Genomic DNA, 286,107 nt, shown 5'->3' with positions numbered 1-286,107 from the left:
GGCTCTCCACCCCCCGCACCTCGCTGCGCCTACTCCAGGAGGTGAAGGCGGCTTTGTCCCGGCTCGCTCTTAGCCTCCTACAGAGAGCCCTGCGAGAGGGGATGCCCTGCCCTGCCCTTCCCTTCCTACAAAGCCTCCGTCTATTTTTATTGGGCCCCTGTTCCATGGGCACCCCCAACCTCCGCACCCCTGGACTCCCAGCTGGCTGCAAAATCTGCAGCCGGTCTGTTTCCGAACCGTGCCCAGGGAACAGCTGTACACACTCATGCTCCACACTTTGCATTCCCCCACCCTCATGTCCCGCCCCGACTCTAACTGGCGGGACCACTTAAGACCTATGGAGGGTGGGAGACCCGATGGGCCAGCGTTTATTCCGATCTAATTCCGCGGCCCATCAGGGACATCAGTTGGCGGCTCCTCCACGGAGCCGTGAGCACGGGCATGTACTTGGCGCGGTTCACCCCTATCCCAGAAGCCTGCCCCTTTTGCGGCGTGAGGGAGAACCTGGCGCACGCATATCTGGAATGCGCCAGGCTGCAGCCCCTATTCCGGCTCCTCAAGAACCTCTTACTGAGGTTCTGGCTGCACTTCTCCCCTCACCTTTTCCTATATGCACACCCTATCCATGGCCCCACAAAGTCGCGAGACCTCCTCGTCAACCTGCTCCTGGCCCTAGCAAAGACTACCATCTATAATACCAGGAGCAAGATGTTGGACGAGGGAGTTCTCTGCGACTGTGGGGCCTATTTCCGTTTCTCCCTGGTTTCACAAATCCGGGCAGAGTTCCTCTGGGCGGCGTCCACTGACTCCTTCGATAGCTTTGAGGAGCAGTGGGCGCTGTTCGGAGTTCTCTGCTCGGTGTCCCCATCCGGTTCCCTTATTTTAAACCTTTAGCCTGCACTCCTCGATCCTTTTTTCATTATTTGTCCCCCGGAATTAATTGGACATGGGTCCAGTGTCCCTCCCGTAAGGCTGGGGAGGGGCTTTTAGAAGGTGGGCGGGCTTCTATTCCATCTTGGGGGCCACAAGGGCCACTGAGGGAGCATATCTCCTCGCAAAGCCCCTGTCCCACAATCCAGCTTTGGGCGTGCAGGTAACGGAGTTTCCCTCGGTGCGCCAGAGGCTGATCCTGGCAGAAACCACCAAGGTCTGGATTACGACAGGGGTGACTGGGTGGATCCCCGGGCGCTCGCTTAGCGCATGGGGCTCTCCATCCCCCGAACTTCCCTGCGCCTACTCCAGGAGGTGAAGGCGGCTTTTTTTTTTTTAGTATTGAGATTCTAGCTGCACTTCTCCCCTCACCTTTTTATTTACGCCTACCCCATCCGCGGCCCCACAAAGTCACGAGACCAACTCATCAACCTCCTCTTGGCTCTGGTGAAAGCTGCCGTCTATGATGCTGGACAAGGGGGTGCTCTGCAACTGGGGGGCCTAATTCCATTCCTCCCTTGTGTCACATATCCAGGCAGAGTTCCTGTAGGCAGCATCTACTGGCTCCATCGACAGCTTCAAGGAGCAGTGGGCGCTGTCCGGGGTTCTCTGCTCGGTGTCCCTGTCTGGTTCCCTTATTTTGAACCTTTGACCTGCACCCCCTTGTCATCTGCCCCCTAAAATTAGATGGGCTTGGGTCTAGTTGCCCCTCCCACAAGGCTGGGGGAGGGGCTTTGGGAAGGGGGAGGGCTGCACCCACCCACCCCTCCCATGGCTTCAAACAATGTGCACTACACCTTGTTTAGCATTTGTTTCTTATTATCCTTATTTATTTGTGGTCTACTTTTTCAGCTCCATATACAAGACTGTAAATAAGGGTCCTGCAAAATTATTTCGAGTTTAAAAGGGTTCTGTGGCCAAATATAATTGGGAAACACTGATCTAGACGGTGCTTGGTCTTGCCATGAGGGCAGGGGACTGGACTTGATGACCTCTCGAAGTCCCTTCCCATTCTAGTATTCTAGGATTCCCTGGAGGACAGAGCCTGGTTTATCTCAACGCTCTGGGTATGATTGAGAGGTGCTTATTTGAGACAGGCATATGAAAGTTTGGGATCTGATCCATGGGCAGCAGATGCTGTTCCTCTACCATATGGGGAATGGTGTTTGAATGAACTGTTATTAGATTATCAGACACATTGTGTTCCTACTCCTAAGGAGCAAAGGACAAATGCTGCTGTTTGGATTATGTATCCGGCTGGGAGTCAGCTGATGGAGGAACATTAAGGCATAGGAATATGAAAAGGAGAGTTTGCAACCGGAACTGGAAAAGTTCAAGTTGCAAAGGGAAGGGATGAAAGAGAGACTGACAGCTCTGAGACAGAATGGGACCCGGGCAGCCAGATGGCAGCAGTGACTCGGGCTTGACAGGAATTGGAATGTGTGATGCACAGAGATGAAGGGTAGAGACGTGTACGCCGGATGCAGAAACATATAAAGGTGCAGGGTCAGTTTTAATGGAACAAGAGAGGGAGAGCAGCTAGAGTCCACCTGAACACTCAGTGCTGAGGGAGGCCAGGCCTGAGCGCCCTGAGAATTCCTCTGCTGTGCTCAGATGCTCAGTAAACACTTCTGTTTTATGCTGGCAGAGCGTCGTTCCGGTCTAGAGAACAGGGCTGCATTATTTCCTCTGGGAGTGGAGGCTCCTGGCATCCAGAGTGATTGGATTCCCTGAAGGCCTCCACAGCAAGAGACAGAAGTGTTAAAGGATCAGAAAGGTGCAGTCCCAGAAGGTGGAAGAGCCTACAGTTTCATCCCTGGAGAAAGACTGTCACACGGAAGGAGAATAGTGATAGAAATGTAGCCGTGTTAGTCTGGGGTAGTTGAAGCAAAATGCAGGACAATGTAGCACTTTAAAGACTAACAAGATGGTTTATTAGATGATGAGCTTTCGTGGGCCAGACCCACTTCCTCCGATCAAATAGTGGAAGAAAGTAGTCACAACCATATATACCAAAGGATACAATTAAAAAAAATGAACAAATATGAAAAGGACAAATCACATTGCAGAACAGAAGGGGGATGCGGGGGGGGGGGGGGGGGGGAGGGGGAGGAAGGAAGGTGGTTCCCCCCACAGACCATACAGAGCCAAGAATGGGCACAGCCTGAGAGTCCATGATAGGAGGAACTGATGGTGATTGGATAAAACCATGAGAAATGGGATCTCAGAGAGAAGTAATCAGAGCAAAGAAAAATGGCATAGCTTGGAAATGGAAGGTCACAAAATTATACACTAGAGCTCCTCTCTGGAGGATCCTTTCTCAACCAAGACGACATTTTGGTAAGGATGGTCTCTATCCTAATTGGAGATGGCTGGAGAGATTTGAACCCGTTCTTGTAGCAGACTTTGGAGCATATCCATACAGGATGCAGGAATGGTCATTCCGGTGGGAAGAAAGGTAACAGGATATCCCACTCTTTATAGGATGTAGACTCATGACAGACCCTTTCCCTACTGAAAGATAAGGAAGACAAATTTTAAAAAAACCGATCAAAGTCCCAGCTAAAACCAATCTCACTTTAACTAGTGAATCACAGTTCCCTGTACTGTTGCCCAAAGGTTATGTTTTCCCCTACAATGTTTCCCCTGACAACACTATGCCACTGACATCAGAAGAAAAAGATAAAAGTTGAGGTAAGTGAAAACAAAGAACAAAGGTTTTTACTCAAGCAGCTGACTCCCCAGCACAGAAACAAGAACAGATAAGTTACCTAGAAGAGGAGGAGGAAGCTGTATACCAAATTTGGTGGGCCTAGCCCTTATGGTTTAGGAGTTACTGAACAGACACAGAGACAGTCTCACCAATATAGAGTCAATAACCAAGAATGTGGAAATACATCAGTGGGAATGTATTTGGCACACCCAAAATTTATGTTCATTAGGGTATGGTAATGAATCTGTGTTTGAATAGGTATTAGGAAACAAGAGGGTAATAGTGAAAGGCCATCTCCATATCACCCAGCGTAAGGCGTGGGAAGTATCTGGATGAAAATGCCATCAGGGATTCTGACATGGCATTTTACAACACTCCTCATACGGAGGCTATTGCATAGGTGGTAAAACATGGATTAATATAACCCAACCCCCTTCCAAGACCACCACAGTGTAACTTGCCATTCCCCTGAATGCATAGAATGCTTAATTCCAGATCATGATCCTGGCTGCAGAGATAACGGATCCAGATTAAGATATTTATAGCCTTATTCCCAGAGGAGTGAATAACTGACAGTCATTATCCAAATTGTGCCGTATGGACTTCAGAATATAAAACATACTGTTTCTGGCATGTGGAAACAAGAGGGATGGTCATAAGAGACACGGCCGAGCGAACAGGAGCAGCTAACGGGGAGTTTCATGAGGGAGTTCTCCAGGCGAAGGAGGAGCGATTACAGAACACTTAGGGTAAGTGATTGCCTGTTTGTGGCATACTTGCTGGTTGCCTGAAATATACTGTGTGCTGAGCTTGTGAAATATACCCATGTGCTCAGCTGTTTGTTTGAAGGATCATGTGCTGAGACCAGCAGTTGGAAGCTGTGGGCTTCTTAACGAGAATTTGAAACCTATAACCTTCTGTTCATTGGTCAATCCTTATCCAGGGGGCGGGGCTATTGAGAAGGCTAAAGCTATATAAAACCTGCTAGTAAGCGACCAGGAAGCTTAGCGAACAGAAGCAGCTAACAGGGAGCTTCAAGGGGGAATTTGATGCGGGCTAGATACTTTGGATTTAGTTCAGTTTAAAAAGTTTTAAAGTGTATCTGATTTAAATAAAAACCCTATCAAGAATCTAATTATCTGTAGGAGAGAACGCAGGTAGAAACCCAGCAGCAGAGTGGGAGCTGTCCTGTTTATTGCACCCAATGTAGCCTGTATGATTACCTGCCCTGTGGACAGGTGGTGTGTGCGCGCGCGCATTGGGTGCCAGGAGCTCCTAGCCCTGAGACCGCACACGAGCTTTGAAGGCCAGGGTGGCTGAATTGGAGGAGCTAAGGGAGGCAGAGAGATATGTAGATTAGGCTTTCTGGGACACTGTAGAACCGTCCCACCACTGCTCAGACAGCCCTTGTGCTGTTAAGGAGGATAAAAAGCTCAGGGAAGGAGAACAGTCAACTGGAGCAGAGGGAAATGATCCCATAGTTGGGACCCTCCTTGCAGAGGATGTTGTGGTATCCTCTCGCACTGAGGATACATCTCCAGGGGAGGGAACTCCAGTCCTTAGGAAAAGGCAGGTGTTAAGAATGAGGGATTTGATCATTAGAAACAGATAGCTGGGTTTGCAATGACCAGGAGAACAGTATGGTAACTTGCGTGCCTGGTGCTAAGGTTGTGGATTTCTCAAGACATCTAAATAGACTTATGTGTAGTGCTGGTGAGGAGCCGGTGGTCATGGTACATGTAGGTACCAATGACATAGGGAAGAGTAGGAGAGAGGTCCTGAAGGCCAAATTCGGCTGCTAGGAAAGAGATTGAAATCCAGGTCCTCTATGGTAGCGTTCTCTGAAATGCTTCCAAGTCCACGCACAGGGCCAGGTAGGCAGGCAGAGCTTCATAGTCTCTACGTGTGGATGAGACGATGGTATAGAGACGAGGGCTTTAGATTAGTTGGAAACTGGGAAAACATTTGGGAAAGGGGGAGCCTATACAGGAAGTATGGGCTCTACCTAAACCAGAATAGAACTAGATTGCTGGCACTTAACTTTAAAATAGTTGTAGAGCAGTTTTTAAACTAAGGAGTGGGGAAAAGCAGTCAGATGAGGAGGAGCACATGAATCTGACAGACATCTCTTAGGGGAGAGTCTATTAATAGAGATTCTCTGTGTTCTAGTAAGGAGAAGAGAATGGAAGACGATAAAATATGGGTAAGATCAGATGAGAAACAGTCAAATGAAAAGAGTGCCATTCAAAAACATCGGGAAATGGCAGACAGCTAAATAGTGACAAATAGTTTTTAGACCTCTAGCATTTGTGTATAAGCACTTTAAGATGGGTGAACTAGAGTGCCTCATATTTAAGGAGGATATTGATAAAACAGACATCCTAGAAATGTGGTGGAATGAGGACAATCAATGGGACACAGTCACATCAGGGTACAAAACATATCAGAAGGACAGAACAGGTCATGCTGGTGGGAGAGTGGTACTATACGTGAAAAAAAATGTAGACTCAAATGAATTAAAAATCTTAAATGAACCAAAATGTTCCATAGAATCTCTATGGATAGTAATTCCATGCTCTAATAATAAGAATATAGCAGTAGGGATATATTTCCGATGACCTGACCAGGATAGTGACAGTGACTATGAAATGCTAAAGGAAATTAGAGAGGCTATACAAATAGAAAAAACTCAGTAATAGTGGGGGATTTCAACTATCCTCATATTGAACAGACAGGATGCAGAGATAAAGTTTCTTGACACCTTCAATGACTGCTTCTGGGGCAGCTGGTTCTGGAACCCAGAAAAGAAGCAATTCTTGATTTTATCCTAAGTGAAACACAGGATTTGGTCCAAGAGAACCAAATATATAACTGGACTGCTTGGAAATAGAGACCATAATGTAATAAAATTTTACATCCCTGTGGTGGGAAAAACCACAATAGCACTGGTGGCTAAAGAGTTGAAATCACTGAGAGCTGAAATCACTGGTTTGGCTGAGTGCCAGACCTGTTGCACCAGTGAAGTAGCGGTGACCAGCGGCGTGGTGTGGAGCGGCGGCAGGCGAGGAGCGGCGACCGGCGGCATGGCGTGGAGTGGCGGCAGGTGAGGAGCGGCGACCGGCGGCGTGGCGTGGAGCGGCGGCAGGTGCCCAGTGGAGCGTCCAGAGGCGTGGAATGAGACAGCTGGTGGAGCTTCGTATAAGGTGCCCCCTATCTATCCCCCGATCCCCATTTCTACCCAGGTTGGGAGGTGAAACCATGCGGGTGAAGTTTGGGACTCTGGGTGGCACAGACCAAGGACAGAGACCTTTGGAGTGTCGGACTTTTTGGACTTCGGGCGATTCTTGGCTGGGGTGGGGGCTTGGCTCATGTTTGGGTTATGAACTCTGTGGTGTTTTCCCCCAAGTTAATGCCGTATGACTTCTCTCTGTTTCATTAAGGCTGTGTCCAGACTCAGGGGTTTTTTCGGGAAAAGTAGCCTTTTCCCGAAAAAACTTCCCCTGCATCCAGACTCAAGCAGCGTTCTTTCGAAATTATTTCGAAAGAACGCAGCTTCTCTTTCGATGGCGGTAAACCTCGTTTCACGAGGAAGAACGCCTTCTTTCGAAAGTTCCTCTTTCGAAAGAAGGCGTTCTTCAATGTAAATAGGGCTTCCTCGAAAGAGAGCATCCAGACTCGCTGGGTGCTCTCTCGAAAGATCCGCCTGCAGTCTAGACGCGATCTTTCGAAAGAGGCTCTTTCGAAAGAAGCCTGCAGTCTAGACATAGCCTAAATGTTTCTTTCCTACACTCAGACTCAGTGCTTGCGAGTGGGGAAGCATTGCCTCTCAGAGGCACCCAGGGGTGTGTGAATTTCCCAGATTACTGGGTGGGGGCTCAAGCTGGTTCTGTGTGTGATGGCCCCAAGATATTGAACCCAGCCCTGGTTACTGCCAGGCCTACCCGGCAGAAGGGTTACACAAAATTGATGCCCTTCTCTTCAAAGCATTGTGAAGCAATTAACCCTAATCGCAAAGTGAAACATTGTAACTATAACAGTAACTAACTCAGCACTCAGAGAGAATGTTTTAACAAATGCCACCCAGAAACTTTTGTAACTTTTTGTAACTACAACTCTTGTACATGTACAATTATTATTATACAAAATACTGTATGTGAAACATTAATTAGGGAATGTATGTAAGAGAGAGTGTGCTTGGACAATGAATGAATGGTTTGAGAGGTGCCAGCCTGAGAATGCAGCATCAAAGGGCTGAAGAAGGCATCAGGTGCCAGTGCAACCAAAAGGTGTCAAGTGGAGAAAAACTGGAGGTCTACCCTATGAGATCACTGACAAGCACCTGGCAGCCACCCTGAAGACATCAGCATGATGCAGCAATTCCCATAGACTGGCATAGGAAGAAATTCCTATAAAGATCGGACCAAAAGACTATGGAGTCAGAGTCCAAAATTCTGCTGCCGGCCCACCAGGAGCTTCAGATGCACATCTGATCAGGACTTCGCTCCCCACTACCATCACTTGTATACAGAGTACCTGGCCAGTATTCTGTCACAAGCAACTTCCAGGCTGGTAACTATAACCTGAATGAATGGATGAATGATTGAATGAATGTTCATATATTATTATCTTTACAATAAATGTGGCTTTTTACCTTATCCCCCACCCCCATAAGATCTTGCTTGCTTTTATTGGTACAACATTTTGGTGGAGAATGCAAAAGGGGGAATATTGGTAAAGAGCCTCAGGTTTTGTGGACATTGGTGTGCACACAGCTGGCTCTACAGAGAGTGGTTCAATTTTTTTTTTGGTTAACCAAAGCCTGCTGACCTCCAGAGGGTAGAAGCTTCACAAAAGAGCTCATAGTAACTAGAAGCTATGACTATTGAAATAATCTAGGCTGTGTAACTAGAAGCTACAATTATTGAAATAGTTTAGGCTATAAAAAGAAGCTATGATTATTCATTGATAGTGTAGGCTGTGTCACTCACTGCGAGGGTTCAGGGGTGATAAAGGAAACTGCACACGTGTTAAAGATGTTTATGAAAAGTCCAGGGAAAGCAGTCTCAGAGGGAGGCACAGAGTTTGAAGGAGCTCTAACCTCGCCTTTTATAAAAGAAATAACACCCTTTAAATAAATCCTTCAGAGATATGGGCACAGTACTTGGACTAAACAAGCCCTTGAAGATGTTTGTAATATTCCAGATTTGTAGGATAGATTGGCCCAATATATCCTTATATGCAAACCCCCGAATGCAGCAAGAAGAGACGCTGCAGGAATCTGGCTGCTGTGCGAGGCATGTAATAACTACCTCCGCCTAACAGCCAGTAAAGAGGAAGCAATATCTCTAAAAGAAAAACTATCCCAATCAGAAAAAGGGATAGAAAATTGGAAAATAATGGCAACAAATTCCCACAATCAAATGGAAATGATGAAACAAGCCTTACAGGAAAGTAAAAGTAATGAGACACTCCTGAAGGACCAAGTGACAGCATATAAAGAAGTAGAAAAACAAAATCAGGCTTTAATCAAAGAACATCAGGTCCTGCAAGGCATGGTTAAGAAATTAACATTAGAACAGAGTAAAACCGCAGAAAATCATAATCAATGCAATTCTTTTATTAAGCATTTGAAACAAAAATTAGGTTTTGCTACTCGCCAGGTAGCGGCTGTCCAATCAGGAAAATGGGACCCTGCCGAATGTCAAATACCATCAGATTGGGAGGAAGAGATTTGGGACGACAAACAGAAGGATCTTGTAGCCCAGGTGGCAGCCATAGAATGGCGCACTGTGACCACCCCGGGTGGATGGGGGGGGGGGAAGGGTAAATCAACAGGTCACTACTGTCCCAGTGTCAGCATCAGATTTAAAAGCAATAGCTGACCATTTGGGAACACTCAACCGAGAATTTTTTTCTCGATGGCGTACCAATGCCATCTTATTGGCAGGAAGGGAAACACTCACTAAGGGAAATTTATCGCCTTATGGGCATATGTGCGGCACCAGACATAAGAGCTGCCCTGGACCGCATAAGTGTTGGAGCTGCCGATACTGAGTTGGCTCTAATGGCCACCTTTGGGGAACAAATAGGCAGATGAAATTTTATTGCCCAAGCTGTACCTTCCACCCAGGATTCTAATGAGGATCCTGAAAATTATCTTACCCGGTGGGCTCTAATGCAGATAATGGCTGGTTTAGTAACCGTACCTGCCAACACAGACTTAGATGAAATCCCGTTCTCCATACCTTCGCTCAGGGACTGCACTGCATCGCTGCTTCCCGACTATTCTGGGAAACTTGCCGTTTGGCAGGATGGGCACCCCGCCACCTTAAGAGAACTGAAAGGGATGGTACAACAGATAACGACCCACGCCGGACCAAAGCCCAATATTAAAGGAAAAAGTGGCATACATGCGGCAATGGAGCCACAGTCACTTTCTCTAATGAAAGTGGAACTAAGGGATTTGCAGGATCCCGAGGAGGGTACTCGAGAGGCAAATTCAGGGGAAGGGGGAATCATCAGTTCAGGGATCGTCTACACCCAGACCTTCAAAGATCTCAGTTTGCCGACGGGACTACACAACCAGAAAGACCCGTCTCTGAGATGCGCCGCATGGCATGGAAATTAGCAGCACAGCTGGGAGGGGATAGAGAGAAATGGGTCAGAGCCCCTCTTACTGATATTATGAAGGAAGTTCTTAGACTGCAGGGCCAGCGAGGAAACGTTTCAGGAGTAAGAACCCCCAGCGCTCCCCCGCCGCACCTCCTACCGCCTCTTCCTTTAGCTGATCAGGAATATTACTAGGGAAGCCCACTGGATGTAGAACCCCCACTTGGCATAGGAGCCCAACAGTGGAGGTTTACAGGAGAATTGACCTGGGATCCAGGAAAGAGACCCTATCTCTATGTCCAGCAGGGAAATCTAGCTCCTATGTTGGCTCTAATTGATACCGGAGCTTCGGTGTCTCTCATTAAAACTGCTCCCCAGGCGGGGACCAGGGGGCAACTGATCATGCTTCAATCTTTTCAGGGAAAACCCAGCCCCGGACAAGAATGGGTGCAGGTACCATTCTCTGTACAAGGATTCCACACCACTGGGAATCTAATTCAAGCAAAGCATATGACTGATGCCGTGATTCTAGGCATGGACTGGCTGTTTAAAAATATTATTATTGATCTCCCCGGAGGCGCTCTTTGGAAACTGGAAACCCTTCCCCCTTATCTCCCTACAGCAAGTCTTGACAACATTATCACTGCTAAAAGTGATAAGCTCGGGGCTGCTCTCATGGTAGAGCAGCAGGAGGAGTGGCGTTTAAAGTTCCCTATGGTATGGATGCAGAGGAAAACAGATTGTGGAAAAATTAACGCTTGTGTTAAGATTGTAGGTGAATTGGTGTCCCCCCAAAAACAATATCGGTACCCCAGGGAAGCAGAGACACAACTAGTCCAAATCATTCAGGACCTGGAAGAGCAGGGAGTGATTAGAAAAACTAACTCCCCTTTTAACTCTCCTGTATGGCCAGTCATGAAGGCAGACGGGAAATCCTGGAGACTAACCATTGATTACAGGAGAATCAACAAAGGAAGTGTGCCCATGGCCCCAATCGTGGCAGATATGACAAGTCATTCAAAAGGTGCAAGCCACCTCCAGGTATTTTTCTGTTATAGATCTGGCTAATTGTTTCTTTGCAATCCCATTACATCCGGATTCACAGGACAGGTTTGCCTTCACCATCAAGGAACAGCAGTACACATTTAACCGCACGGCTATAGCTATGGGATGCACTGAAATGCAGATACTTGCCTTATCTACTTTGGAACATGAAATATTTTGGGTAATTTCGGGTAACATTAAGGTTTTGATGCATTTGTTAAGACAAAGAAAAAGGTCATTGTTTGACACTTATCAATATGACTGGATGCAATATGTTTCCAGTACTGTCACACCAGACCTGTTAATTGGGGAAATTATTGTAAAAATAACACATCAACAGTCTCTGGAGGCAAAGGTGTGGAAGGTTAGCCCACTCCCCATATTACACATGGGATCATTTTGGCTACCTCGTACCTCGAGCCAGTGGGCTGGGGAGGAAGGAAAACTATTGGACACTAGGGCTGTGTCCAGACTCAGGGGTTTTTTCGGGAAAAGTAGCCTTTTCCCGAAAAAACTTCCCCTGCGTCCAGACTCAAGCCGCGTTCTTTCGAAATTATTTCGAAAGAACGCGGCTTTTCTTTCGATGGCGGTAAACCTCATTTCACGAGGAAGAACGCCTTCTTTCGAAAGTTCCTCTTTTGCAAGAAGGCGTTCTTCAATGTAAATAGGGCTTCCTCGAAAGAGAGCATCCAGACTCGCTAGGTGCTCTCTTTCGAAAAAGCGGATTGCTCTTTCGAAAGATCCGCCTGCAGTCTAGACGCGATCTTTCGAAAGAAGCCTGCAGTCTAGACATAGCCTAGAGGTTGTACTGACTGGACTCCTCAAAAATGGGTATGCTTCACCTTACCTGTTGCCCCAGAACCTTGCAGTACAGATGTTTCATTGGGATCATGTATGTGGGATGAATTGAATAACGAAACCAAAGTATTGTTCAACGGGCAATGTGTATGTATCCACTCTTGGGAAGAAGTATTTTGAGAGGATGGGAGTGCCGCAAATGTCTGCGGTCGGAGAGCCACAAGCCTGAGCCAGAAAGGCCACATCTGCACCCAGGAACAGGTGTGTATGAAAAAAGAAGAGCTCAGGCAGGCCTACAGAAAGTCCAGGGAGTGGAGATCCCGCTCTGGGGCAGCACTCTAGACCTGTCCCTTTTATGAGTGGCTGCATTGCATCCTGGGGGGGGGGGGCGGGGGGCGGAAGGGAGTGGGGGAGAATCAGTCCCTTCCCCCCATCTCTTTGTGGACTCCAGCCTGGAGACACCCATCGTCAGCCTCCCGAATGATGTGACTGTGCACCAGGAGGAAGGAGGAGGACCTGGAGGAGAAAAACAAGGACAGCCGGGAGATAATGCCCGCCAGCCAGGCTCTCCTTGAAGCTAGTGCCCACCTCCCAGGATGTTCCCTGGCTGTGTCCAAACCCTGGGAAAGGCACATCAGGTGAGTTCTATTACTTTCCCTATCTACACGCAGGGGGAGGCGGCCGAGGGCCTGCACACTCCTCCTTTGGCATTAGGATAGCACAGCAACCTGGGCATGTGAGTGCACATGGAACGCCTGTCCGGAGCAGACAGCACCATGAGGTTGCAACATAGGAACCTTGCGCTCCTTCTCACAAGGTTCCTGCATAGGCCTGCCTTACTCCCAACTCTGTGTTGGGACACCTTCCTACCACAAGCCACCACTAAGGAGGCTGGGGTCATGCCCACACTTTCAGGGCAACATCCTCTTCCAGTCAAGCATGGCAAGGCAGAGGACAGCAATGTCCTTCAGGGAAACCAGCAAGGATAAAGGAAGAGGAGAGGACCCCAGTACCACCTTCCCTGGCAAGTGGTGTCTGCCGCTCACACACACCTCCACCACATTCATGTGCTCACATAGCCCTTTGCAGAACAACCTAAAACATTAACCTGCCTCATCACCAATGGCCATCATTCTGGTACTTCGCAATCTCTCTACCTTCTGCCCAGAACTTGGGATGCAACTTTTATAATAGAACACTAGAACTGGAAGGAACCTCAAGTTGTCATCAAGTCCAGGCCCTGCACTCAGAGCAGGACGAAGCGCCATCTAAACTGGGGTGGCCAACATGCAGCTCTCGAGCCGTATATGGCTCTTTGCTCATAGAAATGTGGCTCTTAGAATTACCATGCATCTGATTTTTCCTGGGCATGTCCTCATTTTCTCATGTTAAATTGCTGCCAGACCAGCTTTTTTAAAAACACAAAAAATGTCTGGGATTCGGGAAGGGGGTGGCGGTACCTGCCTTCAAGGGAACGTTCGACTATCTTTCAGAGCCACGTGCCTCGACAGTTTACGGCTGCTCTGCGACCAGGGCCGACTTATCCATTAGGCACAGTGCCTAGAGTCCATGATCACTTTCATGGGCCCCTAAAAGTTTTTCATTTCTTTTAAAATCAGAAGAAAAAAAATGAACTTTTAGGGTCGAAGAAAATGTTTTACTTCCCCCCCCCCCCCACATCAGAAAAAAAAATGAAACTTTTAGGGCCCACCAAAATCTATTAAATTTTGCCTAAAACAGGAAAAAAAAAATGAAGGATTTAAAGTTATATCAAAAATAATTTAAAAAATTTTTTTTAATGGAGGAAGGGGCCCACAAAGGCAAATTGCCTAGGGCCAACGAAAGTCATAACGCGGCCCTGTCTGCGACCCAGGGTGTTAATAAAAGAATCTGGGGCTGCCTGGCTCTGGGGGAGGCGTGGGTGTACTGGGTTAGAGCAGGGGAGCTGGGGTGCCTCGCTCTCTGGGAGGGGTGAGGACATTGGGTTAGAGCAGCAGTGCGGCAGGGAAGCGGGGGCCAGGCACAAGGTGTCCCCTCATACCACGAGAGCCAGCGGGGATGCGGCAGCCCCAGCAGCAGCAGGGTGGCGGCCAGAGTCCCGAGCTTGGCATACGTGGGGGACAAGTTTGCCGGCTCCCGAGCCCGGCTTCCTTTGCGGGTCACTGCCCTGGTGGATTCAGGGTGTGGGCAGACCCTGGTACGGGCCGACCTGGTGGGGGAAACGGGCCCCCGGCGCCCCCCGGTCCATGTTCAATGTGTACACGGGCGAGTAGAAGCATACCCCACAACCTGGGTGCACCTCAAGGACGGGGCCCAGGAAGGATGGGTCCATGTGGCCCTCGTACCCGGATTGATATATCCCGTCCTGCTAGGACGCGACTGGAAGGGCTTCGAGCAGACCCTAAGAGAATGGCCGGGTCAGGGAGGGGAGAAGGTGGTGCTAGCCGCCGACCCCAAAGCGGCCTCAGGGGGCGGCGGGGAAGGGGACGAGATTCCGTCTGACTTTATGAGGGAGCAGAGGGAGGACTCCTTGCTGCAGCAAGCCTGGGAGCAAGCCGCTAGAAATGCGGGGGAAGCGGACAGACAGAGGATAGCACAGATTTTCCCCAGATTTGAGATCCAGGGCAACCGACTGTATAGGGTGACGGAAGGGAAGGAACAAGGGGAAGTCATCACCCAGCTATTGGTGCCCGTGCAGCATCATCGGCAGCTACATAGTAACCCTTGGGCCGGACACCTAGGGTACGAAAAGACGATTAGCCGCCTCCTTCAGAGGTTTTACTGGCCCGGTATCTACTGAGCCACCCGGGACTTTTGTGAGCCCTGCCCCGAATGTCAGAAGACCGGGCCCCGGGCGGGTCCCACGGGCACCCTTAGTACCTCTCCCTGTAATAGAGGTCCCCTTCCAGAGGATAGCAATGGACCTAGTGGGGCCCTTAGAACCAACGAAAAGCCGTTTTCAATACATCTTAGTAGTTATAGACTATGCAACACGCTACCCGGAGGCCGTCCCCCTATGGAATACAACCGCCTCGACGGTCGCGGAGCAACTGGTGAAGATATTCGCGAGGGTGGGTTTGCCAGAAGAGATCCTGACCGACCAAGGTACGAATTTCACATCCAACCTCATGAAGGAGCTGTGTCATCTGTTCCGGGTCAAGGCCCTGAGGACGTCCGTGTATCATCCCCAGACGGATGGTTTAGTGGAGAGATTTAATTGCACCCTCAAAGGTATGCTTAGAAAATTTGTCCAGGACGATCCCGGCGGGTGGGATCGGGCCCTCCCGGCCCTGATGTTCGCCGTCAGGGAGGTGCCGCAAGCCTCTACCGGGTTCTCCCCTTTCGAACTCTTGTACGGGCGACAGCCCAGAGGGATTTTAGACGTGATTCGGGAGACCTGGGAGGACCAGGTGACACAGACAGCTGGGTCGGTACCCTATATCCTCAAGCTGCAAGAGAGGTTACAACGGGTGGGGGAGTTCGCCAAGCAAAACCTCCTCGATGCTCCGGTATTACGACCGCAGGGCGAGGCTGCGAACCTTCCAGCCAGGTGATAGGGTACTCCTCCTGCTACCTGAGCAGTTATCTAAACTACTAGCACGGTGGCAAGGGCGCTTTGAAATTGTCCGGAAGGTAGGGGACATAAACTACGAAGTGAGGATGCCAGGAAGGAGGAAAACAACGAACATTTATCATGTGAACCTCCTAAAGGAATGGCGGGTGCAGGAGAGCCTAATGGGACTCGAGGGAGGAGTGGCGGGGGAGTTCCAGATAGGGGCGGAGTTAATGGAGGCACAACAGGGGGAGATCGAGGCCTTCTGAATGAGTTCCCGCAGGTGCTGACAGAATTACCCGGGCATACGAAGGTGGCATGTCATCACCTCGCGACCGAACCTGGCTGCACGATCCGCAACCCGGTACGACTTCTACCTCGGAAACTGTGGCCGACGGTTAGGGAGGAGGTGGGCAAGATGTTGCAGTGGGACGTAGTGGAAGAGTCTCATAGCGCCTGGAGGAGCCCCATCGTGCTGGTCCCCAAGTCGGATGGCTCCGTCCGGTTTTGCATCGACTTCCGCAAGGTCAACGCGGTGTCGCAATTCTATGCTTATCCTATGCCCCGCGTAGATGAACTACTAGAGCGGCTCGGGACAGCCAGGTATCTGTCTACCCTCGATTTAGCCAAAGGGTATTGGCAAATACCGCTGACGCCCGAATCGCGAGAGAAAACGGCCTTTTCAACACCCTTCGGCCTGTATCAATTCATAAAAATGCCATTCGAGCTTCAAGGAGCCGCAGCCACCTTCCAGCGTCTAATGGACCGGGTGATACGGCCCCATGAAGACTACGCTGCCGCCTATATAGACGACATAATTATATACAGCCAGACCTGGCCCGAGCATGTGAGACGGGTAAGGGCGGTACTGTCCGCGTTGCAGGAAGCGGGGCTGATGGCAAACCCATCCAAATGCCATTTTGGGCAGCAGGAGGTCTCCTATTTGGGGTATACGGTGGGAAAAGGTAAGATCCGCCCCCAGGTGAGTAAGATCGAGGCCCTACGAGACTATCCCGTGCTGAACACCAAGCGGCAGGTTCGACAATTTTTAGGTCTGGCCAGCTATTACCGCCGATTTGTGCCAGACTTCACTACGTTGGCAGCCCCACTGATGGACTTGACACGAGACTCAGCGCCCAAAAGGGTAAGGTAGGATCCCCAGTGCGAAAGAGCCTTTAGAGGTCTGAAACAACACCTCACCCAGGCACCGGTGTTGGCCCAACCCGACTTCTCTAGGCCTTTTATTCTACAGACGGACGCTTCGGAGGTGGGCCTCAGGGCGGTACTCTCGCAAGGGGGGGGGAGGAGCACCCCAGCGTGTACATCAGCCGCAAACTAATACCAAGGGAACAGAATCATTCCACAATAGAAAAGGAGGCATTAGCAGTAAAATGGGCCGTCAACCCGTTCATGGTGGTGATGGACCATGCCGCGCTACGATGGCTCCAAGCCATGAAGGATTCCAACGCACGGATTATGCATTGGTATCTGGCGTTACAGCCATATCGTTTCAAGATAAGCCGAGCGGGGAAGGCCAATGGAAACGCAGATTTCTTTTCAAGAAACATGACTGAAGACCAAGGAAGCCAGAGGGGACAAGAGCAGGATGTGAGGGGGAAGGTGTGTGACGGGGTGAGGCCCGCCTACCCCCCCGAAACAGGCCCACCCTATACTGACCCGGCGATTGCCCTTTCACTGGTGGGGGCAACACAGCGGGGGCTGCTCGCGTGCCGGCGGTGTAGCACGGCCGCGCGCCAGCTGAGCAGCGGGCCCGCAACCGTTGCTGAGCAACGCCGGGCGCAGGGCCGCTGTGTAATGGCGGCCGGAAGTGACGACAGGGGCGGGGGAATGTGGGATGCAGAGGCGGACGGGTAAGAGGCGGGGGAATAAAAGCCCAAGAGGGGCAGAGGGAAAGGGGAGGAAGCAGGAAGGGAGGAGGGAGAATAGTCAGAAGCAATAGGCGGGGTGGAAGCAGCCCAGGGCAGGGCAAGGAGCCAGCGCACCGGCGGGTTTCGGGAATAGACCCACTTATTTAGCCATTTAAATTTAAATGAAGCCGTGATTATTTAAATTTAAATCGCAGCTTCATTTCCCTTTGCCGATCAGCCTAATCTACGTGGCTCCATCGATGGAGCCAGGTAGTGTAGACACACCCTTAGTGTTTAAGTTGTGGGTGATTCAGAAGCTTATGCTAAAGATAAGTGGGCTATTTTAAAAGTAGTAAAAATAAAAACCTTTTGTTTAAAGCTATCACTTTCAAAATAGTGAAACACCCTAATGAGTTTTATTTTAAAGTTTACAAGACTGTTTCATGTATTTAATATGTTGTTTGCTTCACAGTAAGGTCATAAAATGAGAGACCCTTAGAAGAGAAGGTAAACAAGCTCAAAAGAAAAAGGAAAGACCCCCGAAAAATTAAATTCACCAGCATCAAGGACTGATGGATGGATGGATGAAGCCCAGTAAATATATATTTTTTTGCTTATTGGTTTAAGTAAATACACAGGTGTGGGTGAGAAAAAAATAGTAAACTTAACATCTCTGGGGTGTTTAACATTTTTATATGCTCTACTTCATTAGTAGGACAACGTTATAGTCAGAGCCATGGGGACGGCTCCACCAGAACTGGCAAAGAACCAGGAATCTACTCAGAGACTATCAACAATGGCAACGGCCATGCAAACCAGCACAAGAGCACAGGTGAAGCTGTAGGACAGGCCGAAACTCATACTCAAGGACAAAACAAGGGACTCTGGTAACAAGCAACCACACTCCAGTTCCTCAGTGGTTGTAAGGAATAAGTCTGGACACTCTGGATGCAGATGAAAACAAGTCAGAGGATTTATTACACACTGCACTGGTGGAGTGACAACCAGGGGTTAACCTGGTGAACACTGGTTAAACGAAACATTACAATAGATTATATAGGCAGCAGAGGGACGGAGGAGAAGCAATTTGATAGGTTCTAGCCTCATGATGAAATGAGCATGTAAGCCAATAACCTATGAAAGATTACATAACATCTTTCTGGGTGAACTTTCTGGGTGTCTGGCTGGTGAGTCTTGCCCACATGCTCAGGGGTTAGCTGATCGCCATATTTGGGGTCGGGAAGGAATTTTTCTCCAGGGTAGATTGGCAGAGGCCCTGGAGGTTTTTCGCCTTCCTCTGTAGCATGGGGCACAGATCACAGCTGGAGGATTCTCTGCATCTTGGGGTCTTCAAACTATTTGAAGGCTTCAATATCGGAGATATAGGTGAGAGGATTATTCTAGGAGGGGGTGGGTGAGATTCTGTGGCCTGCACTGTGCAGGGGGTCAGACTAGATGATCAAACTGGTCCCTTCTGACCTTAAAGTCTAAAGCCTATGGCTGTGTCTACACTGGGCCACTTATTCCGGAAAAGCAGCCGCTTTTCCGGAATAAGCTGCGAGCTGTCTACACTGGCCCCTTGAATTTCCGGAAAAGCAACGACGCTGTACTGTACAAAATCAGCTGCTATTCCGGAAACACTATTCTGCTCCCGCTCGGGCATAAGTCCTTATTCCGGAACACTGTTCCGGAAAAGGGCCAGTGTAGACAGCTTTTCCGGAAAAGCAGAAAAAACAGAAAAAAGCGGTTTGGACGCTGGGAGACCCCGTAGGAGCCGCAGACTTCCTAGTAAGCCCGAGCTGTTAAAGAGCTCTCAGGCTGCTGGGCGCACGTGCCAGGAGCCTGCCTGGGTCAGCTCTGCCACCTGCTGTGCTGCCCAACAGGTCATCTCACCGCGCCATGGCAGCTCCAGCCGGAGAGCCGCCTGGACCCCCAGCGGAGGAGGCCCCCAGGGGCCGCAAAAGGCGGACCCCATCATGGACCCCCAGGGAGCTGGAGACCCTCCTGGAGTTATGGAAGGAGGAGGAGGGTCTCCACGACCTCCATTCCCGGTGCCGCAACGCCAACCTGTACACCCGGCTTGCACAGAACCTGGCCCACCAGGGACACCCCAGCTGCAATTGTGAGCAGGTCCGCTCAAAAGCGAAGGAGTTGCAGCTGGGGTACGTCAGGGCCACTGAGGGCAGGGGGGCAGGGCCCAACGCCTGCCCATACTTTGAGGAGCTCCACTCCTTTCTGGGAGAGCCCGCCCCTCAAGCCCCACCGGTCCCCGTGGACACCTGCCAGCGCCAACCCATCAACCGTCCCACCGAGCCGGAGGAGGGAGAAGAGAGCGGCAGCGCATCTGGCGAGGAGGCCACCATTGCCACCCAGCAGGCCCCCTCCAGCAACTCCTCCGAGGCCGGGGAGGAACCCACTGGTGAGTCTGTGCAGTTTGCACTCCCAAAGGGTGGGGGGGGGGGGCGGAAGGCGGGGGGTGGGGAGCCAGGTGCCCGGAGGGGGGAGGGGGAGAGCATGTCACTCAGGCCACGTGAGCTGCACGCTGCGTAGCATGAGGCAGCAAGCAGCAGGTGCAACCACGTGCAGCCTGGTGACCAAGCGGCACGTGGCCACAGCAGGCAGCTGCAGGCCACGCCTGGGACCCTGTTGCTCACACACATTCGGCGGGACCAGGGGGAAGGGTGGATGCCGGCTGGAACCGGCCAGGGCCCCAGGGACTCAGCCCAGAGCCCGCAGCTCCGCCAAGGGTGCAGCACAGAGAACGGCACACTGTCCCATGCCTGGCTGTGAGGCACAGCCAGCTTCTATTGGGTAGACCGCAGCGTCACGGTCCTGTGAACGTGGCCCCCACTGAGCCCCTCGCCTGCTCCCAGTGCCTCGGCTGGTTCCCCAAGGGAAGTCCCCACTGGGGCCACACATGTTCCTGGGCTACCGGGCTTGCGGGAGGGATCGTGGGAGGGAGAAGGGCCCCTGAGTTGTGCTGTAAGGATGGGACATCCCCCCACCCAGTCACTCTTCTGGTTCCGTCCAGGAGATATCCCACGCGAGGGGATCTGAGAGCCCAGACCGCCTCTGCCAGATGTGCTCCCAGGCACTGCGTCCGCGGACCACCCGGTCCCACCAGTCGGTGCTGATGTCCAAACTCCAGAGTGGCCGGTATACGGTGGGGTGCTGATGCGATAGGGTTGCCAGGGCCTCCCTGGTGAGGGAGTCCAAGGCGATCTCTGCCTCCTGGTCCATGAACAGCATGGCACCGGCCTGCAGCACGAGCTGCATCCACCTGAACAGCCCCAAGAGGGGCCCGACCAGGCACATGGTCACCCGTGGCTCCATGGCAGAGAGCAGGGCAGAAAAAAAAAAAACGCAGGCAAAAGCAGTTGGGGGCCAAAGGGTGGTGTCCCCAAAAGTCAGAGAGCAACCACAGACCCTGTGAAGGGTGCCAGTCCCTGGCAGAGGCCCCAAGGCACGGGAGCAGGAGACCAACGGCTGCCCGGCGAGACCCCTTTAACCATGTGTCTGAATGGCGCTCTGGCCCTGCCCCCGGAAAGGTCTGGTGGCCTTTGCCCTCTTCAAAATGGCTCCCGGCTTCTGCTTTTCCAGAAAAGCGCGCCGCCAATGTAGATGCGCTTTTCCAGAAAAGCGCTTCGTTATGACGATAACTCCGGGGCCAATGTAGACGCTCCTTTTCCGGAAAAACTGAAAACTGAATAGTATTCCGTTTTAAGCATTTCCGGAAAAAGGTGCCAGTGTAGACGTAGCCTATGAGTCTATCTCCGCCCATCGCCAATTAAACATCTTATCAATAATGCAGGTAGTTATTCCTATCAAGCTAAATAAGCCCAACAAACAAGACAGCAACGTTGTCTATTGAAATTATAATGTGTCTACTACGGAATGATACCACCTCGCGTTGGCATGGTCCTTGGGTCCCATGCCCATATCTAGGAATAAAGCAAGACAGTGAGAACAACATTAAAGTTTGTTTTGGTACCAGCCAGTGTCTTATCTGGATGAGGCCCCTTGGAATATGGTTGCCAGGGCAACCAGGGTCATGTTAACTGCTTGTGCTGTGTGTTCACAGGCCTGTCTCAAATTTAGGATTAAATAGGGGTTCTTAGCAAAATACTACAGACTCTCAGTTTACCCTACAGCGGTCAACACCACACCGAAAACTGAACGAAAATGCCCACAGTCACAAACCCAGAGCACATGCTCTAGGGGTTGTGAATAAAAAAAACCAATGACTGCCAGCAACAGCCATGAAGGGGGTGGTGTTTATGAACAATCCAATATGTATTATGGATTAGTCTCCTGCCTTCGTAAACTTGCCACAACTGTTCATAACTTTGCAAAGATTTTGAAAAAGTCATGCAGAGTTGTGGCAGCCTGTAATTGCAGGGGGTTGAGATGAAAGGATGGCTAGAAAAAACATCAAAAAAGAGAAAAGACTCTTCTGAATAACTTAAAAGGCTTTAATTTTTTAGAGGGTAGTTCTAAGTAGGCATGACTAGTTGTGGAAAGGGGTCGGGGCATCCTCAGGGGTTCTCATTAGATAAGGTGTAAACAAAAGAGGAGACAGCATTTGGCAGATAAATGGGTGGCTGCCAAAAAGTTCCAGGCCAAGATCGCGGCAAAAATTTTAAAAAAGGCTAAAGAGATGATGAGGAAGAAAATACCAAAGAGAGATGCCATCTACTGGAGGCTCACAAAATGACTTATCTGAAAATGAGGCAGAATCCGACTTGCAGGATGGTGATGAGTCTGTAGATGTAGCCCTGTCTAGTCCTGATAACTCAGAGACCCCGCTGACTCTGAAATAGCATCAGATGTAGAAGATGCCCCTGATGGTCCCATAGAGGAACCCACGTACCCCTGAAAATCCACAGGTGTATATGGAGAGAGTGAGAAGTTGGCAACACGAAGTACCTAGATTTGGAGGGTCAGTGAATTGTGAGGAATTTCTTTTTGTAAATCTCGAGTGAATAAATTGAGCTGAACAGGTTGTTGAAGCCACACACAGGGGGATACAGTTAGCTCTCAGTGACGTTAATGGAAGGATAGGTCCTGATTATGTTCAGTTGCATTTAGAGAGCTGTAATTTAACTCACTCCTTGTTTTCAGTCAGAAGAACTAGGGATGAGCTCTCAGCTGGGGATTTCTTAAATCAGACCTCAGAGCAATAGAGAGTTGCACCTTGATGGGATATTGCGCCTCGTTGTGACCATTGTAAAAAACATCGGTGGGGGTGGTTGTAGAGTTTTAAATTCTATCCTCAGTAGTCAAATCACCCATAAAGAGAGATAGTATTTAGTAGACCTGACTTACACTGGTACCAGTTTATGTTTTGTGGGTGGGCTCTTGGCTGTCTCGTCTGACCGTAAACCTATGGATGCAGAATTGTTAGGGGGGCGAGAGAGCTGCATGAGAAACTGGGGTGGTCAGATAAAAAAAGGTTATGCTCAGTGATGTAGCGGCATTTGAGCAGCAATTAGGAGTCAGCGTACAGGTGGTGCTTTCTGCTGCAAAAGGCGGATGGGGCTTTAAAACGGGGCCAGTGTACCCCACGACTTTTTTCATGCTTTTGCATAATGAACATTATAGGGTTCTGGATGTTAAAAAGTTGTTTGGTGCGAAAAATTGTGAGTTTTGCCAGGAAGTGTATAGTCACGACCACTCTTGCTGGTATCGTTGCCGCCTCTGCTTGAGCGCAACATACTCTGACAACGTGGGCATGCCGCTGAGGTGCCCTAGCTATAGACTGTATTGTCAGTCCAAAGAGTGCTTAGACAGACACAGACTGTGCATCGAAAAAACAAGTCGAATGCCTGTCTAAAACTTTGTGTGATGAGTGTCAGTCTTACGTGGACAAGCAGCAACATATAAAGGGCAGCGCTGTAAGCAGTGTAAGGGATTGATTGTTGGCAATGTAGACAGCCACCTATGTTTTATGGACTGTATTAAAAATCCCAAATCATCAGAAAAGTACTTTTATGATTTTGAATGCATGCAAGAGACTGGATTGCACATATCCAGTTATATTTTTGCTTTGTCCCTAACCCCGGAAAAATCCTGGGAATTTAAGGGCAACGAGTGTCTACCATTATCAGGACCTTTGTCGTAAAAAAGTTCCGCGACTATACATTCATAGCACACAATTCCAGCGGTTACGATGCATACTTCGTTATGAGAGTTACTGAAGGAAAAGATGGGATTAGAACTGATCATTCAGGGTAGTAAATTGATGCGAGTAGAAGTTAGGGCCTTGGAGATTGGTTTTACAGATTTTTTAAACTTCTTGCCCATGAAGTTTAGCAAGCTCCCGTAGGCTATGGGGTTTGAAGGGTCCAAAGGGTATTTCCCACTTTTTTTAACACTTTAGAAAATCAGAATTAAGTAGGACCTACGCCCAGTGTGGTGTAGACAGTATGATGCCTGGGGAGAAAACAGTTTCTCAACTGGTATTGGATCCAGAAAGATGAGACTTTTGACTTGCAGAAAGAGATCAAGTAATACTGTCAAAAGGATGTTAAAATTTTGAGACAGGCTTGTATGGTATACCGAGAAGAGATTATGAAAATGACAGATGGGGGAGATAGAGAAAGGCCCTGGTAAATTCACTGAGATAAAACTGTATATTGATCCTTTCCAATACATCACGCTGGCCTCTGTCTGTATGGCGATGTACAGGTTTATGTTTTTGGAGCCTAGCACAATAGCCCTTCTCCCTCCAGACAATTACCACAGGCAGAAAAAGAGATATTTGAGTCTGTCTATTCAGTGGCTGATGTATCTGTCTCAAAGAAAATACACAGATATGGCATGCTTTACAGGGTAGGGAACTACATGTAGGCCCCTACTTTTTAGACGGTTATGCCGATGTTGACAGAGTGCGCACAGCCTTTGAGTTTAACGGGTGTTTTTTCCACAGCTTTATCACCTGTTATTGTGAAAAAAACCCAGAGCCCTATGACGGGGACAACTTTTGGGTTTCTATACTATAAGACTCAGCTCAAGACTGACTATCTGAAAAGACAGGGTTTTGTAGTGAGGACTCTCTGGGAGCATGAGTGGGAGGTAATGCAAGAAAGACAGATCTTGCAAATTTTTTAAACCATGCTCAGTTGCCTCAGCCTCTCATACCTAGGGATGCTCTTTTTGGGGAGAGGACAAATGCTATCACCCTTTATTACAAACCTAATCCCAGGGAAGAAATCCACTATTATGATTTTACCGGTCTGTATGCTTTTGTAAACAAAACCAAAGAATATCCTATTGGACACCCCGACAGTTTGACAACTTTGGACCCCTCGCAAATTGTTTTGGAATCACGAAAGTTAGTGTACCCACCACAAGGCCTCTTTTTCCTATTGTTACCCCTCAGAGTGGGTGGCAAGCTTATGTTTCACTTGTGCTGAGCCTGTGTGGAAACAGAGCGGCAGGAAACATGCACCCACACTGACAAGGAGAGAGCCATCCTGGGGACATGGTGCACGGTGGAATTGAATGTGGCCATAGCGAAGGGGTACACTGTCTAAAATCTATGAAATCTAGCATTTTAATGACAAATCTGACAAACTCTTCAGAGTACATAAAATTACACCCATCAGAAACAAGAGGCTTCAGGGTATCCCAGCTGGTGCACAGATGCAGAAAAACAAAACAAATATAAATGATTTCTACCACAAAGGCGGCATGCGATTACGCCAACATGAGATCAGGTTGAACCCCGCTAAGTGCCAAATCGCGAAACTGTTTTTAAATTCTCTGTGGGGTAAATTCAGTCAAAGAACCAATCTAGCCAATATCAGCATCATGAGAGACCCGGATGAACTCTTTCAGTACCTGTTCTCTCCTAACTACAAGGTTTCATCCTGTGAGTTTATCGATGATGAAACAGGGTGCGTGTCTTGGAAACGCACAAAAGACCACTATTTGGTCTCTGGTAATATGAACATTTTCATCACCTGTTTCACCACCCGCTTACGCCCACTTAGAACTATAACACCTTCTAGACAGGTTGCAAGAGCTGTGTCTGTACCACAACACTGACTCGGTGATATTTGTGAAAAGGGAGGGTGAATGGAATCCCCCTCTGGAGGATTGTTTAGGGGACCTCACAAGCGAGATCCCACCAGATCAACATCACCGAGTTGTAGGAATAAGAGAGGTGTCAGGTTCTGAGCATGGGGCAGAAATTTACCAGCTGGAGGCATCAATCTTCTTTTTTTAAGCTGCAGAAGAGGGGCGAAATTTGAAAAATTGGGGGGGTGGGGGGTGGTAGCCTTGGTTAAGCCCGAGCGGGGGGGGGGACACTGCCAGACCCTGTGTGCAGACAAAACCCCCGTTTACGGAGGGGGAGAGGTGGGAACAGTCACCCAGTGGGACAAGCCACCTGATGTCCTTGTAAATATCAGTTTTCCAGGGGTGCAAAGTCTTTTTTTTCTTTATTTTTCCTGGACGCTGCCTGTCAGCCCCTGAGCAGGGGGCGGGCGCCTGGGCTTGAGTTCTTAAAGGCACAGGCCTCCCAATTCCTAGACGGTCAATGCTTAGACACCACCGTTCCTCTGTATGTGTACAAGTGTGAAATATTCTACATACAGTTCCTGTCTCAAACTCTGCCTCTCACTTTTTTAGTATTTAATAGTTTTCTCTTCATTTCTCTGTCTATCAGAAGTCACTGCATCTCCTTTCTCTTGTGTACTATGCTGATGTGCTAAAGTCCCTCCCATCCACACCCTCTCCTGTACTGCAATCCCCTGACCCATGGCAGAGCCAGCACCTGTCCCCCAAACTCCCCCTAGCAAGCACCTCTCATGCACCCAAACTCCGTCCCAGATCCCGATCACCAAACATGGGCAAGTATCGGAGGGGTAGCCGTGTTAGTCTGAATCTGAAGAATCGTTGAGGAGTCCTGTGGCACTATCTTCAGTTCGTCTATAAGGTGCCACAGGACTCCTCGCCAACATGGCCAAGTGAAATTTTAGTGATTCCTCCCGTTGTCAATGGGGACATGGGTCAGAGAGCTCAGAGCAGGGGGCTCCAACATTTTGAAAGTGCAATCCAATATGTACCTTATATAGACACCCTTTTCCCACTTCCTTCCTACCCCTTCTCCAAGTCCCAGATCCTGCACCCTCTATCCTCCCTCTCTTGCCCATCCTCAGTCTCTTTCATCAGCCTGGGACAGACGGTTGGGTGCCCATGCTCTGGTCTTTGCTTAAGGGATCTGGAGCGTGAGCAGGGCTCTGAGCAGCTCTTGGAGCATGCATTTACTGTGGTGTTCTAGGTGCAGGCTTTGGGAGGGTATTTGGATGCATGGGTGCTCAAAGCGATGATAAGGGCTTGGATACAGGACTGGGTTCATGCCAGGGGTAGGAGTTAGTGATGTATGCTCCATTTTGTCACTGCTGGTGACTCCTAGCTGGTGGTGGAGTGTGCCTAAGGCAGGCTCACCCATGCCCTTGCCCTGTAACACTCCCTAAAGCTGCAAGAAAACTCCATCCCTGGTCCTGTGTTGAAAGGATACAGAATGGTATATGTTGAACCCTGACATCAGCACCCCTCTTTTTCCTCCCCTGCCGTTCTAGGTAATATCACTCAAAAAACATTAGATCATCATTGATGGAAGACATCCTTTTTTGGTTACACATCAATTCTGGAGAATTGTGCATGGTCCTTAACTTATGTCTGTTGTCAGTGGCTTGACAATCAGGCCATGTTAATATTGTTTGACCTTGCTTATATGTATGCAATATTCATCTCATATTTTCTAATTGAACTGACTTATATGGATTGATTTTCCCATTTTCAAATTCACTAACTATTTCCTGTTTTGAACAATTCTCAGGGAAGTGTTTTGAGGAGAAAATAAAAAATGTTTTGGCATACATAACAAGTAACACATATCCGGAAGGAAGGAATAAGGCTGGACGATTTAACCTTTGAAGATTTAGGAGTAGATTCTCTTTGGAAGGCAAGGAATCCTTTTTTAATCGAAGAATCACATTACAATAGATGATACTTGATGTACAGGATTGTACTGCATTCCCAACACTGGTATTATTTGGAATGTTTACCTAACCTTCACTGTTACTGTGATTGTCAGCATTACCTTCACTCACAGTTCATTTAAAAATTAGATTGCTATCTATGCATACCAGGAAAATAATGGTCAGTTACCTTATAAACTAGTTATAATTATAATTTTTTGAAAATTGAAATGATCACTGTTCATGTCTTATGAATATTCTCCTTTGGTATGAAAAGCAACAACAACAGTCACTATCTGCTCATTGAGAAATTATTTCTAATTTACAAAACAGAAATAAATAATCATAACCGTATACTGAAAGTCCCTTGTACTCACACAAGTACGAATTATACAGTGTATAGATTTCTTTGTTGTGTGTGTGTCTTGTAATAATTTTCAATACCAATGATAATAACAGTTTGTATTGGAAATGCAACACTTGATTTCAGCATTTTCTCTACATCTTTAGCAGAGTAGCCACGTTCACTACTGTGCCTTGGCTGGGGAGGGTTGGGGGAAAACTGGAAATGGGTGGCTGGCCCGTGTAAAGAAATCACATGTCTCACAGAATACAGCCTGTGATTAATTGGCGCATCATCAGGGGGAACCTCTATTCAAAACCACATCTACAGCCTAAGTGAGGGGTGGGGCAGGAATAGCTACACCATCTTGATCATGTTAATCTACGGAAGACATGACATACCCTACCCAAGGAGACCGCATGCTGTAGGAGATCTGGCTCAGTCCTATAGTCCTTGTGCCATTGTGACACAGGGACTACATGTTCACGGTACTAGGGCTGTTTCTAGGGCTCTGTTTTCAACTCATTTGGGTTGAAAATGAGTACAGTAGCTGTGGGTCATGCATAATGCCAAGGAGCAAACAGGAAATGGGATACAGGGGAAGATGCTTAAAAGAGATGTAACACTGGTTGTTGCAGCAGGCAATCACCTTACTGATCCTATGTGATCCATGTTCTATATTCAACAGATGGGACATTGTACCATTCAGCCAAAGGAAGAAAGGTTAAAGTTGTGCATACCATGACAGAAGCACGGCCACTTTTTGAACATCATCATGAGAGTTTAATGGGTGGACATGAAGGAATATTCAAAACTCGGAATATAATGACTTCAAAATACTATTGGCCAGGGATGACGAGAGACATTGTCGATTGGGTAGGTAAAGAAATGACAGTAATTAAGGAAGAAAGACATTGACTTTTGAAATACTATTTCATGATTTATTAAATTAAGAAAATATATATTCGCCGTGGAAAGGTGAACTCTGTTCCCTTGAAGTACTAATGATCTAAGGAAAAAGTAATGTGATCGTGTTCTTCAATCCAAACTAGGTTGCGCGATGTCCGACTTGCCAGAAACAGGGAAAGAAATTACATGTGGATAACACCATGAGAAGCATAAAGGTTCGTTTTTTGTAATCACACACAGTATTTATCAATTGTGTCAAAGCTAGGTCAGTAATTCACTGTGTCCCACATTTAAGCCATGTTGCCATAAAGTTCACAGCCTCCTTTGCCAGTGACATCATTAGCCATCATTTGAGATGAGGAGAAGCAACCCTCCATTGCACAGTGTGTGTTGTTTCCCAGTGTCAGTAAATAATAATGAAGGGTAGGGATGAGGCCGGGTAATCCCTACAGTCCGAGATCCATTCAATACACAGTAATAATAGTAGCTACGGTTGCTATATTTCCTTCCTTACTTAGTAATACCTTTTAAAAATAGCTGTCTTCATTCCAGTAATGTTGAAACCACAGTACGTTCTGTATTTTTCCAAAAAATTATATCTATAATTGATACCTTTGTGTGCTAACACTGAATTCAGACTCTTATTTTTAATCCTGATTTATAGGCTCTTCGTGTCTGGGAATTATTGGGAATGGATTTAATGGGACCATTACCCAAAACAAAGAATGGCTACCGGTATATAATGACAGTCATAGATTGTTTCAAAATTTCTGTTTGCGTTTCCACTTCAAAGTAAGTCAGCACTTGAGGTGGCCGAGAAAATGTACGTCATGATGTGTATGCGTGGATTCCCACAGCGCATACTGACCGATCGTGGTCCCGAATTCTGTAATAAGGTAATAATTATTTAAAATTCTCACCATAAAAATGTTAAGTTTTTTACAAATAATTTTTAAAATGTATTCAACCTAGAGAATAGGTATCTTCCACCTGTCAGTGAACATTGTTTTCTGGGCACTTCTGATTTCTGTCAAAAGAAAGGTACAGTGATCTCGACCACTGATCCAGAACAATCTACATCCTTTTTTTAATAATCTTAAGTTGGTCACTGTGACAGGTGGCCTAAAACTTTTCAATGTTGTCTTCCGATCGGACAATGGAAAAAATTATGATGTTTCCAATAGTAGTATTAAAAGAACGAATATTAAAATTAAACATTATACATAACACTTAGGGGAAATAGGCCTAGTGACAGTCCTTAGGACAATTCTATATGTAAGTTCATGATCTATTTTCTTTTCTTCCAGTTTAATATGTTTCTATGCAAAAAATTAGACATAGAATGTAGCTTCTCCACCCCGTACCATCCACAAACCAATGGCTTGGTTGAAAATGCTAATAAAAAAATCAGAACGTAAGTGAATGGGTCACAATATCACAGCAATAATGGCAAGTGTAATCTGCTGTGTCTAATCTGCTAACTAATGAATTTTCACGCTAATACATGTTGATTGGAAATATATATTCATTATTCATTGATCAAGTTTGATTAGTTATTAGTTTCAGTCTACAATAAACGTGTGCTTTCAAAAACACAAAATCTCAAAGATCATTTCTTGCAGAGCATTACAGAAGATGGTTGATGAAAATGGTACAAATTGGGATGCAATAGTTCATCCAATTTTGTTTTCAATGCGAACAAAACACAAGCACAAAACTTACCCCCTTTCGACTAATGTTTGCAGAAGACCCTAGACATCCAGAAGAAGTCTCAGAAAATTACATGGTAAGTGTATGTTATCACCTGCAGCTTACAAGTACATATTTCAGTATGAATACAGGGAACAAATATAACTCCTTCTCTATGCTTTTTCTAAGATCCCAGATTTAAATACACTCACTGAAGAATTCCTCCAAAAGTATGACATAGAAAAGACATTGCGAAATGAGGCTGACATTGAAATGGCTTTAGGGAACATCTCAAAAGCCCAAGAAAGGCAACAGAGACATTATTCCAAAAGGCACAGCTCAAAATACGGTGACGTAAAATTTGATGTTGGGAGCTCTGTCCTATTACTGAATGCTAGGAAGAGAACAAGAAAAGGCGGAGTACTAGAACCGACATATCGTGGACCATACAAAATTACTAGTATTGAGGGTAAGACAGTAAAATTAGAAACCATGTCAGGAAAAATGTTAGCAACCAAGTACAGCATTGCACATTTAAAGCCATTTAAAGAGCCAGCACAATTTCCTCCCAATAGTACAACAGAGGAAAGAATAGTAACTGAAATGACAGTGGGTAACAAGGGGACCACAAATCCCTGTGAAAAAGATTCGAAAATTGGATGGGCCTGAATCACACAATTATCAGGTTCAACCATTGAACTTTATAAAAAAGACTTCAACAGAAGAAGAGGAGATAGTGGAGGATCTTATGGCAAATGATAAAATGCAGGAGGAATATGATTTCTGTCACATGATGGAGGATGTGCGGGAAATTTCAAATTGTATGGCTCTTCTTTTCATTGCCTGAAACCAAGAAGCTGGATATGTGATGAGGTAATCTTAATTCACACTACAAGTGTATGGAAAGATAAATGTGTAATGTAATATTATTTACAATGTTCCCTTTCTGTCATCATGTGTTGTAGGTTATTGATGCGTATTTCAGCTGTCTAGTCGATAAATCGGGGGGAAAGGTAGGTCACGTAATGTGATGCTACATAACTGTCTGAATTGTATCACTTCCTTAACACCAACGGGAATGTAAGACATACTATGGCTTTCACAATATTTTTGAAATAATCTACAACTGCCATTGCAAAATTTCAAATGATGTAAATGAAAAAAACCAGGTATTGAAATGCATTTTGAGAATAATATACGACATGCAATACTTGATCTATTGATATTTACAGTTGTTTGTCTATAATTATGTTGTACATTATTTACAGAATAATCTGTGACCTAATGAATAATGTCTTATATTACGTATGACAATATAGGTTTTTTACTAATCCTTTTTTTCCCCATGAATGTCGTACATACCCTTTTTGATAACAGTACGGATCCCTTGTATGGATGTGTATATTACACTCATTACCTATTTTATGTTTTCCCTTCTAAACAGGATAGTGAAGAAAAAACTCTAGAAGCTAGACACCACATTTACTTGGTGTCTAAGGATCCCTAAGTAATACTAATTATCGATCACAGAAATAATCTGATAAGTAATCTTAGGTTCTTTATATGCATTAATGAGTGAATAATGCATTAAGATCTTGGTTGTCTGTCAACAGGTAGAAGCCATCTCAGCAGTTGTTGCCACACAGATTCTGTAAGGCAGATTCTGTTAGGCAGACAACGAGACATGAAATCGAAGGTAAAGATTTACAATATTTCTTACATCGCATGAACAGAGCACATTCGTAATGAAGACACTAACCTAAATGTTAAATGACAATGCTATTTTTGATGGGTAGTGCATAAATTAATGGTAATCAGGATACTAAAATAAGACAGTATAATCCTCGTGTCATTGTTGGCTTATTTTTCAATTTTAATTTTGAACCTAATTTAAAAAAATTACAGAGCAGATTTCTTCATCATGAGATACTGTTACTTCCTTACAATGCACCAAATCACTGGGTTTTGGCAGTAAGATGATTTCTATTTCACTTCTGTAATAAGTGGAATGAAAGTGGTATTAGGTGATAACACAGCTGAGTGACAGTGGTCTTATGTCCTCAGCTATGGATGTTATGCAAGTTCATTTATGGAAATGAAAGTGGAATGAGAGTGTTGCTATTCTGAGAGCACCGTTTCTTAATCAAAACAAGCTAATGTGAAATGGGATCAAAACGTCAACAGACGTGAGAAAGTTTTATTACTAAGTGAGAGATCACTGAATTCAGAATATGATATTTGACTGTGTGTTAGTGATTCCAAAGGATAAAATGTGAATATTTGGTTGTGTAAGCCAGTAATAAACCTCAAGAATTATCACATTATCAACCAAACTTGTACATGTTGTCTACACTTACAGATAGCACTGATGGGTACACAAGAACTGTTAATAATCGATCCATTGGGTGAAGGGCTGAGCTATGAAAGAAAACTTCTTAGAAACTGGAGGTGAATGCTAAGATCTATGTGTTCACAGTGATCCTACACTGTTGGGCTACGTCTACACTGGCCCCTTTTCCGAAAGGGGCATGCTAATTTTCAACTTCAGAATAGGGAAATCCGCGGGGGATTTAAATATCCCCCACGGGATTTAAATAAAGATGTCCGCCGCTTTTTTCCGGCTTGGGGAAAAGCCGGAAAAAAGCGTCTAGACTGGCCTGATCCTCCGGAATAAAGCCCTATTCCGGAGGATCTCTTATTCCTACTTCAAAGTAGGAATAAGAGATCCTCCGGAATAGGGCTTTATTCCGGAGGATCGGGCCAGTCTAGACGCTTTTTTCCGGCTTTTCCCCAAGCCGGAAAAAAGCGGCGGACATCTTTATTTAAATCCCGCGGGGGATATTTAAATCCCGCGCGGATTTCCCTATTCCGAAGTTTAAAATTAGCATGCCCCTTTCGGAAAAGGGGCCAGTGTAGACGTAGCCTTGGTGTTTAAATAGTTTAGTTATGTATCAATAGTGAGAGTAATATATTCCTGTTTGCAGCAAAGAATCTCGTAAAGAGCATGTTCTCGTACTGAATGTGCTTACTGATGTCATAGCAGTGAACTTATGTTATTTGAATCTAGATTAATTCATATCATTTGTACACGAGGCATTTGAATGATGCATAGATCAGTAGGTGTTATCCATATGGGGCACAGCAAAGCAGGTGATACATTCTGTAGTAGTGACAGATATCTGATATCAAAAGTGTTTATGTATGTGTACATAAGTATGTTTGTATTAAATGAGAAATACGTCATAAATATCAATAATTAGAGATAGCTTACAAAGATTTTACTCAATGTACAGAAAAAAGAAAAATACTGAAGAAAAAAGATGTTATGAGGAGTGACATAATTGCTTCCACTAATATTTCAGAAACTTCATCCAAGTAGAAAAGAGACTATCATCATCAAATTGGAAGAGTCAAATTATAAATCATAAGAGACAAATTGATGGGCACAACTGCGGACCACTCAAAGGTTAGTAACAAAACATTGTCTGTATTGTTTCCTATTTTTGTGTCATTAGCAGAGGTGGTAGTAAATGAAAAAGAATACTGGTTGAACTGCAAAGGCATCCTTGCCAAAGTGTGTGAGCTGTGCTCTGGGACTTCATAATTGCTGTTGCCGTCACAGCATACTCTAATCGATGTTAATTATGACATGTTTTCTAAACAGAAGTCTTGTTAGTTTGCAGAAACGTATTTGAAGCAGAAAAACATCAGTTCTGTGGACATATCAGAGGAGGCAAATAATAAGTTTAGAAGAGACATAGCAATTCTTCTAATGAAGGAGTCCGGTAATTATTTAATCACATGCCCTATGGACTCATTAAGCACATGACAAGGTAATAGGAAGTGTTTAAATAGGTGGTGTAAAACAGTCAACCTAATACCCCTAAAGAGGTTGAGATCACAGGTTTGAGTAGGTAATGCTGACCATGCAACAATAATATCAGTAAATACCAAACACCTTAGATTTTGCGAATTGTTACTATTGTTAGAAAAGTGAAAGAAATAAACCGGTTTACTTTATATCCAGATGTAGTGGAGTTACAGTTTATAAACAGAATATAAAAAACAAATTAAATAAATAAAAACACATGACTACTTTAAGATTTTTACAGTAACCAATAATGCTGTAGTAGCATGTAGAGTGCTGTTCATAAAATATTTTGCATCTAATTGCTATGTATTTATTTTGCAGAAAGCACAGAAGAATTCTGCATATATTGCAATAGGATCAGCTGTGAAAAGAAAAGTGAGGAATGCACTATGGTAAGAGAATACAGATGTGTATATATCACATGCTCTAATCTTTTTAATATTATCGAATTTGATACAAACCCTAGAACACTACACGTTTCCATCATGGTCGTAGTACAGAGGTGAGCAAACTGCAGTACATAGGACACATATGGAATGCGGAAACATTCTGCCTTGACCTAGAGATCACGGTCATGTAATAGCCTCGAACTCTGACCGCCCTCCCCTGCCTCATCTGCTCACCTTGCCAAAAGCGTTCTAGGAGTTCTAGGCATAGGGACTGCATTGCACAGCATAACGGCTTGTTACAGCCATGAAGCACTGCTGCCAGTCCTGCGGCTCAGAGGACAGAGAGCAGGATGGTTGAACAAGGTTTGGAGGTAACACTGGACAGACGGGAAGCAGACCAGAGGTGGTTGGATGGGAGGGAGTTCTGAGTTTTGTAGTCAGGCGTCTGATTTCAGAGTGGGCTGAATTGGGGCGGGAAACATATTTTATAAGGAGTCAAAGATTTGAGGACGTCACTGAATAAAGTTTGGAATCCATGATGTGACTCTCATAAAAATTTTTTATCAAACAGCACTGATAGGAACATCTTAGGAACAGATTACATGAGGAAGGAATGCCATGATTGCGTAGAAAGTATGTGTTACATTATAAGTTGTGAGAGTTATTTTTCTTGTCTGTCACTTATCAAAGCTCCAGTGTGATTCCTGCAAGAGGTGGGCACATATTCTGTGCATTCCGGAAGGAATCAATCAAGAAATGATAAATGATGAGAAGACAGAGTACAAGTGCCAAAAATATTCATAGTGCAGTTCTACTTCATAATGACAAGATATGTAAATAGATTATGATACTATGAAATAATAATTTTTTAAAGTATGAATTATATTTATCAGAATTTGCGCTATTGTGTATATAATGCAAATTAACAGGAAATACGGAAGCATCCCCAAGTCCGTTAGCAAGAAGGTAGCAAATTGAGAGATTTTTCGACCAAAAAAACACAGTTCCTCTGAATTTGCAACTAGCCAGCAACCCATGGACCAGGAGCAAAAGGCCCCCGCCCAAGGCAAAACACCAGCATCCCCTGAGTCCATTAGCAAGGAGGTAGCAAATTGAGAGATTTTTCGACCAAAAAACACAGTTCCTCTGAATTTGCAACCAGCCAGCAAAGGTAGCAAGTCCCGAGCAGTTGTACCGAATGTCATGTATGCATGACAGAAACTGCGACGGTCAAAAACGGAGAGTTGCACTTTTTTGCCTATACACTGGCATTAGAAGGAAGGGAGGAGAATGAAAGTTCTCGCTCCAGAAAAAGGAAAGAGGTATTGGTATTGTTATTTTAGTTCCAATAGGAGGTTGGGTATACTAGAAAATGTTCAAATGTAAGCAGTCTGTTAAGAAGGCTCTCAGAGAGGAGACTGAGAAATTAACATTTGTAAAAGATCTTACCCCTTTTGAGCAAATCTTGCAAAAATTTGGACATAGCCCTTGGTCTGATCAAGTTTTAGCTGAGGTCCATACAATTTCAGATCTAGAAGACAAATTGGCTAACTATTTCTGGATATATAAACCCTCAACTCTAATGAAAAAAGAAGCAGCCACAGTCTGGGTTCTATGGAAAACCTGTAATGAGGTATTCCTTCAATTGGCTGAATGTAAAAATAAAAAAGAGAAACTGCACCAAGATTTACAAGCCTCTGCTGCAGAAGCAGAGAAATGGAAATGTACGACCATCAGTGCCCAAACCCAGTTAGATGCACTTAAGGATGGGTACAGAGAATTAAAGCAACACTCAAATCTTAGAGGAGCATGCAAAAGAGAAGGAGAAAACTGAAAAAGAAAATCAGGCATTACAGGGAATGGTTGAAAAGTTAACTTTAGAACAGTGGAAAGCCCCTGTTGACCAGAACCTCTGTAAATCACTCATTAAACAACGAACAAAAATTGGGCTTTGCAAATAGACAAATTGCAGCAGTGACTTCAGGAGAAGGGACATTTGAGACCCCAGAAGGGGCAGATTTTTGGGACCCCTCTGCAGATTGGGGAGGGGATATTCAGGTAGATACCTCCCCCCAGAGCCAAAACGCCATTGCAACAGTCACAAAGAGAACAGTCACCACCACGACAGAGGGTGGTGGGACTGAAACAGTAACATCAGTGCCTGTCTCTGCCTCCGATCTCCAGGCCATGGCAAAGTGGCTGGGGATTTTAAAACGGGAAACTTTTTCCAAATGGAGTGTACATGCCCTTTTACTAGGAGAAAGGGAGGATTTAAACTCACAAGAACTACACCGCCTAATGAGCATTTGTGCAGCCCCAGATATGCGGGGACTTAGACAGGTTTAGGCTTGGGGGGGGGGGCGGATTACCAGCTAATGGATGTTCTGACAAAATTTGCAGAACTGATGGGCAGGCGTAATTTCCTGGCCCAAGCCATTGCAATCTCACAGGAAACGGATGAGGACCCCAAAATATTTTTAACCCGATGGGGTCTCATGCAGATGATGGCTGGCTTAGTTACCCGTGATAGTGCCACCAAACTGGACCTGGTGCCATTCAGTGTAGACTCCTTAAGAGAATGAGCTGCCTCCTTACAACCATTTTATGCAATGAGACTGGGAGTGTGGCAACCCGGCCAGCCTGCCACATTACGAGAACTGAGGGACCTGGTCCGGCAAATAGTTACATATTCCGGTCCTGCGCCTGTCATAAAAAAGAAAGTGGCATATGTTGCAGCCTTAGAGCCATTAGTTACTTATTCTAATGAAAGTGGCAATAAAGGCATAACTGGGGCACGGGGAGCACACACTCGAGGAAGGTCTCGGGGTAGAGGATATCATGGAGGAAAACAGAGGGATAATTTGTACCCGGAGCCCCAGACCTTTAAAACAGACACCCCAACTCTGGGCAAGGAAGAGTTAACTGAAAGACGCTCGCTGCCTGGCCTGGAAGGTGTTAATTCAGCATGGGGCAAATAGAGAAAGGTGGAATGGGGCACCCACACGGGACTTATTGGCAGAAGCTTTTAAGCTTCAGATGCTTTCTAAGGAGGGGAGAGAGGGGAGAGTAGCGAGCATACTAACGGCGACTGCTCCTCCCCCTCCTCCTGCAGTCACAGACCCGCTCCTGTTCCCAGGAGATACAGTATAGGGAGATCCTCTGGATATTGAACCTTCTCCGTCTGTAGGAGCACCACACTGTTCCTAGCAGACACATATCTAACGGGTCTCAATTCTGCCTTCTTCCTGTTCTACTCCTCATAGCACTCCACCAGCTCTATGCATCTAGAGCAGAGAGAATACATATGCACCAGCAGCAGACAATTTTCTACACTCTGTTAGTGGCATCCCCCGACCCCTCCCACAGTCTGGCACCTAAGGCGGCTGCCTCAGTTCGCCTCATGGTAAGGCCAGCCTCTGAGGGTGGGATGTGTTTATAAATGCCATGACAGAACTAAACGTCCCATCTTCCATCATGGGCAGTACAGACAGAGATCTTTTGGAATGCCTAAAGGCCTTAGCTGTGACACTGGGAAGGATCGAGAAACACCGAGATCTTTTTTGCCTTCTAAAAAACAAAAATTGGCAAAAAACTATCTGAATGGCTCAGTGTGTGAAGTTTGTCATGTTCTAAAAATAATTTTTGAATTTAAACACACACACACACACACACACACACACACACACACACACACACACACACACACACACACACACACAAAATGTCATGATCATGAGCAGCCTGGGGACTAAGGGGTTAACTATACCTAACTCAGGTAGAGTTAGCCAATAGGAACGTAGGTAGGAATCTCAAACAAGGACAAAAGAAATTTTGGGTTTCCCACCTTTGTCCTGAGAGTTTCCTCCAGCTTCTGAGGGAGACAGACATATCTGTCCCCAAGAAACAATTCTTCACTTTCTGCAAGTAGGGTAAAATGTAGATAAATCCATTTTATTGTTTTATGGTTTGGGTATGGGATCTGCTGTCTGTGCATTTTTTAAAAAATGTTTTGGCTTTCCTTTGTAGCTAAGTTCTAGGCCCATGGAGTTTCTCCATGAGTATATTATTTTGTTACTTTTCCATCTAATCCTTATCCTTGCAATAGGAATAGAGTGGTGATAATAAAAGTTCTCTTTTTATTAACCTGGTATTGGTTAATGGTTGTGTCCTGGTTTGTACTTTAGGGATGAGATTTTCCAAGTATTCTCTCCCTTGATTTTCTTTATTAATATTTGGGTGATGGCAGTGGAGATTTTATTCCCAAAATCTAGGTTAAGATTTTTTTGGGGAGGGTGGGGGGAGTTTTATACCAAAGCCTGGTACTTTTGGTGGCCTTCGCTTCTGCATTTATTGTGCCAGAATGGGGAAGGAGCCCACTTTTGAATTTTCGTCACACTGTGCATTAGGAAGCACGTTGTGTGCAATCTTATGGAACCAAACTCAAAAGTTATCGGACTGGTTGTTCACATTGTCAATTGGATTCTTGCCTGAGCCCTTAATCAGTCAATTTCAGTCACTGCTTGAGAAGTAAATTCTGAATACCGTCAGCTAACGAACATTGTTGGGCAAGTCTCGTTTTGTCGTCTTTTGCAAACACAGTGCTCTATTTGATTCATCCCCCTAAAACGACTGTTGAAGAATTTGGTTTGAGAGTCACTCTCAGCATCTTACTCAGCTATTTGAAAATGGAAATAGTCGATTTCAAGGAAATAGTCATCTGGGTGGAAAAAAATCATCAAGCTGAATTCTGATTTGGAATGCTTTGCTTGACAATGTGCAATTGGCAAAACTGCACAAATGGGCTGAAAAGAAATTGGAGCATGAAGATAATTTGATTCTGCAACCTTGGAAAGAGCTTCCTGTCACATACAACACTATGCAGAATGTCAGCTTGGCCACATTTTCGCTGTTTGGTTCCACCTGAGAGAGAGAGAGAGAGAGAGAGAGCAGGCTCACTCACTTGAATCACAAAGGTAATTTGCGCTCAAGATTGACAGAAGACACCCTGAATATTCGCATGAAGCTGAAAGTTGACCAGTTATGATAAACTTCAAAGAAATGTGTGAAAAAAATGCAGTAGACATGACTGAGTCCTACCATGGCCCTACCATGAGGTGAACTGAGGCAGCCGTCTCAGGTGACAGACTGTGGAGGGATGCCACTAGGACCCAGAGTGTAGAAAATTGTGTCTGATTGTGCATATGTATTCTCTCTGCTCTAGATGCACAGAGATGGTGGAGTGCTGTGCTGGAGGAACAAGAGCACAAGAGACCTTTCAAAATTTTGGCCCAAGCAAGAGGCATGGGGGCTGGCTTTCATTTATGCTTGTATTAATCAAGTCAATTAATAATATTAAGTAGCATATTTTCAGTCATGCAAGTGGGCATTCTTATAGGGCTCTTTGTTGACCACTTGCTCTGAATTTTGATGTACAGGCAGTCCCCAGGTTACATGGATCCGACTTACATCGGATCCCTACTTACAAACGGGGTGAGGCAACCCCGCACTAGCTGCTTCCCCCCAGCAGACCAGGGAGACGTGGAGCGGCTTTTCTCAGCAGACACCTCAGTTTGAGAATAAAGGACTGAGGGAAGTGAGGTGCGGGAGAATAAAACTGAGCTCTGGAGAAATGTTTGGCTAGAGTCTCCCCTACAATATGTACTAGTTCCGACTTACATACAAATTCAACTTAAGAACAAACCTACAGTCCCTATCTTGTACGTAACCCGGGGACTGCCTGTAGTTTGTCTCTGGTTTGAAAAGGCTGCCAACCCCTGGATAAGAGTATTTTATTCCAAACATTTGTCCTACTCTAGCCAGCTTTAACTTCACTCCCCAACTTGTTTCTCTAACGACCCTTGCTTTGCTCAGCTGTCAGAGAGTTTGATCTTGGAGTAACAAAATGATCCTGTATTAGATCTAGTGACAATACCCTGAATGAACTCTACTGCATTCAGTTAAACCTTACAGTGAATACCTTTGAGGAGACATTGCATTAGAAACACAAATGTTTAATGCTGTTGTGAGAATGTATGGCACTTCACCACGAAAACAAGATTAATGCAATCTGTGGAAGGTATGAGGAATTTCCAAGGTTTTTTGGAACCATACATGGAAAGTGGATTTCCTGAGGAAGTGTCCAGAGATGAAGGAAATGCAAGTTCTCCCCCATGAAGCCAATCTTTGTAATAGATGGTCTGGGGAGATGGCCCTTCTGTATACTACCTGCTTGCTTCTAAAAAAAATGCCAAAATCAAAGACCCCTGATCCTTACAATAAGATGGATTGAATTTATCATGTGTGCTTGTTTGGGTTGAAGCTCTGATTAGCTAGTAATCACAAGGGCTTCCCAAGGCTGAAAGACATGCAACTAGAGCCAGTGCTAAAGCTGGGATGAACTTTGATGAACATATTAACATGCAGGTAGACTCTTAAGTTTCATTTTTTCCTTTTTTTACTTGAATAAAGCAGGTTTGCCTACACAACTTTGTGGCATAATGTACTGGGAGCAATCTCTCTTATCAATCTCTGAAAAGAAAGCACAGAGGCCTGTTTAGGCAGACTATTTGTGCAGGGAAACACAAAGTAAAGGCAGAAAAAAAAAAGTCAAAAGGAAGAAAGTCTCAGGCTTCACCACTGGGGTGCCCTGAGGTTTCCTGATCCTTCAGCGATAACCATTTGGCTGCGTGTGTATGCTCCTCAGTGTGTTGTGTTTGCTTGTGCAAAAAGCCAACATAACAGACTCTGAAACAGCCCCCGAAGACCACAGAATCAGATAAGGATTGAAGGAACCGGACAGGGTTATTGTCAAACAAAGCACAACAATAGGTGTCAGACTCTGCTGAACCACTATGCATTTGTACCCCGACAGACACAACGCATACACATGGAATCTGCCACTGACCCCTAAGTCAAAGACAACTTTGGGGGTATGGGGTACAAAGAAGTTACATATCACTGACTTATCAGGTTGCCACCATTGATGTTCCAAATCCACCTATTAGACTGAACCCCCATGGTACAAGATATCTATCATGGGCTCAGTTTAGACCCTATCCTGAATCTGGGTCAGTATGTTCCTGTTATCTGTGAGGTGTGTGTTGGTACCAAGATCTTGTTACTACCCTTCTGGAACATGCTCACAGCTGATGCCTAGTACCTCTTAGGTCTGAGTGTTTCTGCAATGTCAGCCCTATTCTCGCCTACTTCTGTGAGCAGGGCCTGCCTCTTGCTCATAGCTTCTCTTTGCTTTATATTAGCAAACAGAAGGCCTCTTACACCAGGCCTGTGATACATGGTCTTGTGAGCTGCCTCCAAACTCTTCCCTCCTGCAACTTGCACCCTCCTCTCTCCGGAGGCTACAAGCCAGGTCATACAGACAAAGGCTGGGAACCAAAGAGCAGGTGCCTTTACAGGATCATTGAAGGGAAATAGAGACAGCTGCTCTATTCCTTGACTGAACATTACATTTTTCCCTAGCAGAAATGGAACTTTTAAAGAGTGCTTATCCTCCTAAAAATCTGAGCTTTGTTTTCATCCTCTTTCTTGTTCACTGTGGATCCCTATACCATGACCAGGGCAGCTCTACCTGCAGAAATTGTTTTGCCTTAGTTTTATGCAAGACTTTCAACGACTTGCATTTGCAGACCAGCAGAGTATTCCTAAAAATGCTTTAAACAGCTAGTGCAGAAATGACAGGGACTCTTCACAAAGTTTGCATGTTTCAGAAAAACCCTTACAATCGTTGGGTTGCAAAGAGAAATATTCCGACAGACATACTTTCAAGAAACAAAGCACCCCCAGCAATGTGTAGATCTGGATTTTGTTTAGAAGGGAAGCTTGATAGAGACTTGGATGATAAAGCTTTTAAAAGCATTACAGTGGCCACAGCAGCTGCAGAATTGCTGCAGCTGCATGTAATGGAACAAAATGTGTTGCACCTGAGGCTGACAAGCTCCCTCTGGCATTGCTACAGCCTCCCTCACTTCAGCATTGGCTGACTGCTAATAAAGCCAGTTTGCCTGGCAGCTAGAAGTGCAGCAGTAAGAGCTCTGCTTGCAGGACTTTCCCTGTCCAATCACCTACATCAGCTCTTTCCCAAGCAGATCATTTCCCCTGACAATACCCCATTGCTACAGTTCAGTGTCCATTCCTATTCATCTCATGGCGCTAAGAAGTGCAGCTACACGAAGCTGCTGCCTCTCCGGCACCCAACAGCCCCAGCCACATGCTTGCAAAGATTCCTCTTAGAACTGCCTGCAAACTCTTCCCCCCTGCAACAAGTGTCCTACAGGCACTGAGCAGACACACACAGCTACTGCAGTTGCCAGTATGTGTCTAGGAGCTAGTGCAAGATTCCAGCTCCCTCTCCCCATCTCCTGCTGCTAGCTCAAGGGCAGCAGAAAAACAGACTCTCAGTTGACCCTCTCCCCATTTAGCTACAGAAACTTTTTCAAGAGCTCTCTAATCTTGCAGCATTCCCTGCCTCAATACCCTATTCCTCTGCAACCCTTTTCTTTCCTGCAATTTCCTGAGCACAGCTGCAGGACTCACCTTTATAGCCCTGCCCCTGCCAGTCCCAGGTGCAGCCTATCAAAGGGGCAGATAACAGCCGGAAGGAAGCCTACCGCAAGCCCCTTAGAGCAGAGTGTTAGCTCAGTATGCAGCTAGTCTGGTGACCCTGGGTTTGTTATTAGCTTTAAGGTTTGAGGCAGGTTTACCCCATTTCCTTCTCCCACATAGAGACTATTGCTGACAAGGGAGAGGGGGGTAATTGGAGAGGGTATTTGGCAGTGTTGGAGGAGTGCATGTGTTCTGGGAAAGGATTTGGGGGGGTATTGAAGGGGAGTGTGCTGCAAGGGAGCATTGAGGGTGCAGGAGTGTTTATGTACTGGGAATGTTGGGGGAGGTGTACTGGAAGGTGTTCGGTGCTGGAGGAGTGTTTCTGTATTGGGGTGGTGTACTGGAAGAGGGAGTTGAGGTGCTGGAGGGAGTACCTGCAGCCTTCTCTTCCAGGTGTTAGAGGTAGTGTTGCTCCTTGTCACAGTAGCAGGGTGCAGACCCAGGAAACAGCTTGCTAATCAGCCTCTCTCGGTAGCCTACTACTCTTCTCCCCTGGCCCCTTCTGCCTCTAGGGCTGTGGCTGCCCCTTTGTCACCAAAGTATGGGGGGAGTCACTGGGCTCTGCACCCTATCCGGAGTCAGAGATGACTCTCAGCCAACAGGGCAAACAGAAGGTTTATTAGTTGATAGGGACATCGTGTAGAACAGATTTATCTGCACAGAAATCCAGACCAGTCAGTACCATCCGTCTTGGGGAGAGGGGGACACAGGGCCAGGGCACTAGTCCTCCCCCTGCCTCCCGAGCCAATGGACTCAGACTCCCCCGCCTCTCATTCTAGCCAGGCTTCTCTCCAGCCTTTGTCCAGCTTCCAGGGCAAAAGTGTTATCTGGTCGCACCAGGCTCTGGTTACAAAGGGTGTGGCCCATTGTGTAGGCTAGGGCTATTCAACGTGTGGCCTGTTTGTTTGCGGCCCACGGTGTCGTGTGGGTTTACGCGGGGCCCAACTCATGGGAGCCAATTTAATGGTCTTCTGTTGAGATGCATTTTAGTAGTTAAATTCCTGGACTGTCATTGCTCATTAAAAGTGCTGTGGAAATCGAGTAAATGTTGCATTTTATTAATATCAGCAGATCTGACTTAAATGGAGCCTGCGTGTTGGGTAGTTTTGCCTTAATCTTTGTATTCATGCCCGTCAGTGTGAAAGAAGCTATTTGCATATATACGCAACCACACTTAAGTTGTGGCCCTTGGCATGTGCTGTATCGCTGTGGCCCCCAGGGCTTCCAAAGTTGAGTAGCCCTGATGTAGACTATTATACTTTAATTCCCATCCACATCTAGGTATTGGTGAAGTGTCCAGGGAAACTGAGGCGCACACACACACGGGGTTATTGCAGGACAATAGAAATCACATGCGATATCAAGAGGGCAATAAAATCCCCACTTTGTCACTCCCTATCACCCCTTCCAGCCCCAGCTAGGAGGCACCTAGTGGTTCAGGGTAGGCAGGATCCGGCAGCTGAGGATGCAGGGGAGGGACCCACTGGGGCAGAGAGCAAGCTCAGTGGGTGGAAAGCACATGGAGGGCTGAGATTGTCCTGTGCGGGGCATGTTTGCAAGCTTCAATGCCCCATGGGTCAGCAGGCTCAGCCAGGAAGCTGAGTGGAGACCCCAGCTCAAGAACAGAGGAGTGGAATGTGTGCGGTGGGGAACGAGTTCGTGCTAGAAAAAGCTTGCATCTCTTGCCTGGGGCAAGCTGGAGATGGCATCTATTACGCAGGGGCTAGGAGCCTTTTTTGGGGCCGGTGGGCTGCTGACCCAGAGAATAATCAGGGTCTGCACAAAAGTGAGAAGGAAAAAAAACATCTCGAACCCCACATGGCCCTCCCACACCAGAGTCTGGGGTGCCCAGGCTTGTAGGTTTTATGGGCCCCCTATGCTCTGGGGTAGGGTGTTCGGTGTGGGGGAGGGAGCTGCCAGGAAGTAGGCTTGGATTGTGGGGTCTGGGTGGGAGGGAGGTAGAGTGCAGAAGCAGAGTGGTGCTGTTGGGGTTGTGGGAGAGGGGTTGCAGGGCTGGCCTGCTGGCTCGCCAATACTGGGAGAAGCCCTGAGCCTTGGGAGCCAGATATAGGCAAGCTGGGGTGGAATCTGGCCCCCAGACCGTAGGTTCCTCACCCCTCCATCTCAGTTTGGCTGGCTCATATTGGCACAGGCTTAATTGCTGCCTCTCTCTCGGCTCACCGAAGACCCTCGTATGATACGTGACAGGTGACTAAAACCCTCCTGTTTCGAAAACACCGCTTGGGCGCCCCTGTAACTCTCTGATGCAGTTGCATTAATCCCAGGAGCCTCTCTCCATTAGGCCCGTGAAGCAGAGCTCGCATAGCAAAGCAGCGATGCTGAAGCCCCAAGGTTCAGCTGCGGGTGGGCACCTGGAAGAACGGGGCCTCTTAAGGGTCTGTCCCATTGAAGCCGTTCCTCCAAGAGGTTGTTGCAAAGCCGGGTCATAGCACCAAAACCCTCTGGATCTTTGATAACCCTCCAGGATTGGGACATGCTAGCAGGGCAGCTGGTGGATCCGGTTGCTGTCACGCGGCAGCTTAAAGAAAGAGCTATCAGATGACACTTGACATTAACTGTCATTTTTTTTTAAATTGGGATTATACCCACTTCAAAATGAGTTGCAAATACGAAAATCGGCTTATTACATAAATATTTATAAACCATCCCATGGAGCTCTGCAGAAAATATAGGAGCCACGTGCTTCATCACGAGAGGGAGGCAAAGACTTCATGCTGTACTGGGTTGTGAGTGCTCTAAAGATAGCACGGTAGGTGATTAATTGGCTCTCTGAGCCTAACCAGCAAGGAATCTCCCCCCCCCCCCCCAGCATTCCTCAGGGCTTCCCAGAAGAGAGGAAGGGAACCAATTATGTCTCCTGGATTCTGTGATCCCAGCCAGGTTTGAACAGCCTGGGGGCACTTCTAACACACATGGGCAGAGGGTGAAGGTAGGGTTGGGGAAGGCAAGCCCCCAGCTCTGTCCCTTCTGCCCAGGAGTCAAGCTGCCCCCCTGTACCACAAGGAGGCAGCCTGCCTGGCCTAGCATCACAGGGAGGGAGGTGGGCACATGGCCCCAGCCTCCCCCGGACTTGGAGCATAGGGAGGATGGGCACTTGGGGGCAGCAACACTCCGCCCCCAATACACCTACAGCTGGTGTTCTGGGGGCAGGACCAGGCTGGGGGTTTGGGAAGGCAGAGCCTTCCCCTGCCTAGCATACTCGCTGCCCATGACCCGCTGGCTGTTGTCCCCCAAAGACCCTAGATTAGATGGAGGCACTGCCAGAATGCAGCAAATGCTAACGGGCACTGGTGAGGCCACAGCTGGAGTATTGCATCCAGTTCTGAGCCTCCTTTCCCCCCCGAAAGGATGTGGATGCAGTGGAGAGGGTCCAGCGGAGGGCAACCAAAATGAGGGGCCTGGAGCACGTGACCTACGGGGAGAGGCTGAGGGATTTGGGCTTATTTAGTCTGCAGAAGAGAAGAGTGAGGGGGGATTTGAGAGCAGCCTTCAGCTTCCTGAAGGGAGGTTCCAAAGAGGATGGAGAGAGGCTGTTCTCAGTGGTGGCGGATGGCAGAACAAGGAGCAATGGTCTCAGGTTGCAGTGGGGGAGGTCTAGGTGGGATATCAGGAAAAACTATTTCCCTAGGAGAGTGGGGAAGCACTGGGATGGGTTCCCTAGGGAGGGGGTGGAATCTCCATCCCTAGAGGTTTTTAAGTCCCAGCTTGACAAAGCCCTGGCGGGGTTGATTTAGTTGGGATTGGTCCTGCCTTGGGCAGGGGGCTGGACTTGATGACTCCTGAGGTCTCTTCCAGCTCTGTGATTCTACATTGCAACACTCTTTCGAAATCACTAGCACTATCCCGGGGTAACTTACTCTGCTGCGTCTACACAGCAGGCAGTTATTTTGAAGTGGTGTCAAAATACTGTCACGCTGGAGGACTTCATGCTCTGATTCCTGTGACCCTCATTGTACGAGGAGTCAGGGAAGTCGGAGGAAGAGGGCTCTATTTTGAAACGAGCTGTGTAGACGCTCCCTATTTCGAAACAAGCTACGCAATTGACGTAGCTCCATGTGTGTAGCTTTTTTCGAGTTAAGCCCTGCAGGGTAGATGCATCCTGGCTGCAAGAAACAATCCAGAAATGCCTCCCCTAAGATTCCCAAAACTCCACCATCCTCTCCAACGCCTGCTTGGCATAGTGTAGGGCCAGTCTTTCCAAGGAGTGAGGAGTGTGGGCTACATCACAGCGGAAGAGAGAATATTTCAAATTGCAGGACCTCATAGAAACAGCAGCACTGTCAGTCCAATCCTTTCTCGTAATGGCTCAATGTTCCCCCCTCACTACACTCGGGTTCTCTTCTCCTCTCCTGTGAGGCCATGAAGAAAGAGGCCGGGAACTACCAGGGATAGGCACCTAGAAGAAGCCACCAGAGTGTGGGAACTGGGTGTAGCTGGAAGTAATAGCCGTGCCAGAGAGGGGACTCACCCTATCCCACCTACTGCTGGCAAAAGCTGCACCCCACTTATCAGCTGCATGTAGAAGAATCGAAGAGCTTTAACAAAATGCTCAACTTTTATTAAAGCCAAAGTCAGCTTTGAAACAGTGAGATAAGAGAACCACATTCTAAATTGACACCTCCTCAGCAAAAAAAAACCGTTTCCAGACTAAGGACAGGGGGCGGCTACGTTCATTTCAACAGTTCTTTTTTTGTTCCTAGTCCCTTTTAGCCAATAGATAGTCAATGGTCTAATCCCTGCACCATGAACTCACTCGAGTTCTTTAGTGGTTGGATCACTGTGTTGGATAACATGCATTTAAAGCCCCACCCGATAAAACAAAGTCACCAAAATTACACACGAAAAAAAAAAGTAATTTAAAAAAAGTTACACCACTTGAAATGTCTTTTTTATTCTTTTCCCAATGCTTCTTTGCGAGATATGGGCTCTAAAGGCTTGTTTAGATCAGGAAAACATACACGGGTGTGAAACAGAAGTAGTAACACTGGTTCAAAATCCCTATGGCTATGTCTACACTGGCAGCTTCTTGTGCAAGAACAGTGTAGCAGTGTAAAACAGGGCTTTTTCGGGAAGAGTTATTCCTCTCCCCACGAGGAATAAGCCCTCTTGCGCAAGAGCTCTTCCACAAGAGGCCAGTGTAGACAGGCAACATGAATTTCTTGCACAAGAAGCCCCTATGGTTAAAATGGCCATCAGAGCTTTCTTGCACAAGAAAGCATCCATACTGCCATGGATGCTCCTGCGCAAAAGCACATGCCAGTGTAGATGCTCTCTTGTGGAAGATATTTTGCACAAGAACTCTTCTGCAAAAGAGTTCTTGTGCAAGAAGCCGCCAGTGTAGTCGTAGCCGTATACCAGTTTAACTAATCTGTATTGTTACACCACTGGGAAGTAGGGGGTTGGGGTGAAAGGAAACCCCACACAGCACAGAGTCTGTACACTTCTAGAATCTGGTGATAACAACGGAGGACTTAGGCAGCTGAAACAATGCACGCTACAGTATCTCCATCAGCTATCCTGCTTATTACAATAAGCACAGCATTTGCAGAAGACGTGTTTAAAGCATATTACAAACATCAGTTCTTTAATTGGGCACTAATTACTGTATACAATACAGTAATGTAAAGCTAACACAGAACAGTAGCACAGACAACAGACTTGTTTGTGTTCTTCATGGTACTAGAGATGAAACCGCAGCAGCGTGGGTTTTACGTATCAGATCAATGACTTGATGCATGTGAGGCTAGAACTGGAAAGCCAAATGAAGGCTGGAAGATTTGAATGACGACTGTGACCATAATCCCTTCTGGTTTCAAATGTGCAGGATTTGTGTTCACTCGGGTACTTTGCAGACAATTTCAGAGTCCTTATAAAATCTCCTTTTTCAATCTCAGGGAAGGGAGAAGAGACACTTCAGTTCTTCCATTTTCTGCTGCCTTTCAATATTTATGTCTGCCTGAGCTCATTTATAATAAATCCCCATCACCAGAGACTCAAGGAAAAGATAATCTGTCCCTCTAGTCACTCTACCTCACGATAAAGAAACAAGCCTGTTTTTTTAAACATGTCTGCTGCAGGCAACCTTTAAGCCAGAGAATTTAAATGAGCAAAGTGTAGACATTCAAAAGTGATGATTTCCCTAGCCGTGCACACTTTGGCTATATCTACACTATAAGGTTTTTGCGGAAAAGCGTCCGTGCCAATCTAGACGTGGTTTTCCGCAAAAAAGTCCCGATCACCATTTTCGCGATCGGGGCTTTTTTGAGGAAAACACTACTGTGCTGTCTACACTGGCCCTTTTGCGCAAAAGTCTTTCGGAAAAATACTTTTTCCCAAATGGAAGCAGCATAGTATTTCCGGAAAAGCACTGATGATTTTACATGAGATCGTCAATGCTTTTCCTGAAATTCAAGTGGCCAGTGTAGACAGCTGGCAAGTTTTTCTGCAAAAGCAGCTGCTTTTGCGGAAAAACTTGCCAGTCTAGATGCAGCCAAGCAGAATTTGATCCGATTGTCACTGAGTGTTTTGCAAAAGCAAAGCATCATGCATTATCATGAGTACTCAGTATTATTTTATTAAACTATTAAAGTTACTTATACTTGTTGGGAAATAAGTCATTTTTCCACCAGGAAAAGATGAAGAACAGTTCTAGAATGGAGACTGAAGCAAACACTTGATTATTCATTAACTGTGGCACTAACAATGTTAAGAAAACAAAACAGGAGTGCAGTTCTTACCATTTTCTAAATTCAGAAAATCAGACTATAATTTCCCTATGAGTTTGGAACAGTACTGGTCACCCACCCTCTGAAAAACCCTCCTCTTCTTATATCTCAGGACTGTAATATTCCAGGCCATGCTCACTTCTGTGCCTCTGTTGCTTCACCATCTGTTTTAGTACATTTTATCAATTTCAGATTTAATTCTTTAAGTGTTATGAGAAAAAAGTGTTGTACTTGTTCTTAATCTATTTCTTTGGTCAAATTCTTTTATCAATCCAGCTGCTGTGCGCTGGCCAAATCTGGCCATTAGAATAGGTGTGATCCAGCCTTGGGAAGCTCACATAAGTGTAATGAGTCTTCTACTAGCACAGCAGCCACTATAGCTCCTTTGTCCCTCCCCTCCGTTGCTGGCACAGAAGATGCGACTGGGCCATCGTTATGGTACACTGTTCCTCAGTGATGGCCTTGGTCCCTTAAGAGATGGCATAGATTAGACCACACATAGGGCTTCTCTAACATATGATGTGGGGGGGGGGAGTGTAAAGATGAGGTTCATGTTGCCATCAACCCCGTCCCCATCCAATCGGCACTATATCATAGTGGAGAATCTGGCCCCTTTATTTCAGAAAGGATGGAAGACCAGAGCGAACTGTTACCTGGTTTTAAAGCAGGGAACTATTGATTTAGCACAATGAATGTAACATGCTACATAACGCAGATTTGCATGGAACATGATACAAAAAAGCAACTTAATATTGAAAATCGTTATTTCAGGAGAATCTCTTGGCAAAACCAAATTAGCCCAGTAGTAATCCAAAGTAATATAGTCCGTTAAACTCTCACATGGAACCGGCAAGGAAAACACAAAAGAGGAAGGCCTCGGACAACGTGGAGAAGATCTACTGAGATTGAAGGACAACAACTGGGGTACTCTTGGAGTCAGCTAGAAATTTTTATCTCGATAGTGAAGTGGAGGAGACTTGTAGATGACCTATGGTCCACTCGGAGAACAAGGGTTTAAGAATAATAATCCAAAGTAATCCTGAAGGACAGAAGTCTAAAATGCAGTTGAGGAGTAACAACAATGCCTGTTGAATCTGCTATTTAGGAGAGGCGATCAGAATTCATTTTTCGAAGTTTGGCAGGCAAATGATCCTCTAGTCTTGTCCCTAAGGTGAGCAGAGCTTGAGGCTTTTGCTGTATCTCAAGATCTCCGGTAGACTGAGTCAGAGACTCAGATTTTATTTTGAAGGCCTTCAGGTGTATCCTTTCATCGCCATCTTCATTGCTGGAAACAGAACTTGTCTGCTGAATTTTCAAGAGATCTCCAGTACTGCAAGCTTTCTCTACGTTGCTGGAACTCAGCCTGAGGACTCTTCTCTGAAGGCCTTCCGTTCCGGAGGTAATTTTTTGAAGTTTACTAGGAAACTTCTTTGTTTTCTCCTCTAAAATATCAATGCAGTCCAGCGAGCAGATGTATTCCCGTCTGTGTTGGCTACCAATAGGAGTATTCAAAGGAGATAGAAGAGAGAGGTTTTCCTGTTGTTCTTTTACACTATAAGGAGGTGTGGGGACTTCAAAGGTGGCATGAAACTGAGAGTAATCAACACGAAAAAAGCCATCTTCTAGTGACATTACTGGGAGGAATCTGTGTCCCCAAAGAACTTCGTCTTCTGTGTAGGAGGTCCTAGCCTGACATGTCATTCCTATATAAACAGACAGGGAGGTTAACCTTATTTAATAAAAGAACAGATCAACATATGGTAAGAGGAGAATATCTGGTAAGATTCCATAATACAAAAACAATCCTATTCTACACATAACAAACATTGAGCTACCGTGTTGCTCCCTCTGGTGACTGCCAGTCTCCTAATGATTGAGAGAGTGTCACTGAGTACTTAGATTTACTTATACAAGTATTTGATTAACTCTGTCATCTTGTTGTACCAAACCAATTTATTTTGAATAGCAGAGGGGATGTAAATATACATTTTAGAAATGTGCGTCTGTCCATCTGAGTCTGTCTAAAAAGTCCTAAACAGTAAGAGCTAGGACCCCCAAATATGGTATGCAGCTTCCTCTTATCATAACATAAAGTAAGGGCAGCATTTGGTTGTGCCAGGACAATGGGATGTGCCTGGAATGTGATCATTTCTCATAAAGTGGAAAGGGAGGGGTCTGGTAGGAGGGACAGTTATACTGTAGAATGACCACAGTGTGCTGTCATGCTGGGCGTGCTGCAGGAGGAGGAATAGGGCAGATCGGCCTAAAGCCAGCCCTGGGGGTACTACTTTAGCTGTACTGGTGTCTGGGAAGTCACGTTAGTGGTCTGAAAGGCCCGTTACTCAGCTGACCATGAGAGTTAAGGATTGTACTCCTGACTTTTATTTAGCGAGTTCTCCAGTAAAGAGTAGGTGTGCCAGGATCTAGAGCTGGGGGAATAACTTTTCATTTCATTAGCACATTGCCCCACAGAAGGTCGAGATCCTTTCTCAGCAGCACACACCTAAAAACATCACTGCTGACATCATGGTACAGCTGTCTTGGAGATTGTTACATCGGCTACATATGTGGGAGCTCGTCCATCGATTTGTTCAAGAGCTCCTCCTAAACCATAAGGAGGTCTAGGTTGGATACTATTTCACTAGGAGGGTGGGGAAGCACTGGGATGGGTTACCTAGGGAGGCGATGGAATCTCCATCCCTAGCACTACGTCTAGTTCTTGCGCAAAAAGTTCTTGTGCAAGAGCGTGTCCACACTGCCGTGTGCTTTTGTACGAGAGATGTGCTTTTGCACAAGGGTGTCCATGGCAGTGTGGACGTCCTCTTGCACAAGAAAGCTCTGATGGACACTTTAGCCATAGGGGTTTCTTGCACTAGAAACCCGTGTTGCCTGTTCACACTGCCTTCTTGCACAAGAGTTCTTGTGCAAAATGGCTTATTGCTCGTGGGAGAGGAATAACTCTTGTGCAAAAATCCCTGTGTTCTTACAATGTACTGTACTACTTCTTGTGCAAAAACGGGCTTGTGTGGACACTCTGCAAATTCTTGTGTCTCTGCAGTGTAGACGTAGCCTAGATGTTTTTAAGTCTTGGCTTGACAAAACCCTGGATGGGATGATTTAGTTGGGATTGGTCCTGCTTTGGGCAGGGGGCTGGACTTCACGACCTTCTCAGGTCTCTTCCAGCTTTGATTCTTTGATCTATGGGTGGGGACCTCTTTTGGGTCAGGGGCTGCTGACCCACCGAAAAATCAGTCGGGGTTATGGGAAGGAAGGGGGCGGGGGCTGGAGTGCCAGTTCAGGCTCCCCAATGTTGGAGGAGTCCCTAAGCCTCGGGAGTCAGATCCAGGCAACCTGAGGCCGCATCCAGCCCCCGGGTCTTAGGTTCTGTACCCCTGTCGTAAGAGCTAGGACCAACAAATTTGATATACAGCTTCCTCTTATAATTTATAACAAGGTGAGGGTCTGGTTGTGCCAGGACAATGGGATGTGCCTAGAATGGGACTATTTCTCGTAAAACAGAAAGATAATTCCCATAGGGGATAGCAAGGGGCCAGAGACGAGGACTGGGACAGCTATAAGCCCTCTGGGGCAGCAGGGGGCAAGGGTGGAGAAAGGGACAGCTATTTACTTTATATTTGAGAGAGTTTGTCTATTTGTGTGTCTGTCTTTTCCCCCATCCGGGAGGCATTCACCTCTCCCCCAGCTATGCCCACTGGAGCTGCAGCAGCCATGGAGAGGCACTTCTCACCTGGCCCCAAGCTGCTGCAGTGTAAGAGGGCTGGCGTTGTCCTCTCTGCAGAGCAGCCTGCATCCTGAACCCCTCCTCCCCAGCCCCGCTCCAGAACAATGAAGAAAACCAAGAATTATTTGAGTCAAGGACCCAAGGAAGCTGGGTAAATCCTCTAATATGCTATATTGTAAAGTTTCTGAGATATTTTGCCTCACTTAAGGCTCGGATTCATGATTGCTACATTTTAATGCAGATTTGTAAAGGGATTGTGAAAACATTCTATCTCAGGCACAAAATCTATTCCAAGCTTCCCATGGTTAGGCTGATGGAAACAACCAATTCAGTTTTTCTAGAAGAGAATTTTGAATGACTGCCTTGATACAATATTGCACCAGTGATAAAGAGAAGCTGAAAGGGTCAACTTTAACACAGTGCATGCACCGTTCATTTTGTTCAGATAATCTTACCAGTAGTTTCAACAATTCCTTCCAGGATGACGACAATCTCAAACTGCTCACTTCTTAGCGATCTTTGAGAGAGACAAAAAAGGGGGCTCTGGGGATTGATTTCGTGGCAGATGGTTAAAGGAGAAACTAAAAACAGCTGGTCAGCTCCAGTTCCAAATCCAACATCCAACTCACATTGATCTAACGGCAAGAATTCCCCTTCTGGGGTCTGTCGGGACTAAAGACAAATAGATAGTTAGGCCCCAGCAGTATAGAAAACAAAGATCAGAAAGTTGTGACAGGGTCTAAATGTGTCTGATAACGTTACTACTGCAGTTGTGTGTTGTTATATGCTAGTATTTGTACAGTACACTAGTCATTCCTAGATCACTCTGCATAAGTCGTCCTGTCATGATTTACTGCTCCACTAGACTTCGTCATTTACAAACCTCACTAACAGTGATTTTATATTTTCTTCCAGATCATGGATAAAGATATTAATTAGTATTGGGCCTAGAACACATCCCCACTAGAAACAACCCAAATGAATGATGTTGCTTCATTAACAATTATTTTGAGATCTATCTGTTAATGATTTTAACCCATTTAATATATGATACATTAATTTTCTTTATTGCTATTTTTTAGTTAATCATAGAATACTAGGACTGGAAGGGACCTCGAGAGATCATCAAGTCCAGTCCCCTGCCCTCATGGCGGGACCAAGCACGGTCTAGATTATCCCTGATAGATGTCTGTCTAAGCTCCTCTTAAATATCTCCAGTGATGGAGATTCCGCAACATCCCCAGGCAATTTATTCCAGTGTTTAACCACCCTGACAGGAAGTTTTTCCTAGTGTCCAACCTAAACCTCCCTTGTTGCAGTTTAAGCCCATTGCTGCTTGTCCTATCCTCAGAGGCCTAGGAGAACAATTCCCCCCAACCCTCCCCCCCGTGCCTTCCTTTTAGATACCTGAAAACCGCTATCATGTCCCCTCTCAGTCTTCTCTTCTCCTTGACTCATAGCTCATGTTTTTCTCATTTGTGGAAAAGAGCATCTAGATTGGCATGGACGCTTTTGCGCAAAAGCACTTTTTGTGGAAAAGCGTCCGTGCCAATCTAGATGCGGTTTTGCGCAAGAAAGCCCTGATCGCCATTTTCGCCATAGGGGCTTTTTTGCGCAAAACAGTTTTTACTTGTCTACACTGGCCCTCTTGCACAAAAGCATTTGCTCAAGAGGGCTTATCCCTGAGTGGGAGCATCATAGTATTTGTGCAAGAACACTGACAATCTTACATTAGATCGTCAGTGTTCTTGTGCAAATTCAAGCGGCCAATGTAGACTTGCCAGTCTAGACGCAGCCTATATGTGAAACAGATTGTTCTCTCCTAAGTGGAATACTTTGTATTTCAATACTTCATCCTATTTACTTCAGACCATTTCTCCAATTTGTCCAGATCGCTTTGAATTATGACCCTGTCCTCCAAAGCACTTGCAACCCCTTCCAGTTTAGTATCATCTGCAAACTTAAGCGTACTCTCTACGCCATCATCTAAATCATTGATGAAGATATTGAACAGAACTAGTCCCAGAACAGATCCCTGCAGAACCCCACTTGTTATGCCCTCCCAAGATGACAGTGAACCATTAATAACTACTCTCTGAGAATGGTTATCCAGCCAGTTATGCACCCACCTTATAGTAGCTCCATCTAAGTTGTATTTGCCTGGTTTATTGATAAGAAGGTCATGCGAGACCATATCAAATGCCTTATTAAAGTTAAGGTATACCATGTCCACAACTTAACAAGATCCACAAGACTTGTTATCCTATCAAAGAAAGCTATCAGATTGGTTTGACATGATTTGTTCTTTACAAATCCATGCTGGCTGTTGCCTATCACCTTATTTTCTTCCAGTTATTTGCAGATTAATTCCTTAATTATCTGCTCCATTATCTTTCCTGGCACAGAAGTTAAACTGACTGGTCTGTAGTTTTTTGGGTTGTTCTTATTTCCCTTTTTATAGATGGGCACTAGATTTGCCCATTTCCAGTCTTCTGGAATCTCTTCTGACTTCCATGATTTTTCAAAGATGATAGCTAAAGGCTCAGATACCTCCTCTATCAGCTCCTTGAGTATTCTAGGATGAATATCATCAATCAGGCCCTCCTGACTTGCAGACATCTAATTTTTCGAAGTAATTTTTAACGTCTAAACCTACCCCATTTCCGTTAGCATTCACTATGTTAGGGATCCCTTCATCATCAAACTTCTTGGTGAAGACTGAAACAAAGAAGTCATTAAGCACCTCTGCCATTTCCAAGTTTCCTGTTGTTTCTCCCTCCTCACTGAGCAATGGGCCTACCCTGTCCTTGGTCTTCCTCTTGCTTCTAATACATGTATAGAATATCTTCTATATTATTAAGTTTGCAGATGATACCAAACTGGGTGGGGTTGCAACTTCTTTGGAGGATAGGGACATAATTCAAAATGACCTTAGCAAGTTAGAGAAATGGTCAGAGGTAAACAGGATGAGGTTTAATAAAGAGAAATGCAAAGTGCTCTACTTAGGAAGGAACAATCAGTTCCATACATACAAGATGCGAAGCGACTGTCTAGGAAGGAGCATGGCGGAAAGGGATCTAGGGGTCATAGTGGACCACAAGTTGAATATGAGTCAACAGTGTGATGCTGTTGCAAAAAAAGCAAATATGATTCTAGGTTGTATCAACAGGTGTGTTGTAAGCAAAACTCATGAAGTCATTCTGCCGCTCTACTCTGCACTAGTTAGGCCTCAGCTGGAGTACTGTGTCCAGTTCTGGGCGCCACATTTCAAGAAAGATGTGGAGAAATTGGAAAGGGTACAGAGAAGAGCGACAAGAATGATTAAAGGTTTAGAGAACATGACCTATGAAGCCAGGCTTCATGAACTGGGCTTGTTTAGTTTGGAAAAAAGAAGATTAAGGGGGGACATGATAGCGGTTTTCAAATATCTAAAAGGGTGTCACAAGGAGGAAGGAGAAAATTTGTTCCTCTTGGTTACTGAGGACAGGACAAGGAGTAATGGGCTTAAAGTGCAGCAGGGGAGGTTTAGATTGGACATTAGGAAAAAATTCCTAACTGTCAGGGTGGTCAAATATTGGAATAAATTGCCAAGGGAGGTGGTGGAATCTCCCTCTCTGGAGATATTTAAGAACAGGTTAGATAGACATCTGTCAGGGATGGTGTAGACGGAGCTTGGTCCTGCCTTGAGGGCGGGGGGCTGGACTCGATGACCTCTCGAGGTCCCTTCCAGTCCTATTATTCTATGATTCTATGATTCTTGTTACCCTTTGTCTCTAGCTAGATTGAGCTTGTTTTGTGCCTTTGTCTTTTTAATCTTGCCCCTGCATACCTGTGTTTGCTGATACTCATCCTTTGTAATTTGACACAGTTTCCACTTTTTATCTGACTCCTTTTTGATTTTTAGACCATGCAAGAGCTGGTTAATCCAAGGCGGCCTTTTGCCAGACTTTCTATCTTTCCTATGCAACGGAATAGTTTGCTTTTGGGCCCTTGATAATGTCCCTTTGAAAAACTGCCAGCTGTCTTCAGTGTTTTTTCCTCTAAGTCTTGCTTCCCATGGGACCTTACCTACAAGCTTTCTGAATTTACTAAAATCTGCCTTCCTGAAATCCATCGTCTCTGTTTTGCTGTTTTCCCTTCTACCATTCCTTAGAATCATGAATTCTATGATTTCATGATCACTTTCACCCAAGTTGCCTTTCACTTTCATATTTTCAACCAGTCATACGGTACTAACTCAAGGCCTTACAGAACTCATGTTGATTTATCAAACTTGTAATCGGAAAAATAAATGGTTTGACCAGACCTATTTCATAAAACCATGTTGATTGGCATCCTTCACTACTTGCATCCTGCACCAAGCATTTTTGCTCATAAGTGGTATTATAGTAACTGTCCTATTGTTACACAAGTCATTTCATTTACTCTTTTTAATTATTGGCTCAGTATTACCTTTAGTCCTCTAGAACTGCCATGCTATGCCAATATTTATTAAAAATTAACATCCATTGGTCAGAGTTCCTGGACCCTGCAGATTTGAGTGTTCAGAAATTTTGCAGATGCTGTTTTTCATCCTCCCTAGTAACTTCTGATTGCTATGATGTGAATAATTATTCAACGTTGTCCTAGCTACAGAACAAATATTTAATACTTACTTTCTCTTTGCTGCATTATTGTTGTAAGTTTACTATCACCGTCATGAGATATCCTTTGTTCTGTTGTTAGACTATTGGGTGAATCAGACCCTCACTAGAATTAATGTTTGTTTGACTCCAGCTACGTAATTAACATAACTGGAGTTGCGTATCTTAATTTGACCTTCTTCTTTAGTGTAGACCTGGCCTTAGTCCAGTCTCAGTCCTGGAGGCTGGACTAGATGATATATACTGAGGTCCCTTCCAGTCCTACGTTAATGTCATCTATTGTTTTAATTAAACTTTGCCTTCTTTGGCAATTATTTGTCTGCAACCCTCCCCATAAAAGTGAAGAATGACCACAGAGGTCATGGAATTGTAAATCAGCAGTAACATGAGAGAGACAAAGCCGAATTTAGAGATTCGAAGGTCAGAAGGTACCATTATGATCATTTATGTCTGACCCTTTGTGTAACACATGTCCTAGGGTGTCCCTTAATTCCTGTTTGAACTGGAGTTTATATTCTTTAGAAAAACAAACTAATCTGGATTTAAAAATTTCCAGTGATGGGAAATCCACACAACTTTTGTAAGTTGTTCCAATACGGTATCAATGTTAAAAATGTGCCTCATTTTTTAGTCTGATTTAGTCTAGTGTCATCTTCTGACCTTTGGATCTTCTGACACTTTTGTCTGCTAGATGGAAGAGCTCTGTGGTCTATATGGGAACAGAAATTTAACTGATCAAGTTACCCTCCTTTTCATTAAGCTTAGACTGAGCTCCTTGATTCTTTCAGATGTAGGCATGTTTTCAATGGATTCTTCTCTGAAGCGCACTCCAATTTATCAACATCTTTTCTGTGCATACTACAACTGGAAACAGTATTCCAGGAGAGGTCACAGAAGTGCCAAATACAGAGGAAATACAACCTCCATACTCCTACTCAATAGTCTCCTATTAATACAATGGTAGACAATGAGTTGCAGACCTTTGCTGCTTTATTTACCTTCATTCCAGTCCATGCCATTTCCCGCAGCTCCCATTGGCTGGGAATGGCGATCCACGGCCAATGGGAGCTGCAGGCACCCATACCTGTGGAGTGCGGATAAATACAGTGGTAGCGGCCCAGCAGGGACTAACGCTGGCAAACCACATCTGGCTCACGGGCTAGTTACTGCCCACTGCTGTATTGATACACCCAAGCATTATATTACTGCTTTTGGCCACAGTTTCTCAAAGGGCGCTCATGTTCAATTGATTGTCCAGTAGCTACTAAAGTTAGACATTTTTAAATTAGCATTTCTGGATGACTTGCATCCAAGAGTTTTAAAAGACCTGATAGAGCTTGCTGGACCCTGAGGGTATGTCTACACAGCAGAGTTATTTTGGAATAACATCCATTATTCCATTATTCCAAAATAACGTTATGTGCTGCCTACATAAGAAGCCCGTAATTTCGAGATAAATTCGAAATAATGGACTTCTTACTCGTACTTCCTGTAAAACATGTACGTGGATTAAGGAAGTCAGTGGACTAGCAATTTATTTTGAAAAAAGTGCTGTGCAGACAGCGCCAAATTTCGAAATAAGCTATTTTGAAAAAAGCTATGCAACTTGCGTAGCTCAAATTGCATAGCTTATTTCGAGGTACACGCTACTGCATAGACATACACTTAATGTTGATTTTCAGTAACTCTTGGTACACCAAGGCTACGTCTACACTGGCATGATTTTCCGAAAATGCTTTTAACGGCCAAGTTTTCCGTTAAAAGCATTTTCGGAAAAGCACATCTAGATTGGCAGGATGCTTTTCCGCAAAAGCACTTTTTCAGGAAAAGCGTCCGTGGCCAATCTAGACGCAGTTTTCCGCAAAAAAGCCCCGATCGCCATTTTCGCGATTGGGGTTTTTTTGCGGAAAACAGTACTGTGCTGTTTACACTGGCCCTCTTGGGCAAAAGTCTGTCGGAAAAAGACTTTTGCCCGAACGGGAGCAGCATAGTATTTCCGGAAAAGCACTGACGATCTTACATGAGATCGTCAGTGCTTTTCCGGAAATTCAAGCGGCCAGTGTAGACAGCTGGCAAGTTTTTCCGCAAAAGCAGATGATTTTGTGGAAAAACTTGCCAGTCTAGACACAGCCCAAAGGTACTTCAGAAGACTGGAAGAAAAGTACTGTTGTGCCAAGATTTAAAAAGAGCAAATCAGCCAACCAAGCTAATTATAGGCCTATCAGCAAGATAATGAAGCAGCTGACATAGGACTCTATTAATAAAAAATTGAAGGGAAGGGTAATAGAATAAATGCCAATGAGCATAGATTTATGAAAAATAGATCTTGCCAACTTAACTTTATTTTTTAGGAGATGGATAAAGGTAATAGTATTGAGGTAATATACTTAGACTTCTGTAAGGCCTGTGATTTGGTACTACATATCATTTTGATTAAAACACTAGGATATAAAATTAATATGGTGTGTCTTTAATGGATTAAAAATGGCTAACTGATAGATGTCAAAATATTCTAGTGGGGTACTACAGGGATCAGTTTATGCCCATCCGCTATTTAACGTTTTTATCAATGACCAGGATGAAAACATAAAATCACCCATTACGTTGTCAGATGGCAGATATTGGGGGAGTAAATAATTAAGAGGACAGGTCTCTGATAGAGAGTAATCTGAACTGCTTGGTAAGCAGAGGGTGGGCAACTTATGTTTTAATATGGCCGAACAGGAAGTTGTACATCTTGGAACGAAGAATGTAGGCCTTTCTTAAAAAATGAGGGATTCTTTCCTGGGAAGCACTAACTCTGAAAAAGATTTGGGGCCTATGGAGCATCATCAGTTGAGCCGGAGTTCCCAGAGTGTTCCTGGAGCCAAAACGGAATAACAGGCGAATATCAAGAGTTTCTTCTCTATTTGGCATTGGTGCAATTGCTACTGAAATATTTAAATCTGGTCTCCACAATTCAAAAGAGCTATACCTCGGACAGAGCTCAGAGAAAAGCCATTTGAATAACGAAAGGAACCTGCTTTGCAGTGATGGTCTCAGAAAGCCAAAAGGCAAAGATCTGCCGGCTAGGAGCTTCAGGCCGGCTAGAGCCAGAGGAGCAAGGAGGGATGTGACTAAGGTCACACCCAGAGAACCCAGCAGGTGCAGTATCCATTAGTGGCTACAGTTAGGGGCAGAAGCTCAAGATTCAGTTTTGGAGATGGAATTTCACCCATAAGGAAGAGAAACTATTTTGGTTATAATTGGCCCTGAAGGGCAAGAAATTGCTCCTGTTTTGAGACTTTTAAGCTATGTCTACGCTGCCCCCATATTGCACAAAAAATATGCAAATAAGGCAAAGCATGGAATATTGCTGTGCCTCATTTGCATAATTAATGAGGCTTCATTTTTGCACAAAAAGGAGACATCGACATGGCTCCGTTTTTGCGCAAACCCCCCTGTTATGCAAGAGCTGTTCTTCTGCATTTTTTTTCAGGAAGAATGGCTCTTGCGTAAGGGGGTTTGGCACACAAATGGAGCCTCATTAATTATGCAAATGAGGCACGACGGTATTCCACCCTTCCCTTCACCTCATTTGCATATTTTTTTGTGCAAAATGGGGGCAGTATAGATGTAGCCTGATGAACGTTGAACCTTCTAGTCTGGAACATTCTGGGCCACCGACATCCGTGGTCTGTCATGATCGGGCGGGCTGGATGTCCGCTTCTCCTGGGTGTGGTCAAGTTTCCTGCAGTCCCATAAAGTTTGTTTACAGCCTCCAGTCCTGGCTCTGTGTTCTGTGCTGTTTAGCTCTGATTTACCCCCGACTGTCTAAGAGCCCAGCAAGCAGGGGAAATGTTGGTAACGTGGCTAGACAACTGACCTCCTGTGGTTCGGCAAATTCTCTAGATCAGCACCAGTCAGATCCCGAAGGTGCTGGACTAGAGAGGTTCAACCTGTGTCTTAGAAAGGCTTTTGAGCGGTGACGCCTGGCTGGAGGGTGAGCCATGGAAGACTCAGAGGCTGATAGAAAGCATGCAGGGAGCTTCGTGCTAGCTTAAAGTGGTGCTCAAAGAGGTAACTGCAACCCATCACAATACAGCTGCGTACAGCTCGATCCAAAGGAAATTCTGGCACCATTGTACTAGCTGGCAAAGTTGCTAGGCAGCGCCACATCCCACAACAAGTCATCAACCCACTCTATGATGGCACCTTTGTCATCTGAGTGCCTTGGGACACACAAGCTACATCTGACGAGGTATCACCCTTTCCGGAGACCATACCCTTTTCAAACAGCAAAGCCTTCAGAACAGCCTGTCCCGTCCTGAAACGGTGCCTGGAAACCCTGCGGTCATTGGCTAAATATGGGTCCCCTTCCAAATCTACAAGTGCGATAGAGGATATCTCTCCGCATTGCTCAACGCTGACAGAATTAAAACCCCGTCGAATCACGTGCAAGAGAAGTGAAGCGAGATCAGCTGTCAGCCGGATGGGGCAAAGCACAATCGCAAGAGCATGAGGCCTTCTTGGCAACATCGCACATGTGCCGGTCTGACAAAAGTACAACCTGGCACAGACGCTGTGGGTAAACCCACCGTCTTGGAGTGTCTGTACTTTGAGTGATATATTATATGTCTATAGTATGTAGTTTGCCACCAATGCAAAGCTGCCCCAATGCTAACGTACTGGCCACAAGAGGGTCTCCCAGCCTGTGGGTGATCTCAGATGGTACAAAACCCCCACAAGATCCACTCCTCCACCTACCCCACACACCACCAGAATTTCAGGCCTTATACTTCTATATGGCTTTGTTTTCACTGCGAGTTCTTCTGGCAGAAAATATGCTAATGTGGGACTCATCATTAGCATATTTTCTGCCGTTTCTTTTTGCGCAAGGGGTTTTTGTGCAAAAAGCAGCACCGTGGATGTTTTTTTTTGCACAAAATCCCTGTTTTGCATAAGATCTGGCAACGGCTCAAGAATCTTGTGCAAATGGGGGTTTTGCGCAAAAAACCCCCAGTCCACGCTGCTTCTTTTTGCGCAAAAACCCCTTGTGCAAGCAGAAAATATGCTAATGATGTTGCAGTTTATGCTAATGAGTCCCTTATTAGAATATTTTCTGCTGGGAGGGAGAACTCTCCGTGAAGATGTAGCCCAAGAGTGAAATTTCCTTTTCTAATACTCCTTACCTATGTCCTCCGCACACTTTCCAACTGTGCCTTGTGCCATGGATTGGGATCTAATCTTTCCGGGATTTCAGGCCTTCTGTTTCTGGATACATTTTACTTTTAACAGGACTTTATGGTCCACAGTTGTCTCCCTAGCTGGTGGGGTCCTAGGTGTTGCAGTGAGCGGTGTGGAAACAAATAGCTTGGACTAGCCTGATTATTTCATTGCCTGTGGGTGTGAGATGAAACAGCAGGTGTCCCCTCGTAACAACTGCAGTGTTTTACACCGGACCTGAACGCGTCTCATGATCACCAACCACAGAACAAGTTCTCATAAGAAAAAAACAACTCCACAATGTTGTATTCAGTTACCAACTCAGCAACATTGTCCACAGTTCCCTGGGGGTCCAAGCCCTCTGTTCACCCTTGGGGTACTGGACCTGGATTGTCACAATTTCCCAGTGATATTGTAACTGCTGATTGATGTCTTCCTTACCAGACTGCAAATCTGGGTCTTTCTGGTCTTGCAACATCTGTGGACTGGCAAGGGTCATGGATGTTGCTGACCAGAGAGGCCTGGAGGCTGGAACTGGGCCCCCTATGAGTCCAGCAGTGGGGGGATGGCGGGTTGGCGGCAGCAGGGGGGGCAGCAGTGGCTGGGAAGCCATTGGCAGGCTAGCAGCATGTGGGCTAGTACCCCACCTGCATTAGCAGTGGAGGGGCCAGAGGTGGTCAGGAAGCCGTTGGCTGGACTGGCAGCAGAAGGGCCAGAGGTAGCCAGGAGGCCCCCAGCTGGACTAGCAACGGAGTGGCCCGAGGTGGCTGGGAAGCCCCCAGCCAGACCAGCTACAGAGAGTGCCCTGGTCAGGCTGGAGGCAGGGGAGCTGGAGCCAGGAAGCCACAGCCAGGAGCCCTGGCTGGACAGAAAGGTGCAACCCCAGTGGCGATAGGGCTCCCAGCTGCTGGTCCTGCCAGAGCTGCTGGAGGGAGTGGGGTCAGTTGCCAGCAGGGGGGCGTTGACCTTCCCGGTACAGCAAACTCCCTGATTTGGAGTCCCAAGGGTGCCGGACCAGGAAGGTCCAACCTGTGCAGTATTTCACAGTCAGCTTCACAACATGCAGCTGGAAACAGAAGTGCTTCCTGCAAAGCTGCCTTGGTCCGTGTTTCTGATTTTAAAATATCCGAAACAACTGTCTCTGGAGGCACCAGGCTGCTGAAGTCCCCTCGCCGGAGCTCTTGGGCCAAAGGGGTTAGGGTCCGGGTCCGACCCGTCATCTCTCACCTTCAACTCTCTCGCTCCCCATTTTCAGAGCATCCCAAACAAGATTCCCACTTCGCAGCTTCTGGGTATTCCACAGCTGCCACGTCCCTCTCCCTGCCAAGCGCGCAGCCTCAAAGCCTGGTGAGCAGCACCCACTTGCCAGCCGCTTGCAGCAGGAGCCGGGGATCTGAGGGTCCATGCCCTGGTGAAAATCCAGCCCTTTCCCTCCCCACCCTCCCCTTCCCTGTCTCTTGCCTCACTGCAGAGCTAGGCAGTGGTCCCTATAAATTGGGCGTTTGTGCGGCCAGTGAGGAGAGATGCAAATGCCACCCAGCTAGAGTTTGTTCTGCTGGCTGTGCACATCTGCACATGCCTTGGATAAAACAAATTATTCTGCACATGGATGGAACACGTTAGAGGGAACATTGGGGAGTGGGCTGCCCCAAGTCCCAGGCACTGGGCAAACAGGCTGCTAAGGAGAGAGCAGGGCTGTGGCATGGGTTTGATAAGGCAGGGGGTAGCCATGGGTGGGCCTGGGTGGACTGTGGCCGCACTTTGCATCCAGGCCCACCCAGGGCTCTCCTTTTGCCCCAGCTTTTACTCCATCTGGGGTGTGGACCAGGGGGCCGGAGCTGACTCTGCCCCACTTGGCACTCAGCTGTGGAGTGGGGCTGGGATGTGGGGGCTGACTCCTCTCCACTGGTGCTCTCTGCCCTGCCATCTGGCACTCCGGCTGGATTCTGGTTCTGGAGCTGATCCCACTCCACCAAGCTCTGCCATCCAGCACCCCAGCTGGGGTGCTGGGGCTGGTCCCACTTGGCCTATGCTCCAGCGCCCTGCCATCTGGCACCCTGCCAGAGAGCAAGGCTGGGGTGCTGGAGCTGATCCCACTCCACCAACGCCCTGTCATCCAGCACCCTGGCCAAGGAGTGGGGCTTCACCCAAACCCCCACCATTGCCCATCCACCCAAAGTTGGGCTCCACCCCAGTGGTCCCTTCTGGTGGCACCCCACTGGGCCCAACCCCCCGTCTCCTCGCCAATCCATGCCCGCCCCCTAACCTGGATGAGCTTGCAGCGGATCTGCGCTGAGACCATGTGGCTGTTGCGTAGGTTGCCTACGCGGAACATGAGGCAGAGGCGGCCGTCCCGCTGCGAGATGACGGCCGCCCGGCTGAACATGAGGGTCTCGGCCCGCTTCTTGGGCTGGGACATCTTGATGAACATGCAGCCCACCAGGAAGGCGTCCACGATGGAGCCCAGCAGGGACTGGAGCAGGAAGAGGGCGATGCCCTCGGGGCAGCGCTCGGTGATGTAGCGGTGCCCGTAGCCGATGGTGGCCTCGGTCTCGATGAAGAAGAGGAAGGCCGAGGGGAAGTTGTGCACGTTGGCCACGCAGGGCCGGTGGCCTGGCAGGGACGGGCGGCGCAGGTCGCCCCGCAGGTAGGCGATGCCCCACCACAGGGCGGCCATGGCCAGCCAGGCGCCCGTGTAGGTCAGCAGGAAGATGAGCAGGTTCCAGCGCCACTTGAGGTCCACCAGGGTGGTGAAGAGGTCGGAGAGGTAGCGGCTGCTCTGCCCACCCAGGTTCCCGTGTTGCACGTTGCAGCGCCCGTTCTTGTCCACGAAGCGCTGCCGGGTCCGGCCCCGGACTGGGCCCGGCTGCTCGTCCCACGGGGGGCGGCGCGTGGCAGGCATCGGCCCGAGGTGGCGCCAGGCGGGCCGGGGTCGAGCTTTGCCTGGGAGTCTAAGGGAAGTCTGGGGGGCACTGCGTGGGGCAGAGGGAATGGGGGGGGGGGTGCGCCTGGTGTGTGGGGAGTCCGGGTAGACGCGAAGGTTCTGGAGGAGATGGGGGGCCTGGTGCGGCGGAGTCTGGGGGTGAGGGAGGATGGGGGGGTGAGGGGAAAATCAGAGGGACCCCTGCCCTGAGGGGAGTCTGGGGGCGCGAGAGGATTCGGGGGGGGGGGGGCACGGAAGGAGTCGGGGGAGGAGGTTGTCTAGAGCGAGGGAGGCTGGGGGTGAGGGGAGGCTGGGGGGGCGCCTGCCGTGGGGGAGGCTGGGGGTGAGGGAGAATCGGGGGGGGGGGTGAGGGGAGAATCGGGGGGGGGCGCCTGCCGTGGGGGAGGCTGGGAGTGAGGGGAGAATCGGGGGGGCGCCTGCCGTGGGGGACGCTGGGGGTGTGGGAGAATCGGGGGGGGGCGCCTGCCGTGGGGGACGCTGGGGGTGTGGGAGAATCGGGGGGGGCCTGCCGTGGGGGACGCTGGGGGTGTGGGAGAATCGGGGGGGGGCGCCTGCCGTGGGGGACGCTGGGGGTGTGGGAGAATCGGGGGGGGGGGGCCTGCCGTGGGGGACGCTGGGGGTGTGGGAGAATCGGGGGGGGGCGCCTGCCGTGGGGGACGCTGGGGGTGTGGGAGAATCGGGGGGGGCCTGCCGTGGGGGACGCTGGGGGTGTGGGAGAATCGGGGGGGGGGGGGCGCGCCTGCCCTGGAGGGAGTCCGGGGGCACGAGAGGATTGGGGGGGGCTGATGTGGGGGGAATCCGGGGGAGCACGGAAGGAGTCGGGGGGGGGGGGTCGCCTGGCGCGAAGAGAGTCCGGGGGCGGGGGAGGATTCTGGGGAGTCCGGGGGACGCGGGGGGCGAAGGATTCCCGGGGGAATCGGGGTGCCTGGCGCGGGGATTCCTACCCGTCGGGTAGCAGGGGGAGGGTCCGCTGCCCGTCTGGGGTCCGGTCAAGCCCCTCCCGGAGCGGCCGAGGCTGCCGCGCTCCGGGGCTCGCAGCCGAGTGTGGAGCAGCCCGCGGGAGAGGGGCCGAGATGTGGGCGCTGGGGGCGGGGACGGGCTGCCCCCCTCCCACACCCCGCACCTATCAGCGAGCGCCGGTCCCACGGGGGGGACGGGGACGGGGACGGCCCGATCCAGCAGCCTGGGACCGGGCTTCGGGAGCGGAGCCAGCGGCGGGGAATCCGGCTCAGGGCTGAGCTTGGCGCGGGGCTGCGGAGCGCGATCCAAGCTGGCGACGCTTTGGCGAGCGCCGGGCACCGCTGCAGCCTCCCCTGCCGGGCGGTGCGCGCCGCCTTCAGCCTCCAAGCCGGTTCCCGGCACAGTCCCGTAGCCCCGATGCCTGGCCCATCGTCTGCGAGCCAGAGAGCAGAGCCTGCCGCCTGCCTGCCAGAGATCAGAATAATAACAAGCGTGCGGTGAGTCACCCTCGGTCCTCGGCGCAAGGGACTTGGCAGGAACCGAATACAGAGGCTGGGCTCTTCGGTCAGGATTTGGGGGAGCGGATCCCCTCCGCCTGCGTTTACACACGTCCCGAGTTGGCGGCTCCAGGTGCTGAACCGCCCCGTCGGGGAGGCCCCAAACTGTGCAGAAGAGAATTCCCACGAAGCTGGTCTCAAGCCGGCTTCAACATGAAGAATGAAGCCATCTGAGGTCACCTACACGACACCCCAGCGTGGGATGCTTGGCGATGTTCTAATCTCACCTGTCGTGAAAATATCGATCATGTTTGTCAGGAATATTAGACAGGTTGAACCTCGCTAGGCCAGAACTCTCTGGTCTAGAGACAGCTGTCATCCGGCATGATTCCAGTTAGCCCCGTGTCCGCTTTTCATGGGTGTGGGGCTGTCCCATCGAGTTTGTTTACAAACTTGCCAGAGGATGATGTGAAGACCAGGACTTTAACAGGGTTCAAGAAAGAGCCAGATAAATTCACGGAGGTTAAGTCCATCAATGGCTATTACTCAGGATGTGTAGGATCAGTGTCCCTGTTCTCTGTCTGGGTGGAAATGGATGGCAGGAGAGGGATCAAGTGAGGATTACCTATTGGCTGTGTCTAGACTGGCCAGTTTTTCCGGAAAATCAGCCACTTTTCCAGAAAAACTTGCCAGCTGTCTACACTGGCCGCTTGAATTTCCACAAATTAAAGTGCTACATTGTCCTGCATTTTGCTTCAGCTACCCCAGACTAACACGGCTACATTTCTATCACAAAAGCACTGACTTCCTACTGTAAGAAATCAGTGCTTCTTGCGGAAATACTATGCTGCTCCCATTTGGGCAAAAGTCCCTTTTGCGCAAAACTTTTGTGCAAAAGGGCCAGTGTAGACAGCTGAGATTTGTTTTCCGCCAAAAAGCCCCGATTGCGAAAATGGCCATTGGGCTTTTTTGTGCAAAAGCGCGTCTAGATTGGCCACGGATGCTTTTCTGCAAAAAGTGCTTTTGCGGAAAAGCATCCATGCCAGTCTAGACGCTCTGTTCCAAAAATGCTTTTAACGGAAAACTTTTCCGTTAAAAGCATTTCCGGAAATCATGCCAATCTAGACGTAGCCTTTGTGTTCCCTCCCTCTGAGGCATCTGGCATTGGCCACTGTTGGCAGACAGGATACTGAGCAAGATGGACCTTTGATCTGAGCCAGTCTGGCTGTTCTTATGTTCTTATATTCGTTTGTAAACCACTCCTAGCTCTCAGCGTTTGGTGCTATTTAGTTCTAATTTACCCCTAAACAACTTCTAAGAGCCCAGTAACCAGTGGAAGTGTTGCTAATGCTCCTAGATAATATTGGCCTCCCATGGTCAGGTCCCAAGGACGCCAAACGAAAGAGGTTCAAGCTGAGTAACACTTGATTGGAAAGAATAATTTCAGTATCTATTTTCCGTCAAGTTTTCTAACCCGGTTATTGATGCTTTTAAAATGAGATTTTAATAACTTACAGCTGCTTTTTCTGGAATAGTCAGAATGGGAAAGAAAGTGACTCTTTTAGTTGGCTTGGAGTTCAGTTTCAGTATTTTCACCCCAACCCAATGGGGCAAGTCTTGTGAATACTTGCTACATATTTGCCAGCAGGGGCTTTAGGGTATGGCCAAACCTGCTTTCCAAATAAAGGTATGCCTGAGTTTCCACTCCATCCAAATTAAGCTATTAGTTTTTGGAGTAAGTGTGAATGGCAAACTTCTGCTGAGCAATCGATTTTAATTCTGAATACTGAAATAGCCACTTGTATGGCTTTATTATCTGAGAACTTCCTTTAGCTCTCTAATTATTGGTTTGCTAACAGTATTTATTTGAGAGAAAACATTTTCCTGTCTCTCCTGGAAAATGTGTCATCTCTCCAGAGTCTGAATAGTAGGGTTATCAATGCGTAAATGGTTACACAATTAACCAATAAGCCTGGGCTTATCAATTAATCTTATCAACTACACCCCTCTCACCCCCCGGCTCCCCGCTATCTCTGTTTTGGGGACTACTGAATTGTCATATAACAGCTAAAATGTAATGCAGTTACATAACTATTCAATTACACACTATCTAACATCCCGACTGAATACCAGAACAGGGAGGCAGTAACAGAAGCATCCACTCAATGAGCAAGAGCAGTCAAAAAAGCAAACAGAATGCTAGGAATCTTTTTAAAAGGGATAAAGAATAAGGCAGAGAATATCTTATTGCCTCCATATAAATCCATGGTACGCCCACATCTTAAATACTGCACGCAGTGGTCGTCTCATCTCAAAAAAGATATCTTGGCATTGGAAAAATTTTAGAAAAAGGCAAGAAAATGATTAGGGGTCTGGAACGACTGTCATGTAAGGAGAGATTAATAAAACAAGGACTTTTCAGCTTGGAAAAGAGATGGCTAAGAGGGGATATGACAGAGGTCTATAAAATCATGACTGGTGTGAAATCAGTAAATAAAGTTATTTACTTGTCCCTATAACACAAGAACTAGGGGGTCACTAAATGAAATTAATAGGTGACAGCTTTCAAACAAACAAAAAGAAAGATTTCTTCATGCAACGCACAGTCAACCTGTGGAACTCCCTGCCGGAGGATGTTGTGAAGACCAGGACTTTAACAGAGTTGGAAAAAGAACTAGATAAATTCATGGAGGATAGGTTCATCAATGGCTATTAGCCAGGAGAGGCAGGAATGGTGTCCCTAACTTCTGTTTATCAGAAACTGGGCACTGGTGACAGAGGTTGGATCACTTGATCTGTTCATTCCCTCTGGGGCACCTGGCATTGGCCATTGTCGGAAGACAGGCTACTGGGCTAGATGGACCTTTGGTTTGACCCAGTACGGCCGTTCTTATGTTCTGATCTTATTGTATAGAAAAGTATAATTTTTTTCCTGGCTTTATCTGTGATTTGAATACATAAACACACAATCAATATAAATGTATTTTTCCATCACCGAAAGACAGAAGTTTAGATCTAGTACAGGCAGCCTTTTACCCAGGACTTTATGTACTCCAAGTCAAACAGCTGGTGACCAAAAATCATTAGCAGCTAGCAGGCACTGGTAATCTGGGACTGATTCAGCAGAACTTCAAATTCGCAGAACAAAACTAAGCACAAGCCTGTGTTTTATTAGTACAGCATTCATGGACTGCATGCCAATGCAGCCAGACGTCTGGCTGCCTAGCCGTCCATTAGAAATACATCCGGATCCCACAAAAGGAACGGCATGCTCCTTTTAGCCTTAGTAACAGCCGTTCTCTGAGCTGCAGCTAATCCAGGGAAGTCCCTCTGCCTAGAGACATTTCTCGCCTGCTCAGGAAAACGTGCAGCAAGCAGTATCCAACAGGGACAACGCACATTTCCTAATCCCTGCTCCGTTGCGAGCCAATCACACAGACACACACACACACACATATACACAAGTGATGGCAATGGCCCCGGCTTTGGGGGTGGGTGGGCTAGAATGGGGGGAGCAGGACAGAAGGGATGGGGTGGTAAGCCCTGCCCCCACCCTCCTGGCCGGAGTGATGGGGCAAGCAAGGTGAGCCCTAGCCCCCAAAAGCTGCTCCCAGGCTGAAGCACCGGGGTGCAGCAGGGCCTGGATGTAAACTAAGGATGTTGAGAGGCAGGTAATTGACGAATTGTGCAGTCCATACCATTTGTATCAACTCCACAATTAGTCAATAAGGGAAGGCTCTCTTCTCTCTGCTCGCACAGGTCCAGAAGTCACGCTCACTCTTCAGTTCAAATGTAGTAGGAGCTGGGTGTGAAAGCCAGGCTCCTACGACCTTTAAACTGCAGAGCCACAGCATGGATAGGTCCCAGATGGGTGCGAGCTGGGACAGAGTTGAGAACCACTGTGGCTCTGCATTTTACCAGCTCTTACTGCATTTAAAATGCAAAGCCACAGTGGTCCCGGACTGACACGAGCCAGGACTGAGCTGGGCTTGCTCTGTCCTGGCTCGCGCCGGGTCCAACAGCCCCTGTCCATGGTCTACTTGATAAGGCTGAGTTTGGCCATGGATAGGGGCTGCTGCTGGAGCAGCCTCTGCCTGCAGCAAACCTGGGCCCACTGAGGGCAGAGGCTGCTTCACAGCAGCTCCCCTACCCCCTGAACCCCCTGCTGCTGCACGGGGAGGGGGGAGAGGGGAAGGCAGACGGCACCTTGGAGATGGTGCTGGAGGGAACCAGCTTTTAAGGCTCCTGTTCCCCCCCCTTCCCAAATCTCTTTAAAGCCAATACGTCTTGCTTGCTTTTCTCTCCCCAATGGTCCCATTCACTTTATTGGGTCTCTGTGTGGCTAAGGCAAGCAGGTGTTTTTTAATGGTTTTAATAGTAACGTCAGTAAAGAGGAAAACAAGTGCAACAGGAGATCCTTAGCACATGGAACGCTGCCCTAAATATGCAGGTACCTCGAATCTTTCAAAGGAGCTGTCAAGGCTGTTCCCCACTCTGGCACTCTGAGTGCAGAAGATGGGGGCCTGCAAGAGACCCTAAAATACCTTGCCTTTATAGGCTCTGCTTACAAAAACTCCCCAGCGTCACAGAGTCACTGGCACTGGGAGATTTTAAAACCCAGGAAGAATCACCTCAACTCCTTCCAGAAGCATACCCCAAGCTCCTTTACCACAAGAGTAAGTTGTGGTGAAGTTGTGGTAAGTTTTGTTGAGCAAGGGTTAAAGAGTTTTTGATGGTGTTTTGCAGTTTGCCCACAAAATCCACGAGGTTAGTTTTTGGAGAAGGGCTGCTTTACTAATTGCAATGGCCCCTTAGCCTCACGCCCATGAACAAGCTTAAAGGGAAAGATTCCCAAACTGGGATGGGCTAGATCATGGGTTCCCAAAACCTGGCCCTCCCATCAATTCCCCCCCCCCAAGTTGTGCTGCTATTTTTGTTTTTTGGCCCCGGTCAGTTCCCTTTTTTTTTTTTTTTTTTTTTTTGCTCAACAAGTTTTGCTGCTATGGGGGGGGGGGGTTCTCAAAAATCAAAAAGGGGACGTGATGCCGAAAAGTTTGGGAACCACTGGGCTGCATGTTTGTAGGCAAACAGTAACTGCTGCGACACCAGGTTCCAATCATTGGAGTGTTTATTTACAAATTTGCATATTATAGTTGCAAAGTTCCATTAAATTGTTTCACCGGGCCAATTGTGTGATGGTGGTAAGGGGTGACCACCAACTGGGTCAGCCCGTGGGCTTTCCAAAAAAGTGTCATGGTTCCTGCCTGGAAGTTAGTTCCTGAATCCATAAGAATCTTGGAGGGCCAACCTACCCCGGCACAAATATTTGTCAGTGCCTGGCACAAGCTTTTGGCTGTGGAGTTCCGTAGAGCTACTGCTTTAGGCCATCGGGGGGCAAAATCCATGGAAGTTCATATAGATTGCTTTTCTTTGGGTTTTTTTTATGGAAACGACCCAGAATAGTCCCAGCCACACACCGGAATGGAACCTTTATTACGGAGAGTGGATGAGAGGTGCCTTGACCCAGTCTTGGGGCTTTCCCACCTGCTGGCACCCCTCACAAGACCGGATATAACTAGGCACATTCTTGCCCATTTCCCTTCAGTGGAATGACTTTTTCAATTGGTTTTTGGATTTGTTTACCCCAGGATGGCCACGCGGGTGCTCGTGGGCTAGTTGGAACGACCAACTGTTTTTGAGGATGCCAGTTCTTCTTGTGTCCAACAGAGTCTCTTTGTATAAAAGTCCTCTTTCTGCCACAAACCTGGACCTGTTAGAAGAGCTAAGAGGTGGAGGCTCACTCCGGGCCACCATTCAAGCTCCCTTGAGGCTTTCATTTGTTTCCTTCTCTGCCTGGAACCGCTTGCTTGATGCTGGAGATATCAGCTCCCCGCTGAGTTGTGTTGTGTTGACTTGTTCCAGAAGCGGTGCAGGTGATGGGGGTGTCTCTGCTGGTGGTGAACCACTCTCGGCAGGTGCACTGGGCTGCGTTGCAGGCTCCGGCGGCACCTTTTGCGCAGGCGCAGTTGCCGCTGCAGGTGCCCTCTGTGGCTGGTTCTGATCCTGGCACTGGCTGCTCCACCAGTTCCGGCTCTTGGGCTGGTTCCACCTGGAGTTCAGGAACTGGATCCGCTGCTGCTGTTGCAGCCGCTGGTCTGGGGTCTGGCTCCGCCACCTCCATCTGGGTCTCCTGTGAAAGGCTCAAGAACCAGGTCAGGCATGGTGGCCTGCTTAGGCCAGCTGCGTGTGACCACTCCCACCTTCTTAGCCTGTCTCACATGGTTGGCCAAGTCCTTTCCCACCAGCATAGGAACGGGATAATCATCATAGTCTGCAAAAGTCCAATTTCCTGACCAACCCTTGTACGTCACAGGCAACTTGGCTGTTGGCAGGTCCAAAGAGTCTGCCGTGAAGGGTTGAACCGTGACTTGGGCCTCTGGAATGATGAGTTCGGGGTCCATTAGGGATTGGTGGATTGCAGGCACCTGTGCTCCGGTGTCTGCAATCTTCTTCCCACCCACACTCACAGCTTTCATTTACTTTGGGGGTATTTGGGAGGCATCTGGGCCTGAGGGCCGCAACTTAAGGCATGTACATGCAAGTACATATGCAAATATATCCAACCTTGGACTCACTCCTTCATTGCTGCAGTCTGGCTGCCTCTGTCTCCATCCAGGTCTTAATCTGTCCCCTGCTTGCTGGGGCTGTGCTTTGAAAACCAATAGTTGTATGTTTGTTAATGTCACTTTACACTGCCTCCCAGCTAGCTAGTAAGTCCACTGGAGAAAGCGATATTAACAAACTTTCAGGTATCAGTTTTCACAGCATCAGACTTACGATAGGTTGAACCTCTCTAGTCTGGCACCCATAGGACATGACTGGTGCCAAACTAGGGATGTTAAATTTAGATTAATTAACTATTCGTATAGTCAATGGGATTTCCATCGACTATTCCATTAGTCTATAAGAGCGCCTCCACCTTTGACCTGTAGCAAGAGCCCTACTGGGCTCTTACTACCGTTCAAATGCAGAAGCACCGCAGGGAATCTTCTGCTGAATCTTCTGCAAAATCTTCTGCTGAGATTCTGCTTTTGAAATGTACAAGAGCCCCAGTGGGGCTCTTGTACATTTCAAAAGCAGAATCTCAGCAGAAGTGGCGCAGCAGAGACTGCTTCAGTCCCTGCTCACGCTGTATCCTGCTATACCTCTACCTCTCCTGCCCCGTGCGGAGACGGTGCTAGGGGGAACCAACTTTTAAGCTGGCTCCCACCAGCACCAACTCCTGCTCCTCCCCCTTGTTGCCTCTTTCTGATAGAGGCAGCAAGTTGTGTGTGGGGCGGGGGGGAGTGACCATTCACATCACTAGTCAACTATCTGATAAGCTCTTGCTTATCGGATAGTTGACTGGTCTCTTACATCCCTATGCTGAAACAGAGAATTTGTCTAATCACAGGAGGTCAATATTGTCCAGCAGGATTACCAACACTTCCACTGTTTATTGGGCTCTTAAAAGACATGTAGGGATAAATTAGAGCTAAATAAGAGCACAGAACATGGAGGGTATGTCTAGACTGCCTCCCTCTGTCGGCAGAGGGATGCAGATTAGGCAGGTCGACATTGCAAATGAGGCAGAGATTTAAATATCCCATGCCTAATTTGCATTAAAATGGCCACCAGGTTTTGCCAACTCAGCACTTTGTTGGCAAAAAAAGGCAGTCTAGAGGGGGACCTGTCGAGAAAGAAAGCCTTTTTCTACAGATCCTGTAAACCTTCTTTCAGGAGGCATAAGGGGTCTGTCGAAAAGGCTTTCTTTCTCGACAGGTCCCCCTCTAGACTGCCTCTTTTGCCGACAAAGTGCTGAGTCGGCAAAATGTGGTGGCCATTTTTATGCAAATGAGGTGCGGGATATTTAAATCTCTGCCTCATTTGCAATGTCGACCTGCCTAATCTGCGTCCCTCTGCCAACAGAGGGATACAGTCTAGACATACCCTGAGAGCCAGGACTGGTGGCTATAAACAAACTTTATGGGACTGCTAGAAACTTGGCCACACCCATGATAAGTGGACATCCAGCTAACTCAAATCATGCCAGACCAGAAAGTGCCAGACTAGAGAGGTTCAACCTGTAGCTAGCAAGTCTTCAAAAAAGCAACCAAAAAGCAAAAGAAATAACCACCAAAGAGACAAGGACATGTAAAGCATTTTGATTTGTTCAGGTCCAGTAAAGAATAGAGAGAACTGTACATTACTTCTATTATTGAGACTGCCAAAAAAGGCCCTACATAAATTACAATGATTTGGAAATGTCCATGTGCACATTCATTTGTTTTTCCTAAAGGTAATTCAAGATTTTAGGAAAACTTGTCAGAGCGGGGACCAGCAAGAGTGGGTGTAAGGCCAACACAAAAATTCTTGTGAGAACCCCTGCCTTAGAAGAGAAGTTCAACGGCTGATGGAGCCATGTAAACATCTAGGCTACGTCTACACTAGCTTGATTTTCCAGAAATGCTTTTAACGGAAAACTTTTCCATTAAAAGCATTTTCGGAAAAGCGCGTCTAGATTGGCAGGACACTTTTCTGCAAAAGCACTTTTTGCAGAAAAGTGTCCGTGGCCAATCTAGACGTGCTTTTCCGCAAAAAAGCCCTGATCACCATTTTTGCAATCGGGGCATTTTTGCGGAAAACAACTCTCTGCTGTCTACACTGGCCCTTTTGCGCAAAAGTTTTTCGGAAAAAGACTTTTGCCCGAACGGGAGCAGCATAGTATTTCTGCAAAAGCACTGACAATCTTACATGAGATCGTCAGTGCTTTTGCGGAAATTCAAGTGGCCAGTGTAGGCAGCTGGCAAGTTTTTTCGCAAAAGCAGATGATTTTGCGGAAAAACTTCCAAGTGTAGAGACAGCCGTAGGGTACATTCCAGCCTTTCTTTGCTTAGAAGGAAATTCACTCCTGTTTTCGCCTCTCACCATTCAAAACTCTGGTTCAAGCCCTCATCGTTTCATACTCTGATTGCTGAAACGTTGTCCTTTTTGGTGTTGCCAAACGCAATCTTGCCCCCTCGTCTATCCATTCAAAATGCTGCTACAAGCATCATTTTCCTGGCTCATTGCTCTGACTGCTCATCATGTTCCCTGTCCTGTTTGATCACTCCAATGGCTCGCTCTTTTCCTCCGCCTCCCACGTAGACTCATGTTCTTTACCGTTAATGCCCTCTATGGCTTAGCCTTGCCCAATCTATCAACTCAAATGTTAGCAAGGTGTCAGTTCCTGCTTCTGCTCTGCCAGTGATAGCAGCTCACGAGATGTTTTCCTTCAAGCTCTTTAATGCCTTCTGCCATGTGAGTAGCTCCTGGTAAAAATCCAGGAAGCTATTGAGTGGGTGTGTGGGTCAGTGGGGCTTGCTTTTCTTCCTGTTCCCCTGACAATAAGGGAGCGAAGGGAAAGTACTTGAGTTCTGTGAGTTACTCCTCTGCCCCTTCTCTTCACAAGCTAGGAGTGAGGGGCATGCACAGAATCCATGTACTTTTCCCTCGCTCCCTTATTGGCAGGAGACCGGGAAGATAAGCAAGCCAAGATAAGCATGTTTGCAGGGCTGCTGACCCCCCACCAATGCTTTCCCAAAACCCTGCCCTTGATTATATCATCTTTGAAAGCCTTCCTTAAAACTTTCTGTGATGTCTCCATTGTTCCCTCTAATTTTTTCCCCATCCATGCGTGGAATAAATTTTGTGATGTGTGGATGTGTACCACCAGGAGGAACACATGCTACCAGCCGTGGGTGCTCTGCTAATGAGCTGGACGGCATTTGAGTCTCTCCTGGGTGGCTATCCAAGTGCACAGCTTACAGAGGACACTGGATGTTTCCAATATATCTGACAGTGGCTAAGCTGTGATATGTCACAACCGTGTCCTGTTGTACAATCTCCTCTGTTTGAATTTCTCCACTGGTGATTTCTTGTCATATTATACAGATTATACAGGTGTCGGAGTAAGAACTCATCTATATAGAACCTCCAAAACAATGGGATTTTGATCCTGGAATCATAGAATCATAGAATAATAGGACTGGAAGGGACCTCGAGAGGTCATCGAGTCCAGCCCCCCACCCTCAAGGCAGGACCAAGCTCCGTCTACACCATCCCTGACAGATGTCTATCTAACCTGTTCTTAAATATCTCCAGAGAGGGAGATTCCACCACTTCCCTTGGCAATTTATTCCAATGTTTGACCACCCTGACAGTTAGGAATTTTTTCCTAATGTCCAATCTAAACCTCCCCTGCTGCACTTTAAGCCCATTACTCCTTGTCCTGTCCTCAGAAACCAAGAGGAACAAATTTTCTCCTTCCTCCTTGTGACACCCTTTTAGATATTTGAAAACCACTATCATGTCCCCCCTTAATCTTCTTTTTTCCAAACTAAACAAGCCCAGTTCATGAAGCCTGGCTTCATAGGTCATGTTCTCTAAACCTTTAATCATTCTTGTCGCTCTTCTCTGTACCCTTTCCAATTTCTCCACATCTTTCTTGAAATGTGGCGCCCAGAACTGGACACAGTACTCCAGCTGAGGCCTAACTAGTGCAGAGTAGAGCGGCAGAATGACTTCACGAATTTTGCTTACAACACACCTGTTGATACAACCTAGAATCATATTTGCTTTTTTTGCAACAGCATCACACTGTTGACTCATATTCAACTTGTGGTCCACTATGACCCCTAGATCCCTTTCCGCCATGCTCCTTCCTAGACAGTCGCTTCCCATCTTGTATGTATGGAATGATTGTTCCTTCCTAAGTGGAGCACTTTGCATTTCTCTTTATTAAACCTCATCCTGTTTACCTCTGACCATTTCTCTAACTTGCTAAGGTCATTTTGAATTATGGCCCTATCCTCCAAAGAAGTTGCAACCCCATCCAGTTTGGTATCATCTGCAAACTTAATAAGCGTACTCTCTATCCCAATATCTACATCATTGATGAAGATATTGAACAGTACGGGTCCCAAAACAGACCCTTGAGGAACTCCACTTGCTATCCCTTTCCAGCAGGATTTAGCACCGTTAACAACAACTCTCTGACTACGGTTATCCAGCCAATTATGCACCCACCTTATCGTGGCCCTATCTAAGTTATATTTGCGTAGTTTATCAATAAGAATATCATGCGAGACCGTATCAAATGCCTTACTAAAGTCTAGGTATACCACATCCACCGCTTCTCCCTTATCCACAAGACTCGTTATCCTATCAAAGAAAGCTATCAGATTAGTTTGGCATGACTTGTTCTTCACAAACCCATGCTGGCTATTCCCTATCACTTTATTACCTTCCAAGTGTTTGCATATGATTTCCTTAATTACCTGCTCCATTATCTTCCCTGGGACAGACGTTAAACTGACCGGTCTGTAGTTTCCTGGGTTGTTCTTATTCCCCTTTTTATAGATGGGCACAATATTTGCCCTTTTCCAGAATGAGGCTTTTAATGTGCTACTGCAACAAAAATAATTTAAAAAGCCACAGAAATGTAGCCGTGTTAGTCTGGTGTAGCTGAAACAAAATACAGGACTATGTAGCATTTTAAAGACTAACAAGATAGTTTATTAGATGATGAGCTTTCTTGGGCCAGACCCACTTTCTCAGATCAAATAGTGGAAGAAAACTGTGACTATTTTCTTCCACTATTTGATCTGAGGAAGTGAGTCTGGCCCAGGAAAGCTCATCATCTAATAAACCATCTTGTTAGTCTTTAAAGTGCTACATAGTCCTGTATTTTGTTAAAAAGTCACGTTTTTCTAATAGTAAATGCGCATGTTGCCTCCACTCATGTTTTCCACAGACACCTTCCGAAAGAGCCTCTTCCTGGAAAATGTCTTACAGAAAGCTGGATGTGTGTGTGTGTCGGGGGGGGGGGGGGGAGGGCAGGAGTGGGGAATTGGAACCCCCAAACAACAATTCAAAGAAAGACACGTAAACATTATGACCCCACTGCACCCCTCGGGACTCCATGCTGCAGGGATCCCGCCGAGCTGAACCTTAAGAATGTAAGAACGGCCGTACTGGGTCAGACCAAAGGTCCATCCAGCCCAGTATCCTGTTTGCTGACAGCGGCCAACGCCAGGTGTCCCAGAGGGGGTGAATCGAACAGGTACTGATCAAGCAAACTCTCTCCTGCCATCCATCTCCAACCTCTGACAAACAGAGGCTAGGGACACCATTCCTTACCCATCCTGGCTAATAGCCATTAATGGACTTAACCTCCATGAATGTATCTAGTTCTCTTTTAAACCCTGTTGTCAGGGCTCAACACATCACGTAATCTACTCGCCCGTGGTGAGTAGATTACAAGCCAGCACAGCTGGCGCAGCACGGTCTGCGCATGCGCAGCTCACAGAAACACGCGGCTGGTGAGTGGGGCTTGCCGCCGCTTGGCGAGCCCTGCCTGTTATTGTCCTAGCCTTCGCAACCTCCTCAGGCAGGGAGTTCCACAGATTGACTATGTGCTGCGTGAATAACTTCCTTCTATTTGTTTTAAACCTGCTGTCCATTAGTCTCATTGGGTGGCCCCTAGTTCTTATATTATGGGAACAAGTAAATAACTTTTCCCTGCCAACAGATTGAAAGTTTGCTCTGTTAGGGGCCTACATTCATCTGTCGCTTAGGCGTCATTTGCTCACAAGGCCCCAGGGGCGGGATGCAGCCCCCAGCTTGCCTGGATCCAGTCCTCGAGTCTCGGGAACTCCCCCCAGCATAGGGGAGCCCACGCTAGCGCTCCAGTCCGCCTGCCATTTTCCTTTGGGGCTGGAACACACAAAATCTACTAGCTTGCTCCCCCCCACGCCTTGAGGCTCTGGTGTGTGAGGGGAATGTGGAGCTGTCTCTCTCATTCTGGGTGGGTCTTCACTGCACCCGTAGCTCGAAAGAAGCGCCGCACTTTGAGCTCCACACCTTGCGTAGCTGATTCCGAGCCCATTTCGAAACAGCGCATTTGGAAATTTGGCGCGGTCTCTACAGCACTTCTTGCGAAATAGCCCCCGCGGTTCCGAAACGTCCCTGACTCCTCGTGGAAGGAGGTTCACCGGGATGTCGGAATAGCGAGAGAGCCCGTTACATTTTGAAACCAGGGGTGTGCTCAAAAGACTAGACATAGTGTAGACGGAGCCTCTCAGTCCGGGGCCCCGTCAGGGAAGGGGTTTGGGGTTTGATTCCCCCCCCTTCTCGCTTGTCTGCGACCGGACTGATTTTTTTGTGGGTTAGCAGCCCCCCTCCCAAAAAAGTCCCCCCCCCCCGTATCTTAGCTCTGAGGCAGGGCGCCGCGCCTGTGCCCGCCGGATGGCGCTGTGGGCTGGCACCGCTCCCTGCCAACCCCCCGGGGCATGCCCTGATGCCGCACATCTGGGCGGGGCTGGCGCCCCCCGCCTCCAGCTGAGGCTCGGGTTCTCCTTTGGTGCACAAAGGGCCGGGAGGGGGGCAGCCCACGCTCCAGCCCCCCCGCCCCGAGAAGGGGGACGGGAGGGAGGCGGTGCGCGCAAGGGGCGCATGAGCGAGGCGCGCACGGGGCTGGAGGGACGCAGAGCCGGGGGAGCTGAGCACGGAGCTCCGGCCCCGTCGGCCGGCAGGTAACGACCCCCGGCCGGGCAGCGGGAGACGCGGCAGGAGCGCGCTCCGCTCCCCCGCCAAGGCCCCGGGGGAGGCGATTGCGCTGGGTCGGGCCGCTGCCCGCGCCCGGCTCGGGGAGGCTGGCTCCGGCTTGGCCCGCGCTGCACCTGCGGGCGCCGCTGCAGGGCCCTGGGAGCTGGCCGGGGCTCTGGCGTCTGCTCCGATGCATCCCGCTCGGACCGTGGGGGGCACGTCTTGGGGGGGCATTTCTGATGCATTCCCCGGGCCAGGCGAGGCGCTCCCCCGGCACAGCCTCGCTCACATGGGCGAGGCAGCGGAGAGCCTGGTGGGAATCGCATGGAGCAGCTCCAGGCAAAGAGGGGGCAACTCCCTCTGCCCACCCAGCTGAGGAATTCAGCAAGGGCAAACAAAGACGGAGTGTCCAGGGCAAGCGGGCTGGATTTTTTGTTTTGCTCCTGATGACAGACATCTCTCAGGGATGGTCTAGAGAGGTGCTTGGTCCTGCCATGAGGGCAGGGGACTGGACTCGATGACCTCTCGAGGTCCTTTCTAGTTCTAGTGTCCTATCATTTGCAGCCTGGTGGTGGGCATCCTCTGCTACATAGACCCCCCGCCGCCCCCACGAAAACATGCTTGTGCGGAGATGAAAGCCTAGCAGCAGCCGAACCAGTCCATTTAATTCATAATCCGGATCCCATGGAGACTGCAAGAGGCCCAGCTAATTAAAATATAATTGAAGGTTTAAAATGATAGGTTTGGATTATGCTAAAAATAATCTGAGCCAGTCAAGTTAGGGTTATCAGAAGATTGTAAAGACTCAAGTTGTTTGATAGGTGTGCGATTTTAAAAGAATTGGTTTCCTGCCATTTCACTTCTTTTATGTGTTAAGGTATTTTATGGTTTATCTGGTATAGGTTATTTTAAGACCCCCTGTCACTGTGGTATTTAAGTACCAAACAAGGCATCACATTATAGAACTGCATGCTAGGATTTGAATATTAAATTTTTTCAGTGCTTAAGACACCAATAGCTCCCAGACAACAATTTCTTTTGATGTCATTATACGGTAAAATACTATCCTTAAATCCCATAATTAACTCAAAGGTTAGGTAAGCCAGAGATTGAATTTTTTTGGTAGACAAAGTACAATGTCTCCAATAAATAGAGGCTGTGAAGGCTAGGACTATAATAGAGTTTAAAGAGAAGCTAGATAATTTCATGGAGGTTAGGTCCATAAAAGGCTATTAGCCAGGGGATAAAATGGTGTCCTTGGCCTCTGTCAGAGGCTGGAGAGAGATGGCAGAAGACAAATTGCTTGATCATTGTCTTCGGTCCACCCTCTCTGGGGCACCTGGTGTTGGCCACTGTCGGCAGACAGATTACTGGGCTAGAAGGACCTTTGGTCTGACCCAGTACGTCCGTTCTTATGTTAAAGATGTGGATGTTTAACTGGTTAAGGTTAACCAGGAGGTCCGCTGCAGACAGGGGCTGCTCCAGCATTCTGGCCGGAGTAGCCTCTATCTGCTTCAGGCCAGGGGGGCCCAGCAGGCAGAGGCTGTTTTGATCAGGATGCTAGAGCAGCCCCTACTCCTTCCCCCTTTCATCAGTTAATCAGTTAAACAATATATTTAACCGATTAACCAATGAAATGGGATTTTACATCCCTAGCCTCCAAAAAACGGAAGTCCCGTTTAACAAAAGCCATCCATGACGTTTCCAACACCCAAAATATTATAATTCATACCCCTTTCATGATCTGTTAGAGGTAGCGATTTTCCGAGAAGATGTTGAAATGCAATTGTTTTTGAAAAACAGTCCATCTTGGAAAATACATCCGCAGTACGGATGTGTCATTCCACAATAAGCCACAAATCTCGTTTGGAAACTATATAAACCTATTCGAGCAAAACCAGTTTCTAATCTAGTTCAGCCATCCAATGTAGACAGGCCAAACAATGCCAGAATCCTGTTCAAAGATTCTGTTTGGTCCACCCACGAACTGGCTGACTAAACTGAGTTGGAGCGGTGTTCAGACTGGACTCTATCCATACTGGATAAGAAACAGAAAGAGTCCGCTCCGTAGCCTGTGAAGCTGTTTACATCTTCTGCCCAAATAATAATAGAGCCAAAATAGGATTAAAATGGAACTAGGGTTTGGAGAGAATCCCGTATGAAAGAAAGAGTGCATCTCAGTGAGTGAATGCCTTCAGTATTGAAATGATGCCCTGATGTATTGTAATTTGCTTGCCCAATGCTAAATTTTGCCTCAATATATTAGTCATCTTAAAGGCATAGGACTGAATCGACAACTAATATTATGACAAGAGGTACTCACCAGCAAAGCCCAGGGGGTAATGCAGTTGAATGGTTAGTGTGTTGATCTGGCGTGGGGAGACCTTGCTGTTATTGCCAAACCTGATTTCCTAGATCCAGGCTGAAATATCTGATCAGAACAAGGGAGACACCCACTCATACCACTGCAGCTAGGTTGCCCAGTGGTTAGGGCACTCACATGGGCTGTGAGAGCTCCTGATTCAGACTAGAGACTGGAATCTCACCCTCCTGCTTCTGGTGGGTGTACCATGGATTTATATAGAGACTTTATGATATTGACTGTCAGGGGTGGCTGAGAGTTTTGTGTGGCTCAGGGCACGGGGCCTATTGAAGCGCATGCGCCACGGCCACAGCCGACGTAGTAGCGCGTGCATGGGGCCTATTGAAGCGTGGGGCCCGGGGCAGTCGCCCTGCCCTATATCCGCCGCTGCTTTCTGTCTTCTTATCTCTCCCTTTCTTAATGGTTCTTAACGTTCTGTCAGGGTTGTGGGGGGTTTTTTTTTTTTTTTTGGACTGCTGCCGTACATGGAGCAGATGTTCTCAGAGAATGAGCCACAATGACTCTAAGATCTCTCTCTCTTGATTGGTAATAGCTAATTTAGACACCACCATTTTGGACGCATAGTTAGGATTATGTTTTCCAATGTGCATTACTTTGCATTTATCAACACTGAGTTTCATCTGCCATTTTGTGGCTCAGTCCCCCGGTTTTGTGAGATCCCTCTGTAACTCTTGGTTGATTTTTATATCATCTGCAAACTTTGCCACCTCACCTTTTTCTAGAAAAACTTAAAAAACAGCAAATAGTCTAGCAGCACCTTAGAGACTAACAAAACATGTAGATGGTACCATGAGCTTTCGTGGGTACAACCCACTTCATCAGATGAATGAAGTATTAAAGGTCCAGTTCCAAAAAAAGAAGAGGGTTGTGCCCACGGAAGCTCATGAGACCATCAACATGTTTTGTTAGTCTTTAAGGTGCTGCTAGACTGTAACTGGACAAACTTAAAAAACAACAAATAGTCTAACTCGGCTGCCCCTCTGAACCCTTTTTCTAGATTGGTCATGAATATGTTGAACAGCTCTGAACCCAGTACCAATCTTTGGGCAACACTGTTATTTTATTTCTCTCCATTCGGAAAGCTGACCATTTATTCCTACTCTTTGTTTCCTTTGTTTAACCAGTTAGCTGATCCAGGAGAGGATGTTTCCTGTTATCCCATGACAACTTCCTTTTGCTTAAGTGACTTTGGTCACGTACCTTGCCAAAGGCTTTTTGAAAGTCCAAGCGCACTGTATCCCCTAGATCACTGTATCCCCTAGATCCCCTAGATCACTCTTGTGCACATGTTCGTTGATGCTCTCGAAGAATTATAAGAAATTTTCTACACTCAGTGCATAGTCAACCTGTGGAACTCCTTGTCAGAGGATGTGGTAAAACTAGGACTTTAACAGGGTTCAAAAAAGAGACGGATAAATTCACGGAGGTTAGGTCCATCAATAGCTATTAGCCAGGATGGGTAGGAATGGTGTTCCTAGTCTCTTTTTGTCTGCAGATGGATGACAAGAGAGGGATCGGGGATGATTACCTGTTGTGTTTCCCACCCTCTGAGGCAGCTGGTGTTGGCCACTGTCGGCAGACAGGATCCTGGGCTAGATGGACCTTTGGTCTGACGCAATGTGGCCGTTCTTATGTTCTTTGTGCTCTTCTGATAAGGCATGATTTCCCTTTACCAAAGCTGGGTTGACGCTCCCCCAACAATCTTCGTTCATCCATGTCTCAGGACTAAGATCATTTAGTTCTTTACTAAATTAGTTTGTTTGATACCGAAGTTAGGCTTGCCACTCTGCAATAGCCAGGATCGCCTCTGGAGTGTTTTTTATTTTTATTTTTTATAAATCGGTGTCCTGTTGACTATCCTTCAGTCAGCTGATGCAGAAGCTGATTTAGCTGACATGCCACGGCTTATAGTTCAGCAATTTCATACTTGTGTGAGTACTATCTGCTCCTGGGGACCTTTTACTGTTTAATTGAAACCTCCTCTGTTGACACTCAGTGTCTGGGACAATTGCTCAGATTTGTCACCTACAAAGAATGACTCAGGTGTGGGAATCTCCTCATACCCTCTGCAGCCAAGACTGGATTTCGCATCTTTGCAATGGCTTTGTCTTCCTTCAGTCCCCTTGAGCACTTGGATCATCTGTTGGTCCCAGTGACCGTGTGGCAGGCGTCCTACTTCTGATGTGCTTAAAAAAAGTTGCTGTTAGTTTTTGAGTCTTTGGCTAGTTGCTCTTCACATTTTTTTGTGGCCTGCTTAGGGATGTTAGATGTTGTTTCTTTTAGTAATCGTGTTGCCACAACAATTTTCAGTGGTTACACAGTTACTAAAATGCTCCCCCCAGGCATGGGGCCAGCAGTCAGTGAGCTTCCAGCCCCACTCCTGGGGAGCCCCCTGCCACCCTATGCTGCTGCCTCTGAATCAGAGGCAGCAGCGTAGACAGGCAAGTGGAGCTGGGCTGCAAAGGGAACCAGTTGAAAAACTGGCTGCCCACGGCAGATACAGAGGCAGCAGCTCTGGGGCAGCAGGCAGGAGCTGTTTTTTAAACCGGCTCCCTGCTAGGGATGTTCAATATCGGGTAAATGAATAATCGATGAACCTCATGAACTCTTATTGGTTACTTGACTATTCTGTAGTACCCAGGGGTGGGACCGGCAGCCGGTGCGCTCTGGCACCACTCCCAAGGAGCCCCCTGCCACTCTTTGCCAGGGTCCCTGCCTGCCCGCCTGGCTCCTAATACACTTTACTTGCAGAGCCGCAGCAGGGGTAGGTCCTGGACCTGGCGCAAGCTGGGACTGAGCCGGGCTGCAGGCTAGTCTGTTAAAAAAATTACTAGTGGGGGTGGGAGAATGCGGGTGGTCTATAGCATTAACATGTAAGCTTTTGCTTATTGGTTAATCGACTACACTATTACATCCCTCTTCCCTGCATGGACCAGCTCCCATCTGCTGCCTCTGTATCAGAGGCAGCAGTGTGGGGTAGCAGGCAGCTGCTCTGCGTGCCCTTCATTTAAAACTCAGACCAGCAGGATGGATCTAGGTCAGCTACCACTCTGAGTTTAAAATGCAGAGCATGCAGGGGATGCATGTGTTTCAGTTAACCAGGACTGTTAAGCAATCACTTATCCATTAAATGGTTAGCCGGCTAGCTGCTAACATCCCTAGGCCTGCCTAATTATACTTGTCCAGGTTTCTGCTCCTTTCTGTTTTCCTCAGTAGAGTTTGACTTCCACTTTTTGTGTGTGTGTGCGCCTCTAATGGGTTTTTTTAATTCTCTTGTTCGGCCATGGTGGCCTTTTCCCTCTTGCTATTTTTAATTGGGTGTTTACATTTAATTTGCAAAAGCGACGAGGAGTCCTGTGGCACCTTATAGACTAACTGAAGTGTAGGAGCATAAGCTTTCGTGGGCAAAGACCCACTTCGTCAGATGCATGTCTGCATTACATTTAATTTGAGCCTCTATCATGATGCTTTCAAAATGCTTCCATGTGCCTTGCAAACTTTTCACTCTTGTGTTCCCTTTCATTTCCATCTAGTTTGCGTCCTCATTTTTGCGTAGTTCGTCTTTCTGAAGATCAGTGCTAGTGTGGTGGTCTTTCCACATGCCCTTCCCCGAATATGTTACATTTAATTTTATTATGGTCATTATCACTGAGTGGTTCGGTGATATTCCTGTGCTCCACTTAGGACTAAATCAAGATTTACCTCTCCCTTTGTAGGTTCTAGGGCTGTCTTCTCCAAGAGCATCAGTCATCAGCAGTAAAAAGTTGCAGAGGACTGGCCATGTTAGTCTGTAACTTTAAAAAGAAGGCGTCACCTGTTGCACCTTTAGATCATGAGTTTTCATGGGTAAAACCGCTTCATCAGATGAGTCGGAGTGGAAATGACAGAATCCAGAGTATAGATAACAGCAAAAACAGTTACCCGTCAATTGTAAGACCATGTTAATGATGCTCATGGAGTCAGGCTGCATATGTCCCATTCATATCTTGTGATGTGTAAATGCGAATATGGAAAGCAGGGGAAATTGCCTTTGTAATGCGTGAACTAGTTAATGTCTTTATTCAAGCCCAGTTGATGGTGTCAAATTTGTAAATGAATTCCAGTTCAGCAATTACAGAGGGAGACTGCTGAACTGGAATTCATTTACAAGATTCTGTAATTTCCACTCCCAACTCCTCTGAAGTGGGTTTTACTCATGCAAGCTTGTGATCTAAGATATTTGGTAGTCGCTAAGGTACCACCGGACTGCTCATTGTTTTTAATGCCACTAATAGTGTTTATCATAAATCTTTGTGTTATAAAGTTCCGTCATCTAACTCTAACTATATTGCTCACATCCAGGAGTAAGAATAGTCTTGTATCTTGCTATCCAAACCTGATATCCTAACTAAACAACTTCCCTCCTATTATTTTAAAAAAAACCCTCAACTTTTCTTGGGCTGCATTTTGAAAGTCAGCAGACTCTGGCTACAATTTAAACACTCCCCAGTCCTTAACAGTGGCAACTAACAGACCCTCAAACCATGAGCCATGAAAAATTTTCAGTCAATAAATTACACTAATGTGCACAAGCATAGAATTTAGCTCCATATGTACAGGATCAACCTCTCTAATCCAGAACTCTGTGGTCCAGAAACATTCATGATCCGGAATGATTTTTTAATGGGTGTGGTCAAGTTTCCCATGGTCCCATAAAGTTTGTTTACAGCCACGAGTTCTATCTCTAAGTGTTCTGTGCTGTTATTTAGCTCTAAATTACCCCTAAATGTCCTCTAGCAGCCCAATAAGTAGTGGAAGTGCTGGTAAAGCTGCTAGAAAATATTGACCTTCCGTGGTCCGGAAAATTCTCTCATTCGGAATCTGTCAGGTCCCCAGGGTGCTGGACGAGAGAAGTTTAACCTGTACAATACTGCTTGAGCTGAAAAAGACTGGAGCTTTATTACTAGTCCTGCAATAATCAGAGTTGAATTGAACTGATATAATTTTGTTCAGCCCTCAAAAGATAAAAGACCGTGTAAATGTTTAGGATCCTGATTATAGATGAGTGTGTGCAAAAGCAAACTTCGTGATCCTTGTTATAGGAAACATTTAGAGTTAGTAGTTAAGATCATGTTCAAAACATCAATTTTGTAATGTAGAGGTTAGAAGTGTGTGGTTTTTTTGTTTGTTTGTTTTGTTTTTTGTTTTTTTGTTTTTGGTACTGTACCACTTGTGTGGTGGTTCTTAACAGGCACTCGGTATTTTAATTAGATTTCATAGCTTGTTTATTAAAGTGTTATTGAAATCAGCTATACGCAGGCAGTATTGTTGTAGCTGTGTTGGTCTCAGGAGAGTAGAAGGACAAGGTGAGGAAGCGAATATTGTTTATTGGACCAGCTTATGGTGGTGAGAGTGAGAAGCTAGTCTCTCTCCAACCTCTAATTTTTTCCACCCATGTGCAGAATACATTTTATGTGCACCAAAGCATGTGCAGATGTGCACCACCAGTGGTCCAATAAAAGATATTCCCTCATCCACCTTGTCTCATTGATGTCCGCTATAGTTTCTATTAGAAAAGTACTCTTGGACAAATATGTAGAAAGTGCAGTACATGCCAGTCTACATATAGCAGGTGAAACACACTGATTTGGAGTGAAATTGATCAGCACGTCGGTGACAGACTGCAAAATGTTCTTCACCATGCCAAAAAGTAGACTCTGAAAAGGAAGTAAATCCCACAGGGCACTGAATGAGAAAAGTATGTAGGACACACACTTTGCGGCAAAGGAATTGGGCTGGGCTTAAGGAAGGGGGTGGCAACTGCACAAATGAAGACTCCAAAGAGACCTCAAAGATTCATGGGCATGGTAACCTAAGCCAGGGAGGGCAGTAATGTTGGTGAGGGGGGACCACTCCCAAGATTTTGGTAAGTGGTTAAGGGCTGCACTTTTCTATGGAGGAGATGCGGGGTCTGGCCCGGAGGTTGGATGCAGAAGGGAGCTTGGGTAGGGGGTTGGGGTGCAGGAGGGGATGTGGGGTGTGGGAGGGGGTTGTGGCCGGGGCAGAGGATGGGGGTGCATGGTCTGGAAGGGGGGAAGGGTGCAGGAGAGGATTCTGGCCTGGGAAGGAGTGTAGGAGGGGGTGCAGGACCTGGGGGTGCAGCGGGGTTGGGGTGATGACCTCGGACAGGGAGCTGGGGCATGGGAGTGGGGAGGTGCCAGAGGCAGACTGTGGCCAGGGGGTGCTTATCTAGGCGATTCCTGGCCAGCAGCCCGGGGAGGACCCTCAGACAGGCTCCCTGCTTACTGCAGCCCCAGGCTCAAAATGTCTGGATGCCCCCTTTATATGCCTCTCTATGCTGCATGCTGCCAGGGTGGGGGGAGCTGCCCCGTCCCTAGTGCAATCGCTCAGCTCCCATTGGCTGGAACTGGCCAATGGCAACTGAGAGATTGTGCTGGGGGTGGTGGCAGTGTGCAAAGCCTCCTCTCCTTCCCTCTTCCCCCCCCAATGCAGAGGGGCACATGGAGCAGCCAGCTGCTTTGAGTGGCATGGGACTGCTCCCTGCCTGAGGGCTCTCTGGGTCCTGTCATGGCTGGGTTCGGCTTGTGGGCTGTAAATTGCCTGCTCCTGATCTAAGCATATTCAGGCCTCGGGATGGATTTGGCCCATGGGCTGTATCTTGTCTGCCGCTGATCTAAGCATATTGATCCCAAATTTGTTACAGCTAAGTGCTTCGCTCACAAAGCTGAACGCGGAGAGTCCAGCATGCCAGAAAGCGGACTGGCAAAACCAGCTTTTGGGGGAAGGAAAATGACTTGTTACAGTCACATCTTCAGATATGCGGAGATCAACAAAGAGTTGATCTTAACCTGAACCCCGGCTCTTTGATCTCCGTTGGTGTCAGTCACATGCGATAAGGGAGCTGCTCTGCAAGATCAAGCACTTGTTTCCAACCCACTGGTTACCCTCAAATAGGTCTATGCCCATGTTGAAAAGTAAAGCTGGTGATGGTGTCAGGCAGTAAGGTGTTTCATGAATATTTATGGGAGAAATAGGGCTAGGTAGGGAAGGGGATCATGTGATGATTACCTTTTGTATTCACTCCCTCTGGAGCATCTGGCACTGGCCAGTCGGCAGATAGGACACTGGGCTAGATGGACCTTTGGTCTGATCCAGTACGGCCGTTCTTATGCTCTCTAGGCAGGTAGAGACCCTGCATAAGTGGGGAAGAAACTGGTGGAAGAAGAGAGGGTGGAAAGTTTGAGTCTGTTAAAAACAGTTTTGAAACTCAGTTTGGACACCTATGACCCCAGGAGGTGACTAAAGGTCTACACTAAAAAAGGGAAGCTTGAATGAAGAAGAGAAGAGAAGAGTGAGGGGGGATTTGAGAGCAGCTTTCAACTTCTCGAAGGGAGGTTCCAAAGAGGCTGGAGAAAGGCTGTTCATAGTAGTGACAGATGGCAGAACAAGAAGCAATGGTCTCAAGCTGCGGTGGGAGAGGTCCAGGTTGGATATTAGGAAAAACTATTTCACTAGGAGGGTGGTGAAGCACTGGAATGGGTTACCTAGGGAAGTAGTGGAGTCTCCATCCCTAGCAGTGTTTAAATCTCGGCTTGACAAAGCCCTGGCTGGGTTGATTTAGTTGGGATTGGTCCTGCCTAGAGCAAGGGGCTGGACTTGATACCCTTCTGAGGTCTCTTCCAGCTCTATGCTTCGTTAGAAACCACAGTACAGAAATTATTGTACAAAACACTTCCCAGCCTTCAAAAATGACCACTAAACACCTTGTCCAGTGTAAGAAAACACTGCTGATCCCCAGCTCCGCTTGAGTTGCCCCTTTGAAGTGCCGGCGTGGCACTTCAAAGGAGCAGCGCAGCATTAACGCCTTACAAAATGATCGTGGCAATCCTGTCCTGCATTAATGGCAGGCGTTAACACAGGTCAGATGACAGCCTGAGTTTAAAACAACCTGGCTGGTGACTTGCTGAGGTAACTCCTGAATCAGCTGGAGCCCGAGCATCGTACCTGTTTTATAATTGGTATCCGTGAAGGCTGCATCCCAATACAGAAAACAATTCAGAGGAAATTCTTAGCATTCGTTACAGGTCCTGTAAGGCAGTGGCGCTGGAACAGTTTTTGGAGGGGGAGGAGTGGGTGCTGAGATGCACCCCTCCCTTACTCCTGTCTGTGCCCCTTAAGTGCCCTCTTTGGCCCGGCAGCTTGGGCCCCAAGTCCAGTGGCCAGGCAGCCGAGCCCCTGTGTGCGAGGCCAGTGGTCGACTGGGATCCCGGAGCTGGCAGCCAGAATCCCAGACGACATATGTGTGCGGCAAAGAAGTTGAAAACCTGGGCATGCTGCAGCACCCCCACAGCTGCACTTTGGAGATTGGGTCATATGTGGGGCCCTACCAAATTCGCAGTCCATTTTGGTCAATTTCATGGTCACAGGATCGTAAATGTCATGATTTCAGTTACTTAAATCTGAAATGTCATGGGGTTGTAAATGTCGGGGTCCTGACCCAAAACAAGAGGGGTGTGTGTCCTAAAGTTATTGTATGGGGGGGGGGGGTTGCAGAACTGCTGCCCTTGCGCAGTTGCTAGCTGCAGTGCAGAAGTAAGGATGGCAACCCCTTTTTGGGTCAGGACCCGCCCCCTCGTTTGAGAAATGCTGTTCTCTCCCATGAAATCTGGTCTTTTGTGGGCTTTTACTCTGTGTTCTATAGATGTCATGGGAGGAGACTAGATTTCACTGTCTGTGGTAAGGATGTTAAATATCGATTAATTTACTAGTCAAGTTGTCGATGGAATTTCCATTGACTACTCGACTAGTCGATAGGCACTTCCGCATTCCTCCTTTGAAATGTAGAAGAGCCCCAGCGGGGGGAAGTGCCCGCATGGAGCCTGGGGTCAGCAGGGGACTCAGATTCCCCCACGGTTCCCAGGCTCCATGTGACGCTGCTGCTTTGAAATGCCGCACGGAGCCCAGGATCAGCTGGGGACTCCCCAGCTGACCCTGGGTTCCGCGAGATGCTGCCTCTTTGAAGTATTTCTAGCAGCTGATGTGGAGGTGTGAACACCAAGAGAGGAGAAACTGCTTTTGTAGCTGGTTAGCCCACTAGAAGTGGGCCTCATCCTCCCTGACTGAATTGACCTTGTTATTTCTAACCTGAACTCTTTTCTTATGCCCAGGGCTCGCCAAGCTGCGCAGCCCTGCCACGGGCGAGTAGATCGCCTAATTTTCCAGCCCTGCGTATGCCTGTATATTTATACCTGCCTCTGGAATTTCCACTACATGCATCTGACGAAGTGGGTCTTTGCCCACGAAAGCTTATGCTCCAATAAATCTGTTAGTCTATTAGGTGCCACAGGACTTCTTGTTGTTTTTTGCAGATTCAGACGAACACGGCTACCCCTCTGATAGCAGTAGGAAAGCTGTGCCAAACGAATAGTGAAATATCTCTTCCCCAAATAATGTGACATCTAAAGGCAGAAAAACGTAGTGTGGAAGATCAAAATCATGCAGGCCGGCCCTCTCTCCCTCCCACTGCCCGGAACAGCCTCTGCCCTCTTACCCCACCCTAGCTGTCTGCGTATTGGCATCCCCTGCTCAGCCCCAGCCACCCCAGTCCCTGAGCCCGCTGATAAAGGCAAAAGCAGCTGATTCCCATTGGAAATCATTGAGAACTGGGTACCAAAGGACAGTCCTCCACCGAAGTTTTGCCAATAGGGCTGTGCCAGTGAACCCGCCTACTGACGATGCAGCTTCTACTGACAAAAAACGTTATTTCCCGTACGTCTGATACCAGTCCCCCAACCCAAATCAGCTGTACTGACAAAAATACTTTTATGCTGCTATAATTGTATCTGCACTAGGGTTCTTGGAGTGCAATGACATTGTGCAGTATCAAGGCTCCCCTCTCAGCCGTCACGAACATGCCGGCTAAATTTCTCGGTGATGGTTGGCCTGACTCCATTAAAAACTCTCCGAAAAGCTCGGGGCAGATCCTCAGCTGGCCTAAACCAGGGGGAAGGTGGAGGCTCCCACCATGCGCGGAGGAAGGCGATTGGGCTCCCCAGGGCAGCCGCCTATCACACGGTGCTTGGCCCCAGTGGCCAGAGCAGCTGCCCTCCGTGGCGCCGGAGCTGGACCCGGAGCCCGGTGAGGCTGCCCCAATTTGTTTTTACTATAGCGATGGGAAGGTATAACAGGGCACAGCAGAGCCGCTCTTGGTCCTACCTCTGCTCGGCTTCAAAAACCACTCAGAGATCTTCTGGCTCAGCAATTACTGATGCAGTTTATTTATACAGTAAAACCCATCAGCTATCTCTGGCCATTTCCAGTCTGAGTGGGGCTTCTTTTTCTTGAAGCCAGGAAGGGAGCACTGTTCCCTCTCCTTCCTTCCTCGCCGCCAGTCCTAGGCTAATCAGCCGGGTAGCTCTTTCGCCTTCGCCTATAAGGATGCAGGGGGTCGGACTAGATGATCATAATGGTCCCTTCTGACCTTAACGTCTATGAGTCTATGAGGTTCCTCTAGTTCAGTGTTTCTTAACCTTTTTTTATAAAGTGCCCCTTTAAAAAAAAATTATAAGTACTCTCGGTACCTACAGTTTTCAGACACACACATTTTTTTCTACCATTGCAACACATTTGTTTAAACAACTTGATCGTAGCCAGGCGGGCGATGAAATTTTGGGGTGTAAAAAAGGACGAAAATAATACAGCGCTGTAAAACTTACAACAAAAATTCAGTTTTCTTCACATTTCAGTTGTGTTGACGAACCCCCCTGACTTCTCTCGAGTACCCCAAGGCTACTTGTACTGCTGGTTGAGAAACGCTGCACTAGTCCTCTCCAATTTACCTCCATTAATTGGAGCTGGAGTGACAGAGAGATGACTCAGCAATTCCTGCTCAGCATCTTGTCGCAGAAGTATCCCCCCCACACCCAGCTACATTTATTTCAAGCCACGGGGAAGCCATGTGTATCCACTAATAGCAGATTGGGGTGTTGCCAAGGTACAGATGTGCCTTCTCAGCACCAGGAATCAAAATGGGGACCGAAAAGTGCAAACAGTGAAGCAAACATTTAAATTTTTTCCTAGACGCTCTCACATTTTCACAGAGATGTGCCAGTGCGTTCGTATTGCCTTCCCTTTTTAGCTTGCTGTGCGGTGCTATGCATGGCCCTGGTCACCGAGACAACCGCCCACTGCAAGGCGCTTGGCCCCGGCGGCCTGGACAGCCACCCTCCATGTGGTGTAGCGGCCCTCGGAGTTGGAATCACAGGGTATGTCTACACTAGAAAGTTAGTTCGAACTAACACACGTTAGTTCGAACTAACTTTCCTATGCGCTACACTAGCGCTCCGCTAGTTCGAATTTGAATCGAACTAGCGGAGCGCTTAGTTCGAACTAGGTAAACCTCATTTTACGAGGACTAACGCCTAGTTCGAACTAGCTAGTTCGAACTAAGGGCTGTGTAGCCCTTTAGTTCGAACTAGTGGGAGGCTAGCCCTCCCCAGGTTTCCCTGGTGGCCACTCTGGCCAACACCAGGGAAACTCTATGCCCCCCTCCCGGCCCCGGACCCCTTAAAGGGGCACGGGCTGGCTACGGTGCCCGTGCCAGGTGCAAGCCTGCCAGCACCCAGCTAGCAGACCCTGCACCTGGCACGGCACAGAGCCACCCACCCGATGCCCCCCAGCCCACCCCCTCTTGCCGGGACCAGGCTGGCGGCTCCCGGGAGCTTGCCCTGGACCGCAAGAGGCGGGCACCTTCCTGGGCTAGTGCGGACATCGTGGACCTTGTCCACGATCTCCGCACTAGGCACAGGAAAGTGGCCGTCTAGGGCAGGAGAGCTGCCAGCCTGGCCACCCAGGACCAGGTGTGCATGAAAATCAAGGGGGTCCACTGAGACCCCCGACACTGAGCCCTGAGCTTACAATGGCCGTCCTGGGTCAGACCAAAGGTCCATCTAGCCCAGTAGCCTGTCTGCCCACAGCGGCCAACCCTAGGGACCCTGGAGGGGATGGACCGAAGACAATGACCAAGCCATTTGTCTCGTGCCATCCCTCTCCAGCCTTCCACAAACTTTGGGCAGGGACACCACTCCTACCCTCTGGCTAATAGGACTCCATGGACCCAACCTCCATGACTTGATCTCACTTCCCTTTAAACTCTGTTCTAGTTGTAGCCTTCACAGCCTCCTGCAGCAAGGAGTTCCACAGGTTAACTATTTGCTTTGTCAACAACAACAACTTTCTCTTACTAGTTTCAAGCCTGCTACCCAGTCCTTTCCTTTGGTGTCCTCTAGTCCTTCTTTATGGGAACTCAGGAAGAACTTTTCTGAATGCACCCTCTCCACCCAACCCCTGTTTTTACAGACCTCTATCCTGTCCCCCCTCCGTCTCCTCTTTTCTAAGCTGAACAGTCCCAGTCTCTGTAGCCTCTCTTCATCTGGGACCTGTTCCCAACCCCTGATCATGTTAGTTGCCCTCCCCTCTCCCAGCCTTTCTCTTCCCCTCTCCCACCTCCTTTTCCCAGTCTCCCCCAGTTTTTTTCAATAAAGACAGAGTCAATGTTGGAAGAAACGTTATCTTTATTTTGTACATCAAGAAGAAGGGGGGCTAGGGAAGGGTAAGTGGAAGGAGGTGAGGGAGGAATGGGGTACGAGCCCCCGATGGGGAGGACTGGGCTGGCTCTGCGGGCTTCTGGGGGTGGAAGCTCTCCTGCAGCCCCCCAATTACTCCCTCTCCCCAGATGGCAGCCTGCGGCAAGTGCAGCCGGGCTGATGGCCGAGTGGTGTGATGTGCCCAGTGTGGGCACTCAGGGCACTCCAAGCCAGAACTTCTTTGCAAGCGGGGCACCCCTTAGAACTGTGTGTCCGGGGTGGGGGTCGGGACCCTTTAAGCGCAGCCCTCGGCTAGCCTGAGACAGCATCTCCATGCTCTAAGTCCTCCTTTTATGCCCTGCCGGCACTGCTTCCGGCCATCCTTAAGCCCTGTTCAGAGTCCACTCAATGTGGACTTACTAGTTCGAACTAGCAAAACGCTAGTTCGAACTAGTTTTTAGTTCTAGATGCGTTAGTTCGAACTAGCTTAGTTCGAATTAACTAATTCGAACTAAGTTAGTTCGAACTAGCGCTGTAGTGTAGACGTACCCACAGTGAGGCTGCCCCAGTAGGGACCGCCTCCCCACGTCCCGACTGCAGCCTCCGCGCCCCTGGCTGCCCCTCGTGCTACTCACCCTGCTTCTGTGTGAGGGACTCTAGCGGGCGAGGCTCATTCGCGGCTGGGGGCGTGGCCTGACAGAATGCCGTGGCCCGGCGAGTAGGGGTTCACGGCCCACCGCTGGTCCATGGACCAGTGGTTGGGAACAGCTGGTCTAAGGAAATGAGATTCTGTGTAAGCTATGTCACATTCTTTCATGATGGTTCTTTGGGACCATGTGCTCGCCCAGTGCAAGGGATAGATATGGAGGTCAGACCCTGCCCTTGACAGTTTACAGTCTAGACGAGGCTTGTTCAACCAAAGCAATGGCAGGAAAGAACTTCCAGGGGGTGGGGGTGGGGGTAGGGGGCTTACACTGGGAGATGAGCTACGGTTAGAATTTTCCATAGCTCCGTAGAGCGGGGGCTTTCCCACGTTTTCTCTCATGCCCCAGTTGAAGAAAATTGTTGATGCTCCCGACCCAGCATAATTTGACTAGAGGGTGGGCTGCAAAGTGGGGGGTGTAAGAGGGGGTTCTGGTTTTGATGGGGAGGCTGCGGTCGGTCTGGGCTGGAGCTTATCTTGAGCAGTTCCTGGTCAGCGGTGCAGCGGGGGGCTAAAACGGCTTCCTGGCACCACAGACCAGGCTGCCCTCCAGAAGCAGCCGGCATCAGGTTCCCAGCCAATGGGAGGGCGGCGGAGCCCTGTGTGCTCTTCCCCCGCCCCCCCCCCCAGAGCTGGGCCTGTCGCCGGCCGCTTCTGGAGCACAGCACATTCTGTGGGGCCGGGACAGGCAGGAAGCTGATTCCCCCTTGCAGCCCTGCCCCTGACAGTCAATGACCCAGTAATGACCAATATGAAAACCACCGGTGTAGACTCCTGACTTTCTGGGCCCAACCCCCCTTAGCTAAACTCATAATTCTGACCCTCAGTTCACCCACTGTTAGGGTATGTCTACACTACCACCCTAGTTCAAACTAGGGTGGTTAATGTAGGCATTCGAAGTTGCAAATGAAGCCTGGGATTTAAATATCACCGTTCCATGAGGAGTAACGGTAGTTCAAATTAGCCTAATTCGAACTACCTACTCCGTGCCGCGTGTAGCCGCGGGCACGGAGTCCGCACTAACAGGGATTTAAAAATGGCGGCGCCCGGCAAGATGCAAATGAAGCCCGGGATATTTAAATCCTGGGCTTCATTTGGAACTTTGAATGCCTACATTAACCACCCTAGTTTGAACTAGGGTGGTAGTGTAGACATACCCTTAGTGTGAAAACTGACCGAATCAACTACTACACGATTAAATGATGTTTTAGTTCTGCCTATAGTCGTGAGCTTGAGAGAACTGAGATGTTGTCTTTGGTAATACCCAGGTGGACTAATTAGACAGTTCAAAGCCGAAAGAAATGCAAATACCATTCTGAAATCAGTATACAGAGAGTAAAGTCACTTCTATAAAACCCCCGGGAGATCTGACATTGCTAAACCAGCAAAGGCCACCAGGCAATAAGAAAATGAACTGTTTGAGGATGGATTAAGGAGGCGGGTGAGAGAATCTCTGTCACTGCACCAACTTCGGTTGGCGAGAGCGACAAGATTTCCAGCTGCATCTTGGAATGAAACATTGTGACCTGCCCATAATGACATGGCCAAATAAGACATGTATTGTGCAAAGAGTATAGGATTCAGGGCATTTTTCCTTAGCAGCCTTCGTGTGCTGTTGCCTGTTTCTCTGCAAAGCATGTTTTAATTCATTTTACAAGGGGAAAGTTCAAAGATTGTTTTAGAACCCACAATCAATTTGCAACTCTCAATAATGGTTGTTTTTTGTCTTGAATGGACAGGTACAGGTTGCACCTCTTTTAAACCGGAACTCTCTGGTCCGGCAACATCCATAGTCCGGAAGGACCATAGATGTTCCAAGGTCAGAGGGGGAGGGAGAAGCAGCTCAGCTGGGCTGCGGAAGGAGCCAGGAAACCCAGTTGAGGGGGCACAGTGGGGTGGAGGGGGTTGGCAACAGTGGGGCCAGAAATGACGTCCGCTGGTCTGGAAAATCCCTCATTCGGGACCAGTCAGGTCCCGAGTGTTTGCCCGGCTAGGGAGGTCCAACCTGTAGTATGGTCTCAAGAGGCAGAGTAAGTCTTTTAGTTGCTTTTTGAGACACTGTTCGCTCGTGAAAGAGGAAACGTAAGAGAGAAAAGAAGTACTGGGCGTATGATCGAGCCAGCCCCACTGCTCTGACTTGTGCTACCTTCTCCTTTGAGAGCCAGAAACAATCGATATTAATGAGCGTAGCGCCCGCTTATGCCTGGACCCAACACTGTTCCGACAGGACGCAAAACTGTGTATGTATGGTGCCATCTGCCACCTAGTGTTTAAGTCCCTCTACTCCCTATTGCATGCTTGTGCTCCCACTTCACCTGCTATGCCATGGGTAATAAAACGGCGGTGGTTAATCCCTGGTGGGCTGCTGCTGCTCTCTTTACCTGTGCCCCTGCAGGTACCGGCGATCGCAGTTCCCATTGGCTGCAGATCCCGGCCAATGGGAGCATTGGGAAGTGACGCGGACTGGGTCAGCACTTCCTGCAGCTCCCATTGGCCAGGAGCAGCAATCTGTAGCCTGTAGGAGCTGTGATCACCCGTACCTGCAGAGATGCAGGTAAATATAGCAGTGGGAGCCAGCCAGGGACTAGATCCGGTCTGTGGATCGGCATTTGCCCACCACTGTCCTAGCTAGTTATCAGTTTGCTTCTCTGTGGTATGTATTCCTGAAGGGCCTAAAATTGTGGACAAATAGGCAGAGGATCTGGAACAGGGAGGGAAATGGCTATTTTCTGGATTCTAGAGCATCCGACAGCTGTGCTGCATCTTGGCAAAAAGATATTCTGTTACCATTTAGACAGTCACAGAACTTCATTGCGTGTTGGACCCTGATCTTAGTTAGCCCAACCAACCAATTGAGGAAGGATGCACTAAGATGAGAAAGGCTAGCATTACATAGGATTCCAAAATAGCTGTATGTCCCAGATACTTGACCTCAGACGTGATCTTTGCTTATTTCAGGGCTGTCTCTGAATCGCAGTCCTGCAAGAAGAAAAACATTTTGGTTTAAGTGGCACATTTGTCACTAGCACTAAGACAAGAGCCATGCCCGTGCTCTCCGAAGATTCAGGTAATTGGTCTGCATGCTTTCAGTGTAAGAATGGTGACATTTTAGCATGGTCTCACACAGATACTATCTGTAGTTTAATTTGTTAGGGTGTGTCTACGCTGCACCTGTAGCTCAAAATGAGATATGCAATTTGAGCCATGCAAATTGCGCAGCTTATTTTGAGTTAATTTCGAAATAGCGGTGCTGTCTACACTGCGCTTATTTAGAAATAAATCGCTATTCCAAAATGTCCCTTGCTCCTCATGGAAGGAGGTTTACAGGGACGTTGGCATAGCGAGCCTGTTATATTTCAAAATAACGGGCGCACTCAAAAGTTGTGGAATAGTTATTTTGGAATACCTCCGGTATCCCAAAATAGCACTGCAGTACAGATGTAGCCTTAGAATTAAGATTGTACAAATCCATTACCTATCAATGCAAGTACTAAAAACCAAGGATATCCAGTCTGAGGCCTGGTCTGTACTTAACCTGGAAAGTCGAATTAAGATACACAACTCTAGCTATGTTAATTGCGTAGCTAGAGTCGATTTACCTTAATTCGATCTTCGGTGCTGTCTCCACAGTGAAAGTTGATGGGAGAAATGTTCCTGTTAACTTCCCTTATGCCTCGCATGGAGTAGGAGTTCCAGCGTTGATGGGAGCGCCGTCCGTATTTGATTTAGGGAGTCTTTACTAGACCCACTCAGTCAAACTCTGGAAGATCAACCACCGCAGCATGGAACTTCCAGGAAGTGAGTGGCCTGAATGAGGCTGGATAAAGCGTCAGATTTCAGGGGGAACATAGTCTGGTGACACGTGGGCTGTGTCTAGACTGGCAAGTTTTTCCGCAAAATCATCTGCTTTTGTGGAAAAACTTGCCAGCTGTCTACACTGGCCGCTTGAATTTCCTCAAGAACACTGACGATCTCATGTAAGATCATCATTGTTCTTGCGGAAATACTATGCTGCTCCCATTCGGGCAAAAGCCCTCTTGCGCAAATCATTTGTGCAAGAGGGCTAGTGTAGACAGCACAGTACTGTTTTGCGCAAAACAGCCCCGATGGCTAAAATGGCGATCGGGGATTTTTTGCGCAAAAGTGCGTCTAGATTGGCACGGACGCTTTTCCGCAAAAAGTGCTGTTGCGGAAAAGCGTCCGTGCCAATCTAGACGCTCTTTTCCGAAAATGCGAAAACTTTTCCGTTAAAAGCATTTCCGGAAAATCATGCCAGTGTAGACATAGCCATGGCATTTAGTAATCTAATCTGGTGGCGAGGGTCTGACTGGGACAAATAGGCCTGCCAGCATATGAATCATGAAGGCCTTACAGGAAATAGGTCTGTAGCTCTCTTGAGCGACTGCTGACTTGAATGCTAAGCTAGCTCTACGGGCCACACAGACATGCCAGCCGCCTGGGACCTTGAAACACTCACTACGAAACAAGGCAGCTTCTTCCCTGGGAGTCAACTCCATTGGCCAGATGCAGGGACGGGGGCAGATTGTCCAGCATCCTCCAGCTCCTGGGATTTAACCTGTGGCACTTCTTTCAGCTCCATTTCAGCTGGGTAGGGTTGCCAGATGGTTTAACCAAAAATGCCGAACACCCCTTTCCCCTCCCCCCCCCCCCAAAAAAAAAGAAAAGGGAAAAAAATTTGTTGAGGGGAAAAAAAAGAGGGAGACCAAAGCTGTTGAGCAACCCCCCCCCCCCAAACAACAAACAGCATGGCCCATTTAAGAAATGCTTTTGAGGCTTTTTGGCCGTAACAGGCTGCTGGTGGCCGTCCGCCATCTTGTCTTCCTGCTCTGGGCCAGACAGCTCCCCTGCAGAACCAGCTAAGCACCCGGGATTTTCAATACCGGACACCTGGCAACCCTACAGCTGGGAACGTTTTGCCTTCAGGCCACAGCGGTTGCGTAGGAAAGCACTCAGTGCCTAGCTGAGGTACTTGTGTGCAGCTGTTCAGTCATTGCAATTTGCAGCCAGTTTCCAAAGCGGTGAAGAGACTAAAATGAACAGCTCCCAAAGGGGAAAGACCTGGGGTTGGCTGATGGCCTTGGGTTCAGGGAAGAGGGCGAAACTTTGTGGGGTTCACAGGCTGAGATCGCCATTCTTCTGCATCCTCCATCCTGAAGGGCCGGGGACTCAGACAGCTCAGTCCTAGGGGCTAGGGAGAGGAAACCTGTAACATGGGGCAAGTTTATATAACGGTCAACCCTAACCTTTAACAGGAGGGGCTTACCAGTTATGGTTAACTGATGGGGCTGGAGCAGCCGCTCAGCTGCCATGTTTAATCGATTAACCAGTTAAACTTAACATTTAACTGGTTAACTAATTTAACGGGATTTTACATCCCTGGTAAGGAGTCCTGTATCCCCGACACTGGAGCAAATTAAATGCCTGCTACCAGAGAGTTTGGGTAATGGGTGGGTAGCGTCCCCCCCCCATGTGAAAGTTTAATAAAAGTTGTGACCTTCTGCTTAATTCCATGTATGTGTCTTTTTGCCGCTGTGTCCGCATCAACAAAATACAGACCTTCAGTAACCGTTTCTTTCCTCATTTACACTTCTAAATGCTGCCATGCAAGCAAGCGGGTTACTCTAGCATAGGTCCAAGTTAGCGACTGAAGATTTCAAAGAGATCTCTGTGTTATAGGAACCCAGAAAAACATCAGACAAAGGGAGCAACATTTCACTAGTCACATGACTTTTTACAAGTACGGAATCCGTGGATTCTGCTTTTGCATGATTTAACATGTGGAAAAGTCAAGTGAGATCTGCTGGCTAGGAAAGGAAATGAAAATCAAGAGCAATGATTGGACAGAAGCAACAAGTTTCGGTGTAACTTTAATTAGCAGAAGCACAATTTTATTGTGCTGGTCAAATAAAGTCAGTGTGTTGTTTATAACAGAGAGCAGATAAAGGATGCTTGTAATCCACCAAACTTTTGTTCTCTACATTTTGCAATTGATTTAGGATTGCATGAGACTTTGGCCCTGTTAACATCTCAGCTGAGGCCCGACTCAAATCACAAAGAAGAAATGGGATTCCTGAGAGATGTCTTCAGTGAAAAAAGTCTGAGTTACCTAATGAAGGTAAATATTTGTTTCACACAATTTCCTTTTCTTTGTGGCCAGGAATTCTTGGTGTTCTTAATTTCTTTTCTGTATTGTGTTACGAAGTCTAACTTTGTTTTTACACAGAAGAGCAAACTGAACAGGTACATTAAAGTTGCTTGACAAACATGATCAAGATCCTATGAAAATTCCTCTTTTCTATATTCTCAGGAATGAGATTTCTGCCTAGTTCTGAGGGAATGGCATTTTGAGGCTGGAGAAAGGTGCCATCACTAAGAATCAGAAGTCTCTGGTCACAAAATTGATTTTTTCATAGATACAATTGTTATTTTAACAATTTGGAGGGCTTTATTTTTACGTTTTCAGCACTCAGTAATGAAAACCTTTTGGAGTGCAATCATTTTAATTTCCCTTTAAAACAGGGAACTTTATTTTTACAAGACATCCTCCCATCTACAGAACCACCACCAGCAGCAAATATACGAGCAGGGACTATTCTGTTCTCAGCAGGGGTCGTTCATTAACACTTAAGATATTTGCCAAAAGAATATTCCCTTTTGATCTAAAAATCTGCATTATGGACTAATAAAAAGCATTCAGAAGTAGGGATGTGGTTATCCAATAAGCATCGCCATTAATGGGTGATGCTTACCGGGTAACGGTTAACGGTTACCTGGGAGCAACCCGCTGCCCGCTTGGGGGAGTCAGAAGTTTTGCACCGGGGGAGGAGTGCAGCAATGAGTGGTGGGGGAGGGCTGCCAGCTCCTAGCCCACACTGGCTCACAGCCTGGGAGTTGGCAGCCTTACATGGGGCCAGAAGCAGCCGGACTGGAGCGGCCCCTGTCTGCAGCATGGGGGCTGCTCCAGCCCAGTGAACTGGAATGGGTTTTCCTCACCCCCCAGCCTGGCCCGTTTAATCAGTTAACTGGTTAAACATGGGATTTTACATCCCTATTCAGAAGACCAATTTGGGGAGCAGCGCTATAGAATGAACAATAACAATGAACACCATAGAAATGCTAGAATGTCCCTGGAAGTCTTTTGCGGATTTGCCATCATCACTGCAGGGGGTGGTATGTGCACCAAAGCAGGGATTCGATCCTGCTATAAGTCTGATCAGTGAGATTGGAAAATGGGCACCACGTTCTAACACGCAGCCGTTGGCCCTTTGGCCTTAAGTAATCATCTAAGACACTAATCACGTTTTTCTCTCTCTTCCTCCAAGCTTCGCTGTGGGGGAGATTCTTTCAAAAAGTCAGAAGGGACTTAGGAGCGCAAGTTGAGCCTTGTGCTCCTGAAACCCTTCGGCACATTTGAAAATCTGCCCTGCGTTGGTTTCCTTCTCGATACTTCCTTTGGACATCGATCAGTGGTTCCCAAAGTGGTCTGCGAGCATCTTGCAGGTGGGCTGCGGGCTTGCAGCTCGCCCCCCTCGCCGCCCTGCAGTGGGTTAGCCCATGGTGGCGCGTCAGCTCCCTGCCCTCCCCCCACGAGGTTGGAGTGCCAACTCTGGCTTCCTGCTGCAGGGGTGGGGGTGAGCCTTGTGGGTCGGATTTGGCATGCAGGGGCAGGAAGTGGCTCCATTTGCCACCACTCCCCCTCCCCTGGATTGGGGGAATGGCAGCAAAGAAAATCACTTGCCTGGAGGCTTTCCCTGCTGCTCCTATTGGCCAGAATCATGGCCAATGGGAGCGGCAGGTGGCATGGAGCCAGATAAGCACCCCTCATTCCTCTCATGCCCAGATCCCGCACACCCACCCCACTCCAGCACCCTCCCTCTTGCCAATACCCCACTCCTGCACCCTGACTCCTGGCCAGACCCCCCACCCTCATCCCTTCCTGCACCCATTTTATCATCATGGCTGGCTGGCTGGAGGTCCGCAGAAAGGTCTGCAGTGAGCAGGGAGATCTACGGGGCCAAAAAGTTTGAGAACCACTGACCTAGATCCTTCTGGTTTCAGCAGTAGCTGTTTCAACTAATTAGCTGCAGTACATTGCTAATTAGTCCAGGAAGACTTGATCTTTGTAGTCACTTACCGGAAAGCACCTGTGTTTCAGATTCATGAAAAGCTCCGCCATTATGAAAGACAGAGCCCTACCCCTGTTTTACACAGTGCAGCAGCTTTAGCTGAGGATGTAAGTATGTTTAGTAATTTTTTTTGATATCATAGATTGTAAGTCTCATATTAAAGAACTGAAAGTCACCAACTGAAGATACTCGTACATGAACTGAACTAAAACAGTTTGATATCACACACATTTCTTGAAAGTTAAATCAGGTTTCTGCTGCTACACGTGAGTTTACAAGCTCCTAAATGAAGATTTGGACATAATTTACAACATGTGTGACTGTGGAATCCACTGCCAGGTATTACTGAGGCTGAGATATTAAGGATGAACAAAAATATCTTTAGTTATAACAGTAACTACTAGAAGATTTACCCGGCATTGCTTGGGTTCTTAATGCAAATAAGTGTTGTTTTTCTTCATTTAAATCATTGTTCTGGGGTGGAGCTGGGGATTTGGGATTCGGGATGCAGACTGCCCCAGGGAGAGAGGACAACCCCAGCCCTCTCTCACCGGAGCACCGTGGGGCCAGGTAAGAAGTGCCTGCAGCAGGCACAGCCAGGGGAAGGATACTCGTCCCCCTAGCTGGGGGACAGACAGACACACAGACAAATTCTCTGAAGTGTATAGTAGATTGCTGTCCCTTTCTCCACCTCTGCTCCCTGCTGGCCCAGTGGGGTTATAGCTGTCTCAGTCCCCGTGCCTGGCCCCTTGCTGCCCCCCTGTGGTCATTCTACAGTATAACTGTCCCTCCTATCAGACCTCTCCTATCAGACCCCTCCCTTTCTATTTTATGAGAAACAGTCGAATTCCAGGCACATCCCATTGTCCTGGCACAACCAAACCCTGACCTTGCTTTAAGTTATGGTAAGAGGAAGCTGCCGACGAAATTTGGTGGTCCTAGCTTTCACCGTTTAGGGGTTCTTGCACAATTGGACTCACCGACTGATGGACACACAGACAACCTCTTTAAAATATGTAGTCGATAGTCTACCAAACAAGCAACAGGTTTGGCAAGGAGATACATCATCAGATTTCAAGCTATAGACCAACCTCTAGCAGCAAACTTGTCCCTGGGGCAGATTATCTCAAGATTGCCTACTGTAGGCCAGTGTTGGCCACGGCCAGAGATAAGACACCAGATGCGATGAAGCCCTGGTCTGATCCAATCTGGCAAGTCCTGTGCCCCATTTTCCTGCTTTAGCTAATTGTATTGTCATCGACTTTTTACACTGAATTAGGGAAGTAAAGGAATAATCAAATAATTAAAAACTGAGATTTCCACACTTATGTTGTTAGCTTTGGGACATAAGCACCTTTTGAGTTCTGCTATTGTTTAGCAACTATATTTGATAATCTTACTTTATGTATACAGTAAGGGTATGTCTACGCTGTAAGGCTATTTCGGAATACCAGCGGTGTCTCAAACTAGCTACCTCGCGTCTTTTGAACATGTCCCCTATTGCAAAATATAGCAGACCCGCTATTTCCCCATCCCTGTAAACCTTGTTCCACGGGGGTTAAGGGATGTCTCGAAAGAGTGTGTTGTTTTGAAATTTGACACTGTGCAGACGCACCAAATTTTGAAATAGCCTATTTCTAAATAGAATCAAAATAAGATACGCAATTTGCGTAGTGCAAATTGCATGTCTTATTTCGAGCTAACGGTGCAGTGTAGATGAACCCTGAGTTGCACAGAACTCTTCCGGATTCCTTCCTGTTGTGTTCCCACTACATACACAGGTTGGAGCTACTAGTGAATAATATTGACCTTGTTGTCAGTTTCGTTTCCCTTGTCACGAGGCATATGGGCCAGTCTAGAGTTGTCCTTAGTGTTGTCCTGAGGAAAGAGACATGGTGTAAAAGGAGGATTTAAATCAGTCCTAGTATACAACCTAGAACAACCCGAAGGCTGCTCTAAGTTGTACCTGGCTGCCTGCAGGCTCAAAGAGGTGTTCTGGTATCTAGGGATTGGTGGGATATAGAGGCTACCATACCCTACCTTGACTCTATGCCACCTGATGGTTCCCATTCACAAAATGTGCCAATTCAACAGTTGTGGGATTTCAGTGATCCAATATAACCAGAGAACTGTGATTTACAATATAAAGGTAGGACTTCCGCTATCACAACTGAAATTACCTTGACGGAGTTGGTCTTCAGACAGCTCTTTCAAGTTCTTTGAAATTGATGAAAGGTTCTTTAGTAGCTCCGTGAAGTGCAACACTTCTTATTCTCCATATAGTCTTAAAACGTGCTAGGTATCTGACCCTTGCATTTAGAAATGTTAAGGGGGTTCACTAAACATTTTCAATTTATAAGTCTGAGTCTCTTTTTTACAGTTCAACATAACTTGTGCTCAAACATCACCATGATCAGCAGGTCACCGTGATGAGCACAGAGACACGTCACAGCCTACATATTTCTGGCTAAAAAACTTGTGAGGACGCATCTATACCCATTTTTAGCTAATCAGCAAGGTCATTCATTTTGAGTGATATATGAAGTTGGTCTCTAGGGGTGTGTCTAGACTACAGAGTTTTGTCGACTAAAGTGGACTTTTGTTGACAAAAGATACCTGCATCTACACTACCGCTGAGTTCTGTTGACATAACGTCGACAGAACTCAGCAGTTTTGTCGATGGCGGTAAACCTCATTCTACGAGGAATAACACCTTTTGTTGACAGAGTTCTGTTGACAGAAGGCGTTATTGCATCTACACTGTCCTTTGTGTCTGCACTCTCATGTCGCCAAAGCAAGCCGCTTTGTCGACAGAACTGGATGTAGTCTAGACACTCTTTGTTGACAGAAGCTTTGTCGACTGCATCTGTCGACAAAGTCTCTGTCAACAAAAGCCTGTAGTCTAGACGTACTCTTGGGGATGTCATCACAGACTGGATGGCCTGGAAATACACAGAGTGTCAGATGTCCATGACAACGCATGGCTACATCTACACTGGCATGATTTTGCGCAAATACTTTTAACGCAAGAGTTTTTGCGTTAAAGTATTTGCGCAAGAGAGCGTCTACACTGGCATGTGCCTTTGTGCAAGAGATGTGCTTTTGCGCAAAAGCATCCGTGCCATTTTAGCCATCGGGCTTTCTTGCGCAAGAAATTAACATTGCCTGTCTACACTGGCCTCTTGCCCAAGAACAGTTGCGCAAGAGGGCTTATCTCTGAGTGGGAGCGTCAGAGTATTTGCGCAAGAAGCACTGATTTCCTACATTAGAACGTCAGTGTTCTTGCGCAAGTACTCACGGCCAGTGTAGACAGGTGGCAAGATTTTGCGCAAAAGCAGCCGCTTTTGTGCAAAATATTGCCAATGTAGACACAGCCTATTAGTAAAGGCTAGTTGATCAACTTAGAGTTTGGCGTTACTGTATTTGTGTAGGGTGTACATTTCAAGGCTTCAATTTCTGTCTACCTTCAAGCACTACTAATAATATACATGACAATAAAGCCAGTTAGAAGCACTCCTACCTTTCAGGATGCATGCATATTTTCTTGAAATTGCCTTGAAATGTGTATTTCAATTGCTATTGCTTCTTTGAAGCAAGGCACAGAAATTAACCAACGTTGATCAGAAAATCCAGTTGCAAATGTATTGCCTCCTTCTGTTTTTTTGTTAATACTTTTTAAGGTAATGGAAGAGTTGCAGTCGACACCTGTGAATAATGAAGAAAAAGAACTGCTTCAGCTATTGTCAACACCACATCTTAGGGTAAAACACATACTCCAAAGCACTGCATTTCCCAGACCGAAAACATTGTGAAGGGTTGTGGGGTTGGGGCAGGGGGACCCTGCTTTATATGCATCTTAAAGGCTGCAGGACTGGAGTTCTAGTCCTATACCTTTTAAGAGATGTGCAGAATCTGTCTCCTCCTGCAGATGGAAGAGACAAGAGGTTTGCTCCTAATGCAGAAAAGCTCCATTATCTTAGAATCATAGACTCCTAGGGCTGAAAGAGATCTCAGGAGTCATCAAGTCCAAAGCAGGACCAACCCCATCTCAATCATCCCAGCCAGGGCTTTGTCAAGCGGGGACTTAAAAACCTCTAGGGATGGAGATTCCACCACCTCCTTAGGGAACCCATCCCAGTGCTTCATCCTCCTCCTAGTGAAGTATTTTTTTCTAATATCCAACCTAAATCTCCCCCACTGTAACTTGAAACCATTGCTTCTTGTTCTGCCATCTGCCACTCCTAAGAACAGCCTCTCTCCTTCCTCTTTGCAGCCTCCCTTCAGGGAGTTGAAGGCTGCTCTCAAATCCCCCCTCACTCTTCTCTGCTGTAGACTAAATAAAACCAAATCCCTCAGCTTCTCCTCATAGGTCACGTGCTCCAGCCCCCTCATCATTTTGGTTGCCCTCCGCTGGACCCTCTCCAATGCGTCCACATCCTTTCTGTAGTGGGGGGCCCAGAACTGGACGCAGTACTCCAGATGTGGCCTCACCAGAGCCAAATAAAGGGGAATAATAATTTCTCTAGATCTGCTGGCAGTGTTCCTCCTAATGCACCCTAATAGGCCATTAGTCTTCTTGGCTACAAGGGCGCACTGTTGACTCATATCCAGCTTCTCATCCCCCGGAATCCCCAGGTCCTTTTCTGCAGAACTGCTACTTAGCCAGTCAGTCCCCAGCCTGTAACAATGCTTGGGATTCATCCGTTCCAAGTGCAGGACTCTGCACTTGTCCTTGTTGAACCTCATCAGATTTTTTTTGGCCCAATCCTCAAATTTGTCGAGGTCACTCTGGACCCCATCCCTACCCTCCAACGTATCTACCTTTCTTCCTAGCTTAGTGTCCTCCACAAACTTGCTGAGGATGCAATCCATCCCCTCGTCCAGGTCATCAATAAAGATGTTGAACAAATCCGGCCCTAGAACTGATTCATGGGGCACGCCACTTGAAAACCAGACACCGAGCTGTTGATCACTATCCGTTGGGCCCGACAATCTGGCCAGCTTTCTATCCACTTTGCAGTGCATTCATCCAATCTTTACTTCCTTTACTTGCTGGCAAGAATATTGTGGAAGACCGTATCAAAAGCTTTGCTAAAGTCAAGGTATATCACATTCACTGACTTCCCCAAGTCCATAGAGTGAGCTTGCCGTTTGATTTATTTTCTAAGCAATGAGTAGTCCTGTAGCACCTTAAAGACTAACAAAAGTATATATATATATATATATATATATATATATATATATATATATATATATATATATATATATATATATATATATAGTATCGTGAGCTTTTGTGGGCGAAACCTACTTCCTCAGGTGAGCAGAGTGGAGAAAAAAGGGGGGACCCTCCCAATTTATAACAGAAAAAGGCAGAGGGGGAAAAAGTACCTGTCAATTGTCGTACCAGTGCCAATGAGGCTAACTAACTGGTCTGGAAGTGTCCCGTACTTAGCTTTTGATGTCAATTGGGTGTTGCATGTAAGGAAAACAGGTTATATTTTCAGCCCATCCAGCCCATCTTTGTTTGAGCCATGAGAGAGAGTGTCAGATTTGCATATGAAGGCCAATTCTGCACTTTCACTAAACACATGGGGTATGTCTACACTACCCCGCTAGTTCGAACTAGGAGGGTAGTGTAGACATACCCATGGTGTCCAACACACTAACCACTAGCCGCATGTGGCTATTTGGCTGGTTGAGTGTGGCTAGCTGGCTCACAAAATTATTTACGTTTTCAGAATAACGTGGCCAGCTCTCAACAGCAGTAGCTACTGTAGTGACTACTGCTTCATAACTGATTGGACACCCCAGCTCTAAACCAATCACAGAGAAAGTTCATGATACTACGTATGTTCATCTCTAAGGTGCCACAGGACTACTCGTTGTTTTTTAAAGTTACAGACTAACGTGGCTACCCCACCGAGACTTTATTTTCTAAGGTGGGAGAAGAGTTCTTTGTCTCCATTTCATTGCCTTTCACTAACCCCTCACTATAATTCATCCCCACCACATGACCTCTTAGGTCTGAATCCCATTTGGCTTCACTTTGGTAATCCAAGGAGATGATTCTGGTTTATGGCTGTTCTGAAGAATGTATTTTAACTCCTCTTGGCTCAGTCGCTGTGGGAGAAAATAAATTAGATCACCAGAGCCCATGTGCCATTAGGGAGGGCCTATTTAAAATCTTTGTTACTTTGAGCAACACAAAATGCGAGCAACAAAACGTTGCCTCTGTGCAATTAGCCCTTGAGTAGGTTAGTGAAGTAAACTTTTACCATTTGTTTTGTTTTTCACAGAGTTGCAAACATGGTAACAAGGGAGGTTTAGGTTGGACACGAGGAAAACTTTCCAAACTGTCAGGGTAGTTAAACGCTGGAATAAATTGCCTAGGGAAGTTGTGGAATCATTGGAGATATTTAAGAGCAGGTTGGATAGGCATCTGTCGGGGATGATCTAGACCAGTGGTGCTCAACCTTTTTTAATTCACAAACATTTTGGTTGGGGGGGCGGGGAGAAACCCCTGCCGGCCAGAACATTTTGTTGTGGTTCCTTTAATTTCAAGGATTGAAATTTAATTTTCTACGGATTGTGCACCTCTGATCTAGACTAGTGGTACCAAACCTTTTTGAGCATACAGACCGCTTTTCAATCTATTACAATTTCACAGACCCCTCTCCTTGGGGCAGGAAAAAAAAGAAAAGGAAAAGAAAAGTAAGTGGTGGGCCAAGTCCTTATTTTTAAACTTTTCACCGACCCCCTGCAGTACCGTAGTGGACCACCAGGGGTCTGCGGACGACCGGTAGGGTACCACTGATCTAGCAGGTGCTTGGTCCTGCTACGAGGGCAGGGACTGGACTTGATGACCTCTTGAGGTCCCTTCTAGTTCTAATGTTCTGTGAACTCTAGAAATAAGAAGAATTTCCTGGTCACTTCTCTGTTTGGGTTTCTGTTATCCAAGAACCAGTTCTCCAGTTTCCTTCAGTTTGTTGGAAAAGTTATGTTAAAGGCCCAGATGTAACATACTAATGTTGAGGGGATTTTTTTTTTTAGTGGATTTTATTTGTCTGCTCCATAATCAAAGGATAGCAGTAATTACATATTATAAATACAGAGTTTGCACTTACAGAGCACATTCCCTTTCAGGATTCCAAAATGTTTGACAAATGTGAACTCAGTTGGACTGCTTTGAGAGCTAGTCGAGACCTTTTGGGCCAGAAATCAGAATGTAGCAAACTAGATGTAAATCTTTTCACTAAACAACTGGTTTAAAACATCTCTCAGAGCAAAGCGAATCCAAAAATCAAACTAAGGCACTTGTTCCAGACAGTGTTGTTGTTTCATATGTTATTGAAAGTTAAATTTAAAAATATAAAGAAAATGTCATCACAAAATGTAAGATTATAATATATGAGTAGACTTCCCATAAGATTTTCTGGCTGGTTGTCATCTAAGCTTCCAATATCCCTTATTGATGGAAGGCAAACAGTGTAAGGCAGTCTTTCAGATTTCTTTTCTCTCATGCTAAATACTTCTGTGGCTAAACCACTGGAGGGAAAAACAAATTCAAAGTGTAAAGTGCCTGGCCTGCAAAAATACAAAGTGTTAATATACATAGAAATCTGCCTTGTGCAGACACATTTAAAGGGTGACTTGAAGAGGCAGCTAAATGCATTTTTTGTCATCCCTCACTTTCACTTAGGTTATGTCTACTCTCGCAAGACTTGGTGACAAAAGTACTGTTGACATGCAAAAGTCACCCAAAATGAAAATCGGTTAAACCAATCTTTCCGCCTCCCATTGTCGACATTTTGTGGCCGTATTGTAGCTCCCCTGTTGATAGAGCAAAGCAGTGTGGGTAAGCATCCCACAGTGCAGTGTTGTGGGAAAGCAGACCTGATCCCTGCGCTTCTTGGGATGTCCTCATAGCTCTGTGAGCTCTCCATGCTGAGGAAAGTCAAAGCAGCACAGCAAGTCTCTCCAGCTCTCCCTCGGCGGCAGCAGCCGCCTGCCTGCCTGCCGCTGTGTTCCTAGCAGGGCAGAACAGAAACATCCTAATGATTTGCTCTTTGTTCCCCAAACAGGGCAGATCATTCAGCTGTGAGATACTTCTCAGAGCTTTGAAAGGGGAGAGGCACATTCAGGGCAGCAGAGTTCACAAAACACTGAGCACAGCCACCAGGGCAGACATTGTGAGATACAAGTGGAAGCCAGTTCTCTCGACAAAACAAACAGCAGAGTCCACACTGGCTCTTTGTTGACTATAAAAGGACAAAAGTCACACGATAGTGTAAACACTCAAAACGTGGCACTATAGACAAGGCCTTTGCACACAATCCTGTTCCTACTAATGTCCATAAGACGACTCCCACTGATTTTAGCATCAGGCCCTTAAAGATGAAAGAAAAAGGAAATACTTAGGATTCCCTCATTGGGAATGCAGGTGTCTTTTAAAAGCAAATTGGATCCTTCCTTCCTTTTTCACCAACACACGTAGAGCAGAAATTCATGACATTGGCTGTTAGACAAGAGGTAGTTTATGCTCCCCAAGAAAATAATTGATGGCTTGTCACCAAAGTGGATGGGCTCTTTTCGCACTGGCTCTGATCTCTGGAAGAAGCGAAACGGCGTCCTCCTCAATTTTGCCAGAACTATTTTAATCTCTTGTTTTTGGTTTTTTTCCCCTCGTATAGGCGATGCTTGTAGTACATGATACCGTTGCCCAGAAAAACTTTGACCCGGTTCTGCCACCTCTGCCTGACAATTTTGATGATGATTTCGATGAAGAATCCGTGAAAATTGTCCGTCTGGTGAAGAACAAAGAGCCTTTGGTGTGTATCAGGTAGCCCGTCGATAGCCAGTGAGCAGTCTCGACGCTGCAGAGTCCGTGCATGACAGACCCTACTACTGGGAGTAGCAGTAGTAGTGCAGGCACAGAGCCGTGCTGAAGCTAGTAGAGTGAAGACACTCCTGAACCCGGTCGGTCTGACCCTGGGCATAGCCCTACAGGGTTCTGTGTTTGCCTGAGCAAAGTGTCTGCCATTTTTAGCACTGAAATGCCCCACTGCGGAAGTCTTTCCCCAGCACAAGGAAAGGCTCCTGCAATGGGGAGCTGTGGAGGCCTTTTTCTGTCGGAGGGAAAGATGCTGCTCCAGTATGCTCTGTGGCAGGAGCCCAGGCCCATCCTGAGGGGAGCGCAGGGCACGGGGGAGCCCCCTTTGCCTCCAGCCACAGGCCCCACCTTCCCCTGAGCAACACAGCCCCGGGGGCATATGGGGACCTGGTGCAGCAGCAGCAGGAGTTGTCTCTCCCCCATTCACCATGCGGGCAGCAGGAGCCCCACCATGATGCCTTCTCCCAGCCCAGTGTATGCGGCTTCTCAGCAGTGGTGGGAAGCAACATGCCTCAGTCTCAAAGTGCCCGGGTTCCCGCTGTGAAGGAGCAGGGCACGATGGGCTGGGAGGAGCAGGCTGCTGGGCCGTGCTGGCTCCTGCTGCCTGTGTGGTGAGTGGGGGGCGGAAGGTGACTTCTGCTGCCGTGGCGACAGGCCCCCATAATCCTCCGGGTCTGTCCTGTCCATAAGATGGTTGGGGCCCCCAAGGTGCTGGGTCTGGGGTGGCCGCTCTGATTCATCCAATGGATGGGCTGGCTCTGCAGAAGCCCGAAAGCTCTGGCAGCCCCTCCCCACTGCTGTCCAGTATCTTTCTGCAGCAGGAGTTTTCCGCTGAGGTGAGAAAACAGGAGTGACTCCCATTGGAAGCAAAGAAAGGCTGCACCGTACCACTCACGTTTACATGGCGCACGCCGCTATTGGGCATCTCCTGAGGTGTCTGTGAGGCTGTGCTCCTATGAACCTGCCTGATTCCGGGGACTTGGGCACATACAGCTGAAAATGCATAGCACGCTCTTTCCGCTTTCCTCATTTCCAGAAAGCGTTCATTCCGCAAGTCCTTGTATCCTGGCGCTTACCCGGTGTCGGGTCCCACTAAGTATTTCAACTTGAATTGTTTTCTTCTTTAACAAATAAAAACAAAAACCAACACAAAACATCAGGCGATTCCGTTGAAAAAATGCTACTGGAAGTCCAGAAGCCAAAGCAAAGGTTATGCGTGCCGTATCAATTTGGTCCCCTTGTGCTTCTGTGTTACAACAGTCTTCAGTTATACCCTATTTCCCCAGTACAGTTTTCTACAGTTTGGTAGGGTGTATCTTGTAAGAGGCGCATTGATTGAGGCAGGGGGTCTATCTTAAATTTAAGAAAATGTATGGTACAGTTTTCACAGATTTCCAAACTACCCTGGCTTTTGTTAAGGTTAAGCACGTTTCATAACAGAGGTAAGTATCCTCAATAATCCATACAAATGGATTGTAGTAAAATGCTCAGAATAACATTACTTTTTTTTTACTGTAAGATCATTAAGAATCATAGAATCCCAGGGCTGGAAGAGACCTCAGGAGTCATCGAGTCCAACCCCCTGCCCAAAGCAGGACCAACCCCAACTAAATCAACCCGGCCAGGGCTTTGCCAAGCCGGGACTTAAAAACCTCTAGGGATGGAGAATCCACCCCCTCCCTAGAGAACCCACCCCAGTGCTTCACCACTCTCCTAGGGAAAGAGTTTTTCCTAATATCCAACCTAGACCTCCCTCACTGCAATTTGAGACCATTGCTCCTTGCTCTGCCATCTCTCACTACTGAGAACAGCCTCTCTGCATCCTCTTTGGAACCTCCCTTCAGGAAGCTGAAGGCTGCTCTCAAATCCCCCCCTCACTCTTCTCTTCTGCAGACTAAATAAGCCCAAATCCCTCAGCCTCTCCTCGTAGGTCATATGCTCCAGCCCCCTCATCATTTTGTTACCGTCTGCTGGACCTTCTCCAATGCGTCCACATCCTTTCTTCAGCAGGGGGCTTAGAACTGGACACAGTACTCCAGATGTGACCTCACCAGTGCTGAATAAAGGGGAATAATCACTTCCCTAGATCTACTGGAAATGTACCCTAAGATGCCATTAGCCTGCTTGGCTACAAAGACGCATTGTTGACTCATATCCAGCTTCTCATCCACTGTAATCCCCAGGTCCTTTTCTGCTGAGCTGCTGCTTAGCCTGTCGGTCCCCAGCCTGTAACAGTGCTTGGGATTCTTCCGTCCATAAAATTGTGGAACGGAAAGGACCTTGAGGGGTCATCTAGTCTAGCTCCCTATACACAATACAGGACTTATCATCCCTGACAGGTGTGTGTCTAACTTGCTCTTAAAAATCTCCCTGATGGACATTCTACAACCTCCCTGGGCTGTTTGTTCCCACACTTAACTATCTTGACAGCTAGGACGTTTTTTCTAATGTCCAACCTAAACTGCTTATTGCTTCTCGTCCTATCCTCAGGGGTCAAGGAGAACAATTTTTCTCCTTCCTCTTTGTTACACCCTTTTAGGTACTGGAGAACTGTTACGTCTTCCCCCAGTCTTCTCTTGTCCAGACTGAACCAGCCTAATTTTTTTCAATTTTCCTTCCTATGTCACATTTTCTAGGCTTTTAATCATTTTTGTTACTCTTCTCTGGAGTTCCTCCAGTTCAACCGCCTCTTTCCTGAGTGTGGCACCCATAACAGGACACTAGACTCCAGTTGAGACCTAATCTACGTAGAGTATAGTGTGGAAGAAGGGATTGCACATGTATTTACCCGTTTGATTAACACATAAAACCGTGCCCATGCACATATTGGGTTGATGGCAAAATTAGTTAAGCAGGAAGACAAAATGTACTCACCGTCTTCCCGCTAGGAAAAGAACACATTCCGTCTTTCAGAATTCATATCCGTTTTTTCATTGTTTCACTGTTCAGTGTGCTCTGGGTAAGTGCTTCATTTTGGTTTATTTATGTATCTTTCAGGGAGCCACCATCAGAAGGGATGAGCAAACAGGGGCTGTGATTGTAGCGAGAATCATGAGAGGTGGGGCAGCTGACCGCAGTGGTAGGTTTCAGAATACAAGCCATTTCAGTATACAATGGACATACTCCTCGGTAAAACTTGTACCAGGTTATAACAACGAAAAACTAGGGTGAGGCCGCAGCAAAGCCAGCTGTTTGAATACTGACATTTGCCAGCTGGCTAAGTAATGCTTACACGGCACATCTCCAGTCTCCACGGGGTTGATTCTTAATATATCTGACCTTGCACTTCTTGGAGGCAGCTGCATTCGAATTTATTAACTGAGCTTGAATTGAGCTTGCGTGGGGATATTTAGATCTACAGAACAAAGTATTGAAGTGTCATTAATGTTGGCTATAATTTGTCCTTCTTAATACAGTGGTAATATAATCCCAATGCTAATGCATGACTGTGATGAAGAAAGATTAGTACATTTCCGCTTTCTTCTAGTCTCTTATTAGCATTTTTCATTTGAAAATAATCTGATACGAAGTTTATTGTGATGGGGCCTAAACCAGTGCTATTAGCATTTCCACTTGACATCAACAATGTGCCTTTTTAATCAGATTCTCTAATAATATGGACAATAGGATACAAACTGCCAATAGAATGAGGAAGACTAGTCTCAAACTCCAAATTAATTTTAAAAAAGTTGCAAGAAGGTCCCTCCCTCCCCTTTCAACCCAGAACCTTGGGGTGCTTTGTGCTCCTAATACTGGTGATCTAACACACTAGGGCTACTGTCCTGACCCTTTTCAAAGGTCTCTTTATAGTAGCTTTTTGTCACGATATTAGATTGAAATAAGAGTGTCTATCAAGCTGTCCTATTAGTACTAACTTTAGGCATAGCTACATTTTTGGGAAGATTGTTGCTCTTCTTCCGGTGTTTGATTTAGTGGGTCTGGTAAGGACCGGCTTAATCAAAAGCTGAGGGTACCCCTTCATCAACCCTGGAGGTGGGGCCGCCTCAGAAAATCGATGCCAGGTGCATCAACTCCAGCTACACAATTCACGTAGCTGGAGTTGTGTTTCTTGCATCGATTTTTCTCCATTGGTGTAGACCTGGCCTAAGTCTTCCTGTCAAAGGTAAAGGTCAGTGAAGAAATAAGGTGGTCTGTAATTTACATAAATTGGTAAGACATCCTTTAAGCTGACCCATAGTGACTGTAAGCCGTAGCATTCTGTGCAGAACTTCTCACGGATATCTGAGAATTCCACGTCAGAGCAGATGGCGAGAGAGAGATTCCTCTGATACGAATGTGAGCTGCTGGCTGTTTATTTCACTGTGACGTTCTAGTATGGTCAGTAACTTGTACTGATGTTACTAGGAGTACAAAACTGGACAGTGTGAGCAAGCTTCAAACCTATATGGTTTGCTCTAGGGCAGCAATTCTCAAACTTTTTTCCTTATGACCCAGTTGAAGAAAATGACGAGGAGTCCTGTGGCACCTTATAGACTAACTGAAGTGTAGGAGCATAAGCTTTCGTGGGCAAAGACCCACTTCGTCAGATGCATGTCATGACATGCATCTGACGAAGTGGGTCTTTGCCCACGAAAGCTTATGCTCCTACACTTCAGTTAGTCTATAAGGTGCCACAGGACTCCTCGTTGCTTTTGCAGATTCAGACTAACACGGTTACCCCTCTGATACTTGAAGAAAATGGTTGATGCCAACAGAATTTGACTGGGCCAAGCCCAGGCAGGGGATTCAGTTTCAGATACAGGTGCAGGGAGGTTCTGAAACAGCTTGGTAAAAATGGTCCTTCACGGCAGTTCTATTGCACCGAGCCTGTGGGTAGATGCTGAACTTCTGACCGTTACTGTTGGGCACGTGGGTTGCCAGGTGTCCTCTCTCTCTCCCCATTGCCATATTAAGTGGTTATGGTTCATTGCTGAAAAGTGCCAAGTCTTGTGTGGGCAGGAGACTGAGAGATGCATTGTTGGTAGAGCCTGGGGGGTCAGCAGCTTCTGCAGCTCCCCCCCCCGGGCAAAGTGTGTGTGGGGAGCCAGTTCCACACCCCCAGAAGGGGTGGAGCTTCAGGAGGAAGGGGAGGGGGCTGTGGGTAGCCAGCCCTCCCTCACCCCATCCCTTAGAGCTGTGCAGAGTGGCGCAGTGCTCCAGTGGCTATTTAAAGGGGCCCAGGGCTTCAGCTGCTGCCACTGCCATAGTAGCAGAGGCCAGGAGCCCCAGTCCCCTTTAAATCACCAGGCCCTGAGGCAACTGCCCCCTGTTGGCCACCCTGGGTAAAGGAATACAGGACTAGTATGGTACAAACAGTTAAAAAGGGCGTGAGTCGTAAGTGACCAGCAACTTAACAGGCTGAGAGTTAAACTAATCAGTTATGTTGTTTTTAGGTCTGGTCCACGTTGGAGATGAGCTGAAAGAAGTCAATGGGATTGCTGTGCTTCATAAACGGCCGGAAGAAATTAGTCAGATTTTGGTCTGTTTTTATTTTTTTACGTTGAGATCTATTTTTATCACCAGGTTGGCTTGTTCAAGCAGTAGATCAGTGACCCTGCGCCCTCAGTGCATAATATTACACAGGTGTAACTGGGGAAAAGCTTGGGCGCTCGTTACATTGTGCTCTGTTTATCCATTGAGTGTTTAACGTTCAGCTTTAAAGTTGCATGAAACTTTGAGCTTGATGCTGAGTAGGACAAATATAATACACAGAAGTTATCTCAGGATCCAAGGGTTGGAAGAGACCTAAGAACGTCTTCGAGTCCAAAACCCTGCCCTCAGCAGGACCAACCCCAGTTAAATCATCCCAGCCAGGGCTTTGTCAAGTCGGGACTTAAAAACCTCTAGGGCTGGAGATTCCACTGCCTCCCTAGGGAACCCATCCCAGTGCTTCCCCACCCTCCTAGGGAAACTGATTTGCTGAATATCTATGGTTCTGACTAAGAACTTTGCTTTCATGTTTGTTTATAACAGGAAAATTGCAGATTTAAAAAAAAAAACATGTATCTTTAAAATATTTGCAGTGTATTCTAGGGATATAAAATCCCATTTAAGCAGTTAAGTGGCTAGGTGTTATGTTTAACTGGTTAACAGCTTAAATGGGGTGGTGGAGGGACGCTCACCTAGTGCCCCCCACACCTATGGTGTGGCAGGCTGCTCCAGCCAGGCTGTGCCGCTGCACCTGGGGATTACTTTGGCCAGGCTTGAAGGCCTGTTGTAGGCCGAGGACTGGCCCAGATGGGCTGGTGGAGGGTTGTTCCAGCTCAGCTGGGCCACTGGTTAACCATTGATATCCCTAGCGAATTCATGATGTGGTGTGCTAGGGAGCTGAAAGAAGCCTCATGTCAGAGACATGGGCCTTACCTACATGACTGCACAGCTGCAGACCTCCTTCCTTACCCCCTGTGGCATCTCACTTTCATGCTTAAAGCCCCACTCAGACCCTCACCTTCCCAACCCTGCTCAGGTCTGCCCCTTCACGCCTCTGCTCGTCCCAACAGGGCCCTGCCCCCACGTGAACGTTCCCTCCCCCCATTTCCTACCCCCTCTTGTGCCTTGGCTCCTCATAGTCTGAGGAATGAAGCTGATGGGTCTGGGAGGCAGGTTAGTTCTGGATGAGCCAACTCGGTTTCGGAGCAAAACGGGTATGCCGACTAAGGGGAATAGCGGCGTTTCACTTTGCCATTTCACGAGTGGCTCGTAGAGAGACGTTGAAGGTGGAATCTCTGGGCCAGTGAAGTGATGAGTTTTGGACACTGGATATTTAACGAGATGAGCCCTGAAAAATATGTAGAAAACAAGACAAAACCTTTTCAAGCGCTCCTTTTTGAATTTTATTTGCCAAATACAGTCAGCTGGAAGATTGACCTGACTTGGTTCGGGTCCTGAACTCAATTAATGTTTGTTTTTTTGGAAAGGGAAATGAAAATGCCCGTACTTCATTGGAATCTCTGCTCTGAGGTAGGGCTGGGGGCTTTACTAGGCAGGCTGCCCCCGAGGGAGAGAGCTACCCCAGCTTTCTCTCACCACTGCAGCTTGGGGCCAGGTGAGAAGCGCCTCTCCATGGCCACTGCAGCTCCAGCGGGCACAGCTGGGGAATGGATGCATGTGTCGCACCTGAGGCAGGTCCAGGTTCATCTGCCTCCTGTGCTCCCCAGCCAGAGGGAGGAATTGAGGAATGCAGCAAACTCTGCACTTTCCCCTCGCTCCCTGGCGAAGGGGACCAGCCCACGATGTTCCCATATGAATGTGTGTGTGGGAGGGAGCTTCAGTTCCCCTCTCACCCTCCTTAAAAGGCAGCTGGGGTGTGGGAGGCTCGGAGCTAGGGCAGTCCCAACTGGTGATTCTGTCTCTTTTCTCTATGGTTTTAGGAGCAGCAATCCCATTCTAGGCATATCCTATTTTCCTGGTGTAACCGCCACCGGGCAGATTTGAACCTGTAACCCACACACTGCTTCACCCTGGCACAACCAAACCCTGACCTTGCATTATGATAAGAGGAAGCCGTATACTGAATTTGATGGGCCTAGTTCTTCCTGTTTAGGAGGAGTTCTTGAACAAATAGCCAGATAGACAGACAGACTCTCTCAAATAGATAGTAGCTTTTGTACTTAAAAAAAGACACAGTTGTATTATTCTGTGAGCCGTGAGTTAGGTCCACATTGACAAATGAATGTAATCATGAACTGTGGAGTGAGATTTTAGTGCAAGCCTCAATACGGGCCTAGCTTTGGAATCGCTATACCTGACTCCATCATGAGGATACCGCACAGGGTAACACATACAAAGTATAAAAAGGAACAAAGCACACACTTGACAATTGGCATCATGGTAACCACCTTAAAGCTAATCGTGGCTGTTCAAAGTTGAGTGCCGTGGTTTGGCATGTGAAGGCTGAGCTGATCAGACAATTCACCCGCGCTAGAAACTAAACGGGAGTATTCTGCAGCATTTCTGTGCACTGTTTCAATTGCAATAAATGTATTTTTCTTTTTTTTCCCTCCAGGCTCAATCTCAGGGTTCAATCACATTAAAAATAATTCCTGCCATCAAAGAAGAAGATCGCCTGAAGGACAGCAAGGTACGCATCCGGTGGCAACACTGCAACCCGTGTTTTGTAAATCTGAGGTGTAGTTCTGCCATTCTTGTGCGTGGAAGGTGCTCGCTGATTTCAGTGGGGTGTCACATGTGCCGAAAGAGGCCCTACATTGATTGGTATCTAAAGGAATGATAAACCTCTCGGAAAGAAAAGTTCTGCTAAAGAGAAATAATTTGGATGGTTCCAGGCTGTAGGTGAACTAGGGATGTAAAATCCTGGTTAATCAGTTAACCTGTTAAATCTTAGGTTTAACTGGTTAATCAGTTAAGTGGGATCCTGGCAGCAAGAGCCAGCAGCCCTGGGTTTTGGGTGGGGCAGCTTCTGCTCTCAGCCCCCTTTCCACAAGGCTCCCAGCTGCTGCTGCTGGCTCCCCTGAACCGGGCGACGGGGGGGAGCAGCAGGAGCCAGCAGCCATGTGAAGGCGGGGGGGGGGGGGAGGGGGAAGGGCGTATCCTGCTCCCACCTCCATCCCCTTGTGTGCAGGTGACTGGCTCCTACTTTCAGCTCTCCATGCATGGGGCTGGAGCAGCCCTCTTTCTGCAGCTCCTCCTGGGTACCCCTTACCTGGTACCCGGCAAGCATCACCAACCAGTTACCAGTTCACATTCCTAATGTGGACACGAATTTTGCGACACGCTGGGGTATAAATCTTCTCCACACTAGGATGAAAAACCCACGTGGACCCTGCTGCCCCGCGCTGTATGTTCCTTAAAATTTAATCCGCACCCATTTCAGAACGGATCAACGTGCACAGCAGGCGCGAGGGGGGGAGAGGTTCGCGTTGGCTTACCAGGAAGTAAGCTTCAGATTAGCCTCCGCTCCTGACGCATCTTCCTTCGTCGCATTTCCAATACCCAGCTGTTCCTCTCGCGCCGTAAAGCCACCGCTCTTCTCCCGGCCTGCGTCACTCTCACGCTGACGACTGCAAGCGCCTCCTTGCTGGCCTGCTGGAAAGCGTCTCAGGGCAAAATGCTGCTGCCATCTTCCTGGCACGTAGCTTGGACTGCTCTACCCCGTTCCCTCTGAGTGCCCTCCACAGGCTCCAGCTGCTTCACTGCATCAGTGCAGATGTCCAGCCCTCCCCTGTAAGACTTCCTCTTATCCTCACGTCAGGCAAGGCCAGGGTTTGGTTGTGGGGGGGCTGACGCTCCCCCTCCCCCGATTCATATAGGGAGGCTGTGACGGCGCGTTGGGTGTCCCCCGTCTCCTGCACCCCGAAATGGCACAAACAGACTGCACCAGCTGGTGGAAGAGAGGAATTTTATTTCCTCTCCAGGTTACAGCACAGCACAGATGTAGTCTGGTCACAGAGCTGGGCTAGGATGCCTCAGGCCCCCTTGAGATGGGGGGAGACTGGGCCCCTAAACTCCAGCCCCTTTCCCTAGGCTGTCTCCTCCATGCTTCCAGCCAGCAACTCACTAACTCTCTTCCAGCCCTGCCCCCCAGCCAGGGCAGCATTCCACCTTCCTTTGTTCCTCTCCATGGGGGGTGTCTGGCCACACTGGTTTGCATAGTGACTCATCCTGTTTTGCTGGGTCGTGGTACCCACAGCAGCCAGTGGGGGTTACCCCAGAGCCAGCAGCATAGAAACCAGCCAGGTACCCCCACTACGTCACAGTGGCATAAACAGAATTCCTCCTAAACGGGAAGAGCTGAGGCCACCAAATTCGGTGTGCAGCTTCCTCTTGTCGTCACTTACAGCGTGGGAAAGGGTTTGGTTGTGGGTGGGAGGGGGGCAGCATTGAAGCTTCCCCTCTGTGTATACAGGGTCACATAAAACCACACCGAAAAGAGACAGAATCAGCAGGCTGGTGAAAGGGGCTAGCTGGGTATTCCTCCCCCCCCCCCCATCCAAGACTGCCCCAGCCTCAAGCCTCCCACCCTCCAGGCACCCTTAAAAGTGGGGGGAACTGAAGCTCTCCCTCTCCCCCTCCCCCTCCCCCATTCATACGGGAACATTGCTGGCTGTTCCCCTTTGTCGGGGAGCGAGGGGAAAGTGCCCAGTTTGCTGTATTCCTCACTCTGGCTGGGGCGCGCAGGGGGCAGATGAATCTGGACCTGTCCCAGTTGGGAGACATGCACCCCTCCCCCAGCTAAGGCTGCTGGAACTGCCTTGGCCATGGAGAGGTGCTTCTCACCTGGCCCCAAGCTGCTGCGTTGGGAGAGGGCTGGGGTTCTCCTCTCTCCCCGGGGCAGCCTCCCTCCTGAACCCCTGATAGCTAGTCTTACCTCAGGGCAGTGATTTTAATGAAGGGAAAAAAAAGAGTTAAGGACTTGTACAGTGTTAGGTAAATCTTCTCGGCAATTCATAAATCCACTTTAGATCCTTTCCGAGATTTTCTGCAAGTTGCATTTCTCTTATGATTCCCACAGTAAGAGGCCTAATAATATTTGGCTGATTGCTTGTTACAGAGCCTTCCAGATCTGGTATCTGTTTGTGTAGTGCAAAACCAGTCGTACAAGATTGGATACAGCTTTTACAAGTAGTAAATCTATTACCAAACTTCTGTTCCAGTTACTCTTTCTATAGTGCCCCCTCCCTCATCCCTTTCCTTATCTTCCTTCTGTCTAGTTGTTGCAGTTTGTTCTACTGAGGGCATGTCTACATGTTCACAAAACTTATGTCAACACCCAAAAATCGACAAAAAAATTGCCAGAGGGTGTTCACACTTGCTCCCCCTGTTGACAGATCATGTCCAGATTGGGGGCACCATCGTCGACGGTGTGAGTAGTGCACCATGGGTACATATCCCACAGTGCCATGTTATGGGAAGGCAGAACTGATCCTTGTGCATCTTGGGATTTCCTCCTCAGTTCTCCCATAGCCTCTTTAGCTGCCCGGAGTGGCATCATGAATAGCTCTGAGCTCTCTGTGCTGAGGAATGTCAAAGCAGCACAGCGTCTGTCTCCCACCCCCTGCAGCAGCGGTTCCTAGTGGAGGGCAGAACAGGAACAGTCCAATGATTTGCTCTTTGTTTGCTCCCCAATTGGAGCAGCTCATTCAGACACTTCCCACAGCTTTGAAAGGGAAGGGGGTGCATGCTTGCAGGGCAGCAGAGATCACAAAACACTGAGCAGAGCCATCAGTGCAGGCATTGTGGGATACTGGCAGAAGCAGAGCAGAGCATTATGGGATACTTGCAGAAGCCAGTTTTGTTGACAAAACAAACAGCAGAGTCTACATTGGCTCTTTGTCAACGATAAAGGGAGGGTTAAAGAAAAAAGTCTCTTGTAGGGGGCGAAAGTTTTTTGTCGGCAAAACTCAGCATTTTCCCCAACGAAAGTCTCATGGCAGTGTGAATGCTCTCCCTGTTATGTCCACAAAAGGCAGTTTTTGGCAACAAAAGTTGGTAGTGTAGACAAAACCAGAGCGGTGTCCGTTGGGACTGTCTTTGCAGATGCTTATGCCCAGCACAGTGTGACCCTAGTTCTTTTGTGGGTCTTGCTCTGCTACCACAATACTTCATTTTTCTATGTGTTACGAGAGTCACATTTTCTACAGCCGGAGATGTCTGCAAGTCAGACTTGTCTATAATCTTGATACTCTTCCATCTTTGTGTGAAACCCTACCATATGCACCAGCGTTCAGGGCTGGGGAAAGATTCTAAAAGCGCTTAAAAATTCTACAAGGGAGAAGAAGCAAAGAGTGTGTTGTTTTTTCTTGAAGGTTTTTATGAGGGCGCTCTTCTCCTATAATCCAAAAGAGGACAAAGCCATTCCCTGCCAGGAGGCAGGGTTGCCGTTTCAGAAGAGGCACATCTTAGAAGTGGTGAGCCAGGATGATCCCACATGGTGGCAAGCAAAGCGTGTTGGCGATACCAACCTCAGGGCGGGATTGATCCCTTCAGAACAATTCCAAGAAAGGTTTGTCGGTGACAGTTGTGGGATGGTTCATTCATTAGCCATATCATAACGTGACATTATTTTTGTGCTGCTTTTAGTGCATCAGCACTTTGTTTGGAGACATTACTCCTTCTTAAAAGCATTAACTATAGGACATGCTAGACTGGCTTAGACCAGAAAGCTATCTACTCTGGCATCCTGTCTCTGAAATTGGCTACTACCAACAGCTCTAGAGAAAGGTACTAAAATCCTCCCAAATTGACAAATTACACAAATAATTTTCCTAACGGAGGCTGTAAATGGATAGTTTACGTCCAGATGCATGAAAGCTGATATAGTTTCTTCTTTATTTATCTAGTGGAAGTGTCTCTCCTTTGCATTTTTATAAGTTCTTGACTTTATGGATACCACGTGGTAATGAGTTCCACAGGCACCTTATATATTGCATCACAAGTATTCTCATTGATTCAATGTTAGAAATACTTTACACAGGAAGCTGTTTTGTGATTACAACTCATTTTATCTCTCTGTGCTTCACGTTTCTCCTCTACAAAATGGAAACCCTTCTAATATCTTCTCCAGAGTGAGGGTTTTGATGATACATTTAATTTGAAGGTTAAATGCGTGTGTAGAAGGGGCGGTCTGAGTGGACTATGTTACGCAAGGCAGCTGTCAGAGTGGTGAAGCAAAATGCCTTTCCTTTGTGTTAGGCAAGAAGACTGCATAGTTTAGTTCAGTGGTTTTCAAACTTAGGTTCATGACCCAGTACTGGGTGGGAATGTCGGGCGCTGGATCTCATTGTTCCAGAGGGATCAGGTGACCCAGTGGGGGGGCTGAGGCAGCAACCTGCCTGTCCTGGTGCCACAGACTGCACTACGTCCCAGAAGCAGCCAGCAGCAGGCCCGGCTTCTAGATTGGGAGATAGGAGCACACAGAGCCCTGCACACTGCCCCTGCCCCGAGCACTAGCTCCGCACTCCCATGGGCTAGGAACCTGCTTCTGGGGTGCAGCCTGGTCTGCAGTGCCAGGAGAGGCAGGAAGCTGCCATAGCACCCCCGCTACCCCACTCAAGGTAAGCCCCTCCTGCCCCAGCCCTGACCCCCCTCCAAGGCCAGAGCCTCCTCCTATAGCCCAAAGCTCCCATCCCCAGCCCCACCTCGGAGCTCGCACTCCAGTCAAATTCTGTTGGGTTGCAGCATCAACCATTTTCTTCAACTGGGTCATGAAGAAAAAAGTTTGAACCCCCTGGTTTAGGTTACGTGACAAATCTTGTAACCTCAATACTTGTAGCAAACAAGATTTAATGTTGGTTGTTTTTACCGACTTAGCGTTTTGGCCGCTTCCAGACAGACGTGAGATGGAACGTGGAAGAAAGGTGGCCAGTGCTGGTACCATGGGTGGTGGGTGAACTGACTTGGGGAGGCTAGCTTCGAGCCCCGCCCCTTCTGCCTGATGCCCCGCCCCATCCATGCCCAGCAGAGCCCAGCCCCCACTGTGGCCACTGGCCCCTGCCCTGTGCCCCCATCCCACCCCATGTGGCCTCTGGCCCCTGCCTCAGACTAGCTCCTCCCCCACCAAACGCCAAGGTGGATGGTCTGTGTGGCTCCATTCTTCCCAGCCTTCGAGGGTGGTGTTGCCAGGTAACCTGATGTGACGGCGTGTTGGGGTTCCCCCGTCTCCTGTACCCCTGTAGTGGCACAAACTGACTCCACCAGCCAGTAGAATAGAGGGAGTTTATTGCTCTCCACGATACAGCACAGGTGTAATCTGGTTACAGGAACTGGGGCTAGGAGGCCTCAGGGCCCCCTCCTTGAGATGGAGGGTGGCTGGGCCCTACAATCCCAGGCCCCTCCCTAGCTCCTTCTCCCCTGCTTCCCAGATAGCAACTAACCAACTCTCTTCCAGCCCTGCCCCCCAGCCAGGGGCGGCATTCCACCTTCCTTTGTTTCTCTCCCTGGGGGGTAGCTGGTCAGACAGGTTTGGAGCCCTCTTTGCATAATGACTCACCCCCTGCCCTGCTGGGCCATGCTACAGACAGCAGAGGTCGCCCACAGCCCACTGCCCAGCATAGCAACCAGCAGGTTACCCCCCACTATGTCACACCTGACCCCAGCCTTCCTGACCGCAGAACACAGGAAGGCCAGGCAGCCACAGGCGAGCCGGCTGCCTGCAGAGCAGAAGCAGGAAGAAGTCTGGCGGAGTGTGGGGCCTTATAGGGGAGGCTCTGCCTCCCCCCCAGCCTCTGATCCCAGCCACCCATGCCTGGCGCACCATTTCTTACATAAAAATGATGTAAATTGAATAAGCCATGTAGAAATGACTAAGCTGCAGCAAGACGCTTGTTTAGCCGCCTAGTTCGCAATTCCAGTCTGCAGTGGGTAACACCAATGAGGAAACAGCCGTTTCAGCCTGCAGCAGATAGATTTAAGCCCACAAAAAACAGAATAAACCAAACGTGGGTTTGGCATGATGATAAATTAAGATGCTGTTGAGAGACATGATAGATGGAGAAAGCAAAACATTGGCTGGAATGGTCCAGGATACCGGAGAGAGGATCCCGAACTGCTGCTTTTTCAAGAATAAAGAGAAACAAGTAATAAATAGACTATAACATGGAACCCACATAGTGAGCAAGATAAACTGCAGCCAGTTTTTGTAGTCTAGCATGTGGCCACTGTCAGATACTTGCCTATGGGGCTAGGTGGATTAATTGTCCTGATCCAGCATGGCCAGTCTTCTAATGGACCTGAGAAGCTTTCTAAGGACCTGATTGTACTTGCTCCTGAGCACCACAGGCTGTTATATTGTGACCTCTTTGCATCTCCTAAGCCATGCCAGAACCGACCCCCACCACCTTACCTTCAGGGCATCTCTTATTCTGCCTTCCACCGGGGGAGCCTGTGTGTTGGCTATCCTGCTGCTATAAGAGTAGGGAAGGCTTGAACCCACCACCCTGCCCGCCCCAGGCAAGTGCCCTATGTCCTGCCACAACCCACCCCACTGCCTCTCCTTTAAGGTGTCCCTTATCCTGCCTCTTTCGGAGTGGGTGGGGTTTGAGCCTCCCCACCCCACCTGAGCACCCTATCCCCTAGGCCACGCCAGAACCCACCCCACTGCCTTACCTTCAGGGCGTCCCTTATCCAGCCTTCCACCAGGACAGCCTGTGTGTTGGCTATCCCGCCTTTCCCAAAGTGTGTGTGTGTGGGGGGTGTTTGAACCCCCCCATGATTTCTAATACTGAGCCCCTCCTTCCGAGAGAGGAGGCTCTGAGCCCGGTACAGGGCAGACCAACGTGCACGGACCAAGGTCTTTTCCCTTTACACCCACTGTTGCCAGTTCAAGCAGCGTCTCTTCCCTCTACTTAGCAGGCCAAGTTTTGTTCTTTTTCCAGGTGGTTTCTGACTGGGTTTAAGTTGAGCCGGGAAGCCTTTGTCACCTGACTTGTCCAAAGCCACCTTTGTCACTTGGAGATAAGTCCAGAAGCTGCCTCAAAGACTTCCCACTGTCATTTGGGGTTCATTACAGACATCCCCCTCAAGAGCTGCTACTGCCTGCGGATGGGGAGGGCAAAGGGAGCAACTGCCCCAGGGCCTGGCAATTCAAAGAGCCCCTGGCCCTTTAAATCTCAAACAGAGCCTCAGGTGGTACGCTCCAGATGGAGCGCTGGGGGCCATTGCAGCACAGTGCTGAGGACTGGCTGTCCTAGCCTTGCCCCTTCTGTCCAAGGCCCTGCCCCTTCCACCTGAGGCCCCGCCCCCTCTGAGAGCATGAAGTCACTCCCCCCCCCTCACCTTGCCGAGTGGTCTGGCTATTCAGTCAGCCCCCCCTGCCACTGGAATTTGGGGCACAGCTCTACTATTGCTGCTGGGAGCCAAAGATGAGGGGAAATGCTTCCAAATGGTTCCCGTTTTGGTTGAGAAGACCTGAAAGAGGCCACCCTGAAGAACGACTAAGGTCCAGATAGAGAGAAACTCCCGTGGAGAATCACCGCAGCTGCTGAGATGGGAACAAAGAGAAACTACTCCAAGTGCTTTCGTTTTTCCTGCAGGACGGTGGGGGTTCCCCATTCTGCTTCTGGGAACCAGTGAGACCAGAACTGCCTGCCCAGTTTACCACTTCTATAGGGGAGAATTACTGCAGCAGAAGCAGAGTGTAGCAATTAAGGCTTCCTCTTGTGGTAATGTTCTAGGCTCTTTTGAAGTTTCCCTGACAGACGTGGTTGCTTTATGGAAAGATGAGGAGAGTTTGAAAGGGGCTCTTGCCTGCAAACGCAACAGCTGAACCTTGCCGCAAATGGCGGTATCTTAGAACAGCCTGTGATTGTTGAAGAGAAGCAGGCAGACGGCTCCTGCAATGATTTCAAAAGCCCTGTCACGTATTTTGTACTAATACTGAGCTTTACACACGTCAAGTTCTTAACACAATAACAGAAAAGCATCAGCTTTTACCTTCGACTAAAATACGAAGGGTGGTTGTCAGACGGGTGCCTCGCTCTTTAAATGCAAAGAGGTTGGTGGTGTAGGATGAAAATTTTCACACTGGCAACAAAGCCGTGTGGTGCTGTTACACTGCTGCTAGCTGCCAAGCATCTTGCCTTCATAAAGTACTGACATTTGAATTAAAAATTAATCTGTAATAATCTCCGCCGCCAAACGTATCGGAACCAGGTCCTTGCAAGACTCGCTAAATTGAACCCCAAGAGATCGATCTCCGCAGCATCGATTTCTTGGTAAGTGAAGACCAGCCTTCAGCATTTGAGTATTTGGCTCATTTATAGTGATAGAAATGTAGCCGTGTTAGTCTGGTGAAGCTGGAACAAAAAACAGGACTATGTAGCACTTTAAAGACTAACAAGATGGTTTATTAGGTGATGAGCTTTCATGGGCCAGACTCACTTCCTCAGATCAAATAGTGGAAGAAAATTGTCACAATTGTCATAATTGGCTCATTTATAGCTGTCTCAGTCTCTACACAAGATCCGCTTCCAGCTAGCTCAGTTGGTATGTTTGATTTTTATGGACTAAGCATGAAGCTCCAAGACCATCCAGCAGGACCTGGGTAATTTCTGAATGTCGTATCTTTGAATTCTAATAATTGGGCTGAATAGTGATCTACACGGTTAATTATTCATTGAATTCAGTAAGGTTGGAGAACACGATAGTAGCTTATAAAACGTGAGAATGAAATCAGGATGCTTCGGTTTTTGTTTTATTTTTTTGGTACAGAGATGGGAAAAAAAAAACCAGTGGGAATAGAAACACTTTTCATACTTTCATCTGTATTTCTGGTATATTTATCTTTTGGCATCTTTTTCCACCTGTTACCCAGCAATGACAATTTGAAGTCATTACATTTAATATTTAAAAACCGCATCTAAGCCAGAATCAGATAAGTTTGCCTGTTGCCAAGTGTTGCCAGAAAAAGCTTTGAAACTTCATCCTCCGTACCATCATATGTATAACCTGTCTCTCTATAAAATTCTTTTTATACGTCACTCATGTGTAACTATTTAATATTTAGGCGTTTGAATTATAGAAGAACTATAGGCACTCTGCAAAACTCGAAAACTGTAAAGAAGCCATTATGTAAGTTTCAACAGATCTTTATTTCTTCAATGAATTCACTGTTGATATGGAAACTTTTCAGTAGGTTGCCGTGATTTTACTCATGTGCTTAAATATTTTTGTATACTCATAGATAATGTTCATGATGATTAGCTGTCACTTGCAATGTTCCCTCTAATCTTTTCCATCCAGGTGTAGATTTTTTTTTATGGTCAGCCAGGCATATACAGATATGCACTGCTAGGAGAAACACAAACCTAGCTACGGGTGCTCTGCTGATCAGCTGGGCGGCATAGGAATCTTTCCTGAGTGGGCTGCATTAGATACGGAAGGGTTTGGGTTTGAGTATTGTCATTCCCAAGCATTCAAAAATGAAAATAAAAAAGAAGAGTGAGCCCCCCAAAGTCATGAGATTTGACCTTAAAGTCAAGAGATTTTAAAGATGATAAACTTTAGATTTGTTATTTACTAGCTGGGCTTTGTGCTTCAGAGGTGTTTGTGGATAGGAACAGGGGGGTCACATTTTTAAAGTTTTCTTTGCACCCGTAAGGGCTGGAAATGGGCTTAAAGCTAAGAAAAGAGGGGAAAGGGGAAGCTAAGATTCTCACATATTCTTAGGATTTAAAAAGCTGGGGGAGGGGGTTCAAGACCCTTACAAAATAATCCAAGATTGATGATTTAAAAACAAACAAATGAAAACAAAGTGTCAGGAACATTTCCCCCTTCTGGCCTTCAAGGAGAATTCAGCATCAGTGTCCTATTTCTTGGCATCTGTGCCATAGGAAGGCTTCCTTTAGCATGTGAAAGGGAAGAGTTATTGAATGTTTATTTGCAGCAGCTGCTGCTAATGAGATGGGGCGGGACGGATCTGAAAGAAGCAAATGATACACTCTCTGGGGTCATAGACTGTAGGATAAAGGCAGTTCTGTGTTACCACTAAGGCTATGTCTAGACTGCAGCACTTTTCCGGGAAATGGTATCTCGGAAAAGCAATGCTGCGTCCAAGGAACGCGTCTGCTTTTCTGAAAAAATTTCGGAAAAGCGAACTCGCTCTTTCACCATCGCTCTAAACCTTGTTCTACAAGTAATAACGGATGTGTCGAAAGAGCAGGTTTTCCCGAAATTTGGTGCCGTGTAGACACGGCAAATTTTGGAAAGGCCTCTTTCGACAGAAAAGTGGAAAAAGACACAAATTGTGGTTTGCAATCTGCGTATCTTTTTCCGACTGACCTTTGTAGTCTAGACGTAGCCCAAGTGCAGCTGGTTAAATACTGTCCTTTCATGGTTACCTTCAGCTCTTCTTGGAGTAAGAAAGCCACGTGCATAAGTGAGGGTCCAGCGGAGGGCAACCAAAATGATTAGGGGGCTGGAGCATATGACTTATGAGGAGAGGCTGAGGGACTTGGGTCTGTTTAGTCTGCAGAAGCGAAGAGTGAGGGGGGATTTGAGAGCAGCCTTCAACTTCCTGAAGGGAGCTTCCAAAGAGGATGGAGAGAAGCTGTTCACAGTAGTGATGAATGGCAGAACAAGGAGCAATGGTCTCAAGTTGTGGTGGGAGAGGTCCAGGTGGGATATTAGGAAAAACTATTTCACTAGGAGGGTGGTGAGGCACTGGAATGGGTTACCTAGGGAAGTAGTGGAGTCTCCATCCCTAGGGGTGTTTAAGTCTAGGCTTGACAAAGCCCTGGCTGGGTTGATTTAGTTGGGATTGGTCCTGCCTAGAGCAGGGGGCTGGACTTGACGACCTTCTGAGGTCTCTTCCAGTTCTATGATTCTATGAGGCTAGAATTTGCCCCAGAATTGCCAGATTCCTGTAGAACAAGGGATCTCAAACTCCCTGCCCACGGGCCAGTCCTAACCAGGGGAGGGGCTGTCTGTTACCAGCTCCCAAGCTCCGCCCCTTCCTGCCATCACCCTTCCCTCATGGCACCTTGTCCCTCTACACACGGCTTTGGGGACCACCAAGGGGCCTGGCACTATGTGGTAGCAGTGGTTGCCCCTCTTCCCCCTCCCGTGGTGGCAGGAGCTGCAGGGGAAGTGGATCGCATTGGGGGCTGCTCTTTCTCTGCTGCGCTCAGTTCCCCCACCGCTCTGCCCACCACGAGGCGGTGTGACCACGTCAGGCCTCCCCGATGACCCCCAATGCCATGTGCTTGGGAGACGAGGTGCCACCCGGGGGAGAGGTTGGGACGATGACGGGAAGGGGCGGGACTTAGGGGCTGGTAACAGACCAGGGCTCCCTTGCCTGCTGGGAGTCTTGGACTAGTCTGTGCAATGGCTCCATCCGGCCCAGCCCGCAGGCCTGGAGTTTGACCCCCTGAGGTAAAATGAAAGAGGCTGCTGCACACTAGCTGAGACTGTTGGAAAGCAAAGTATGCACGTGTTCAGAAACCAAGCAAAGAAAGCTAGGTCTCAACCTGTTTGCTCTGTGCCCCCCCTCTGCTCCCTGCAGCCAGAGAGTTTTTGGTCTCTCCCCCACCATCTGCTTTCTTTCTCAGTGCTATGTATACATCCACTAGCTACAGAGAGGACAGAGCGTACACACCAGGCAGCTGTCGGACAAGTTTATACATCAGTGTTTCCAAATAAAACTGTTTCGGTTAGCTTTTGTTTGGCTGCATACAATGCCGACAGCGTCCTGCCTCCTACTGCTTTTAATAGGACGCTCTGAAGGTAACCAATTAACCAGAGCTGCTGGATTTAATACAACGCTTTTGCAAAGGTTCCTGGGCTAGTGGGAAATATTAAGGGGAAAACCATCACTTCACAGAGTCTTTTAGTATCATTTTACTGACTAGCCTCACAACCAAGAGAATTTCTTCTGTTGTGATGATCGCTCATGTATCTGCCCATTTTTAACTGTCTCCCCTCTATCTTTTATGCTAACGACAGATGATCAGTCTTCTGAGAAAGGTAGGTTCTCTGCTTATCCTCATGTGGGCAAGCAAGGCCTTTTCCTAAGCAGGCAGGAACTCCCAGAGCAAAGGGGATAATTTGCTTCGTCCGCCATTTTTTTGTGAATGAGAATTACCTTCCAAGTTTCTATAAAAATACTCCTGTTTCCAGTTTACTCATGTTTCCAGTTTAATCTAGGATGAGTGCTTTTGTTAGCTGCTGTTTGGCCAAATCCTGTGTTAATTTATACCTGCTACATCCTGCTCAGGTCCACAGGGATGAGCAGAAATTACAAATAGATGCTGAACTTGTTGCATTTGGAGTTATTAAAAATAGTTGCTTGGACACTTTTTGGGACACCAGTATCAATTTTGTTTAATTTTCTTAGCTAGTAATTTGGACTGCATTTCACTATGTTCCTTTCATTCTAATCAACGGGATTAAGTTCATGTTGTTTATAAACTCCCTTGTGTCTTATTAAACAGCAGGGAGGTTCTTAATTAATGGCTCTTCCTACAGATACCCTTTTCTAAAGGAACACGTTCAATGTGAGAGAATATCTCTGGAATTAAATTTCAACGTCTCTGACTTTGCTTGTGGTACAAATTGCATTCTGTCATCAGCTATCCAATAACTTAGCTTTCGAGCTTCAGAGGGGTAGCAGAGTTAGTCTGTAACTGGAAAAACTTAAACAACAAATAGTCTTACAGCACCTTAGAGACTAAGAAAGCATGTAGATGGTATCATGAGCTTTCCTGGGGCACAACCCACTTCTTCAGATGAAAACTTTTGGGGAGAGGTGTCTAGGAGGGAGGAAGAGAAGGAAGAAGCTAGTTAGCAGTGATAAGGGGTGGAAAAGGTTCCTTTAACAGTGGATCTTTACACTTGAAGTTACCACAAATACCTTATGTTACAGCAACCATAGTATTTCACTATTATGCACCTACATTGAAAAAAGAAACTGAACTGACATGCAAGTATTAGATAGAAAAAAGCTGTTAGTTTGGACTGGCATCTCCTGTTATTTAAGGATTTGATCATACAAGACACTGAGTATTTACTCACTTAAGTAAAGTCGGTACATTGCCTTGAATGTGTGCAAAGTTTTGCGTGAGTGCAAAGTATGAAATGCCACGTGGTTTTCATTTGCTAGGCGATCAAGTACAACAACTTTTTAGTGTTTTACTGTGTATACATATTATGTTCTACAGATTCTAGTTCTCACATTTTTATTGTGCATGCTCTTGGCTTGTATATTTTATTATAAATGTAGGAGCTAGAGATCCGAAGTCGGTGTCACTCATATGATATCATGTTTCTTGTCTATCTGGAAAAAGAACAGCACAGAAAAAAACATTAACTAAAAAGGAGAGTCAGCAAGTTTAGGGATCAGAGTGATGCTTCATCTTTGATGATGTCACTCTCATGCGGAGAGGCGCTGGAGTCTTAACAAGAAGCAAAGGCCTGGAATATTAGATCAATTTCAAACCTATATACCAGAGCAGTGACAGAATAAATACCAGCCCTTTCTCTGTGGTGGTGTGTTTTCATGGGCATATGAGTGAACATATAAGCAATATAAATACAGGTTGAACCTCTCTAGTCCGGCTTCCTTGGCACCTAAGCAGTGCAGAACCAGAGAATTTGCTGAACCACAGGAAGTCAATTTTGTCTAGCCGCGTTACCAGCACTTCCACTGCTTGCTGGGCTCTTAGTAGACAATTAGGGGTAAATTAGAGCTAAATCACAGCACAGAGCACTGAGAGCCAGGACCAGTGGCTGTAAGCAAACTTTGTGGGACCACGGGAAACTTGGCCACACCCATAATAAATGGACACGCAGCTCACTAAAGTCATGCCAGACCACGGATGTGTGTCAGTGTGTGCGACAATAGGGAGCGTCAACCTGTACTAATATGAACTGCACAGATGTGGTGAACAATAATTGTTTTTTCTGAGAGACATTGTCTGAGGTGTTAAATGGGAATCTCCAGTGGAGATGCTAATTTAATGGCATTTTATATAGATCATGAGCCATGGCCTACAGTAGTTCTGTCATTAATACTTGTGTGTATTGATAGTACAAGATGGAGAGCTTTCCTCCAAACCAGATAACGTACTCAGCGTAACGTCTCTCTTCCCCTTCTCTCATCTTCTTTATTAACAGCGGACTGTGACTGTGAGGGATATTTCAATGGACAATATATAGGTGAGGGACCTAATTCCCATTCCTCTTTCCTGTAATATATGGTGTGTCTAATAATGTGCTTCTGTTTACATCAGTAGTTGCTTTTCATCTGAATTGGTTTCAGGTGAGTTGGTAACGAGAATCCCACAAGGCCCCGGACAGAGCCAGAGCTGAACACCAAATTAAATGATTCAAGAATTCATTCCAAAGCAGCCCCTTTGTGATGGAGACTCAAATACCTCTTTCCCCTGCAGTTTTCCACCTGATAAGCAAACGCAGGTAGTTGTCATGAACGTCCCATGAGGGATGTTGGAGTTTAACTCTCTCAGAGGGGTAGCCATGTTAGTCGGTAACTTTAAAAAGAACGAGTAGTCTTGTGGCACCTTAGCCCTGGTCTGCACTAGGGAGTTATTTTGAAATAACAAGTGGAGCATTCACACAATGATTATTGTTATTTCAAAATAAGGGGCTGGTTATTTCATAATAATAATTCTTGCTTTCCACTAGGAATAGCGCTTATTTTGAAATAGTTATTTTGAAATAGCGGTAGTGTGGGCACTCCACTGGTGCTATATCAAAATAATTATTCCCCGGAGTCATTCAAAGTAATGACTCCCCAATGCTCCTTGGGGCTCTAAGTTGAGGTATCGTGTCCATATGAACAGAGCCTGCCTCGGCCTAATTTCAAGGCTTCCCTGTAGGATGGTCACGCTATTTCGAAATAATTATTTCAGGGGTTATTATTTTGAAACTAGACAATTAGCCCGTCATAAGATGGGATTTTCAGGTTCTTCCTCCACATTGGTCTTCTCTCCTGAGCCTCCGATCTCTCGCTCCGTGTCTCTTTCTCTCTCTCTCCTCCTCTTCCTCCTCCTGCCTCCCCCCTCTCTCAGCTCTCCTCTGTCTTCTGCCTCTCTCTCTTTCTCTTCTCCCCCTCCTGCCTCTCACTCTCTCTCTGCTCTCCTCTGTCTCTGTCGGGGATGCACGCTCATTCAGGCCCCGCCCCATGGGCGTGTATGCCACTGCCCCGCCCCCCTTTGCCTTCTGCCACGGTGCTCAGCCGACTTCTGCGCTGCTCAGCCGGGCCGCCGCGCGGGAGCAAGTGGCACAAACAGCCTCTCTCTCTCTCTTCTCCTCCTACTGCCTGGCCCCCTCTCTCTCAGCTCTCGTCCACCTCCTGCCTCCCTCTCCGTCTCTCTCTCTTTCTCTTCTCCCCCTCCCGCCTCTCACTCTGTGTTTCTCTTCTCCTCCTGCTGTGTCTCTCGCTGTCCTCCGCCTCCTCCATTCTCCTCTCTGTCTCCTCTGCATCCTCTGCATGTGCTTCGCTTTCCTTCTTTGAATCCAGCACCCTTTCCTGACGTCAGAGATGGAGGCTCATCCAGGCCCCATGCCCTTGCTCTTCCCTCTGGGTGGCGCTGTTGCCTCCTACCGTGGCGCTCGGCTGACATGCCCTTAGAGACATATGTAGTATCATGAGCTTTTGTGGGCAAAACCCACTTCTTCAGATGAGCTGGAAGCTAGGTTGGAAATAACAGGAACCCAGAATTTATAACAGAAAAAGAAGTTACCTGTCAATAGCAGTACCGGTGCTAATTAGACTCATTGAGTGGGTTGGAAGTGTGCCATCCTTAACTTTTGATGTAAATGAGGTGTTAAATGCATGGAAGGCAGGCTTTATAATGGGGCATCTAGTTAATATCTTTCTTCAAGCCCAGGGAAACAATGTCAAATTTGCATATGAAGGTCAATTCCGTACTCTCTCTCTGTAATTGGCTTGTGAAATTCCTTTGTAGAAGAATAGCTACTTTTAAATCCATTGATGAGTGCCCAGGCAGATGCTTATCTGTTAATGTTATCGGTTAAACTGTACCCTGCCCCCACGGAGGCAGCTTTCCTGCGCCAGCAAAGCCACCTCCCCAGAGCAGAGCCAGCAGCCCCTGCTCCTGGGGGCAGCTTTACTGTGGGTCTGTGGTATGAGGCTTACTTAAGCTTTATACTCTAGAGTCTGCGGCACGTGTAACCACTAAGATTTTTTTAACAGTTACATGGTTCCCTTATCAAACAACTTTTAACGTCCCGATTTCCCACGGAATAGTATGTATTTATGCTACAGTGGGGGTTAATTGCAGCCATTTATGGAGCTGGGAATTCTTCTAGTCCCACCTTCTCCATCATTATAAACCAACTGGGGCACATGGTGCTTAACAACAAGCCAGTCGCCATCGTATTGAAAGGCCTCAGAATTCTTGGTTCAAAAGAAGCTGAGAGGGTTGGCTAGGAAGATACATCATTGAATGTTTATGTTTTGCTCTTTAGCTGGTTTGAGGAGGAGCTTTCGGTTGAGCCGAAAGGAGAAACACAACAACCACAATGAGACAAAGCAAACAGATGTCGCTGAGTTCCTAACATACGAAGAAGTCACTAAATATCAGCCGCAGCTGGGAGAGAAGCCGAGATTGGTGGTTTTAATTGGTATGTCAGAGCTGGTCAGAAATTTTCTGTCCAAAATTTTCAGAGGACGATGCCTTTAAAAAAAAAAGACTTTTAAAATGAAAAGCTGAAAAAAATCCCCCCAGAAGCCACAAAGCAGTATTCCAGGTCTTGGCAAGGTCCTGTATTTACTGATTTCCTGCCAAGATGTTTGGACCAGGACCTAAGTGTTCTTAGGCTGTTAGAATAGTTTATGAAGAATTGGGTTTGTTTAGTCTGGAAGAGAGAAGACCAAGAGGGGACATAACAGCTTTCAGGCATCTAAAAGAGAGTTACAAGGAGGAGGGAGACAAATTTATCCTCCTTAACCTCTGAGGATAGGACAAGTAGCAATGGACTTAAATTGCAGCAAGGGAGGTTTAGCTTCTGGTTCTAGTATTCTATGATTCTATGTCAGAAAAAAGGCGGCTCAGTTAGGCTATGTCTACACTGGCGGGTTATTGCGCAAGAACAGCCATTCTTCTGGAAAGCGTCCACACTGCCCGCCTGCTCTCGCGCAAGAAGATTTACAGTACGGCATGGTAAGAAAGGGCTTCTTGCTCAAGATCTATGCTCTTTTTTAACAGGTGTAAGCCCTCTTGCACAGGAGCTCTTGCACAAGAGGGCAGTGTGGACGCTTGGCAGGGGTTTCTTGTGCAAGAAAGCCCTATGGCTAAAATGGCCATGAGCGCTTTCTTGCGCAAGAGAGCATCTACACTCCCATGTATGCTCTTGTGCAAAAGCACAGCTGGCACATGGCAGTGTGGATGTTTTCTTGTGCAAGAGTTCTTGCAGAAGAACCCTTGCGCAAGATGTTCTTGCGCAAGAAGCCGCCACTGTAGATATAGCCTTAGATTTTCTGCATTTGTTCCATAAGCTGAGCATCTCTGATTCTAGGTATTTTCCTAGGGTAGCTTAGAATCTGGGGATATCCTGGAAAACGAAATGCTATGACCATAGTGTTTCTGCTGTCATGCCTGGATAAATATCTGGCCTCCTACTGCTTAAAAGTCAAGCTGCCGCAAGTAATGCTCTTTAAAGTAGAATGGGATGGGACAGGAATTTTTGCTGTGCCAAGAACAGATTTCTGTAAGCCTTCTTCTACATCCTCTTTGTGCAACTGGAAAAATAGCCCGTTGATTTATTCTGTTTGCGGTATTTCTTTCAGCCTTTCCCCAAATGTCCATTTTCATTTCCTCATTGCTCAGGTTCTTTGGGAGCCAGACTCAATGAGCTGAAGCAGAAAGTTGTGTCAGAGAATCCACAGGAGTATGGTGTTGCAGTTCCACGTAAGTAACATTAACAAGAATCTGGTGTCCCCACTATATGCTGCGTGCACTCATGCAGTGATTAATCTCACCTCTGTCCACTCTGTTCCTGTTCCCACTATATTTACATAATTTTTTTCAGAAGCAGCTCAAATTCTTCCCCCTCCTTTTGGAGGGTCTGCATTTTTCTCTCTGATTGACTCGGTATATCGCCCCCCTCTCTCTGGCATGCACCAAATTTGGAATCTTGTCAACTTGTTTGATTTCTATCATTATGCTTCCCCATAGGGACAGATTGCGTCTCTCAATATCCATAAAAACATGAAATTGACAATGGGGGAAGGAATTAGAGTGTAAATCTCAAAAGGTGGAATTAAAATGGGACATTTCTTCTGATTCGGCAAAGAAGAGAAATTTAGGCTTATTTAATGATGATGGTGCTGGATTAGTCACAGAGTTTTAATTCAATTTAATTAAAGACAAAAAAGTTACCCCTAGGAAGTACAGAGCAATGAAGCAGGCAAATGTCTTAAGACAAAGGACTGATATTTTGAAGCCTCGATTAACATGTTAATTCTCTCCATACCTACTGAGCCACAGTGATGTGGGAGCTTGTGTGTCTATTTAGTTTTGGAGACACGAAAACCCGAGGCAAATCAGCATCCAATGTCTGCAAACCCCATATTTGATGTTCATTATACTGTTTCCTGTCTTCCAGATACAACAAGGTCGAAGAAAAGTCATGAAAAAGAGGGGGTGGAATACAATTTTGTCTCTAAGCAATCCTTCGAAATGGATGTACAGCATAACAAGTAGGTTCGCTTTAACATTCAGAAATAGTGTGGCTGGAGCTACAGCATGTGGCGTGTCAAAATGTAGACTATGTGCACACCTACTTCAGTGCAATAATGGGATGGGACCATTTTTCCAGTAAACAGTTGGTTTCAGTTTGCGTATCAATACACTCAAAGCCTGCGGGAAAGACAGGTTAGGAACAGTAGGTTGGAAAGAGGCTCCCAATTTAAACCTCCCTAGAACTGTGTTTCTCAAAGTGGTCCACAGACTCACTCTGAGAAAGCTGCTATCACGCCTCCCTGGTTTGTTTACTTACCGGCTTCACAGACATAGAACCTCATGGCGCCTAGTGGCTGAGGTTCGCCATTTGCAGCCACGGGGAACTGCGGGAAGCAGCTTTCGCAGAGTGAGTCCGTGGACCACTTCGAGGAACCATGCCCTAGAAGCTTGAAAAGTAAAATTGTTTTCCTGGCTATCTTTATACTGGTCTCTGCAGAAAACGTGAGGTTTCCTCTCACCCTTCTCTAGATTTAGAATTCAGCTGAAACTACCGTAGCACTTTTCCTTTAAAAACGAGTGGCATCTTAGGGTGTGTCTAGACTACAGGGTTTTGTTGACAAAAGTGGACTTTTGTCGACAAAACTAAACCTGCGTCTACACTACCGCTGAGTTCTGTCGACATAACGTCGACAGAACTCAGCAGTTTTGTTGACGCTGGTAAACCTCATTTTATGAGGAATAATGTCTTGTTGACAGAGTTCTGTCAATAGAAGGCATTATTGCATCTAAACTGTCCTTTGCGTCCACACTGTTATGTCGACAAAGCAGCTTGCTTTGTCGACAGAACTGAATGTAGTCTAGACGCTCTTTGTCGACAGAAGCTTTGTCGACAGTATCTGCCGACAAAACTTCTGTCGACAAAAGCCTGTAGTCTAGACGTACCCTTAGAGACTAACAAAAATATATGGAATCATGAGCTTTCATCAGATGAATTGGAGTGGAAATAACAGAAATCAAGAGATATTAGCCTCATTAACACAGGTCCTACAATTGACAGGCACATCTTCTGCTGTTATATATAGATCTACGTGTGTGTGTGTGTGTGTGTGTATATATATATATATATATATACATACACATACTTATTTCCACTCCATTTCATCTGAGGAAGTGGGTTTTGCCCATAGAAGCTCATAATTCTATATATTGTGGTTCGTTTCTAAGGGTACGTCTAGACTACATGCCTCTGTCGCCAGAGGCATGTAGATTAGGCTACCAGACATAGGAAAATGAAGCGGCGATTTAAATAATCGCCGCTTCATTTAAATTTACATGGCTGATCAGCTGTTTGTCGGCTCAGCGTGATAGTCTGGACGCGCAGGTGTCAACATCAAAGGTATTTGTTGACCACCCAGATAAACCTCCTGGGATGAGGTTTACCTGGGTGGTCGACAAATACCTTTGATGTCGGCAGGGGAGCGTCCAGACTATCGCGCTGAGCCGACAAACAGCTGATCAGCTGTTTGTTGGCTCACCGCAGCAGCCATGTAAATTTAAATGAAGCGGCGATTATTTAAATCGCCGCTTCATTTTCCTATGTCGGGTAGCCTAATCTACATGCCTCTGGTGACAGAGGCATGTAGTCTAGACGTACCCTTAGGTGCCACAGGCCCACTCATTGTTTTCATCCGATGAATTACCTGTCAATTGTAGGAGCCATGTTAATGAAGGTAATTAAGTGGGCTGGATGTATCAGCCTTACTGATGATCGCTGATGCCCTGGGAAAAGGATGGCCATTAAGCCCCCAGAAGATTCACCAGAGCATGACGTTCAGAGACTTGTAGCTGGCCTAAAAGAGTAGAGGTTTTGTTGAGACTGTGATGATAATGGTTAGACACCAAACTGATGCATAGAGCTCAGTTTGCTTTCCCCGTTGTCATACGGAATAGGTTTGAGGTACCTCTGATGTTGGTCTTAGAGCATGTCTACATTTGCACCCTCTTTCGAGAGAGGGATGCAAATGCAGCTGAGCAAAATTGCAAATGAAGCACAGATTTGAATTTCCCACGCTTCATTTGCATAATTGCGGACCGCCGCTATTCCGAAATACCCTATTTCAAAATAACAAACGCTGGGGGTGCAGACTGTGGGTCGAGGTTGGGGATGAAGGTGTTAGGGTGGGGCAGGAAGTTGGGGCACGGGGAGGTGGGATGAAGGCTCCAGGTGGTGCTTACATGAAGCAGCTCCCGGAAGCAGCGATACGCCGCCTCTCTGGCTCTTACATGGATATACAGCCTGCCCCGTCCACAGACGACATTGCTCACTCCCACAGCTCCCAGTGGCTGCAGTTCCCAGCCAATGGGAGCCGCAGAGCCAACACGCAGGGCGGGTGCAACATGCAGAGCTGGATGCCCTTACACGTAGGAGCCATAGCAGAGACATGCCGCTGCTTCTGTGAGGCAAGGAGTCTGCCTTAGCCTCACCCCACTGCCAACCAGACTTTTAACAGCCCGGGCAGCAATGCTAGTGACTGGACACCAGGTAAGGGGGTCACCCATTGGTGCTGAAAGTAGGGGTGCTGCCACATCTCCAGGCTTAAAGGGGCTTCCATTATCTGGAGCGTTTAATGTCAGCGTTCCCTGTAAGCTGAGTGCTTGGGCAGCCATCCAGGAGAGATTCCAGTGCTTCCCAGCTGATTAGCAGAGCGGCCATAGCCGGCAGCATGTGTTTCTATTGGTGGTGCACATCTGCACCTGCCTCGGTGTCCATGTAAAAATTTATTCCCCACATGGATGGAAAAAAATGAGAAGGAACATTGTTTACAGTTAAGTTCAGTGACTTGCCCCCCCCCCCAATGTGAAAATTGTTCCTGATCCCTTAGAGACCCCTGCTTTTCACAACTCCCTGAAATTTGAAAAATGTAAAAAAAAAAAAAAAACAGCTGTCAAAGTTCTTGAGTTTCCTTTGCTTTATGACATCGAGTCATGGAGGACGACTACTTTAACGTTTCAGGTTTGTTGAACACGGTGAATACAAAGAGAATCTGTATGGAACTAGTCTCGAGGCAATCCAATCTGTGATGGCCAAAAATAAAGTTTGTTTGGTGGACGTGGTACCGGAAGTAAGTACAGCTGCTTTTAAAATGGCTTCTGATTGGGGGCGGGAGGCAGCCTCGCCCCAGTGGTCAGGAATAACATGAGCACGCAGCAGTAGCCAGCCCGCTCAGTAAACTAAAATGTGTGTGGTGGGCAAGAAATTGTAAACAACTCGCTTAGCCCTTCCCTCTGTGAATCCTGCGTTCCCCAGGCACATGCTGTATCCTCTAGTCCACTCAAGAACCCACCCCACCTCCCTACCTTCAGAGGGTCCCTTATCCTGTGTTGGCTGTCTGGTTGCTCCCAGGGTGGCAGGGGGGCACCCAATCTCGATTTTCCCCTGTCTCTTACTTAAGTAGTAGGCGATTTATCCATCGTTGTGCGGGTCCTTAACTCAGTTAAGGGATTTTTTGAAAATTAAAATAAACTGTCCAGTTTCATTTGAATCATTGGTCGGAGGTGGGGGTGGGGGTCAGGGGCTCAGGATGCTGGCTGACCCGGGGAGAGAGGACAACCCCAGCCCTCCGTCACTGCAGCAGCTTGGGCCAGGTGAAAAGCGCCTCTCCATGGCTGCTGCATCTCCAGCGGGCACAGCCGGAGGAGGGGTGCATGTGGCAGGTCCCAGGTTTGTCTTGCGCTTCCCAGCCAGAGTGAGGAATGCCGCAAACGGCACTTTCCCCTCGCTCCCTAACAAAGGGGAACAGCCGGCAATGTCCCCGTAGGAATCGGAGGGAGGAGGGGGCACTTCAGTCCCAACCTCCACCATCCCTAAATGATGCCTGTGGGGGGAGTGGCTCAAGGCTGGAACAGAGCTCAATCAGCCCCTTTCCCCTGCTTGGTGGTTTTGTCTCTCTTTTTTTTCTGTCTGGTTTTCTGAGCAGCAATCCCATTCCAGGCACGTCCCATTTTCCTGGCACCACCAAACCCAGCCCTTGTTTTAAGTTGTGATAAGAGGAAGCTGCCTACCGAATTGGGTGGCCCTAACTCATGGGTTCCCAAACTGGGGGGGTGTAAAGAAATTCCAGGGGGGCGCAAGGTGACCCAGTCTCCCCCCCTTCAATCCTCCTCCTTAAGTTTTGCTGCTATAATTGTTTTTCAGCCCCAGCCAGTCCCCTTTTTTCCCCCTCTCAACAAGTTTTGCTGCTATTGGGTGGGGGGCGTGAGGGTTTCTCAAAAATCAAAAAGGGGGCGTGATGCCAAAAAGTTTGGGACCCACTGCCCTAGCTCTTACCATTCAGGGGGAATCCTTGAACAGACAGACAGTCAAACTCTTTCAAATATATAGTAGATTTGAACATTTCTGTTGAAGAAACTCGGCCTTTCAAACATGTTGCAGGTTTTCCTCTTTGACTTTTCGTTATTAAGGGCCTTACCCAGCTCCTTTTGAAACCTGCTGCACTTCACATAGCTGGATCAAGTGCTGTTTGTAGTCTAGCTGGCCACCAAAGTCAGACGGTATTATTCCTGCTTGCTGATTGGATGACAAACAGAATAAAAGCCTAACATGACATGGCAAATGACATTAGTGATTAAAGTAGCAGTGGGCAATAAAACGACGGCGGTACACCAGGGTTTGCCCATGGTGGGCTGCTGTTGCTATTACCTGTGCCTCCACAGTTAAAGGCGACTGTAACTCCTATTAGCTGCAGATCGCCATTGCTGGTCAATAGGAAATACAGGAGGTGGAACAGACTGGGACACCACTTCCCAAAGCTCCCATTGGCTGGGAAAGGCAATCTGCAGCCAACAGAAGCTGCAATCGCTGGTACTTGCGGAGGTGCAGGTAAATATAGCGGCGGCAGCCTGCCGGGGGCTAACCCTGGGGTGCCAGATCTGGCCCACAGTTTGGTATTTGCCCACTCCTGAATTAAAGGATGCATAGCAAGAACAACAGGGGTGCATGCATATTCTGGGTTTCTTTATGAAGCCCTGCCATTCCCTAAACATTCATGCTAAGAAAAATGTTAGAGACTAGCCATTCAGAATGTGAATGAATGCTCAGGGACACGGCTTTGCAGTATTTAACCAGTCTTAAACGTGGTCCTGGTTCCGAAGGGGAGAAATAATAGAAGTGGAGCCTTTTGCTGTTGGAATTGTATCTAGCTGTGAGTAGGACAGAGAAAAAACAGCATAATCTGTTCTGATGGTAAGTTGCAAATCAAATTTAACACTATAAAAAGTCAAATACACTGTGTTCAAACAGCAAAACACGAACATTGTAAAAAAAAAAACTACTAGAGGGTGCAAATAAACTTTTCTCCAAGCTTTATTGGTGAAAATGTATCATTCTTCTGTCAAAACTTTACTAGAGATCTACTGATTTCCTCTGCATTTTTTCAGCTTTCTGCATTGCATGATTAATTTACAAGTCATATAAGGATTAAGGAAAACACTGTAAGACTTTATGGTTGAGATGGCATCTGATGTTTTACACCAGGGGTGGACAATAATTTTTGGTGGGGTGCCACTCCAAGAGTTTGGAAAGTGGTCAAGGGCCGCATTTTTCTGTGGAGGAGATGCGGGGTCTAGGATGGAGGTTGGATGCAGAAGGGTGCACAGGGTAAGGGAGTGGGTAAGTGAGGTCTGAGAATGAGTTGTGAAGAAGGGGGTTGTGACCTGGGTTAGGGGATTGGGGTGCAGGGCCAGGGAAGGAGTATGGGTGCAGGAGAGGTTTCTGGCCTGGGTGAGGAGCTTTAGGCGGGGGTGCAAAGTTTGGGTGGGAATTGTGACCTGGGAGAAAGGGAAAAAGGGGGTTTGGGTGGTGAAGTGGGGCAGGGAAATGGGGTGCAGGATCTGGGAGGGTGTTTGGGTGCAGGGGAGGATTCTGGCTTGGGGGAGGAGTGTAAGAGGGGGTACAAAGTCTGGGAGAGAGTTGTGACCGAGGGCGGGAGTGGCAGAGGGTTTGGATGGTGACCTGGGGGAGGGAGCTGGGGTGCAGGAGGGGCAGGCTCTGGCTGGGAGGCACTTACCTAAGTGTCTCCTGGCCAGCAGCCCTGCAGCAGCCCAAGACAGGCTGGGCTCCCTGCCTGCTGCAGCCCTAGGCTGCTTGAAACTGTAGGAGGGGGAAGTGGCTTACGTTGCCCCCATCCCTCAGGCCGCTCTCTCAGCTCCTATTGTTTAGTAGCAAAAGCACAGGAATAAGATTTTAAAGATCTATTCCCAGCTGTGCAATAACTTCCAGTGTGCCTTTCGGACAGTTTTCAAAATTTTGGCTTGGGGCCCACCTTGCTTAACACAGACCTTTCTGTGGACTACCAGCCAATCACCCATGATAAAATGGGTGCAGGAGAAGGTGAGGATGTGGGGTCTGGCTGGGAGGGAGGGTGCAGGAGCAGACTGAGGGTGGGAGATAGGGTACAGGAGCGGGCTGGGGTTGGGGGGGCTGTGAGGGAGGGTGCAGGAGTGGGGTGGGGCCGGGTGGTTTTGGCAGGAGGGGAGCGCATGAGGGAAATGGGGGGGTGTCTTTGCATGAGAGGATGGGGATGCTTACCTGGCTCCGTGTCCCCTGCCACTCCCAGGCTCTGCCCCCTGCTGCTCCCATTGGCCATAAATTCTGGCCAATGGGAACAAAACACAGTTTCCTGCGCTGCTGTTCCCCAGGCCAGGGGAACTCCAGCCTCCAAGGCTCGGGGCTCACCAGAGAAGAGGGGGGCAATGTGAGGCTGGAGCACCAGAGCAGGCTTCCTACTGCAGCAGGGGGGTGGGGCAGGAGCGCCAAGCTCACAGCCCACCTGCAAGATGGTCAGACCTCACTTTGAGAACCACTGCTTTAGGCACATGATTAGTTCTCTTAATCAGTCTCTCTGACATGGGTGTTATGAGAAGGAATCTTATTACCCTCATTTCAAAGATGGAGAAACTGAGACAGCACCTCATTAATGTTTATAAAGGGCTTTGGGGTCTTCAGCTGAACATGCTGTGTCATGAGGACATTATTACAATTAAACCTTCTCATCTCCCCAGTGCAAGAGAAATGCCAATTTCCTGCCAGGTGCCACTTCAGATTTCTCTCTCATTTAATTAATCCACGAGGATTCCTGACACCGGGGGTCGGAGATAGCAGATGGTTGCACTAGACTTTTTTTTGTAGTTCTGTGTCTCTTCAGAAGGGGCATGAACTAGACCGTGGACCTATGCTCCATACTAGCCTCCTCAATTTTACAACATGTCCCTGTATAATATTTTATAAGCCATCAACGTTACTAGAAAAGCAAACTCAAAATAGCCTGGCATGAATATACTATGGAGGTCTGTGAAAGGTGTAAATGAAGACTAAAACTGTATCTTTTCCTCATACGTTGTCCTCTTTATGGAAAAATTGGGACTGGGACTTCCCAGCGTAAAAAAGAGGAGAGTAAGGGGGGATATGATAGAGGTCTATACAATCTGGACAGGTATGGGGAAAGTGAATAAGGAAAAGTTATTTACTTGTTCCCATAACATAAGAACTAGGAGTCACCAAATGAAATGATCCGTAGCAGGTTTAAAACAAACAAAAAAGAAGTATTTCTTCACACAGCACACAGTCAGCCTGTGGAACTCCTTGCCAGAGGAGGTTGTGCAGACCAGGACTTGAACAGGTTTCAAAAAAGATCTGGTTAAATTCAAGGAGGCTAGGTCCATCGATACTTATTAGCCAGGACGAGTAGGTACTCTGTCTGTCAGAGCTTGGGAATGGGCGACAGGAGAGAGATCACTTGATGAGTCCCTGTTCTGTTCATTCCCTCTGGGGCACCTGGCATTGGCCACTGGTGGCAGACAGGACATTGGGCTAGATGGACCTTTGGTCTGACCCTATCTGGCCGTTCTTCTGTTCTGAAAATGTCTCTGCTGGATTGTTCGTGAGCTAAGTAAATATCTTTAATTTCTTCTAGGATGAATAATGCTATTTACAGTCCTGGCCAACTGCGCTACACAAAGCAACGATGCTTTCCTGTTTTGGGAACCCAGCCCGAGTGCTGGCTCAGCAGAACTGGACTGTACACAGTTGCTGAGCCTCACTGAACAAACATCAAAGTGTGTCCTAAAAGCTCCAGTATCTTACACCATTATTGCTTCTTATGAAAGAGCTTGCCCTTGCAGTAGGAAAAACGCACACACATCCTCTTTTCCTCTGTAAGCCCATATGGAACGTTTCCTATCATACATAGGTATTGAATTCTCAGTCAACATGAAAAGTGTCGTTTTAGGAAGTCACTGGGTCAGTGGATGACCCGGGTCACATGTCTGGGGTTAGGAAATAACTTTAAATACTCCTGTTATTTTATTTGCTTATTCCCACAATATAAGAACTAGGGGTCACCACATGAAATTAATAGGCAGCAGTTTAAAGCAAACAAAAGGAAGTTTTTCTTCACTCAGCGCACACTCAACCTGTGGAACTCCTTGCCAGAGGATGTGGTGAACACCAGGACTTTAACAGGGTTCAAAAAAGAGCTAGATAGATTCATGGAGATTAGGTCAAACAATGGCTATTAGCTAGGTTGGGTAGGAATGGTGTCCCTAGCTCTCTGTATGGAAATGGATGACAAGAGGGGGATCACATGATGATTCCTTGTTGTGTTCCTCTGGGGCATCTGGTATTGGCCACTGTTGACAGACAGGATACTGGGCTAGATGGACCTTTGGTCTGACCCAGTATGGCTGTTCTTATGTCAAAACAAGTAGAGTTCCATCTCTTGGGTTTTCTCCTCTTTTTATGAGAAAGAAATGAAGATAATTAAAAGGGTATAATCTGCCTATCGCCTTCCCCTTTCTGTAAATGTAATGCACAGCAAGATCTGTATGAGGGCTAGATGTGTATTCTACTATAAATAACACTGACCTTAATCTGCCTTTTAAAGAATTAATAATACAATTCTCAGGTGAAATCTTTTACAGGTTTCAGTTGAGAAACGTATACTGCTGAAATGACTGGCAGCTTGAATGAAGCATTAAAAGTTTGATGGATTAATTTATGAATCATGTCAGAGTGTTCCTTGAACATAAACTCCTGTATATTTCTACTTGCAGGCAGTGAAGCACCTGAGAACTCCCGAGTTTAAACCTTATGTGATTTTTGTGAAGCCTCTTGTTCCAGAAAAGAAAAAAAATGCACCAACATCTCCAACTTCAGAAGAAATCTCAGTCCCGCTTGTAAGTATTTGAATGTCAGCTCTTAGAACACTGAAGAAACGGTATTTGGATTATTATTTTTTCCTCAGAGAAATACCTTTTGGGTGTGTCTACACTGCACCCTTACCTCGAAATAAGCTGCGCAATTTGTGTTACGCAAAGTGTGTAGCTTATTTTGAGGTACTTTCGAAGTAGCTTATTTCAAAATGTGGCACTGTCTACACAGTGCCAAGTTTCAAAATAAAGTGCTATTCCAAAACATCCCTTAACCTTGTGGAACGAGGGTTACAGGGACACTGGAATAGCGCACCTGTTATTTCGAAAGCTATTTCAAAGTAACGGGCACGTTTAAAGATGAAAAAGAGCTATTTCAGGATACTTCTGGTGTCCCGAAATAGTGCACCTGTCTAGACATAGCCTTTGAGTGAGAAGATATTACTGGCTCTATTCTTATGGGCTGTGTCTAGACTGGCAAGTTTTTCTGCAAAATCATGTGATTTTGCGGAAAAACTTGCCAGCTGTCTACACTGGCCGCTTGAATTTCTGCAAGAACACTGACGATCTCATGTAAGATCATCAGTGTTCTTGCGGAAATACTGTGCTGCTCCCGTTCGGGCAAAAGCCCTCTTGCGCAAATCAGTTGCGCAAGAGGGCCAGTGTAAACAGCACAGTACTGTTTTCCGCAAAAAAAGCCCTGATTGCTAAAATGGCAATCAGGGATTTTTTGCGAAAAACTGCGTCTAGATTGGCCATGGACGCTTTTCCGCAAAAAGTGCTTTTGCGGAAAAGCGTCCTGCCGATCTAGACACGATTTTTCCGAAAATGCTTTTAACGGAAAACTTTTCCGTTAAAAGCATTTCCGGAAAATCATGCCAGTGTAGACATAGCCATGATGGGAAAGGGGACTGAAAGCTCTAAGTGGCTCATTAATTACCTAGCGACTCTTTGCCTTCCTCTGTTATGTCTCCTTGCTGATGGGTCAGTATGGACAGGAAAGCATCTTCCTACATGACATACCTGAGATGTTGTGCAAAATAATGATATCCTATCAAAGTCTGATTGTGTGACAGCTTATAAAGGCTATGTCTAGACTACAAAGGTAAGTCAGAAAAAGAGCCGCAAATTGCGAAACGGCGACAAATTTTGGAAGAACCTGCTCTTTTGACACATCCCTTCTTCCTCGTAGAACGAGGTTTACAGGGATGGCAAAAGAGCGCGTCCGCTTTTTCAAAAATAATTTCAAAAAAGCAGACGCGTTACTTGGACACGGCATTGCTTTTCCGGGATACCTAAGCGCAGCAGTCTAGACGTAGCCAAAATCTGAACCTCAAGTTTTCAGAGCTCCCATGCGAGGTGAAAGTGGCTACCATTTCTTCAGCGGCCATATCCTCATCCCATATATTGACTTAATTTTCCTGAACTTTGGAAAATTCCTTTTAACTTTCCAAGTGTCTTCATGCTGCATTACTTTTCCTCAAAATAAGTATAACAATAAACGCTGCTGACGACAGAGCTGTTTCATGGAGCGTGAGCTGCGGTTGTAGGCAAAAGTTAAATGTTTCTTGAATTTGTGTAGGATGTGGAGAAAGGGCAGGCAGATAATCCACACAGGGCAGGCAAGTTACTCGAGGAGATCTCAGGTTTCTTTCACTTTTTCTCGAAAAAAAGTTTGGGATAATGTGGGAGGCATAAAACATACAGGTTGTCTCTGGAAGCTGTACCTGGGGGAGGGGGACATCTCTTTCAATCCTCATGGGTTGTTTTGGTTCAGAGGTCAGGTCTCTACTGAGAACCTTTGTATTTGGCTCTTTCTAGGCCAAGCCTCCTGGGGGTGGGGATTGGAATGGAGGCTTATTTTCAGTTTGCCCTCACCCGCCGCCCCTCCTTGAGCAGATGAGAACTTCAGAGGGAAAGTCAGCCCCCTAAAATCTAAACTTCTCAGGAATGCAGGAGGAGGAGTAAGAATCTATTCTTTGTAGTACTGGTTGGACCTCCCTCATCCGCACCCTTGAGACCTGACCCTCCCGGACTAGGGAATTGGCTGGCCCAGAGATGGTTCCCTGCCACGGCCCCCAGCCGCCGACTGTGCCAGCTCTGGAGTGGGGGGTCCCCATTACTTCCAGCCCCTGCTGGGCTGCTGGCCTTACCACTGCTGCCCCGGTCGGGCTGCCTGCCAGGCTCCAGCAGACCACGCTGCCACAAGCTCCGGTCTCACTCTGCTGTGGGCTGGCTTTGGTCCTGGGCAGGCTGCTGAGGGCTCAGGTTCCGGCCCCACGGTGCTGGGGTTGCTGCCGGCCCGGTCCTGCGCTGCTGGGGGCTGCTCCAACTTAGTCCCAATGCCACAGGCTGCTGGGGACTGCTGTCGGCTGCAGCCCCACTGCTTCAACCCTACTCGCAGCTTCAGCCCAGCCCCTCCTGGATTGCCCACCTGTCACTAGACAACTGAGGTTTTCTAATCCAGGAACATCAGGCTGGACCACGGATGTTGCTGGCCCAGAGAATTCCGGTTTTGGGAGGTGCCACCTGGACTACAAAATATTAAAGTTTGCCCCAGTGGAAATGACTAGTGGCGCGCATTCTTCCAGTGAACAGCCTCTAGGAGTGAGTCCAGAAAGGACCCTTGGGTCTTGTCACTGCAGAGGGAAACCCCAGCGGATTAGGTTGTTACCCATTGAAGGCCTGTACGCCACAGGCAGTGTTGTCGAGGAGGAAACGTAAGGCGGTTGGCGTTACCTCGTTAGAAGTACCCATGCGCTATTGTTCATTTAGCGCCATAGTACAAGAGCGTTCCCAGGCATGCTGCCTGGGATCCCGTGGTGTGGTTGTGCTTGGGCACACCTGTTCCACGCTCATTGTGGTACTTTTGAAGGGAGTAGGCATAGCACTGGAGATGGGCTAGGCAGCACTTTTGTTAATTGGTACCTTCAGTGCCACATTTCCATTTTACAAACCCCTGCTCTCCCCCTTCCAGCCTAGAGTTTCTATCACTCTCAGTACAAGCTCCTAGCTCATTAAACTCTATGGCAAGGTGTCATTTTATCCTTTCCCATTGGCAATCCCTTTTTTTGTTTTTTGGTTCCATTTCCTTTCAGAGAAGTTGTGAGAAGCTGGGTAGGAGGCTAAACAAGTCATGAGAACAGGGGCAGGCAATAAAACAGCAGCAGTTCACCAGGGTTAGCCCCGGCAGGTCGCCGCCACTGTATTTACCTGTGCCTCTGCAGGCACGGGCGATTGCATCTCCCATTGGCCGCAGATCACTATTCCCAGCCAATGGGAGCTGTGGGAGGTGATAGGTTCTGGGACACCACTTCCCAAAGCTCCCATTGGCCAGGAATGGTGTTCCGCAGCCAATAGGAGCTGCAGTCACCCGTACCTGCGGAGGTACAGGCGGACTAACCAGATCCGGCCTGCAGGCCGTTATTTTCCTGTCCCTGCGTTAGAAGGATAGAATGACTCGATTGCAAGTTTAATATCTTCTCACATTTTGGCCTACAGGATGAAGAGCAGCAGGACATTATTAATTCGGCAGCATTTATCGAAGAGCAGTACGGTCACTTAATTGACGCTGTGCTGCTGAAAGAAGACCTGCCGAGTGCCTGTAATCAGTTGAAAGCGCTGCTAGAGAAGCTGAAGGAGGACTCATTTTGGGTGCCAGTCAATTGGGTTAGGTCATAGCCTGCCATTGGAAAGCCTGTATAACATGTGCTGTAAATGTAAATATTTATAAGAGGGAAAACTGCCAGCCTGTCTAGAAAATCATATGAAAATGTCCCATCAGTTAAACTAGACCCGGGGTGGCCAACCCATGGTTCGTGAGCTGCGTGCGGCTCTTCAAAGAAAAATTGCAGCTCCGGCACCCGCACCTCGCGGGTCTTAAAGGGGCAGCGTGGCGAAGCGAAAGCAAGGGTTCTGCAAAGAGCCAACACTCCCCCGCCCTCTCTGAAAGAGACAGAAACGGAATCCTGTGCAGACTTCGAAATGGCCGCCTTAAAAGGGCAATGCCTGCTGGGCTCTTAAAAGGGATAAACTGTTTAACTGTTTGGTTTGTTTGTTTGTGTTGTTTTTTTCCTCAACAACTTTTTTCCCTTGGCTCTTTGTGCTCTATCCACCACTATTCTGGCTCTTCATCTGTAATGGGTTGGCCACCCCTGAACTAGACAGATCCATCAGCCAGAAGCTGACATGGGGTTCCTGAGTCACAAGTTTTAGTAGAAAGAGCCATTGAAAAATGTGAGTGCTCAGTAAAAAATTTTCTGATGTTTAAGCTTTGTAAATATTTTGTGATAGAGAGTGAAACTTCACCTGGTGGCTATGGTTCCATTCTGCCAATAGATAGGGACACAAACCTCTGAACCCAGACCAATGGTCCCAGACAGCACAACGGACAAATTGGACCTTGGAGATTAAATCTACATGGCCACGAGACTTTTTTTCAAATACTTCAGGAAGTTTGGATACACAGAGTTTTATAGTGCATGGCTGAAAATGCAGATGTATTAGGACTTTGGAAATCAATGACCGTTCATAATTTGCTAAACTGGCTATTGAAACATAGTACATTATGCACCAAAAAAAGAGACATATAAATAAGTTGAATATTTTTTAATTTAACAAATGCTTTTCTAGCCTTTTTCATCTCTCTTGTTTGCTTTAATTTGTAGCTTTAAGCTGAGAGTGTAGGTCACATTTTGATTTGACAGGGATGCGCCTAAAAACAAATTGTGAAACTTATCAAATGCCAAAAAATTAATAAGGGTCTAAATTTGAGAGCTTCTTTACCCCCGCTCCGATTGGCCCTGCTGTCAGGTAACTTAGCCGTCTGGCTAAGTTACAATCAGTTAGGCCACATCGTAAGAACATAAGAACGACCATACTGGGTCAGACCAAAGGTCCATCTAGCCCAGTGTCCTGTCTTCTGACAGTGGCCAATACCAGATGCCCCAGAGGGTATGAACAAAACAGGGACTCATCAAGTGATCCCTCTCCTGTCATTCATTTCCAGTCTGACAAACAGAGGCTAGGGACACCATTCCTACCCATCCAGGCTAGTAGCCATTGATGTACCTAATCTCCATGAATTTATCTTCACTAAATGGAAGATCATGATGGATCTTCCAGAGTTCGATTTAGCAAGTCTAGTTAAGACTCTCTAAATCGAGCTCAGATGACGCTTCCATCGGTGACCAATACTCGTGCTTGAGCATTTGCTCCTATCGGCCTCCTACTGTGGGGATGGTGGGGAAACTCAAAATGAGGTACATTGACTCCAGCTATATAATTAATGTAGCTGGAGTTGAATCATAGAATCATAGAACCACAGAGATGGAAGAGACCTTAGAAGACCATCAAGTCCAGCCCCTTGCCCAAGGCAGGACCAATCCCAATTAAATGAACCCAGCCAGGGCTTTGTCAGGCCGAGACTTAAACACCTCTAGGGATGGAGACTCCACTACTTCCCTAGGGAACCCATTCCAGTGCTTCACCACCCTCCTAGTGAAATAGTTTTTCCTAATATCCAACCTGGACCTCTCCCACCGCAACTTGAGACCATTGCTCCTTATTCTGCCATCTGTCACTACTGAGAACAGCCTCTCTCCATCCTCTTTGGAGCCTCCCTTTAGGAAGTTGAAGGCTGCTCTCAAATCCCTCCTCACTCTTCTCTTCTCTTCATTCAAGCTTCCCTTTTTTAGTGTAGACCTTTAGTCACCTCCTGGGGTCATAGGTGTCCAGACTGAGCTTCAAAACTGTTTTTAACAGACTCAAACTTTCCACCCTCTCTGGTTCTCTTCTTCCACCAGTTTCTTCCCCAGGGTCTCTACCTGCCTAGAGAGCATAAGAACGGCCGTACTGGATCAGACCAAAGTTCTATCTGCCGACAGTGGCTAGTGCCAGATGCCCCAGAGGGAGTGAATACAAAAGGTAATCATCACATGATCCCCTCCTGTCATCCATTTCCAGACTAACAGAGGCTAGGGACACCATTCCTACTCATCCTGGCTAATAGCCATCAATGGACCCAACCTCCGTGAATTTATCTAGCTCTTTTATGAACCCAGTTAAAGTCTTAGACTTCACAGCCTCCTCTGACAAGGAGTTCCACAGGTTGGCTGTGTGCTGCGTGAAGAAAAACTTCCTTTTGTTAGTTCTGCACTCAAGGCTCTGCAAGAATTGTCTTGCTCCCTGCTCTTTCCCCATCCTGAGTCCTTTTATACAGGAGTCATCTCATTCCTTTCAGGAAAGCTCATTGTGTACTCAGGGCTGGATCAGCACAGCCCACACAATGAGCCATCCTCTTTTATTCTCCCCTCCCCCCAAAAAAAGCAACAAGGAAAATGTTTCTCTTGTCGAACTTCAAAACAGTTTTCGATCAAATTATTCACGCAGGGTCAAATATTGGGCCATGCTCTCTTCCTGTGAGGTTGCCACTATGTAAATCATAGAATCCTAGGGTTGGAAGAGACCTCATGAGGTCATTGAGTCCAACCCCCTGCCCAAAGCAGGACCAATCCCAACTCAATCATCCCAGCCAGGGCTCTGTCAAGCTGTGAGTTAAAAACCTCTAGGGATGGAGATTCCACCCCCTCCCTAGGGAATCCATCCCAGTGCTTCCCCCTCTAAGGAAATAGTTTTACCTAGGATCCAACCTAGAGCTCCCGCACTGCAATTTCAGACCACTGCTCCTTGTTCTACCATCTGTCTCTAATGAGAACAGCCTCTCTCCATCATCTTTAACTACCTGATGGGGGGGTTCCAAAGGCTGCTATCAAATCCCTCCCTCACTCTTCTCTTCTGTAGACTAAATAAGGCCAAATCCCTCAGCCTCTCCCCCTAAGTCAAGTGGTCCAGCCCCCTCGTCATTTTTCTTGCCCTCTGCTAGATTCTCTCCAATACATCCAGAGAGACCCTGCATCCCCGTTTTTTTTTTTTAATGAAATCATTGGGATACGTGACACATTCCAGTTTCATCAGTCAGAACGTTCAGGTTTTTAACCGCTCCACGATGTTTGCCTCAGATCAGCTGTTCCAGAGTTTTGCACCCTGCTTCATTCTGACCGAGCAGGGAGCATGTGCTTTATGACCATCATTGGACAAGGTGAGGGCTTGCCTTGTGGCCACATTGCAATGGGAGTTTAGGACTGACTCCGTCTAGCCAGCACCCCTCTTCACCCCGCCCCCAGATCCGAGTAGAATTGCATTTGCACTAGGTTCTCGGCAATACGGACCTGTTGCAAAACGTGACCGTTCTAACTGACGTTATACTGGCAAAAGTTTCCAGGGAAGTCCCGATTCTAGGTGTTGAGGAAGACTCTGCCTTCTACCCTCTTTGAGGAAGATAATTTCTCAGGCTGGTGGTCTGCCACCGAGTAGCTCTGGATGCCAGATGGGATCCCTCTCTGAAAGCCACAGGTGGGTTGCCAGGTAGAAACAGTGACTGCTCCATTCCAGAACTGGGAGTTCCGTGTGTCCAGCAGCTTTGTCTGCGAGTTTTTCCCCCCTCTGCCTTGCCCCCCGCATCCCAGAGTTTGCAATGGGAGTTTAGGACTGACTCCGTCTAGCTAGCACCCCTCTTTATCCTGCCCCCAGATCCGAGTAGAACCCAACAGAGGAAACAGCTGTTAAAAGAACCCAGACGAATGGAACTGTGCCGATTTTGTAAAATATTTCAAATTACAATCATTGAAAACGCCTCCCGGTCTACATTGGTTTCAAGCACTGAGCTCTGTGTCCTGTACAGTCTGGTTCATGTAATAAATAAACTTTGCCTCCATTTCTTTCCTGTGCAGGCAACAAACCTGGAGTTAGACACAACCCTCTTTTTATTAAGTTCAGGGAAACTGTGACGTGAGTTTTTCAGGTGCAGTTTTGTTTGTAAGTTCAAAATAAATGATGGCAAAAGTAGACTTGCTTGTGGTGAAGATTTTGCGGTTTGGAGGGATGGGGGGTTGCACTTTTATAAGAAAAGCTGCATTTGTTCACTGTTGCATTTTATTTTACAATCCTAAGAACACCTCAGTCAGTTGCAACATGTATCCTTAACAGGCCATCGGACTTGCAAGATGTGCTAGTCTCTACTGTATTCTCCATGCATGGTGTGTTCTCCTACAATTAAAGAAAGAGAGGGAGATTATGCCTCTCTGGGACAGGCATAATGACCTTGCGCAAAATGGGTTTTTTTGTGGGAAAAAAACCCCGTTCACACTGCTTCTTTTTGCACAAAAACCCCTTGCGCAAAAAGAAACGGCAGAAAATATACTAATGAGATCACAACTTATGCTAATGAATCCCTCATTAGCATATTTTCTGCTGGAAGAATTTGCAGTGGAGATGAAGCCCATGAGTTTTGCCCGAAGGTCCAATTCAGCAAATCACGTGGCCACATTAACTTCAGCAAAATCTAAACATGGGCTCAAATGTTTTGCTGGATCAGGACCCAAACGTGGAGTCTACAGACTGGGCATCCAGGGACATTCACAGATCATTTCTTTACTCTTTTAATCTCCCACTTGTTACAGGGCTTTTAGCAGAGCCCTCTACACTTTTGTGCCCAGTGTGTCCTTGGGCAAACACCCGGTTCCTCCTTTTTGCATTTCGAGGGGCTCTGACATGAAAATAACTTCTGCCTTCCCTGCCTCGTCTTGCCAAAGCCCCCTTATTTCCTCACCCGCCCCAGGCTGTCGATGATCATGTAAAGGCCACGTTCTGCCCCATATAAACCAACACTGCAGCGACTTAAAGTTTCATTTGCGGTTTAGAGTTCAAGCACTTCGGCAAGAACTGGGCAATGGGGGGGGGGGGGGGAATAATGATTGGCAGGGTGCCCAGAGGAGCTGGGAAGCGCTTGGACTGGCACCAGCGGAAGGCACTTGCTGAGTAACAGGCTCTGCTAGCTGCAGCAGGAGCATGGGAAGAAGATGGAATTTGTTCTGCATACTGCCAGCTGGGGGAGCAGGCAGTTTCAGGGCTGTTTTGGAAGGCCCTGTCTGAGCAGCAGGGTAAGTTGGGAGAGGGAAAGATCCTCAATCACATACCCTTCCTCCCGCCACACGGTATTTCAGTGGCTGCTGCGTTTAAATGCAGACCGCCAGTGCCTGCATTTCATGGGTGGGCAGGCACCTGGCAGGCCTTCGGTTACTAGTTTTTCCTAGGTATGGTGTACGTGCACTAACTCAGGGCTGGGCAAGATGGGGCCTACCTAACACTTTGATCCAGCCCATGGATCTGTGGCATCTGGCCACTTTCTGTTTATATCCTGCTGCCCCAGCCACCAAATTTCCAGGCCGTGGCTCAGGCAGCAGGATCCTATTTAAATAGCTCCCAACTCTTGGTCATGGCGCTACCCAAGCAGGGGATGGAGCTAGGGTTGCCAGGTCCCCGGTATTGAACCGGACAGTTCGGTATTTTCACCTCCTGTGTGGTTAAAAAAATTCAGAAAATACCGGACACCTAAAATGTCTGGTGCTTACTGATTTTTTCCCGGGCTGTCTGGCTCAATACGGAAGCAGCCTGGCAACCCTGGTGCTTACTGGGTTCTGCTTAACAACTCTCTGGGTCTTTGTATTTTTTTCTGAAACCATCTGGCAACCCTAGATGGAGCTGTGAGCCTTTTAAATTGCTGCTATTTAAAGGGTTCAAACTCCCGGCCTCAGTGCTATCGCATTGCCTGGGAGCCACCCTGGTTTGCTGCAGCTATTTAAAGGGCTCCAAGTTGCAGCACTACCCCAGCTGTGAGCCCTTTAAATAGCTGCAGCAACCCCAGGCGGTTGCCAGGCAATGTGGTAGTAGCTGGGCCAGGATTCGTGAGCCCTTTGCTTCAAAGCCTCTGGCCCCAGAGAACTCTGGGAGAAGGTTAGGCCCCAGCCCCGCCTAGGATTGCCAGGTGTCCGGTATTGACCCGGACAATTCGGTATTTTTGCTTCCTGTCCAGTAAAAAAAAATTTTTAGAAAATACTGGACACCTAAAATGTCCGGTATTTTCTGATTTTTTTTTCCCAGCCAGGAGGCAAAAATACCGGACACCCGGCATCCCTACACACTCAGCAACTGGGCCCAGCCCCGGCACCTTCCACCTCCCCTTCCCGCTTACCTGGTTTTGCAGGGAAGCTGCATTCTGGCTCCATGAAGAAAACAAAATGGCTGCCGGCAAAAAGCCTAAAGACCTGAAGGCTTCCCTGGGTCTTAGTGCGCAACTTCTCCCATCCTGCTATCCCTATTCTGACTGCAGGCACTTAAAGCTGTTTTAATGTTCTTTGTTTTTGTTTTTTGCTTAATCACTTTTTTTCTCAACAATTTTGGTCTTCCCCTTTTTTTTCCCTCCACAGAATTTTTTCCCCGGTGGGGGTTTTTTTTTTGAAGTGGGTGGGGTCACCCAGAGTGGGGGTTTTCCTTGCCCCACTGCACCCCGATCCAGTGTTCGGTATTTTTGGGTAAACCATCTGGCAACCCTAGCTCCACCCGTTTCGGGGGTGGAGCCCGTGGATTCCCCTGCAAAAATAATTGCCCACCCCTGCACTAACTACAGTCCAGGCCGGATAAGATGCATACACAAACCAGCCCCCCTCAAGTCACTAACAACAGAGGCAGTTTTTGAAAACCAGCCAGGCTAAGGCAGAACTGCGTACCTAGCTGTCCCGAGAAGCAATGAGGTACCGGGTAGTATTCCGGATGTAGTGCCGTGAATTCTGCCAACGAGAAGGGAAGCGTATAGATTTCGATTATCCATGACAGTGACTATTTGAGTTGTAATGAGAACAAGGACACCATATGGTCTTCATGCACTTCCCCCCACCCGTTTCACTTATGCATCCTGGTCCTTCAGTACTTCACGTGTTTTCAGTGCAGGGGCGAGTCAGTAACAGACTTAATCCTGTCCCTGGCGGATCTGCTCAGATCTCACATGGTTTCCGTGTGATTAGCAGTGAGTGGATTGCAGGAGGGGTTGGGTTGCAGGAGGGGCTGTGGGTTGTGGGAGGGAGTTTGGATCGAAAGCAGATGCAAGCTCCAGGCTTCCCTTGGGCAGCTTCCTGAAAGTGGCAACATCTCCCCCTGTTGTCACCGCCTGCAGGTGCCACCCCTGCAGCTCCTATTGGCTGCAGTTCCCAGCCAATGGGAGCTGCAGCTGTGGGGCTTGTGGTGGGGACAGCAAGCAGAGCCTCCCTGGTCATCTCTGTGCCTAGGGTCTCAGTCCTGAGAGCTGGGCTGTGGGACCCGGGAGCCAGCATGCAGCTCAGCTGGGCTGCGGAGGGGAGCCAGGAAGCCTATAGGTGTGGGGAAAGGCAGGGGATGGGACTGGCAGCAGGGGAGCCAGAAGTGACCTCCCCTGGTCTGGCAAAATCCCTCATCTAGGAACAATCAGATCCTGAGGGTGCCGGACCAGGCAGGTCCAACCTGCAGTTGTTTGAATGAAAAAATGGAACAACTCAGTTCCAAGTCCAGGAGGCAGATGGACTCCTTGGAGGAAATTATTGCAAAACAGGTAAGCTAGTAGGAGAGGACTAGCATAGATACACACACCTGGTTTTTGTAACTTTCTTTTCATTATCTCCATACCACTGCAAACTGAATGAAATAAATGGGTCCGCTGGGGGAAAAATTCAGTAATTTACAGTCTGCAGGTGTGAACATGGCATGAGCCTCTCCTAGCCCGAGGGTAACCAGGAAATTAGAGAAATGCAACTCACTGTTTCTAGTGTAGACTTCACAAAGTGTCCCTGTGAAATCAGCTGGTGCTGACTGTATGGGGAGATTTCGGCAAATCCAGTAATGTGCCTGAACCACTATTGCTTACTGTTTAAATTTTAGCAACCAAGCTAACGGGCCCAAATTAGACCTAGACTGCGACTTCTGCATGACCACAGTCAAGGAGGGAAGGGGGAGTTTGGGTGCCACAGAGAGGGCAGCTTGACCCCGGCTTGAGGCCCAAATCTCTAGTGAAATCACTGAGCTATACATTAAGAAAAACAGGAAGTTTGTCTAAATGCCCTAAGACCAGGGGCGGCCTGTGAGTATAGGCCAACTCGGCCGTCGTCTAGGGCGCCGTCTTCAATGGGGCACCCGGGGCGCCCAATGATGACATCACGCCATTGACAGCCGTGCAGGCAGGGGTGCCGATCACGCGTTCTGCCTGGGGCGCCAGCTGCCGCAGCCCACCTCAAGCCACCCCTGCCTAAGACATACATCTATCAGGGCCTCCCGGCATGGAGTCTCTGAAAAAGAAAAAACGCATCTGGCGAAAGTGATGATGAGAAGAAAACCTCTTGCCTAACCTTTAAAAAGTGCTTGCCTAACTAGTTTTTGAGTGACATGTTATTGTAATACTAATGGATAAATAAGGAAGGAAAGTTTGAGTTAGGGGGATTATTTTGGGGAAACACTTGGAGGGACACCTCAAGTACTCCTTGAGGACTCTTCACATCTGGACGCATCTCCATCCCCACCGGCAGACGGAAGACTGGCCATTAGAAGCCTGCCCAGTGCCACTCGAGAGCCACACTCAACTTTGGTAACTACCGAGGGTGGGGGTGTTTTACTAAACTGTTGCGGACGTGTGTAAGTGCTTGAGACTAAGTAAAGTTTAGCTTTAAGTTAAAGCACTCTTGTGTTGTCCTGTTCGTACCATCCATCTATCGGTCGGACGACCGTGTCTCCCCTGAATTATTTCCTGACACCACCTCGCAGAGAGTAAAAGTTACCGAGGGGTTTGGGTTGAAAGAACCCTGGGTAACACTGGTCATCAAATTAGGGACTGTAGCCAGAAATTAAGGCTCAAATTCACCTACTTGTGATCTGCTTGTAGCCCGTGAAAAAGCCAGACCATAAACTCTTGTTCAGCCACAAACGAATGTTTACATCTAAAATCGGACACGTGACTAGAGAATGATGCTCGTGTTTAAATTATAACACAGTGTCACAGGTGTAGTTTTCTTTTCTTTGTAGGAAAAGGTCATAGTAATTAAGAATGTCAGAATAAAAGGTCAATGAAGCGCCCACCCCAGTGTGAGAACCCTTATTACTCTGAGGCTACGTCTATACTGTCTGTTATTTTTGGAAGAGGAAATGCAAAAGAAGCACTCATTTGCAAATCTCATGCTCTCATTTGCATATTCTCTTCCGATCCTTTTTGCGGAAGAGGTTTTCGTGAAAAAACATCGCAGTGTAGACAGGGCCATTTATAAACCAAAAAAAAGAGGTTTACAGGATCTTGTGCAAAACAGGGTTTTTCTGACAAATGACCCTGTCTACACTGTGGGGGTTTTTTCGCAAAAAGGATCGGAAAAGAATATGCAAATGAGAGCGCAATATTTGCATATTAATGTTTCATTTGCATTTCCTCTTCCGAAAATAACAGTGTAGAAGTTGAGACACCAGTTCTTCTGCCTGATGAACAAGATGTTTTTCAATAAATACTTGACAAGGAATTAATCTAATTCCACTGAATTCTCCCCTTTGCCAATATCCGTGTCTTTCTGATTGCCTTCATGGGTAGCTTTAGGGAGCAATTCTACCAAGGCCAATAAATGATTAACTGTGTAGCATTTGATTTAACGTGCTCCCCTCCATATATCTGTGCAATGATATTGGGCTTCCTTATACCTAGCTACACCTATAGCCAATGTCAGACTGTTTCAGTTTGCTTTCCTAAAGGATGGACATGCACAGAACGATGAGATCCAGCGACACGCTCCAACAGCTGATGGTGCACGTTTTGGTTTGGAAAACATTAAGAGCACTTCATTCTTCTCCTGCACCTGGTTTAGTGTAACTGCAGCTGGAAACCATGTTTCAAAAAATAAAACAATTCTACGTGCCTTCCAATCAAGCTCTGACTTCCTATGGTCATACATCGATTTACGGTCGCCAAGTCGCTTCAAAATCCCCTGGTTTTCAACTGTGATCCTCACCATCTCCCTGTTGTGCTTCTCCCTATTAGAGCTGCCAAAAAACAAAATGAATCAAAACCTTATTTGTAAAGCCAAGAATTCTCAGAATCATCTTGTGTGATGCATGGGAAGGGTACTACTCTTTTCTGAACGTTTCAGACATTCAATTAACTACATTGCCCACAAGGGTTGAATCCTAGAAAGTCTCTAGGAATGCTAGGGAAGCAGGAAGTGTTGGCAGGAAGCCAGGAGCGTCAACGAAACCGAGTGTGGGTTTTTGAATTGGAAGCAGCGACCTTCCTATGCTAGAGTGGAGCTAGAAGCCATGAATTAAGCCAGGGAGCTTAATTCAGCATGAAGGATTCAGCAACATCCATGTCTTGGGAAAGGCTAAATCTTGGAACAACAGATAAGTGAGTAGAACAGGGAATGTTTAGTGAGATGCAGTCAGGTTATATTCCTTATTTTTGGGTATGTTGGACCTCTCTGCGTTGAGTCCATGGTGTCCCCTCCCCTCCCCATGCACTAGGGCAACTAGACTAAGTTTTTATTTCGAAAGAGGAGATGCAAATTCCATGGGAATTTGCATATCTTCTTCCGACCACACTTTTGAAAGAGGATCTTTTGAAAGTGAAAGTAGTCTGGGCGTGGGTTTTTTTGGGGAAAAAACCCATTTTTTGGGAAAAAAAAATGCGTCCAGACTACTTTCACTTTCGAAAGATCCTCTTTTGAAAATGCGATTGGAAGAAAATATGCAAATTCCCGCGGAATTTGCGTATCCTGTTTCGAAAAATCTTTGTAGTTTAGACGTAGCCTATAACTTTTAAACCGAATCCCAGCAAAGCCATCTCGGTGCTTTAATCTTTCCTTTTTCAGCTACTCTGTAACACCTAGCAATCAAGTATGTTTTCTTTGTTAATAAAAATCGCCTTTTTAAGACCATGATCCAATTCCAGTATCCTAGAAGGCAGGAGGTTCTATGTGCATGTGCCTAAGACTACAAGGCCAACAATTAAGAAGATTACGGGGGGGGGGGGGGTTTAAGCTCACGCCAGTGGAAGGGCTAAAGAGCTTGGGGAAGCTCAAGCTTGAGGAACCACAGGAAGAAATTCCCAAATGCACCTTCCTAAATTTTCAAAGGGTTTTTTTTTTACATTTGGGCGGTGGCAGGGATACCAAGCCAAGGCCAAGGAATCAGGGACCTCAGGGAGTTTTTAAACAGAAGCCTTTAGTGGCAGGATATTTTAAAGTCTCTTGGGAGGCTCCCACCTTCTGCACTCGAAAAGCCAGGGTGGAAAACAGCCTCGACATCTTGCAGCTCACTAATGCAGCAGGTAACCGTGGCAGCGGGTGGTATATACTCAGCCACAATCGTTTTTTCTGTCCTCTGCTAAGAGGCATGACTGATGATTGGCTCCAGCAGGCTCCAGCTTGCTAATAAAGGCTTAATCGCTTAACCTGAAACCTAGCTTATGAAATCATATTGATTGGCATGAGTGTCCCCTCTACCATCCAGTCTCATGGGCAGTGGGTATAAGAGGCAGGGGAAGGCGTTGCCTTCTCAAACTGCCAAGCCTGGCCCCGCCCGCACTCCGCCCTTTGCTTCAGTGTGGCTTCTGGGCTGCCTCTGGGCTTTAGCCATGCTGTGGTTGGGGCCACGCCCCGCCCGCCCTTCCTGTGCTCCGGGGTAGGCTCGGGGTGGAGGGAGGGAGGCTGGAGCCCTGCCCCTGCAGTGGGGGTGTGGCTTGTGGGGGAGGAGGAGCTGGAGCCCTGCCCTGGTGGTGGTGGAGTGGGCTTGGCTCCTGAAGGGGGAGTGGCCTCAGGTGGAAGAGGCGGGGCTGAGAGGTTGTCTCCCCCAGTCCTAGGTTCACCCACCGCCCTGGTCCAGTCTGATCTATAGCGTTATTATTATTGGTTATTTTGCCATGCCTCAAGCTATGGCAGGTGTCTCCAGTGCATTCGCAGATCCCTGCCCAGCTTACACTATATCACACGTGCGACGAGAAAGAAGCAACAGAAGAGTGTGGCTGGGAAGTCCATGATACAGTTACGCGGCTGCTAGCAAAGGCATTAGCGCCACATGAGCAGACTCTGTGGCTTTAAAGACACAGTGAGAAGATCCCTATCTCAATTGGCTCCGTTCACATGGGTGTCCTAGTAGGAATGGATTATAAGGCAGGGCATGAACGTGCCATGCGTGGTGGTATATTGATACACCAGTTTGGGGGGATGGAGCAGTGGAGAAGGGAGGAGCAGCATGGAAAAAGGCTGAGAGATGCTTGAGGGAGAGTGGGCTGCTTAACTGTTATGCCCAGTCTGCGGGCGGTCATGCCTAGTGGTTAGACCAGGACTGAGAAACCCTGCAACAGGCCAGGTTGAGGTGAGGGTGAAACCGTGCCGAAGGGCAGACTGAGGGTCAGGGGGTCAGAGTCAGTGCTAAGCCCTGGAAACTCAGGTGCATGGACAGCTTCCTGTCCCTCTGCTTGGTTCAAACAGAATCAGGGAACAAGTCACGACCCGTTTCCCCTCCCCACACCCTGCGAGATCGCAGGCCTGGAGGCCTCTGTCCCTGCTGAGCGTCACACCCTGGTGGCTGTTCCCAGGTCAATGGATGATGGACTAGGACATCCTGACTCCTGTCAGCCCTGCACCCTGGCCGTGTCGGGGCTGTGTGTACGCCTGGGTGTGAGAGACACAGAGACCACGGACGGATCAAGGCGGGTGAGGATGCAGGTCAGGTCCATGGCTTGGAGCAGAGATCAGCTACTGCCTTGTCCCAGTCCCTGCTGGGAAACTTGCAGCAGTGATTTCCATGGCGGGGGGAGGTGGTGCAGGGCTGCCTTATTGGTGCAACTCCCAGCGGCTTTTGCCCCAAATGGCCCATCTTAAGCCCGAGGGCGTCCTCTGGCCTGAGACGGTGCCGTGACCCCAAATGCACCAGGCAGAACAAAAGAGGGAAAGTGAAAGGACAAGACCGGAGGCAGCGCCGCCCCTGGTGGAGTGCGAGTTCTGCGCCGCTGGGTTGTCTCGCCGTGCCTGAGAGAGGCGTTGGGCTGCTCCTGGAATCCGAAGGACACTTAGCTACCTCCTTTGGAAGTATTCATTCCAGCAGTCCACCAGCCCTGTCCCACGCTGAATGGCCGCTAGCCTCCCGGCCAGCTGCTTGTTTTCTCTTTCGATTTTGCCAGTTCTCTTCTGGTCCTCCTGGAGAAGAGACCCCAAGTTGTAACATCATGGGCCAGCTTCAAAGCCTTCCTCCAGAGGCACTGGTACCAGGTTAGCCTCCCATCATCCTCCACTCCCACAAGCCAGTGCCTGCCAACCCCCCATGCCCACACATCCAGCATGTCCATAATGACCATTCACACTGCTTGTCTATCACTACTGACCTCCCTGTTATGCTTCAGCGCGCGCGCACACACAGACACACACACATACACATGCACGCACCCACACATGTACATGCACACGCACACATACACACATGCGCGTGCACACGTGCACACACACACAAGCGCATACACACATACACATGTGCCCACACATATACACATGCACACACACACGCGCACACACGTGCACGCACACGCAAGCGCATACACACATACACATGTGCCCACACATATACACATGCACACACACGCGCACACACGTGCACGCACACGCGAGCGCATACACACATACACATGTGCACACACATATACATATGCACACACACACGTGCACACACGCGTGCACCAGGAGCATCTTCAATCAATTTCCTGGGTTTCTGCATCCTCTCCCCACCCGCTTTGCTAGGCGTGGACCCCTGCTGTGCCAGGCCAAAACTCAAGAACACTCCCCTCCCTTTACTTATCTGACACACTGCCTGGTCTTATCCGTGAATTAGTGCAGGCAGGAACATCGCACACTTGGAAAGAAGAGTACCTGGATCTTGGTCATTTTAAAGTGATGGTGAGTTTGCGCCCGTGGGGGTTTGTTATCAATACGAGGTCTTGCTAGAGGGAAAAGACAAAACCCAAATGAGTCCCTGAGTGATGCCAACAACCCACTTCCTTTTCCCCACCTTTTGTGACAATATGAAAACATAAAGCCAGTCAGGCCAATGGGCTGTCTTGCCTGGGGTCCTGTTTTCTGACAGTCGCCAACACCAGGTGCTTCTTAGGGACTGAACATCCCCTCCAGCGATCCATCCCGTCACCCATTCCCAGCCTCTGGCAATGAGAATCTAAGGACCTCCAGCGCATAAGGTTGCATCCCTGGTTATCTTGACAGAACCATCCTTTATGAACATCTCGTTCTTTTTTGAACCTCCATTATAGTTTTGGCCTTCACAGCAAAAAGCGCCACAGGGAAAATTTGCCTTTTTGTCTAAAAGAACTTCATTTTCTTTGTTTTCACCCTGCTGCTGATCAGTGTCATTGGGCAATCCCTCAGGGTACGTCTACACTGCCCAGCAATTTCGAAATTAGCTATTCCGGAATAGTTATTCTGAAGTAGCTTATTTCAAAATAGCACGTCTACACTGGAGGGAAGCCTCAAAATGAATCTGAGGCAGGCTATCTCAATTTAGAGCCCCAGGAGGCAGGAGGGTAGAGTAACTTAGAATGGCCCTGGTAAGGGGCTATTTCGAAATAGCAGCAGTGGAGCATCTACCCACGCCTTATTTCGAAATAGAGATTTCAGAATAGGCGTTATTCCTCATAGAATGAGCTTTACAGATTTAGGAATAAGTCGTCCATTATTTCAAAATTATTTGAAAATAACGGAATGGCTGTGTAGACGCTCGCATTGTTATTTTGAAATAACACTAGTTATCCCAAAATAATGGTGCAGTGAAGACACACCCTCATTCGTGTGGCTCGTGAAGGAGTAAAGACTGCCTTACTCACTTTCTCCACACCAGTAATGATTTTATTGACCTTTATCACATTCACTCTTAGTCATCTCTTTTCCAAAATGGAAGTCCCAGTCTTTTGAATCTTGTCTCATGCAGCAGCTGTTCCAGACCCTTGTTCATTTTTGGCCTTCTCTGTACCTTTTCAAATTCTAATGTGTCTTTTTTATATGGGAGGCATGACCAGCCTTGCATGCAGTGTTCAAGGGGGTGGGTGCACCATGAATTTATACCATGACATTATGCTATTTTCTGTCTTATCTATCCCTTTATTAATAGTTCCTAACATTCTGTTAGCTTTCGTTGGCTGCTGCTGCACATTGACCAGATTCTGATAAATATCTACAATGACTCTAAGATCTCTTTCTTGAATGGTAACAGCAAATCTAGATCCTATACTTTGTATATATAGTTTTGCTTATGTTTTCCAATATTCATTATTTTGCATCAAACATTGAATATCATCTGCCATTTTGATGCCCAATCATGCCACCTACTTGGTAGTGCTTCACAGTCTGCTTTGAATTTTATATTGCTTACGCAGTTTGCCACCTCTATTACCTCTTTTTCTAGATAATTTAGGAATATGTTGAACCACACTGGTCCCAGGACATATCCCTGGCAGACACCGTTAGCCTTTCTCTGTTCTTAAAACTGACCATTAATTCCTACTGTTTGTTTCCTATATTTTAACTAGTTATTGATCCATGAGAGGACCTTCTCTCTAATACCATGACTCCTTACTTTGCTTAAGAGACTTTGATGAGAGACTTTTTCAAGGGCTTTCTGAATGATCAAATTACTATCTCCATGACATCACTTTTGCTCATATATTGCCTGACCTCAAATAATTCTAATAGATTGGAGAGGCATGATTGCCCTTTACAAAAACCATGTTACTACCTCTTCCTCAACGAATTATGTTCATTTAGGTGTCAGATAATTCTGTCCTTTACTATCATTTCCATCAGTTTGCCTGCTACTGAAGTTAGATTTCTGGCCTGGAATTGTCCAGATTACCTCTGCCTTTAAAAAAAAATTAGTGTCACATTTAGGTGATAGGTCACACACCACGCTTAATTGTGATGCAATTTCATACCTGAGTTCCTTCAGAACTCTTAGGTGAATGCCGGCTGGTTCTGGTGACTTATTACTGTTTCATTTATCAATACATTCCAAAAACTGCTGAGACTGTTTGTCACCTAAATAGGTATGGGAACTTCCCTCATGTCCTTTGGAATGAAGACCAATGCAAAACGGTCATATAGCTTGTCTGTAATACCTTTGTCTTCTCTGAGTGCTCCTTTAGAACTTCAATCATCCAGTTGCATATCTTATTTTGAAACTATTTCGAAATAGCTTATTTTGAAATTTGGCACGTCGACACGGTGCCAAATTTTGAAATAACTTGCTATTTCGAGCCATCCCTTATTCCTTGTTCAACGAGGTTTATTGGAATGGTGAAATAGCATGCCCATTATTTTGAAAAATATTTCAAAAGAACAGGCGGCTTGTGTAGACTCAGGGTAGCTATTTTGGGATACCTTTGGTATCCCGAAACAGCCATGCCGTGTAGACGTATCCTGATTGTTTGGCAGGCTTCCACCTTCTGATGTGCTTCAACCTTTTTTTTTTTGTTTTGGTTGTCAGATTTTTGAATCTGGCTAATTGTTCTACCAATTCATTTTTGGCCCACCTAATTATATCTGACTTGCCAGCGTTTATACTCTTCTATTTTCCTTAGGAGGATTTAACTTCCAGTTTTTAAAGGATGCCTTTTTGCCTCTAACCAATTCTTTTATGTTGCTGTTTAATCACAGTGGCACTTTTTTTCTGTCATCTTGCTATGTTTTTTCAATTTGAGGTACGCATTTAATTTGAGCCTCTGTTAATGGGTTTTTTAAAAAGTTTCAATGCACTTTGCAGGCATTTCACTTGTGTCTGTCTCTTTTAATTTCCATTCAATTCGTTTCCTAATGTTCTTGTCATTCCCCTTTCTGAAGTTAAATGCAACTGTGGTGACATTCTTTGACCTCGTTGCTGCCCCCTACTACCACTACCACAAGGATGTTAAATTTAATTGTCTCATCCTCACTATTATGAAACAGTTCAGCTATATCCATGTCTTGGACCAGATACTGTGTTATGCTTTACGACGAAATCAAGAATTGATTGATCCTCCAAATAATCAAATAACTTCTACTAGGTGCAAAGCAGGGCACATTGATAATTCTTTTTGGCCAATGCAGGGTCCAAGTGGTATGGAGACTATGTTGCACGGCAAACAAGTTATGTTTTGCCTAAATTCATGGCAGGATAACTACCTACATGGCTCAGGGGTTAGGTACAGAAGCATGTGTCTGCACTGGAATTCTTTCAAAGCTCCAGTTGGCCTCTTCTTATCCCTAGGCACTTTCAACTCAAGAGAGGCCCAGAAAAGCAAAGGAAAAATAACAAATCAATACAACGAGGAAAGATGTTATCCAAAGAACTTTGGACCTCAATAAAACGTCTCTCGACATTTCAACTCATTTGGGTGACTAGTCAGACCTGTTCCAATTGTACCTGACTCAGTGAACCCATCCCTGGGCTTTATAGTCTAAGATATGACCTTTGGACCTATCTGATACCATTTACAACTGGCTGACGCTTCCTGGTTCCACTTTGCAGAATCTTCCCTGCTGCATTTTGAATTTTTTAAGGAAAAATGTCTCTTTTGCCGTGCTGAGGAATCTGGGGACACTGGTAGCATTTTGCAACCTGTTCAATCAGGTAAATATCTCAAATGCTTTTTTTTTCTCAGACTGCTGCATTTCCTGGTTTACGGCCCAGATGAAATTTGAGACTTCTAGTGCAATTTGCAGACGAAAGGCAGTCTGCTGAGCAATGAAACTTTGAGGATTATGAGAACTACATTTGCAAACCTTCTGAATCTCATCATTCATTAAGTATTAGGAGCACCTCATCTTTGTAATCTTTTCGTTTTATCTGTGAATCTGAATCAACAGAAATTAAAGAACTTTAACGTCCAAGTAATGCAAAAATCCAGCTGTCCTCATCAGGGCTGGCAACAGGTTTCACCAGGCCCTGGACAATATGTGGGGAGGGACCTCAGCTCCGGGCCACACAGAAGAGGCAACATGTTGAGCAGAAGGGGTGGAGCTATCAGCAATTCACCCTCAGCATCACCCGGACTATGTCGTGTAGGGCTCCGGCATCAATTTAAAGAACATTGGACTCTGTAGTAGCAGTAGCCCATAGTCCCCAGCCCTTTAAAATCACCAGGCCCCAGGACAACTGCCCTCTTTGCTCTCTCCCTGTCAGTGGGTCTGGTCCTAATAATTTTTCTTAAGAGCTTGCAAGTCAGATACAAAATGTTTCATTATATATGCAAGGCAGGGGTTCTCAAACTGTGAGATACCGTGACCGCCCTCTAAGTTGCTTGCAGCCCCTCTTTAAGTTGCTGCAACCCCCCTCTAAGTTACTCGCCACCCCCCGGGGGGCCAGGACCCACAGGTTGAGAAACACAGGCGTAAGGTATTCTTACTAACAAGTCTATCTAGTTGCCAACTCATCTCAAATAAGCTGTAAAAGGTTTTTTGATGCTGCATATTCTCCGGAATCAAAACAAATCCTAGAATCCTAGACTCGTCGGGCTAGAAGAGACCTCAGGAGTCATCAAGTCCAGCCCCCTGCCTGAAGCAGGACAGACCCCAACTCAATCATCCCAGCCAGGGCTTTGTCAAGCCAGGACTTAAAAACTTCTAGGGATGGAGATTCCCCCATCTGCCTAGGGAACCCACCCCAGTGCTTCCCCACCCTCCTAGGGAAATAGTTTTTCCTAATATCCAATCTAGACCTCCCTCACTGCAACTTCAGACCATTGCTCCTTATTCTGCCACCCGTCACCTTTGAGAACAGCCTCTCTCCATCTTCTCTGGAACCCCCTTTCAGGTAGTTGAAGGCCGCTCTCAAATCCCCCCTCACTCTTCTCTTCTGCAGACTAAATAAGCCCAAATCCCCCCCCCCTCTCCTCATAAGTCATGTGCTCCAGCCCCCTCATCATTTTGGTTGCCCTCTGCTAGACCCTCTCCAATGCATCTACATCCTTTCTGTAGTGGGGGGCCCAGAACTGGATGCAATACTCCAGATATGGCGTCACCAGTGCCAAATAAAGGGGAATAATCACTTCCCTAGATCTGCTTGAAAACGCTCCTCCTAATGCACCCTAATATGCCATTTGCCTTTTTGGCTACAAGGGCACACTGTTGACTCCCGTCCAGCTTCTCATCTACTGTTATCCCCAGGTCCTTTTCTGCTGAACTGCTGCTCAGCCATTCGGTCCCCAGCCTGTAACAGAGCTTAACATGTTTGGGTATAAATCTATATGGAATACTATGAAGTTCTGAGAAAGTTTCCAATGCACGCTACTCCACTTTGGCTTTCATCATAGAAACTACAAACTAACAGGAGTGTATATCATCTTAAAACATGTGTTGGTCTTATCTTGAAAAGAGAAAGCACATGGCTTTCCCAGCAGGATTTCCTTAAGCCTTCTACTTATACAGAATTCTGATGGAAATTTCCATTTTTCTGGTGTATATAATTTACAGTTTCTGAGCTCTATGGCTAGCTGTCCTTCAGGAAAACATGTCCCATTCAGGTTTTCAAACCTGTTCACAGTTGACTTCAGAAACATGGAGGAGAAATACATAAGAAAACATACCAACTTCGAGTTTGCTCTTGTGAGACAGGTAGTCATGAATGTCCAGTTTTTTCTTCAAGGTGGTACTCTGCCTGTGATTGGCAACAATTACCGGGTAGGCTAAGTACTCTAAGCTACTCATCTTTGCTGTGCTCATCCCAGGTACCAATAAGTAGGTAAAGCCCTAGTGTAAAATGAATTGTACCACTGAAAGTTGCCATAGATACGCCGCTTATGACATCAGCGGCCAGCCTTTGCTTAGGAGAAAGTAATTGTAAGCATAATTAATCACTTTGGTGACATTAACCAATCAGCAAGCAGCTTCTCACTGCAGATAAATATTTCTTAATAAAAATTGCTCACACACACCCAAATGCTCCAAAGGGGGTCTAAACCTGTAGCGCTTAAAGTGTTTCCAAGTAGTATTGTGGGTATGTATGTCTGTTACCTCACCCCACTTATGTTTAGGAACTAAATGCAAGACTCATTTCTTTGATTTGCCCTTCCCTCTATTGTTGCTGCAAATTCACAAGTCTTTATAGTGCTCATAAATGTCTGAGTGGGTCCATAAGGTTTTGCAACCATTGCAACACTGGTTTAAAAAGATCATAATTGTATTGATGCTGAGCACTGTATGACCATGGAAAAACCCCTGGATCCAGTAGAGGAGGAGTGGGTAATCTAAAGTCCAGGAGCCGGATTCGGCCCCTGGCTTGTCTGGATTTGGCCCCCAAGACTCGGGGCTCCCACCCAGCATTGGAAAGTTGGCACTCCAGCCTTGCAGCCCCCCTCTTGCCCAGACTCTGCTCCCCCATTCTGCTCCAGTACCCTACCTCCCGTCCAGCCTTCCCACTGCCCAGTCTGCTTCTGCACCATACCACCCTCCCGGCCTCTCCAACCCCTAACCCACTCCTGCATCCTGCCTCCTACTAAAACCACACACCCCAAGCCCAGTTCCCTGCAACCCCCTCCCCCACACTAAACTCCTCATATTTGGCCCAACCCGAGCAGAGGGGGACCCACAACAACTACTAATAGCCTGATCGCCCAGGCTCTGGTGTGCATGGGGAAGGTGGGGTGTCACGAGGCATACCGGAGCGGTCGACAGAGGCTTCCCTTGTCAACCGCATCACGTCTGGACTGCTGCGCTGTGCCAGATCAGCTGATCATTGGCACAGCGCAACAGCCATTTTTATTTTAATGAAGCGGGGATTATTTAAATCCCCGCTTCTTTGACTATACCGAGTAAACTATTTTACATGGCTCCATCAACGGAGCCATGTAGTCTAGACGTACCCGCTAGTTCGAATTTGTTAAATCAGGGGTTATTAAATCGAATTTTCTAATTTTGAAATAGTTTCCTGGTGTAGACATGGCCTGGGGCACTCTGCACAACTTTCCCAAACAACCTGCTACCTCTAAGCGGAGGCAGTGAGGAAAGCAGGCAGCACCATTCAGGTTTTTCAGTCAAAGCGGCATGGACCAGGTTTGCTGCATGTGGGGCGATGAGTCCCCTGCTGCACAGGAAACGCCTACTGGCATGAACCAACCTAGTGCATGAGCAGAAATTGATACAGCTCTAAAGGGACCATGTCGATTTTATTGACAACTAACATTTTTCTCCAAGTTGCTCTGCATCATGTACGTTGCCGGGTCATTCAGCCAGGGTACGAGTGTCTTTTCTTGTGCCATCATACACTGACAAGAGAAAGGGACATTGTCTGCTGCCAATTTTATAGGGACAATCCTGGTATTCTGGGCCTTGTCTTATTCAGGCGCCTATTCCCCGCCCCATCACTTGCCCAGCAGCATAAGTAGCGTCAGGCGCAAGCCCTTGCAATTTGTGCTGGTGCTGAAATAAACCCCCATGAAATGAGGAAATGTTACAAGCTGCTCAAAAAAGGAGCTTTGCGCGCGTCACACGATTCTACAGTAGCAGAACCATGGCACTTGGATACTCATTATTCTGGGCAGGCAGAGATCGGTGGCACACCCATTCGCTGAACACAACTGTTGTAAACTACAGCGTCATGGGAAGAGGCTTTGGAGCCTCATTGTCCGCCCTGGGCAAAACGTACCCATCCTGTCAGTTGCACTCGCTGGCTATCAACCCCCATTTTGTTAACTTTCAACTCAACACCAAGAGGAGGGCAGTGCTGTCAGTGAGAGCAGCTTCGCTAGTCTCTGCCTTGAGTCGCTATGGAGGTCACCAACACCCGTCTCGCTCCAGAGGACATTGGAGAAAAGGCAGGAGCAAACACAGACTGTGGTGGGTTTGTAACAACTAGTAGTAAATCTCCGCCCTCTGCCAAATCCAGATCCCTGAACCCAGGGGCATTGGGCAGGTGGTGTGATGCTGTAGGGCTGGCAGGCTGCCCTAGTGCTAAGGGACCCCCAGGAAGTGCGGGCCAAGCCTGGGAAGCTCATAGCAACTCACCTATTGTGGGCTTTTGAGTAGGGCCCCAGAGCCCAGCAGGGAGCTATTGAAAGATCTGGCAGGGACCCGGGTTGCAATAGGCCAGTATCTGTAAGAAATGTTAAGTTGCTTTCACCGGCTCCAGTGTCATGGGGAACCTCGGCATGAAGATGCGGGTAAAGGCACAGGACGAGCGGGTCGGTCGCACCCCACAGCCCCTGCCCACTCCCTGGGAACCAGCTCCCTCCGCTCCCGTCCCTGAACCTTTCCCACCCGGCTGTCCCCAACTAGCAGCAGGTTCAGCGCCTCGCCCGGCGCCAAGGCCGGGCCCTGCGCGGCTGCCTCCGCATCCTGAGCTGCCAGAGACTGGGAGAGCCGCCTTGGTGTCACGTCCCAGAGTGTGTGGGGCCTCCTCCCTCCCGGCCCTGCAGTGAAAGTCACGAAGAGAGACACACACGCCCGATCTGCCCCCTTCCCTCTCCCCGTCTGGCTGGACCGAACGAGCCGGGCCCGGGGAGAACGATACACAACGTTCTAGCCGGGACGCGCAACGATACACAACGTTCCACCCGGGCCCGGGGAGAACGATACACAACGTTCTAGCCGGGACGCGCAACGCTACACAACGTTCCAGCCGGGCCCTGGGAGAACGATACACAACGTTCTAGCCGGGACGCGCAACGCTACACAACGTTCCAGCCGGGCCCGGGGAGAACGATACACAACGTTCTAGCCGGGACGCGCAACGATACACAACGTTCCATGTCTGCTCTGAAGCCCCTAAGACTGGCGCGCGAACTCGACACCTGCTGCCTGCTCTCCCGGGGCTGCGGGGCGGGCGGGCTAGACCGTGGGGGCGCGATCCTCCAGGCGGAAGTGTCAGGATGCGGGGGGGGGGGGGGGAGGCAGCAGGGATCGGGGTGCAGCGGGGCAAGGAAAACCCCCGCTCCGGGTGACCCGGCTGCTGGGTGTTGCTGGCAGAACCAGCTGATCCCGGCCCCTCCTATCAGGCTCAGCCCAGCTCTCGTGCGGGGAGAGAAGCGAGGCCCTGCCTAGAGCTGCGGAGCCGGAGTGGGGGCTGCGGGGAGGGGCCCAGATCTGGCCATGTCCGACTATGGGATCTCAGTGGAGGAGCTGAACGACTTGCTGGCTAACGGCACCGGCTGCTACAGCCTCCCCAGCGCGCACAGCAACGAGGTGGCGCCCCGCATCCACGTGGGGAACGCGTGAGTGCGGGGGGGCAGTAAGGGGTGTGGGGTGCTGAGGCCCAGGCGGTGATCTCCCCAGCCAGCTCGCACCGGCTTGACTTGAGGGGCGGGCTGGGGGAAGCTGGGCTGCTGGCAACCCAGCTCAGCTCCCACCCCGCTCCTGTTCCCGCTGTGCGACTGTTTGTGTGAGAACTTGGCAGGGGGTTGGGGCCAGGGTCCTAGGAGGTCGCGGGAAGGAAAGATCTGTGAATTAGGGTTATGTGGCCCTGCCTGGGCATTCATGGCAAGGGCCCTGGGAGTTTTGAAATTGAATTATGGGAAATGGGGGGGGGGGCTGCTTTGAAGCCCCTAAGATTGCAGAACTTAGGGTGGGCTCCTGCTTGTCTGTTAACAGGAAAGCCTTCTGAATTGCAGAAAAGGAGGTGCTTAAGAAATGGTATTAGTCAGAGGTTTTTGGTGGCCCAGAACCGAGGGGTGGCAGAATAAAAGCAGTCAACGCTAATTCAAGAAGGGGCTAAAAATGGCTTGCTCCCCAGGCTCAGATCTGAATGTGAATGTGTCAGCACTAGCCTTTTGCTACTGTTGCAGCTGGGCAGCTGTCCTGGCGGGTTACGTTTAAATTCTACAGGCCTACACACCACAAGAACCCCCTCGCCCCTGAATGGTAGCAGGTATTCAAGAAAATGTGTTATTTGCTCAGTTCTAGGGGTGGGAGAGCAGGGCTGTCACCCTGGGCACCAGCTTCCAGGAGGTGCCTTTAAAAAAACTATCTCAGCTGCTTGGGGGTGGGTTAGGATGCCAAAAATATTCTCCACCCTGGCTGGCAAGATGCCCGGGGGCTGTTCCTGTTCTAAGTTGTAAAGTATTTACAGTCACTCCGCCCAGGCCCGGGGGGATCTGTTCTCTGTTTCTGACCTGCTGTGAGATGTTGGGCCAGTCACTATATTGCTCTGTGCCTCGGTTTCCCTTCTCAGCCATTATCTCCTCTGTTTAGACACAAGATTTTGGGCAAGTGGTCTGACTCTTACTAGCAGAAGGTGGACCTGTGGGTGCTAAGGTGATACAAATTAGATCTTGCACCTTTATCCTACATACAAAAGAAGCTCATAAGAACGGCCATACTGGGTCAGACCCATGGTCCATCTAGCCCACTCTTCTGGCAGTGACTGGTGACAAATACTCCAGAGGGAATGAACAGAACAGGGGAAATCTGCTGGTGTCCAGTCCCAGCTTTTTGCAGTCAGAGGTTTAGTGTCCAGGGTTCCCTGTAAGCTGTGCGCTTGTGGGGCCACTCAGGAGAGATCCTAATGCTGCCCAGCTGATTAGCACAGTACCCACAGGTAGGTTTTTAGTTTCTATAGGTGGTGCACTTTTGCACATGCCTAAGGGCACATAAAATGTATTCTGCACATGGATGGGAAAAATGGGTCCTTTGTTATATAACACGTTTTCTCCACTTTTTCATAATTCTATAGACCATCTAAGTTGTCTCTTTTCTAAGATGACCCGTCCCAATCTTTTTATCTCTTCTAAAATGGAAGCTGTTCTATAGCTCTTAAGTTTTGTTGCCCTTCTCTTTACTTTTTCCAATATTAATGTGTCTTTTTTCCCCCTGAGATGGGGCAGTATTCAAGCTGTGAGCATATCATAGATTGAGATGGTGGTGGGCAACCTGGGGTCAGCCCTTTGAGGTTCTGTGTGTGGCCTGCAAGACATTTTGTTTACTGTCGCCCACACGCAGTGTTGCTGGATTCTGCTGGCTTTTATTCACATCGGTTTTTTTCCCCCCTTACCGGTATAACACAAAAGACACACAAAAAGAAAGGGACATGACGTGAGGTGCGTGCTGATTGCTTACAACATTGTGAACGCCGTGCACCCCCCTCCCCCCCCGCATCCAATCAAAACGTTTTATGGTTCATTCGGCACCACCTGCAAATTCTAGGTACACAAGGGCAGTTAACAAACCTACCTTATCCTGGGATACTGTCTTGGTTATGACAGTCTTTCGGCCACTGAGATGAAGGAAGGCCACTCGTGTGACACTTACTAGCCTCGGTTGCCTTATTGTGACACTATGGGATTTGTTGTCTTATTTATTCTCTTATCTTTCCTATGGGTTACTAACATTCTGTTAGTTTTTTGATTTCTACTGCAGATGTTTTCAGGGAAATATCCACACTCACGCCAAGATTTTTTGTTTTGTTTTGAAATGAGTGTGTAGTCGGGATTATATTTTCACATGAGCATTACTTTGCAGTTGTATTGCATTTCATCTGCCATTTTGTTGCCTAGTTTTGTGAGACCCTTTGTTATTTTTCGCAGTCTGCTTTGGACTTTATACAAAAGAGCAGGTTAGACAAACACCTGTCAGGGATAGTCTAGGTCAGTTGTCCCCAAACTGTGGGGTGTGAGTGAAGGAACTTCTGGGGTGGAGCGGGAGAGCCCTGAGCAACAGTCATGCCAGGGGTAACAGTGGAGTCTTTATTCAGCAGACAAAGATATCATAGGATGCCGTGTTTGGAGACGGAAGCCACCGAAGTTCAGACGGGAACTAAGATTCATATTTTTAACAAGGCAGGTAATCAGTCATTGGCACAGACTAACACGAGATATGATAAACGTTCCAGGCCTTGGAGACTGTAACTTGAGAACGAATGGCTTTCTAAATGTTGAGTATGAATTCAGGCACATGTCGTGGGCTAAATGCAGGAAGCACTGGGTGAAATTCTGTGGTGGTGTGGTAGGGCAGGCCAGACTAGAGGATTGTAACAGTTTCTTCTAGTTCTCAAATGGGTGATGTTTTCTTGATAACTGGTTTCTCGACTTCTTACACTGTCCCTGGAACTCTATATTGCTGTGAATATCTTACGCCGGCAGGTTTTAAACTGTTTGGCCTGCAGCCCACCCCACTCAACGCACCAGCAGCCAACCCTCCATGATGACGAAAGGGGTGCAAGACAGTGTGGGGCTGTGGGGTGTGGAAAGGAGGTTGGGTGCAGGAGTGGGCTGGGGGAGGAGGGGGTGAGGCCAGGAGGTTGGGTGCAGAAACAGGCTGAGGGTGTGTGTGTGTCAGGCCAGGAGGTTGGGTGCAGGAGTGCGGGGGGGGGGGGCGGTGTTAGGCTGGGAGGTTGGGTGCAGGAGCGGCCAGGGGGTTTGTGTTAGGCCAGGAGGTTGGGTGCAGGAGTGCGGAGGGGGGCGGTGTTAGGCTGGGAGGTTGGGTGCAGGAGCGGCCAGGGGGTTTGTGTTAGGCCAGGAGGTTGGGTGCAGGAGCGGGCTGAGGATGGGGGTCTGACTGGGGTTCTGGCCAATGGGAGCAGCTGGGAAAGCCTCCAGGTGAGCGGTTCCCTGTGCTGCCATTCCCACATGAGCTGGATCAGGCCTGTAAGGCTTGAGGCTGCCCCCCGCTCCCACTGCTGCAGAAATCCAACCTCATGGAGGGGTGGGGCTGGAGCAGGGAAGGGCCCAGCTCTGAGCCCGTGGCCCACCTGCAAGACAGTCGTGGACCACACTTTGAGAACCACTGTCCCAGATGAGGTACTGGATGCTCATTGTGACTGTACTTTGGGATGTGAGCTTGTCTTGGTGGGACAGGGCAGAGGAGGAGGTAACTGTTTCGAGGCCTGGTGGCAGCCGGAAATCCGGACCCTTTTGAATTATTGTCGGGGCCCCTGCCCTACAGTCTGGGCAGCGCAGAATGACTGGCAGGGGGAGGCTCGCCCCAGCCCAGCCCTTCCACCCAAGGCCCTGCCCCTTCCGTTAAGGCCCCGAGCCAGCCCCTTTTTCCAGGAGCCTGGCATTTCTGTCCTCCCCCCTGTCCTGGCCTCTCCTTGGGGTCTTTCTCTCCTTCCTATGCCTTCTCCAGCTCCTGGTCCCTCTTCCACCCTGTCCCCACATCAGTTCCCTTCTCTGCTTCTGTCTTTCTCTCTGCTTTTACCCTGCCTTCCCCACCTCACTCCCCACCCCGCCTGCTGGCATGTGAATCCCTCCCCTGCGTTTGCTCCCACACAGCCCATCTGGTTTCATTGCCATGGGCATAAAGCCTTCAGCAGGCCAGGCAGCCATAAAAACTCTGCTGGCGTGTACAAGAAATAAACCACAGCTCTGTCTAGGCTCTGACATGACGGGTACTGAGTCCACGTCTCTCTAGCTCAGGGGTGGGGGAACCTTTTTTGGGTCGGAGGCCGCTGACCCACAGAAAAATCAGTTGGCGGCCGCGCACAAGCAAGACCCCCACAGGAGGGTGGGGGGTGGAGCACCAGCGAGGGCTCCCCAATGGTGAGCCCCAGGCCTTAGGTTCCCCACACCCGCTATCTTCTAGGGCTTGTTGCAAAAGAACAGACGTCTTCCCACGGGTGTGGGGGAGGAGGGTCTTGTTTTGACAGGCTGGTAAGAGCTTGTTGGTCCCAGGATACTAGAGAGACATGGGTGAGCTCATGTCTTTTATTGGCCCACCACCTGTTCTAGTGAGAGAGACAAGCTTTTGAGCTATGCAGAGCTCTTCTGCTCCGGGAAAGTACTCCGTGCGATAGACCTGTGTTGGCATAACGACGTCACTATTGGGTGTGAAATCCATGCCCTTGAATGACACAGTTAGTTTAACCTCTCTCCTTCACACACACACATACGCACACCTCTCTCTCACAAACATACACGCACGCACGTGTAACCCACACACCTAGTGTGGTTACTGAGCAATGCAAGTGGTACCTAGACCACAGCCACCATCAAGAGACCTCTACAGCTGGGAGCCAGCTGGCTTTTAGCTCAGAGTGTAAAGGGTCCTATACTCTGCTTCAAGGGTTCAGATCCTCCCGGTGGCGGTTACACACGCATGCACCTGTCTCTCTCTCATGTATCTCTCTCTCTTTTTTTCTCTCTCTCTCTCACACACACACACCTCTTTCCCATACACACATACCTCTCACACACACACAGGCACAAACTCTATCACCCACACCCTCTCTCTCATGCACACATCTCTCACACACATATGCACCGTCTTTCTTCCACACACACCCACCCCTCTTTCTCAGACACACTTTTCTTTCTCTCTCTTTCTCTCACACACACCCCTCTCTCTCACACACAAACGCACATGTACCTCACACACACAATGCACAAATTCTCTCTTTCATATATATTCACACCCTCTCTCTTTTTTTCTCTCTCACACACACATGCACCTCTCATACACAGATGCACAAACTCTCTCTCCCACACACACCCACACCCCTTTCTCAACACAGGCACACAGGCAACACCTCTCTCACACAGACTCATACACATATCTCTCTCACACACGCACGCAACTCTCTCACACTTTTTTTCACACACATACACTCCCCTCTCTTTCTCACACACATCTCTCTCAACACACGCACACATCTCTCTTACACATGCTCACACACACACCTCTTGACAGGCTGAGAACACACACACACAGAGCATAGACAGCGGGACATTGACAGATTGCCATAGCTACCACAGCTTGTTGAAGGGGTTTTACAGAGCGGCTTAACGAGTGATTTTGACAGTTGTGCAGCTGCATGGAAACAGCTGGGCCATGCTGAGCTAGTGCACTAGTGTAGCTATGGCCTAAAGGGCTAACGGCTGTGCTGCTGTAGCACAGTCCATGAAGACAAGCTGTCGGAATGTCACCGCTCTCTCCAAGATCAAAACAGAATATGGACTAAGGGACCATCAAGGGGAGGTGACTGGTCAACACCCCTTTAGTCATAAAACAAAAAGGAGGGAGCATTGTGGGTCAAAATAAGCCATGTTTCATTTAATAAAGATACTGGATTTATCGCTTATCTCAGCAATTAGATAACCGGTTAAACGTTAAGTTTAATCGGTTAATTGATTAATTAGGCGAGAGAAGGGCCAGGGTGTGAGGCTGCTGACTCCCAGCCTGCGAGCCCACATGGGCTGCGAGCTGGCATCCCCCTCTGTTCCTCTCCGCGGCTGCTTCCAGCCCTGTGTGAGGCTAGCGACTCCGAGCCTGCATAGGGCTGCTCCCGGGTAACGGTTATCCATTACCCAGTGAGCATCACTCCTTAGAAGTGATGCTTACGGGGTAACCTGGTTACTTGTTCACATCCCTACCTGCAACCTACTAACCCCCACCCCTGTCCTATGACTATGGGGGTTCTAATGGGCCACTTCCCCTTGAATGGACCAGTGGACGGTGCCGATCAGGGGCGGGGAGGACCTGAAGTTACTTCCCTTTCGATGGGGATTTCATCATTTCCATAGCAACATGTGATTGATTGCACAATGCTAGGATTATGACTTCACTGCAGGTTCGAACAAAAGGTAATGCCGGGTTGCAGATGGCACCAGCCCCTATCCAAACCCGTGAATGGGCACAGCAGAAATGGGGATTCTAGGAGTTCGTACAAGCTAATGACATTGCATTTGTACAGACGTTCTCTCTTTTTTTTAACCTCTGCTTTGTCATTAAAGTCTTTGTTCAAAATCCATTAAACCGTTCGGCAGAGAAACTGTGGAGGCTTATGGGAGAGTGCGATTTCTGTGGAAGTTTTGTATTCCTCCTATGTGGCAGCACAGCGTGTCACAGCAGTGCGAATGTGTTGACAACTGACAACAGTCTTTTATTCTGGTTGTGGAACTGAAAGGTCAGGCTCTCCAATTACTGTGATAAAATCTTACCCCAAAAGTAACTTTCTGGTTTAGTGTCTGTTTCACTTACTATGTCAGATATAATGGCTTATACAAACTATGTCCTGCAAAAAGGTTTGTGTTATACAACTATTCTAACCGTGCAAATTGTTTAGCATGTCAGTATGGAGATATTGTGAGTCCTATTTGCATCACGATAGAACTGTGTGAGTCTTCATCCCTACAAAGTAACATGTAAAAAAAAAAAATCTGGCAAAGTGATGGTGCCCGGATTTGCTGTGCAAACTGAGGTGGCTTGAATGGTTCATGTCTTGCTTTTTGGTTCATGTCATCCTTGAGCCCCTCTGTCCTGAGTGTGTGGCCTAGGGGATAGGGCGTTCATGTGGGGAGGGCAGGCTGGTGCATTCTAGTCCCACCCACCTTGGGAGAGGTGGGATAAAGGGTGCCCTGAAAATAAGGTGGTGGGGTGGGTTCTAGTGTGGGATAGGGTGTTTGCTTGGGGAGGGCAGGGTGGTAGGGCTCCAGTCCTGCCTACCTAGGGAGAGGCAGGATAAAGGGCACCCTGAAAGTAAGGTGGTGGGGTGGGTAGCAACTATCCTGCTGAGGAGAAGGGAGTGACTTGAACAGTTGCTCTGAGACTGAAGCATCAACTCAGTTCTGGATGGATCACTTCTTTTGGGGGGATTTATCGCTGATGTATCACTGCCCAGTGGAAGCACTTAAAATATCTTATCCTAGAGCAGATACATCTCTGCAGGGTTTCAGACTCAGAGAAATCACAAGTCACATGCGGGCTGCTGCATTCAAACAGATGAATCAGAGAATCTGAATCGGATCCAGAATAAACTTTTGCTTGAAACCTCCGGGGCTATTTGACTTCATAGTATGGCTGGTTTTCCTTGTGAATGAATCATCCAGAGCTAAACATGGGAGTGGTGTTAGAGCAGGGCTAGTCAACACACGGCCCGTGGGCTGCATACAGCCCACAGCCTGTTTGTTTGTGGCCTGCGGCGTGGTGTGGGTTTATGCAGGGCTCAACATACGGCCCACAGGTGGGATCCTTTGAACAGGGCCTCCACTGGGAACACACTCCATAATGATGAGTCAATATAATGGTCGTTTGTTGATATGCGTTTTAATAGTTACATTCCTGGACTGTCATTGCTCATTAAAAGTGCTGTCCTATGGGTGGAAATCAGGTAAATATTGCATTTTATGAATATCAGCAGAACTGACTTAAACGGGGCCTGCGTGTTGGGTAGACTTGCCTTAATCTTTGTATTCATGCCCATCAGCGTGAAAGAAGCTATTTGCGTATATTTGCATGTATATGCAACCATACTTAAGTTGCGGCCTTCGGCATGTGCTGTAAATATCATTGTGGCCCCCAGGGCTTCCAAAGTTGAGTAGACTTGTGTTCGAGTATTCAGGGATCTCTCTTTGCTCAGAAATTGAGAACGGTGAGATTAAATTGGAACACAGACGATGCAGTATGAACCGTGCCTCTGTCGAGGGACTTAGTGCCAAAACACTGCATTTTCTATATAATATGGATCCTTTCAACCCGACCTGATGATAACTGGGTTCAGGACGAGTTTGAGTCTGAAAACAACCCACCGCTCTCTGGGTTAGGTCAGGTAATCTCTGATGACCTCCTTCTGTCCCCCTCCCTCCCCCGGTCTTCCATGGTCTGCCACCACTTTGCTGCACAGTGGTGTGAGTGGGTTGATGACCCACAATGCCATTCCCTCTGTGGATGTTAAAATGTGTTTGATTAATTAACCGTGTAACCATTGAACATTTCAGCTGTTACTGTTAGGGATGTTAAATATCGGTTAATTGAATAGTCGAGTAACATCATTTATTCGTATTGGTTATTCGACTATTCTGTAGTCCCCGGGGGTGGGGCCGGCAGCAGTGCAGGGTGCCAGGTGGGAGCTAGTCCTCAACGGGAGCCATTTTAAAAACCAGCTCCTTTTGCGGACTGGCTGCTTGTTGCCCTGGGTGTGTCTAGACTACAGGGTTTTTTCGAAAAAAGTGGCCTTTTTTGAAAAAACTTCCCCTGCATCTAGACTGCTGCCGCGTTCTTTCGAAAGTAAATCGAAAGAACGCGGCAGTTTTTTCGACCGCAATAAACCTCGTTTTACGAGGAAGAACGCCTTTTCTCAAAAGTGCTCTTTCGAAAAAAGGCGCTATGTAATATAAACTGTGCTTTTTCGAAAGAGCATCCAGACTGCCTGGGTGCTCTCTTTCAAAAAAGCGGCTTGCTTTTTCGAAAGTACTGGTTGTAGTCTAGACGTTCTTTTTCGAAAGAGGCTCGCAGTCTAGATGTAGCCCCTGTGCTGCTGCCTCCAAAGGCAGCAGCCCCTGTCTGGGGAGGGTGGGTGTGTCTGAGCTCCCAGACTTGGTACGAACTGGCATTGAGCCGGGTTCCCTGCCCGCCAGCTCCTAATACACTTTAAATGCAGAGCCACAGTGGGGGTAGGTCTCAGACCCAGGTGTGTGCCAGAACTGAGCTGGATTGCTGGCCAGCCTGGTAAAAAATTGACTGGTTGGGGTGAGGAAGTGGGGGAGAAATGCGTGTAGTCTGTAACATTAACCTATAAGCTTTTGTTTATCGGTTAATCGGCTACACTCTTCCATCCCTAGTTACAGTTACATGCAATTTTGCAAGGCTATAGACGTGAGGGTTTATCTTTTTACTTGCCATGAGCTGCAGTTGAGAATCTTAAGACACAATCCTCAAATGCATCCAAAGCATTTTAAATAGTAATTGACGTAGAGTCAGGCCAGGTTTGGGAGGAAGTGTTGAGCTGGGCTTGGGTTGAGTCTGAAAATGACTCCGCTCTCTCAGGCTTGGGTCATTTTTGGGTGGGCTGAAGGTCTAGTTGAGTTCAGATCAGGCTTTAAAATTAGGTCTGAACAGACCTCAAATATAATAGATGAAGGAAGTAATCCAAAGAGGATGGAGAGAGGCTGTTCTCAGTGGCGGCAGATGATCGAACGAGGAGCAATTGTCTCAAGTTACAGTGTGGGAGATCTAGGTTGGATAGCGGAAAAATTATTTCCCTCGGAGGGTGGAGAAGCACTTGAATGGGTTCCCTAGAGGTTTTTAAATCTGGGTTTGACAAAGCCCTGGCTGGGAAAAGAGGAGACTGAGGGGGGATATGATAGAGGTATATAAAATCATGAGTGGTGTGGAGAGGGCCGATAAAGAGAAGTTATTTATTAGTTCCCATAATAGAAGAACTAGAGGACACCAAATGAAATTAATGTGTAGCAGGTTTAGAACTAATAAAAGAAAGTTCTTCTTCACACAGTGTGTAGTCAACCTGTGGAACTCCTTGCCAGAGGAGACTGTGACGGCTAGGACTATAACAGAGTTTAAAGAGAAGCTAGATAATTTCATGGAGGTTAGGGCCATAAAAGGCTATTAGCCAGGGGATAAAATGGTGTCCTTGGCCTCTGTTTGTCAGAGGCTGGAGAAGGATGGCAGGAGACAAATCGCTGATCATTGTCTTCGGTCCACCCTCTCTGGGGCACCTGGTGCTGGCCACTGTCGGCAGACAGGCTACTGGGCTAGATGGACCTTTGGTCTGACCCAGTACGGCCGTTCTTATGTTCTTATGATAATTTAGTTGGGTGGTGTTGTCTTGCTTTGGGCAGGGATTTGGACTTGATGACCTCCTGAGGTCTCTTCCAGCCCTAGGATACTATGTTGAAAACATGAAGATCCAACAGCAAAGGATAATAATGGAAAAGCATGTCCAGATTGCTAGTTCCTCAAAAAAGAGGATCAAAGTAAAGTGTAAACAATATTGCACAGGTTACTGATTAGTACAATTATATAATTTTCAGATAATGCAGTAGAATAATTCAGCATAAAGAATGAAATCAAATCCAGCTTCTGTAATTTTTCTAGATCATCCTCAATCTACTGACCCAATTTCAACATTTTCCTCATGTTCAGACTGTTTTGAATTGCATCTCCAGGAAGTATTTTATAGAAAATAATTGTTTCTGGCTATCTAGTACCAATGAATCATAAATTCCTAACTGAATATCATTAAAAAGGAACAGGGCATGTCTAAGGTTTTCCTATTACATGTATTAATATTTGAGAGCCAGACTTCCTGTATCTTAGGGCAACAGGATATGAATGTGGATGTGATTAGAGCCCCATGCAGATTCAAAATTAGTATCTGCAGCTGTCGGTGATTTTCAAACATGCTCTGTGGATGCAGATATCTGCAGATTTGCAAGGCTATAGATTTGAGGGTATATTTTTTTCCTTGCAATGAACTGCAGTCAAGAATCTTAACAAACAATCCTCAAATGCATCCAAAGCATTTTAAAGAGTAATTGATGTAGAGTCAGGCTGGGAGCAGATCTTGTGGTGTGATGGCATAAAATTGTAAATGCACAGAACGCTCTTCAGCCTATTGGTTTGTGTGTTTGCATTTCCCCCTCCTCCAGCCCTGTTCTGACATAGACCATTTATCTGATTAAAAAAAACCAAACAAAACCGCAGAAACCTGTGTCCTGTGAAAAATTTCTGTTCTATCGAAAAGGCAGCAAATCTTGCATATGCCACAGCATCACGTCTGCACTGCTGGCAGAGAAACTCTGTTGTATTTCAAACCGTGTTTTGGAAACCTATAAGCCCTTCAGGCCCCAGCTCCAGAATATGTATTAGGTAATGAGATCTTGCTAAGGAAGGAGGAGGCTTTGTCTACACTTAGCAGTTTAAAGCACAACGCGGCTTCCAGTGCGGTAGTCTGGTTCACACTGGTGCTACAGTTCTGACCCAGTCACTATAACCCCTCCTCGTATGGGACCCGCTCCAAACCCCTAATCATTTTAGTTGCCCTTTTCTGAACTCTTTCCAAGGCCAAAATATCTTTTTTGAGGTGAGGAGACCACATCTGTACATAGTATTCAAGATGTGGGCGTACCATAGTTTTATACAGGGGCAGTAAGATATTCTGGGTCTTATTTTCTATCCCTTTCTTAATAATTCCTAGCAACCTATTTGCCTTTTTGACCGCCGCTGCACACTGCGTGGAAGTTTTCAGAGAACTGTCCACGATAATGCCAAGATCTCTTTCCTGATTTGTCGTAGCCAAATTAGCCCCCATCATACTGTACGTATAGTTGGGGTTATTTTTCCCGATGTGCATTACTTTACACTTATCCACATTAAATTTCATTTGCCATTTTGTTGCCCAATCACTCAGTTTGGTGAGATCTTCTTGGAGTCCCTCACAGTCTGCTTCTGTCTTGACTATCCTAAACAGTTTGGTATCATCTGCAAACTTTACTACCTCACTGCTTACCCCTTTCTCCAGATCATTTATGAATAAGTTGAAAAGAATTGGTCCCAGGACTGACCCTTGGGGGACACAACTAGTTACCCCTCTCCATTCTGAAAATTTACCATTTATTGCTACCCTTTGTTTCCTGTCTTTTCATAGAATCATAGAATAATAGGACTGGAAGGGACCTCGAGAGGTCATCGAGTCCAGCCCCCCGCCCTCAAGGCAGGACCAAGCTCCGTCTACACCATCCCTGACAGATGTCTATCTAACCTGTTCTTAAATATCTCCAGAGAGGGAGATTCCACCACCTCCCTTGGCAATTTATTCCAATATTTGACCACCCTGACAGTTAGGAATTTTTTCCTAATGTCCAATCTAAACCTCCCCTGCTGCACTTTAAGCCCATTACTCCTTGTCCTGTCTTCAGTAACCAAGAGGAACAAAATTTCTCCTTCCTCCTTGTGACACCCTTTTAGATATTTGAAAACCGCTGTCATGTCCCCCCTTAATCTTCTTTTTTCCAAACTAAACAAGCCCAGTTCATGAAGCCTGGCTTCATAGGTCATGTTCTCTAAACCTTTAATCATTCTTGTCGCTCTTCATGTACCCTTTCCAATTTCTCCACATCTTTCTTGAAATGTGGCGCCCAGAACTGGACACAGTACTCCAGCTGAGGCCTAACTAGTGCAGAGTAGAGCGGCAGAATGACTTCACGAGTTTTGCTTACAACACATCTGTTGATACAACCTAGAATCATATTTGCTTTTTTTGCAACAGCATCACACTGTTGACTCATATTCAACTTGTGGTCCACTATGACCCCTAGATCTCTTTCCGCCATGCTCCTTCCTAGACAGTCGCTTCCCATCTTGTATGTATGGAACTGATTGTTCCTTCCTAAGTGGAGCACTTTGCATTTCTCTTTATTAAACCTCATCCTGTTTACCTTTGACCATTTCTCTAACTTGCTAAGGTCATTTTGAATTATGTCCCTATCCTCCAAAGAAGTTGCAACCCCACCCAGTTTGGTATCATCTGCAAACTTAATAAGCGTACTCTCTATCCCAATATCTACATCATTGATGAAGATATTGAACAGTACGGGTCCCAAAACAGACCCTTGCGGAACCAGTTCTCAATCCAAGAAAGGACCTTCCCTCTTATCCCATGGCCCTGTAATTTACACAAGAGCCTTTGGTGAGGGACCTTGTCAAAGGCTTTCTGAAAATCTAAGTATACTATATCTACTGGATCCCCCTTGTCCGCATGTTTGTTAAGCCCTTCAAAGAACTCTAATAGATTAGTAAGACAGGATTTCCTTTTACAGAAATCATGTTGACTTTTGTCCAACAAATTATTTTCTTCTACATGCTTCACAATTTTATTCTTTACTATTGTTTCAACTAATTTGCCCGGTACTGAAGTTAGACTTACCGGTCTGTAATTGCCAGGATCGCCTCTAGAGCCCTTTTTAAATATTGGTGTCATGTTGGCTACCTTCCAGTCATTAGGTACGGAAGCCGATTTAAGGGATAGGTTACAAACCACAGATAATAGCTCAGCAATTTCCCATTTGAGTTTTTTTAGAACCCTTGGATGAATGCCATCCGATCCTGGAGATTTGTTAACATTACGTTTTTCTATTTGTTCCAAAACCTCCTCTAATGACACTTCAATCCGGGACAGTTCCTCAGATTCATCACCCACAAAGGACGGTGCAGATTCGGGAATCTCCCCAACATCCTCAGCCGTGAAGACTGAAGCAAAGAAATCATTTAGTTTCTCTGCAATGGCTTTATCGTCCTTGATTGCTCCTTTTATAGCTCGATCATCTAGGGGACCCACATGTTTTTTAGCAGGCTTCCTGCTTCTAATGTACTTAAAAAACTTTTTGTTATTTCTTTTTGAGTTTTTGGCTAGCTGTTCCTCAAAATCTTTTTTTGCTTTTCTTATTACATTTTTACACTTGATTTGACAGTGTTTATGTTCCTTTCTATTTATCTCACTAGGATTGGACTTCCAATTCTTAAAAGATACCTTTTTGTCCCTCACTGCTTCTTTTACATGGCGGTTAAGCCACGGTGACACTGTTTTAGGTCTCTTGCTATGTTTTTTAATTTGGGGTATACATTTAAGTTGGGCCTCTATTATGGTGTCTTTAAAAAGTTTCCATGGAGCTTTCAGGGATTTGGCTCTAGTCACTGTGCCTTTTAATTTCTGTTTAACTAACCTCATTTTTGTGTAATTCCCCTTTTTGAAATTAAATGCTAGGGTGCTGGTCTGCTGGAAATGCATGTGCATTTCCGAGAATGCCACCAAAGAGGTCCTGGATTTCAGTCTCTTTCCTAGCAGCCTAAATTTGGCTTCCAGGACAACTCTCCTACCCTTCCCTATGTCATTGGTACCGACATGTACCACGACCACCGGTTCCTCCCCAGCACTACACATAAGTCTATCTAGATGCCTCGAGAGATCTGCAGCCTTTGCACCAGGCAGGCAAGTGACCATACGGTTCTCTCGGTCATCACAAATCCAACTATCTATGTTTCTAACGATCAAATCACCCACTACTAACACCTGCCTCTTCCTAACTAGCATCCCCTCCTCCTCAGAGGTATCCTCAGTGCAAGAGGATACCGCAACATCCTCTGGGAGGATGGTCCCAACTACGGCATGGTTTCCCTCTGCTTCCATTGAATGCCCTGTTCCCTTGAGACTTTCATCCTCCTTAAGAGCACTGGGGCTCTCAGACTGGAGGTGGGACAGTACTACAGTGTCCCGGAAAGTCTCATCAACATAGCTCTCTACTTCCCTTAGCTCCTCCAGTTCAGCCACCCTGGCCTTCAAAGCCCAAACTCGGTCTCTGAGGGTCAGGAGCTCCTTGCAACGGGTGCACACATACGCCACCCGCCTACAGGGCAGGTAGTCATACATGTGACACTCGATGCAATAAACAGGATAGCCCCCACTCTGCTGCTGGGCTTCTGTCTCCATTTTTCTAATGAATAAGTTTAAGTATAAACTGGGATTCTTTTTAAAACTCTGGAATATAGATTATTCTAAGAGTTATGTTTTAAAGAAGGTCAGAAGTCACTAGTGCCCTCTAAACTTCCCCTCTCCAAACTCCCTCTCCAAACTCCCTGTTAGCTGTTCCTGTTTGCAAGTTCTCTGGTCGCTGAGTCACAGGCTTATATAGCTCTGCTAGCCCCTCCCCCTGACTGAGGCTCAGCCAATTAACAGAGGCTTCTAGATTTCAAACCTTTTAGAAGCTCCTTCAAACCAACCAACCAACCAAACAGACAAACATTAGCTCAGCACACAGCAAATAACTCCCCCACACACAAACACACACTCCAGACAGCCACTTACCACAAGGGTCCCGTTTTTACTCCTCTTTTACCTGGAGAACTCCCTCTCCAAACTCCCTGTTAGCTGTTCCTGTTTGCAAGTACTTCTCATCAAAGATACGGTGACTCCAGCTATGCAATTTACATATCTGGAGTTGGGTATCTTGCATCAATTTTCTCCACCAGCGCAGACCAAATTCATGGTGCCCACCTGAGTGGGGGAATTTTAGAAAATACTTGCTCCTTCATGAGGAGCTTGAGGTACACTTTAGTTTACTCTGCATTTGTTATACCTATGTAGCAAGTGTATGTATTTTGGCCTGTCATCCGACTGCGAAGATAGATGAGTTGTTTAATGGCTGCCTACTAGTTATGGGTGAGAGTTAACCTTTTGTTGGTGTGCATCACCCATTAAGGTGGTTAACCTTTCACATTCCTTGTATGACAATCCCAATAAAAATTGACTTGTGCCGTCTCTGGGGGGCACAGATAGGTACAGTGGAGAAGTGATTAGTGAATTATGCCTTCTCGCAAGGCTTGGACTGTGACTCTTTATTGCTTGGATCGGATGTCACATTACAATCTTACTTAGGACTATTTACCATTAACGGCTGCCATATGGGCCTGGGATTCTGTGGAAGGTAAAAGCGATCTATGTTTGGAAGAAAGTCCCTCTCACGTAACATCTGTACTAGTGGTGCAGGGCCAGCACAGGGAGAGTTCTGTATTCACAGCGCCAAAGATTCCATGCGCTGCTTCGGGGAAAAGCAGCCGGTCCTGCCCTCTTTTCTCAGAGCCCATCTCCCGGGACAATTAATGGAAAAGGAGGAAGTGGGATTTCTGGGATTGTTTGAAAATTGAATTGTTTGCTTTGCAATAGGCAGAGGCCAAGCTTTGCTCTGTGATTCCACTGTGTGAACTGATAAAAACCTTAGGTGGGACTCCATGGAACTCAGTTACTGTGCAGGGAGTAGAGGCTGGTGTCTACTGTTATTCCTAGACTCATGGGCTGTGTGTGTCTACACTGGCCAGTTATTCCAGAAAATCAGCCGCTTTTCCGGAATAACTTGCCAGCTGTCTACACTGGCCGCCTGAATTTCCGGAAAAGCACTGACGATCTAATGTAAAATCATCAGTGATTTTCCGGAAAAACTATGCTGCTCCCGTTCGGGCAAAAGTCTTTTTCCGGAAAACTGTTCTGGAAAAGGGCCAGTGTAGATAGACAGCAGAGATTTCTTTTCTGCAAAAAAGCCCCGAAAGCGAAAATGACGATTGGGGCTTTTTTGCGGAAAAGCGCGTCTAGATTGGCACGGACGCTTTCCCGCAAAAAGTGCTTTTCCGGAAAAGCATCCTGCCAATCTAGATGCGCTTTTCCGAAAATGTTTTAACGGAAAACTTTTCCGTTAAAAGAATTTCCGGAAAATCAGGCCAGTGTAGACGTAGCCATGCAATTACATAATATTGGAACTGTAAGGTACCTCAAGAGGCCATCTAGTCCAGTCTCCTGCCCTCATGACAGGATCAAGCGATGTCTGGATGAGGGGTTCCCAGCCTTTGGTCTGCGGACCCCTGGTGGTCCGTGACGGTACTGCAGGGGGCCCTCAGGAAGTTTAGGAAAGGAACGGAAAAGTTCGGATTGGGCCCACTGCGGGACTGGGACTTTCCACCGGGTGATTCACACCCCGGGGCTCGTCGTTCGTGACCGGCTGCATGCATGCTGAGGGATGGGATCTTGATACCCCAGGAGGCACCATCTGTCCTCCTGCCACTAGCTGCGCTGTCATTTACGCTCCAGTCCTCTCCCTCCCCTCCCAGTTCCATAGTGGGACCAGTCCTTTCTTTTTTTTTCTCCCCCAGGGTTCCGTGCCCGGCCAAGGGTGGAGAGCCTGGGCAGGGGCCACAAGAGCCCCCTTGCCGTATCCTCCGTGGATGGGCAGGGAACGGAGGAGTTGGGAGCTGAGGAAGCAATGCGGACCAAGGGACATGCTGGCCTCTGCTTCCCGTTGCTCCCCTTCGGGGTCCGTAAAATTTTAACTGATTGAAAAAGGGGTCTGTATGTGCAAAAACTGATCTAGATCATCCCTGACAGATGTCTAGCCAACCTGCTCTTAAATATCTCCAGTGATGGACATTCCACAAGCTCCCTAACTAATTTATTAATTACTTAGTCTAGGGGTGGGGAACCTCAGGCTCCCAGCTGGCCTGGATCCGGCCCGTGGGGCTCAAGGCTTCCCTCCAGCATTGGGGAGCTTGCATTGGCACTCCAGCCCCTGCACCGTGGGTCTGGAGCACACAAAATCTACGAGCCTGCGCCCCTAGACTCAGGTGTACCCGGACAATTGTGAAAGTTGGTTTTTGTTTTTTGCTTCTCTCTTGTGTACGTTCCCCAACTGGTTTTTCTGTGGGTCAGCGGCCCCTGACCCCTAAAAGCTCCCCTACCCCTTAGTCTGTCATTTCCAGACCCCAGAGTTCCTGCTGTCCTTAAAACTCTTGTTCCTTCAGCACCCGAAGAACTTCCCTCAGTATCAGGTAGGAGATGAAAGGACCAGGCCTGTGAACATTTTTCCCTTTGCCCTTTGTTTTCGTAGCATTTACTGCTCTGTTCCAAGTAGAATTCCCTTGGCGTTGATGTACATCCCTTGGCGCGGCTGTTATCCTGCCAGACAGAAAAATTAGCCAGCTTTGGGTTTGGTTAATAGACAAAAGTCTTTCAAATGACTTGGCCCGTTGCCGTGATTATTGGGCACACATGGCGTAGCAGGCAGAAAAATTTGCTCACAGATGAGGACTCAACTGCAGTGTGCGCTCATTGGAAAGGGGAAGAGTTGCAGGGGAAAAGGGGAAGATTTAGATGGACAACGTCTAGCATTTTATTACCTGGTGACTGAGCAAATTTCTGGGGAACCTCAATGTCCAGAGCGTGGGTTCAGTTTGGATGCAACCTGCGAATTCCAATGTTATGTATCTGCTGAGATTTCTAATAAAAAGGCGTCCGTCCAAAAGCTGTGCCAGCCCTTAGAAACCCATCCAAAAAGAGATGTGTTTGCTTATCTAAAGTTCACCCCCTATTCCTACCTCTCGAGTCTGCCAAATGAGGCTGGAGCTCTTGAGGGAAGCTGATTTCCCATCCAAATTGTGCTTCCCAGCTGGAAACACGGGGAAAGCTGATTTTTTTCACTGTAGGTCAGCTGTTTTGGTTCCAGTCTTGGGTGGGACTTGGGAAAACAAATGCAGAAAAATGGGGCAGCTGCATAAGGGAGGCCTGGGAAAGGTTTAAACCCCTGAATATGTGGTTTGATTTTCCAAAAGCAGGGGAAGATTTTGGGCTTATTTAGTCAGCAGAAGAGAAGAGTGAGGGGGGATTTGATAGCAGCCTTCAGCTACCTGAGGGGAAGTTCCAAAGAGAATGGAGAGAGGCTGTTTTCAGTAGTGACGGATGGCAGAACAAGGATCAAAGGTCTTAAGTAACGGTGGGGGAGGTCTAGTTTGAATATTAGGAAAAACTATCTCACTAGGAGAGTGGTGAAGTACTGGGATGGGTTCCCTAAGGAGGGGGTGGACTCTCCATCCCTAGAGGTTTTTAAGTCTCGGCTTGACAAAGCCCTGGCTGGGGTGATTGAGTTGGGGTTGGTCCTGCTTTGGGCAGGAGGTTGGACTCGATGACTCCAGTCCTAGGATTCTATGATTCTAAGATTTGGGGTGGAGGGTGCTGGCGGTTTCTGATTCCCTCTTGTGACGGCGCGTTGGGGTTTCCCATCTCCTGCACCCCTGTAGTGGCACAAACAGACTCCACCAGCCGGCAGAATAGAGGGAGTTTATTGCTTCTCCAGGATACAGCCCAGCACCGATGTAACCCGGTTACAGGGCTAGGCCTGTGATGCCTCAGCCCCCCTTGAGATGGGGGAGACTGGGCCCCTAAATCCCAGCCCCCTTGCTCAGGCTGCTTCCTCCATGATTCCAGACAGAAACTGCCTCTCTTCCAGCCCTGCCCCCCAGACAGCGGTTGGTCTCCGCCTTCCTCCCTTTGTCTCTGTCCCTGGGAGGCGACCTGTCGGACAGGTTGTGAGACCCTTCCTTGGTGACTCATCCGCTGTCCTGTTGGGCCGTGTTACAAATAGCCGCCAATGGAGGACACCCACTGCCCAAGCCCAGCAACCAGCAAGGCACCCCCATACCACACTGGGTTATAGAGCAGACCGCACGCCCTCCCACATCACACCTCTGCACTGCTTTGCCAATCCCAGTTCCAGAGCAGAGAGCAGAGCATGGTCGTGATAGCGTCATGGTCACTCGTGTTGCTATGAAGAGGGGCCTTTGCTCTTTGTACCAACTGGAGGGATTTTATAGGTCATGTGTCTTCATTCCCTCATGTAATGCTTGGAGATAATTAAGCCTGGAGGCTGGGAACGCATGTACCATCATGCCCAGGGCTGTGCCTGACGGGGACAGTTTTCTGGCCAGTCCCAGATGGAAATGTTTTTCCAGGCTTGTTTTGGTTTTGTGTGTGTGTGTTGCGGGAGATGTGTGTGTGTGAGGGGGAGTTGGTATCTGGTAGAACAGAGGAGTCCGAAAGGACGTGCCAAGCTCTGGACTGACTTCTACAGCCTGTGAACAATGAGGTCAATACTTCAGAATGTTTCCATTTTCCTAAAACAATAGGCTCCCTTTTACTCGGGTTCGTCTTTAGCCAGCTGCGGGTTTCAGCTGAGACTGAGAGCAGGGGGCTGGCTCTGCAAGATTGGTACTTCGGCACATCTCAGACGCGTCATAGCTCTGGAAGCCCTTGCTGGGGTCCTTCTGGGCAGGGGGCTGTGGGTGTGAGGGGTGGAGGAGTCAGGCCATGGGCTTGGGGATGTGGGGGGCGAAGGGCAGGGATCTGAGGATGTGGGAGTGTAGGAGTTGGGGTATGGGGGCGGGGAGGAGGAGCTCAGGGCAGGAGGTGGGGGTGCAGGAGTCAGGGCAGAGGGTTGGAAGGTGTGTGGTGGGTGCTCAGGGGAGGGTATGGGTGTTCAGGGTAGGAGGCGGGGGCAGCTGGAAGCTGCTCCACAGGGCTGGCCGGGTGCTCAGTGGCTCTCTGGGGCTGTTGAGGTGGAAGAGGTGTGTTTGCATGCTGCTCCCTGTGGTCTAACTCTCCCTACTATCACAGCCCACCCTTTCTGTATGACGAGAAACAATCACATTCCAGGCACTCCCCATTGTCCTGGCACAGCCAAACCCTGCCCTTTGCTTTAGGTTATGACAAGAGGAAGCTGCACAGCAAATTTGATGGTGCTAGCTCGTACGGTTTAGGAGGAGTTCGTGGCTTTGTCTAGACTACATGCCTCTGTCGGCAGAGGCATGTAGATTAGACACATAGGCAAAGGCAAATGAAGCCGCGATTTAAATGATCGCGGCTTCATTTACATTTACATGGCTGCCGCGCTGAGCCGACAAACAGCTGATCAGCTGTTTGTCGGCTCGCCGCTAGTCTGGACATTCCTGTCGACATCAAAGCCCTTTGTCGGCAGCCCTGGTAAACCTCATTCCACGAGGAATAACGGGGCTGCCGACAAAGGGCTTTGATGTCGACGGGGGGAACGTCCAGACTAGCGTGCGAGCCGACAAACAGCTGATCAGCTGTTTGTCGGCTCAGCGCGGCAGCCATGTAAATGTAAATGAAGCCGCGATCATTTAAATCGTGGCTTCATTTGCCTTTGCCTATGTGTCTAATCTACATGCCTCTGCCGACAGAGGCATGTAGTCTAGACACAGCCCTTGAGCAAACAGACTCACAGATGGATGGATGGACGGACAGACGCACAAACTCTCAAATATATAGTCGATATGGGGCAAAGGATTGATCCTTTTGTGATTCTGTAGGCGATGCGTTTGGAGGTGGAGGAATAAATACCCAGAACAGTCCTCTTGAGTTTTTTTCAGTCTGAAAGGAAGAACCTAAGCCATTTCAAGGTGTTTCCATCCTCCCCTGCAGGTTCTTGGAGTTAGGACGAGGGTATTTGGTCACCAGCCGTGTCAGAGGCCACAGAAAGGATGAGTGCGAATAGAATTTCTTTGCCTTTGGGCCATCCTATAAAGCAGAAAACCCACAGAAAAAAAAATCAATCGTGGGTCACACACAAGTAAAAAGCAACTTAATTGAATTTTGATTTTTTTTTTTAGAGAGAAATTTAAAATGTTTGGTTCACCTGCGAAAAGGTGTCGGGAGCATATTGGATCACAAACTACATATTAGAATAGTGATAGAAATGTAGCCGTGTTAGTCTGGGGTAGTTGAAGCAAAATGCAGGACATGTAGCACTTTAAAGACTAACATGAGCTTTCGTGGGCCAGACCCACTTCCTCAGATCAAACTACATATTAGTCACTTCAGGGGGTAGCCAAGTTAGTCTGTACAGGATAATCTTAAAAACAACAAAAGGTCTGGTAGCACTTTATAGACTAACAAAACATGTAGATGGTATCATGATTTTTCGTGGGCTGTGTCCATGAAAGCTCATGAGCCCATCTACATGTTTTGTTAGTTTATAAAGTGCTACCAGACCTTTGGTTGTAAATATTAGTCATCAGTGTTGCAAAAAAAAAAAAAAAAAAAAAAAGAAGAACATCATCATCATTCTGGGGTATATTAGCCACGAGACATAATTCTTCCTCTCTCTTCTGTGTGCTGATGTGCTGTATTGTGTCCAGTTCTGGGCATCACAACTCAGGCAAGATGTGGACAAATTAGAGAGTCAGAGGGGAAGCAACAAAAATGATTAAAAGTCTAGAAAACATGACTTGTGTGGGAATATTGAAAAAAAATGGGTTTGTTGATTCTGGAGAAGAAAAGGCTAAGGGAGGACATGATTTTGGGTTTCAAACACACAAAAGGTTGTTATAAAGAGGAGGGAGAAAAATAGTTCTCCTTAACCCGTGAGGATAGGACAAGAAGCAATGGGCTTAAATTGCAGCAAAGGTGATTTAGGATGGACATTAGGGAAAGCGTTCTAACTCTAAGAGTCGTTAAGCACTGGGACAAAATTACCAAGGGCAGCTTTAGAATCTCCATGATTGGAGATTTTTACAAACAAGTTAGATGTGCATCTCTTGGGGGCAGTCTAGGTAATACTTAGTCCTACCTCAGTGCAGGGGACTGAACTAAATGACCTTTTCAGTCCTGCATTTCTGTGAGCAACAGGGAGTGTTGTTATAGCCAGAGCCATTCCGAATTCATGGTCCGTTTTGGTAAATTTCATGGTTGTAGGATTTTTTAAATGGTAATTATTCGTAGGTTAGCTATTTAAATCTTAAATTGTATAATGGTGTAATTGTAGGGGTCCTAACCCAAAAAAGAATTGTGGAAGTGGTCTCCAGGTTATTATTGGGGGGGGGGGAAGCAGTACTGTTACTCTTACTTCTGCACTGTTGCTGGCAATGGAGCTGGGCAGCCAGAAAGAGGTGGCTGCTGGCCAGAAGCCCAGCTCTGAAAGCAGAGCCGCTGCCAGCAGCAGCACAGAAGACAGGATGACACAGTATGGTATTGCCACCCTTACTTCTGCACTGCTGCTGGTGGCGGGGCTGCCTTCTGAGTGGGGGGCTAAGAGCAGCAGCTGCTGGCCAGTAGCCCAGCTCTGAAGGAAGAGCCCTTGCCAGCAGCAGTGCAGAAGGAAGGCTGCATGGTATAGTATTGCCACCCGTATTTCTACACTGCTTCCTGTAGTACTGGGGGCTTGGTCAGCAGCTGCCACTTTCCAGCCACCCAGCTCTGAAGGCAGCAGCACAGAAGTAAGGGTGGCATGGTATGGTATTGCCACCATTAGTTCTGCACTGCTGCTGGCGGGAAGATGCCTGGCCAACAATCGCTTTCCCGTTGCCCAGCTAAAATAACCTTGCAGCCTCCCTACCGCTCTCTTTTGGGCCAGATCCCTAATTTGCGAAATGCTGGTCTCTCCCATTAAATCTGGAGTGTATAGGGTAAAACCAACAGAATTCACAGGGGGAGACCAGATTTCATGGTCTATGACATGTTCTTCATAACTGTGAATTTGGTAGAATCCAATTTATAGATTCTGAGGGCACCGGAAAATGCTGAGTATTTGGCCTTGGAGGATGCGATTTGCTAAGCCCCTGTTGTCTTCTTGATACATTTTTGCTTTCCAGATTCATAGCCAAGAATATCATGAGGTTACAGCGCCTGGGCATAACCCATATCCTGAATGCAGCTGAAGGAAAATCCTTCATGCATGTGAACACCAATGCAGAGTTCTACGAAGGCACCGGCATCACCTACCACGGCATTAAAGCGAACGACACCCAAGAATTTAACCTCAGCCGCTATTTTGAGGAGGCAGCTGATTTTATTGACAGCGCGCTGTCCCAGAAGGATGGTAAGACATCTCCAAGAGTTTCTCTCTGCCTTGTTTTCTAGCCAGTCAATTAATTTACTGGCAATTTGTTCTGTTGTTTGACATATTCCTATTTTTCTTTCCTCGGTTTTCCAGTGGAACAGAAACCCTGGCCCTGAGATCAGGACTTAGGTTTCTTGGTGATGTGTTTAGGGCAGGTGAATAAACAGTGAAGAATTTGCTTTTCAGCTAACTGCCCCCTCCCCATGTATGAAATAATGGAAAACGGCCGCAGCTGTGGGGTTTATTGGGGAAGAGTAAAACCACTGGGGCATCTTGGCAATGAAAGAGTAAAGGAACATAATACTGGAAATGCTGTGCGAGGAAGAAAGGCGTTAGTATTTTCTGGACGTATTAGTGGATCAGAGTGGAAAATCTGGGAAGTACAGTAATGCAGAATCCCAGCATGATTCAAAACAGTAAAACCATAAACCAAAGTCAGGATGGACATTGCAAATGCAATGTGCAAACCACAAGCTAATTTTGGAGCTACAGATTAAATGCAAATAACACGTGGAAGGATGGGTAATTTCTTAGCATAGGGCAGATTGTGGGCCCAGTTTGGAGCAGCTGATGCTTTGGAATGGGCCACCGATTTTTTTTATTTACTTACTATCATGGTTATTATTTTTGTATTGTTTCCGGAGTCTGGACATTGGATATATCTGGTCCTAGAAATCTGGATAAAAAATAATCGATTACCCCAGCATCGGGCATTGGGCTCCTATGTATTTTTGAAAATCCCACTAGCCATCTAAATGCCTAAATCCTTCTATTTCTTTCTTCCTCTAGGCAGCGGGGTAATGGGTGTATTATTTTTTACATGATGTAAATCAGTGATGCTCAAACTTTTTTAATTTGCGACCCCCAGCGGAAAAAAAACAAAAAACCACACCCCATGCTGGCCCCTTTAATTTCGAGCGTGGTCTGCTCCCCTGCCACTCCTCTTGCCCCCACTGTGCATACGCGCACACCAAGCTGGGAAAACAAAATGGCAGCCAGCCCAGCATTGCGACCCCCCCCCCCCCAGGAGGACAGCCACCCCTGATGTAAATGACTGAGGGAATTCTCTGGTCTTCTGACATTAGGCAAGGTTTCACACAAAGGCAACTAAAATCAGTTAAATTGCGATCTGTACGTTCCCCTCTGTCCCCAGACAGTCCATTCTGAGCCTCTGTTTCCTTGGTAAACAGCCCTATTTGCACAAGGCTCAAAGGGAAATCCTTTTTTTTTTTTTTTAAAGGATTTGTCTTTAAATACATGGTCCCTACTCTTTGTGAGTGACTAAACCTCATTCGCTCAGTGGTAAGAAGCTCACTTAGGGCATGTCTACACTAGGAAACTATTTTGAAATAACGAAATTCGACTTAATTCCCGATTTTACAAAATCGAAATAGCGTGTCCCAACTACGGGAAGCCTCAAAATTAGTCTGAGGCAGGCTCTGTTAATTTAAACGCGCTGCCTTGACTTAGCGCCCCGGGATGCACTCTGGGGAGTAATTACTTCGAATGTCTCTGGGGAGTAGTTATTTCAAAATAGTGGCACCGGGGTGCCTATGTCCACTCTACTGCTATTTCGAAATAATGACAGGTGGAAACTCTCTTAACGGGGATTCTCTGGTCCGGCAAATCATAGAATCATAGAATACTAGGACTGGAAGGGACCTCGAGAGGTCATCGTGTCCAGTCCCCTGCCCTCATGGCAGGACCAAATACTGTCTAGACCATCCCTGATAGACATTTATCTAACCTACTCTTAAATGTCTCCACAGATGGAGATTCCACAACCTCCTTGGACAATTTATTCCAGTGTTTGACTACCCTGACAGTTAGGAACTTTTTCCTAATGTCCAACATAAACCTCCCTTGCTGCAGTTTAAGCCCATTGCTTCTTGTTCTATCCCCAGAGGCCAAGATGAACAGGTTTTCTCCCTCCTCCTTATGACACCCTTTTAGATACCTGAAAACTGCTCTCATGTCCTCCCTCAGTCTTCTCTTTTCTAAACTAAACAAACCTAATTCCTTCAGCCTTCCCTCATAGCTCATGTTCTCTAGACCTTTAATCATTCTTGTTGCTCTTCTCTGGACCCTCTCCAATTTCTCCACATCTTTCTTGAAATGCGGTGCCCAGAACTGGACACAATACTCCAATTGAGGCCTAACCAGCGCAGAGTAGAGTGGAAGAATGACTTCTTGTGTCTTGCTCACAACACACCTGTTAATGCATCCCAGAATCATGTTTGCTTTCTTTGCAACAGCATCACACTGCTGACTCATATTTAACTTGTGGTCTACTATAACCCCTAGATCTCTTTCTGCCGTACTCCTTCCCAGACAGTCGCTTCCCATTCTGTATGTGTGAAACTGATTGTTCCTTCCTAAGTGGAGCACTTTGCATTTGTCTTTATTAAACTTTATCCTATTTACCTCAGACCATTTCTCCAATTTGTCCAGGTCATTTTGAATTATGACCCTCTCCTCCAGATTAGTCACAACCCCTCCCAGGTTGGTATCATCTGCAGACTTAATAAGCGTACTTTCTATACCAATATCTAAATCATTGATGAAGATATTGAACAGAGCTGGTCCCAAAACAGACCCCTGCGGAACCCCACTTGTTATGCCTTTCCAGTAGGATTGTGAACCATTAATAACTACTCTCTGAGTTCGGTTATCCAGCCAGTTATGCTGGATCCATGGTATGGATGTGGCAGGACCAGAGAGTCCCGGTGGAGGGCCAGTGGCAAGGATCCCTGCAGGGCTGGCAAGGCAGTGGGCTGCCTGCAGCAAGTTGACTGTGGAGCCGTCCAGCGCATGGCAGCAGGTCTGCCCAACGGGGTTGGGAGACACGTGTGTGGCTGCTTGGTGGGATCCGTGGCTGCCCGGTGGGACCAGGAACCCCGGCACGGCACACACGGCTGTTGTGCGGGTCCCAGAGCCAGGGCAGCAATGGCAACCTACCGGGTTAGCAGAGCAGTGGGCCACTAGAAGGTCAGGAGCCGGCCGGGAGGCCAGCAGGCCAGGTAGGGAAGGGGGCAGCAGCAAGGGGTCCAGAAATGACCTCCCTTGGTCCTGCAAAATCTCTCATCCGGGATGTGTCAGGTTCCGAGGGTGCCAGTCTAGGGAGGTGTCCAACCCGTATTTCGAAATTAGTATCATTCCTCGAGAAAAGCAGGAGTACAGATTTCAAAATAACCAGCCCGTTAATCTGAAATAACGGGCGTGGTCATGTGGACGCTTCGCTTATAAATTTGACCTAAGGGGGGTTATTTCGAAAGAACGCCTTACTGTAGACCAGGGCTTACCTATTTCTTTCTTCCTCTTGGTAGCAGGGATAATGGGTGTATATTCTACATGATGTAAATCAGTGGTGCTCAACCTTTTTTAATTTGCGACTCCCAGGGAGTTTGGTTGAGCAAAAAAAAAACAACCCCACACTGGCTGAACATTTTGTTGCACCCCCTTTAATTTCAAGCGCCGGTCCGCTCCTATGCCACTCCCCTTACCCCCACTGTGCATACGTCGCACGCCATGCTGGGAAAACAAAATGGCGGCCAGCCTGGCGCTGCGACCCCCCCCCCAGGAAGACAGCCACCCCTGATGTAAATGACTGTGAGGGAATTCTCTGGTCTCCTGATATTAGGCAAGGCTTCACACAAAGGCAACTAAAATCAATTAAATTGCGATCTGTACATTTTCACCCCCCCCGTCCATTCTGAGCCTCTGTTTCCTTGGTCAACGGCCCTATTTGCACAGGGCTCAGAGGGAATATCCTTTTTTTTTTTTTAAACCCCCTCTGTTCTTTCCAGAAGCAAAGAATTCAGGAAATAAGATAATACCCCCAGCCCGGCACATCAGCGGTCATCCTTACCCCCCCCTTGCCCTCAGGAATTTGGGTTTCAAACATGTTTTCCCAAGCCGTTCTTGGACCATGCACTGTAGGATTGTACCTGCGCACCAGCGGTTTATAAACACATTCAATATATGGACACCCTCGTTAGAGACTGTTTTTGCGGCTGCTCCTCTTCCATGCAAATCATACAAAGCATCTGCTCTCCCGTTCATGGTCACTTAACATCCATGTGGCAGCTGCCTATGTGGAATACAGTAATCTCTCATTTAACACGTGCCCGCTTAACACATTTTCGCAATAGCACGATTTTTTTTAGGGAACCGTTTTTGAATTACATGACTGTGCCTGGAATAACACGATTTCCCCAGCCGGCCCGTCGCCGGCGGCTGCGCGGGGCTTCCCCCGCCTCCCTGCAAAGCGGCGGAGGGTTCACTGCTCACCGCGCCGTTCCCCAGTGACCTCCCCTCGCTGGACGCAGTGCAGGTCCCGGCAGACCCGTCACGGGCATACTCCCAACCCAATCCCCCTCCCCTCTCCTCTCCTTCCCTTTCCCAGAGCCAAACACCTCCCCTCCCTGCTGTAACCCAGTCCCCTTTCTCCCCCAACCTTATGTCCTGGTCCCAACAGACACCACCGCTTGAAACACAACCCCCACCTTTTCCATTATTTTCAATGGGAAAACTGACCCCACATAACACGTTTTCACTTAACACGATCATTTTCTGAAACATATCCATAGTGTTAAATGAGGAATTACTCAACTTCGGGAGTACCAGTGGTATGGGAGGAGAAAGTGACTCTGTGTGCTGCTTTTCTCCCCTCTGCAGAGCTGGGAGAACAGCAACAAAGTGGCGTGCTTGGCCGGAGGCTTTTCCCCGTCATTCCCATAGTGGCAGGGGGCAGAGCCTGGGAGCGGCAGGCCTCCAAGTAAGCACCCCACACCCATCCCCCTATGCTCTCCATCAAAACCTGTTTCCCAGGGTGTGTCCGATTAAAGAGGTTCCAGTGCATTTTGCTGACTTTAGTGTTTGTTTTGGGGGAAAAAATACCCCACACCCTCATTCTGCCATGTTCAATGCTTTTCACTTACTCTCTTTCCCCCTGCAAATTCTGTTCCCTGACCCGCAGCTAGAAATGAGGAGTCATGCTAGGATTTTCCCAGACGGTTCCTTTCTCACAGATGCATTAATACTTTCCTATATTGAACAGCATTTGCTCTCTGCAGCCCAGTCACCCAAAACAGGCTGGATTCATGGATCGTCCGATGTGCGCTCAGTCATCTTTAGATGCAGCCTGAATGCTCAGAAAGCAGGACAGTGGAATTCAAGACCAAAAACTGCAGCTCAAAGGCAACAGGTTTTGTGCGTGTCCGGGGAATCACTGATATTTTTGCACAAGTGACTCCTCACGGCTCCTTTCTCCTCTGGGGATGCCTTCACGTGTAGCTGAGGTGGAAACCATAGCACAGGAGCCTGAGGAGGATACACGAGAGGCAGAAATCTTGGGGACTTGAAGGTTCGGCGTGCTTTTGCATTCAGATTCTCAGCCCCATTTTAACAGTAATAACAAACCAACAAAATGACCCAGTCTACTCCTAGGTGAACCATGCAAGGAAGACAGGTTTGTAACTAAGGAGGAGGAGAGTGAGTGGCCATCTTGACCAGTGGGCGGGCAACCTACGGCCCGAGGGTTCTATGTGTGGCCCACAAGACATTCTGTTTACTGATTCCCACTCACAAGGTTGTCAGGTTCCACTGGTTTCTAGCCACCGAGTCGTCCCCCCCCACACCGGTATTACTAAAGAGACATTCATAAAGCAAGGGCATGTGAAGGGAGGGGCATGCTGATTGCTCACAACACTGACCGTGAGAGCCGTGTGCTCCTTCTGCATCCATAGTGCGCTTCTATGGCTGACCGGTTGAGTCTTTGTCCATGTGACTTAGGCAGCCCCCATACTGGGCAGTGCTCACAGGCAAAGGCCTGTAGGGGTCATTCACAGCCCACAACCCAACCAATGTGCTTCTATGGTTGGATGCAGAAGGCTGTGCGGCCCCGCCCCCGGAATCGGGCCCCACGCTCCGTAGAGCCGGCCCTGATTGGCACAGCCTACAAATTCTAGGGATGCAACCACAGTTAGTAAAACTACCCCCATCTGGGAGACCATCTTGGTTACAATGATCTCGTGGCCCACTGAAATGAAGGAAGGCCCCTCATGCGGTCCACAGAGTCGCCTTGGTTGCCCACCGCGGATCTTGACTGTACATGCCGTTAGAACCCCCTGCGCATCAATGTACTCTTTTACTTTTGGGTTAAAGTGGGAGTCGACATATAGAACTGGGTGCAAATTACACGGTCTGAGATCACTATTTGATCTGAGGAAGTGGGTCTGGCCCACGAAAGCTCATCATCTAATAAACCATCTTGTTAGTCTTTAAAGTGCTACATTGTCCTGCATTTTGCTTCTGAGATTCTGTAACACAGAAGTACAGGTGGTACAGAAGGAAGGTGTAAATCACACCAATTGAGACAGCCTCTAGAAAGACATGAATTGGGACCCTCAGGAGAAGATTACAGACTTTACCAACGCCCCAATGTGAGGACGTGTAGGGGTTCCCCCAACACCGCACCCCGGTAGCAGCAAGAACAGACTCCGCCAGCCGGTAGAATAGAGGGGGTTTATTGCTTCTCCAGGATCCACCACCGCATAGACGTGATGTGTCTACAGGAGTCTGGGCCAGAATACCTCAGCCCCCTTGAGATGGGGTCCCTGGCCTCCTCGATTCCAGCCCCCCTCCTTAGATTGGTTCCTTCACGATTCCAGCCCAAGACTGACCCTTCCCCCCAACACTCACTTCCCTAGTTCCCTCGCTGCCTCAACTCGGCTGACCGGTTGAGTCTTTGTCCACGTGACTTAGGCAGCCCCCATACTGGGCAGTGCTCACAGGCAAAGGCCTGTAGGGGTCATTCACAGCCCACAACCCAAGCACAGCAACCAGCAAGGGACTGACACTACATCACAACATGTGGGTGAGTCAGTGGGAATCGCACCTCACAACGCAGGGGGGCCCCGGGTTACAGAGCACACAGCCCCCCCACTGCGCCACACCCAAAGCCTGTCCCAAGGGCAGGGTTAATCTTCTCCAGAGCTGAATGTGACAGTTCTCCATGTGAGTGAAAGTGCAAGAGCATCATATATATAGTAGCCCAGTGTCTGTGACTCTGTAATGCTGTAGTGTTACGTGCTGCCTCTGGGGGGGCGCTGTTGCGGGGATGCTGCATGGGGAGCGCAGCCCCCAAATGGCTGCTTGCTCCCCCGCAGCGGCCCAGCTGAGCGGCACAAAAGTCAGCCAAGCGCCATGGCGGGAGGCGAAGGGGGAGGGGCAGTGACATGCGGTGTGACAGCAGCTCCAGGCCCCGCCCCCTGGCCGTGAACAGACCCTGGCCGGGGAGAGGGTGGGGGAACAAGGGGGACGTGGAGGTGGAGGAGAACTGGGAGGCTGCAGGATCAGTGCTGGGGTGAAGGGAAACGGTGAAGGGAAACAGTGCAGGGAGGCAGCTGGAGCTCATAGGCAGCCGCTCAGCCGGGCTGCTGTGTGGGAGCAAGCGGCGCAAACTGCTGTTTAGACTCCACGCTCCTCTGCAGGAGGAGGAGGAGAAGAGAGAATGAGAGGCAGGAGGGGGAGAAGAGAAAGAGAGATGGAGAGAGAGGCAGGAGATGGAGGAGAGCTCTGAGAGAGGGGGGAGGCAGTCGGACGAGGGGAGAGAGAGAGAGAGACAGAGCGAGAGACCGGAGGCTCAGGAGAGAAGACCAAGATAGAAAGGGAACAGGACTTAGAGAAGAGACCTGAAAATCCCATTTTATGACGGGCTAATTGGCTAGTTAATTAATGTTTGTTCAGTGCTTTGAAGGTGTAAGGCAAGTTGAGTGCCAAGTAATCCAAAAGACTCTGCAGAAGGTGTTGAAGTAGCACCCGTGTTCCTGAACAAGAAATGATAACTGGGAATTGGTGTAACAGCGCCTCAGATTAAATATGTCTGTGGAAGAGAGAGAAAGGGTGACATTTTCCCATCCTGGTTGCAAACACTATCACTGGTCAGACAATCCAAACAGTTGATAAAAGCTGTCTCAGGTTTGAATAAACCAGATTGCTGCTTGGTTAAAAAACAAACAAACAAAAAATCAGTCCCCAAGCCAGGTTTTTAGCTCTGGGAACTCTCACTTCAGATGGCTTATCTGATTCTGAGATGTGCCACACCAAATTATTTTAAACATTTTCCAGTGGAAGCCCTGGTATGATGACTTAGATGTAGGCGATGGCATGGAGAAGGATGCTTATTGGGTTTGCAGATGATACCAAGCTGAGAGGGGATGCAAGTGCTTTGGAGGAAAGGGTCAAAATTCAAAGTGATCTGGACAAACTAGAGAAATGGTCTGAGGTCAATAGGATGACGTTTAATAAGGACAAATACAGAGTGCTCCACTTAGGAAGGAAAAATCCATTTCACACGTACGGAATGGGAAGAGACTGCCTAGGAAGGAGTACTGAAAGGGATTAGTGCCTAGCCGGAGAGGGGTGGGGGGGTGAGAGACTTCATGCACTCTCCCACCCCCAGAGCCCAATTGGCCTGGGAGTGGGGGCATGCATGAAGTCTCCTCCCCCTTCCAGAGGGGCGTGGTGCCGAGAGGGAACCGCCCCTTCCGCCTGAGGCCCCGCCTTTTCTGGGGGCGGAGCCGGCCTGCGACCACAACCAAAATTCTTGAAGTGGTCCCCTGCAAAAATGATTGCCCACCCCAGAGTTAGGAAGTCCTTAGTCCTGGGGAGACACTGCAACTGCTGCATTGGGAGCAATTGCAGAATTCCCCCAGGACTAAGTCCTGCAGGCTGCTAACCTGATTCCAGACCGAATGATTGAAAGGAGTCCCATTCCTCTCTCTTTGGCGACAAATACGGTATTTTCTGCTTTCAGTAGGAAGGTGGACGATGTACAATTGCTTTGCAGTCGGGATGTAACATCTCCTTTAATTAGTTTAACCTCATGTTTAACGGGTTAACCAATTAAAGGGGGAGTGGGCAGGCTGGAGTAGCCCCCCGCCGGAGGCCAGGGCTGCTCCAGCCCGGCCGGTGCACCCTCTGCTTGCAGCCCCCGCAGCACAGAGAGGCTGGAACAGCCCCTGCGTATGGCGTACCGGTTAACCGTTCACACCCCCGCTTTGCAGGCTGGTGTGGCTGCTACCAGAGACTCGGTATCGGATGTCTAGCTGAGACCATTCAAAACTCAGTGGCCGGGCTGCTGGTGGACCCACATTCATTCGTCCCGCCCCCAAACGTGAGTCCCCCCCGTAGTCTCATTTGTAACCTGTTGTTTGCGGTGTGTTCTCCCCGTGCAGGCCGGGTGTTTGTGCACTGCCGCGAAGGCTACAGCCGCTCCCCCACGCTGGTCATTGCGTACCTGATGCTGCGCCAGAACATGGATGTCAAGTCGGCGCTGAGCGCCGTGCGGCAGAAGCGGGAGATTGGCCCCAACGATGGCTTCCTGAAGCAGCTCTGTCAGCTCAACGAGAGATTAGTGAAGGAGGGGAAACTGAGGCCCTAGCGCCAGGAGCTGCAGCTTCTCACACGGGCTCGCCGGACTGTCAGGGGTGGGTGTGCAAATTTGGTGCTTCCCATCCCCCAACTTGGATCGCCAGGCGAGGGTCCTGCGGGGTGGGGAAAGCAGAGTCCTTCTTGTCTAGTGAAAGTATCTCCCACCTGCCTGGGTCTATCTTTTGGAATAGCACAACTTTCCCTCCCTCCTAGGAGCTGTCACTCGGGGGATAACGCCCACAACGTATCGGCTGTCATCACGCCCCTTTGTGTCAGAGCCACTGACGGTCCCACGACACACCTGCTTTGCCTTGGCGTTGGATGCCGTTTATTTAAACGTCATGTTCTTCCATCCCATCCGTTCCGCTCAGCCCCCTGGGTGCCCGAGAGCAGAAAGGCACCTCCCTTCACTCGCTTGTAATTGAAGTACTGTATTTTTAAAGTGTAGCTCGCACATACTCACAGGTGCCTAACGTCTGATTGTAGGAGCTTCCAGAGATAGAGAAGTGTATATGCAAATACACAGGTGCACTCTCCCCAGTAGTGTGTATAGCTTTGGGTGTGGTATGGATCTATACAATACCGTATACATGCAGGGTTGGAGTGTGGCAGGAAAGCCATCCAGAGTCTAATGTTAATACAACTACCCTTGTAAATAGAGTTTGTATATCTGTGGTTTGTGCTGATTATGAAGTAGGAACGAAAAAGCTGTATTTTTTCATCGTAAAATTCAGAGGGAAAAGTAAAATATAGAGAACCAGTATCAACGTGAGGAGCAGAGAATCGCAGTACTTAGGTATGTTGATGCTGAGCGTGGTACAAGGCCCTGAACAGCGAATTGGCCCTCGTAGGCCACGTCTTCCCTTGCCACGCCAGAGATTGCTCTTCTGGCGTTCAGTTTAGTGGATCTAGTTAAGATGTGTAAATTGAACGCTGAGGGCAGCTCCATCCGGCGCTGCTACTGGTAGTCACAAGGTTGGCCTTCCTCTGTGAAGACCGTGCCAAGCTCGGCTTAAGGTAAGCTGACTCCAGCTATGTATTTTACATAGCTGGAGTTGTGTACCTTAACCTGACCTTCCAGGTCTAGTGTAGTTGCAGAGTACTTAGTTTGACGGCACTAAAATAATTTTGCTCATGCATCCGTGTCATGGGCTCTGCCAGCGTGTAGAACTGAAAATACAACAGGCCGGGGTAGAAACTGTCATGCGTGTATTTTTGGAAATTGGTCACTTCATCTGTGATATCCCAACCTGAAACACAAATGAACAGCATCTGCCCTACAGCGTTTTTCTATGTGAATTTGGAATTGCAAGTCTACAATGTAACTTCGACACTGTTTGTACAACCACAAACTTTAACAAAAGATCCCGATTTGTACCTATAGATCTACCCACATGGCAGCGGTCTGTACAAACACAACCTGCACTAGCTTTTGGTTAAAAATCTCAGCTTCCTGGTTCCATCCGCTGAGATTAGTAACTACAGGTTTGTCAGTGAGCCATTCCTGTCTCTTTTTATGTGCACTTTAAGGCTCCTGCACTACTGAAGTTGGAAAAAAGTTACAGCAACTCAGCTTTCTGTACAAGATATTAGAGAGGAAAATGTGCGAGGCACAAATTTATATATCGAGCTGGTTCTTTTCCTCTGTCTTGACCTCCTGGTTTTCAATAATAGAAATTTTATTCCATTATGTGGGGATCACGCCAGTTAGAAAAATCAAAAGTAACAATGCTCATGTTTTGTGATGTGATCAAATAAATTGCCAGAGTCGCGATTGTCCTGTACCGTGTGTTGTGGTGCTTTGCAAACAACAACAACAAAATATGTTGGAGGGATGTGCAGCTGTATGGTGCAGTTGGCGTGATAAACACAGAGGTGGAATCTGCATTGGATTGCAGCAGACCTCTTGGGAAGGAGGGCACTTAAAAGCAGCAGCGCCGCACAGAGCCAGGGGTTAGCTCGGGAGTCCCCAACTGATCCCAAGTTCCAGGCAGTGCTGCTGCTTTGAAAAGTCGTGTGGAGCCTGGGGTCAGCTGAATCCCCAGCTGATCCCGGGCTCCATGTGGTGTGCCAGCTTTGAAAGAGCCAGTGGGAGCTCTTGTGCATTTCAAAGTGGAAGCGTTCACGTGGAGCCCTGACTCGGTGGGACTTCCCGCTGGCCCTGGGTTCCACGCAGTGTTCCAACTTTGAAATGTACAAGAGCCCCTGCTGGGGCTCTTGTACATTTCAAAGGCAGAATACAGAAGTGCTTATCGAGTAGACAATGGAAATTAACTAGAAAATGAATCGCTACTTCACATCCCTAGCGCCAATCCTCTGCTGTTTTAACTCTTTAAGTGTTTTAACTCATTTCCAGAACACTGCATGGATGGGTGCTATCTACGGGCGTACATGGTGCATTGGACCTGTGCACATGAGTGAATTTCATCCTGAATCTTTTATGGAGGGTGAACATTAGTTACTAGAGGACAAGGAATAATCTTTGCTGTTGCTCGCGTGCTGTGTTGCGTCTTCCCTCTGTGAGCTGGCATACGCGAGTTGGGGACACGATTGCAGAAGCTTGAGCAGGCCTGACATTTCGTCTCGCATGGAATGTCGGTGGCCCATTGTGGAAGGACATTGGCAGAGCAGATTATTGTAATTGGCGCCGAATTGCCGATGCATATTCTTCTGAACACCAACATTTATGGACATGGCTGTACACACAGAGCATAACTTCTTCTTGTGTGTCTGATTCCAGCAGACCCCAGTTAGCTGTTGGTTGCAGCGCAGATGCCTTAGCTGTAGCCATAGACCAAGATTTATCTTCTCTGGCATATCTACACCAAGGAAAACTGTTTTAAGTGCACAAGACACAATCTGATTCTCCTTTCCCCCATTCCCATAAAAGAAACATTTACTGGATGTCTTTTATTCAGATCAATACAGCCCCAAATCCCAAGGTACATTAAATGCTAATTATCTGTCCAGGCATATGGAGAAGTCACTTTACTATGAGAGAAATCAATAACATAAGTAACTATGGGTTGCCTTTTGGATGTTACATTGAAGAATTAAATTGAACATGATTGACGTTCGTTGGCATTTTATGAGCTTTTAGCCAATCGCAGTGAGTTTCGTTCAGTTTCCTCTCTGTGATTATTCTCGATTTATGGACAGAACATCTATCTCTGACATTCACGGTGTCTCCTACTGTTGGGCTGTTCCCATGTTGGGCCACCCTCTGTCACTCGGATTTTCCTTCAATCATGGCAAATTTTGGGCCATGTTGCAGAAGCAGGTTCTTGACCTGACATACTCATGTATCTAAACTTATTCCCCCTTCGATTGCCCATTGTAATTCTGCCTGCCCCGCAGGTCTGCCACCCCTAAAAAAGAACTCTGGAGGAGCTTAAAAGTGTGTCTCTTTCACCGACGGAAGTTGATCCACTAAAGGACGGTACCTCAGCCACGTTGTCTCATGGATGTTTCAGGTGGTAGCACAGAGAATTATTGTCATTAGCTAGCATGTCTATCTTTTGTCAGAGGAATAAAGGTGGTGACAGGGCTGAGAATCACGAATCAGCCTAGTGACAGGGCTGAGAATCACGATAGTGATGTTTCAAAGGATTGGCGTCGGCTATTCCCTTCCAAAGCATGAAAAGATGTTTTGCAATATACCTGGGCAAACTCAAGCGCAGCAGTCAGACTAAGAATTGGCTATACAACAAATATCCCTCTCTTTGAGAATAACGAGCAGCTAAGAAGGACTGCACAAACTGAAGGCATAATTGACCCCATAACAAAAATGATTAATCATAACATTTTATTTATACAACATCCATTGACCCAAGCAGCCTTCTACACACACTACACTAAAATATAGTGTGCAAAGCCCTATCAGTGTGCAAAGCCAAACATTAAACCAGTAAAGAGACCCGTGTACAGCTTGAGTGGCAAAATGCAACAATCCTTGTCAAGAGCACAGTAGTTACACGAGCACTGGGCAATGCAGGCTAGTAAGAGAGCTGCATGAGTGGCCCTCCATCTTCGCAGTGATCCCGTAAGACTGTCGTAACCAAGACAATCTCCCAGGAGAGGGTAGTTCTGCTAACTGCGGTTGTGTACCTAGAATCAGTGGGGTGTGCTGCTTGAACCATAGAAATGTTTTGATTGGAAGCAAAGGCAACGAAGTAACACATGGCGCTCTCAGTCACAGCCTAGGGAGGGTGTGAAGTCACCATCATTGGAGATACTTGAGAGCAGGTTGGGTAGACATCTATCCAACCTGCTCTCAAGTATCTCCAATGATGGAGATACTTGGTTCAAGATTGGTGCTTGGTCCTGCCAGGAGGGCAAGGGACTGGACTCGATGACCTCTCGAGGTGCCTTCCAGTTCTAGTGTTCTGTGATTCTATGTTGTGTGCAGTCAGCACACACCTCGCTTCACGTGCCCTCGCTTTTCCATGCGTATCATCGTAGTGCTACCGGTAGGGGAAAAAACGATGTGAAAGGAAACCAGCAGAATCTGGCAACCCTGGTCGTAAGCAATGGTCAACAAAATGCCTTGTGGGCTGCACGCAGAATCCCGAGGGGCCACCGGCTGCCCATCGCTGGGTTGCACCAATACATCTGTTCTAATTTTAAGTGCTGCCACTGGCTGAAAGGTATTAGACTTTATTTAGCTAGCATTCTCCAATGAGCAGCCATTGACTCAAGTGCTTATTCAGTCACCCATCCATTCCCTTTGAAAACAGGCCCCTAGGTACAGGTGGTTCTTCAGGGATTGGAATTATGGGATTGCAATCAAATCCTTTCCAAGGTGGGAGCCAGCCCTACAACCCCCCACCAGATGGTGCTGCAGCCCCATCATTCCTCACCAGCTGGAGCCATCATTCCGTCTCTTGTCCCCAGATGATGCTGTTGCACGAATCGTATCTTTCTCTGTTCTGAAGACAAGCCACTTTAGCTATAAAAAGTAGCTTTTAAATATGCTCATGAATGTATTCATGGGCTTGGAGGCATCACTGGGCAAGCATTGCCAGTTTCGGGTCCAGGGCACGTTGCTGTTGGCATAAATTGAGGTATCTTGTGGTGCCGAATGTACTGTGGGCTGGACCGCGCCCCACCTCAGAGTCACCTTCACCGGGACACCTGCCCTGATCACCTCCCGACTGTCCCAGCCATGCAGCATCCCCCGGGCTCAGTCCTATATAGCATGACTCTCTCGTGGGTATAGGAGCGAAAGGCTGAACGAAGGAGGGGGCCGAGATGACCTAATAGGAAGCTAGAGAGTCGCTCCTCCCACCTGCTGTCTCCCCCTTTAGGTGGGATGGTTTGAAAACACAAGGGCAAGGTGCTGGGTGCCACCCAGAAGGCAATCCCCAAAGCAGCTTTAGGAACCAGAAATAAACGCTGCCCCAGCTGGGTGAGTTCAGCAGCATCCGCAGAGGGGGAAGGAACAGCTCAAGAAGCAGGGACATTGCTCTCCCTTGAGCTGGGGAACGGAACGCCTGGACAGCTTGTAAATTGTGAGCTGTCATGCACTGCTGGCCAGAATACCTGCCCTCGCCAGGTATTTCTCCCGCTCCAGCAGTTCCACGGCGCACCAGGTGTTACCCTGGCCGGGCTTGCTTTCAGCAGGTATTTGCACGTGTGTGTGCCTGCCTGCTGCAGCACCGGGCCCTAGACAACAGCATCAGGGCCTGCAGGGTAGCAAAGAATGTGGTGGTAGGTCTCGCCAGCTGCACCCAGAAACTCTGAGGATGGAAGCCAGGGGGTGCCCTGCCCCAGCACCCATGTCGCCATTGGGCTGAGCTAGCAGGGCTGCTCCTTCTGCTCACAGGGTAGAGTTGTCGGGCTGAAGGCGGTTCTCTTATATGCATAACACTGCCCTCTTCTATGTATGAATGCTAATACCATGCTTCCTGGCAGGCAGAACCACAACCTGGTTTTTTCCCGAGGCCCACCCTGCTTCATGGGGTGTATGAATGGCGGATGAGGCTGGAACCCATACTCACAGGCTTCATTCCTTGCACAAGCCAGAGGATGTGAATGGACTGAGGGAAGGGGCTGCCCAAAGAGGTAGGCTTGCCTTGTTGTTAAGGCACTAGACTCAGTGGTCCCTCTAATTTTTTCCATCCGTGTGTGGAATACATTTTGTTATGTGCACCGAGGCCTGGGCAGATGTGCACCACTCGTGGAAACACATGCGGGCGGCAGTGGGTGCTCTGCTAATCATCTGGGCAGCATTTGAATCTCTCCTGGGTGGCTGCCCAAGTGCTCAGTTTATAGGGCCCCCTGGGATTGGTGCTGCTTTTAGCAGGGGGCTGGAGTCGATGACCTCCTAAGGTCTCGTCCCGCCCTATGATTCTATGTCTAGACTCAAGATTGGGATTTAGGCCCTTTTCCTGCCTCATCCACAGATGTTGAGACCTTGGGCAAATTGCATAAGCCAAAGTTTTCAAGCGTGGTCTTTGATTTTGGGTGTCCCATTATTCCTTCTGGGACCGCTCCCCCCCCCTTCCGTAAGCAATGAAAATAAACATTAGCGCAACGTTTTAAAATGTATTTTCTCCTTCCAGTACGCATCCAGGAGAAAAGTGAGCTGTATGCTTCGCTCATTGCTAAGGGCAGGTTCAGTAAATGTGATGTTTGTACTAAGTCTGACATTGGCAAGGAAGTATATTTCCTACTCAGTCCATCCGTCTTCTGTGCTTCCTGCCATGGCTGTGGTCTAATCAGAGTGCCTAAGCCACGCTGGGGTGGACTCGGTTAGTAGTTGGGTTGGAGACGTCCTGGGAACTGCTGAAAATATAGTTGGGAATTAACTTTCTTGTAAGTCGATACTGAATTAGGCCAGGTCTATACTAGACCTGGAAGGCCAACTTAAGGTACGCAACTCCAGCTACCTAAATAACATAGTTGGAGTCAACATATTTTAAGATGAGCTTGGTGCCATCTTCGCAGTGGGAGACCAATGAGAGCAAACACTCCCGTCAGCTTCCCTTACTCCTCACGACTAATACCGGTGCCGACCGGGGTTATCCTCAGTGTTCGATTTAGTGGGTCTTTACTAGACCCACTAAATTGAACACCAGAAGATCCATCTCCGGCTCGGTAAGTGGAGACGTGGCCATAGTGTCCCAGCCTGGTGCTAGAGGGCACTTTGCTGCGGAAGGTGGCAATTTTCAGATGACATATGAAGCCAAAGTTTCACTCAGACATGACTCATTCAAAAATCACATGGTACTTCTGGCAAGAGCAGGTTGTTTTGTAGGATGTATCGTGCCAGGGCACCAGAGTTATGTAAAATATCTCTGGAGACACGAACCATCTTTCCTGCAAGTCTCAGCTGGGAAGTGCTCTCAAACCTAAGAATGGCCATGCTGGGTCAGGTCAACAATCCACCTAACCCTATAGCCTGTCTTCCAACAGTGCCTGGTGCCAGAAGCTTCAGAGACAATGAACAGAACAGGGTAATTTATCAAGCAATCCATCTCCTTGTCATCCAAGTCCCAGCATCTGGCAGCCAGCCATTTGGGTATTCCTGGAGCATGGAGTTGCGTCCTTGGTCAATTTGGCTCATAGCCACGATCCTTCGTGCGCCTGCCTCATTCTTTTGCAACACTCCAGCTCAGTGGTGGTAACCTATCACTCAGGGTGTGTCTACACAGCAAAGTTATTTTGGAATAGCGGCCGTTATTCTGAAATAACTATGGGAGCATCTACACAGCAATTCCGTTATTTCGAAATAATTTCGAAATAACGGACGGCTTATTCCAACTTCTCTAAACCTCAATCTACGAATAACGCCTATTCTGAAATAGCTATCTCGAAATAAGGCGTGTGTAGACGCCCCACTGCTGCTATTTCGAAATAGCCCCTCACCAGGGCCATTCTAAGTTATTCCTCCTGGGGCTCTAAATCAAGATCGCACGTCTACATTAGGGAAAACTGCCTCGAATTCATTTTGAGGCTTCCCTGCAGTGTAGACGGGCTATTTTGAAATAAGCTATTTTGGAATCGTGCAGTGTAGATGTATCCGCAGTGTCTCATGGCGTTTGATGGGCTATACAAATGGGAGATGTGATGATGTCTAATGAAAGTCACAACCAAGCCAGCTCTTTGGGCAAAATCCATCTGCACCTGCATATCTACAACGTGCATTGTCTTGAGGAAAAACGCTTTCTGGAAAAACGCTTTCTGGAAAAACACCGGCCTTGGACAGGCCTCAGGGTTTGGAGTGGATGTGCATCTCAGGGGTTAAAGCAGCCATTGCTTTGAATATTAGAGGAAGTTATTAATGAAAGCGCATCAGAGCAGAGTATGTGTTTATAGAGGGAAAGGCAACAATAGTGTTGGAATGTTTCTTTAACCGTCTGAAGAGAAATGGTTGGTGGCACTTCTTATCAAGGAATGATTTTCTGATAAACGCGGCACAAAAACCTTCATGCGTGAAGGAAACACGTAAAACTATGTGGCATCCCTCCACCTACAGAGAGGTGGTGGGTGGACAAAGACGCTATTAAGGAAGAGAGATTGAATGCAGCACCAGAAACAGCTGCGTTTACATTCTCCATGGGCACGTCCAGGGCCGGCTTTAGGAAGTGCGGGGCCCAATTCAAACAATTTTGACAGGGCCCCGCAGCAAATTTGGTTGACCAAAAAAAAAAAAAAGCACACAGAAGTTTCAATGGGAGCCCCAGGAATTTTGGTTGAGCCAAAAAAAAAAAAAAAACCAGCACACACAAAATCCCCAGCTACCTCCCCCGCCAAACACCCTGCCCCCCACACCTCCTGCAGTGCAGGCAGCCAACACCCCCTCCCGCAGCGTACCCGGCACACTTCCGGCTTCAGGGCGCGGGGCCCCTTTAGGCACAGGGCCCGATTTGGGGAAATCGGCCTAAGGCCGGCCCTGGGCACGTCCATACAGCTGGGCTAAAGTCGAATTAAGTGACGCAACTCCATCTATGTCAATTGCATTGCTGAAGTGGAAATAGCTCAACTCAGCTTTTGGTGCTGTCGACAGAACAGGAAGTCGAAGGAAGAGCACTCTTCTTCCAACTTCCCTTGCTCCTCGTGGAATGAGGGTTACCGTGAATCGGAGTAGGAAGTCCTCCAACTCGACATTATTTCGGAACAATGGCTTGTAGTGTAGACATGCCTGACGTTATTTCAGAATAACGTTAGTTATTCCGAAATAATGCTGCTATGTAAACGCTCCTCCTCCCCTCTCCCCTCCGTGGGATATTTGGGAAGGAAAGGGAAGATGCACCGAGTGAGACTTGTAAAATGGCATAGCTTCGGGGGAGAAAGAGACTACAGAGACAGCGCCACAAAATGGGGCAGCTGCCACTGAATCAGAAATGGATCATGTCCCATGCCCATCCATCTTATTACCACAGTGAAATCTGACCTCTACAGTACGTATATTGCCTGCATGTGACCCTTCCAATTCATCCAGCCATGTCTCCCTTATTTGTAGGGAGGTTACACCCGGGATGAATTTGCCCCAAATATTTGATGTATTAACTCCAGCAACACCTGTTTTCTGGCTTGTAGGACTGTCAGAATGGAATCCAAGCCCTAAGTGATTAGCCCTAAGTGGGCAGGAAGAAACAGACCCACCTGTTTTGGCTGTTTAGTAGGCAGCACAAAAGGTAATGCAGTCGGATTATGTGAACGAGTGCAGTTCAGTTATACTCTTTGTATCTGTTGTAAATGAAATAGATTCATAAGGCTGAGTTGGTCCGGGCACAAATTCTACTTCAAATAGGGCAGTGTGCAACATAAGAACATAAGAACGGCCGTACTGGGTCAGACCAAAGGTCCATCTAGCCCAGTATCCTGTCTGCTGACAGTGGCCAGCACCAGGTGCCCCAGAGAGGGTGGATCGAAGACAATGATCAAGCAATTTGTCTCCTGCCATCCCTCTCCAGCCTCTGACAAACAGAGGCCAAGGACACCATTTTGCCCCCTGGCTAATAGCCTTTTATGGACCTAACCTCCATGAAATTATCTAGCTTCTCTTTAAACTCTATTATAGTCCTAGCCTTCACAGCCTCCTCTGGCAAGGAGTTCCACAGGTTGACTACACGCTGTGTGAAGAAGAACTTTCTTTTATTAGTTTTAAACCTGCTACCCATTAATTTCATTTGGTGTCCTCTAGTTCTATTTAGGGAACTAATAAATAACTTTTCTTTATCGGCCCTCTCCACACCACTCATGATTTTATAGACCTCTATCATATCCCCCCTCAGAAACATACCCAGGAAACATACCCAGGTTTCCCCACACGGCAGCTCACTTGAAGCAAACAGCTCTTGGTGCCTTGGTCCTGTAGCTAAGCACCTTGCAAGTATTAATGTATTACAACACCTCATGCAAGAAGGGAGTATGATTGTCTGCGGCTTGCAGCTGGAAAACTGAGGCTTAGTGATGTGACACCAATCACCACACAGGAAATCTGCACCGGAGCTGGAACACAGTTGTCCTGCGTCTCTGACCAGTGCCTTCACCAGATCATTTGTCATCTCTTCTCCGCAGTGCAGCCATGGCTTTTAAACCACAGTTTAGCCACGCTCATGGATCTAAAAGTCAGCAACCCTCTCGTGGTGATATCTATGCCAAGGGCCAGTAGCAGAGGGCAGTGTCTAAAAATGCACCAACAACCCATAGGCAAATGCAACAAGAGAGGAACAGCCCATCAAGCTGTACAGTGTGTCGCCTCTGGCTCCTTCCCCCAATGTGTCTTTATTTTATAGCTGAAAATAGAAAAAGCACAGACACATGCTTCCAGGAGAAGTTATTAGGGAACTTAGCACTGAAACGGTGGGGAAATCAAATAAGGAAGAAGCATTTTTTTTTCATTGTGAAAATATTTGTTAGGCCGGTGACAAGCTGCAGACTGACTAGTCTCCCTGCCAGTATGGCTGTTCAGTCGACACCAGTGCCTGGCAGAAGAATGAAGCAAGGGATGAGTTTTTAAGTGTGTGTCTAAAAGTTGTAGACTGTTTTGGAGAAACCACCTCGCCTCTCCTCCCCCCGCCCCCATGTCCCTGCTGGTCTTCGGTGACAGATCTGGGATGAATGACTTGTCTGGCCCTTCCCACTTTGTGAAGTCATTGGCTGGCTTGGCTCTAAGAGGGATTTAAAAAAGGAGAATAATTTGCCTTTGCTTGGGATTTGAGACTGGGAGAGGGCTGAAAGGCTAATCTCTGGGCTGCCACTATGCAGATCTCTTGGGCTGCATGCTCCATCTGGGTGCTGATCCAAACGGCCGTCCGCTCGGTAGAAGGGTGGCAAATGTTTAAAAACGATGCTACAGAAATCATCCCGGAGCTCCCTGAAAACACAGAAACCCCGGCGGAGGAGACGTACAGCAACAACAACAACACCATGAACCAGGCGAAACACGGGGGCCGGCAGCCGCCGCAGCCTCTGGATCCAAACGGTAAGAAAACTAACCACGTTGTATTGCAGCCCCCAAACCTGGCAGCATAACTTCCTGTGGGGATTTCTGTTCCTATGCTCGTGTGTCGGGTGAGGAACGAACACGGGATCCAGCGCTGAACTGCTAATGCTGTAGTGGTAACAAAGTCAGTCTCCTCTTTAGCTTGTGATTTGCGACGGCATCTCTTAAACAGAGACGAGTAATAATGGTTATGACCCACCAGGGAAATAAGATGTAGCCATATCTAACTCTTTTGCATTTAATTATCTGTAGGTGCTTCCAAGCCCGCTGCATAATAGTATCTCAAGGTCTGTCCTGTGACCAAAGTGACAGTGGCTTTTGGACAAGCATAGATGCAGTGTAGCCCTGTAAAAGTATCAGAAATAAGTAGCTTAGGAGCTGTGAGCGGAGTGGCTGCGAGATTGAGGTGTATGATGCTGAACTGGCCCGGGTGAAAGGTGGCAATAAAAGATATTTTGTAGCCAGTAATATGACCTGATTTGCTGCTGTCCTCATGCTGTAAACCGGGTGAGTGGGTAGGAGAGCATTGTTAAACCTTCACGGAGGAGCACTCCGGTGATGGGTGTTAGATCAGAGGAGGGGAAAATGCTGTTCTTCTTCTAATCTAGGCAGACTCCAGCAGGCAATGGAAGCCTATTATTAGCAGTGTGAAGCTTTCCCCGAGGGAATCCACAATGCTATAGGCTCAGTGGGAGTCGCATGTATTCTCTTGGGAGCTCTCAGTGGGGTAGAGCTGCTACTTGGACGAATAATTTAAGGCCACGTCTACACGAGGCAACGATTTTGAAATCGGTACATTTGACTGACAAGCTCCTGATTGAACAAAATCGAACAAGCGTGTCCACACGACGGGGAAGCCTTGAAACTCGTCCGAGGGAGGCTCCGCTCATGTGGACGCGCTACCTCAGACGTAGAGCCCCAGGAAGCGCTGGGGGGTAAATAGTTTGAATGACTCTGGGGAGTAGCTATTTCGAAATAGTGGCACCGGCGAGTCCACCCGACCGTTATTTCGAAATAGGTATTTCAGAATGAGCGTTACTCCCGATGAAAAGCGGGAGTACAGATTTTGAAAGAAGCAGCCCGTTTTTTTCAAAATAGCAGGCTTGGTCATGTGGATGCTCCCCTTATAAATTCAACTGTGGGGGGGGGGGGGATTATTTTGAAATAAAGTTCTAGTGTAGACCAGGACTAAATAGAACTAGCCACATCAAGAGGCCCCCTGAAAGAAACTTGGCATGGTCCCACAGCTATCTGCTAAAGATCTGACACCACCAATGGCTCAGAAACACAAGTGCTTGGGCCTGCTGGTGAAAGGTGCCAGATTGACCCCCCCCACCCCAGACTGAAATGTATGTGGTCCCGGAGCAGATGCAGGGCAGAATGCCCACACCCACCATGCCTTGCACCTTTCACTTGGAAGGGTCTTCTCTCTTCTCCTGAATGCTTGGACGGCCCCCCAGGAGAGATTCAAATGCTGCCCAGCTGATTAACAGAGAACCCACCACCACCCACAGCCAGCAGCAAGTGTTTCTATTGGTGGCGCATGCGCACATGCCTCGGTGCGCATCACAAAATTTATTCCCCATCACGACAGGGCACAATTCCCTCCTCCCAGCCCAGCCCCATGGAACGCTCCTGCCCCGCCCCAGCGTTGGCTGCCCAACCTAGCAGCAAAGCCAGCATCTTCAATGGTGGATTTAGTCCTACAGTCAGGAAAAAAGTCTCTCTCGCTACCTTAGTAGCAGGGAGGCAGTTAGCACAAGTCTGACAGGCAGGGACCCCTTAGGACTTGGAAGGGGGGGATTTATATTCCAGGCCCCCACCCCCCAAAGAGACTTGGGCTTCTCTCAAGGAATGCTATACACTTGTACGGCTGCCTCAGTGTCTTTCGTAGGGGTCGGGGGGGGGGGGGGGAGGACTTAGTCACAGTGGGAGCCGGGTGGAGAAAGGACTCAGTCACAGGTCAGATGTCCCCACCAGAAATGAGGCTCCCTGAGACTAGTGCTGAGGTGGGTTCAACATGCCCGTAAGCACAGGGTGTGTGTCAACAGAAGCAGCACCTGGCTCAGGCATGGCCCAAGGTGTCTAATACATCAGCAGCACCCCACTGCTGAGTTGGCAGAAAAGGCCAGAGTCCAGAGTATTAGGATTACCCAAGTGAAAACTTAATTTCTTAAATGCTCTGGCTGAACCACACAGCATATTTGCACAGCCACAATTCCCTCCCAGACTGCCATGGGACGGGTGTATCGTTACATTTGTGCAAAGTGTTTTACAAAGTTGGGGCGGAAGTCTGGACAAAGAGACATCGAATAACAGAATCCTAGAACTGGAAGGGACCACGAGAGGGCATCAAGTCCAGTCCCCTGCCCTCACGGCAGGACCATGCACCATCTAGACCATCCCTGACAGGTGTCTGTCTAACCTGCTCTTATAAATCTCCAGTGATGGAGATTCCATAACTTCCCTAGGCAATTTATTCTAGTGCTTCACCACCAATTAAGACATTTTTCCTAATGTCCAACCTAATCTTTCTTTGCTGCATGTTAAGACCATTGTTTCTTGTCCTATCATCAGAGGTTAAGGAGAATAAATTTTCCCCCTCCTCTTTGTAATACCTTTTTAGGTACATACATCCAGAAAGCAGAGCGCTGGTAGGTCCAGAAAAAAACCTGCTGTTTTTGTAGCATAGGGGAAGATCCTTAAAAATTCACTAAGAGAAACATGTGTCTAAAAATATGACATCACTAAGACATTTAGGCTACGTCTACACTGTGCACTATTTTGGGATACTTCCGGTGTCCCGAAATAGCTATTCCATGTCTTGACAGCATGCCCGTTATTTTGAAATATCTTTTGAAATAACGGCACACTAGTCCGATGTTCCTGTAAACCTCATTCCATGAGGATCAAGGGACATTTCAGAATAGTGGTTTATTTCATAATGTCGAATTACAAAATAAGCTATTTCGAAATGCACTCAAAATAAGCTACGCAATTTGGATCAATAAGTGGTTGCCACAATTAAAATAGTGTTTGTGCTACGTGTGTTTCTTTTGCTTGGATGAGAGCAATAAATTGTGTTCATATAGAGAAAGTTCAAAACCTTATTTGCTAATCAGCCTTTGCAATCAATGTTCATACATTAGAGCTAAGCATGTTGATTGAGCAAAGCCAGAAAGGAGCCCTGTTCCAGGTTCTGATAAGAAATGCATCTGAAGTATAAATTATTTAACTGGAACGTTCTTTGCTTTTCGAAATCCTTAGAGTTAAAATCTCACATTTTCTACAGTTTCCCTTGCTTCTGGTAATCTGTAAAAGCACAAGCCAAAGCCTGGTAAGGTTTCTGAATTGGCAGAAGATGCCTTTCTCTGGTGGAAGGAAATGACATGGATGCTGCAGGATTAGAACCGCGAGGGAGAGGCCTGGACCGCCAATTGAGTGGTGAATTAAGGGGTGCTCTGAGAGATGGGAATTAAGGCCGGCTAAGTGAGGGTACAGTGGCAAAAGTGCAGCAGAATTTGGCTGTGAGAATTTTCAATTCGATTTTCACCAAAACTCTGGACCAAGATTAGCTCTTGCTTACTCCAGGTGAAGTCTGGAATGAGTGATGGAGATCAGTGGCGTTAAACTAGTGTAAGTGAGAGAAGGTTTTGAACCCATAAGTGGCTTAAAGGAGGAAGGAGTGGAGTCTGTTGATTCTCCGACATTGTTGGAGCTCACTGGACTCTTCCTAATCTGCACCAGGGGAGCCACCATAGATGGCATCACAAGGCCACCATCAATATGAGGAGCCCCTACCACATCCCAAAATTGGAAATGCAAAGAGGGGAGCTTAAAGCTAAGGTTACTCCTGGGCTGCTCCTCCTCAGCCAGCCGCTCAGGACACACAGCTCAGACGCACAGACAATTTCTAACAATCTATAGTTGAGAGTTTATGCACAGAAAGTTGGGCACTCGATAACTAGCTGCACCTGCAGCCCACCCCCTCTGAGTCGTGTGGTCTGACTCCAGAATCACGTGGGTGGAAATGAGCAGAAATTATTTCTTTATTTCTGCCCAGAGCGGGCAACGCTTCGGAATGCTCTGATTCCTGCCTCAGCTTCCTGCACGTCCCCTTGGGTTCCTTTTTGATGCCCTTGTTTTCCCATGTCACACCTGATATGCCTTTTCCATGTGGGGTGTATCTCTTGGATAGACAAATCCTAGAAGGTTTACCCGGCGTTGCTCGGATCCTGAACTCAGATACGTTTTGTTTTGCTTCATTTCGATCATTGCTCTGGGTTGGGGCTGGGGCTGAGGGGCTCAAGATGCAGGCGTCCTCAGGGAGAGGGGACAACCCTCTTTCACCACGGCAGCGTGGGGCCAGGTGAGAAGCGCCCCTTCATGGCTGCTGAACGGGCACAGTCGGGGGAAGGGGTGCATGTCCTCAGGCTGGGAGACAGACAGACACACAAACAGACAAACTCTCTCAAATACATAGTAGAATGCTGTCCCTTTCTCCACCTCTGCCCCCTGCTGGCCCAACGGGGTTCTAGCCGTCCTGGTTCCCATCTCTGCCCCCTTACTGCCCCCTTGTGGTCATTATAAAGAATAACTATCCCTGCAAGCACAGCCCTTCCTTTCTGTTTTTACGAGCAACAATGCCATTCCAGGCACATCCTATTGTCCTAGCACAACCAAACCCTGACCGTGCTTTGAGTTATGCTAATGGGACACTGCAGACCAAATTTGGTGGCCTTAGCTCTTACCATTTAGGAGCCATTCTCGAACAACCAGACAGACAAATGGATAAACTCTCTCACGTATATCATAGAATCATAGAACCATAGAACTGGAAGAGACCTCAGAAGGTCGTCAAGTCTAGCCCCCTGCTCTAGGCAGGACCAATTCCAACTAAATCAACCCGGCCAGGGCTTTGTCAAGCCGAGACTTAAATACCTCTAGGGATGGAGACTCCACTACTTCCCTAGGTAACCCATCCCAGTGCTTCACCACCCTCCTAGTGAAATAGTTTTTCTTAATATCCAACCTGGACCTCTTCCACCACAACTTGAGACCATTGCTCCTTGTTCTGCCATCTGTCACTACTGAGAACAGCCTCTCTCCGTCCTCTTTGGAACCTCCCTTCAGGAAGTTGAAGGCTGCTATCAAATCCCCCCTCACTCTTCACTTCTGCAGACTAAACAGGCCCAACTCCCTCAGCCTCTCCTCATAAGTCATATGCTCCAGCCCCCTCATCATCTTGGTTGCCCTCCGCTGGACCCTCTCCAATGCGTCCACATCCTTTTTGTAGTGGGGGGCCCAGAACTGGACACAATACTCCAGATGTGGCCTCACCAAAGCCGAATAAAGGGGAAAAATGACATCTCTGGATCTGCTGGCAATGCTCCTCTTAATGCAACCCAATATGCCATTAGCCTTCTTGGCTACAAGAGCACACTGTTGACTCATATCCAGCTTCTCATTCACTGTAACCCCCAGGTCCTTTTCTGTAGAACTACTACTTAACTGGTTGGTCCCCAGCTTGTAACTACTATATAGTAGATTGCGCTGTGCCATCCCCTGCAGTGCACAGGTGTTTGAAGGCAGGGTTTGGTGTAGAGCCAGCCTAATTGTTCAGTATCTAATGGAAAGAGAAGCAGAAGTTTTTTTGTGGCAGTCTCAATCTTTCTCCCGCCTGGGGTACATCAAGACTACGTTTTTCTATCAAAAAAAGACATGCAAATTTGGCGGTAATTTGCATATAATCTGATAGCTTTTTTAAAAAAATCAAGCAGTTTAGATGCATTTTTTTAAAATCTTTTTTTGAAAGAACCTGTAAACCTTAATTTTTGAGGAAGAAGGTTCTTTTAAAAAAAAAGGTATTTTTTTCAAAAGAACCGCATCTAAACTGCTTGCTTTTTCAACCCCCCCCCTTTTGAAAAAGCGATCGGAAGAAGATACGCAACTTACCGCCGACATTGCATATCTTCTTTCGAAAGGAAAACGTAGTCTAGACCTACCCCTGGTGAGCAGCTCCCTGGGTAGGAGAGAACTTTCCCTGAAAATTGCAGGTGATGCTTCCTTGACTTCCCGTCTCCTTCTGGGGTTTCCTAGTACAATTATGAGTACAAGTGGGCTGGTTTTGAGGCCTTGGTGCTGGATTTCAGCTGCCGCAGGAGGTGAGAGGCAGCGCTGAACAAGAAGGGTCACTAGTTTGTTTTCTCTTTGCAGATGCTTCCGATTTCACCTGCAGAGAGCTGCGCTTCACCCGGTATGTCACTGATGGGCCCTGCCGCAGTGTCAAGCCCATGAAGGAGCTGGTCTGCTCAGGCCAGTGTGTCCCCTCCCACCTCCTCCCTAACTCTATTGGCAGAGGGAAATGGTGGCGCCAAAGTGCCCTGGATTACCGCTGCGTCCCCGCGCACGCCCGGACCCAGCGCATCCAGCTGGCCTGCCCCGAGGAAGAGACTCGGACTCACAAAATCCGAGCGGTCACCGCCTGTAAATGCAAGCGCTACACTCGCTACCACAACCAGTCCGAGCTGAAGGAGTTTGCGAAGGAAACCGCCCGGCCTCCGAAGAACAAGAAGCCGCGTCTCTCCAGAGCGAGGAGCAGCAAATCCAATCAGCCGGAACTCGAAAACGCCTACTAGAAGGTCCCTTCCGAGAGGTACAGCCCAGCAGCTCTGGATAGTTTTGCATTTCACCAAATGGCAGAGACAGGCCACAGAGGAAAGTCCTGAATGCAGTGGTCTCCCATTCCTCCTTCACGGCTAGGTCAAAGGCTCTCGTAGTCCAAACCGATCAGATTTTAGCAGCTGTGGTCTGATGAAAGAGAGAAACTGAGCTGGTGGGAGCAGCACCTAAATTCAATCTGCAAGGAGCGTGCGCCGGGGAATTTGCATGGGGTTTTGTGGTGTGCACACTACAGAAGGCAGAGGAAGCAAAGGTTTTATTGTGACTGTTCCGTATATTACACTTTGCAAGAGGTCGTTATCCTTAATTTGTCTGAACAGAGCCTTGAAGGTCCTCTCTAAAGTCCGTCAGGCAGGACAGGAATGATAGTAGGGAAACAACAGAAGAGTCAGTAATCTGTGAGTTAGCATGAACAGCACGTCCTGCTTTGGGCAGGGGGCTGGACTCACTCCCCCGGAGCATCTGGCATTAGCCACTGTTGGCAGACAGGACCCTGGGCAAGATGGACCTTTGGTTTGACCCAGTGTGGCCGTTCTTATGTTCTTATATTGAAACCAATCATGCTCACATGCTAGAGTGTAAGGCAGATGGCCCATGGCAGCTCCCTTCCAAGCCCCATAACTCTATCTTTTAAAGTTATATCATAGAATCATAGAATCATAGAACTGGAATGGACCTTGAGAGATCATCAAGTCCAGTCCCCTACCCTCCTGGCAGGACCAAGCACTATCTGGATCATCCTTGACAGGTGTCTGTCTGACCTGCTCTTAAACATCTCGGCTGCGTCTAGATTGGCATGATTTTCCGGAAATGCTTTTAACGGAAACGTTTTCCGTTAAAAGCATTTTTAGAACAGAGCGTTTAGATTGGCACAAACAAAATACAGGACTATGTATTTTGTTTCAGCTACACCAGACTAACATGGCTACATTTCTATCTCTAGATTGACACAGACGCTTTTCCGCAAAAAGTGCTTTTGCGGAAAAGCATCCGTGCCAATCTAGACGCGCTTTTCCGCAAAAAAGCCCCGATCGCCATTTTCGCGATCAGGGCTTTTTTGCAGAAAACAAATCTGAGCTGTCTACACTGGCCCTTTTGCACAAAAGCTTTGCGCAAAAGGGACTTTTGCCTGAACGGGAGCAGAATAGTATTTCTGCAAGAAGCACTGATTTCTTACAGTAGGAAGTCAGTGCTTTTGTGGAAATTCAAGCAGCCAGTGTAGACAGCTGGCAAGTATTTCCGGAAAAGCGGCTGATTTTCCAGAAAAACTGGCCAGTCTAGACACAGCCCTCCAGTGATGGAACTTCTACATCCCCCTCTAGGCAATTTATTCCAGCGTTTAACCACCCTGACAGTTGGAAGTTTTTCCTAATGTCCAACCTCCACCTCCCTTGCTGCAATTTAAGCCCATTGCTCCTTGTCCTATCCTCAGAGGCCAAGGAGAACAATTTTTCTCCCTCCTCCTTTTAGATACCTGAAAACTGCTATCATGTCTCCTCTCAGTCTTCTCTTTCCTAAATTAAACAAGCCCGATTCCTTCAGTCTTGCCTCATAGCTCATGTTTTCTAGACCTTTAATCATTTTTGTTGCGCTTCTCTGGACCTTTTTCAATTTCTTCACATCTTTTTTGAAATGTGGTGCCCAGACCTGGACACAATACTCCAGTTTAGGCCTAATCAGCACATAGCAGAGCAGAAGAATGACTTCTCGGGACTTGCTCACAACATTCCTGTTAATGCATCCCCAAATCATGTTTGAAAGACTCCAGGAAAAATATGTATGTCCCTCAAGCAAACGACTTCTAACACAGCTAAGTAATTTTATCGTGGGGGCCAACAGGATCACAGGGTACTGAGTTTTGCCTTACTCCTCCCAAAGCAAATTGACTTTAGCATCCCCATTGAGATGACAGCTTCTTAGGTTCTCTGTTCTGCAAAGTTTGGATCATCTGACCATATGCTTTGTTGTGCTGGACTGGGCATGGCAGGTTCTGAGGGCAAGGGGCTGGTTCGACATTGGCGTGAGCCTCTGCTAATTTGAAAACCAGCGAATTCCTTCTGAGAAGTCATGGCAATGTGCTGTCCAGTTTGACAGTGTCTTTCCTTTTAAATAACTTCACACCACTCATACATGTGTTTGTGTTTTTACATTAAAGCGTATTATTGGAAAATTCATATTCAAATGCTGTACATATGCTGTAGGACTGCAAACCGTACTCTCCCAGCATCCAAAATGTGGATGGAAAATAATTTCTTGCTGTTCTTATTTTCTGTGTAGAGTTAACGTACAAATCTTGTAAAATGTGAGTTTACCACTTTGCTAGATTTTGCAATGATTTTAAGTGGAACCAGAATCTAAATGTGAAAGCTATTGTTTCAAAGAGTGAATTATGTATTTATTTTCTCATGTAAATTATTTATGCTGAGTTTTTTTTTCCTTGTAGAGAACGGGAAGTAGTACCGCTTGCAAAATGTTAGCCTGTTGGTTCAGATTTTAAATATATTGTGAATAAAGTAGTGACAATGAGTAACTACAGCAAAGACTTGTGTTAATTTTTAAGTCACAGGGCAAAGAAAGCCTGATGCAAAGGTACTGGGATCTGGTCGGTGTTTCCTCTAAGTTGAGCACTTGGACAGCAACCCAAGAGAGATTCAAATGCAGCCCAGCTGATTAGCAGTGCGCCCGCTGCTGGCAGCCTGTGTTTCTACTGGTGGTGCGCATGCCTTGGTGCACATAACATATTTATTCCGCATTTGGATGGAAAAAAATTAGAGGGACCATTGGATCTGGCTCCCCTAGCTGCAGTGAAGTCCATTATGAACAACTGGTTCAACATACCCCTCAATCTTAGAAGCAAATTCTTCAGTTCCCAGGAGTGACCAATGTGGGCAGCACAGTGCTCTGTTATCCTAGTCCTCGGTCAGCTCCCTTGGACAAATCACAGCACAGAATAAGCTGTGGTTCCAACCCAGGAAGCATACTTCTCTGCCATAAAGCATCGGGGGCTTGAATCTGCTCCCATAATGCCTGACCAAGGTCACTAGGGAGACAGAGTCCCTGAGCTGCTGTCTCTACCACACCAGACATTTTATGGAGAAGCTTTGCCTGGGCAGTGAAGTAGTTCAGAGAGTTTTTAATCTCTTTCATTTCTCTTCCTCCTCGGGGAAGGAAAGGCTTGGTGGGATGCCAACAGGCCCCTGTCGTCTGCAGGCGGAATCAAACCTAGGACCTCTGTAGCTTACAACACGCGACACTAGCTTTCCACATCAGTGCAAAGCCAGCTCCCTGGTAGGTAAGGCTGCAGAGCAGGGGTCTCCAGCCTTTTTAAGCATAGCTCACTTTTTGAATTTAAGTGCAATCCAGGATCTACCTCAAACCCAAACACTTTTGCCCTGCCTCCTTCCTGCCCCTTCTCCAAGGCCCCGCCCCTGCTTATTCTATCCTCCCTCCCCCATCCTCACTCACTTTTATCAGGCTACGGGCAGGGGTTTGGGGTGCAGGAGCGATTCAGGACTGGGGCCGAGGTTCGGAATGCGGGCTCCAGCTGGGCACCACTTACCACAGGTGGCCTCTGGGTGGTGGTGCAGGGGCCTAAGGGAGGCTTACCCCCACCACTGGCCCTGCACCACTCCCAAAAGCAGCTAGCAAACTCTCTTCATCCTGCCCCCTCTCTGCTCTGTGGAGATGGGGTACAGAGCGGAGGGAGGAGCACCCTGACATCAGCACCCGCCCTTCCTCTTCAGGAGGCTCCCAGGGGTGAGGGGACCTCCAAGGCAGAGGCCAGGAGCAGCATGGTAGTGCTGAAAGGGGCAGATGAAGTGCCACCACTTGATAGCCTGTCGGCCAAACCAGTCAGGATCACTTGTCAAAGGTTCCAAGATCTGCCGGTAGATCCTGATCAACTGACTGGTGACCACTGCTGTAGAGCACACGCATTATTCAACCTGTAAGCCATCTTGGTGCTGCTATATGGGACAGTGCACCACATCCAGGCGGTATTTGCAGAATTCAGCTCCCTGCTGAGTGGGTTATGCCTCCCAGCTCACACATCCCCCAGCGGCTAGCGCCACCAAAAACCAGGAAGGCCGTGAGCTTTCAGGTTGTTCCCAACGCCTTTGTTGTGAAAATGGGGGAAAGTCCTTTGTATTCAGAAGTATTGGAAAGTCCGTTGCTGCTCAAGCAGAGTCCCCCTGTCGGCTCTCACGTATGCACCTCGGCTGCCCTTACAGAATATGGAAATTGCATCCATGTGTAACCCAGAGGCACTGAGACAAGGGACAACAGCTTTAACAGAGCAGCAGCTGGCTTCTAGCTCATGTTGTGGCAGCAGGGGGGCCTTAGTCCCCAAGGTTGTAGGGTCAATTCCTCCTGCTGACAGGCTGTTGGCTTTACAGGGGAGAGCTTGCTCAGGATGAACTGTGGGGAGATCTCAGGGTGTATCTACCTGGCTCTGGAATAATGGCTGTTATTCTGGCTAAACAATACTAGCGCCCACACAGCAATTGTGTTATTTTGAAAGAAAATCGAAATAATGGAGGGCTTTGCCTGATGTTGGCAAACCTCATTCCACGAGGCATAACGCCGCTTCCACCCTGCCACCGGCTACAAACCCCATCTCAGGCAGCTGTTACCCTTCAGGGTCATTACCTCTGCCGCTTTGTACTTTCCCCATTTTTTTTTCCGAGTCACAGCAGTGAGGAAGCAAAAAGAATTCTCCCACGTACCAACCCTGGGACGTCCCGGATTCCTCTTTGCTGCCTGACATTCATTCATTACTATGGCTCATCTCTATCATGCATTGATAAAAGCAGGATTTTTTCCGGCGGCTGTGGTGTTTAGTGAAAGAGGAACAGTCATGTGGCACCAACAATCCGCTGGCCATGCCAGCGCCTTGCGTGATTCACCTTTTGAGAATCGTCTGCTTTCGTGTCTATCCAGTTAAGCCCCTGGTGTTCCTGAGTGCTGGAAACCGGGTTGCGAAACCCAGGCCATGCAGAAGGAACAAACATGCATTTTGTTTTTAGCAAGATGATGTCAACTTATAATTAGCTTGTTGCACTCAAAGCCGTGCAGCATAGAGGCATCGAGAACAGCTTTTCCATGGTAAACATGCTCAGGAGGCTTAAATTAACGCAGAATGTATTTATATGTACCTTGAGTTTAAATAGAGCACGATGCGCAGGACTAACCCGAAATTTGAATAAACCAACACTCTCCTTAATAGGCGAGTAATGCATCCTGCTTTAAAACTAAACCTCAGTTTAAAATAAGGGTGGCCTATGGCAGTGCTCTGATCCATGCTACCCAGGTACAAAGCACACAGGCCCTGCTCCTCTCGGATCAACTGAGCAACTGAATTCCTGGCCAAGGGCTCACAAATACAGCAAGTTGCAGAGGAGCCAACCCTCCCCCCGCTTTTGTGCCACACACGTGGCTGGAGCTCTGCTCTGTCTCCTTTCCACTGACCCTCCAGGCTGCTGTTCCTCTGCAGTCACGGTGCCAAGCTTGGGGCTGGGTTCGGGGCGGCCGGTATGCTGGGCAGGGGAAGGCGTTGCCTTTCCCAAACTGCCAGGCATGGCCCTACACACACGGATGTGTCTAGACTACAGGGTTTTGTCGACAAAAGTATCCCTGCGTCTACACGCCCCCCGAGTTCTGTCACCATAAATGTCGACAGAACTCAGCAGTTTTGTCGACGGCGGTAAACCTCATTCTACGAGGAAGAACGCCTTTTGTCGACAGAGTTCTGTCAACAGGCGGCATTATTGCATCTACACTGTCCTTTGCGCTTACACTCTCGTGAATAAAGCGGCTGCTTTCTTGACAGAACTGGATGTACTGTAGATGCTCTTGTCGACAGAAACTGTGTCGACAGTATCTGTCGACAAAGCCTCTGTCGACAAAAGCCCGTAGTCTAGATGTACCCCAGGATGCCCACTGGAGGTGGAGTGTGGTTCCCCCCAGCACCCAACTTCGCTGTGATCTGGGGCCAGGGAGGCTGAGGCCGTGCAACCTCCTGCCTCCCCCAATCCTACCGTCACCCACCACCCATCTTTGGATTCACCAAGGAATGGAGCAAATGGTTTGAAACTGAGCTCTGGTGGGAAATCAGTCATTCAGCCCCTCCCTGCCCGGAATGACCTTCCCTAACCTTGAGCATCAGGACCTTACTTCTCTGCCAATGAATGAAAATAAAATTAATATTTAAAATGGGGTGGGGGGAGAAGCAAAACCGAAGAATCAAATCAGGGTGAAGCTCAAATACCTACACGCCAAACCTGCTGCATATTAGAATAGAATCGTAGAATCCGAGGGCTGGAAGAGACCTCAGGAGGTCATCGAGTCCAGCCCTCTGCCCAAACCAATATGAATTCTTAGTGCCAACAGAATGCCAGGGGGTTAACCTGGCCTTTGCCACGCAGGGTGTTCTGGTTAAATTACACTGCATGCCGTATGGGAAGCAAAATGCTGGGGATTTGTCTGTAAAGTGACAGTCCCTCTGGTGGTGCTGCATTAACGATAAGGCTCACTGGTGGAGCAGAAGGAATCATTTAGCAGATAATAAGGTGCAGGACTTGTAGCACTTTTAACCACCAAAATGTTTCACTTATTCCCTACAGCCCCTCGAGGAAGTGGGGTATGATTAACAGCCCTATTTATCTCTGGGGTAGCCAAGGCACTCAGCGGTCAGGTGACTTAGACAGGGCCATCCCCTGTGATCTTGAGCAGAGTTGGGATTGAAGCGAAATTGCGGCTGGCTCCCACTCTTATGTTCAGACCACTAGCCTGAGGGCTTGTTTACACTGCCCTTTGGTGACAAAACAGTGAGCGCGTTTACACTACAATGTGACTTTGGTCTGGAAAAACACCCAGTTCTGGTGACAAAAACCTTCCACCCCTGCGAGAGACTTTTGCCTTTTCCCCTCCCTTTATCGTCGACAAGGAGCCAATGTGGACTCTGCTGTTTGTTTCATCGAGAGACCTGGCAATGCTCCATTGCAGTCGTGGGTGCCGAACGGTTCCTGAAAAGCAAGCCCCTTTCAGCTTTCCCAAGAGCAGAGGCACCCGCCTACGCCAGCCCCTTTTGAAAGCCTTGGCCAGGGAGTTGCAGACGGAAAGAAAGCCAAAAGCTGCAGGGCTGGCACGAGACCGACATCGCACGTGGCTTTCGCTCAGAAGACAGGCTAAGTTTACTTGCGTAGCGCCAACAGGCAGAACCAAACCTGCGACCCCCGGAGCTTAGTGGGGGAGTCTCTACAGCTTGAGCGAAAAGCCAGCTGGTGCTCGGCTCAGGCCATCACGCAAAGCCACTCTTTCTCCCTGTACGTGGCCTCAGTGCCACAAGATGGGACAGTGAACTACACCCCGTAGGCACGTGGGTTACACTTGCTTCAGGCACTTGCCCCTATCTCTCCTAATCCCGCACAGCCCTTCCTTTTTCCTGGCACTAGTGTACTCACGTCTGCACTGGTAGAATGGCTCCCCTGACTTCTGTAATGTGAACGTCTGTCCCTCTTGACTAGCTATTCAGGGAAAGCCCCAGACCCCTATGGGTGCCCACAACACCTTGACGATGGGTAGGAGACTGGTTTGCTAGCTCTGCCATTTGTCATGCTGACCAATAGCTGCTGCTCACTCTTCTTGTGCTTCCTTCCGCGTCTGTCGCATCTGGCCTCCTGGTGACTCTCATCTTATTCTTAGGTTGTAGCCTCTTCTGGCCAGGAATTCTCTTAGTCGCGGACCACACTTTGAGAACCACTGTTCTATCTTGCAGGTGGGCCGCAGGCTCAGGGCTTGATCCCCCCTGCAGTGGGGAGCCTGTGCTGGCACTCCGGCCCCTGCTCCCCCCAGCACTGGAGCATCGGTGCTGGCTTCCTACTGCAAGGGTAGAGGTGAGCCGCATAGGCCGGATCTGGTTCCCGGGGGCAGGATGCAGCTTCGTACGTTGCCACTCCCCCTCCCCCCGACTGGAGAAATGGCAGCGCAGGAAACCTCTCACCTGGAGGCTTTCCCTGCTGCTCCCATTGGCCAGAATCATGGCCAATGGGAGCAGCGGGAGGTGTAGAGCCAGGTGGGCACCCCCGCCCCATCCCTTTCATGCCCAGATCCTGCAGCCCACACCCTGCTCCAGCACCCTTCCTCCTGCCAATACTCCTCTCCTGCACCCTACCTCCTGGCCAGACCCCACTCCCTCATCCTGGCTGGCTGGTTGGTGGTCCGCGGACAGGTCTGCATTGGACAGATGGGCCACGGGCCATAAAGCCTGAGAACCCCGGTCTTAAAACAATGGCGCCCTGAGCCACGGCTGGGGTTCCTTCAGGCTATGGATAATAATCTCCCAGCGAAGTGGCCCCATCTAGACCACTAAAGTCAAGCCTAGGTGTTATAAACCTCCTCTTTCCAAGACTCCCACGTCTGTCAGGCCCAGCGTGCGGCACTAACCCTGGCCAACCACTGTCATTCACGCTTGTCCATGCACTTGCAGGCCTACTCGCAAGCCAGGGAAGAAACGTTTATTTATTCAGCCGGTTATCAAGCCCCTAAATTAAACAGACATCTTTATCACATTGCCAGCCATTTAATGCTTGTGGTGGGAGGTTATTTCGATGGCTTAAGAAAACAGCTCAACGCTGGCTGAATAAATAAATGAGGTCGCGCTTCATTCCGGCTACCAGATTCTTTGGTGTGAAAACTACCCTGGGGAGAGGCCCCGGGACACAGTGGCTCCTCTGAGACTATTTACATCTGGCACATTCTCTAATCTCTTCTTCCTTCCTTCCTTCCTCCTGTCTATTTCCTTCCCTTTCACTGTGATATAGGCCAGTATTTAACTCTAATGCTTCCAGCCTGCATCACATGCTCTGCAGGTTGGGTGGGTATTTTTTTTTCAAACCAGAAATAAAGCTCAATTTAAGATAATTGCTCTCCCATTTGGAGGGGTTTGCTATTTGCAGGGCCTTTTTTTTCTTCCTCCCCTTAGTCAAATTAGCAGGAGAAGTTGGCTCTAAAAGTGACAGTGCTGTTCTAAAATTGTTCTTCAGCGACAGGGAGGTGCTTCAAGTCTGAAGCTTTTTCAGAAGAAAAAAAAAAATCTCTCGGTATCTAGGAGCAAGCCTGACTTTCTTAGATAGCCCACTGCAAGAAGCGAGCGAGTTCATGCCCAAATCATAGTGCAACTACTACATAGCACAGTGGCACTCTGGGTGCAGGGGGACCCCTGGGCTAATTTAGCGACACTGATGTATTAGCTGGGACGTGGATTTGTACAATGCACTTACCTTAGGAGTTGCACTGGTGTAGCAACTCAATGCAGGTGTCCCAAGGAATGGCATCCTTATAACTTGCCTCCCTCATCAATTCTTAGGAGGAGATGGAAGGAGCTGAGTAATGTATTAAAGAGCTTGATGTGGGAACCGCCCAGTGAAATTCTGGGACTTGAAAGAGCTCAGTCCGAGCTATTGCAATGGCCTCTTCTGCCCTGGAAAGCCATGCACAGCAGCGGCAGCGGGGCTTGCAGAAAAACAATCGTAAGATGGGAAACTCGGGCAATCAGCTTTTGGGGGCTTCTCCAAAATTAGCGTCACCCACTGGGGTGGGACCCAGATAATGAGAGTGGCAATTATGTGCAACATGCTTGGAGCAGGGCCCGCTGGAGATAAGTGCAGGCGTCTCTACCCCGCAATCTCTCTCTAGGGTTATGTCTACACTGCACCTCTCTTGCAAAAAAGCCTAAGCAAATGAAGCGCACATTAGCATATTGCTGTGCTTCATTTGCATAATTAATTAGGGCCCGATTTTGCGCAAAAAGGAGCTGTGTAGACGGTTTCTTTTTGAGCAAAAACCCGCCTCTTGCGCAAGAGCTGTTCTTCATTTTTTCAGCTACTTTTTGCGCAAAAGCCTCTTGTGCAAAAACAGCCCCTAATTAATTAGGCAAATGAAGTGCAGCAATATGCTAATCCGTGCTTCATTTGCATAAGCTTTTGTGCAAGAGAGGTGCAGTGTAGATGTGGCTTAAGTCGGGGAGGGCAAATACTGGCCTGCGGGCCGGTTCTGGTTCTCAGGGTTAGCCTCTAATGGGCCGCCACCGCTATATTAACCTGCTTCCCCACAGGTAAGGGTGATGGCATCCCCCACTGGCTGCAGACAATGTTCCTGCTAAGGTTCTCCATATATGTGCGGAATACATTTTGTTATGTGCACCAAGGCATGTGCAGATGTGCACCACCAAGAGAAACATATGCTGCTGGCTGTGATCAGCTGTGGGCATTCTGCTAATCTGCTGGGTGGCACCTGCATCTCTCCTGGGCAGCTGCACAAGCACCCACCTTACAGGGAACAGGGAATTGCTATATTAACCTGCGCCTCTGCAGTTATGGGGGATCGCTGCTCCCATTGGCTGCCACTTGCCGTTCCCAGCCAATGGGAGCTGCAGGAAGTGGTGTCCCAGTCCACACAGCTTCCCACCGTTCCCATTGGCTGGGAACGACACTCGGCAGCCAATGGGAGCAGCGATCACCCATACCTGCAGAGGCACAGGTAAATATAGCGGTGGCGACCTACCACGGGCTAACCCTGGTGAACTGCTCCTATTTTATTGCCCACCCTCTGCTCTAAATGGTCTCAGTGCCTCTAGATGGGCCAGACTACCATGCCCAGGTAGGTGTGGGTTACTTATGCAAAGTACACGTTCTCTCCTCTCCTTCTTGCCGACGGTCTGACCTCGGCAAAATCCTGTCTGGCCTCTGTGTGACTTTGAAAAAGTGCAGCAGCCGCAATAAACTAGCCCGATTGTGAGTCTCGGAGCCACCCTGCTAGCTCAGGGGAGAAGTGCCTTTGGAGTACGTCTATTTGTGCTTCCAACAGGAAGAGGTGTCCCCTCCGCTGGGCCATGTTGCTGCCTGCAGGATCCCAGATTCTAGCTACACTCCAATGCCACAAAACACTCCCATGGGTGTTGGAGTCCCAGGGACTTGTTAGCTATGCCATGGGGCCAACAGAGACGTCCGCACGGCAGGTTTGTGAGAAGGATCTAAGCTGGCTGCTGCAGGAGGCTCCCCGTGCCCCTTTCCCTTGTGCAACACAGAACAGGGATTAGGCTCCAGACATGGTACAGGCTCCACTTTGCTCTCTGGAAGTTGATCAGAGTTAGAACAGTAGCCAGGTCTGCGCATACCGTCCCAGGCTGGCTGTGGGTTCGGCTGGTGCTGCGAGTTAGTCTCATCTTCAACTCCTAGGCTTCCAGGGTCGTCCTGGGAGCTAAATGCAGACTGGTTTTCCAAGCTCCATTTTCTTCGCTGAATGTTTGGTGTGTGTGTGTCCCTACTATGGCACCCCGCACAAGAACCAGTGCAGGGTTATACTATTGCACTTTGGCCCGCTGTTTTGTTCCAGATTTAGTGGAGCCACAGTTTGGGGTTTTGTTTTGTTTCTGTGTTTGCATCTGCATCTTCTCCTTTCAGTTGGGGCACCAGAAACACAGAAGTGTAGAAACCCCCATGAAAAGGGGAACGTGGAGATGGTGTTATGGTTGCCATAGGATGAGCTCATTCACTAGGGGGCAACATTGAAAGAAGGTACACACACAACCCCAGCTATGTGAATGGAGTAGCTGGAGTCGATGTACCTTAGATTAAGTTGCCACAGCATCACCACTGGGGTAGGGTTCAACTGAAGAAACTCTCCCATCAACTCCCCTTACTCTTCTCTGGTGGAGTACCGGAGCTGACAGGAATGTGATCAGTGATCAATTTAGTGGGTCTTTACTAGACCCTCTAAATCAACCTCCAGGAAATGGATCCCTGCAGCACCAATCTACTGGTAAGTGTAGACAAGGTTTCAGTGGCAAAATCCTTTCCCTTACTTGAGGACTCCAGTTGTTGGCCTCTGTTCATCACTTTCATTCTCTCCATCTCCCAGAATGGATTGCTTTCAAGGCAGCCTGGTACATGCTACCCTTGTTGATTACTTTGTGCCCAAGCCAGGTGCCACCAGCCCCCAGAAGCCTCACCCTGCCTGCTTAGCAAAGTTTCAGCACTACACATCACCAGGGATGGTGTAGAACCAGTGTGAAACCAATGCTTGTTTTACTGCTACCTCATTCTACACCTCACATCCCCCCGCCCTTTGTTTCAGCCAGCTGGTGTTTTCCATTCTAGACTAAGGGGAAGAACAATTAGGATAAGCCACACCAGTTCCTAAACCCAAGCACTGAGGATCAGAAAAGGACCCTCTGTCTTTCTATCTCTTGCTTTTCTGGATAAAGTTTCACACTCACCCCAGAGGCTGGTCTGTCTTCAGGACTTCAGCCCATGTGTGTTTGTAACTCCCCCACCTGCATTGATTTGAACCTGGGATCTCCCGATCTTAGTGGAAGAGTCACTACAGCTTGAGCTATAAAGCCAACTGCTCACAGCCTCGGCTGCAGAGCTCCCTTATTCTTATCTCCCAGGGTATGTCTAGACTGCATCCCTCTGTCGGCAGAAGGATGCAGATTAGGCAGGTCGACATTGCAAATGAGGCAGGGATTTAAATATCCCGTGCCTCATTTGCATAAAAATGGCCACCACGTTTTGCCGACTCTCCACTTCGTCGACAAAAAGCAGCAGTCTAGAGAGGGATCTGTTGAGAAAGAAAGCCTTTTTCGACAGATTCCATAAACCTCCTTGCAGGAGGCATGGCTTTCTTTCTTGACAGATCCCCCTCTAGACTTCTGCTTTTTGTTGACAAAGTGCTGAATCGGCAAAACACGACAGCCATTTTTATGCAAATTCGGCGTGGGATATTTAAATCCCTGCCTCATTTGCAATGTCAACCTGCCGACAGAGGGATGCAGTCTAGACGTACCCTCACTGTAAGCAGTCTAAGTGCCATTGCATGGGACCACACAGGGCTATATCTAGACTGCAGGCTTCTTTCGGAAGAAGCTTTTCCAGAAGAGATCTTCTGAAAGAACTTCTTCCAAAAGAGAGTGACTACGCAGCAAAAGCACATCAAAAAAGCAATCTGCTTTTTCGAAAGAGAGCATTCACACTAAATGGATGCTCTCTTGCTTGTAAGCTATGATTACTATGGATGGAATGGCCACCAGGGCACCTGTGCTTTTCCCTCTTTCCTCTTTTTGTAAAAGAACTCTTTCGGAAAAAGGCTTCTTCCTCGTAGAAAGAGGTTTACCAACGTTGGAAAAATCCCTCTGTTCTTTCGACTTTTTTCCCAAAAGAACGCAATTGCAATGTGGATGTAAGCGAAGTGTTTTTGGAAAACTCTGCAGTGTAGACATACCTTAGAACTGTGTCTAGATTGGCCAGTTTTTCCGGAAAATCAGCCGTTTTTCCGGAAAAACTTGCCAGCTGTCTACACTGGCCGCTTGAATTTCTGCAAAAGCACTGACTTCCTACTGTAAGAAATCAGTGCTTCTTGCAGTAATACTATGCTGCTTCCATTCAGGCAAAAGTCCTTTTGCACAAAACTTTTGTGCAAAAGGGCCAGTGTAGACAGCTCAGATTTGTTTTCCGCAAAAAAGCCCCGATCGCGAAAATGGCGATGGGGGCTTTTTTGCGGAAAAGCGCGTCTAGATTGGTACGGACGCTTTTCTGCAAAAAGTGCTTTTGCAGAAAAGCATCCGTGCCAATCTAGATGCTCTTTTCCGAAAATGCTTTTAACGGAAAACTTTTCTGTTAAAAGCATTTCCGGAAAATCATGCCAGTCTAGACATAGCTTAGGTGTGTGGGTTGCATGTTCTTCTTGTACAGCACAGGGCAGGTGCACCAATTCAGGCACAGTAATCAACAAAAGCAGCCTCCAGAACTCCCTGTCCATGTGTTTGCCGGACTTCATCCCTCTGAATGGATTTTACATATGAGCAAGAGTAACTTCCCTTTACTAATACAAAGGGTCAACCCAGGAGCAACCTTTCCACTGACTCTCAGAATATTTTAAAAGATACTGCACCACAGAGAGTATTTTGTTGCATTCTTTACCTGGAAAAAGCCATGAAGATTAATTACAAGTGAAATATTCCAGCAAAACTGCCTGGAGAGGATTGCTGCTAGCTAGCCACAACCAGCTGCTCTAAGGATCTAAAATAATAAAGGCACAAGATGCTGTAGGTGTAGCAGAGGGTCTGACCTAATTTCTGTTAGCGTGCTAGAAATCAAACAGAAATGCTGCTTGATGTAATGAGTATGTCCATTGAGGGAAAACAGGTGAAGGTGGCAGCGTGTTTGGCATTAAGATATCTTTGTACTGATTCTATCTATTAGTCCTTTGGGTGTTGAACATTCTGTGGAGATTTCCCCCGTCAAGCTACTGTAGTAGAAAAGGTTCGTTTCTTAGTCAGTGTTAAAGCTGCCGTTCATCCTCTGCTCTAGGTTTGCCAGATGTGATTTGTGATCTCCTTACTCATTCCATTCCCATTCCCTCATCCTTCACCCCGCTGTAGACGTGCATTTCTAGCCGGCCTGTCAGAAGCACAGAGCTTTGTAGAATAAACAGTGCATGTTGATGCAAACAGATTTCAGAGGGGAAAGTCTATTGGCATGGCACGGTATGGCATAAAACCCTTTTGAAACCGGCGGGAGTTATTGGAGAATTGTGCTCCATATCGTAGAACCATAGAGCTGGAAGAGACCTCAGAAGGTCATCAAGTCCAGCCCCCTGCTCTAGGCAGGACCAATCCCAACTAAATCAACCCGGCCAGGGTATTGATGTTTACTGAAATACGCTAGTTTAGCTCACACTGCAAAAATGAATTTTCTTAGATACCATATTGATTGGTCTGTAGCTACCTGCATACAACAATGAAAATCTCTAACATTTATTATATGTAAGGGTGCAGGGTGTGGGAGTGCAGGAGTCAAGGGTGGGGAAGGTGAGGTGGAGCTCTGGGCAGGGGAGTGTGTGTAGGTGGAAGGTGGGGGGGCTGTAACCCCCCCCCAAGGTTTATACCAGGTTGCTTGCTCTTCAGGGAGCAAGAGCAAAGTGCACAGCTCGTCTGCTCCTGCTCTCCCCAGTGGAGTGAGGAATAAAGTACCCTGTGCACTTTCCCTAGCTCCCTGGTGAAGAGAGCAATGTCCCAGTATGAATTTGGGACAGTTTCAGCCCCCCCCACCCCCGCCCTCCCTAAAGGGTGTGGAGACTTGGGGTTGGAGTGTCCCCAGCCAGTTCCTTTCACCTGTCTGGTGATTCTGTCTCTTTTCTGTACGTCTACACTGCAACACTACTCTGGGATATCGGAGTATCCTGAAATAGCTATCCCATGTCTTCACAGCAAGCCCATTATTTTGGGCTCACTATTCCGACATTCCTGTAAACCTCATTCCACGAGGAGTAAGGGACGTTTTGGAATAGCGGGTCATTTCGAAATTTGATGCCGTGTAGACAGCGCCAAATGACTAAATAAGCGATTTCGAAATAACATCGAAATAAGATACACATTTTGCATTGCTCTTATTTTGAGCTACGGTGCAGTGTCGATGCACCTATGGTTTTATGAGAAGCAATCCCATTCCAGGCACATCCCATTTTCCCGGCACAACCAAACCCTGACCTCTTAAGCTGTAAGAGGAAGCTATCTACCGAATGTGGTGGTCCTAGCACTTACCGTTTATGAGGCGTTCTTAAACTGAGAGAGGTTTTGGTCTGTCTAATATATAGTAGATGTTACTATATTTGGCAGATACATAAAAGCCCATGAACTACAGAGACAATATTTGAATAATAAAGTCAATGTAAGAGGCCCAGTTACAGTGGAGGCAATGTTTGTGGGTGGCCCTCAGGGATTATACTAAAAACATATTTGAAGCAGCCTCTTCAGAGAGACCTCACACATGGGTCTCATGAGGAGCTGGTCCAGGAAAAAGATTTACGGGAACCAAATGTAAGTACTGGTGTCCAGGAGAAAACTGCGGCCAAGATGGAATCGGAGGATGGATTCTGACCCACGTGTGGCTCCAAAAGAGTGTCCAAGGAACAGAGAGGAGGCTGGGGTGTATAGAAGACATTTCTGCAGCTTCAGGGCCTTATTCCAAAGGCAGTGGAGACACCGCAGGAGAAAGGGGCCAATAAGATGAACCAGCAAGGGTAGTTGGTGAAGGCAGCTCTATCTCCAGCCTGCCCCTTCTGCTGAGACCTCGCCCTTTCCCGCCACAGGGAGGCGGAGTGATATGCCGCATGCGTGCGCTCCCCTTCCAACCACGGGGAGGGGAGCAGGTCGGTGGGCGTGTGCTCGCCTCAGCCTCAGAGGAGGGTGCACAGCATGGCACAGCCTTTCCAGCCCTGGAGCACGGGGGCACACCACATGGCACAGCCGAGCCTCTCCAGCCTCAGTGGATGGTGTGCCACATGGCTTGGTCTGGCCTGGCCTCTTCAGCCCCGGAGCACTGGGGAAGAGAGGCCACGTAGCCCGTGGCCCGGCCCAGCCTCGTGGCACGTGGACGGGCCCAGCCTCTCCAGCCCTGAAAGGGCAGGCGCTGGGGCAGCAACACGCCCCCCCTCCACCCAAAAGCCTACAGGAGGAGTTCTGGGGGTGGAGTGTGGGCGGGGCCAGGTGGGTGTTTTGGGAAGGCAGAGCCTTCCCCTGCCTTATACATCAGACACCCATGCGAACTAGTAAAACACAGTGTGACCTGCGCGAGTGATTCTTCACCTCTGCAGCTCTTGCTCCTTCAGCATAAATTCTGATCATAGGCTATAAGGCTGCTACCCTGGTGAGCAGCCTAAAGACCAAACACATATGTTCAACCAGAAGCGTCTGGGGTATCCCATGGGAATCAAACCCATGTCGTTATCACAGGTTCCCAAGGAAAATTCCAAAATCTTGCAGCCTACTTCGGAAATGAGGGACTTCCTGAGCCATTACAGTGCTGCTGTTGTCAGAAAAAACAATTTCCTAGGGCAAGTGGATTTAACCCTTTTTGTTCTGTCTTACAGCAATTCTCAGCGGCATGATCCCTTCCCCGCCCACACAAGAACCGGGATGTACCATCACATTTTACACTCTGTATCCTTCCATCGCAGCCCTCTCCTCCCGTGCCATGTGTCCTTCCAAGTTGGGTAGATGGAATTTTGTACAGCATGTGGATCTTTGGGGTGAGAATTTAAAATCCAAGGTCCTATCTGGTTTGGAGAAATGCTATTCATGGCACAGTCTCCCAAATAAAATGCCTGGATTAAGTCTATAAAGTCCATTATTTCAAAGCTACTGGAAAATCTTCATGTGATTCAGGTGGGCCTGCCTATGCAGTGTTCTCTTCGTAAAGGTCTGTGTGTCTATTTCACCGGACATGGAATTACTGATCAGTGTCACCCTTTTCCAAGAACAACTGTCCGTCTCTCCCAAGAGTCCAGAAGGGAGAATTCTCAGTGCCATTTCATGCCTTAAAAACTGTGACAAGCAGAGCCAAGGTTAGACACTAAACCTGGATCTATTTAGGAAGTATTTCTTCACACAGCACACAGGCAACCTGTGGAACTCCTTGCCAGAGGATATTGTGAAGACCAGGACTTTAAGAGGGTTCAAAAAAGAACTAGATACATTCGTGGAAGATAGGTTCATCAATACTTATTAGCCAGGATGTGTAGAAATGGTGTCTGTTTGTCAGAGGCTGGAAATGGATGCCAGAAGAGGGATCAGTTCATGATTATCTGTTCTGTTCACTCCGTTACTGTTGGAAGACAGGACATGGTGTTAGATGGACCTTTGGTCTAACCCAGAGTGGCCGTTCTTATGTTCTGTTCTGTAGCAACCAATTCATGGGTCATTTCAGAAGAGGTCAGCTCTTGAGTTCTTCAGCTCCTTTAAATCAATGACGCTCCTTTGATTTTAGTGGAGTCCAACCAGATGCAAAGTTGACCCAGGATATAGAACATAAAAGAGAAGATGCAGCTATCGTTTTGGTCACTTTCTGCATCAGTGGTTCCCAATCTTTCCAGACTACTGGTGTCCGTAACAGTGTTTCTCAATGTGTATGTTATTATGCAGGCACAAAGCAGGAATTGCTGGTTTGATCTTCCTCTTTACTAATCATAGTATAACACTTAACATATTTGGGTCGCACTTCATGTTTTCTGCTAGGGAAAAAAATTGCAGGCCCCTGCCTGACACATTCGCTGTTTGTAACCCACAGGATAGAATTTATAGCACCATCTCGTGCCTGCAGTCAAGGAGGATGTGGGGAAATTAGGCTGTGTATCAACAACCATAAAATAGAGCTGTGTTTTCTTATTGCAAAAATGTGTTTGAACTCACTGGCTTGGTTCACTTGGCTAGTTACAAGCAATAGGTCATATGATCCCTTGGTTATGTTTTGGTTGAGAGGCATCTATTCTGCTGTTGCTTTCAGGGAGCTTGTGTGAACAAGAATGTACGTCTCACTCCATTTTCCCGAATAAAGGCACTTTCATGAATAAACAACTACAACAGCAGGAGTTACTTGCAGGCCTAGAGCCATATGTATTAGTATTGTTTGTTCATTGCTTTTTTGCAATCCCCTCTTCTAATTCAGGCCCCCTCAAGTTTTGCTTCCAGCCAACGTGTTTCGTTTCAATAGCACTGCCACAATCAAATAATAATTAAGTAGGTTAAACAGCTGGGAGTTTCTATGTCTCAGAATACCTAAGGCACCTAAGACTCTTACTAAGGCTATTTATGTGCCAGCTGTATGCTAGGATCTGGGAATGGGCGACAGGATTGCCGATCTAATGTTCTAACTGCAACACCTGGGACTTTATCACTGTTAATTGTAGCATGAGTTACAAACCAGGAGACTGACTGACAGCACAGATGGTTGGACAATGCCAGTCATTTTTTTTTTTTTTTTTTACTGGAAACATCCAATTATCTCGTGTTTGTTTTGGGGGTATTTCTAAATTGCCCGTGACAATTTGTAATGAATATTCCACTTTTTCACCCAAAAACATTTTCATTGAAAACTGGTCGGATAACATTTTTGGATCATCGGAAAGGAAGAGTCATCTGATTCTGGGTTGCAAATGCATCCCATCGTCTGCAGAGATAAAAGGCATAGTGGGTATGGAAAGAATGGGCCTGTCTTGGAAATTCATCACCATTTGTTTTTCAGCTGCCACTCTCTTCGTGCTCTGTCCTGACGTTTTCACATTTTTGTGCACTATTGGTAGGAGATCTTGTTTTATTGTACAGGCCTTCCTGGACAGGGACAGAGATTCCAAACTCCACTCAGAACCAGTGTGTTATTGCTCCTGGATATGCGTGCTTCAAGGTGCTACCTCCTTCGGGGCTCTTTGAAAATATTCAATCATAAACTTCTTGGTAACTGCTTTGAGGTTTCCCCGCAAATGGCTCCTCCTGTGTTTCCTGGCTGATGCCTCAGACCACAGAGATCTATGTGGTTTGCTTCATAGCTGCTATATGTTTATGGGAAAGAAGAGTCCAGAGTTAATTTGGAAAATATTTTCTGCTCACAGAAGCTGCTTTAGTAGGGGAGGAAGAAGAGCAAACAACTCCACGTGGCCTGCGTCAGGCAGGAAAACACACCCCAACTCCACGTGCAGCAGGAGGAAGGGCCTAGAGAACGGGACGTACATACTGACTTCTAGGAACTGCCTCCCACTCATTCTGCCGGCACCTGACACGAGGGCTGTTTCCGAGGGCTGGGTCATCGGTTAGAATGTTTCCTAAGCTTTGCAGCTCAAACTCGCTTCTTCGTTCTGCCAACCGAGCAAGTGAATGACCATTAAAGGCACCCCTCTCCCAAGATGGGAGTCAAACACGCAGGACGCATGTGGGGGAGGAGGGGAGTGTGCACCTGTGCTTTTTAAGTTTTTTTCTGAATTTATTTTAGATTCCCCAAAATAAGGGGAATTTTCAGATTGGAGAGGGGTAACTAGTGGTGTACCCCAAGGGTCAGTCCTGGGACCAATCCTTTTCAACTTATTCATAAATGATCTGGAGAAAGGGGTAAGCAGTGAGGTAGTAAAGTTTGCAGATGATACCAAACTGTTTAGGATAGTCAAGACAGAAGCAGACTGTGAGGGACTCCAAGAAGATCTCACCAAACTCAGTGATTGGGCAACAAAATGGCAAATGAAATTTAATGTGGATAAGTGTAAAGTAATGCACATTGGGAAAAATAACCCCTACTATATGTACAGTATGATGGGGGCTAATTTGGCTATGACAAATCAGGAAAGAGATCTTGGAGTTATCGTGGACAGTTCTCTGAAAACTTCCACGCAGTGTGCAGCGGCGGTCAAAAAGGCAAATAGGTTGCTAGGAATTATTAGGAAAGGGATACAAAATAAGACACAGAATATCTTACTGCCCCTGTATAAAACTATGGTACGCCCACATCTTGAATACTGTGTACAGATGTGGTCTCCTCACCTCAAAAAAGATATTTTGGCCTTGGAAAGGGTTCAGAAAAGGGCAACTAAAATGATTAGGGGTTTGGAACGGGTCCCATATGAGGAGAGGTTAAAGAGACTGGGACTTTTCAGTTTAGAAAAGAGGAGACTGAGGGGGGATATGATAGAGGTATATAAAATCATGAGTGGTGTGGAGAGGGCTGATAAAGAAAAGTTATTTATTAGTTCCCTAAATAGAAGAACTAGAGGACACCAAATGAAATTAATGGGTAGCAGGTTTAAAACGAATAAAAGAAAGTTCTTCTTCACACAGCATGTAGTCAACCTGTGGAACTCCTTGCCAGAGGAGGCTGTGAAGGCTAGGACTATAATAGAGTTTAAAGAGAAGCTAGATAATTTCATGGAGGTTAGGTCCATAAAAGGCTATTAGCCAGTGGATAAAATGGTGTCCTTGGCCTCTGTTTCAGAGGCTGGAGAGAGATGGCAGGAGACAAATCGCTTGATCATTGTCTTCGGTCCACCCTCTCTGGGGCACCTGGTGCTGGCTACTGTCGGCAGACAGGCTACTGGGCTAGAAGGACCTTTGGTCTGACCCAGTACGGCCGTTCTTATGTTCTTATGTTCTAAGGGCTTTTATCTGAACACAGGCCGATCAGTGGGGATGTGCCATTGTCAGCGGATATCAACCATCTCTCAGAGGGCGCTCTCTGAGAACCACATCGTGTTTAGAACTGGGAAGGGCAGGGGGAGGCAGTGGTGGAAGTAACTTAAAATTTCTTATAGGTACTGTCCTATTGCAATCCGGGTCCCTTTAAATAGCTCCCTGCTGGCTTTTGCTGCTGCTCAACCAGCTCTTGCCGGAGCCGTGCGCCATGGTGCAGCAGCTTACTTTTACCTCTGCCCGGGGCCACTTAATGAATTTTGGTACGTGGTCACGAACTAGCTCCACATCCCACAAGGGGCGGGACCTGGGCAGAAGGGGCGGGGCTGGTGACTAGCCTCTCCCCAGAGCTGTCTAGGGCCAGAGACTTTGAATTAAAAACACAGCAAAGGGCCTGCATCTCCAGGCCCTGCCACTACCACGTTGTCTGGCAACCGCCCGTGTTTGCTGCGGGTATTTAAAGGGATCGCAGCTCCAGCTCCTACCAGGGTAGCACCACGACCGTGAGCCATTTAAATGGGATCCTACTGCCTGAGCCACCACCTGGAAATTCGGTGGCACTGGCAACTGGATATAAATTGATCTGGCCCGCAGACGGCATCTGGCTGCTTTCTAAGTGTTAGGAGGGCCACATCCGGCCCCTGGGCCACATCTTGCCCAGCCCTGGCCTAGTGTGCTGCAGTAACAAACATCAGGGCAGGCGTGACACAATGCTGAATAATACTTGGGACTTGGGTTTGTCTCAGACTCCTCAGGAGTTGATCTGTGACTGTCCAGAAAGAGCCTCTTTTACCAAATCTTCAGACAAGGCAGCTTGGTCCTTAGGCTCCTTCATCATCAGAGCATTCTTAGTCCTCAACAGCTCACACTATTAAAGCCTCTAATCACACGCTTTTAAGGAACCTCCCCCCCAAAAAAAACACACCCTTATTCCCCGTGGTAACAGGGTCAGTGGCTGTGTGAATCCCACCCATGCCTTAAAAACAAACCCAGTAAATGGCTGGTGACAGAGCTTTGACTGTAAAAATAAGTTTAAATAATATCCCAGGAGACTGCAAATTGCATGCTCGACAAAGCTAATGAACCAGCCAGCATTTTCTACCTATAACTTCAGTTTTTTCTTAAAAAAAAAAAAAAAAACCCTAGCATAAGCTAAAATTGGGTTCAACATATAGTTTGCTGAAAGCCTAAAATTAGTTACGTAACAATTTAAAGTGTACATGCCTCTAGTTTGAAGTATTCTTTTCTGGCCACAAAAGCTAGGCCAAGGGCAGCTCTGTGCCTGTGTGGTCCCCCAAAACAAATCATTTGGAGGGGGGGGGGATGCTTTCCTTGGCATTACAAGAATCCAAGGCATTTACCACACCTGGAGAAGCAAAGGGAGAGGCATGAATCATACTGGAGAAGGCGAACAGTGCACCCCTAATTTGACATTGAAAAAATGTTTTGCTCCAGATTTTTGGAGCCGCTGAAAGGAAGTGTCACCTGTTTCTATATTACTAATGCGTCCCATGGTATTTAAGAGTCCTTCTGTGGCAGGGACAGACGAAGCTGAGTGTCAGGAACTGGGCATGTCTGGTCTCATCTCCAGCCGGTAGCTCTTTGGCTGGGATGGGTGTAGATTCACGTGCTGGAAGACACATGCCCGGGCAGGGGAGAGACCTGCCAGGCCCAAGTGCCAAAAACTCTTCTTCTCCAGTTTCGTTTCTCACAGCTAAACACAGATTCTTAGGCCAGAGGTGGGGACTCTCCACCCTGTTTTTCAGGGGAGCCGGGCAAGTTGGCGGGTATCATAGGCAGGGGGAGGCATTGCGTTCCCAAACCGCCAGCCTGGACCCACCCAGATTCTGCCCCCAGAATGCCTACTGTAGGCACACTGGGGTGAAGTGCTGATGCCCCCGAGCAACTGTCCTCCCCATGCTCTAGGGCCGGGGAGCCTGGGGCCATGTGCTGCCTGCTTTCCCCGTGTGCCAGGGCTGGGGAGAGCTGGGGCCATGTGCTGGGCAGGGGGTAGAAGAGGCAGGGCTGGGGGTGGAGGTGGGGCTGGGGTCTCGCCTCCCCCAGCCCTACCTTCACTCACTGCCCATGGAGATGGGCATGATCCCAGTCAGTACGTCACTTGCAAAGGCACTTGCTCTTGGCAGTCCTGGGTCCAAGTACCAAGAGCCATGGCATTCCTTGCTCTCCCATGGGGATGGTCACAAGCCGGAATGCCAAGTAACCTGCTTCTGTTGCTGCATGCTCTCCGACCATCTGGAAGAAACAGGACTCTAGAAGTTAGTTACACACTTTGCCATTTACTGTCTGCGTCATGCCAGTGATCTCTGGGAGGGAATGCCACAGGCCCCTCTCCCCCCATCCCGCAAACCACTAATGGAGACTCTCCAGTCTCAAGTGACTAGGAGCAATGAGGATGGAGGGGAAGACCTGGGTCATCTCCCAGGCGTTCCCATGAACTTCCAAGTGGCCCCCATGGTCTGCTTGGAACAGCAACCCCTGATGACAACGCTGCGCTGTTGTGAGGAGAGCAATCATCCAGTTTTAGTAAATCTGTGAGGTGCCGCTCAGTGCGCTCGCGGCTCTGGACAGAGAGCAGAGACAAACTCGTTACAATCGCCAGGAGATCTCCAAGCGGGAGATGACAACAAGCCAAGGCAGGAGGGACATTTGCCTAAAGTCAGCTCAGGAGGCTGTTTCTTTCCTCCCCCTCTCAATGCTCTCTCTTTGGAAAAGATGTTCAGATTTTGAGGGTGTTGTGGGGGAGCCGTCCAGAGGTAGAAAATGGGAAGTGGTGAATTTTGAAGAATCAAGGCATGATGGTGGCTCTAGGCAAGAAAACTGAGCTATGAAAAATAGGAGAGAAGGTGGATTATGATAAGTGCATATCAGCTGTGGGGTGCGCAGATTCACAAAGAGGAAAAGCAGAGGAGTTCTTGGCGAGACAAGGGAAGAAACAGAAAGTGCACGACTGATCCAGTTTGGTTCAGATTTCTGCTTTGCTTGCCCGGGGTTTCTCAGGCCAGCGTGCGAGTGCTATTTTGCATCCTAAATTACAAATACCTGGCAATGCAGAGACATTTTTGCTTTTGAGCCGCAGTGAAAGCTGGCTGTGAAAATCCCTTCATAATCGGCTAATAGCTCCTGGGGCTAAAACTGTTGTAGCCCAATCTGTGGGAACACCACAAGAGAAACATTTCCTGCCGAAAGAATGCTGAAGTTTAATTACTGCACATCCCACGAGGGAGGGTTTCAATTTTTAAGGCCCTGTGTTCAGACAGTTACTAGGTAGCCAGCTTGTGCAGGGATATTGATGCTTTTAGGCTAATCCCCACTGTGCCAGAGAACAGCGTCGAGGCCCCATTCCCATAACGGGAGAGAAGGAATGCTACACATTTCACTTCCTTCGGCCGGATTGCTGGGGACGCTGCTACTGCAGGCAATTTAATAAATAACTGTCTCCGTCTCATCATCTATCACTGGCAAAACAGGGGGTGGGGAGCCTTCCAAGTGCAGGCGGCACCAATAAATTGAAGTTGCCTCCATCCATCTTACAGGTTCGCTTTTGTCAATCAGCCAGCTTTGCTCTTCCTGTGATTCAAAGTCTCTGATCTTATCTCATTCTCAGGGGTTGGGCAGCTATTTGTGAAATGTGGCATGAAAAAGAAACATGAAAGCGTGATGAACAGGTATTAAAAAGGGATTCTCCCTGCAATAACATTCACCCTCTTCACAAGCCCATTAACTGTCAAATTTTAAAAACGTACCGAGGAGCCGTCAAGGAGGTCTGTTTCTGGGGCTTGGAAATGTGACGGAGCAGAGGTATCGAGGAAACGCTGCTTAAGCAATAAACACCCAGTCAAATGGCCATTGCAGTCCCGTAGATGGGAGCCTTTCCACGGATTTTAATGGCTACAGACCAATCTGTTCTTTCATATCGTCTATCTGGATGCACCAGTGGCTCACCCTGCAAGATGCTTTTGTGCCTTGTTCCAACCGGAGGTCATCTTTTTAATGACTGAGGAGTAAACCTCCCCTCACAACTTTTCAACTCTGGTTTGCAGGCTGTTTGAAAAAAGCAGGTTACCCAGAAGCAGATGGGATTGAAGGCACCTTTACTGCAGATACTTGTTCATCTCGGATCTTCCCCCTGCCCGTCTCTACGCTTGGGACCTGCGTAAGCCAGTGTATTTCAACCAGTGGTACAAGTACCCTTAGGGGTACTCGAGAGCAGGGCTGGATTAAGGGGGGGGACTAGCTAAGCAGCTGCCCAGGGCACCAACCTATGGTGGGGCGCCTGATGGCAGCTGTAACGGGCATCGTGTGCCCAGCCGCACCGCACCCCTTAGAGCTGCAATCAGGTGCCGAGTGCCTGGGACTGGGAGCCGTGCGGCGCCTTTTAGAGCTGCCATCAGGCGCTGTGGACCCAGGGCTGGGGGCTGCATGGCGTCTGATGGCAGCTCTAAGGGGCGCAGCACGCTGGGGGGGGGGTGAGCCACACATGCGCCGTGCGCCCGGGGACGGAGCTACGCATGTGTCGCGCGCCCACTGCCCGGTGTGCAGGAATGCCTCGAGCCGACCCTGCTCAAGAGAAGTCTGGAGGGTATGTCAACACACCTGAAATTGGAGGAAACTGAATTTTCGTTTTAAGTTTTACAACGTTTTATTATTTTTGTACTTTTTACACCCAAAAATGTCATCGGCCGCCCGGCTACAATTAAGTTGTTTAAACAAATGTGTTGCAATGGTAGAAAAAATGTTGTGTGTCTGAAAACTATGTACTGGAGGAACTTACAATTTTATTTTTTTTAAAAAAGGGGTACTTTATAAAAAAAAAGGTTGAGAAACATTGGTGTAAGCAACCAATTAACCACAGGTTCACATTTTTATCTTAGTTAGTATGTAAATACACTTGCCAATTACATCACCCTCTAATTCCCCAGGGTATGTCTACACTACCCTCCTAGTTCGAACTAGGAGGGTAATGTAGGCATACCGCACTTGCAAATGAAGCCCGGGATTTGAATTTCCCGGGCTTCATTTGCATAAGCAGGGAGCCGCCATTTTTAAATCCCCGCTGGTTTGAACCCCGTGTAGCGCGGCTACACGGGGCTCGAACTAGGTAGTTCGGACTAGGTTCCTATTCCGAGGTTCGGACTAGGTTCCACAAGGTTCGGACTAGGTTCCACGAGGTTCGGACTAGGTTTCACGAGGAGTACCGGTAGTTCGGAATAGGCACCCTAGTCCGAACTACCTAGTTCGAGCCCTGTGTAGCCGCGCGGCATGGGGTTCAAACCAGCGGGGATTTAAAAATGGCGGCTCCCCGCTTATGCAAATGAAGCCCGGGAAATTCAAATCCCGAGCTTCATTTGCAAGTGCGGTATGCATACATTACCCTCCTAGTTCAAACTAGGAGGGTAGTGTAGACATACCCTCATTTAGTAATGTGAACACCCATATAATGCATACTCACAACCATGCGATGATGTGGCAAAGTTCTGGCTGTGCCCCATGGGGCCTGCGGTTATTATGCGCCTCCGGGGCTTGCTGTGACCCTTCACGCTGCCACTTATGGTTTTCTAGAGGTCAGGGTTACAGCTTACTGAGTCATTTTTAGCACTAGCAAAGTCAATGATCCCGCCACAATCCTGGACCTCCTTTTCTCAGAATCAAGTCTTTCTGAGGTCTGGGGAGGTTGGGGGGAACCCAGGCCCATCCACTATTCCACGGTCTGGCCCCAGGACCCTAGGAAGTGGCAACTGTTTGGGTTTTTCCCTGTAGTCCCAAGACAGCAGCCTTTTCCCTCAGCCACTTCCCCAAATGCTCCACTAGTACCTTCTCTCTGGTACCCGAATGAATCTTTTTCCTTCTCAGCTCTCCACAAACAGCTCTCCTCTCAGTCCGTCCCTCTTCTCCTTCCTCACCTGGGGGAAACCTTTTAAAGAAGCTCCCCTGGCTTTAATTGGCTGCAGGTGTCTGATTAGCCTGCTCCTTCAGGCCAGCTATTATCTAGCCTCAGGGGTCTGCCTGCCTTAATTATGGGGCAGCAGACTCCGAGGCTATGTCTACATTGGCATGATTTTCCGAAAATGCTTTTAACGGAAAAGTTTTCTGTTAAAAGCATTTTCGGAAAAGCACGTCTAGATTGGCAGGATGCTTTTCCGCAAAAGCACTTTTTGCGGAGACGCATCCATGGCTAATCTAGATGCGGTTTTCCGCAAAAAAGCCCCGATTGCCATTTTCGCAATCGGGGCTTTTTTGCGGAAAACAGTACTGTGCTGTCTACACTGGCCCTTTTGCGCAAAAGACTTTCGGAAACAGACTTTTGCCCAAACGGGAGCAGCATAGTATTTCTGGAAAAGCACTGATGATTTTATATGAGATCGTCAGTGCTTTTCCGGAAATTCAAGCGGCCAGTGTAGACAGCTGGCAAGTTTTTCCGCAAAATCATCTGATTTTACGGAAAAACTTGCCAGTCTACACACGGCCTGAGAGTTTATTCAGGGAAAAGAAAACTGTTTATCCAGAGCCCTGCAGACCTGCCCTCCACAGCCATCTTTGGTTGTCGCCGCGTCCTGTGGGTGCAGAAGGGGAAGGACAATGAACCTAGAAGATGGATTAAAGCTTGAAAGTGAAATATTGGATGGAAAACCTAGGCAAATTTTGGCTTCATGTGTGGGCAAATCAGAATCCACAGTGACAGAGCTGTCCCAAGGTACAGGCCAACCGGGCTACCGCCCGGGGTGCCCCATTTTAGGGGGCACCCCATTATAGGGGGCACCACGCAGGGCTGCGGGCCGGGCGGGGGTGGTGCCACGCATGTGCTGGGCGCCTGGGGGCAGGGGGCACCGCGTGCCCAGGGGCGGGGCTGTGCATGCGTCGCACTCCCGGGGATGGCATCGCACTCCTGGGACCCGGGGCATGCAAATGGCTCAGGCTGGCCCTGCACAGTGAAGATGGGTAATAAAGCTAAAATCCTCAAATATCCATTGAGAACAAAACAGCCTAGACACATTCTGCAATCAACACAAAGTTCCTGTGTCAAACATGACCATACTTTATCAAAACCCAGAAGTGGATTGAGATGGTCAGCAATAAAAGATGAAAAAAAAAACCCCAGTATGATTTTGTCATCTAAAGATTCATCAAAGGAATCCTTAAAAAAAAAAAAATTAGAGTGTGACAGCCAGCTAGTCTGTCACAATCAATATAATTACCCTCCTCTCCCCATTTACTGGTTACAACTTTGCAGTTGAGGTCAGCAGTTCTCACATCACAAAACTTCTTGAATTAGCAACTTACAAGAGGGAAAGGAAATGGATACGTTTACACAGCAACATTATTTCGAAATCACTTACTCCACATCTACACAGCAGGCAGTTATTTCGAAATAATGTTGAAATATTGTCAAGCTGGAAGACTTCTTTCGCCGACTCCTGGAACCCTCATTGTAGGAGGAGTAAGGGAAGCCGGAGAAAGAGGGCTCTATTTCGAAATAAGTACTGTGTAGATGCTCCCAATTTCAAAATAAGCTATTTTGAAATAAGCTGACATCGCTCAATTTGTGTGGCTTATTTTGAGTTAAGCCCTGCTGTGTAGACACACTCAAAGGCTATGTCTACACTCGCGGCTTCTTGCGCGAGTAATATGCAAATGAGGCTAAGCGTGGAATATCGCTGAGCCTCATTTGCATACCCAATGAGCCACCATTTTTTCAGAAGAGGCTCTTGCGCAAGAAGGAGCATCTACACTGCCCCTTCTTGCGCAAGAAAAGCCCTCTTGCGCAATGCCGTTCTTCCTGAAAAGTAATAGGTGTAACGGCATTGCATAAGAGGGGCTTTTTTGCAAATGCCCGATGATCTCAGAGGGGGCAAGGCTAGACCAGCAGTGACAGAAATTTCCTTCCAAATAAGATTGAGTCAGACAGAAGAGCTGAAGTTCTTCTTTATTAATGACTAGAAGATTTACCTGATGTTGCTCAGGTCCTCAGCTCAAAAGAAGTTTGGTTTTTCTTCATTTAAATCATTGCTCTGGGGTGGGACAGGGGATGAAGGGTTCAGGATGCAGGGGGCAAGAGGAAAACACCAGCCCACTCTCACTGCAGCACCTTGGGGTCCGGTGACAAGCACCTCTCCATGGCTGCCGCAGCCTGCATAGCCAGTGGAGGGGTGCATATCCCCAGGTGAGGGACAGACTGAATGCAAGCAAGAAAATACTGATCCATGCGACCTTTCAAATTCTTAGGGTATGTCTACACTAGCTCGTTAGTTCGAGCTAGGTAGGCAAATATATCCCAGGCTTCATTTGCAACTCTGGTTGCCCTCATTTGCCTACCTAGCTCAAACTAATGAGCTAGTGTAGACATACCCTTATACTGAGTCCATCAACACCCTTAAGGATGGGCATGGAATAGAAATTGAACCAAAATCCACACGCACTCACACACACATGCCCCCTGTATATCTGCTACACATCCACACACGTATATCTGCTACACACACACACACACATATATCTACTACACACACATCCACGCACACCCTGTATATCTGCCATACACCCCCGTATATATGCTACACACACATACGCACACCTGAATATCTGCAACACTTCCCCATCCTGTATATCTGCTACACACACACCAACACACCCTGTATATCTGTTACATACACACACACATGCACGCACGCACAATATGTTATCTGCTACAACCTCCTCTGACTGGTTCCTTTGAAAGAGCCAGATGGATGACCCGGCCAGGCGGGTATTTTTCTATGATATGATTGTAACTTTCGCCCCTCTTGGCCACAGGAAATTGTCCTGCTTGAATGGAGCCAAGCTGAAATAGCATGTTGTACACACACCAGGAAATTATCTCATAATATACAAAGCCTCAGTCTGCAGGTGATAAGTGAGGGCCCTAACAACTTAATCTCATCAACGGAATGCTGCTTCTGTGGCTGGCCTGTGCCAGGCCACAACGTGGGGGCGGGAAAGCTATTTTTTCATGTGACAGACCTAAACAGGTAGTTTGAATGATTATAATACAAATGTTCTATTCTGTGCTGTCTGTGTCCTAGATTCTTCTTACTGAACTGGGCAGAAATACCACAATGCATTCTAGAGACAGTGGGACAAGCTATTATACTAACAATTTCCTTTTGGCTATTACATTTCAGAGTATGTCTTCTGGATGACAGATGAAGCTGGCTTATTATTGACTTTAATCTCTTCCTGTTTTATGGTGGCCATACTTGCAATTATCGCTTCATTTGAATTATTGATGACCCCTCTGCAGAACATGTACGAGTATGTTCTGCAAGCTAGCCTCGAAGGGGATTAAAGCTTGGTATTATGGCTCATTTCCTACAGTACTCTCCGAGCTATCAAATCTTTGCTGCTCAAAGAGGTGGAGAGACCAACCGTGTGTCTGTGAGTAGTGGGATTTGGAGTGTTGAGCATGATACAAGTGAGGAAAATCACACTCTAGAAATTCACCCAGAAAACGTTTATAACAGTTAAGCACACGTGAACAACAAAATGCCATCCCCCCCCTTTTGAAAATGTTCATTTTTCCAAAATTTATATCTGAAGTATGCCAGTTAACCTCTGGAACTCCTTGCCAGAGGATGTGGTGAAGGCTAGGATTTTAAGAGGGTTCAAAAGAGAGCTAGATAGATTCATGGAAGTTAGGTCCTTCCATGGCTATTAGCCAGGAGGGGTAGGAATGGTGTTCCCAACCTGTGTTTCTCTGGAGGTGGGAGACAGGGGAAGTATCATGTGAGGATTACGTGTTGTGTTCCCTCCCTCCAGGGCATCTGGTATTGGCCACTGTTGGCAGACAGGATCCTGGGCTGGATGGACCATTGGTCTGACCCAGTATGGCCGTTCTTATGCCAAGGGACCAGAGGGGCACATGATTGTGTCGGCATAAGGGGAACACAAAGGCTTTCTTTGTGTGTGTGTGCACACACCCGCACCCTCTTCCTCACCTGAGCTCTGCTGCAGGCTCCACAACCAGCACAAAGAAAGAAGACAGGTCAGCATGGTGGCCCCCTCAGCCCCAGCTGCCAGGAAAAGCAGAGAAGAATTTTATTTTCCAGCATTTTTGTTAGTTTTTCAAACTGACACAGGCTGATTCAGACGTCACAATTCTAAACGTTGTATGTGGGATCTAAAGCAGGGGTTTTCAAACTAGGGGTCGCGGCCCAGTGCCGGGGCGTGGAATGTCGGGTGCTGGGTCTCGATGCTGCAGGGGGATCAAGTGAGCAGTGGGGGAGGGGAGACTAAGGCAGCTCCCTGCCTCTCCTGGCACCTCAGGCTGTGCTGAGCCCCAAAAGTGGCCAGCAGCAGGTCCGACTCCTGGGCAGGGAAGGGGGGCTCCGCACTGGGAACCTGCTGCCGGCTGCTTCTGGGGCACAGCACAGTCTGCAGTGCCAGGAGAGGCAGGAAGCTGCCATAGTCTCCCTCCTGCACTGCTGACCAGAAGCCACTGAAGGCAAGCCCCCCGAAAACCAGAGCCCGGCCCCTACACCTCAGAGCTCCCATCCTCAGCCCCACACTGCAGTCAAATTGTGTTGGGTCGCCAGCATCAACACTCTTCTTGAACTGGGTCCTGAGAAAAAAAGTTTGCAAACTGCTGATCTAAAGACACAATTGGGTGGGTCTAACCCTTGGAGATGTGCTGTCTTGTGAATTTCTAATCCACAGCAGGAAGGAAGCGTGTCTTGGGGACAGCCAACAGACAGCCAGCCAGGCGCTGTAGTGCTTCCTTTTACCTTTCGGGGGTCTCTTCACTTTGCAAACAGTGTCTAATCCAACATGCTGAGAATCATCCCCTCCCAGCAATTGCTTCCTAGCCACCTCACAGACAACGGGACCTTTTATCCCAGCCTCCATGCAAAAGGCAGCAGCCAGACGCATTGCTCTGTACCGCCGGTCTCCCAAAGGAAGGCCTGCCGGGCTGGGCACGCATGGATGGCTGCCTCAGCCGCATAATGAAATATTGAGTGACTTGGTGCTGATTCAGAAGTCAGGCAAATATAGAACGACGTGCTCCCTGGGGGAAGGCGGGGCCCCCCCCCGGCTTTTTCTTTCTGAGCCCCTCCTCCCTGCAACATGCTACAAACAAGGGTGGGGAACCTTTCTTTGGGTGGGGACCTCACACAAATGGGAAGGAAAAAGACAAACAAAAAACACCCCCAAAAACAAAACCCTCACCGATGTGACCCCCAACTGAGGAGAAAGACCCTCCTCACATTCCCCTCATGCACCAGAGCTTGGGGGGGGGGGGGAGACTAGTAGATTTTGTGTGCTCCAGCCCCACGGGGGGCAGCAGAGGGCCATAGCACCAGCATGGGCTCCCCAATGCTGGGGGGCCCCTGAACTTCAGGGGCTGTATCCAGGCAAGCTGGGTGCCACATCCGGCCCTCGGGCCTTAGGTTCCCCAAGCCCGTTATAAAAACGCCAGGGCCCATCAGTGCCACAACAACTGGCTATCACATATAAAATCCAGGGCCGGCACTAGGGTGTATCAAGCAGGCTGGTTTGCTCTGCTAAGTTGCACAGGCATCCGCTTCAGCCCTCACTGGCAGACTTGAGGGTCCAGGCTTCCACCCCATGAGGGGGGCCTTCGGTTTCTGGCACCCGGCCCCAGCAAGTCTACTGCAGTTTCCCCCCACCTGCCCCCGCAACCTGCTTGCAGCCTCCCCATGAGCACAAGACTCCTAGTTGAGAACCCCTGCACCGCAGGCCAGTGCTAATTCTGTAAGAAAAACTGGACTGAGACAGCAGCCGAATATTAAGTTTAAAACAGTCATAATGAAATTGGCTAGTTTCCCATCTACGCCACAGTTAAATTAACTTTGTAATTAACTGGAACAGCCCCTGGATTACACCTAAGGAAGGTGTCTGAGCAGTTATATCACCTTAAACATATAAACTTTTCCTGCAGGACAACCGTGATGTAATCACGCCCCTCTGCATCCCGCCTGCCTCCACCTTCCCTCCCTCCCTCCGCCCTCCCTTTCCCCAGTTCTGGGCTGCCACGTGAGCAGCTCCCTCCCTGGTGCCCGGGGGGGGGGGGCAGGGGAGGTCCATGGCCTTTCCCTTTCCCCCCCCAGATGCTTGAGCAAGGGGGGGAGAGGAGAGGCCGCTAGCCGTATGGCCTATCCTATCCCCACCTCCCCCGTCCTCCAGCGGTTCCCCCCCCTCCAACATCTCCCCCGCTCTGGTGGTGTAGGGGGGTGGGAGCCATATCCCCTCCCTGCACCCCAGCCCCTTCACACACAACCTAGCTTCAGGGGAGAACTAGGGCAGCCTTGCCCTGGCCCCACTTCCTGGCAGCTGGGGGAGGAAAGAGCCAGGGCCAGTGGGGGGGGGGGGGGAGAGAAAAGGGGCAGGGAGGGGGAAGAGCTAGAGTTGCTAGGTGTCCGGTATTGACCCGGACAGTCCGGTATTGACCTGGACAGTCCGGTATTGACCCGGACAGTCCGGTATTTTCTGATTTTTTTCCCCTGCCAGGAGCCAAAAATACCTGGCAACCCTACACACACTCAGCAACCGGGTGCAGTCCCCGGACCCTCGCCGGGCTCCCCACCCCACTTATCTGGTTCCACAGGGAAGCTGTTTTGTGGCTGGAGCAGAAAAACAAGATGGCCACCAGCAAAAAAGCCTCTTCTTAAATGGGCCATGCTGTTTATTTATTTATTATTGCTCAATAACTGCTGCTGGGGTTCTTCTTTCTTTTTTTTTTTTTTTTGCTCAACAACTTTGGTCTTCCTGTTTTTTTTCCTTGACAGAATTTTTTTGGGGGGTAGGGAGGGGGGGTGTTCATTCTTTGTGGTTAAACCATCTGGCAACCCTAGCATGGGCATCCTCGGGGCCGGAGGCAGGGGGAAAGAGCTGGGGCTGATGCAGGGGGAAGGGCCGGGGGTGTGTGTCAAGAACTGGGGTGGCCTCAGGGCCAGGGAAAGGGGGGAAAGTCGGAGCTGGGGTGGCCTCGGACCCTCCCTGGGGGGAGAGAGCCTCAGCATTGGCCCAGTCCCCCAACTCCTGGAGGAAGAGAGCCAGGTCAGCGTCGGCCTGGCCCAATCCCCCTGGCAGCGGGAAGGTGGGAAAACCGGGCATGGGTTGGCCTCGGGTGGGAAGTCCAGCAGCTGAGGGGAGAGAGCTGGGGCAGGCCAGGGTTACCTCCCTCCAGCCTGACCCTCCCTGGCAGCTGGGGGAGCCAGGGCTGCCCACCCCCAGAGATGGGGGTTGGAGAGTGTAATGAGCAAGAGGCACCACCCCAGTGTGTGTGTATATATATAAATAAATTATATGTAACTACAGATTTAAGAACTGCATTGTAGTGATTCATACACACAAGGGGCAGAGCTAAGGTTATGGGGGGAAAGTTTTATTTTTCCATTTCTTCTCTGTGCATGTTCACCAGGGCAGCTGTTAAAGGGTTTTTTTTAGCATACGTTTTCATAAGGCACATATCATACCTCATATTTATTAGACAAATTATATGTAACTACAGATTTAAGGACTGTGTTGCAAGGGGCAGAGTTAAGGCTGTGAGGGGAAAGTTTTATTTTTGTACATATTGTCTTTTCATGCTCACTGGAGCAGCCATTGAAGGTTTTTATAGCATACATTTTCGTTAAGGCATTTCTCATATGGGTTTGTAAATAGCGTCTCAAGGAGGTTACACTCTCTCTCCTTTGTACCCCTTACACAACAGGCTATCTTGGCTAGCCACTTCTGTTGGTAAAGGCACACCCCAATGGAGACAGAATTGATTACGGGGAAAGGTAATTTTGCTGCAGTGAAGGAAATCTGAATTCTGGATTGTGTTGGTCTCATTTTAATAACTTTTTTTTTCATAATTCCTCCTGTCTGTTATCCTTAACCTCTTGTCTGCTTTTCTGGTCCTGCTGGGGCTATTTTTCTCCCTGGAACAGGTGACAGCATCTTAGGGCTGGTCTAGCTTGTGACCAACACCCTCTGGTCCTAAAGGGACATGCATGCTGTGACGTAGTGGGGGTACTTGCTGGGATGTGGTGACCCCTGCTGTCTGGAGCAAGACCCAGCAGGGAAAACCTCACTAGGCAGAGGTAATGCCAAACTTGTTGAACCAGTGGCCAGACACCCCCCATGGAGAGGAACAAAGGAAGGTGGATGCTGCCCTGGCTGGGGGGCAGGGCTGGAAGTGAGGGGGTTGGTTGCTGGCTGTCGGAGGGCATGGAGGAGAGCCTAGGGGAAGGGGCTGGAGTTTAGGGGCCCAGTCTCCCCCATCTCAAGGGGGCCTGAGGCATCCTAGCCCAGTTCCTGTAACCAGATTACATCTGTGCTGCGCTGTGCTGGAGGAGCAATAAACCACCCTCAATTCCACTGGCTGGTGCAGTCTGTTTGTGCCATTTCGGGGTGCAGGAGACGGGGAACCCCCAACGCGCCGTCACACATGCCTACCCCTTTGTCCCTTGCACATGGATTGTGATCTCTGCTGGCGGGTGGAGGGGAAATTGGGATTTTTTATTAATCCTGCTTTGGTCAGGGACGCTCGTATATTAGAAATATCTCCACGATGACAGATCCCCTGCCTGTACGGTCCATTTGCACCAGCTCTGCCACAAGCCAGTGAATTATGCCCACCGACTTCAAGGTGTGCGCTCAGTTCACATTAAACTTTACCTGCCTGGTGAGTTGGTCCTTTCAGCCCCAGGCTACAATTTCTTAGCTCTCAACCCTGAATTGCTGTTTTGGCACAGGATTCTGAGTGGTTTCCTGGTTGTTTGTATTTACTTTCACAGTCCTCATTGGACACGGCTGTGAGACAAATATAAACATAGCCGTGGCCAATTTAACCGTTTTTTTGGGGGGGATAATTTGACGGTAAACCATAATTACTAGCCCAACTGATATCTTAATTTCCAAGCCAATCTGAAGAGGTGTTTGGGGCACGAATCAGGCTAATTAGAATTCTGTTTGCTCATAAGAAATAAGGGATAATTGCTAATTGGGTCTGGTTCGCATTATTTTAAGATGGAAACTATTTTGAATGTGAAAGTTTGTCTGTGCTATTCCATTGCATGCCAGGCCCCAAGCATTTTTCTCCAATTAGCCTGTGGCAGGAGGAGCGGGTGGAGGGTGGGGAACCATTTCAAATGAGACTCAGTCATTCCTAGGCCAGGATATTCAAAATCACTCAACACATCGGGTGCATTTTGGGTGCTGAGTTCTTTTGGAAATCTGGCCCCAATTGTGGATACTGAGCATTTGAAAATCTGGCCTTCAATGAATGTTCCAAGGCCACACAGCTAGTCCACAGCAGAGCTGGAAATAGACTCTTGACATCCAGTCCCCCTGCTTTATTCATTCATGACCAAACCACACTCCCTCCCAAACCAAAAATTGTAGGTTTCATTGTTTGTGCATCCCTAGGAAGCCATGATCTGTGATTGACATGAAGTACGACACAGCTGCTGTGCGGGTGATGCTAATACCACGAATGCAGTTGTATACACTGTATGCATTGACTCGGACATGGTATTCACCCAGTTTCTTGCTGGTTGCTGGCCTAAAATCTAGACCAGGGCTACTCAACTTTGGAAGTCCTGGGGGCCACAATGATACTCACAGCACATGTTGAGGGCTGCAACTTAAGTGTGGTTGCATCTACATGCAAATATATATGCAAATATATGCAAATAGCTTCTTTCACACTGACGGGCATGAATACAAAGATTCAGCCTTAAGCTGCGGCATCGACCCAAATGTGGCCAGTGTGAGCCAGTCAGCACCTCTCAGGCTCTGCCCACCAGGCTAAGAAGCCAGCATTTCCCACAATGCCCCAGCACTCCCGGCACCTCCTTCCGAGGGGCTAGAAACATCGACATCCGGTACGTCTGTTTCAGCCAGCCCGTCCGCTTGCGTCTTTCAATGCTCGCCCTATCTGGGAGACGCCTCATTGTGGTGGAGCATGTTCCCAGTGGAGGCTATGTTCAAAGGATTCCACCCGTGGGCTATATGTTGAGACCCACGTAAACCCAAACTGCACCATGGGCCGCAAACAAACGGGCCGTGTGTTGAGTAGCCCTGTTCTAGACTGTCCATTTGCAAGGCTAAAACTATAGTCCAGCCAACACAAAAGAAAGCTATATTAGCATTTTTTCTTCCAACTTTTCTTCCTCCTTTTTGCCCACAGTCTTCAGTAATTTGCTATGGGATTTGTACATTAGAAATATGCACCCAAGAGGTGTGGGGGGAATCTCTTTTGGATGTTGTATGTATTCAGTTACATTTGAGGGACCGCATTAGTAAATATCTAATCATCTATTTATATTGAATTATCAAGGTTACAACAGATTAATCGAAGAGTTTTGTTCTATTTAGAGAAACTGGCTTTCAGGTGCAATGTAAGACTGGCACCCGTACCTTCACATTTCAGCAGTCCCTTGAAGAAAAGAGTGAGCCAAAAGGTTCAGAAAAGGGCAACAAAAATGATGAGGGTTTTGGAATGGGTCCCATATGAAGAGAGATTAAAAAGGTCGGGGCTTTTCAACTTAGAAAAGAGGAGGCTAAGGGGGGGATATGATAGAGGTCTATAAAATCATGACTGGTGCGGAAAAAGTGAATAAGGAAAAGTTATTTACTTGTTCCCACAATATAAGAAAGAGGGGTCACCAAATGAAATTAATAGGCAGCAGGTTTAAAACGAACAAAAGGAAGTTTTTCTTCATGCAGCACATAGTCAACCTGTGGAACTCTTTGCCAGAGGAGGTCGTGAAGACTAGGACTTTAACAGGGTTCAAAAAAGAGCTAGATAAATACATGGAGGTTGGGTCCATCAATGGCTATTAGCCAGGATGGGTAAGAATGGTGTCTGTAGCCTCTGTTTGTCTGGAAATGGGTAACAGGGGAGGGATCGTGTGATGATTACCTATTGTGTTCACGCCCTCTGTGGCATCTGTTATTGGCCACTGTCTGCAGACAGGATGCTGGGCTAGATGGACCTTTGGTCTGACCCAGTATGGCCGTTCTTATGTTCTTAAGAAGCAAGGCAAGGCATGGAAAAACCTGCCAGTATTTAAGTAATTAAAAGGATACTGATAAAGTTTTATCCGATGGTGAGAAATCGGAAGCTCCATTTGGTCTTAAAGTGAATAAGGAGAGTGAAATGTTAACTACAAAACTCCCTTACCTCGTCACAGTTCAGTAAGTGATCTTGATCGGCTCTGAAGCCTTCTGTAACTCGGTCCTCAGACAGCTGGTTAAGAGAGCCCTTTGCATCATTAACAGACAGCAAGGACAGGGAATGCCAGTTGTCAGAGATAGGGTTGCCAGATACTTTCACAAGAAATACCAAACATGGCTGGGAAAAAATTGGTTAAGAGAAAAAAAGGGGACCAAACTTGTTGAGCAAAAAAAAAAAAACCCTGTGCCTTTAAATCCTCATCTCCCCCACCAGGACACCTGGTAACCCTAGAAAGCATACCCAGCGGGTATGCTTAAGAGCACAGTGGCCAGTGATGATGAAGATGAATACTCCAAGTTGTGGATCGTCTCAATAGAAGCAGCCCACTTTAAGTTCTTTTGTGCCACCGTTTGGAACCGACCTAGTAAAATGAAGGCATCTCTCTTTTTATATGAGCATCTGTCCCCAGAGCTCCAGAGCAAATGCCTCTCTTATGTCCAGGCAAGAAACGGGGGCCTGGCTGCTCCCATACTTTCTTACCCAACTAAAAATCACTGAGTCGTTCAATCAGATGCCACACGGTGTCTCCCTTAAGCCTACAGGCTCCTCACCTTTGCCTTATTACTAAGCCAGCCACTGTCATGGCAACCACAGAGGCCATTCCAGAAAGAGAAAACTGCTTCAGAGTAAGAGACAGCCTGGTGACGGCGCATGCAGAAAACACTGTGCCGAAGACAGTCTCTTGGAGGGGATTCTAGGGGAAGGCAGTGACAGCTGGAGCTATTCATTCTCTGGGAGAGAAGCTCTCGAACAAGAGATTTTCCTGAAAGAGCAATCTGGATACAGGCGTACACCTAGGAAAGGCCTTATCTCCTCACCTTGACCTCTACCTGGAAATGCCTCCGTTAATTCCCCCACCAACTGTTTAGTGCCTCTGCTAACATGAGTGTACATAGCATGTCAGCTTTGGGGATGGAGAAGCCCTCGAAGAGATGAACACACCTTGCTTTGCTCCTCTGACAGCAATTAACACCCCACATCTGCTCATTAGGGGTATAAGAGTGTAGTCGATTAACCAATTAACCGATGAGCAAAAGCTTATAGTTTAATGCTGTAGACTACACACATTCCCCCACGCCAGGGCCGGCCTGAGCCATTTTGACGTCCCGGGCCTGGGGTGCTGACCCCGGTCGCATGGCGCATGTGCGGACCCGCCCCCCCTTGGGCGCACGGGCCCGCCCCGTGGGAATAACAGCTCATGTGCTGCCCAGCCCAGCCCAGCCACCGCTGCTGGTGCGCAGCCCGGAGCAGGCCACGCCTGGCAGTGCAGGGCCCCACAGCCATGGGGGGAAGGGCGCTGCTGGCCAGCGCCGTGGGGATGGAGGGGTCAGCGCTGCGGGAGCCGGGCGCACGGTGCCTGATAGCAGCTATAAAAGACGCTGCGTGCCCCTTACAGCTGCCATCAGGCGCCTCCCATAGGTTGGAACCCTGGGCAGGTGCCCAGCTAGCCCACCCCTTAGTCTGGCCCTGCCCCCCGCCCACACCTGCCAGTAAATTTTTTAGCAGGCTGGCCAACAGCCCAGCTCAGTCCCAGCTCTCGCCAGATCTGGGACCTCCCCCGCTGCAGCTCTGCATTAAAAGTGTATCAGGAGCCATCCGGCCAGGCAGCCCAGTTCAGTTCCAGCTCATGCTGGGTCCAGGAGCTCAGCCCCTCCCCTGGACAGGGGCTGCTGCCATCCTGCGCTGCTGCCTCTCTATCAGAGGCAGAAGCACGGGGTGACAGGCAGCTGGTCCACAAGGGAAGCTGGTTTTTAAACTGTCTCCCCTTGTAGACCAGCTCCTGACACAGAGGCAGCAGCGCAGAGTGGTAAGGGGCTCCTAGGGAGTGGAGCCGGAGCCCACTAGCTTCTGGACCCACCCTCAGGAACTATAGAATTGGCAACGAATCGTTGAGAATTCAATTAACCGATATTAAACATCCGTGCTGCTCATCGCTTCTGATTTCATATCCCCTTCCGAAACCTTCTGTGGCCATGCAGTCTTGACACAGCAACAGAGGGAACAGCCATTTCCAGAAGAGCATATGTGGAACAACGGGCTTCCTGCGAGTCTCTTGGTGCCCCGAAAAGGCTGACGGGTGAGATTTTTTTATCCCTTTGTCCCATTTATTTATATTAACGTCCAGCCCTTTGAGATCTGATCATGTGAGAGAGCCTGCAAAGGACTACTGCCAACAACTGGCCAGGAACAGATATGCAGCCCCGTCTCACGTGGGTGAAAACCACCTCATCTTTCTGAAGCAGACTGACAGACTTTTGCCTGTTGCTGGCTTATAAGAACTCCTGCTAGCAAAGGGCACAACACTGCCCTTAACTTCGCTTCTCTCGAAGGGCATGCGACTGCTACTGGCATTAGAACAAGCTGAGATTTCCCCAGACGCACACGGCTGCCAACAAAGACATCTCTCAGAATATGTAGGGACTTAGCCTGAGAGCCCTCTGTCAACAGCTGATGCAGCGTGCGGAAAATTCCAAAGGAAACAAAGCCAAGTCATTTCCATTGTGAAATTTCCAAAACCTTTCCTCTTCGGCTCTTTCTACCAGATGCATGTCCACACCCCAATAACACAGGCTGTGTGCACATCTTGTCATCCCACACTTCCTTCCTGCCGATTTTACTTGTTCGGGCTGATGGTCCTCCCTCCTGAGCGGAGTGGAAGGAGCCTGCACATGAGTCCGTCACATTGCTTTAGAGCGGGCGGACTTTTTCGACTCAGGAGCCGCTGACCCAGAGAAAAATCAGTCAGGGGCCACACAAAAGTGAGAAGCACAAGAACAACAACAACAACAAAACCCACCTCAATGATGTGGCCCCAAACTGGGAAGCAGAAAGACACTCCCCACATTCCCCTGTAGATTTTGTGGGTCATGTAGTTTCTGGGGTGGAGGCAAAAATGAGGGGTTTAGTGTGTGGAGGGGGCTGCCAAGAAGTGGGATTGGTGTGTGTGGTCTGGATGGGAGAGAGGATGAAGGAGTGGGTGGCGGATGTGAGGAGAGGGGGTCTGGGAGAATGGTAGGTGCAGGAGCAGAGTGGGGTGCAGGGGCTGGGTTTGAAGGGAGACTGGGTGAGAAGTAGGGTGCAGGAGTGGAGTGGGTGCCGAAGCTTCCTTCCCCCAGCCAGGCAGAATCCAAGGGTTGGATCTGGCTCCTGGCTTGCCTGGATCTGGCCCCCAAGTCTCTGGGCTCCTCCCCCATAACAGAGAGCTGGCACTGGTTCTCCAGCCCCATGGTGGACTGGGGGAGGGGGGGGAGGGCTGCAGGGCTGGAACATCAGCGTTGGCTCCCCAATGCTGGAGGAGAGCCTCAAGCCTCGGGGGCCAGTTCCAACAAGCCGGGGGCCACATCCGGCCCCCAGGCTGTAGGTTCTCCACCCTTGTCTTATAACCTTTAGTTGCTAGGATTTCTAGTTAGGGGTATCACCCATGACCACAGGTGACTGCTGCACAGAAAGTCCAGTTTAAACACTGGTAGCCAGTCTCAGAGAACGGGATGGTTCACGAGACTGATATCTGGCCTTGAGGGTAGCAGCTGAGCTAACCACTGACTAATGGCTGTGGAGCAACCAGTGTGAAATGGGTTGGTCTCAGCCTGGCTCCTTGTGGCAAGCTGTTACTATCCCACCACGGTAAACACTGCCATTGGCCCCCTTGCTGGCAGACTCAGTACGGGTCTCCACACCAGGCAGATTAAAGCTCTAAGGGTATGTCTACACTACCACCCTAGTTCGAACTGTTTGTGGCGGTTCAATCTCTGGGAGGGAGGGAGCGCGAATCAGCGGATGCGTGGCGCTTTGAAAGAGCTGGGAGGAGCAGGTGTACGTGCAAGGCTCCAGTGCCCAGGCCTGGGGGAAGAGGGGAGATGGGGTGCACGGGCAGCAGGTAGAGCCCCACAGCCTGCCCCCCACTGGTCTTGTAGCCCACTGAGAGGAGGGAGGGCCGCTCATGTGGCCTACTCACTGCTCTTGGTTGCCTATCGCTGGCTTAGACGGAGGTAAACCAGTTAACACCTGCTATTGCCGTGACCTTAAAAGCCACAGGACTCTCATGTACCCAGCGGCCCTGACATACTGGGATCCATTACAATCCTTTATTTTTAGACAGGGCAAAAATAAGGGCAAGTGAGACTGGGCCCGAGAAAGGGCCGGAGCCATTTTTTTTTTACCTTACCCTTTGCGTCGCCGCTATTTTCAAATGCTGCCTGAGTCACAGCAGGAACCGTGGAGCCTTGCTGTCCTGACGCAAGGAACCACAGGAGCGACGGTCCCCGTCAGCTTCTTGGGAAGGCTTCTGCCCTTCAGACATGCTGGTCCCATGATGGCAACGGTCCAGCCAGGAGAATAAATAGCTTCTTCCCTTGGGCCCAGACAACTGGCTGGCGAACACACTTGTAATTTGCTGAAAGGCGCTTGGAATGTATAAGCTGTAAACACGACGTCAAAACCAAATGAGGCTGCAAGCTGGAGGGGAGGGTGTGTTCCACAGCCTGGGGTGCTAAGGGCGATGGCTGACAGGCCCGCAGAGGGACCTGCGAAGCCGCCCGCGCTGCTTGTCAGGTAAACATGACAGGAAGAGAGTTTGTCCTGAGGAAAATCTTTGCCTGCTGCTGGGGGAGCCTCCTCCTGCTTTGCCCTTGAGGGGTCTAGGCCAAAGCATCTTGTTACTAAGAAGGTCGCAGGTTGGCTGGAGTAGCCCAAGTATTTGAAATGGTTTCTCCCCGCCTCTTTCAAGCAGCTCAGGACAGTTTTCAAGCTGATGGACACCATGTTCTGTGGCTGTTTGCGTTCATCATTCCCCTCAGAACTTGGGGATTGGATCCAGGACAGGGCTGGGATGTTTTGAGGTGGCTAGCCCAGGCCCCATGCTCTAGGGGATCCCACGGAAGCCTCCTTAACCATCTTATGGGGATTATGGGGGTCTGGTGCAGTGTGTCTCACCCCTACACTCACCACGCAGGCAGCCTGCTCTACCCCACTGTGCTGCCCTCCCAGGCCGCTGTGCTCGGCTTCTCCGTGGTGGCAGGAAGCAGAGCACCCCAGCCCCAGAGCACTGCGTTTTCTGCCGCCACGGAGACCCGGGGTGCAGCCAGCTGGAAGGGCGGAGCAGTCGCCCATATAATGAGTATGGAGGGAGGGAAGTACTAACCATTTTGAATGCCTACCTTGGTCTTCCTGCAGCATTGTTCCTAGAGACAGCTCCTTCCACTGTGTGGTATTTCAAATGGTCATTATTGGGGTTTGACTAGTGTTTCTTGTAAGCTGAACATGTGTGCAGCCACCCAGAAGAGAATCAAATGCTGCCCAGCTGATTAGCAGAGCACCGGAAGCCGGTATTTCTACTGGTGGTGCACATTCGCACATGCTTCAGCACACAAAATGTATTCTGCACATGGATGGAGACAATGACGGGGGGAGCACTAAGCTTGACTCTTTTCTCTTTGAGCGCCTGCACTGGAATTTTCTGCTCAGATGCAGTCCTTTACAGATAACAAAGAAGAGTTGGCAGTATATGAACAGACGCGGTGCCAGCTTACCCAGGGTGTGTCTGAGTTGGCAGACTGTTTGGGTGTCCAAGGTAAGGTGCAAAGCTGAAGCCCGCTTAGCTCAGCTTCTTCCAGTTTGGCAACGGGAAGCTCATATTTGGTTTACATGAAAGAATGACCCCAGACAGGCCAGGAAGGTTCTGCTGATGCTCTTTTAGGGAGACAAATGTTTGTAGTGTGATATACAATGCAAGACGTTAAAGCCCTTTGAAAATGATTGTGCCACAATTATATGCAAGTGCAAAAAAAAAGGAAGACCCGCTTTTTGAAATCTGGCCCTTTATATATATATATTAATACCTGCTGGTAATGTCACTGTTCAAGAATTACTGTCTCCTACCCAGGACTATGTAGCACTTTAAAGACTAACAAGATGGTTTATTAGGTGATGAGCTTTCATGGGCCAGACCCACTTCCTCAGATCAAATAGTGGAAGAAAATAGTCACAACCATATAGACCAAAGGATACAATTAAAAAAAAGAACACATATGAAAAGGACAAATCACATTTCAGAACAGAACAGACATTTATCTCCCGCCCCCCCGCATCCCCATTCTGTTCTGAAATTTCAGCTACACCAGACTAACACAGCTACATTTCTATCACTGTCTCCTACCCAGGAACTGTTGGTGTATTTCGCCATCTAATGGTGAGTAGGAGTGCCTAAAGGGATGAACCGTCATGGCAGGAGCAGCAACGCATTATGATGTTATTTTACAACTGCTTTCCAACGAACTGTAGGGGGGGATCTTTGTTCACATCTGGAGGAAGAGATTGTGAGGGAAAGGAAATTTTTAAAACATTGTCACATTGACACTGACAGCTGCTTTTCAACAGAAGTCGGGGGAAGGGAGGAGAGTGTGACAGGGAGCGTGGGGGGGTAAAGGGAGACAGTGTATTTTGGGGGATGTCAGCATGATGTCTTGTACATTCAGACTGCAGCAGGAAACAATTCCTCCTGAGGTGGGGAGAGGAGGAAACCCCAACATCTCAGCCTCCTTTCCCGGCTCTTTGCCCAGCAATTTCTCTCTACACACACACAGACACACCTGCTTCTGGGCTCAAAAACACAAACGTTCCATCCGGCTGGTTGCTCTGTGTCCTGGGGCAAATCAGCGCCGCCTGCAAGCCGGGCCAAACGGAGCTCTGAAAGGGGATCTGCGTGAGCCTGTAGGGCAGACCGGGTTCCAAAGAAAGAGCAGAGGGGACTTGAGGGATTATGGGCCATGTCTTCAGGCCAGTCACAATGCAACAAACAAGTCAAGTGTCCATGCTGGCCCTCCAGCGCAGTATCTAGAGGGCAGCAAACTCTACGCTTCTTGTCAAGGTGGTTTACCTAGGGCACAGCAACTGCAGAGCTAGTGCGCAGTGAGGGCATGTCTAGACTACATCCCTCTGTCGCCAGAGGGATGTAAATTAGACAAACCGACATTGCAAATGAAGTGGGGATTTAAATCTCCTGTGCTTCATTGGAAACAAAATGGCCACTGCGTTGTGCCGAGTCAGCAGTTTGTCGGCTGTCAAGACGGGGATCGGGCGACAAAGAAAGCCTTTGTCGGCCGATCCCTTATGCCTTGTAAAACAAGGTTTACAGGATCGGCCGACAAACGCTTTCTTTGTTGCCCGATCCCTGTCTTGACAGCGGCTTTTTGCCGACAAACTGCTGACTCGGCAAAACGCAGTGGCCATTTTTATTCAAATGAAGCACAGGAGATTTAAATCCCCACTTCATTTGCAATGTCAGTATGTCTAATGGGATGTAGTCTAGACATACCCTAAGAAAGGGAATTCTCAGTACCACTTCAGATGATGGATTCTTCCTCGCTGGTGCCCTGTGTCCAGTTCCCGCCAATCACTGATACATCAGAGGAAAGGGAAAGAAACCCAGAAAACACCTTGCCTATTGCATACTGGGTAAAAAAAATCTTGCTGACTCCAGCTGGCAACCAGCTGAAGCACAGCGGTCCGGAGGGGGGTGCAGGGCCCGAGGTGGAAGTGACTTCCGGGATCGATCTGTCACTTCTGGGGCCTACCACAGTGGCCAATCCACTAGCCCCCACAGTGCAGTTGCCCCAATTCACCGTCCGCTAGGGGTGGCTCTGAGCTGCCGTCTTTTTGAAGCCTGAGATTTGATGACAGTCATTGCCTGAATGCAGGGTTAGGAGCATGCAGGGGGCAATGCAGAACTTCCATTCTCTTCATGGCCATGGGAATGAATATTTGTCCCTCAGACCAAAAAAAAAAAAAAAATCTTACCGACAAAAAGCTTTGAAAACCATGATTGGTCCACCCTTCCACGCAGGTGCCTATGCGTAGAGAGGTAAGCACCCATCTGAGAAACACCTAGCCAGAATCAACCCTTTGAACAGAGGGAATGTGGGATGAATGCCATTGCCGTAAGTCAAGGGTGGAGAACCTCAGTCCCGGGGGCTGGAAGTGGCCCCCAGCTCGCCAGGATCCAGCCCCCATGGTTCAGCAGTGGGGAGACCATGCTGGTGCTCCAGTCCCCCACCTGCAGGACTGGAGTACACAAAATCTACTAGCCTGGGCCTCCCTAGGCTCTGGTATGCGAAAGGAACATGGGGAGGGTCTTTCTCCTTCTCAGTCAAGGGCTTCTCACTTGGCTTCTCACTTGTGTGTGGCCCCGACTGATTTTTCTGTGTGTCAGTGGCCGCCCAGCCCAGATCCTTTTCTGTAGTACCCCTTTCTAGGCAGTCTTTTCCATTTTAGAACCACAGAAGATGAGGGCTGGAAGAGACCTCAGGAGTCGTCGAATCCAACTCCCTGCTCAAAGTAGGACCAACCCCAACTCAATCATCCCAGCCAGGGCTTGGTCAAGCTGGGACCTCAAAATCTCTCCTCGAAACCCTGAAAATGTAGAAAAGTGGAATCATAAATCGGAGGCTGACAATATACAACAGAGCTTTTCAATCAAATGCAAATCAGTGTGATTCCTCCCCTCCCCATCCCAAGGAGGGCTGGGTACATTGTTAACCACCCAATGTATGAACAGGGAAGCTTCTTTTCTCTTTGGGGGCATTTATTGTTAATGTTTCAAATGTATCATTTCCAGAGCAACACCTTTTTTTTTTTTTTTTACATTCCTTGCTATTTGCCATCTATTTTTATGTAGTAAATATGACTGTCAGCTTTGTTAAATGAAATTGTGGATGCCAAATATTTTGCTCAGAATAAGGTGGGTATCCAAAAAGCTATCCAGTGTGCCAGAAAGATGATGCATTCAAATCTCTTACATGTTAATCAGATCTACTCCTGTGAAGGAGCCTGGCGCTGCACCAATTAAGTCATTTGTTGTCATAAGGCGACCGGAAAAGATGGTCTAGCATCACTTTTCTCAGGGGCTGCTCAGAGCTCCGAGTTCTGATTCATCAGATCTAAGACCCCTATCACAGTATCAAGGGGGACCAACCTCTGTCCCTGAAAGGGTATGTCTATACTGCAACGTTTTTTCGGAAAAATGGCTGTTTTTCTGAATAAAGTCGCTTACGTTCACACGGCAACTGCGCTCTTTCGACAAAAAATCGAAAGAACAGAAGGTTTTTTCCGACATTGGCAAACCTCTTTCAGAAAAAGGCGTGTGTGGACAGGGAAATGGGAGTTTTTCACAAGAAGAGGAAAGAGGAAAAAGCGCAGGTACCCTGGAGGCCACTCTGTCCATTGTATTCACAGCTTACATGGGAGATAGCATCCACTCAGTGTGGACGCTATCTTTCGAAAAAGCAGATCACTTTTTCGATGGGCTTTTGCTGTGTGGATGCTCTCTTTTGCAAGAAGTTTTTTTGGAAGCTCTCTTCCAGAAAAGCTTCTTCTGAAAGAAGCCTGCAGTCTAGACACAGCCTAAGAGACAAGCTTTTGAGTATACACAGGACTCTAAGTGCTAATCTGGAATTTGGCCGGTAAAGTTAAATATCCAAACTGCTGGAGATGGTGGGTAGGAATACACACATGAATGTGTAACTTCTCCTTCATACTGTTTTTATTGATTAATTGCTGGTTTTATCAGGGCCGGATTATCCATTAGGCACAATGTCTGGAGTCTATGAAAAGTTTAGGGCTTAAAAAAAATTCATAATTGACTCAAAAATAAGAAAACTGCTTACTCAAACTTAATACTTTGCTATCTTTAGTCAACAAATAACTCACAGGAATAACATACAATTAAATTTTAGGGCTGCATCTAGACTGGCAAGTTTTTCCGCAAAAGCGCCTGCTTTTGCGGAAAAACTTGCCAGCTGTCTACACTGGCCACTTGAATTTCCGCAAGAAAACTGACGATCTCATGTAAGATTGTCAGTGTTCTTGCAGAAATGCTATGCTGCTCCCGTTCGGGCAAAAGCCCTCTTGCGCAAATGCTTTTGTGCAAGAGGGCCAGTGTAGACAATGCGGTATTGTTTTGCGCAAAAAAGTCCTGATCACAAAAACGGTGATTGGGGCTTTCTTGTGCAAAACTGCATCTAGATTGGCACGGACGCTTTTCCGCAAAAAGTGCTTTTGCGGAAAAGCGTCCATGCCAATCTTTTCTGCAAATGCTCTTTTCCGCAAATGCTTTTAACGGAAAAACTTTTGCCAGTCTAGACGTAGCCTAAGTGTATAGGTGATAGGGCATTTCTCCCTTATATATTTTTATATAATCTAATCTAAAGGCCTATGATTATGAGAGTGCCTATGGCCAATGAAGACCTCAATCTGGCCCTGGGTTTTGTATCCTAGGCTATGTCTAGACTGCAAGCCTCTTTCGAAAGAGGCTTTTTCGAAAGATACTTTTGAAAAAGCCTCTTTCGAAAAAGAGCATCTAGACTGCAAGCGGAACTTTCGAAAAAGCAAGCCGCTTTTTCGAAAGGCAGTCTGGATGCTCTCTTTTGAAAAACCCCTGTTTGCATTCAAGAACGCCTTTTTTCGAAAGAGCACTTTCGAAAAAAGGCGTTCTTCCTCGTAAAATGAGGTTTACCACCGTCGAAAGAAAAGCCGCATTCTTTCGATTTAATTTCGAAAGAACGCGGCTGCAGTCTAGACACAGGTGAAGTTTTTTCGGAAAAAGGCTACTTTTTAGGAAAAAAACCCTGAGTCTGGACACAGCCCTAGTATGCTAACCCATCCCTATACCTTAAGCTTCAGAGCCCACACCTGAATCACAACGTCTACCTGCTGTCTTTTTAGAGCGCTAGCGTGAGCCCGCTACCCCCAAGTCTATTGATCTGGGCTGGGACACTCATCCCCTCTCACTGCAAATGCTTGTCGATGTCCTCAGAGGCTCCAGGCGCAGAGCTGAGACCACTCTTGGCGCTATGTAAGTCACATCCTGTAGTGGCAGAAGAACAGTTCCTATGATTTCATCTTTATTTAGCCTTACACTTTTTAGAACTTCAGATAATTTCTCCTGTAGTAACTAGGAAGTGATAAATCGCCCCTTTATGAGTGCGAAAAATCAATTGTTATTTGACATTTTACCTTAATATTACCAACTTCCTTCAACTGCAATAAAGAATCCATCTGCTTTTTATTTTACAGGCAATTAGTAAGTCACCTCTTTTTAATTTCTTCACATTTTCTATCAAACCAACTCTAGAATTAAAAAGAGAAAAGCCGTTTTATGGCACTGAACTTATTGAGCAGGATGGATTTATCTGTAACCCTCTAGGTACCAACATTTATTAATGGCTTTTATTGATCCATGTGAGCTTTTCAACCCTTAACAAAAATATAGACATCACTGGCCCAACGCTGGGAAAATTGGGATTTTCCTTGCACAATTCTAAACCATGCACATGCTAGGAGACAGGCAGCCCTGGGTAGAATTGGGATGCTACATTAGCTTCTCAAATATGGCTCTGTCAGTGCTGCTTAATTCTCTCTTCCTGCCCTGCTACATCATCCAGTTCACAAAGCATTTCCCAACTGATTGGCACCTGCACAGAACTGGGGGCTCCATGCCCAAAACAGCTGTTGCAAAAAAGCAAACATGATTCCGGGCTGCATTAACAGGAGTGTTTTGAGTAAATCACAAGAAGTCATTCTTCCACTCTATTCTGCATTGCTTAGGCCTCAGTTGGTGTATTGTATCCAGTTTTGGGCACCACATTTCAAGAAAGATGTGGAGAAATTGGAGAAGGTCCAGAGAAGCACAACAAAAATGATGAAAGGTCTAGAAAACATGAGCTATGAGGAAAGACTGAAAGAACTGGGCTTGTTTAGTTTGGAAAAGAGAAGACTGAGAGGGACATGAGAGCAGTTTTCAAATATCTAACGGGTGTTACAAGGAGGAGGGAGAAAAATTGTTCTCCTGGGCCTCTGAGGGTAGGACAAGGAGCAATGGGCTTAAATTGCACCTTAGGTTGGACATAAGAACATAAGAAAGGCCATACTGGGTCAGACCAAAGGTCCATCTAGCCCAGTATTCTGTCTGCCGACAGTGGCCAGCACCAGGTGCCCCAGAGAGGGTGGACCGAAGACAATGATCAAGCGATTTGTCTCCTGCCATCCCTCTCCAGCCTCTGAAACAGAGGCCAAGGACACCATTTTATCCCCTGACTAATAGCCTTTTATGGACCTAACTTCCATGAAATTATCTAGCTTCTCTTTAAACTCTATTATAGTCCTAGCCTTCACAGCCTCCTCTGGCAAGGAGTTCCACAGATTGACTACACGCTGTGTGAAGAAGAACTTTCTTTTATTAGTTCTAAACCTGCTCCCCATTAATTTCATTTGGTGTCCTCTAGTTCTTGTAGTTAGGGAACTAATAAATAAGGGTATGTCTACACTACCCCCACTACCCATGAGGCGTACAGCTAGTTCGGATAGGAAGTCTAATCTGAACTAGCTCGTCCGTGCCACGTGTAGCCGTGAGGCACGGGGTCCGACCTAGCCGGCATTTAAAAATGGCGCCGGCCGGTTTTATGCAAATGAAGCCTGGGAAATTCAAATCCCGGGCTTCATTTGCAACTCCGTATGACTACATTACCCCCCCTAGTTCGAACTAGGGGGGTAGTGTAGACATACCCTAACTTTTCTTTATCGGCCCTCTCCACACCACTCATGATTTTATATACCTCTATCATATCCCCCCCTCAGTCTCCTCTTTTCTAAACTAAAAAGTCCCAGTCTCTTTAACCTCTCCTCATATTGGACCCGTTCCAAACCCCTAATCATTTTAGTTGCCCTTTTCAGAACCCTTTCCAAGGCCAAAATATCTTTTTTGAGGTGAGGAGACCACATCTGTACACAGTATTCAAGATGTGGGCATACCATAGTTTTATACAGGGGCAGTAAGATATTCTGGGTCTTATTTTCTATCCCTTTCCTAATAATTCCTAGCATTCTAGGAGACTGGATTCGGCAACCTCTCGAGATCCCTTCCATTTCTAGTGTTCAATGATTCTATAACTGAGAGCAGGGCCAGTATATGTAGGAATGATGTGTCTGTCTGCTGAAATGCAGCCACCTCTGTGGTGGAACACAGCAGCTGTTAAATAGTGCACCACACTACCATTGAGAACAGACAGTGAAAAAGAATCCCGTGTCCGGTTAAACTTGCAGCGGGAAGTTTAGGGCCCCATTTTGCTGGGCACTGCTCTTCAGTCCTTGGGGTTTGTCACAAATCGAGCACTCTCTGCCACGGCGCCTCCTGCTGGTCACTCAGGGAATCAGCCCTCCTGACTCTGCTGGTCAGTGTCTCAGCCTCTGTTCCATGTCTTCTGCGGGTTCAGCCCTGTGTCCCTTTCTGCCCATGGCACCCTTTCCTCCTAGTACTGTCCTGTGCCAGTGCCCCCGCACTCTGGGGTCCTCCTCTCCCAGAGGACCCCCAGCCCCTATGCCCACCTTGCCTCAGTGAACCATTGCCAGTCATCATCTAGCCCCTGCCTCAGGGGCAAACTGCAGTCAGAAATGGCCACTCATCATTGGCATGAGAGTGTGGACCTGCTGCCTCCCTGCAGCCCTAGTACCTTCAGGCCTTGCCTCAGGCACTGCAGCCTGGGAGTGAGGTCAGGTTAGAGCTTCCCAGCTCTGCCTGCCTTTCCCCAGCCCTGCTCCGTCTTAGGAAGCCTCCAGCTTCCCCGACAGCCAGGTCCCTCCTGCTCCACAGCTGGAGCAAAGCGATAGAAATGTAACCGTGTTAGTCTGGTGTAGCTGAAACAAAAGACAGGACTATATAGCACTTAAAAGACTAACAAGATGGTTTATTAGGTGAGGAGCTTTCGTGGGCCAGACCCATTTCCTCAGATCAAATAGTGGAAGAAAACTGGCACAACCATATATACCAAAGGATACAATCAAAAAAATGAACACATATGAAAAGGACAAATCAAATTTCAGAACAGAAGGGGGATGAGGCGGGGAGGTAAATGTCTGTGAGCTAATGATATTAGAGGTGATAATTAGGGAAGCTATCTTTGTAATGGGTAAGATAATTAATGTCTTTGTTTAGACCTAGACGTAAAGTGTCGAATTTAAGCATGAATGACAGTTCAGAGGATTCTCTTTCAAGTCTGGTGTTAAAAGGTTTTTGAAGCAGGATGCAGGTAATCAAGTCCTTGAGACAATGCCCTTTCTGGTTGAAATGGCAAGAAACTGTTTTTTCTTTGTGATCCTGTCTAATATCTGTTTGGTGGGCATTGATTCTTTGGCGAAGTGTCTGAGACGTTTGTCCAATGTACATAGCAGACGGACACTTTCGGCACATGATAGCATAAAGCATATGTCTGGATGAGCAGGAATATGTGTTCTTGATCTTGTAACTCAATTGGTTAGGTCCAATAATGGTGTCAGCAGAGTGAATATGTGGACAAAGCTGGCAACAGGATTTGTTGCAAGGGAAGGTTCCAGGGTTGGTATTAGTGTGGTATGTCCTGTGGTTGTTGGTAAGAATCATCTTGAGGTTAGGTGGTTGTCTATAGGAGACTATGGGTCTGTCTCCCAGAGCCTCTCGGAGTTTAGTATCCTGTTCCAGTATAGGTTGCAGTTTATTGATAATGTGTTGGACAGGTTTAAGTTGGGGGCTGTGGGTGATGACATGTGGTGTTCTATTGTTGGTTTTCTTGGGTCTATCTTGAAGTAGATGGTTTCTAGGTATTAGTCTAGCTCTTTCAATTTGTTTTTTATTCAAGAGTTTGTTCTCCTCCACTCCAGAAGCCTTTATTTATATAGCCCCAGCTGGGTCCTAATTGGCTGCTACCTGCCTCAGCTGCGGGCTCCACCATCTCAGCCCTCTTCCTGGGCTGGGTTTTAACCCTTATAGGCCCAGTGCAGGGCAGACATCCTATCACAGTGTTCAACATACAGCTTTGCTGATGCTCCTCCAACCCAACCCATTGCCCCTCCTGCTATTGCTTGTGTTTGTGTCGTGAATAAACCTCCACGATGGTAGACAGAAGACAACCAACTCCCTTTGTTTGTGGACCATTTGGCTTCTCTGAAATCCACCCCCTCTGGGACATCCAGAACCATCCTGACAAAATGACCGTTGCTAATCTGATCACGTCACGGTCCTGTTTGGCTCAGACCTCACCATCTAGTTATTAGAAGTTCTCAGCAGGTGGGTTTTGTTTCTAGAGAAAATTTCAATAAAAATGTTTCCAACAAAATTTTCCCTCGGAAATTTCAGGTTTTGATCAAAAAGCAATGTTTTCCCCCCAGCAACTGCTTGTTGTTTTTCCAACTAAAAGTAGGAAAAGTAGGAAAAAATCAATTTGCCACTTAGCAAGATGCCACCATTCCTCAAATTCTGGCCTGGCTCTCACTACAAACTTCATTTCGAGTTCAAAAGCACCATGACACTTAACCTCACCAAGGGAATGCTCAGGTGATGGAACACCAACAAAACAGTTGGGCATTTCTTGGGCTCATCCTCCCTCTGGAATCTGCTTTGTTAAATACTGAATCCATCAACCTTGTTCTAGCAGATGCCGATAGCACGTACAACCGCAAAAAACCTTTCAAATCCACTCATTTGCCGGCCACTTTCTGCTGTGTTCTAATGAGGCCCTTGATAATAGTTATAATTTTCAGTGGGGTTGAGGGCCAAGGTGAAGCAGATTTATATGAGAGGTGGCTGTATAAATAATCTTCATGGGTTAGTATTATACATTTTATTCCTTCTGCCTATTTTGCTAGAAAGACACGAATATTCCAGATCGTCATTTCAGAAATGATTTATCCCCAGTTACAGCTTTAATGTAAGTGACCCGTATGTCTAATTAATCAGATTTAGTTTTATGATGTAAAGATTCTTTCTTCTTTTTACCAGGTTTTAGCTTCTTGTACCCAAGGATTTTTCCTCCCCCCAGAATAAGATCCATTTCACACCTAACACTTCAAAGTTCTAGTTTCCAGGGCTCTTTCAATCCACCTTCAGTCCTTTTGTAGTATAAACTTACCAAGCAAGAATGGGACAGGGAAGAGAAGGCCCATAACAATATCTCTCCTACTTTCATACAACTCCTACCCCCTTAAAAAAAACCCACTTCCTAAATGGGAAGTTTCCTCCAGAATTCACTCATTTAGAAGGCTGATCTGAACCTAACCTCATTGAGGGCACAATAATCTACTTTATATTTGAGAGAGTTTGTCCATCTGTCTATCTGTCTGTCCATGTGTCTGTTTGTTCAAGAACTCCTCTTGACAATAAGAGCTAAGACCACCAAATTTGGTACGCAGTTTCTGCTTATCATAACTTAATCTTGGTATTCATGCCCGTCAGTGTGAAATAAACTATTTGCATATATATTTGCATGTATATGCAACCACACTTAAGTTGCGGCCCTCGGCATGTTCTATGAATATCATTGCGGTCCCCGAGGCTTCCAAAGTTTAGTAGCCCAGGCCTTCTTTTTGGCACTCAGCAAAATCTGAATTTCACCTCATGTGGAAATCCTTCCTGGATGTATATTTCTTTGCATTAGGTTCAAGCCGTTCCTGCAAACAGGATGATTTGGATAATGGCAGCCGCAGCAGATGAACTCTTCAGTGCAAATCCTGACTAAATGCAAAAATCTCTAGCGCTAAAAATAGAGGTGATGAAACAGGGCAAGATCATCCATTGGCAGACTTTTCCCTATGCCGTTTTGTTTTGCAATGTTTCCCATGGTGCTGCGTTCTCTTTACAGGTCTGCCTGGTGCACATGCTGTGCGCGACTTTCCCCAAAACGGGTGTGCCTTGGATGCGTGTAAATAGATATCGATTTGTTTATCCGGAGCTATAAAAAGCGGCTGGAAGAGGTTGAACATTCTGTTCCTAGCTTTTCCTTGGGGGATGCCGCGGTTCCTGTTGCCTGAGTGTGGTCTGATGCAAACAGCAGATGAGCGCTCGGATCTGCCAAAAGCTGAGCTAATTTGGAATTTTTTAATAAATTTGCCCACCATCACTGCTTCACTCCTCAGCGGCTGATCCTCAACACCTTCCTGTTGCTACACAGAATCGGGAGCGTCCTGTCTGGGACCCACCCTGGGTGAGGTTCAGTTCTTAACTGTCAGTTTCCATTGGCGTGAGCCAATGGATTGCACGATTCTGCGATCATTTGTGTTGGTCAATGGTCTCCTGCTTCTAAGAATAAAGGTGAAGCCAAGACGTTGCTTGTTATTATGACCTTGCAGGGGAAGGGGCATCCTCATCTTTACAAGGTAGAAGGCCTTAAAGCCAAAAGGAAATTGAAAGAATGGAGACAACATTAAAATGTGAGCAACGGCGTCTGGACTTGTAAGCAGAGATCTTTGTTCCTTTAGCTCCCGGTCCCTGATGCCGCTGAACGCAGTTTGCTTCCTGCAGTCACTGAATCGGAAGCCCGGCGTATGGACTTTTTCTCTTTTGTTTTTTGAACAACAGAACAAAATGGCAGGCTTTCAAGGCAAATAAAGCACGGGTACGACTCCAGATGGTGATATGCCGAGCCAAGGAAAGCACACACAGGGCATGCAGATCCTGCCAGCAGCTCACACAAGTATACAAATACATACGCGGCAGTAAGCCCAATTTAACCAAATGCCCTATGTCCAACCTTACAGGAAATGGATCCGATTTTCTTCTGGTGTAAATCCGTGCTGCTCCACTGACTTTAAAGGAGTTTTGTCCATTTGTAAGAGTAGGGAATATGGCTTAATGGCTTGTACTATGGAAAAAAGACTGCATGGAAGCCAGCTTCTCTCTGTAGGTCCCTCTCTGCGGCCTGCATAGCATAATCATTCACTCATTCATCTGCCAGAGCCAGGAGCTTTTCGGTCATCAGCGTATTCCATCCCTTATTAATCTGCTTTTGTTAGGAGGAGCCGGGGTAAATCTTGCCACAATACATCCATATTTGTAAGACAGAATCATCGGGCTGAAAGGGGCTTCAAGCCATCAAGTCCAGCCCTTCGTGCCATGACAGGACCAAATAAACCTCGCTTAGAGGTGGGCAATAATTTTCGCAGGGGGGCTACTTAGGTCATGGACTGGCTCCACCCCCAGAAGGGGTGGGGCTTGGGCAGAAGGGGTGGGGCTGGGGACTAGCTTCCCCCTAGAGTTGTCTGGATCCGGAGGCTTTGAATTAAAAACACAGCAAAGAGCTCGCGGCTCCTGGCCCCGCTGCTACCTCATTGCTTGGCAGCTGTCCAGGGTTACAGCGGCTATTTAAAGGACTCACAGCTTCCGCCCCAGTTGCCTGAGCCACCGCCTGGAAATTCAACAGCACAGGCAACAGGACATAAATAGAAAGTGGCCAGATGCAGCCCACGGGCCAGATCAAAGGGTTAGGTGGGCCAAATCTGACCCCCAGGCCACCTTCTGCCCAGCCCTGACCTAGACTCTCCCCAAAAGATGTTCATACATCCAACCTGTTCTTGAAAACCTCCAGCGGATGAGGATTCCATCATCTTCCTAAGCAGCCTATTCCAGTGTTTACCGATCAAAACAAAAGGAAATTTCTCTTCACTCAGTGCACAGTCCATCTGTGGAACTCCTTCTGGAGGATGTGGTGAAGACTAGCACTTTAACTGGATTTTAAAAAGAGCTAGATAGAGTCATGGAGGTTAGGTCCATCAATGGCTATTAGCCAGGATGGGTAGGAATGGTGTCCCTACTCTCTGTCAATGGGTGACAGAAGAGGGATCACCTGTTGTGTTCCCTCCCTCTGGGGCATCTGGTAATGGCCACTGTCAGCAAACAGATACTGGGCTAGATGGACCTTTGGTCTGACCCAGTATGGCCGTTCTTATGCATCTCCCTTGCTGAGGATTAAGCC

General features: G+C 47.9%; 6 protein-coding genes and 2 pseudogenes across 8 annotated transcripts; 6 read left to right on the top strand and 2 right to left on the bottom strand.

Moving 5' to 3' along the window:
- Positions 1–15,807: 15,807 nt before the first annotated feature.
- Positions 15,808–23,256, top strand: LOC149521306 (uncharacterized; annotated as a pseudogene).
- Positions 23,257–28,539: 5,283 nt separating this feature from the next.
- LOC142821030 (uncharacterized) lies at positions 28,540–32,100 on the top strand (annotated as a pseudogene).
- Positions 32,101–32,129: 29 nt separating this feature from the next.
- On the top strand, positions 32,130–35,509 carry LOC149521305 (lysine-specific demethylase 5B-B-like). The gene is made up of 8 exons (XM_089773898.1): positions 32,130–32,141; positions 32,351–32,416; positions 32,805–32,893; positions 33,808–33,911; positions 33,961–34,019; positions 34,122–34,230; positions 34,638–34,708; positions 35,396–35,509. Exons 1-8 carry the CDS (start codon positions 32,130–32,132, stop codon positions 35,507–35,509), a joined length of 624 nt encoding a protein of 207 aa, XP_089630024.1.
- Positions 35,510–47,902: 12,393 nt separating this feature from the next.
- LOC102462604 (G protein-activated inward rectifier potassium channel 1-like) lies at positions 47,903–66,754 on the bottom strand. Its single transcript, XM_006125784.5, has 3 exons — positions 65,930–66,754; positions 54,271–54,487; positions 47,903–51,776 (listed from the first exon to the last, which is right to left on the bottom strand). Exons 1-3 carry the CDS (start codon positions 66,563–66,565, stop codon positions 51,175–51,177), a joined length of 1,455 nt encoding a protein of 484 aa, XP_006125846.3. The 5' UTR covers positions 66,566–66,754; the 3' UTR covers positions 47,903–51,174.
- A 14,726-nt stretch (positions 66,755–81,480) lies between these two features.
- Positions 81,481–158,628, top strand: MPP3 (MAGUK p55 scaffold protein 3). Of its 2 annotated transcripts, XM_006125715.5 has the most exons (19): positions 81,481–81,677; positions 100,319–100,427; positions 103,378–103,496; positions 105,537–105,614; positions 109,188–109,268; positions 114,201–114,338; positions 117,398–117,479; positions 119,794–119,879; positions 122,406–122,480; positions 126,166–126,362; positions 131,862–131,926; positions 134,798–134,818; positions 136,967–137,008; positions 139,304–139,459; positions 140,665–140,745; positions 141,443–141,536; positions 144,533–144,641; positions 150,628–150,750; positions 154,225–158,628. In XM_006125715.5, the coding sequence occupies exons 2-19, from the start codon at positions 100,403–100,405 to the stop codon at positions 154,402–154,404; spliced, it is 1,752 nt and encodes a 583-aa protein (XP_006125777.2). In that variant the 5' UTR covers positions 81,481–81,677; positions 100,319–100,402; the 3' UTR covers positions 154,405–158,628. The 2 variants fall into 2 exon arrangements, with proteins under 2 accessions (XP_006125777.2, XP_006125779.2); XM_006125717.5 differs by lacking the exon at positions 134,798–134,818.
- Positions 158,629–158,697: 69 nt separating this feature from the next.
- On the bottom strand, positions 158,698–174,401 carry CFAP97D1 (CFAP97 domain containing 1). Its single transcript, XM_006125783.4, has 6 exons — positions 174,230–174,401; positions 168,534–168,604; positions 167,692–167,810; positions 164,535–164,658; positions 161,349–161,408; positions 158,698–158,829 (listed from the first exon to the last, which is right to left on the bottom strand). Exons 1-5 carry the CDS (start codon positions 174,363–174,365, stop codon positions 161,349–161,351), a joined length of 510 nt encoding a protein of 169 aa, XP_006125845.2. The 5' UTR covers positions 174,366–174,401; the 3' UTR covers positions 158,698–158,829.
- A 3,121-nt stretch (positions 174,402–177,522) lies between these two features.
- On the top strand, positions 177,523–228,775 carry DUSP3 (dual specificity phosphatase 3). Of its 2 annotated transcripts, XM_014574902.3 has the most exons (4): positions 177,523–177,850; positions 201,282–201,508; positions 210,769–211,020; positions 228,636–228,775. In XM_014574902.3, exons 1-3 carry the CDS (start codon positions 177,729–177,731, stop codon positions 210,972–210,974), a joined length of 555 nt encoding a protein of 184 aa, XP_014430388.1. In that variant the 5' UTR covers positions 177,523–177,728; the 3' UTR covers positions 210,975–211,020; positions 228,636–228,775. The 2 variants fall into 2 exon arrangements, with proteins under 2 accessions (XP_014430388.1, XP_006125774.1); XM_006125712.4 differs by lacking the exon at positions 228,636–228,775 and having other exon boundaries at positions 177,524–177,850; positions 210,769–212,748.
- Positions 217,374–230,851, top strand: SOST (sclerostin). The gene is made up of 2 exons (XM_006125714.5): positions 217,374–222,398; positions 228,636–230,851. Exons 1-2 carry the CDS (start codon positions 222,176–222,178, stop codon positions 229,055–229,057), a joined length of 645 nt encoding a protein of 214 aa, XP_006125776.3. The 5' UTR covers positions 217,374–222,175; the 3' UTR covers positions 229,058–230,851.
- Positions 230,852–286,107: the final 55,256 nt, after the last annotated feature.

This window comes from Pelodiscus sinensis, chromosome 29 (genome assembly GCF_052426305.1).
Source record: "Pelodiscus sinensis isolate ZL-2025 chromosome 29, ASM5242630v1, whole genome shotgun sequence".
NCBI classification, from domain to species: domain Eukaryota; kingdom Metazoa; phylum Chordata; order Testudines; family Trionychidae; genus Pelodiscus; species Pelodiscus sinensis.
Note: the sequence above shows the minus strand (reverse complement) of the source record. Positions and strands in the feature narration are given on the sequence as shown.

Excerpts from the sequence above, each read along its gene's own strand:
- LOC149521305 (XM_089773898.1), top strand. Across the intron at positions 32,417-32,804 it reads CAAATCACTGGGTTTTGGCA|ATAGCACTGATGGGTACACA; the intron begins GTAAGATGATTT and ends CTACACTTACAG. Across the intron at positions 33,912-33,960 it reads CAACTGCGGACCACTCAAAG|CAGAGGTGGTAGTAAATGAA; the intron begins GTTAGTAACAAA and ends TTGTGTCATTAG.
- LOC102462604 (XM_006125784.5), bottom strand. The coding sequence starts at position 66,565 with ATGCCTGCCACGCGCCGCCCCCCGTGGGACGAGCAGCCGGGCCCAGTC. Across the intron at positions 54,488-65,929 it reads TCCGCTGCAAGCTCATCCAG|TCCCGACAGACCCCAGAAGG; the intron begins GTTAGGGGGCGG and ends ATTTGTCTTTAG. Across the intron at positions 51,777-54,270 it reads AGGAATTGTTGAAACTACTG|GAATGACATGTCAGGCTAGG; the intron begins GTAAGATTATCT and ends CTGTTTATATAG.
- MPP3 (XM_006125715.5), top strand. The coding sequence starts at position 100,403 with ATGCCCGTGCTCTCCGAAGATTCAG. Across the intron at positions 109,269-114,200 it reads TGTCAACACCACATCTTAGG|GCGATGCTTGTAGTACATGA; the intron begins GTAAAACACATA and ends CCCCTCGTATAG. Across the intron at positions 131,927-134,797 it reads AACTGTAAAGAAGCCATTAT|ATGATCAGTCTTCTGAGAAA; the intron begins GTAAGTTTCAAC and ends TGCTAACGACAG.
- CFAP97D1 (XM_006125783.4), bottom strand. The coding sequence starts at position 174,365 with ATGAGCACAGCAAAGATGAGTAGCTTAGAGTACTTAGCCTACCCGGTA. Across the intron at positions 168,605-174,229 it reads CAAGAGCAAACTCGAAGTTG|CAAGACCTCGTATTGATAAC; the intron begins GTATGTTTTCTT and ends TTTTCCCTCTAG. Across the intron at positions 164,659-167,691 it reads AATGAATACTTCCAAAGGAG|CTCTAATAGGGAGAAGCACA; the intron begins GTAGCTAAGTGT and ends GTTTTTTGGCAG.
- DUSP3 (XM_014574902.3), top strand. The coding sequence starts at position 177,729 with ATGTCCGACTATGGGATCTCAGTGGAGGAGCTGAACGACTTGCTGGCT. Across the intron at positions 177,851-201,281 it reads CGCATCCACGTGGGGAACGC|ATTCATAGCCAAGAATATCA; the intron begins GTGAGTGCGGGG and ends TTTGCTTTCCAG. Across the intron at positions 201,509-210,768 it reads CGCGCTGTCCCAGAAGGATG|GCCGGGTGTTTGTGCACTGC; the intron begins GTAAGACATCTC and ends CTCCCCGTGCAG.
- SOST (XM_006125714.5), top strand. The coding sequence starts at position 222,176 with ATGCAGATCTCTTGGGCTGCATGCTCCATCTGGGTGCTGATCCAAACG. Across the intron at positions 222,399-228,635 it reads GCAGCCTCTGGATCCAAACG|ATGCTTCCGATTTCACCTGC; the intron begins GTAAGAAAACTA and ends TTCTCTTTGCAG.